Consider the following 288358-nt stretch of genomic DNA (forward strand, 5'->3'; position numbering starts at 1 on the left):
AGTCCCCACCAGGCCCGAGGACGGGTAGGACAGGGGAGACTCTGTAAGAGGGCTTTTCATTTCACTTGTGTGGCTCGCAGCTGTTGCCACCAGGACACGTGATTAGAAAGCGGTCTCTCTATTTATATTTTTGTTAAAGATAAGAGGAATTTTTAAAAAGTTCTCCTTTAGGTTTAGTCATTAGTGACTGACTTGCCAAGACACGAAGAGTCTGTGTGAATGTTTGATTCTTGCCGATAAAAATCCTGAATAAACTCACATCTACAATGACGCATCACCAGTTTCATTGAAACGTGAAGTAAACTTACATTTTCACTTGGACTGCTGGGCGAATTCGCACATTATAATGGAGTGGTTCTTCTTCTCAGACACTTGCACAGTCAAGTCACATGTATTTCTGGTTTTCAGGTGCAGCTGTACGTGTTTTCTGTAACCCAGGAGTCCCCCTACCAATTTAATGACTTGGCAAAATGAGTTTTCTGAATGTAAGAAGCTTGCTAACAAGGACAGAAGGTCAAGTGCTGTATGAAGGATGGAAACTAAAGTCCACGGTGTCCAGGCTGAAAAGGGCTCTCCAGCCGGAAGCCCCGCGTTTCAGGTTGTGGTTTCTTGTGGGAAAAGCGGGTAACTTTCCTGGTAAGCGGTAATAATCGCCTAATTCAGAGAATCTACAGAGACATCATGCTGTAGCAAACATGGCCACTGTCACCGCTGACCTCCGTCGCTGTCAGTGCTGACCTTTGTCACTGTGCCTGCTGACCCTGGTCACTGTCACCGCTGACCTCCGTCCCTGTCAGCGCTGACCCTGGTCACTGTCACCGCCGACCCTGGTCACTGTCACCGCTGACCTCTGTCCCTGTCAGCACTGACCTTTGTCACTGTGCCTGCTGACCCTGGTCACTGTCACCGCTGACCTCCGTCCCTGTCAGCACTGACCTTTGTCACTGTGCCTGCTGACCCTGGTCACTGTCACCGCTGACCTCCGTCCCTGTCAGTGCTGACCTTGTCTCTGTCACTGCTGACCCTGGTCACTGTCAGCAATGACCTGAGGCCGTTTCAGTGCTGATAGCGTCTGCTGACCCAGGAGAGGCCCAACTTCCCAGAATAAAAGCCCAAGGAAGCAGCAGCTGAGCCTCCAGCCTCAGGAGTGGGACGGCCCACAGCCCTGGCTGCAGGGGTCAAAGTTTAGGGCTGAGCGAGCGTCGGGGGCATCGGATCCCAGCCCTGCCGTCGGAGTCCCGGAAGCTCAGAGGGAGAAGCCATGATTCCCAGGGGTCAGCTTCCGGGCACTGAGGCAGGAGGGGCCCCCGAGCCCGATCCCTGCGCTCTCCCCAGCCTCTCCCGTCACCTGCCTGTCACCGTACCTGGAGGGTGCGCCCAGCCCCGTGGATCGGGCCAGCTTTGTGACTGTGAGCCCCTTGGTGTCCGAGCCGCTCCACGACATCCGACCCGATGGCAACGTTTGCTTTCCTTTCTCAGTTAGAAGATCCTCAAACCGAGAGTCTGCCCCGGGGAACGGGTGGGGCTGTGTCCTCAGCGTCACCTCTCCAGGTTCTGGAAACAGAATCCATGTTTATTTCTGAAATTGCCTTCCCCCTGCTCCATACACACATGTACACACACTCACACATGTATGCACACACACGTGTACACACACCCACGCACATGCACCCACACATGCACACACGTACACACACTCACACGTGTACACACACACGTAGGCTCCCGTGCAGGCACACACAGGCAGCAGCACACACATGCACATGTACACACACACGTGAGCACACTCACACGTGTACACACACACGTAGGCTCCCGTGCAGGCACACACAGGCAGGAGCACACACATGCACATGTACACACACACGTGCGCACACTCACACGTGTACACACACACGTAGGCTCCCGTGCAGGCACACACAGGCAGGAGCACACACATGCACATGTACACACACACGTGCGCACACTCACACGTGTACACACACACGTAGGCTCCCGTGCAGGCACACACAGGCAGGAGCACACACATGCACATGTACACACACACGTGCGCACACTCACACGTGTACACACACACGTAGGCTCCCGTGCAGGCACACACAGGCAGGAGCACACACATGCACATGTACACACACACGTGCGCACACTCACACGTGTACACACACACGTAGGCTCCCGTGCAGGCACACACAGGCAGGAGCACACACATGCACATGTACACACACACGTGCGCACAGTCACACGTGTACACACACGTAGGCTCCCGTGCAGGCACACACAGGCAGGAGCACACACATGCACATGTACACACACACGTGCGCACACTCACACGTGTACACACACGTAGGCTCCCGTGCAGGCACACACAGGCAGGAGCACACACATGCACATGTGCACACACGTGCACACTCACACGTGTACACACACGTAGGCTCCCGTGCAGGCACACACAGGCAGGAGCACACATATGCACATGTACACACACACGTGCACACTCACACGTGCACACACACGTAGGCTCCCGTGCAGGCACACACAGGCAGGAGCACACACATGCACATGTACACACACACGTGCGCACACTCACACATTTACACACACACGTAGGCTCCCGTGCAGGCACACACATCTGTGCACACACATGCACATGTGCACACACGTGCAGGCACATTTTACTCTCGTGGAGCTCGTGAGTCTCCCACCAAATCCGAGACGAAGACGGTGCTCAGGGCAGGCAGGTTCTCTGTGTGTGTGTGTGAGTCAAGGTAGAAAATACCGCCTGCCTGGAGGAAACCGGGACATCGAGTTCCCTGGAGGAAACACGTGGGTGTTCTTTCTGCTTTGCATTCACTTTGAGTTCCAGTTTTAAAGGAACAGTTTATTCTAGGAGAACATTTTTTCTCAGGAAAAGTATGTATTACTTAATATTCTTGTCTCTTACCGTGGTGTTAATTTACTGTTGGGTACCAATGACGCATGTATCCTTTTTCCAACCAAACTCTGTCTTATCTATGTTGTCATCGCCAGAACATAAACCACCTTTCAGGAGAGCTGTGCTCGTGCTTCTGCACCGCTGTCTGTCACGCTGCCACGGCCCTCGGGAAGTTCTTTAGAAGCGTGCATTTGGTTTTCTTTCATTGCCAGAAGCATTTAAGGTTGCTCAGTTCTGAAATACCATTGGTTGATCTCGGGACGTTACCTGTGGTTAAATGCCTTAATTCTCCACTCTGGGGAGAGAGGGGGAGTGGGGAGGGGGGCTCGGGCCTGGGTTTGGCTCAGAAGGCGCGGCCCTGCTCGTTTACGGCCTGGGCCTTGGCCGCGCAGTAGGGCTGTGTCCCTGGCCACCTCTGGGCCCCCCTGGCAGGAGCACCGTCACCTGGCCGCCACCCCTGGCCCTTCGGCGCTGAGAGTGCCCGGTGCCCTGCGGGCGACATGGACACGGGGCCCAGGTCCAGGAGCTCCAGGAGGATCACTGCTCCATGGTAAGTGGAAGGCCGTCCCGGGTCATTTCTAGGCAGAAATGGAACCTCTGAGGACACGAGCCAAAGCCCCTTAATGACCTGTTTGCTCAAATCAGACAGACTTGTAGGAATGTCCCTCGTGGACTGTCTGAAAGGGCAGAAAGGCCGCTCAGTCCCGTTTGTGTGGACTCGTGCGGCGGCTTCTCCTGCAAGGAGTGGAAGAGGGGCACGCTTTTTATAAAAGCACTTGGCACTGGGTGACCGGCTGAAGGTCAGAGCTGGGCTTCGCTCCCGGCAGGCGTTTGGGGAGGACAGGCTGGCCCTGCGGGCGAAAGGGGACTGTGCACCCCACTTCCAGGGGCCTCGGGGCCGGGCTGTACTTAAGTGGACAGCTGGACCCCAGACGGCAGAGCCGGGGCCTCCTTCCTCTTTCTCTTCCCAGGTGTAGGGGGACCTGTGAGCTGATACCTCCCACCCCAGCCCGGGTAGGAGGCACCTGTCAGAGCTCAGCCTGCACCCAATGCCCAGGAGACACACTCGAGGGACACAAGCGTCCTGAATGAAAGACTCAGGACCTCACTCCCAAGGGACTGAGGGAAACACGCGTCCCCTGTGACTGGAAATAGCCTCCTGGGTCCTCACCTCCATCTCCGCTTCTCCTCACCTCCATCTCCGCTTTTCCTCACCTCCATCTCCGCTTCTCCTCACCTTCCGGAGACAAGCTGGACAGCATTTGGCTGAATCTTGGCTCTAAGTTTACCTCATGCTGCGCTTTGCAACTGAGGCCATTTAGCAAAACAAGGGAATATCGCAGAATCGTGGTTAGCATGCAGCCTCAACAAACACAGAAATAGAACTTAGAATCCGAAGCCTGATGGAGCTGTAGGGTTGAAAATACTGAGTGATTCCTGCCTCTGAATACATTTTCATGGGATGGCGTAGATGCTGTAAACCAGAATAGAGCCTCTCTTCCATCATGAAGACGAGTTTTTAATCCACCACTTACTCTGCTAACGCAGACCCAAGTTAAGAGTGTGATTTTTTCATCTTCTACATGTTCTATCAGCAATTTGTGATGGAAGTAATTTGATGCAATTTACTTCATGATAATTTTTTCTTTTTAAAATTTGAAAATGGGAAAAAAAAAGAATGAAAAAACTCACTAATCAATCTTTTTGTGTCGATGTTTAAAATTCGCATGCATCTATTTAAAAGATAAATCTACAAATGAAAGGGCTCACCTTTTCAGGTGTGCTGTTCTTTCCAAAGAACTCCTCTGTCAACAATGTTGCATAAATGTTTTCAGATATTCTCTGCTGAAAGTTAGACCCTAAAGGGCCAACATTGGGTTCTACTAGACAGGAAAAGCCCAACACAGCAGGGACTGTTTCCCTGAGAGGTCGTGGGTTGGTAAGTCTGTAACACACTTCGAAAATTCATTATCCACGACTAACAACAAAAGACGAACTCAGCCAAAAATTCCGCCGGGTCAGTGAAAACGAAAAGGAACACACACACAGAAGCCTGGGGCTGGCCGGGGCTGTCCCGTGGCCGGAGGGGCAGGAGGGTTTATGATGGAGGTGACCAGAGGTCCCGCCAGGGAGGAGCTGGTGACACGGCTGCAGCACAGGAACTGGACTCGAGGGGGTTTCCAGTTCCTCGCATTCCAGCAGTTTGGGCATAAAGAGCGTCTCTGTCCAGACTGGATCCTCGTGACCTTGTGAAGCAGAGAGCGTCCAAAGCCTTGACCCCGAGAGCAGTTTGTCCGAGGAGGCCTGCTGCTGATTCAACGTCCTGGAGCCCTTGCTCCCTTGTTTCAGAGCACCCAGAATACGTCTTCAGGACTCCCCGTCGGAACTGTGGCTCCAGTTTGGGGAACACGGCAAAGGTTTTTGTCTGCTTGGCTCACCGCTGCAGTCCTGGTTCTAGAATACTCTTTGATTAGGGGCAGAAATCCATTTGAGAGCGGTTCACCCACAACCCCGTGAGCTGAAGCCCTGGATGTCTCTGAAATCCTGAGCAGGGAGAAGCCTGCTGATTCTGCAGCTGATTCTTCTCAGCGTTACTCTACCTGCGTCCCAACGCATGCAATGGGCAGGGAGAGGGAAAGGGTGAGAGAAGCAGAGGCCAGGTGGTGACGGTGGAGCTGCTTCTTCCGTTCAGCTGAAGAGTCTTCAAAGGTGGTTTTTCTTCCCAAGGGGAGAAAAGAGTTCTAAACCAACACAGGCATTTCTATATCTATTAGCATAAAATGATGCTAATTTATCACACTTAGCATATTACTTATGAATTTGAAATGGACACTGTAGACATACTGTAGGTAGCAGCTTACTTTATCTTTTAGAACGCCGTTTATATTTTCCTTGAATATTCTGAGGCTATATATGTTCCTCTCACCATTGTTTGGGGTTTCAGGCATCACCAACAATTGTATGTCAGTGCACATGTTGGAATACATTCAGGCTTGGGAACTTCAATTATCCATTGACCTTTGAAATTAATGACACCAAAAATACTGAGAAAAACAAAATTAAAAAAAGAAAAGAAATTAATGACAAGGGGAATAACAGTGAGACTGAAGGCTGGGCGGGGAGTTCCTACAACTGTGAACGCGACCCTGAACTCTCTGTGCCTGAATTACCTGCAACAGTTAATGGTTAATGGCCCTGAGCATAGCAAGGATTTCTCAGTGCTTTCTGAACAAAGAAAAGAATGTCTTCTAGGACAGAGCTGTGAGTCACCTGCACTTCAAAAAGTCACGAAAGTCTGTCCAGACTGTCACCACTTTGAGGAAAAAAATACAAAAGCTGTATAAAGCCAGTTACATTTGTGTTCCTCCTTATTGCTATGACTGTTTCTGGAAGCCAAGCCCCCAGGGTGCTGGTGTCTGGAAGCAGCGCCTCTGGGAGCTGATGAGGCCACGCGGGTGGGGCCTCATGATGGGATTGGTGACCTTATAGCACCCCTTCCTCCGGGTGAGGACACAGCGAGAAGACGCCGTCTGAACCGGGAAGAGGGGTTGGAGTCTGCAGACGCCTTGATCTCAGACTTCGGCCTCCAGAACTGGGAGAAATGAATGTCTGTGGTTTATAAGCCCCCGGTCTGTGGTTTCTGTTACAGCAGCCCGAACAGAATAAGACGCTCACTCTTATCCAAATTTCCAAGTAAGCACTGTTTTATCAAGAGTGAGGAAATTCTAAGTCACGTGGGTATTGCCTTTGAGTTTTAAAATAAAAACACACAAAAAAGGACACTATAGGCCAGATTCTGGAAATCCTGCTAACGTGGTACAACCACCATCACATTTATGAATGGTCCAGGGCTTTAAAGTAAACCAGCTTCCTAGTTACTATACAAAAATCTAGAATTCCTAACCTGTGGTAGACAGTCGTAGTTTATACAAAACGTGTTATATTACAAAATGATGTCTATTTGGAACCAATATGCCAACGTTCTTCTGGAAGCATGAAGGCCACATCCCATGTCTGAACTGACCCACGAGGGTGGATCTCGGCTACTACCTCGGCCGCCGTCACCTGTCACGTTGGCCTTCTGAGGCCACCTGGCCTCGTCTGAGCCCACAGCCTGCACTGGGTCCTCAGCCGCCTCTTGCTGTGGCTGTAGGACCAGCCACAGTGCCTGCCCCGAAGAACCTTCCGCAAGTGTTTGTTGAATAAATAAACCTACCATCAGCTGTTCACCTCAGACCTCCACGTTTTTCTCACACTAGCTCTGTTGACCTGTTCCTCTGTTCCCTGGATCTAGAGTCTTTTAACTTCAGTGTAGTGCTATCTTCTAGAACATACGCTGTGCTAGTTTTATCCCAGGGTTAGCCAGTTGGGAGCTTTACAAAGTTTCTAGGGTGCGTTTTCACCAATCCCATCTCTCTTTCTGACTTAGCTGTGCTTCTGATGGGTGGCCTGTGTCCCTTTCCCCGCAACCGCAAGTCTGCAGGGCTGCCGAGTGGCCCCGTGTTCACTTGTCCACGTTGGCCATGGTGGGCAGAAAGGCCTCCTGAGGTGGGAATCCTGTGTCCACAGCCCTGTGTCAAGCAGGGTCTTGGCCACTGAGAGGAAAAGGCTTTTCTGAGTGAAATCAAGTTGGCCGTCAATGACCCCTGCATCTTTTTATCTTTCTCTTTATATATATATATATATATATATATATATATATATATATATATATATATATATATATAGTGGTGTGTATCTGTTAATCCCAAACTCCCAATCTACCCCTCCCACCCACCTTTTCCCCTTTGGTAACCGTAGTTTGTTTTCTACGTCTGCGGGTCTGTTTCTGTTTTGTAAATAAGTTCGTTTGGAACACTGTTAAGATTCCACATGTAAGTGATACCATATGATATTTGTCTTTCTCGGACTTACGTCACTTAGCAGGACCATCCCTAGTTGCTGTACAGCACAGAGAACTATACCCAATGTCCTGGGATAAACCATGGTGGAACCAAAGGAGAACCTGCCATTCTTGGGGAAAATAAAAGTGGTGAAGCTCTGGGGCTCCTCGACTGTAAGGAAACAGAAATGGAAACGAGATGTGGGTCTTAGCAGCGTGTGTGCTGTTGACGCCTCCACGTGTCTGGAGGATGTGGTGACGCGGCTTACTTCACAGGGAAGGCGAGTTTCCTCAGCCACAGCTCTCCCTGAGCGGAGGCTGTGCTCCTTGTCAGATGCAACAAGTCCGACCCATCTCTGGAAACTAGCGACATGTTTTATTGGTATCACAACTATAGGATCATTATAAAATCACACAAAGTCGCAATATTGTGCAGGAAATATTCATTTCTTAAGAAAATAATTTAAATTTCAGCACTCAACAGAAGCACTGCTCAGCTGCTATACATGTACTTTCTGGCAATACTCTGACTGTCTATAAATACCGGATCCACCGAGGCCACCTTCGCCGCCATGAAGGAGTGGATGCAGTGCAGAACAGCCGTCAGATCCTGAAACTCCAGCTCCTGCAAGAAGAAATAGAATGTACTTATATATTATAAATATTAGAAAAACACATGACAGAAAATTTAACAGATTCTATGTTCTTAGAACCACAAGGAAGTTACTCAATTAAGTACAAATACACACGAACTAAGAAAGGCGGCTGTAAACATGAACACACTGGCTTTCTGGGTTTTTTGCACGGATATCCTGACGATTGGGTTTAATTCGTGATCTTCTTGTAACTAACACAGGTCAGCGCTCAGGTCCTCTTCCGCATCCTGACTCCATCTGTGCCGGGCTTTCAGTCACCTGACCGGCAGCACCAGGTCGGGACTCCGGCCTCCACTGCAGCCTGTCAGAGCTCTCACACAGCAGGGCTCACCGTGTCCCCAGTTTAGCAGAATGAACCGTGCTACACCCTGTGTGTGTGCACGTGCGCCTGTGCACGTGTGAACGTATGTGCACACGTGCCCCTGTACTTATGTGCCCGTGTGTGTACGCTCTGCACGCATGTGTGCCTGTGTGCGTGCGTGCACACGTGTGCTGTAAGTGTTCGTGCACATGGATGTGTGTGTCCGCGTGCTCGGCAGGTGAGCTAGAGGCTGGGGCACGTGGCCAGCAAGTTCGATCTCATGTTCTGTGAGTTTCACCCACTGAACCCTGTCACCCAGTTACTTTCCTCTGCAATTTATTTGTCCCAATGACCTCGATTTTTATAAAGTCTTTTAACATTTCATGGTGGCTGAAACACTGATTTTAAATATGATCTACAGCTTGGCATAATTATCAAATTTTAAGTGTTTTAACACCTTGATCTTTTCCTTAATTAGCGGAAACTCTCAGGAAGCCATGAGGGTCTATACTGGGCTCGTCAAACTATGAAGACTGAGGTCACCCAAACCTGAGAAAACCTTTCTTCTTTTATGATCCTTACTCTCAGGAACGTTCCATCTATCACAAGGGTGACACTTCCAATGAACGTGTAAGTGTTAACGTTGCCCGGATGTCCTCAATACATCTCCTCGTGCAGAAATCACATTTCCTTAGGGCACTACCTCCATTTCCATCTTGCTGCGCAAACGGCAGACATGTGTCCAAAACTGTCTGTGAGATGACAGACAGCCCTTCCGAGCAGCGGTAGCCATCCTGGGCTTTTAGTTTTCGCTAATTGTCATCTAATGGCCAAGTACACGAGGCGGAAATTTTAAAGTCTGTAACCGTTTAAGAGACCAGTTTCCACTCAGCTGTAGCAATTCAGACACAGACTGTATTTCAAGGGGAGCCTTAACCACTGCCCTTCCCAAAGGATTCAACATGGAAGCCGATCAATGCTATACTTGAAAGAGATGATTGTTGAATAAATGAACGGGTCTCTAGGATAAGTGAATACGCGCCGTAATTTCCCTTAGAAAATGCCCCCAAGGAGTGTAACTGGATTTGACAGTTAGCAGGGATAACCACGCACAGAACACAATCTACCACGTGTTATTCTGCAGGGAACTCAGCTCGGGGCCCAGCCGTTGAGTGTGGAGACAGGCCCACTGAGGGGATCCGACACGGGTCTCCCACCTGTGGACTCTGCGGCCCACTTGTGGACTCTGCAGCATTTGCTGATGGCTGTGGTGTTTGTAAACACTCCCCACGGACTGATGACAGGCTGGCAAAGTTCCTGAAACGTCACCGAGTGGCTCCCCGTGGGGTGTGATGCGCACGGCCCCAGACGGAGCCGGGCCAGCACAGGAGGCGTGGAGGGAAGGCGTGGCTTCCGGTACAGCATCGGTACCCAGCCAACGCCGGTCCTCTTCCAGCCATCTGTTAATACAGCATCGTCAGCCTCAAAGGTCAGAAGTGAAGTAGGACACCCCGGGTAAAGCGCCAAGTTCATCTTCCAGAGGAGGAAATGGCGGCTTTAGGGGTTTAAGTAACTTCTGCGAGGTGACGAGGCGGACTAGTCACAGAACTGGCACCGAAATCCAGGACAAACTGGTCCAATGGGCCCTCGCTGTTTCCTGACAAAACCTTCCAGAAGAAGCCTAGTGCACTAGCTCTTACACCGAGCGGTCCTGAGGCATCAGCACCTCTTGGGAGCGTCCTGGAAAAGCAGATTCTCAGGCCGCATCCCCTTGGTTCCTGGTGGTCTGTGTGCCCCTCGAAGACGGAGGCTCTGCGGAGGGGATGCCGTCCTGGAGGAGCTCAGGGAGCAGGGTGGTACCTCACAGAGGCACCCGGGCCTCATCAACCCCGGAGGAGACGCGTCCAGTGGGGCGGCTGGGGCCCCAGAGCGGGTGGAGGGGAGGGGCTGGCTGGGGCTGAGCTGCCCTGGAGGCATCCAGCAGGCATGTGGCGGGTGGAGCCGGGCAGGGAGAAGGGTTCAAGTGCAAGGTGACGCAGAAGCTGCCGCAAGTCACCCAGGAGGTCCAGAGAAGATACTCCACAGCCGGGCTACGCTGGACCACTGATCTTCCATATGCAGACAGAGCAGCCTGCATTGGAAGTACTGCCACCTAGGACTCGCACAGCTGGAGAGGAGAAGTCCATTCCTGGCTTCGAAGCTTCAAGGACAGGGTGACTCTCTTGGTGGAAGAAACATTCACGTACTGAGGTCTGGGGAAGTCGTTCTGGCTTGTACGTGAATTAACGTAAACTTTATGCCGACTTGAACAATCTGTTTTGTACCATATTGAACATATATTGTGATGCCAGCGCTTCTCTCCTGGGCTGGTCGTGGGGATGAGGCAGTCGTGCTTAGGAAGGACTGAGCACAGCGGCGGCTTGTAACGTAACGGGTGTGATAAAAGATCCCCCCGCCCGCCGGCCGCGGTGAAGGTCTGACGGCCCAGGAAGGCTCGGAGGGAGGGGTGGGTCCCCAGGCAGGTGTCGTAACCAAGACGACCCTTGCACAGAGACCCTCGGACACAGCAAACCTTTGACCGATGTTTTCCAAGCAAATGTCTACGGGAAGCACAACGTCCAGGAAGAAAGCCGAGAAGTGGCGTCAGAGGCCAGCAGGTGAGAAGCGGCGAGGCGGCCGGGTGATGCTGGGCTCTAACCTGGATGCAGCGGGACGCGGCTGGTGCGCCTTCCCTGGAGGGGCACCTTACTGACCGACCACGCAGGGGACCTGGGAGGGAGGAAGGAGGGAAGAAAGGGAGCGAGGAAGGGAAAAGAAGAGCAAAGAAAGGAAAGCTCTGCTCCGTTCCAGCTTCCGGGAGAACAGATTAAGGCCAATTTCAGACCCATATTTGGAAGGGGCTGCACTCACGTGTCCCCTATTCTGTCGAGGCCCCGCTTCACTCCATCTTCAGGAGGAACCTGGCCTTGTCTCCCTCCACCATCTCTCCACAATCCGACGCCACCACGGTTACTCGCTGAAGCCGGCAGCGGCGTGATGTACCCCTGCTCAGCCCCCGCCGTCCACGTCTGACCGTCTGCGCCACTCACGACGCCGACGCATAGTTTCCAGTGGAGTTTATCCTCCCGGATCATCACAGAGTGAAGAACACCCGCCTCTGTTCCTCCTAAAGACAGAATTCTTCATCACACAGTGTGCTGCCTTCAACGACCAGCATCCGCCTTGTAGATTCTCAACTGGGCTCGCCGGAAACCGTCGTGTGCAGAGGTCTGTAGTCGTCGGGGATTTTCACGATAATTGGAACAATTTTTTCCTTGGAAACTGATAACAATTTTTGTGAGTGTATCTGGTAGTTCTTTCAATACTAACTTGCTCTTTCTTTCTTCATTAATTTATTCATTTAAAACACATTTACTAAGTTCTGAAGATAAAAAGCTAAAGAAAAGCTGCCCTTGACGGCTCAGTCTAGAGGCAGAAATGAAATCATAGAGGAACGTGTAAAATACAAACAACGGGCATAGGAAAGGGGTCGGGGGTAGAAGGGCACCATCCCTCCCTGCAGTGGACCCCGAATTCAGTCCTTGCAACTTAACTGTGATTCGCTTATAACCTACTAAGTAGATCAGTAGGCAAGTAAGTCCTTCATTTCAGAAAGCTTCTTTATGCTACACTCTTGATTTAGGAGAAAGACGTAGAAAACAGGGAAACAAATGCTTTCTTTAAAAAAGACTGCAACCCCAAAGCTCCGGCCATTGGCCTCACTGTGGGCTCAGCCCACGTCCCGGAACTGCACAACGTTTTTGTAAATAATGGATAGAAAAAATAACCTCCCCTCTGTGCTCCCAAAGCCCCGGAAATCCTCCCTCGGATGTATTTTCTCTTTACGCTCATCCCTGAGGCGGCGATCGTTAAACATCCCATGAAGAGTCTCAATAAACACTCAAAGGTTAACTGCTCCACGACTATCACTCCCGTAACGAAAATCAATTAATAGGAATCGTTTTCTCTGAAACTCTCGGTTCACTGAGGACATCATGCCACTCTCCCTTCCACTGGCCATAGCCCTGGGTCCTATTCAGAATTCAGCGCCCGGCTCTTGGTTTAAGTCCAGCGGTAGCTACAGGTGTTCTCACGGGTTCTAGATTCCTGATTGGCGTTTCCAACCTTCCCTCTGTCTCACAAGCTGTAATAAACGCAGAACCTCAGCCTGAAGCAGTTTTTTCAAACCGCCGCCCGTGCTTATTAGAGGCTCTCCACGTGCACGTTTCCTGCTCCGTGTGACAACATGGAAACTACTTTTGTCCCGTTTCATCCCCACTTGCAAGGCCCCGGGAGGGGCCTGAGCAAGGGGCCCCTGGTCGTTGTGCTACCTGCTGAGACCCCGGCCCTCCTCTGCCCTACTCTCTCGCACCCCACGGTCCCGGAGGGGAGGCACGGGGGGGCTGCCGGAGGTCCTGGGATCTGGGGGGAGGGTTCACGTGGACATGGGTTCAGTTTGGGTCTCCTGGGAGGTGTGATGTGTCTCACACTCATTTCTGTGTCTAGTTAGCTTACCGCATTTGCAATTTTGTATATTTTTTCATAAAGAGACACCTGCAGACTGTTTAAGCTTCAATTCTGCAAATCCTGTATCCGCCCCTGTGGCCTCCACGACTTTCTAGAACTTTCTCTTTGCCTGAAAATGGAAACTGAAGCTGCCTAAACTGAGGGCCACAAGGAAACCGAGTCTGCTTCAGTACACACGCCCCAAAGTTTACGTCACCTGTTTCAGACTGTCTGGTTTAGACCATCCAATGCCCCTACTCCCTTTACCAACACAGATAACCAAGAGTTGACTAAACATCAAAAAATAAAAACTTTTAAATCGAATGCAACAGGAGTCCCTGTGAAAAGGGAATCCAGGTGCCACGTGACCGTGTCCTGGGACATCAGGTGCTCTGCAAAGTCCCTGGAACCCGTGAGCACAGGAACCCAAGGCGCACCGGGGGGCTAGCTTCCTAAGTGGCCCCCCGGCTCACACGGATGGCATAGGACCTGAGCCTGGAAGGGGTCCTGGGGCCCCTCCCGGCCGCAGTCCCTAGGGTGAAGGGCCAATCAATGCGTCAGCAGAGGAGGACCTGCTGTGTTAGCCGCATCCATGCAGATCAAGTACCAACAATCACTTCCAGCCTCCCTCCCTCTCCCCGCTCTCCTTGGACCCCCCTCTGCTGGTGGCAATGTCCACTGGACTCCGCTCAGGGTGGCGTGACTGAGAGTGGCCACGTCTCCATCACAGCCCAGGGACCCGTGTCCCTGCCAGCATCACCGTCCCATTGGCTGCCCTGTTGTACACCTCCAGACCCAAAAGCCTTGACAGTGGTTACAGTCTGATTTGATTTCATCCACTCCCTAAATAGAATAATGTCAAGCGTTTCTGCACAATCTCAGTTTTACTTAAAAAGTAGATGTGGTTAAAAAAAAAAAAGTAGATGTGGTGCACTATCTCATTAACCTCAGTGAAGAGGTTAAAAATTGACACAGTATTCGGGTATAACAATGTCACGTGAGCTGTGTCCCTCTGATGAATTTCATCAAAAAGTGCGTGCAAAGTGCTGACAGTCAGTTTCCAAACAATATGTGTTTGCAGGTTTTGCATTTTTGTCTTCTCTTTCTTTTGGTTTTGTGTATGGAACTTACCCTTCAGTTTGTCTTTAGTTTATATTAAAACTGGGTTGTTGACAACACAGTTATACATAAAGTAAGGAAAACATCAACAGTTGCTCATAGTAAAATGACGGTTCAATGCAGTGACTTTGTAAGTTATGTCGAGATCCTCTGAATTAACAGAGCAGTTTGCTCCTGGTACCACAGACAATCCATCACTTAAGGCGGGTGGTAAAACTCTTCCTCTAAGGATCGACTTCCCCTGTATTTTTAAATATTGTTTTCTGCTAATACTGACTAAGCAAGTTGTGACTTTCAGTGGAATCAAATAATGTTTCGATGATTTTACGATTTTAGGACATTAAAGCCTCTAACAGGAGACATACTACGGGCTCCTGTGACATCCTTGCTGATCTCTGAGGAGGGTTCCCACTCCAATTCTGATTATTTTCCCTCCACCCTCGGACGCTTGGTTCCTCGGGTGAGGCTGGGCTCAGGTGGGTGAGCTCCTACCTTCATCTCGATCTGCTTGGTGTCCGGATTCTGAAACAGCAGCTTCACCCGAGCTTTCCCATCATCTGAAGATCCTTTCAGCTGAGAGAATTTAAACCTCCAGAGCACATTCTGTAAAGGAAGGCAATTATCTAGTGGTTTAGACACAAGAGCTCACTTCTTTCATTAACATCTGTCAATATGTTAAATCATCTATTTAAATAAATGCAGACATTTTCTCCGTTATCTTATGTACACTGAGCACGTGGTGACTGAGAATCTCCACCCTCTCTTTCCGAGTATAAGAGACTGACCCCCTCAAACCACCAGACTTCCTGGGGGTCCCTCCCGTCAAGGAGGCTGTCCTGGTGCCCGAGCGCCCAGGCCCCTGTGGTCTCCTCTTCAATCCCATGCTACCCGCACCGCCTTGCTCCTGGGTTTTCCTTAACGTTTAAAAGCATCATAAGCGCTTTGCTCCCTTTCCTTCTTGTAAAGCTTAAAAGAATCCACTCCAAGGGCCAGGTCTGGCTACACAGAGTACATGAGACGCGGTCAGCAGTGCAGAGAAAATGAAAACCTTTCTGCCGCCCCCTCCTCAGGCTAAGTTCCAATCACTCAATGTTGGCTTCTCCTGAGCCAAGCTGAAAAACGTAGGTGCTATTACCTCTTAATACTAGTGCAACAATTGCTTCATGTTTGCTAAGGTACTTCAGAGATGATGTGTGCTCTATAAACACTTACTCTTCAATTAAAAAAGAAAGACTTAATGGCAGCAAATAAAGACTTAACGGCTGCCTTTTATAAAAGATAGCCTTTAATTATAGACTCGTTATGGTAATAAATCTTTATCTTCCCAGAAAGAATCCCAAGAGAGGACAGCATTATTTTTTAGCAAGCTATAAGTCTGTATTAAAAGCATTTATTTTGAAATAATGAACATACGTTTCTCTAAGTATCACAAAAGGCCAAGAGGCTGGGACGTGGGCAGAGTTTCAGAGGCGCTGTCATCTCATCAGCTCCTCGGCCCGTGTGTTCATACTCGCACTGGCCTCGAGGCTCCTGGCACATGTTTCTTTTATATTGAATCTTGCAGCGGAACAGAGGCCCTGCAGCTCGCGGTCAAGTGTCACCACGTATGTTCCTTCTCGATGCCAAGGAGTTGGAACCCCGTGGGGTCTCGGGGAACAGTGACTCCAGTGCTTGCACTGTCACGCTAAGTCCCCACTCGGGCACCAGGGCCCTCTCAGGTCAGAGTCACTGGACCCACCCAGGATGAAGCCGCTAGAAGCCGCTTCCATCAGCACTGCGGTAGCCGAGGCTGCAGGAGGGCTGCTGGCCCACGAGATAAGCCAGAGGACAAACCACAGCAACAGCACAGCCCAGCCAGGAGGGCCCGGCACCGGTGAGACCGGCGGCGGCGGGGAGAGCTCTCAGGCCGCCTGCAACCCCCCCCTCCCGGGCAGCTCCCCTCTCCCAGGGCGTCGCCCCCGCTTGCCCTTGGAGGGCAGGGAAAGACGGCTGTGATTTCAGCCTCAAGGACTTTGTGGAAACAGCCCAAATCTCACCTGCCTTTAAAACTACCCACCCTCCAGCTGTCCTGCCAGGAACCTGTGATCACAAGGGCGTGTATCGGGAGGAGCCGGAGGCATCTGATAGCATATAATGGTTTGCGAAATTCCTCACCAAATAAGCGAGACCGGGACTGCTCTGAGAACATCATCTGGTGTTCAAATTTGCTTATGAAGAAGAACAGCTCAGTGGTCATAAGATTCTAGGAATAACCTACCCAACCATCATTTACATGGTATCATAAGCGGCTGTCAAAAAAAAAAAAAGGCAAGATGAGCAACAGGACTTAGAAACAGGGCAGCAAGTGCGGGGAAACAGCTAAAATTGTGGACGGAGGGGGCCGTGGGGCGGGAGAGTGATAAGGGGCAGTTCAGAGGACTGCTTTTCCATGACACATCTGTTAGTACTAATAAGCCTTTTAACACTTTGTACACGTATAATTTCGATAAAGGTAAAAATTAATAATATTCATTCTAATCCTGAGAAAACCACCAGGCAAATCCCAACAGAGGGGCAAATTCTACAAAATACTGAACACCTAAGCACTGCTCTTCAGAACTGTCAAGCTCATCAGGTACCAGGAAGTGTGAGAAGCTGTCACAGTCAAGAGGACCCAGCGACATGGCAACTAAATGCTATACGGTACCCTGGATGCGATGTGGGAAGAGAAGAGGGGCGTGAGGTGGAAACTAAGGAAATCTGAATAAAGTGTGGACTTCCATTCACGATAATTTATCAATTTGGTCCACTAATAGTTACAAATGTACCATACTAATGTAATCTGTCAATAATAGAGGAAACTACGGGCAGGATATATTGGAAAAAAATAGTATAGACAAAACAGTGCAGCAACCCCTCCGTGAAAGCCCTGCTTATCGTTTAAAGAATCCACAGCGGTCCTTACAATGAAGTCCTTCAGCTGCATCATTGTTAGCTGTTTGGTACGTTATTTTTACACTGAAACTGTCCTGCAAGGTGATATGAGGGAAATGCAGCTTGTGAGACGTACACACACAGCTCCTTTGCTTAAAATCATGCACTCGTGTCACGTGGTGGCCCATCTGCGGTGAAGTAAGATGTCCTAAATGTGGGAGCTGGAGGACAGCCTTCGGGGGCGGCCCCCTTCCCTTCCCGCAATCAGGAGTCTTCAAGTCACTAATGGTGGCCTCTCGGAACTCCTTCTCAACTTCTAAGTACCTATAAACGGTAATTTTTATTTAAAAAAAGAATTCCCATTGCCATTATGGATGACCTTTCTCCACATTTTATCTACAAGTGGTTCCAGGTAACAGTCTAACTTGAGGACTCTGAGCTTTGCTGTGCGACTGGACTTTCCAGGCCAGAACCTGACACGCTGTCCACTCACAGCTCAGAGATGCCACCTTGACTGACCGCTAAGCCCAGCCATGTCCTGGCTGGTGCAGCAGCCTCGGGATGTGTTTGGAGGGGCACTGGGTCTCCCCGCCAGCCATCTGAAGGCTGGAGGGAACCCTGATCTCTAGAACTCAATCTTGGAAGACAGAAAATGTCTTTCCAGAGTTTCAGTAATTGAAGAACAGTTTTACAGTTAAGCGAGTGTTACAGGAAACATGCTAACGTTTATGTTTTATTTTTATGACTCTGCAGGGGGTTAATGATGATAACCTTCCTCTGTAGCAAATCTGAATTATTTTAATTATTATTACACACTGATAGTGGATAATTGACATAAATTGATAATAAACTGATAATTATAAAAACATTCAACAAATAACCCAACCAGCGGTTCCAGAGACTTTATGAGAAAAGGATGAGGCACTAGAGCAGATTCACCAGTTGGCATTTTCCTGGGCGGTCCTGTGGAACCACTCTTCACTCCTCCAGTCAGGCCCAAGCCAACTCTTCATTTCCCCTCCTATGGGAAAGTCAACTCCCAGTTTTTTCCCCAAAACTATTCTTTCTGTTCTTCCACCTCGGTCTCAGCTCAGCCCTGCAGCATCGTCAAGTTTCAGCCTAACAAGCGGGTGACGTAGGGGCTGAGGCCCATGACGAGGACCACCCCCCACCCCCCGATACAGAGATGTCAGTTTTCTGCTGTGCACGGGGACCATCAGAAAGTAACAAGAAAATGTGGATGCACGTTGACATTTAGAGGCAAGGCGAATGCCCCAAGTAATAAGTAAACATGGAGAGAAATTCCCTTTGTTTCCAGGTCCCAAACATTTGATGCCGTGCACACGGGCAGCAGCAGAGTCCGCGGCCCGTGGAGGACACGCAGCCCGGAGGAGGGGCTGGTCCGTGGCCCCGTCCACGTGTGGTCTGAGGTCCACACGCAGTTTTCTAAGTCTTGTTACGTCCTCTCCCACTTCTGCTTAATTACAGCGCAGATGGGGCATTGGTTGGCCCTAAACCAGAGGGATCAATGCAAAATAGGTCAGTTTGGAAATGGGCAGAGATGTACTTCATTTCTATCGTGGAAGTGCGGGGGCCACCAAAGATGGAGTTCTAGTTCATTCTGGCTTAATATTTTAAAAGTAGTTTGGAAATTTAAAAATATTAGATAATGATCTTCTTACTTACTTTGTAAGTGCAGAAAAAATTTCCAGGTCAAACGTATTTCTTCTCCCCTGTGATTTCAGATCTTCTCAGCTTAACTCATCTTTATCAATGTTGAAAAGGAGAATTGATGGTGAATGAAGTCATGCTTGGGAATAACTGCCCAGCCCTCCTCTGCCAGGCACAGGGGTGGGGAGTTAAGAAACGTGACCTCATGCGTGCTTCTGGGGTGAGTGCCAAGCAGGTGCCCAGCATCAAAATGTGGGCTGTTATCCAATTCTAGGGGCTTTTTTTTGTTTTTGGCGGTACATGGGCCTCTCACTGTCATGTTGTGGCCTCTCCCGTTGCGGAGCACAGGCTCCGGACGCGCAGGCTCAGCGGCCATGGCTCACGGGCCCAGCCGCTCCGCGGCATGTGGGATCTTCCCGGACCGGGGCACGAACCCGTGTCCCCTGCATCGGCAGGCGGACTCTCAACCACTGCGCCACCAGGGAAGCCCTCTAGGGGCTTTTTTAAAGCATTTGGTTAGTAAGTAGCACTGCTACGTTGTGTATTTAGCTTTACCCACACATCATACACAAACGGTCTGATCTAACAGTGTAATGTGGTACAGGAGTGCTAATTATCTTGTGAAAATAAGCGTGATAAATCCCAATCTAAATATTTCGGGGCCTCCAAATTTTTCCATGATGACTTACATAAAGGGCATATGGAGAATACCTCATTTTCATAATGTTCATAATTATTTCATATTCAGTAATTATTTAATTATTTTCATAATTATTTCATATCAATCTAGAAATACTGAAATCCTATTAGTATTGGACTTGCAAATGTCATCCTACATTAAAAGACTGCAGACACATCAAATGAAGTAAAAGTATAACTATTTTATATATTTACAACCCACTGGTATACTCTTCACTGTTAGGTTGAGAAAGCTTTGCTTTTCAAAACTAATTCAAATATTGTAAGTTCTGAAAATAAAATTTCAAAAGGAATCCATGAAACAAGCCTCCGGAATAACCTTCCTTTTTCCTTTGTCAGTTTTTGGTTTCATTTTCCATTACTGTCTACTGTTTACTGTGTAAATAAATGTATAAGTATTAGGCCAGAACTTCTTGAAATAAAGAAGTAATCACAAGAAAAATGTGGAGTCAAGAGTTCACCTTCAAAGGGGAACAGGTCAGGAGAGGGTTCTGGAGTCTGAACCAGAGGGTCGGATGAGCAAAAAGAAGGCTTAGTTGGAACTTTGTGAAAACGTGACTGAACAAGAGTGGACCGGACGCGAGTGGGAGAGGGCTCCGCTGAGCGCGGCAGGGACGCAGAGCCTGCGGTGCCCGGAACCTGCGGCGGGCGTGCTCCAGGCGGGGCTCGGCCCTGACTGTGCTGGCCGGGAACAGCCGCAGCTGCCCACGCCTCCCGCAAGCCCAGCGGCTGCAGAAGCCGCTCGCTCTCCACCAGGGGGGGCCACGGGGCAGCCCCGCATGTTGGGCAGAGCGAGGCAGGCAGGGCCACCCATAAATACTATTTCAACTAGGAGAGCTTCGTCGAGTTACGCGGTTCGGTTACCAGGACATTTAACACGGCAGCCCGGCCGTGCACAGCGGTAAGAACATAGCGTGCCTGTTTCAAGTCTTATTCGATTAGTGTGAGGACGAAGTGGGGAAACGTGCGGGGTTCAGGGCTGGGAAGTCTCCCAAGGGCCCCGGGCCTGGACCTGCCTGCCCGCCGCCAGGAAACAGCGGGCCACGCACAGGGTGAGGCCCTAAAGACAGAAAGACCCGCGGCAGCCAGGGAGGCAGGGGAGCTCAGTGGGCAGGTAGGAGAGAGGGTGTGGGCGTCGCAGGCCACCCACGGGCTCCCCAGACCCCCCCAGCGGCTTCGGGGGAGCCCCTCTGACGCGGCCAGACCTAACCCGGCTGCACAGGCTGCAGGCCTGAGGGACGTGGGGCCTTTAGGGAAGCGGCTTCCCGTCCTCGGCGCCGTGCCAGCGGGCTCTTCTGCGGGCGCCTTGGGAACATCAGCGTCTGGGCCTTGGGGTCCCCGGAAGAGAGAGTGCCAGGCACTCGCTCCCGACCTCTCACTTATCACTTACACCCCTCCCCGGCCTGGCCTGGCCCCGGGGGGTGGGTGCGGTGTGGCCCCGACAGAGTGAGGCCACACAGCGGGGACCCCGCGGGAGACACGGTGACCCCGGCCAGCTCACTGGGCGCCGGCTATTATGCCAACCGTGACCAAAGAACCAGACCTGCCGGCTGGGAACAACCTGCGCACGGGAAAGCTGACAAGGGGTGGAGGCTTTGCTCCTGGACTGAGCAGGCGGGCCTGCACAGAGCCCGGAGCAGCCGGGGAATGGGTACTGGCTTCAGAAACGCACCCTGAAGGTGAACTCTGGAAAGTCTCGGTTTAGATGTCCTGACACATGGGATTCCTTGAACCACAAAGCAAGAAACAGACGTTATAAATCAGAGTTGCTGGTTAACGACTGTGTTCAGGGCTTCTCCCTTCTCTGGGGGAGGTGCTCTGTCACCTCCCTGTCTCCGAGGACACGTGGAAGGAGGTCGTGCATGTCTGGCTAAAGGCCAAACAGCATGAACAGCGAGTCATGGAGCCCGAGCTGGTGGGAACCGTGGGTGGACCAGGTACGTGGGAGGATGCCCGCACGGGGTCGGGAGCCTTGGTCCCCTCTGTGACCTTGATGTCGGATGGCAGACAGGAGAGCCTTCTCAACTCCAGTTTTATGCAAGCAGACCTCTCGTCATTATAAACGGTCGGTGGACCCCTACTGGGGAAACATCTAACCATCTTCCTGGGAGGAAGGGAAGTGACAAGAGCACAGTGGGTTTCCGGCCCAGAATTCTGTGACGGGTGTGGACTCCTGCCCAGAACGGGGTTCCCTGCTCGCTCTGCGGGGCCGCCCCGCACATTGCGGATGTCTGACCTCATCGCTCTCCCCTCCCCACTGGATGCTGGTAGCAACTCCCTTCCAAGCCGACATTTCCGTGTCCCTGGCAGGTCTCACTCCTCTTCCCATCACACCGGTGCTCTCCCCTCACCTCTGCTCCTAATTAGCAGACAGTGGATTTTAAAAATATCGAAGGACAAAATACTGGCTTCATGTTTGCAACAAAATTCTCAGCACTTGTGTGGTTGGGTGAACACCCAGGCCCCTTCGAGATGCTGATGGGAGTGGGTCTCATTTCCCATCCCTCACGCTGGTTGTTCAATGTCCAGTAAAACTGAAATCCCGTCGCAGCTCACAGGTGTGGAATCAGCACCTGGTCAGCCCCACCAGGTGTGGGGCGTTGACCCCCCAACCAAGGTGTCGACCCCCCAACCTAACAACCCAGGTGAGGTGTTAGGTCCAGCAGGGGTAAGGCGTCTCCCCAAAGGGCTCAGTCGGTGCGGAGGGTCCTCCCCCTGAGTGGTACAGCCCTGCCGACCTCCCCCTCCCCACTCCAGACCCCTGGGCACCTGCCCACGGGCACCACGTGGTGTGGTATCAGCCCTGCCCGGCTCTGGGGCTTGTGAGGTCCTGGGACCCTGAGCTTTCAGAGAGAAGGTCCACCACGAAGCATAACTTGCACAGGACACGAGACTGTCGGGGCTGGTGATGGCTGAGACGCACACAGGTGTTAGTGGCCCTGAAATGTAACAAACGCACCGCTGATGGGCGCCGACCACCAGATGCTTGGCCCTTACCTTTGTCTTGCTGTCAAAGCAGGTGAATCCCAGAGCGAAGTCCACCGTGAAGCACAGAGCGTCTCCTTGCCAGCTGCACATGTACGTTTTGGACTAGAAAAAAGTATTAACTGTGAGCAAACATTCTTCAATGATGAGGTTTAACATTAATCAGGTAGTCACAATACTTCCCCCAGTCAAAACCTATTTTTTTAAAGGTGTTAACGTGTCAACCACCTCTAGGGAACCTGGAGGCCCGCGGTCACACGAATCCTGGGACACGGCTCCCACGGGCAGCGTCCCTAGCTTTTGGTCTGTCAGCAAATTGTAGAAGTTGGACCACCTGCATGGGCGTCACTCTAACTAGAAATAAACCAGCAGAGGACACAGAGTTCCATTCACTGAAGCCTCTTTGAAACACATCCCAGATCAGTAAATCCCTGTTGGGACTCATTCCAGAAGGACCATCCCTGTTGCACAAATGGGGGGTATTGTTTTGCTCCTACAAATTGCCTCCGGACAGGTCAGGCTGGAAGTGTGTCCAGGAGAACCTAGACCCGGCTGTTCTTGGGAAACCGTCCGAGAGGAGTTTGTTGTAAAACGAGAACAAAGGACAGAAAAAACGGCAGCAGCGACGTCACCAAAACCCAAACCAAGGACCGAGGACCCCTCACAGGTGGCAGATTGCTGTGAGGGGCCAGCATCCCACCCTCTGGGGCTGGTTCAGGTAGGGCGGCCTCAGCTGTCACGTGAACTTCTGTGGGCCCGAACCAAACTCCACGGGCCGCCTGGTTTCCAGGGACCAGCGCTGTGAGGACGCGGGCACACGCAGGCACATACACACATGTGCACACACAAGCACACGCACGTGCACACAGGCCGCGGGCGCACGTCCACACTTCCAGCCACGTCGGGCAAAAGCACAGAAACGCACAGGCCTGTGCTCTACTGTCTGGGCACCGCTCTTAACATCAGGTGTGACTGCAGGAAGGTGAACCCTGAGGTCCCGGGAGCACAGTAGTTACAACCCTGAGGTTAACCTGCAGGTAAAGCGCTCCACTCAGCGAGGAACCTCACCATCGGTCTGGACAGGAAGACGTGGCAGTGCCCTGTTCCCTGAACCCGCAGGCTTGTGACTTGCTGGCTCTGGGGAGTGTCAGTCCCTGTGTCTTTTCAGCCCCGCCCTGGGTCTCCTCTGTGGGGACTCCGATGACACGGGGGCTTCATCCCCTGTCCGCCCCTTTACTCCCTGAGCCTTGCCTCCAGCGGTCCTGCTTTTCGCCCTGAAGCTTCCCTGTGTCTGCTCTGTAACTCACCGCCTTGATCGCTTTGCTGAGACTTTCCAGTCTCCATCTGTTTCAACGTGTTGGCTCTTGTTTTGGAAGTGCGGTTATCGGGGCTGCTGGAAAGCACCTGTGGACGCTTCTGACCTATGGGCCTCACGTTGGCGTCTGTGGTCGTCTCCGTTCATTCCAGATCTTCCAGGTTCTTGGCAGGAGCAGTGACTGTCGATCGACACCTGGCTGGTTTTGAATTTCGAGACCCTTCATCTGTTCTAAATCCTCTGTTCCGCCCGACTTTCTTGGACGCATCTTCCTCAGGGGAGGGAGCCGCCCTGTAGCCGGGTTTCCCGCTTGGCCTCTGGAGACGCAGGGCTCCCTTTCCTGCTGGGCAGCGATGGGCATTGGCCACGTGGTTCCCACGGACAGCCTGGAGGCGTTCCTGACTCGGCCCCCCAACAGCACTGGCAGGGCTGGGGGCCTCGTCCAGCTCGGCGCATGGGGTCAGGTGAGCATGAGGTCACCCTGGAGGAGGGAGGCCCCGACCCAACCTGACAGGGGTCCTCGCAAGACGGCGGCGGCAGAGCAAGTGACGGGGGCCACTTAGCAGCGCCGAGCCGTGCGCGTCCCCGTGAAGACGAGTGCTCACGTGACGTCAGCTCTGCACGCTCACGTGACGTCAGTGCTGCATGCTCACGTGACGTCAGCGCTGCACGCCGTCTGGGACGCGAGGACTGATGCTCCAGCAACCCGGCTCCTCTCCCGCGGGCACACGTAGTGGGAAGTGGGCAGGAGTAGTCACGACCTTCAACGGTGGGACCCAGGTTTCTGTTCATGAAGGTGGATCAGAACGCGCCACCGCCCTGAGGGGAGGCGCGGAGGGAGAAGCTAGAGGCGGCTTTGATTTCCCCGGAGCTGCCGCTTGAGGCTCCGCGTTGGGCAGGGACCCGGTGCTGGTGTCACGTGAGAACTGCGTCTCGGGAGCCCCGGGAGGACCGTGTTCTGAACCGCTTCTGGGGCGAGTGTCCATCGCCTTGTGTGTCCTGCACTTGGGCTCGGAGCGGGAAGGCCGGGGGCACGTCCCCTTCACTCCCACCCCCGTGAGCTCAGCCCTCTCCTGACGTGAGGCTCTGTTACCAGGGACACTCTCCGAAGACCGTGCTTTTCTGAGAAACGTGATCTGTCTGCAGACCCCGGGCCGGGCAGGTGTGCGTCCTGCCGCGCGTTCCCTCCGAGCGGGGCTCCCACGCCGGCAGGGCATCCAGGGAGGGCGCTTCGGGCGGGTCAGTGGGTGGCTGAACAGCGCAGGGGGTTCAGGCACCAGGGGCCGCCCCGGAAGACAGGCAGGTGGTCCGTGCGGGTGGGCTGCTTGCACTTCATCCCCTAAACAAAGGGGTGACGGTGGCGCCAGCATGCTCGGGTTTTGTGAAGATCAGGTGATCAGTACCTGTGTAGCTCACAGCAGTGCTTGTAAGTGTGAGCACCAGACGGGTGAGCAAAGGCTTCTGTGGGTGCTCGTCAGTCAAATTCTAAGCTAGGTGAACAGACCCTAACGCAGTGCTGGGTGATGTCGGGCGCCGCCAGGCTCGCTAGCGAGAAGCTGCGGGTGAGCTCTCCACCCCCGGCAGGGGCCACGCCTTCTGCAAGTTCTACTTCAGGAGACGTTTCCTCCTGTCATAGCACTTCGGGGGTGCGTTTTCCATGTCCTTATGTAATGCCTTTGGGGAAAGTTAAAACTAAGGAATACTTGAGGCAGGAAGATGGGTAACTTTTTTTTTTTTTTGGAACTGGTCTCTCACCGTCGTGGCCTCTCCCGCTGCAGAGCACAGGCTCCGGTCGTGCAGGCTCAGCGGCCATGGCTCACGGGCCCAGCCGCTCTGCGGCATGTGGGATCTTCCCGGACCAGGGCATGAACCCACATCCCCTGCATTGGCAGGCGGATTCCCAACCACTGCGCCACCAGGGAAGCCCGATGGGTAACTTACTGAAGAGGACATTTCCTTTGTAAAGAGTCTCTCTCCCCATATGAGTCTCTGCACCCTTTGGGGAAGTGAGGCTGGGAAGCTGATGTCATCCAGGTAAGTGGGGAGCAGAATCCTCGGTGAGCAGGTGCTGTGCTGGCCCAAGACACAGTGACCTGCTGTGTGTGGCGTCCGTCCCTCTGGAGGCTGGGCCAGACCCACCTGCTGATCTTGGCGAGTCTCCAGGGAGGCTGGAGCTCACCTGGGGATGGGGAAGGTGGCCTCAGCTTCTTTGGGAGCACGTTCGACCACGAGAACACTGGTGCTGCTGAGTGCCATTGTGGAGTCTTCCCTGTAGTCTATTGGTGCCAGGTCCCAGCTCCAGCCACCAGCCAGTCGGCACCAGTCCTGGGACCCTCCAGGCTGAGCAGCCAATCCTGTGGGGACCCAGGCCCACCCACCAGAAAGCCAGCACCAGCACTGGGTCCCGCCAAGGGATCTTGTGCCACAAACAGGCCTGGACCAGCCCTCGGCACCCCCAGGCCCTACACCTAGTTGCATCGGGACACAGACCCACCATCAGCCTCCAGCAACCTCTGCACAAGGCAGGGCGTGGCAGCCAACAGGGCCAGGGACCAGCCCAGCCTGTGACCGTACCCAGGCAGTCAGCCAAACACCCCGCACACGGAGGTACCACTAGAGCATACAGCTCTGATGACCAGAGGGGAGTGTGCTGCTTGAGCCCTCAGGATGTCTCCTACATAAGGCCATGTCTCCAAGACTGGGAAAAGTAACTGACCCACCTGATACACACAAGTAAACATAGAGAAGTAGGCACAGTGAGGCAGCAAAGGAAGATGTTCCAAAGAAGGAATAAGATAAACCCAAGAAGAAGAACTAAGCAAAGTGGAGATAAGCGGTCTACCTGATGAAGAGTTCAAGGTAATGATCATAAAGATGCTGAAAGAACTCGGGAGGAGAACGAACACAGTGAGGAGTTTAACAAAGAGTTAGAAAATATATACAGAAGAACCAAACAGAGCTGCAGAATACTAAAACAAACAGAAAACACACTAGAAGGAATCAGCAGTAGACTAAATGATACAGAGGAACACATCCGTGAACTGCAAGACGGAACAGTGGAAATCACCCGAGCTGAACAGAAAAAAGAACCTTAAAAAATGAGGACAGTTTAAGACAGCATCTGGGACAGCGTCAAGCATACTAACATTCAGATGATAAGGGTCTCAGGAGGAGAAGAGAGAGAGAGAAAAGGGCTCAGAACATAACTGGAGAAATAACAGCTGAAACCTTCCCTAACCTGGGAAGGGAAACAGACATCCCAAGTCCAGGAAGCACAGTCTCAAACAGGATCAACCCAAAGAGGACCGCACCAAACACACTGTAATTAAAATGGCAAAAATTAAAGTTAGGGAATATTAAGAGCAGTGAGAGACAAGCAACAAATAACATAGAAGAGAATCCCCAGAAACTCTGCAGGCCAGAAGGGAGTGGCAGGACATATTTAAAATGACGAAAGGGAAACACCTACGAACAAGAACATTCTATCCAGCAAGGCACTCGTTCAGCTTTGATGGAGAAATCAAAAGCTTTGCAGACAAGCAAAAACTGAAAGGGTTCAGCACCACCAAACCACTTAACAAGACATGTTAAAGGGATTTCACTAAGTGGAGAAGAAAAGACCACAACCAGAAATGAAAATTATGAAAGGAAAAATCTCCCTGGTAAAGGCAAGCATACAGTAAAGATAGTAGATCAACTATTACAAAGCTAGTAGGAAGATTTTTAAAAGGCAGTAAAATCATCTATATCAACAGTAGGTACTTAAGGGATACACGGAACAAAAGAATGTAAAATATGACGTCAGAAACCTTGAACATAGCAGGAGGGAGTGAAAGTGCAGCGTGGATAGAATGCATTCAACTTAAGAGATCCTCAGTTTAAAATAACACACTCACAAGACCACACACTCACACACACACGTACTCACAGACACACACTCTCACAACACACACACATAGTCTCTCACACAACACACTACACAACACACATGCACTCACACACTCACAGACACTCTCACAACACACAGTACACAACACACACATATGCACACAGACACACACACAAACACACTCAACGCACACAGTCTCTCACACGCACTGACACACACTGACATTCATACACACAGACACACACTCTCACATACTCTCACACACAGACACACTGACACACACACACATATATATGTTGATATATACATAAACTTCATGGTAACCAAAACCCAAAATCTTCAGAAACACACACAAAAAAGAGAAGGGAATCAAAACATAACACTAAAGACAAGTCATCATACCACAAACGAAGAGCAAAAGGAGAAAGGGACAAAAGAGAACTACAAAACAACCAGAAAAATAATTAACGAACTGTCAATAAGTACATACCCATCAATAATTACTTTAAATGTAAATGGAATAAATGTTCTAATCTAAAGACACAGAGTGGCTGAATGGATACAAAAACAAGACGCATGTACATGCTGCCTACAAGAGACTCACTTCAGATCTAAGGACACACACAGACTGAAAGTGAGGGGATGGAAAAAGATATTCCATGCAAATGGAAATGAAGAGAAAGCTGGGGTAGCCATGCTCATATCAGACAAAATAGACTTTAAAATAAGACTGTTGTAAGAGACAAAGACGGACACTACATAGTGGTCAAGGGATCAATCCAAGAAGATCTAACAACTGTAAATATTCAGGCACCCAACACAGGAGCACCTCGATATATAAGGCAAGTATTAACAGCCATAAAGGGAGAAATTGACAGCAACACAATAATAGTGGGGACTTGAACACCCCACTTACACCAATGGACAGATGAGACAGACAAACGAGAAGAAAATACTAGCCTTAAGCAACACATTACCAGATCTATCTGTCTGTCTGTCTGTCTGTGTATATGCCATCTATCATCTATCTATGTATCGGGGGCGGGGAGAGAGAGGAGGAGAGCGAGCGAGCATTGGGGATAGCAAAGCAGCTTAGGCGATAGCAGCAGATGATGGGCACTGCCTGAAGGACGTGGGAACACAGGCTATTCACACAGCTGAGTGCAGGCCGAGAGGTCAGTGACAGAGCAGTTCTGGGAGGGGAGGGACTCAGAGACACAGGTATAGGTGTGGATGCCAAAGGACTGGGTGTTTCTCAGTGCTAGTGCTTATGTGTATATACATAGATGAACATCTCACAGCGAATGTTTAGGAAGCGTTGAGTTGTGTGACTTACAAATAAAGCTGAATGTTTCCATCAAAAACAGAAATGTTTATTTTATAAGACAACGTATGGATGCAGTATTTGGAATTGGTGATTTTGTTGGCAGTGCCTTTAATGTTCTACTTGTTTTCTGAAAACTTAGCTCTAAGTGAAATCTTCAAAGATAAACCCAAGTTAGTCTTGTCTTACTCAAGATTACATGCAGTTCTTTTTCTAGGGATACAAACATAAACTTCAAAAGAAAGTAGTGTGGAGTCTTACGCCAGAAGGCAGTAGATGCCAAGAAACGTACCCTATTCTTAGATGTTTTATAAGTTTCTGGGAGGCAGCTGATCTGTGATATCATATGTTGGAGACTTTGGGTTTATAGTGAAAAACTAGGACAGGATCCCCCCATTACTGAGCTTGGATTCCAGATAAATGCTTGGACTCGTGATTCTCAGCCACATTTTCAGGTCACGTCACTGTTCCCTTCCTGTCCTCATCCATCAGAACCAGAATGGTTACAGCCTGGAAAGAGGAAGGTTTAAAATGCGAACAAGTAATAAAAGCTAATTTGGCTGTGCTCTTCCATGATGGGAATGCTAATTGGAGGACAAGATTGACCCCGAAATAAATTCAGGAGCGGAAATAGAAACGTCACGAGCAGCGCTCTGAGTTCTCATTTAATTAAATTAAGCCGTGATGGTTTTTAGAGAAATGAGTTGCTGAGCTGTAAGCTAATCCGTACTCCAGCATCTTCCTGGGAAATCCTCAGAAGAGCTCATCTGGGCCAAGAACAGCACTAAATAGCGCCTCTCACAGTCGCACAGATGTCGGCGATTCGCTCTGGAGACTTGCAAATATTTACTGTGGAGATTACTCAATTTAGGCTTTTCAAACAAAATTTCCAAGGAGAGCACAGCTCCAGTAGTCTAGATATGTTTTCTCATCAGTGGCTCTGTCGGTGTTCAAACAGCTGGAGAAGGAACACGGGCTCTTTAACTGTTTAATCCCCAAACGGCAAGGATGCTGCGGCCCACTCGAATCCCTAAACGTTGCTCAGCGGCTATCTGTTCCGCACGGGTGGAACCCAAGGGTGACCAGGGTCCTTGAGGCCTGGGGTCACACTACATCCAAAAGGAAAGCATGGAAAACTAGGGTGTGGACGGAGGACGGGCCGTAGATGCAGAAGGAGCCGCGTGGGCACTGCAGTGTGGGAGGGTCAGGGGCGCAACATGGGGTGGTCGGTGTGCCCCGAGGATCGAGGCCCACAGTCCGTCCAGGGCCCAGGCAGTTTCGTGGGCCCGAGCGGCCCGCCTGGACCTGCCTGCAGTGTTGTCCCCGGCTGCATCGACGCAGGGCTGCAGGAACACGAGGACGCACGCTCTCTGCCACTGACAAGTTAGGTCAGGATCTGGGGGTGGACAGGAGACACACAGGAGCCTGGGGCGGTCTCCCTGCTGTGCGTTCGTGTTTCCGGCCGAAGGACAGCCGGGCGGCACCCCAGGCCAGAGTGGAGGTCCGGGGGGCTCAGGCAGACAGGAGGACGGGGTGGTAGAGCCCCGACCCACAGCCTGATCTCGCATGCTCGGGAAGACCTGGGCTCAGGGCATCAGCGCGGGGGAGGGCACAGACCGTCTGCCGTCCTCCTGGCTGCGGCGGGGCTCGGGGGCATCTGCGAGGCCTGGAGGACGGGCTGCCCTCTGGGCAGCAGCTTCCCCGGCATCAGAGGATCTGAAGCCCCAGCCCTGGTGCTCCTTTCAGCTCAGCCGCTGACCTACCACGGCCACGTCTGCCTTAACGTCTGCATTTCGAGCATCTTGATTATATTTTAAACATAACTTGGAAAGTGGCGGTGCAAGTTCTTTGTGGTAAAGGGATGAGCAAAGGGGGCTCAACTCACTTTAATGAACAAAAGTAGAGGCAACACCAGGAAATGCAGGGGTGCTCTGCTGACGGGGCTGGCTGTGAAGGGGGAAAACACTCCAGGAGCAGGAACTAAAGACGCCCGGGCTGGAAAGACGTTGCAGAGAGGGCTGTGCTGTAAAGCCAGGGAGAGCCACAGTGAGTGACGCGCAACGAGATTCTGCAGAGACAGAAGCTGGATTCTCTTGTTTGGTAGAATCTGGGAGGATTATAATTTTAAAACCTCTACCGCACAGATGCCACTTAGCCCACCTTGAAGCCCGGCTTCCTCCACAGACTGGCCGGAGTTCTGACTTCAAAAGCACACAGTTGCACTTTCTTACATCCACAGTGTTTCCAACTGAAAGAGTTGTCAGTTCATGAGCAATAAATGAATGACAGATTCCCTGGGAAGATGTTCACATCATCAGAGACAACTACAAGTGAGCAAGGGTATCTCGGGGCCCCAGAAGGGACAAGGCTTGGTTTCCGTGAACGTCTGCGTGGGACCCACCGTGTGGACCACAGATTTCAGAGAACATCACACAGTTGAAGGGACGCTCCCTGCTCCCTCCTAGCCCTGAGCATCAGGGGACTCCATACATTTTTACATCCCGAACGAGAGAGAAACGATGGCACAGAATCTTTTCACATTCAAAGCAGTGCTGATAAGTGAAGGAGCCGCTCCCAAGTCCTCGCCCAGAGCGACTGACGCCAGGCCAGGAGGGAGAAGGAACCCCGAACTTCCGTGTGGAGTTAAACCCACCGCACGATGCTGCATCTGTTTTCTCACTTCTAGCCATGCGAACTCCCGCATGAAGGGCGCTGCTACTCCAACAACGCGGATCACGACCCACGCTACCCCATCCATTTAGTCCCTACACACCCGACCTGGGAGAGATTTATTTGCTGTCCTGAAAAGGGAGAAGCGGCCCAGTCACATGAGCTGTTTTGTGTTCCTGTTGGATCATTAAGTTTGAGAGGAAGGGCCATTGAGTGCCTTAAACTACGACACAGGTCCCGGTGAATCACAGTAAACACGGCTGGCGAGCGAACACCAGGGGCCTGACTGCGCTGCTGGCTGAGGGCGTTTCCCTTACACGGCGCAGGAGGCCCTTCCCTCACTGTGAGTAGAGAGGCTGACGCAACCGAGACGAAAGCTCTGCCTGCTTTCCCCTAATTTCACCCTCTTCGTCTGCTGGGCGCACTTGACGTAGGGACCCCGGCGAGAAGCGCCCAGCTCCTGACGACGCCTGATTTCTGGAATGCTCGCTACAGCTGCTCTAATTTACGTCTCCGGTGCCCAAGCAGGTTTAACCAGAGACGACAGCGAGTCGCTCACCCCCGTCCTCTGCACGTCCAGGAAGGTGGCCCTCTGGAAGGACAGCTCCCACGCTGCGAGCTCGCTCCCCAGCTCCACGCTGAACACGTGGCTCCTGCCGTGGCCGACGAGGACGCTGAAGCAGAAGGGCCTGTGCTCCCCGCAGGTGGGGTCCTGGAGACCCAGGCAGAGGCTGGTTTGGGCCCAGCAGTCATCCGGAAGCCAGAACTGAAACAGAGAGGGGGGCACGCAGGTTAGAGGGGACGCCCCCCGGGTGACCGCCCGGGACAGAGGGGCCTCTTCCAGGCTGGGGGCTGGGGCCGCACTCCACCAGGCGACCTCCTGGCCACGCGCCTGGATTCAGGAGCGGCGTCCCCCGACGTCGCTGCCGTGGAGACGGGCCTGTAAGTCAATATCTGGGAGTCAGTTATGTCCACCTGCCAATGCTCTGCAAGCATCTTGCACCTAAACCATCAGTGGCCACAACTTCTGCTTCTATGCTTAGCTTTAAAGATAAAGAAAAAAGTCACGAGACGTTTGTGCTTAACTTGAGCACAAAATCAGCAAACACTGAAGAGAGCGAGACCGCACGACTCTCTCCGCTCTGCCAGGGTCCCTGAAGGGTCCCCACCCCTCAGCCATGTGTGGAGCACCTGGGGTCCCCCAGGGGCACTGGGCCACCGAGACCTAACTACGTGAGCCCAGAGGTCCTGGCCACACAGAAGACGTGTTTTAGAAATAGTTTCAAAAGCAAAGGTTGAAACAAGAAAAAAGAGCCGTTATTCAGTTCCTGATTAAACATTTAAGCAGAAGACGTGAGTCAGCCCCAGCGCGTCCGTGGGTCACAGACATAGCGGGCGGATGTCCCGGCAGCTCTGAACCTCGGGGCGGGGGGTCTCCGCCACAGCCTCGCCTGAGACATGAACGCACCCACCCAAGGAGCAGCTGTGTCGGGCTTCACTCAGGGATCAGGAGAGATGGGGCCTGGGGCCTCAAACGAGTCCGCGTCTCAGGCCGGAGCCTGCTCTTCCCTTCCTCCGTGTCTCTCTGTCTCTGTGTGCGTGTGTCTCTGCATCTCTGTGTCTCTGTCCCCTGGAGATTCACGTCTGTCTTCGTCTCCCGCTCACCCACCCACTGCACAGACACCCTGAAGAGTCTGCGCTAGGCCCTGCACTAGGGTGGCCTCTGCCCGCACGGCCTCCCCGGGGACGCGGAAGCAGGTGGACATCCTGCCAGGGCTGCTGAGCAGCTGAGGGGACATGATGTGAGCCACAGCCCGGTGGCAGCAGGAACAGAGGCTGCCCACAGGCCAAGCCTTCACCCCCCGACTCCGAGCTATTCAGATCCACGCGGGCTGTCCCGCCAGGCCACACCCACGACTCACACTGGTGGCCAGAGTTCATTCCCAGAATCCCCGTGCCCCACCTGTGGGCTGGGCTGGTTTTATGTGAAATACACTTCTGCCCACTGGGCCCAGGCTTGTGAGAGCAGTGGCTGCTGACTGGGGTGGAGATGGGCGCACGGGCTCTGGGTGCCCCCTGCCTTCTCAGGGCCTCGCGGCGGCTCTGCAGGCCCCGATCCGCGCTGTCCCCGCTTCCGCCGCCCAGGGACCTGTCCTCACGCGTCACTCAGGCACTTGCTGCCTTGTGGTGTGCGACGTGAGGGTGCGTGCGCGTGCGTGTGTGTGCACGGGTGTGGTGTGTGCTGGTGCATCTGTCCTGATCCTAAATGAACACGGTACAGAGGCTGCACCTGTATTTTGGGGCCGCCAGATCCTTGGCCTCAGCCTGGCATATGCACAGAAACCCTTCAGGAAATAGGATATCAGGTCCTAAGTCGAGAAGAGCAAGATGTGAGTCACTGGCCTGACTTTTCAGGAACTCCGTCCATAACTACTGACCTTGAGTGTCAGGACTGACCACCAAAGAAGGACTCTTAGCAAGTGTTTGTGCGGGTGGCACCGTCGATGGTACGGCTATGTTCTTTCCTGTACTGGTGTAGGTGGGGGGCTGTGCGCTGCTATAGGAGAAAAACAGGCTTTGCAGTCAGACAGACAACGCTTGGGACCTTCCTGGCCAATTATCAGCTGTTACCTTGAGCTTTTCACTTCTCTCTAAGCCTAAATATCTGAACCATAAAATGGGGTGTAAGAGAGTGGTCGTCATGGGTTTAAAGGACAGCACGGATGAAGCGCGTAGCACCTGCATCCTCGCCCACGTGGCTTGTTTCTGTCTACATGGAGCCCACCGTCCACAGGCAGTGCGGAGTCGTGGCGTAGACTGAACGTTCACATCTAACGTATAGCGAACTGTCTCCCGACAAAGTCAGCGACTACACAATCCAGCATCAGGTTTCCAGCTACCCGCTCCTGATGTGGCCCCCCTGCCCAGACTGTGAGAAGACAGAAACCATCCTGGGTTCACTTTTCAGACAACAAAATGCAAAGACTATTTTAGAAAATTACCTGGATTTTTTCCTGCTTCTATTTATTTGAGACGATTAGAGCAACAATACAGGAAACTTAAAAGACAGATCATTCTATTATGATCTATCTTTTGTTATCTAATTTGTTTTTCTATTTCCTCCATGCAATGTCTCTTTGTACACATCATTCTATAAATGTGTAATGTGATTTTAATGGAGGACTTGACATATACGACCCTATTAGGACTTTATTTCTCAGTGGTCATCTGACAATTCTCCTAATGTTCACTACTTAAGAATATCATTAAATATTGCCATGCTCACAGCTATCTGACTCTTGCAAATTCCTTGCTTTGAGTCAGTTCTGAGGAGTGAGCTCATTTGATCGAGCAGTGAAGTGTCTGTCAGTCTTCACTTGAACGGACAAACCTCAGCTCTACGCGCAAGAACAAATAGAAGAGTTAAAAATAACGTTTGAACCACCTGAGGAATCCCAAGAAAGGACACTGAAGGATCTCATAGATGTGATTACTTTCTGCACCTCAAACTGTTGAGCCTCACAAAAGATAACGCGCTGTAGATGCTGCGACGTGAGTGAAATCACTGATCGATACACAGCTCATTTCCCTGGATATTTTCTGTAGCTTCTTTTGGAAGCAGGAGCTCAGGTCTTATGCACTGCAATGTGTCGTTAAGACTGAAAATCGGGAGCGATTACAAAATTAAAGGTCCCTGAGCTGCTGTGGCACCCCCCAAATCACTTCCCGCGGCCTGACCAGTGGCAAAGGCCCCTTCCTGACTCTGGGCGCCCCCTGCCGTCCCCGGAGCATTTATGGTAGGAAACCCATCCCTCTAAACCTCTCTCTGCCCCCTGGAAGTGCAGATCTTTTTAAAGCCTCCGCCGGTTCTACAGGGCGAGCCTGGGTGCCATCCACGCCCCTGGGGCGCGAATGCCCAGGAATGGGGCCCATCTTCCTGTCTCTGCGGGCGGGAGCCTCCCTCCGCGGGACCCAGGCCAGGCTGCACAGATACTTCCCTCCACGAAGACGGGAGAGAGGCTCCTCTTCCTTTGGGAGGGGCCCACCTGGGCCACACTCGCCCCTCACCCAGCTCGGGGACCCCTGCCCTTTGTTTCAGTGGAGTTGAGGTCGGTCTCTGCCCCCAGTGACGTCTTCCTTGTCTGTTTAACTTTGATGGGTCCAGGTTTTCTCTGACAGGACTTGAGGAGAATTGTATTCTCCTTATTCACAAGGCTGCACTTGAGAGGTGGCTGGAGAACAGGTCACAGGAGGACACTCCAGAGAGCTTCCCGGGAGGCCAGCGCTTCTGACAGGTGAGGCAGAACAGGATTTAGAGAGGTGGCATTTCAGGTCAAAGGTCGTGGACTGTTTACATTTTGATAGACCCTTCCTCGCACTGTCACCAACCGTTTCATCTTTGACAGTCTAATTGGCAAACATTATTTCATGGTTTCCACTGGCATTTCTTTTCACTTTAAAAAAATTTTTATTTTGTATTGGAGTATAGCTGATTAACAATGCTGTGTTAGTTTCAGGTGTACAGCAGGGAGACTCAGTTACACATATACATGTATGTATTCTTTTTCAAATTCTTTTCCCACTTAGGTTGTTACAGAGTATTGAGCAGAGTTCCCTGTGCTCTACAGTAGGTCCTTGTTGGTTATCAAAATGTAAACAGTCCACATCCTTTGACCTAGAAATTCCACCTCTCTAAATTTTTCCTGGTGATACACTTGCACACGTGTGAAATGAGTTATTACATTGTTTGTAATTGCAAACAAATGGGTACAAATTAAATATCCCTTGAGAAGGGCTTGGTAAAATGAAATATGATACATTCATGGAATTGAACACTGGGTAGCGGTTTCAAAGCGGGATCATCTCTTTGTGTATATTGAAGAAAGAGCCACAAGATAAACTGTAGGGCAGAAAGTGACGTGTGGAACAGTGCGCATGCTTCCATTTGCAGAGGGAAAAAGAATAGTGCACATATAAAAAAATAGCATCGGGTTCAGCCGAGCTTCAGGCCGAGGGAACCTGGACCCCACCTGCCTCCAGTGAGGCTTCTGCAACTTACTCCCCCTCTGTGCTTCTGGGTCTCGCCTGTCAGATGGAGATGACAAGGATTAAGTCCTCAGTTGGGGACAGGATTAACTCAGGATGTAGATGGAGCACTTAGCAGGGCTCCAGGAGGTTCACTCAGCAAAGATAAGGTATTATTCTCAAGGTGCTTTGCCAAACATATGAGTAAATTTGGTTCCACTGAAAAATGCAAACGGAATATTCTTACGTTGAGAGGGAATATTTATGCAGGAGGAGCCTCACTGCTGAGCAGTGTTTTTATGATTCACTGTGTGGAGGCTGTTTATGATTTAGGTCACGATTGCAATCAAGTCTGATTGATTCAATTTTCTCATCCCTTTCATGGTGAGTGTGAAATACAGACACATAATTTTAAGAACTGGAAAAAGGAATTTTGGGAGAGGAGGAAGTGTCATAGAAAAACACCACCACAACTACAAAACTTGATTTCTGGACTAAATATTAATGACTATACTTTGAAATGGTGATTATGAAAACAAATCATTAAAAAAATTCTACACTAAAGTGCTAGTTCTTACAATAATCATACATTATTTCAACTTTTGAAAGCTGAAGTAACTATTACAGATAATTTAAAATTCATACGTGCAAAATGACCAACATCAACAATTAAAGGCACCTGAGAAAAGGGGAGACTCTGTAAGATCACTGTTTACAGACTCCCAACAAGACACAGAATTCAATCTCCTTTTTTAAAATGCTGAATGCGATACATTTATTATGATTATTATTTACCCTGCATTGAGTTTAATACTTTTGCTGCAGCCATCCTCCTGGCTAATTTCACGATTTCAGTTACTTCATAGCATGTTTATTGATTAAAATTGTAAGGCCCATTGGCCCGGGTGAAAGGAGGCCCGGGGGATAAGAGAAAACATCGACCAGTATGAGGTAGGAGAGGCATTGGGACATAACAACCTCACCTGTTCTGGGAATCAACAAGAGACTCTAACTTCCTGCCCAGAAAACAATGGGCCGATGGGAAGGGAAAATGGGCTTACGCCCCACAGCAGACCAACCAACACCTGGCCCTGCTGTATCCTCACCAAATAAGGAATTACCCTGTATAGCAAACCACCCCCTCCCCTTGCAGGCCGCCTTCTGCTCTTACCCCAATAGAAATCCCCCTCATCCAGTACTGGGCGCGACTTCTCTGGCCCCTTTCTCTCGGACCAGTGAGCCTCGCCCAGGAGTGCTCCCTAATAAAGCTCACTTGAAGCTTTCCTCTGTTTCGCGGTGCCGTTTGTTAAGATCCGACCTTACAAAAATTTTTTTTCAATTTTTCTGAAAAGATATGCTGGATAAAAACAGAAGAGGCTCGATAGTTTATTAATGAAGAACACATATAAAATATGATGGTCCTATGAAGACATCCCAGTACCAAATGAACATCTCAGATGTCTGGAAAGCCATATAAACTAGTTGAAAATATAAAAAGGCCAGAATGAAATAATAAGGCACCTACATAAAAAAAAGAATAAGGACTTAAAAGTTCCTCTATGATACTCTTTTGTGGAATTCTGATGAAAGATTGTGGGATGAAGCTAGATGTTCATGTTATTTTACTACTTCAACAGACAGTGGGAAACAAATATTTCTCTCACTCTTTAAGCCCAAAGATCATCTTGTTAATATGAAAGCATCTAATGTGCAAAGGAAACTTACCTTGTGAACTTTAAATAGTACCTCACAGAGGTTATAGGTTTTTTCTGCTCGGACCCAGTCTAATGAGCTCACCTGCAAGAAATATAAAACAGACACATGAATCCTATGTGCTCTCACCCAGAATAAGGGGAACTGTGTGAGGTGATGGAGGTGCTAACTAACTTGACTGGGGGAACCACTTAGCAATAAATCCTATGTGCTCTCACCCCAAATAAGGGGAACTGTGTGAGGTGATGGAGGTGCTAACTAACTTGATTGTGGGAACCGCTTAACAATGTACATGGATATCAAATCATCACACTGTACACTTTAAATACATTCCATTTTTGTCAATCATACCTCGATAAAACTGGGAAAAAAATGTAAAGTATACATGCAAAGACACATACTATTTTTAGTATGAGAATTTAAACATTTACAACAATGGAGCTGGTCAATGTGTCTTTACCTTCATTAAATTCTAAACCAGGAGCAGGACAGTTGAGAAACTAAACTATATGCCACAGCAAGCTTTGCTGAGTAACTGCATGTCCCCGCTGGTGGCGTGAAGCATGAAGATGTTTAGATACATTATTGATACGAGAACCCAGTAACGGCGGAACTTGTCTATTACACACAATTGGGCATAATTTTAGGAATTCATTTTGGATGTCTTTTGCATTAATTTAAGGACCGATTTTAGGTTAAATTTAGAGACTCCTCACCCATTCTGCTACGCTCCTAACTTCTGTTAAGCAGCTGCTATCTGTGTGTCTGCATGGCCATCTGTGGTTTGAGCTGTCCCCTTCCATTTAGTTTTCATTGCTGATGGTCACTTTCCTTTCCCCCCGGAAGACCCCCTCTCCATGCCCGGCTCCCGTGCTCCTGGTGGCTGACTGCTCAGCCCAGGGTGGAGGTGCCCTCGGAGGTGAGTCGGTCCGTGCGTCTCACGCTCTGGGCCACGGTGACTGTTTCAAGGAGAATGTGCCACAGTCAGAGACACAGCTGACACTGAGAAGATGCTCGGACTTCTGGGATGGACCGCTTCTTCCATGGACTTAAAGGGAAACACTTCCACCCTGAGAGCCTTTGGAATCTTGTGGGGACCATGTAGCCATCAGTCACTACGATGTACCCGCACTGGTCATCAGCTGTGACACACACACGCCCACTAAGGCAGGATGGTGAGAACAGGGAAGATGGGGGGCCTGAGCTCTCTACCTGCCACTCACTTTCCTGTAAACCTAAAACACAAAGTTTATTAATTAATTTTCAAAAGCAGGTCTTTCTCTTCATTACCTTCTGCTTTGACAATTTTCTATTTATCTGACCACATCTGATTTGAAATAGAGCAGAGAGCGTAGCTCCTCAGATGTAGTACCTTGGCGTATTTTAATATTATTGTGGAACCCTTGTGTGGCCCCAGGACTGACACAGAGAGATATTCTATATTAGATGCATAATTGTCTAATATGCCTTCAGTCTACAAATCTTCACTTAAATTACTTCTTTCCAGGTAAATATTTTATTTTAAATGATAGAATATACTCCCCTAATTGACATCCTTAAAATTACTTCTAGTATTTCTTGCATATTCATAGGTAACTGCTATATAATTTATATGTTAATGTTATAAGATGCTATAAAATTGGTTTTATAAGTGTTACTTAACACATTTTAATGGTGTCTGAAAACATGAGTAGCTGAAACATTATTTCTCAGATTCCAATTTGCAAATCAGAAATGACAGTTCACGCTAAGGAAGGAGAGCTGAGCGCATGAGAAAGGCCAGAGAATCCTGGTTTAATGCAGCCTTTCCAGCATGCATCAGCACACAGGAGAGACCTGGGGTCACCACTCCCCACCGCCGGCTGTTTACTCTTCGTAGGTAACCCAGCCCCAGAAAACCCACTGCCTTCCCCCGCCCCACGCTGCTCCTTTCCTGTCTTCCAGCTCTTCTCCCTTCTGTTTCCTCGTTGCCTTCAACATCTCCCTTTCCCTCATCTTGAAGGAGCTCAGAAACCATCCTTGAAGACAGGACTTTCTCTTTAATTTTTCCTAATTCATTTGCCACAGTCTCTCTGGGCCTTTTAAAAGTTCATTTAGATATTCTGACACAATGTGTTGGCCACAAGGCTCCATCAGTGTGGTCGGGCTTTCTCGGCAAAGACTGCTGGCCCGGGGATGGAGGAGTGAGGCACCCAGGCTGGGGGGGTCTGAGAGCAGATCAGCAGGGACACTTGTAGATTCACTCCCCTGGAGCCACTTATTCTCATTCCAAAGAGAAATGGACCAGAGGCCCGCCTCCCACGCCCTCCCAAGAGAGCTGTTTATGTTGCCTGAACTCAGAGAGGCTTAAGGACTTCGAGCCCCTCCCGTGTGGCCCAAACCTCTGTGTACACAGAGCCCACCAGCCTCACTCGCCCTCCCGTGAGGCCCGGTCGGAGGGAAGATGCTGTGACTAATTAACAGTCCCCCTCACAGCCACAACCTCACATTTCATGTCAGAATAAAGGAGATCAGTAAACATATGTATTAAAAACTTAACATACGGTTGTTTCTGATTTGGGCAGTTCGCCTCCAGTGCGAGGATACAAAAATCCAAGGTCAGACAAAAACATGTGCAAATATTTAGGTGCAAATTCACTCGCCATATTTTGTGTATTGCGTTTACAATGAGAAGTTGCTGAACATTAAGAGTAAAATTTCTTCTGTTAAATTCAAATGCGCTGGAGTTTCAGACACACTTATGAATACACACATTAAGTCCCTCAGCGCTCCGTTTCATCCTGTGAGGTAGTCAGCTAGCATTTGCCACCCCCATCCTTAAACTGAGGAAAGTGCTGAACAGAGGGTGAGTTAGTGCCTGTGGCCCCACAGCCAGGAAACAGATTCTGTTTACAGCCCAAAGCTTCCAATCATCCACTTACAACTTTTTCTACTTCGGCTCTTTTCCCTAACATTTTGCAGAGTAAATATTTCCATTGTCTTATAAAATCTTTCAGGCCCCATTTTCTAATACGCTTGTGTTATTCTGGATAGTACAGGAAAATGATTTAAATCAGCACAATGCCATTGTGTAGCGGTCATTTTGATTTTTTTTTTTCTATTTAAAAAGTTACAGTGTTTCTGGTTCTGCATGAAAGGAGCTTGAGCATCACCACTCCTAAGTAACCATCAGCGTGAAGCGGAGCGGGTGGGAAAATCAACAACTCTTGTTGGATGCGTAACAGAGGGGAGGACACAGGGCCAACCGTGGCCCCCAAGCACATATATATTGACAGCAAGTGGATGGAGAAAATATTCCATGTTAACACTAATCAGAGGAAAGTAGAGGACTATTACTCTCCTACAGAGCACACTTTACAATAAGGAATGTTATCAGGGATAAAAAGTGTATGACATAAAGATGAACGGTCAATTCTCAAAGGAGACACAACAATACTTAACATGTGTGCACCTAACAACAGAGCGTCAGACCATGTGAGGCAAATACAACCTCCAACCATGTGAATGGAACTCGAAGCTTCCCCACTAAGACCAGGAACGAGCAAGGATGCCCCCTTTTCACCATCTAACTGGAAGTCCTTGCTGTGCTACATGGCAAGAACCACGTGCAAAAGGTGTACAGACTGGGAAGGAAGACATAAAACCGTCTTTGATTGCAGATCTTCTCTGTAGAAAACCTGAAGGAGTTGACCAAATGAAACAAACCAAAAACCTCCTGGAACTAATAAGCAATTATAGCAAGGTTGCAGAATATAAGGTTTACATACAAAAGTCAATCACATTCTTGTATGTGAACAGTGAACAATCAGAATTTGAAATTAAAAACATATTACCATTCATATTAACATCCCCAAAGTGAAATACTTAGTTGTAAGTTTAACAAAAACATACGAGATGTATATGAGGAAAACCACAAAACTTCTTTGATCAACAAAGTCAAAGTAGTAAACAAATGGAGGGACATTCTATGTTCATGGACAGGAAAACTCAACCTCGCCAAGACGTCAGTTCTTCCCAACTTGATTTACAGATGCAACACAATCCCAACCAAATTCCCAGGAAGTTATTTTGTGGATATTGACAAGCTGATTCTAAAGGTTATACGGAGGCAAAAGACCCCAAACGGGCAACACATTTGAAGGAGAAGAGCAAAGTCAGAGGCCAGAGACCACCTAACTATAAGATTTACTATAAAGACAGTGCGGTATTGGTGAAAGAAAAGACAAATCCATGGAACAGAATGGAGAGCCCAGAAACAGATGAATAGACTCATCTGATCTTTGCTAAAGAACCGTGGATACAGAGGAACTGCATATAAGAAGGGTGGATTATAAGTTATACTGAATTTTCCACTGTGTGGAGGGTCAGAGCCCCTAAATCCTCCATTGCTCAAGGGTCAACTGTATTCTCTTTAGAGGATTTGATGATATTTCCACATCACATAGCTCAGCCACAGAGCTTTAATGCTTATTATTAAATATTTATATTAATAGCTATATTAGACATTTATTTAAATACTTAATATTCACTTTACAGACTATCCAACCAGTAGCCAAGGGGCATCTCCTTCACGTTCGGCGTGATGCTAGATTCAACGGAGCCACGTTAAGAAGCTCCCAGGACGGCGGAAAATCAACAAGTTGGTTTGCGGCATTTATAACAGAGGAAACTCTCCATAAGCCAGCTTTCAACCTCACAGCACCTCTCAAGTAGCCATTTGCTTTGTGCTTTGCTTATAGGTGATATTTAGTAAGGAAATCTTAAAATTATATGAAGACATCAGGAAGTACACAAATAAATCAACTCAGTCTAATTTTTGGAGCGAATATTTATAAATACTGCTGGCTTCATCCTTTCATTTCTTCCTGGGAATTACTAGTATTGATTACCCTGGAAAATAGAAATTATGCAGATTCAGGAGAAGCAGATGGCTTCTGCAACTTGTGACCATGCAGAATCCAGTGAGATGACACGGAGGCTCATCTGGTCGCGCAGCATTAGGGACATCTACGTACTGATGCCTCCAAACTCATCCTGCCAGACAGATGTCGTCCCTGCACTAGAAACAAGGGTACCTAGCTCTACTTGAAAATCTCCTTGGGGCATCTCTAGATGTCTCCAGCTCAGGAACCCCCAGCGCTCACTACTGTGCCCCCCGTGGGGCTCCGTCTGGGGCGCCAGTGGCATCCCCACACGGCTGGAACCACAGCCACAGGCACCGAGTGGTCTGCACCTGTGTGCATGTCTCAGTGGGCTTCTTAAATTCTGCTGCGTTCTAGGGCTTCAGAGGCTGCGACGTGCTATACTGATGGGATGTACGATTTTATATTCACACCTAAAAATCACAGTGTGAAACTACAGGCTTTCTTCAGGACAAGACAGTTTTCATATTTCAGTGATGTGAGACTCTAATCTGCTAGCGGGCAAGTTTGAATGGATGCGAAAAACTTACATTAGCCTCTGGCTACCCTAACTCCAGTGTGATCCGTAAATGAACGCGGGGCTCATTCAGTCTCACAGGTCTGCATCCTGGACATCACTTCCAGACTCCCCTGGGGTCTTGCTTTTCCTTTACAAGTAACGGCATGAGATAAACATATAGAAAAGGCCTCCCTCTTTTTTTGATGTCGACAAAACTATAATTATCAAAAGATGTTGCTGCTGATGACCCTGAGAAGAGATGGGGGCGGGGTGGAAAGTGTCTCCTGCAGAAACTGTTAGGAATGCGAGTTAATGAAAGACGTACCTGCCAGGAAACGCCTTTACTGGGAGAAGGAGATGTCAGTTATAGGAAAAGACGAGAGGGCAGGTGTTTCTTTCTTCTTTTTTTTTTTTTTTAAATTGTGCAATTCAATGTTTTTTCGTATGTTCACAGTTGTGCAACTATCACCACAGTCAATTGTAGAAGATTTTCATCATCCCCCAAAGAAATCTTGTACCGTTTAGCTGTCACCCTCCGTCCTTCTCCACCCTCTCAGCCGTAGGCCGCCACTAAGCTACTTCCTGTTTCTATGGATTTGCCTGTTCTAGACACTTCACATACATGAAATCGTACAATATGTGGTCTTTTGTGACTGGCTTCTTTCACAGGTGTTTCTTTACTACGGGGTAATGCCGCCCTTTCTCCATATCAGAGACGCAACTCTGTCTCAGTGGAATTAGAAATCAGGTAAGGGAGGAGACCCTGGGCAGAGAGAAGAGTGGGCAGAGAGACAGAGAGAGTGACAGACAGACAGACAGACAAGCATTTCCTGCAAAGCACCTGCTTTCTGCAAACACCTTCTGAACGGGCCCCGCAGAAGAGACAATATGCTGCCGGATCCCACATAATCCAGAACCGGCAATCTCCGGATTTCCAGAACGTTCGGAATACGGGGCTGATGGCCACATGTAACTATCAGCTCACACGGGAGGCTCACGTCCAGCTGCAGGGAAGTGGAGTGGCTTTGCTAGGATTATGTGCAAAGTAAGCGAAATCCCCCAGGGCAAGACGCTAACGGGCAATCCAAGGAGCGGCCGCCAGCCCAGCACTGGATTCACCCAAACCTCAATTTACTGGTAAGAACTGGGCCAGTTCACCTCGGTTCACGGAGGAAACCAGGGTTCCTCGCGCGGCCCTTTCCATCTCTGAGGGTCCACCAGCTGCACCCAGAATCGGGGGGCAGGCGTCTGTGAAAAGACGCGGTGCATCCCGTGTGTGCCTAGAGTACCTGTAACGCAGAACACGTTGTCGCCAAACCAAAGGAAAGGGGGGAGTAGATTGTGAAAGCTGCTCACCGGTGCCGGGGAAGCCGGGTGGGGAGGGACCCCGGCCCCGACGGGGGCACCTGGGGAGGACTCAGCCCTCGGCCAGGCCAGAGCAGAGAGCTGAGCAGATTTCAAACTTCTAAGAACGATATTTACGGCAGCAGAAGGCCTGCCCCGGGCAAACCCGAGCAGCTGAGGTCAGCAATTGATTCGCATGATATATGCCGCTGGTGACACGGATCGATGCAAGAAGATGGGCCCTGGGATTTTAAAGTAAACAAGCCAAGCCTGGTGTTAATAAAGATGACATTATCCATATGGTGCTGTGGAGATCCCCTGAGCCCCCAGGTGAGAATTTCTGTCCATGAAATTGACACTGCCATGGGAAAGTGGATGAAATCGTCTTTCACTGTAACAGGTACAGAAATCTGATTAAATATTTAAAGCATTTCTCATAATTTAGAATGTTGTACTATGTAAGGAAAACTTACACCCTGAGAATATTAATTAACAAGAAAAGAAAAATTAGGAGAACTCTCAGGCGTGTGACCTGGGACATCAGTCACTTCCTCCCCCAGTTCTGCAGGGGGGAACCCTCCTTCCAGGTACATCGGGTGCAGGTAGGGTGACCCTTTCCTCCTCTCCCAACTGTCACAGGCCAGCGGGAGGTCCCCCTGCTTGGAGCCTCACGGTACTGATTCTCGATGCCCCTCCCTGGTCCACCAGTCATGCCCCAGCCGCCTTCCGCGTCACTCACTGCTGTAGCCGGAAGTGAGGCCACCGGGTTATCTGTGGTTATCCTTACGTTTACTTTGTTAGACAAACCGTAGAAAGTTACATTAGGCAACATGCTAAATAACATTATTGCATTTGAGAGGAACTCAATTATTATGCAAATCTGTAGGTAACCCTCCAGCATCAGTAAATTCACAGCCTTGGTTTATGAAAAGCTCGAGTCCCTGGTGGAATACTGGCCTGGGTCCTGGGGAGAGAAAAGAAGTCCGTGGGAAGAATGGTGAGGTCTGGTGGCATCCGTGCTTTAGTTCCCAGTGTTGTGTCACTGGTAATCCTTCAGTTTCAGCAAACAGACCACAGTTCTGTACGGGGTCAGCCCTCAGAAACCTGGAGGGAGGCTACGTAGGAATTCTCCTCCCCTGTGCGCAAGGTCTCTGTCAATCTTTTCTTAAACCATTTATTGAGGTATGACTGACGTTCAGAAAGCTGTACAAATTTAACGTATACAACTTGATGAATCTGAAGATGAGAAAACACCCAAGAAAGTATCACCCCCGTGTTTGCCATAAACGCATCCATCCCTCCAAAGTCAGAGAGGACACGTGCTGTGAGGGTGTGAGCAAAGGGGCCCTCGTGCACTGTTGGAGAGAACGTAAAATGGTGCAGCCGCTGTGGAGATGGTACGGACGTTCCTCAGAGAGATTAAACACAGAACTGCCGTACGATCCAGCAATCCCACTTCTGCACATTCACCCAAAGGAAATGAAACGTGAGCCTCAAGGCCCCTGCCCCCGCATGTTCATCACAGCGCCGCTCACAGCAGACAGGACACGACACAGTCACAGTGTCCACTGATGGATGGGCGGATAAAGAAGATGTGCTCTGTGCAGACAAGGGCACAGCATTCAGCCTTAGAAGGAAGGAAATCCCTTTATTTATCTGTAATGGCAGAAAAGTAACAGCACGGTAGCAAACGGCATCGAGCTGTTTCGACGCCTGAAGCTATCAGGTTCTGCTGCTCTTTGCAGCTCTGATGTTTGGACTCACACAAGGTGAAATTGCTTTAACTGACAAACTTGGAGGCAGGGCACACGCATTACATTTGGTCAGTTTTGGGAAAATGGCGCTGGTAGGAATTAGAAAATGAATTGTAAACTGTAGCATTCACCGTTAAATTTCTATCACGGGCCCTACTACATCAGGCTGTTTGTTTATTTTTATAAAACTTGGAAGATATGAGGGAAAAATAGCTTTTGAAGTTTCATTATTTGACCGTTAAATTAGAAATGTCTTAACAGAAGGGTTTTCTTCTGTTTTGTTTGTTTTCTGGATTCTTCAGCTATATACGTGATGCTCTAAGACATCTAAGCCTTTACATCCCCACGTCCCAGCCAGCTATTTTAAGCAGGAAAACACTCTAACGTCTTAACGGCTGTTCGATGGAAGGAAAACCATGGACTGGTGGATTTACGGATTTAGAGTAAGAAAAGCCAGCGGGTCCACACAGGAGCCCTTTCCATCTGCGTACGTAGGGGCGGAGGAGGACGGCCAGCTGGTTGTGCACCCTCTCTGGCCTCTTCCAAGCGCTAGATCAGATCCTTGCTTCTCTTACAAGAATGGTCTCCTCGGCATCCCTCCCAGAACCCCGGAGGCCTGCTTACCGGAGGAGAGGTGAAGACGTAGAAGGACGAGCCCTTCAGGGCCAGGAACTTGGATCTGAAGGTTTGAGAGGAGCTGGCCCCTCCCAGTCTCTCGCTGACCCACCCCACGTGGACGACCTGCGGAGCAAAACCTTCAGAATTAACAACCAGGCCTTAGGAGAAGCACAGGGCCACCGGGGCGGAGAGAGCAAGCAACACACCACGGGCCGCAGACAGGGACGGCGGAGCCCTCAGCCACGTCCAACCTCCGATCAAGTGGACGCCACAAAGATGTGTAATATCTGGGGTCAAACGTCCAGGCTTCTGCACTGGGCCGGGCTCGAAATTCGAGCTTCTCAGTTCTCTTAGGTTGGGCCAATGCTGGCCGTCTCAGCTGCCTCACACTTGTGCCTCCCATATGTAGATTTTTACAACCACAGTATTTAATTACATCCTATCAGGGGTTAGTATTTGTAATCTGTCTATGAGGTTGCAAAAGCAACTATTGTATTTTCCATTTTTGTAGTAAATATATCGTTAATACACGTGGGAGAAATGATTGTTTCTTTACAGTTCCACCTCCTAACAACAGTGAAAATAACACAACAATATTAGATTCCCACAACTGGCACCGACTATCTAGAGACACAAAATGCAAACTACAACGTACCAGAACATGTTTAAAAAGTTAACGGAAATAGTGATACAGTTTAAAAATTGAGCGCATGGATTTCAACTAGTACTAAGGGAAAATCCCTGTGCTGTCTCAGCTAAACTGTAATGTGACACGCACTTTGCTCATTTAAACAAACTCAGTAGTAAACTATCGTAGACAGGCCGAGGGCTTTAGGGGATGAACATCCTCTGCGCTGTCTGAAGGGGCTGCCCTCCAGGTCTGGGGACCGCAGCCCTCGGGAAGCGCCCTCACTGCAGCCGCGTGAAGTTACCTTAAGTTGGTACAAGACCACCTTGCTGAGCATCACCCAGGGGCAGTGGGCGTTTGGTAACGTTTTACAAACCAGCCATCACTGTAGGTCTCAAACGGCATGGTTAGCAGCATGGGTATATTTTTTTCTTAGTGCCTTTGTCAGCGCTCATGAGACATCCTGTGGTTCTGGACAATATTCACCCCGTTATCCTATTTCTGAGAGGGCTGCCTTCTCAGTAGTGGGGTGGGGACCACAGGTGACACTCAGTGAAAGCAGCTCTGGGGGCAGGAGCTCTGGACGTCAGGCTACACCAGGCCCGTCAAGGGCTCTGCGTTTCACGTCCTTATCTTCAGAAGTGGACGGATGCCGCTGCACACGCCTGTTCTGAGGCAGATGCAGCCGTTTGCACGGCGATACTCAGCATCACATGATGTCAGATCCTCTCGGCATCTCTAAGCAGGATCAGGGCTGTCTTTTCTGGGGCTCTCACGCTGCTTCCCTCTGGGTCTGCGTTAGACCACATGCTCTCTGAGGATGAGACCTGTGTCTTTACCTGTATCTACTCCACACCTGCAGGATTGGCAGGGAGGGCTCGTCCCCTAAAATTTCTTGAAAGAACCCATGTGTGGCTCTTCGTCTATCACTACCTGTGACTTTATGGGAAGTTAAATAATCACAGCAGGGAGGACCTGCGTATTGTATCCATCAGGTCGGCGGACTGGAAGCCTTTTGTTTTACTGATTACCCTCAAAGTGTGGAACCAGCATTTCTAGAAAGCACAGGAAATTGTTTAAATTCTAAATTATTGCACATTTTTAAGTCAGCCGCAAGCTCAACTATCTGCTTTGATACTATATTTATTACCAGGAATCTTACCAAGATGCTTTCAAACTACTAAGCTAGTGAGGGCTGGTGGGAACAGATTGCCATCCGGATGAGGAACTAAGTAATGGGAAGAAAACAGCCCCAGCGGGCCTCTAGCAGTGCGGCGTGAGGGTCCCGAAAACCTGTAAACACGTTCTTCTCTCCGCCAAGAACTCCGAAGAGACCAAGCTTCAGCTTTGGGTCTCAAAGGGGGCTGTAGGGAGGACAAACTCTGCTGGGTTTTCCTTTATTTTTAAATCATATATTCAAATGCTGACAAGTCTCCCACGGTCCTCTTTCTCTTCATGACATACTTAGTCACAGACTGCAGCGTAGATTCCACAAGGGATGAATGATGTGCTGGAACCTGATACACAGGAGCTTAATTTAAGACAGGGCTGTAATATGCACAGACAGGGAAATGTAGATAGATGAGAGATAGATAGTTAGATAGATGAGAGATAGCTAATGATAAGATATATAGATGATAGATAGATAGATGATAGATAGATATAGATAGATAGATGAGAGATAGCTAATGATAAGATATATAGATGATAGATAGATAGATGATAGATGATAGATAGATATAGATAGATAGATGAGAGATAGCTAATGATTAGATATATAGATGATAGATAGATATAGATAGATAGATGATAGGTAGCTAGCTAGCTAGATGACAGATTATAGATAGATGATAGATAGATGATAGATACAGATAGATAGATGATAAGTAGATGATATAGATAGATAGATAGATGATAGGTAGCTAATGATAAGATATATAGATGATAGATAGATATAGATAGAAAGATAGATGATAGGTAGCTAGCTAGCTAGATGACAGATTATAGATAGATGATAGATATAGATAGATAGATGATAAGTAGATGATATAGATAGATGATAGGTAGCTAATGATAAGATATATAGATGATAGATAGATAGATGATAGGTAGCTAGCTAGCTAGCTAGATGACAGATAGGTAGGTAGATAGATAGATGATAGGTAGAGAGGTAGATAGATATGACAGACGGATGGGTAGATTAGATTCACATTATAGACTGGTCGAGGGTGAGTAGAAAGCTGGAAGGGTAACTTCTAGGCTGACATGGAGAAGCTGGGATTCTTTTTCTAGCACAGCAGCAGCCAGCGTTCCTCTGTGCGGACAATTTGTCAAGGGAGAGATTTTCCATCTGATTCTCACTCAGCTGAGCGTTGCCCTGTTTCTCTGGAGACACAGACACCGGTTGTGGAGCCCCCCCCCCCACCCCTCGGTCCTGCCGTCTTCCTCCTCCAGGGCTGGGGCAGTGTCTTATTCTGCTGCTTCTCCTTCCCACACCTGGTTAATACAGTGCTGGGCACAGCATCCAACAGGAGTTACCTACCGAACTAGGAACTCCTTTTCTGGCCAAGATGGAAACATACAGATTGTTAATAACCTGAAACATCTATAAAGCGATGTGAAGTTAATGAAATTCCGTATGTAATTTAAGTCTGCCTATATTAATTAGCAAAGAAATAAGTTACCGCTTACCTATTACTGGAAACATTGGCTGCTTTAGGAAGCTTTTTTAGGTGTATGCAGTTCATAAATAATTCCAAGGGAAGCTAATTTTAAATTTCACATTATGAATTTTCTATGGCTTATTACATAATCCAAGAAATGTATATTAGAATTTTATGAACACCTACTTGTCCATCAGATAATAATTGTACAACTGCTCTGTTCCTTTTCACAGAAAAAGCTAGAATAACTTGAATTATTTAAGCCTCTTTTGGATTTGGTGATTAAGGTACCCATATTTCCTTTAATTCAGGTTTTCGGGAAGAAATTTATTTTGGAAAATAGATTCTTGCTGTTTTCGCAGGGTGAACACATGTCCTGGTTTTCCTGGGATGATTCTAAAGTTACTCCTGTTGTCTTAGTGTTACTTGTAGGTCAGTCTCCATCCCAGAAAGAAGTGTCCCAGTTCGGATGACAAATTACACAGTCATTTTACTTATCAGATATAAGAGTTAAGGCATAAGCCTTTTGTATTACCCTTCTTTCTGTTTTCTTTGGTTTTTGTCAATTTCAGTGGTTGTCAATATCTTTATTTTTTCTTATTTATCCAATATTATTTTTTGCTACATACCAAAATCAATAATTAATTGTTCAAAATGAGAAAAAAATCCTTCCTTTTTCAATAGGGCCCAACACCATAAATCTAAACTCCTATAATGCATACAAAATGTTTAGTTTTTGGAGAAAACGTGAAAGCATCCTCTACTGAAATCTCGGCAAATTGGGGCAGGGGTTAGTTCTTTTACAACCTCGCATAGTGAGGCCTGTCTCTGATGTTTCTTTCCAGATAAACAAATTCAAGCCTTTAAGTAAATTCAAAGTTATACAGAAATTTTAAAGTTAAAAAACGACTTTAGATTACCCTTTGCAACTTTCTTCTCTTATAGATTAAGAAACTAGGGCTCAGGTGTTAATGTGTTCCAACTGCACCACCAGAGAAGGGATTAGGTGGGATTAGAATCCAGGTTTGATTCACCTAAGGCCACCAACACTGATATCACACAAACGTGGCTTCGTATATGACAAACTTTCACTAACATAAAACCAAAGCGAAATCACTCCACTGCCTTTGAACCATGATTCATTCCATGTCCTTTGTGTTGGGAGTTTTGCTCCTCAGATAGTTTTAACTTCCCCTGAACCGTCTTGATTGTCTCTTGTGAGTCAGTGGGAAAGAGGAGTTAAATTTCTAAACAAAACAGAACACGCTTCGGTTTCCAGACTGGGGCCCTTCCCAGACGGCCTGGCGGTCAGGTACAGCCGCAGAAACGCAGAGTGCGCGCCAAATGCGTCAAGTTCAGGTCCTGGGAGAGCTGCTCAGGCCTCAGGGCAATGGGCATTCACGTGTGCCCGCACGTAACTGTCCCCAAACCACTGACCATGCATGACGTGTTTGGGAAGTCGGGGACGGGACGCCTCCCCTCTGTGACAGGACATGGAGAAACTGAAGGAAGGGCTCCACCTGCAGGGCACTCTCTCCTGTGCTCCTGAAGCGGAGCAGGGCCCGTGGGGCTCCGGGGGCCTGGAAGCCTTTCTGTGCTCCCCGTTTCCTGTTTGTAGGAAATAGGCAGCATTCAGCCTCCAAGACCCTCCCCGCGTTCCAAAGGGCAGGTTCAAACAGTTGCTAATCAGGGAAGGGAGGGGATGCAGAGACAAGGGAGGAGCCCTCAGGAAACAATAGTGCAGGCTTGGGGCAGGGCCCTGGTTCCCCTCAAGGGATACACATAACAATGTCTTTGAGTTCTTCTGCAGAACTAAAACCCCCAACAAATGGAAGATGTTAGTACTCTTCATTCCACAGAGAAGGCCACAGTTCCGGAACCTTGAGAACCACAGGAGCCCATCCCAGACCGCCTGACGCCGAATGATCTCTGGGTTGAAGGAATGCAAGCCCTGCAGGCACCCTGATACTTTCCAGCAGCCCTGCCTCCTGACCATAAGACTCCGCACTACCGCCTCCAGGTCAGGACACACAGTTTTGAGGGCATTAGCCCGCTGTGGCCCGCTTTGCCAGGCGAAGCAATAAAGCTCTTCTTTCCTACTTTACCCAAACTCTGTCTCTGAGATTCAATTCGGTGCCCGTGTACATAGGCCGACTTTTGGTAGCAGTCTTGGAAGAGCCTCTGATTCACGACAAAAAGGACCCCCCGGGACACTTTGCTAGTTTTGCTTGTGCCAACAGAAATCCAATTTCAAATGGCAAATTATTCTCGGAGACAAAAACACCAATTTGGTCTATTGTCCCAGCAGCTTTGGTAAATAAATCCAGAGAAGACAGGCTTTAAGTGTGAACTACGGGGAGGTGTGTCCTCAGGGGAAAAGTCCAAGAGAAACTTCTGTCTCAGAAACACTAAGCCCAGCAGAAAAGCTGTATTTTAGGCGTAAGAATATGAAATGAGTCCTACAGTAATCTGAAGACACTTATGGGACCATTACTCATTAAATAGCTACCCACCCTCATTTAGCTATGTAAACAAAAATAGCTGTTCATAAATTTAGGAAAACATTACAACAAATAAAAGTTAGAAGAACCTTTCTTAGTGTTTCTTATCTAATTTAGAAATGTTGACTAGAGGGGTTTAACCTAAAACATGGTCCCAATTTCCTATCTTTTTCAGGAAACATTTGATTGGCAGGTACTTACTCTCCTGAATGCCTTCCATTTTAACGTAAATGTTATCACTCAGCTCTGTGTAAAGGGCGTCTCTGAGTGCTATTTAAAGCAAACTGAACACATTCCTTTAGTCTGCTTAACTCGAGCCTACAAGGTCTACTGCCTCAGACCTATACGAAAGACACAACCAGAAAGCTAAGAAGCTATACATCTTAAAAAGTTCACACTTACAGCTTGAACTATGACTTTATCAAAAAGGAAACAGAAAAATAATGTAGTGACTTCCAAGTGTATTTACCTGATACACAGCTAAGCACTTACAGACCTAGTACATGAGCAGTCCTTGAATTAGAAAACCAGGCGTATTACAGGTTGGCCTCTGCTCTCGGAACGAACGAGCCGAGGCTCCTGAAGGCGCAGGGCTACCACCCCCAGAACACGCGGCCTCCAGGTGGACAAGGGCCAGCGCGGGCACAGGGGTGGGGTGCTTCCTTCGCACCCGTGACAGTAGCTCCCAGTCAAAGCCTCCCAGAGTGAAACCTCCTGAACGAGGACGTGAGCTAAGAAAATCACAGGATGCTGAAGACTCCCGATTACACGGGTGAGTCTCAGCTGTCAAACCTCTAAGCTTCAACAGTCACATCTAGGTTGTCATTTCACCACGATTCCTTAGCAAATGTACGTGCCGGTAGATCACTGAGAACACGGCACACTCAGGTCAGAACGATTCCCCCTGCGCTATTTCCAGGACAAACGAGTAGCTTCCTGGAGTTAACACTGAGGGTGAGGATGGACTTCAGTCCGATGTGTGCTAATGCTTTCCTGTCAAAACTTCCAAACCAAATCTCAAAAACAGAAAGAGGCTGCCTTCGGGGACATCGTATAATCAACACAAAACCCACGAATCCTACCTGGTCACAAGGAGAGCAGCATTGATTTGCCATCTTCATCTGTAGAGAGAGGGAAGCGAGGAGTCAGTATGACCATGTATTGATGTCATAATTTTTCAACCTAACTGGCAACTGGATTTAATTAGCTGCATGAAGTGTCCCTGCATGAAACGTTTCCTTTATGAGGTATTTCTTACCTGAAAACCAAACCAGAGCATGTACAGATGTCTGGCAACGACTCTCATAACAGAAAACCCAAGACTAGCGTATCGACGCTACTGTTTCAAGCATCAGCTCTTTACTAAGTGAAGCCCTGGGGCAGCGGATGCTTAAATGTCCACGTCTGAAATAATTGGGGAAAATGATTTCTGTACTACATGGTCTTAGGTAATTACAGTTTTCACAGTTCACATTTGATTCTCCCAGCAATCCTGCAAAATTTAACCAGTGAGGACATGAAGGTCCAGAGTAATAACGAGGTCAAGCTACCCAGTTGGAAAGTGGCTTTGAATCCACAGTTCCAGCTCGGAAGTGTCTGCGTCTCCTTTCCTCTGCTCTGCCCAGTAGCTGCGATGTGTGAGATTCATCTAGGACCATGTATTTCTGCCAATAACAAGCTACCACCACCTGGGTTTTTCTTTTCCTTTTATCCGTCCAGATACCTTTGGAATTCAAAATGTCAAGTTGGAAAACTGAGGTCTTAGAGAGGGTCTAGTACCTCCTATGTAGCTGAGAGCCTCTGAGGTCTTCGGAATAGAAATCTCACATTGCTGCTTCCCTGATATTTCGAAGTGCTCAGGCGAGCTCTGGTTAGTAGTCTCCAGGAGTGAGGCAGGTGTGAGACTACGCCGTGTGCATCCAGACCCCCGGGGTCCTCCTGCCACCAGCTGCCCTGGGCCACAGCAGGCCCTGGGGTGCAAATGTGGACAACGGGGCAAGTCACCTGCAGGGGCTGAGAACAAGGAAACGGGTCCACGGCCTCCTCGGGCCAAGGGCTGGTCCTTGCACGAGCCTCCCGCAGCTGTGGCCATCAACTTACTGCCGCGATACAGCGGCTGCTTTAGGGAACTGAGTACTTTATTCATGTTTTACTCTCACCCCATCTAGTTTTATTGTTTCATTTTGAAGTTTCATATTGACCTTGATCATCAAACAGATCACTCAAAGAGACAGAGCGTTCTTCTTTCCTGGGTGCCTGCGGTGATCCACTGAGAAGGGATGTTTGTGGTGGAGGTGCCTCTTTATAAGTTTCCTTAATGTTCTGGAGAATTACGTATTTAACCCAATTGGGTTCCCCAAATAAAAACGTCACGTTACATCAATGCATTTGGATAGCGTATATATAAAATTACATGCACACAAATACTTCTGTGTAGGTGCGTGGAAAGGAAGAGGGAGAGACAGAACCAGCAGGGAGGTGTCCAGAGGTTTGATTCAGTCTACACTCTTATACCAGGAAACTTTTAGATGACTTAATCTTTAACTTTTTTAGTCAAAGGTTTGTTATGTTGAAAAAAAAGTGCATGTTCTTCTGTTTAATGTTATTACCAACTGTTTCAGGATTCACCATAAGTAACAAAACATCATAATTCTTTTCGTGGATTAAAGAGCAAAAACAGGGACATGGAAAGTCTCCGTGCTCACTTTTTGCAGCGTCAGGTCGCTGATGTTGGCAGACACGGCCCTCAGCCAGGCGGTGCTCTCCTGCGCGGTGTAAAACCAAAGCCTTCCCGAGCTCGCCCCATCCAGGGCCCGCACCTCAAATGCACTGGACCTGCAGGAGGAGGACAGGAGATGCTGGAAGGAGGGCCCTGGGATCCGATGCCCCAGGACCGGGAGAAGGCGGCGCCCACTCAGCCCTGCTCAGCACCAACCTGCAGTCACCGCGGGAAACACAGCTCACAGCCGTGGGCACAGCCTAACCCATCTCCGTATCTTAGGTAGGTTTACTGAAATTCAGTTCAAAACGCTGAAATCCCTATTTCTAATTTAATAAACACATGAAAGGCAGCTCCTGTAGGAAATACACTTGCTCTTAGAGCAGGGCTGGAGTTACTGTTTTGTGGGGTCCTTAGCAGTGATTCTTTCGGAGACCACTTATCATGGTCTGAAGGCTCTTGACCCCGTGACGATGGAGCAGGTCAAACACCACCATTCCTCAGCGTCGATGGTGTTTTAGGACCACACGTATACGTCTGATTTACAACAGAGCTTTTGAAGAAGTTGGTTCTCCTTTATTTTTAACCATGAGAATCAGCCTGCCACAAACCCACCCATGGCAAATCATTCATAACGGTGACATCACTGTCTCTAATTCAGTAGTTCTCCCCTATCATGCAAGCCGTTTTTTCCAGAGATAATTTCCATATAACTATTGCTATAGACTGATGTGTGTATTCCCCAAAACCTACATGTTAAAGCCCTAGTCCCCAGTGTGGGTATATTTGGAGATGGGACCCCTAAGGAGAGAAGCTTAGGTGAGGTCAGAAGGGCGGGCCTGATCCAACAGGACTGGGGGCCCTAGAAGAAGAGGGCCCAGAACTCCGTTCCATATGAGGACACAGTGAGAAGACAGCCGTCAGCGAGCCAGGAGGACAGTGCTCACCAGACACAACCCTCTGGAACTTTGATCTTGGACTTCCAGCCTCCAGAACTGTGAGAAAATAAATTGCTGTTGTTCGAGCACCATCCCCTCCCCGCCCAACCCCCGCCGTCTGGTGTTTTGCTAAGGCAGCCTGAACTGAGGGACACAACCCTTACAACAAAAGAATGTCACTTACACGTCTGTTCGTTTTCTCTTAAGAAAAATGCACACTAACCCTTGCAGCTTATATCTCCACGGCCTTAAGAAGACAACTGAAAGGCTAAAAATGACAAAACAAACTTTTTTTAAACAAGGTTGGCACTAAATTATGTTTTAATAGTCTTTCAGATGTGGGTTCAATCATGGTTTCATACGGGAAAGGATACAAGGGCGGGAGAAGGAAGTAGAGACATTATAAACCAGCCCTGCACGTTCTTGGGCCAAATCTACCAACCGGAGTTTCTCTGATTAAACAATCCGTCTGTCTTTTTCATAAGTAGATATCCCTGACTACGTACCATTCCCACCCTAATCAGCACTGCTTGAATCAGAACATAAGGTTCATTTACAGACAAGTGTGTTATTGTCCCTGCACCCCGCACCCACCCGGGCTCAGTAATTTTACCTGGCGAGGGGGTGAGGGACAGGCAACAAAACCTACAGCTCCTGGTCAATTTCCACAGGAAGTGACTTCATTTGCAGTAGAATGTGGAGAAGTTCAAGGTCACGGGCACTTCAAAAACAGGAGCAGTTTCGGTGAAAGGCAATTAGAAAGAGTTTCATAAATTAAATGAATACAGGCTGAACTGCTGGCCGGCTAATTCTCAGGAGAAAACCGGAGACTAAAACAGCTGGAAGGAGCTCTCCTGTGGTCAGAACAAATCTCAGACACCGACCCCAGGAACTAGTTCTTCAAAGGAACCCAGATTTGACTGGAATATTCTGCCGATCCATTATACCACAAAGCTTTGATGAAAATGATAGACCAAGCCGCTGGAAATGAGTGAAGTTGAACAGCCGGGTGTGGTCACAGGAAGAAACCAACCTCGGGCTTAACAGGACTGCGGGGAGAGCGGTGCCCAGACTTCACTAAAATGATCCAGCCGGTCACTAAACAATAAACAACAAACTGCAGGTAGGGGTGTGGCGTGAGGACCTGCACCCGGAGCTGCTGGAGACAGGACAGTGCGCCGCGCCGCCTGGGGAAAAGCAGGCACGGAAGGTGTCTGCGAGGTGACCAGACGTCACATCAGGCAGAAAGACTTCAAAACAGTCATTGTAAACACGTCCAAGAAACTAGAGGAAAGCTTGCTTAAAGAAGTAAAGGTACAATGACAACGTCACTTCAAATACAGAATGTTAGTAACGAGACAGCAGCTACAAAAGCGAGCAAATGAGTGTATTAGGGTGAACAAGTATAATAACGGAAAAAAATTTTACTAGAGAGCTTGACAGGAGGTTTCAACTGACAAAGAATTAGCAAACTTGAAGACAGATCAATAGAGTTTATGCAATCCAAGTAAGAGACAGAAGAAGGAGTGAAGAGAAACGGTCAGAACCTCTGACACTCAAACTAGAAAATGAAGAAAAGGTCTCCTGTTACTGCACGGAGGTTCCCCAAATGTTGCCGTATCTATTTGGTTTATAGTGTTGTTCAAGTCTTCTGTTTTCTTCCTGATGTTCTGCCTGGTTTTTCCATACACTATTAAAACTGGTGTATTGAAGCCTCTGACTATTACTGTTGAATTGTTTGTTTTGCCTTTCAGTACTGTTAGTTATAGTTTCATGTATTTTGGTGTTCTGTTTTTAGGTGCATATATATTTATAATTGTTATATCTTCCTGATGGATTAAACATTCATCTTTTTAAAATGTCCCTCTTTATTGCTAATAACATTTTCAGTTTTAAATTCTATTTTCTATGATATTAGTAAAGCTACTGCATCCTTGTGTTTGCTGTTTGTATATTTTTTCCCATCTTTTATTTTCAATCTATTCGTTTCTCTGAATCTAAAGTGTGTCTCTTGAAGACAGAATACAGTCGGATCTTGTTTTTTCTACTCAGTCTGAAAATCTTCACCTTCTAACTGGATTATTCAATCGTGCAAATGTAATTTTATTATTGGTATAGTTAGATTTATGTCTGCCAATTTACTTTTCATTTTCTACGTGTCTCAAATCTGTTCTGTTCCTCTTTCCCTGCTTTCTTTTATAGTATGTGAATATCTTCTAATTAAGCATTTACATTTCTTTAATGATTTTAAATATATATGTGTATATACATACAAATAAAGATCAAAACATAAAGCAAGCAGAAGGAAGAAAATAATGAAGATTAGAGCTGGACTTAATGAAGCAGAGAGAGAAAAACAACAGAGAAAATCAATGTAACCAAAATCTGGTTCTTTAAAAAGAACAGCAAAATGGACAAAGTTTTAGCTATACTGACCAAGAAAAAAGAAAGAAGAATCAAAATACTAGAATAACAGGTGAAAGTGGAGATATTACCATCAATATTACAGAAGCAAAAAGGATTATAAAGGAATCCTTGAACAATTGTATACCAATAAATGAGATAAATTAGATGAAATCCTAGAAAATACAAACTACCAAAGTTGATTCAGGGAGAAATCTGAATAGACAATATTACAAGTTTAGAAATTGAATTTTTAACCAAAAAACTAACCACATAGAAAAGCTGAGGCCCAGATGGCTTTACCACTGAGTTCTACTAAACATTCAGAGAAGAATTAATAACGATTAGTCACAAACTGTCCCCAAAATAGAATAGAACATTTCCCAAATTAGTTTATGAGGCCAATACAACCTTAATACCCAAACCACAAGTCATCACAAGAAAACTACAGACCAATATCTGTTTTGAATATGGATGCAAATATCCTCCGTGAAATACTAGGAAACTCCATCCAGGAACATCTATTGAGAATTATATACCACCATCAATGGGAGTTACCCCAGGAATTCAGTCAGTTTGACATCTGGAAATGTTATGCATCATAGCAACAGAATAAAAAAAAAAATCACACAATCATCTCAACAGATGCAGAAAAAGCACTTGACAAAATCCAAAATGCTTTCATGCTAGAAAACACTCAACAAACCACGACTAAAGGGGAGTGTTCTCAGTCTGATATAGAGCTTCTACAAAAGCCCATGTGGGGGTGTAGACAGTCGCTCTCTGAGGAACATGGATGAGATTTGAATCCATCATGTTCGTGCTTCAGCTGTGTGAGACAAGCTAGACGCCTAACCTTTAAAAGATCCTTGTCTACACAACGGGTCTTGAAATGCCAATTATACCACAAATGGAAATATTGGGAGAAACAAGTGGGGTAACGTAAATATGGTTATACCAAACCCACAGATCCTATACAAACATTGCTACCAGTGAGGTTATCTGTCAAGCAAAGCAATACAAATTAAACATTATATGAGCAGAAACGGTGAAAGTGTTGGCATGAATGCTGATGATAGATGCCAACGTACCAACATAGTATGAAAACAAATTCGCACTTTGGCTTATTGTACAAAAGTCATATTAATTAGAGGCAATGACACAAACTCTGTGCGTGTATGCCCGAACGATGGATGGACATTCATGTCTCCTGATTGACTCTGAGGTTTTATTTTCTCAGCTTTTCACTTGTGCGGTGTTCAGGCTCCCCTACAACGTCCCTCCCCCGTCCACAGGCGGATCCTGTCTCATGGTTCTACGGTCATGGCATTTGCTCAGGATTCTCAGGACTTTAATCCCATGGTCAAGGTCACAGTCAGAACTAGAAATCCCAGAGTACTCGGGACTCAGCGTGCTCTGAGGTCACATGTCAGCTTTGAAAACTCAGCAGTAAAACCTACACCCAGAGAAGGTAGAGTATTTGGCGTGTGTGTTTCCCGGGTAGAAACGAAGCCAAGCCCCAGACACCACTGTCAAGGGCCAGGGAAGGAATGACCCTGCCCGTGCCTTTGGAAAGCCTACCTGCTTCCAGGATTCCTTCGAGACCTGAGAGGATTTTTGATTTTCGAAGAGAAAACTGGTGAGACGGTTTCATACTGTGGGAAATGAGTCGATTCACAGTTTCTGGCTAAGCAAAAGAAATCTATTCCAATAAGGCTCAAAGTACGTGTATCTTAACCTATTAGAAGATTGAGGAACTGAAAGTTCAATGTTGAGTCTGCACTGCCTTTGGAGGAGGAGGGGTCTGCATCTTCTCTTCCTACCCCTTCACCCCCCCCACTTCTCCTCAGATGACGGCTCCCCCCAGCATCCTGCTGCTCCCCTCCCGCCCCCGCAGACGCCAGCTCCCCAGCCCTGCCCAGACCCTCCCACAGTCCCTCCTGAGACACTCTGCATCAGTACCTTTACCAGGCCAGCTGCTGGAGGCTGCTGGTGACCTCACAGCTCATCTCAGTTATGTTACAGGCCTAACGCTGGACGTCTGTCTGCATCCCACGTCTGCCTCCTATGGCAACAGACGATCTTCCCACACCGACCTCAGCTGTGCCGTGGAATCCCAGCATGACCCAAATCGGGCTCTAAGTACTGAGCGTTCTTAACTGCCCCTCAAAGCTTCAACATTGCAGAAAAAGAACTCAAAGTTTATAAATCATCTTTTTAACACGTTGTGTGTTTTTTAAGGAACGAAAACACTCGAGCTTCCAAAATGACCCACGGAACCTCTTACCCACGAGTCATGGCTCACGGCCATCCAGGCCCCCAGGTTCTGGCCAATCCTGACCCTTTACACCTGGACAGCATCCAGGGAGGACTGACTGCACACAGCATCTCTGCTCTGGTGAACCTGAAGGCCCCCTGCTCTGGAAGCTGAAGGGTCGGTGTCTGTTTATTTTACTCACATCGAGAGTTACGAACATTCACTAGACAAAATGAGAGAAAAACGTGTATATTCCTCAGAATTTTAAAAAAATCTCCCAACTGCCATTCACATGTCACATTTCAAGCCTGCCTCTGTGGCATGCGTGTTATCTTTTCATGGAAGCCAGAGAAATATTTTCTTTCTGCTTCCCCACCATGCAGCAGCATCTCTAAGGGCTCCATGTTAAACAGTAACAAAGACCCAACTTCAATGCAGGCACCCTTCTCCCTGTGTCAGTTTGTTTATTAAAAAGTCACTATTCCTGGAAGATTCCGGGCACAACAAAAGTCCAGCAAGTCCAGGAAAGAAAGATAACTTCTCCTGCGTGCTGCCCCGAAGGCCAACTTGCCCTCCTCTGTCACCCCGATCACCATCCTGAGACCAGGTCCGAGTCCTCCGAGCCCCTCGCCCATCATGGAGCAGGGGCTTGAGAGGCGTGAGGGCGGAGGGTCCCATGTGGGCGGCGCCCGAGCCAGATGGCGGAGACCCTCCCAGGGGTCCCACTGAAAGAAAGCGGAGGTAAAACCACCTCATCTAGGTCTCCCTGCTGGTCTGAGCTTATGCCTGTTTCCTGCCTGCATTTCCTGCTGGACGGGAAGCTTCCAGAGAGCATGGACTCCTGGGTTTGCTCATTGCACACCCTCAGCCTGCAACATCTCCGGCAGCGCTGCAGGGAGCAGGCATGCTAGAATACCTGTCGCGTCAATAAGTGCTGGAGAACACGCAGCACGGTGGAAAAGGCTCCCACCTCCCATGCCCACTGCCCGCTGATAGAGAAACCACTGTCCTCCCAACCCGGCCAGGGGCGCGGCCTCCTCATGTGAAAGCAGGCACCTGAAGGACCGCTCGCTGGGCCGTGGGGACAGGTCGGCGAGGTAGGTGGAGTGACGGCGCTGCAGCCGGCACGCGCGCACATAAATATAAGAATATTATACATGTATTCAATGCACGGGGACGGGCAGCACAGAGAGCCCGGGCTCTGTGCTTGTCAGAGATGTTTGCAGAACCTGTGCAATCATCTTCCTTATATTCTTAAATTCTTCATGTTTGAACAATTAATCATGCATTTGAAAATTCCCCTTTCCATAATGATTGAAACCGCTTTGAACAAATTCAAAATACTGTAAGTCAAGAACAGAGAAATATCTTTACTGTCTATAAATATCAACACATTCTAACAGATTCGGAGGCGGCTAAGATCACTGGCACTGCTAAGTCTTGACGTTTTCTCTTTACAACCGTTTTGAATAATGGAACCTGCAGCTTTATCCTATGAATAAGGACATCAGACATAACAGACACTGCATCTCTCTCTGCATTTTCTTTGTCTTTCCCTCAGGATTTCTGTGTCCAGGAGGCATTAGTCAGCCCTCGAAGGCTTTCACTTCCATGAAGCAAACCTTTCAAATCCCTGGATACCTCCTTCAAAGTCGACGGGGGGCCATTCTAATGGGAGTGACCGCTGACCCAGCATAACATTACAGCAGGTGCCACGTGGAGCAAACACTACAACCAGTTCCTACTTCTTCGTCTGCTGATTTATCTACTAGGAAAATCTGAATTACTGGGTGAAAATACATGCACTTCCTGAAAGGCTGTAATCTGCACCGGGGAGTCTCTGAGTAACAATTCCTTCCTTGAAAAATGCACATTCTATCCGCACAGCCCTCCCGTTTCCCCGTGCTCATTAGCCTTTATTTCTACATTCAAATCCATACTTCTAACTACTTAACCCTTGTTGTTTTCATCTAAACGAAGAGCCTGTTAGACCCTGAAAGCAACTGAATCAACGGATGTTTGTGAAATGGGCAAGTTTGGTGTCAGGCAATGGATTCATTGGTTAATACTTTCTCACTTTTCAACCTTCAGTTTTATTTGCATAATAAATTGATTTTTAACATATTTTCTTATTTATTCCATAGGAAGCTAACTTAAGAACTTATCCAAGAGAAATGGACACGGGGATGAACTTTCTGGGGGTAAATTAGATGTTTGACAAAATGTCTTAAAGGCCTTAAAACGTTTTAACCTTTTCATTCCATAATCTTACCGTACTACCTATTCTAATGAAATGATGGAATAACAATGTGAATAACAATGTATGCATAACGACATCAGAGCAGTCCCCAAAACATGTTTTAAAAGAAAAATAAGCCCCGGTCTCATTATAAAGGAATACTGGGTACGCACTATGCACACCGACAGGACAAAAGTCTCATTAAATCCCAATGTCCAGACACCCATCCACAGTGTTCTCTCTCCATAGAAAAGTCCAGACAAACACACGTTAAGGTGATAATGTAGCTTTATCTCGTGGTAGAATTTTAACGTATTAACATTTTCCCCACACATTTCTATTTCCCAAATTAGCCAGAAGTAATGTTTTTAGCTGTGAACCCTATGGATATATGTATAAATGTGTGAGTGTATATACATATGTGTATGCGCACACACACGCGCACACCCGTGTCCACACACACGTGCACGTGGCCCCCCTGCCAGCGACCCCTGCTCGTCACATCCGCGCGTGATCTGCGTCCTTCAGAGCTGCATCTCTCCTTCCCAAAGGCCCTTCTAACAACCTGCGTCCTCCAGGTCCGACGGTCCTTCCCACCCTTGCACTGTAACACCTCACAGCTTTTGGACATCTAAATTTTTCTTCCAACTTAATTGTTTGCTAGAATATCAACACTTGGATGACAGAAAGGAGGTTTCTTCCCCTCTGTAGCACGTGGCACTAAATGGTGGTTAAGGAATGTTTCCTGCACGAGCTCCATGGTGGAGATTCAGTCTTTCCAAGTTCTTAGGGGACATTTAGAGGGGCTCAGGTGGCCAACACCAGGAGGGTGAGTGGTTCTCCAGGCAGCAGTGCGGGACCCCGTCTTGGAACCCCGGAACTCGCCGGGTCTCCCACAGTCTGAACTGTAACATCAGGCCACCTCGTGGAAACTGCCAGCACCTCTTCTGTGCAGAAAAACCACACAGACCCTGCCTTCAGGACTCTGCAGAGTTCATTCCTTCAATACCTGAGGCTCTGTTTTAAACACGTTTGTTTAAGTCTGCTGGAACGGTTCCACGACTCCAGTAACATGACCATATCTTGCACTTCGAGTTTTCATCACTTAGATCTCTCTTCTGAGACAGAAACACTGCATCTCAAGGAGACACTGGAAACGCAAACTCTAACCCGAAGACCCAACACCAGTCTGGCGGCCGGGCTGAGTGCAGTGAAGGAACAAACCTCCATGCCAGGACATCACTCAGCCAGGACGGTGTTTTACCCCCTTAGACATGACTGGGAGCATCCTGCATCCTGGACACGCCCACTGAACTGCTCCACCAGGAAGCCCTGGGAGCATCCTGCAACCTGGACAATCCCGCTGGTAACTGCCCCACCAGGAAGCCCTGGGAGTGTCCTGCATCCTTGACAATCCCACTGGTAACTGCCCCACCAGGAAGCCCTGGGAGCATCCTGCATCCTGGACACGCCCACTGGTAACTGCCCCACCAGGAAGCCCTGGGAGTGTCCTGCATCCTGGACACGCCCACTGGTAACTGCCCCACCAGGAAGCCCTGGGAGTGTCCTGCATCCTGGACAATCCCACTGGTAACTGCCCCACCAGAAAGCCCTGGGAGCGTCCTGCATCCCGGACAATCCCACTGGTAACTGCCCCACCAGGAAGCCCTGGGAGTGTCCTGCATCCTGGACACGCCCACTGGTAACTGCCCCACCAGGAAGCCCTGGGAGCATCCTGCAACCTGGACAATCCCACTGGTAACTGCCCCACCAGGAAGCCCTGGGAGCGTCCTGCATCCTGGACACTCCCACTGAACTGCTCCACCAGGAAGCCCTGGGAGCGTCCTGCATCCTGGACACTCCCACTGAACTGCTCCACCAGGAAGCCCTGGGAGCGTCCTGCATCCTGGACAATCCCACTGGTAACTGCCCCACCAGGAAGCCCTGGGAGTGTCCTGCATCCTGGACACGCCCACTGGTAACTGCCCCACCAGGAAGCCCTGGGAGCATCCTGCAACCTGGACAATCCCACTGGTAACTGCCCCACCAGGAAGCCCTGGGAGCGCCAGTCCTGATTCTGGGGAAGGAGCCATGGTCTCGGGGTAACAGAGTGGGGGCCATGAGGAGAAGGGGGCTGCCGGCTGTCAGAAGAGGAGGGAAGCAGACTAACTGACAGATGGGGCAAGGCATGGGGTCAAGGGTCAAGAGTCAAGAGTCACATGCATGCCCAGGACCACCCGCCAGGTAGAGGCAGGAATGGAAATGCAGACGGAACTGGGTCAGTTTCTGAGAGTGTGACTTCAAAAGTAATTAGAAAGTTGGTCTAATTCATAAAAAGCAGGCTTCCCCTGTACACCCCCAAGCCTGGGGTCAGTACCTAAGGAGCAATGGGACATGTTCCTAGAGACAGCAGCCTGCCTGCTCCCTGTGCCCGGGGTAGTTTGATCCGGTAGAGCGAGGTCCCTGAGGCCCTCTCCTCTCAGCAGCAGGAAACTCTGTCACTTCAGCTCATTTGCTTTGTTGTGACGATAGGAATGCTGGTGAAATGAGGACAGAGACATGTGATCCCTCAGCAGCTGGTGGAGATGGAGGGTCTGAGAGAGGCGACAGCCAACCCTGGAGATGCTCTCAGGAACGCAGGGCGCCCACAGGAGGCCCCTCGTCTATAGCGACGCCATTCTCCCACCTTAAAACGCCCTCCTATTTACTGTCATTTCAAACTTCGAGAGCCTATTACATGTCTATACACAAAGGAAAGGAAAATCAATTTAACGTTCCAAGGGGAAGACTTGCGATGACACCGACCCTACTCGGATAAGAAGAAGAGGCCCGAACGTCCGAGGGCTGAGGCTCTGCGGCATCTCTCAGTAGCTGGGGCTCTGATCCCCTCACGGTCACCATGGATAATCCTCGGCGCTAAAATAAGAGGTGCTACTTTGAGAAACTGCCATTGGATGCACCGGGAAAGAGAGAGAGAGAAAACGTTCTCCGAGGCAGCGAATCCAGCAGAGACAAGGAGCATCTCCCAGGATAAGTCTCGATACCGCACGTGTGGGATGGCGGGCTGGGGACAAGTGTGAGACCCAGCGAAGAGACGCGGGAGCCCTGCCACCTGCACCAAAGACGGCGACTCGGAGCTGCTCTGCGCCGGCTGCACCAGGAGGGGCCTGGCTGTGCCGGTCACCCAGCTCGAGTCCTAAGCAGCACAGACCAGGGAAGGTTACAGAACGGTCCTCGGCGGTCAAGTGGGCAGCGCTTCCCACGAGCCGCGGAGGGAGGGGCGCTGAGGCTTCCACGTGTCAGCAGCGGCCCCCGGGCAGTCCCCGGGCTCAGAGGGCCGGACAGCGACCTAGACGGTCACCACTCCCGCCGGGGACCGTCCAGACCCGCCGTGCCTTCCGGTCGTGGTGAGAAGCCACCGTCCCAGGGCAGCATGTCTACACCGGGGCGACTCACGTGGCCCGTGGTTTGGAGATGATCACAGAGGAGGCAGGCTGGCCTCCGGGGTTAAAGCCGGTGATCAAGGACCAGAAACGCACAGTGAAGTGAAACTTCTCTCCGCCGGCGTCCGGGGGTAGCGTCCTCTGTCCAAACCCACAGCGGGACGGCCGCCCCGGCGGGCTCTCCTCCCCAGGCTGCCCTCCGCAGCGGCTGCAGCCCGGCTGGCACCCCAGCCACTGTCCCGTCATGACCCTGTTGCAAGGCCGGGCTTCCCCGCGACTCTGCGGACACGGCCGACCCGGCAGCTCCTGCCTCGGAGAAGCTGGCCCACCTCGTGCTCCCAGGCCGTCCACACCCCGTGTGCAGGGTGTGGCCAGAGCCTGGACGTTTGGGGGACATTCCTAGAAGGGCATCATTCCCTCTCAGTAAGCACACATGCCCTAACCTTCTCTCCCCACGATGGAAATTTCGGAAAAAATGAAAGACGCAGTGAGTTGAGAAAGACAGCAGCCTTGTTACTGAAAGTGGGGTCCGGCTGCTCGCTGCTCAAAAGCCAATAAAGAGACCAGGAAAGTGGAAAGGAAAGTTTGCTTTATTTTGGGTGCTGGCAACCTGGGGGCAGGGTGGACTCCTGTCCAAAGGCCGACTTCCCCCCATTCCCCACTGACAATCAGGGGGCAAGAGCTTTTATAGACGGAGGGAGGGGCTCCCTGCAGAAACAGCACGGTCCGCTCTGATGGTCACCTTGAAATTGGTGCTGCCGTGCTCTGACCAGCATCATCTTGACTGTCTTAGGTACAGTTAATCTTCGGTTCCAGGGTCAGTGTGTTCCCATTCCCTGAGGCCAAGGCTCCGAACTGTGGCAGCTTATGTCATGGCTACATCCTGGTCATCGTGGAGTTCACTTCTTCCACCAGACACTGGCGGGGTTTCAGTGTCTACAAGACGGCTCCCAGGATACGGCTCAGAATATGATCTATAGCCCTTGAGGAGGGACTAAAGGTCCTTGACTCTGCTAATGACTAGACTCTTATTATTTTGTCCTGTTTGTTTTCCTTTGCTTCTGCATTTTTCACTTATCTGATTAAACTTATTCTTTGACTAAAGTTTTTCTACAGACAAAAGGCAGGTGGAGGACACGGGGGCTGGGGAAGGACCACAGGGTCGTGCTCCGTTCCAGCCTGACACCCGACAGCTCCCAGACCGGCTGTGGGATTCTTCTGCTGAACATAAACAGTTCCGAGCCCGCCCACAGCAGGCGAGGGCTCTCCCCGAACTCCAGGAACAAGACAGAAAAGGGCTCGAAATCCTGCCCGAGCAGACGGAAACACAAAGGATGTCCGGCCACCAAGACCCTCCCTCATCCCACCCTGACGACGGTGCTCCCCCAGGACAGGCCCGGCCCTGCTCCCAGACACCCCACCCTGCATCCTCCTGGATGTAGTCAAACTCAACGATGACCCCGGGGGCCCCCTCTCCGATCCCCCAGTGCAGAGCAGACCCTGAGCTCCTGACCCTGCTATGGTCCCCCCAGCACGAACCCCGCCCCACAGAAGCCCCTCCTCTTGTGGAGACGCCTACGGCCCTGGGATCCTGTCTCCCCTGCTCTGCTTGACCCCCGGCATCAAGAGAGCTGCACTTGGAGGATCTCCCAGCTACAGGAGAGAGGGTTTTGGCGCAAGTGTCTAAGCATGGAGCCGTCCTTTGCAAAGCAGATCAGAGTATTCAGCAGGACAGTTTTGACTTGTAGCATCACCTTTGAAAATGTGCTTCTCTGCAGGATGTCTCCAGTATGGCTGCTGTAGAACCCGTCTGGTCCCTTCCGTGCTCTTTACTCTGAAATAAGGGGACCTCCTCCAAAGCCACATGGGGTATTACTGTCAGTGAAAAGACGTCAGCCACTGTTATTTTCACAAATACGAAAGATGTGGGACAAATAGAACTAAAGCTCTAGTTTCCTTCCGTCCCTTTGGAAAAAGGAACGAGATAAGTGACTCCCTACACTTTTTCAGGCCAACATAGAACAAGAGCCCTGGGAAGGGTCCATCTGAGCAGAAGCACAGAGAGCAGCGCCTCGCGTGAAGAATCCGCCGGCGCGGGTGAGCCTGCGACGCGGCAGCGACGGCTCGGATCTGAGTCTCCTCCCCCGTTCAGGCCTATTCCTCAGCCCACAAACAGTCAACAATGGCGGTAACCCCACACCTGGCAGCTCACTTCTAAAGGGGTTTTAAAGCTCCCTTAAACCTCGTTATTTTACGCTTTCTCCATAAACCATCTTAGGAAGCGGTGGAGAATTCACATCATGTCCTGCCCGCTTGGCTATCAGGAAGGGGCTCCCTGAGGGCAGGTCACGCGGCCCCAAGAGGCCCAGAGGCAATGCGGGATTAGAGACGGTTCCCTCCAAACCCTGTTCTTTCCTCCACACCATCCGCCTCCCCTCTTCTCGCCCAAGTCCAGAGCCCCTTAAGGACGGTCCCGACCCCTCAGCTTCCTAAAATACACACACTAAGCCGGTACCCTGCTCAGCCCAGGTCTGGGACCCTAACCAGACTCGTCATGGGGACGTGAAAGCACAGCCAACCGCAGACCGAGGCTCAGTGCGTCTTCGAAGGACAGATCCCTAAGATGGGTCTGAGCACGCCCTGCACTTAGCTCAGACCACAGCCTCCAGGGCACAGGCAGCTGCACCCAGTTACTCTGTCAGACACAAAGCTAGGTGTTGCCAGGCGGGATTCTGCAAAAGTAATTCAGACCTGAAATCAGCTGGCTTTAAATTAGGAAGATTATCCAGGTGGCCCGACGTGGTCTCATGCCCTTCACATCTGGGTCTGAAGGTCAGAGACAGGAGGTCAGATTCCATGCACAAGAGGTCATCTGTTGCCGCCTTGTAGGGGAGGGGACATGAGGCCTGGAACTTGGGTGACAGCCAGCACGGAGATGGGGAGCCCAGCCTTACAGACTCGAGGGCCTGAATTCTGCCAATAACCAGCGAGAACCTTGGGCAGGGCCCCGGCTTCAGGCGAGAGCGCAGCCCGGTCACACCCCAGCATCGGCTTGGAGACCCCGGCACACACAGCCCAGCTGACCCGTGGAGTCTGTGAGATGACACACTCGCGCTTTTGAAGCTAAATTTGCACTGACTGGTTATGTAGCAACGGAAAACGGAGAGGGTCCTGCTCAGAAAACTCTCGCCCTCTTCACAACCGTCAGTCGCCCCAGGAAGCATGCTTTCCTCCTCGCAGTGTCAGAGAAATGTGCTAACAACCACCTAATAGCCAAAAGCACGAGCTTCTGCTGAGGAATCTGTGATGTCTCGTGGCTACTTCCCAGAGTCTGCAGACGTGGTCTATTTTCCTACGTGAGCACTCGAGGAGCAGCCCTACTTTGTAAGGAGTCGGCTGTCACCCTCACTGGGCATCGTGCTGTTTTTACACCTGTTTTCGTTTCATATCAAGATGCTCTCCCCCAAATTCTCATGGAACCATCTTTTCCTGTCCTGGGCAGTCGATGATTCGACCTTCATTAATAGTGATGTATAACTTACGGAAAAGCTTAGTTCCCACCGTGCCCAAGAACCGCTGACACTAACGTCCGCCTGACAGCGAACAGGTGTGAGAGGCCCCCGGCAGAGGACAACCCTGCAGCCCCGGAGGTGACGGGACAGGGGAACCGTCATACTCACCACAACTGCGTCTCATCATTTCAATGCGTGTCTCAGTGCTAGATTCCAATATGTGTCTGCCCTTTAGAGTCTTTTGAACCGTCTTCCCTCAACCACCGCTGGCCAAACTACTGTACTTTCCAAGCAAGGGAAACGCGGGGCAGCCGGTGACAAATTCTGGTCCTACGACTGGACGACGACAGAAGCCCCAGGACGCTGACCTCTGACGTGCTCATCCCACTTGCTTTCATCCACTCACAGGATCTCCTAAAAATCCTTCCCAGGCTATAGTTTAGAGCTTTGGCTTTTAGATTTTAAAAAGCATTTGGTTTAGAGCTGGCAACTCCTAAACCTGCTCCTTGCACGCCCCAGAGCGAAGGTCCCTCGGGAGAGAGCACAGGAGCTGCAGAAGTAACTCAGGCTGTTTGAGGCCACGTGCTCACCTCCTCTCCTCTTCCCCTCCTCCTCAATGTGCGACCAGGGGGCTACAGGGCAGGGGAGGGACAGCATCCCCTCTAAACGTGCACGTTAATACTGATGTGAGTCAGACAAACACACTCGATGAAATGCAGAATTTTCGTCATTCATTTTACTTTTTGCATCTTCCTGCCCACATTAAAATCGTGGGAGAGTCAGCAAAGCTAATAAGATACGTTTGTTTCCGTAAAACGACATGGAAACCTTTGGTTTGCTCTTAGGATTTGACAGCACTTCCCAGGGCAAAGGAGGGGCGTGTGACCACCCAGGGGCGCCTTCTTCAGATGCTTTGTGTTCACACGAACATGGCCTCCGTGGGCACACGTGTCTCATCAAGAAAGTACTCAATTCCAGGACAACGAGCGCTCTTCCTTTGTTCACACAGTTCTCTCCCCAGCTTCTTGAGAATGAAAGGAAACTCACCACCTACCTACTTCTCAGCCTTTCCACAGTGACTGGACAACACAGTTGGCCACAGATGACACACTGCACTAACTTAGAGGGAAAAATGCTACCTATTCCACAAAACAGTGAGGGACACACAAGCTTTACAGGTGAAACTCTGAAGTTACTTCATTAACCAGGCTCGAAAACTAGTGAGCAGTTCTTGAACACTGGTGCTGGTCTAACCTTCTCATTTTATTAATGAAGAAAATGAGGCCCGTGGGGTTTAACTGACTTTTCTGTAATTGTATGCAACGTGGATAAGAGTACAGTCTTATTTCCAATCTAATTCTGTTAACAGTTCAAACTGAAAATACGATTTCTTCTTCTGATGACTATGTCTCAGAAGAATGAACACAGTCCCCACTAGACAGAACCCTCCTGACCGCAAATCGGCCCCTGCTCTGACTAGTGTTTTCTTATGATGCTTGACTTTTATTAATATTGTGACTATTTCTGCAAATGCTAAATCCAGCTGGAGACAAGGACACGCACCTCGGGGTTTATCGGCGCTTCCCACTCCAGACATCGGTCACGCACCTTACTTTTTGTGCTCCAGCTCTGCACCGTGAGACCCGAGCCATGGACAGAGGGAGGGACACGGCGTCCAGCCAGCGCTTCTCATATTTTGGCTCATTAGCGACGGGCGAAGAAGGCGAGGACGGAGCCTGCGCAAAACAGACGAGAATCAACGGCCACAGAATCAGGTGGAGGCGCCAAATACAGGGGAGGCCCCGACGGGCCCAGACATCACGTCCCCCAAACCCAAATGAGACACATTTCAGCTGCTGCAAAAGTACGTGATCATTTTCTCAAAGCTCCGGAAAGAAAGAACGGCTCTTCTATTTCGACATAAACGATTTTCTGCCTCTAGTTTTCACACAGCATACTGCTCCAAAGACAGAAAAGTCCCAGGGAAGGGGACGGGGAGAGACGCTAAAGCTGGAAGGAACCTGAGGGACACGACGAAGGCTCTGAGTCCAGGAAGGCTGTGAACGACCACGTCTCCCTGGAAGGTCAAATCGGAGCGAGTTCAATACATAATAATATTGACGACACGCTAACGGGTGCCTAGGTCACAAGACCCTGCCTGTTCATCAGTGGCCAAGTCCCCACTGTCTGTCCAAGGTGAGCAGAGAGGGAGCCCGTGGGGAGGGGTGGCCCGGTCCCCCCTCGGCGGGGCCTGCGGCGAAGAGGAAGAGGCTCGAACGCCTGAATGAAGCCACGCAGACAGCCAGGTCACCAGACAGGACGCCGCACGTGCCCAGTTAGTCACAGGGTCGGATGCTGGCCCGTCTCGCCCCCTCGGAGAAGACAGCCCCGGCACGCGCGGCCGCGCCTCGTGGGACGCCGGCTTCCGTCACTCGGAAGCATCCTCGCGGCAGCCGTGGCTCCCAGCCACAAGGGCAGGTTTTCCCGGCACCTTCTAGCTCAGGGACGGGCGGCCAGAGCAAGGTGTGAGTCCCCGGGGCACTAGTTAGGACGGCAAAGCTGGATCTGCCTGGGAGCGCTGGAAAGGCCCCCAGATCAGGGAGGCCACTTCTGTGCTGTCCCGACAGGGGTCGTCGGGAATATGGGGGAAGGGCCTCGCTAAGGAAAGCAGGGCCTGCAGGGTGGCGATGGTGAGCGCTGGAAACGGGCTCTTACTGGGACGGCTAAGGCTGCGTGGGACGCGCGGTGCTAGAATGCTGCGGACTCACCTCCACTCTAAGACTCCAGCAAGACCTGAAACCACTCTTACGGTGAGGATTCCTTCCAGGCCAAACTCCCGACGAGTCTAGTGTCTGACCGTCTCAGGCCACCCCCGGAGAAAACATATCGGGGCCTAATCCCGGGACCTGGTACCTTATTTGGACAAGGGGTCCCCGCGTGTGTGATTAAATTTAGGGTATGTACCTGGACTATTTGGGCACCCTCAACGCTGTGGCATCTATCCTTACCAGAGGGATACAGGGGAACCCAGACAGGAGGGAGCAGGGCCTTGCAAAGGCAGAGGCAGAGACGGAAGCCACATGGCCGAACGACCAGGATGCCCGGGGCGGTGCGGGGGCTACCAAGAGCGGGAGTGGGCAGGAAGGACCCTCCTCTGGAGCCTTTGGAAGGAGCAGCCCTGCCAATGCCTGGATTCCAAGCAACCAGAGGCTGGGTTTGGGTTGTCCTCATAACATTCTTTATTTAAATTTATTAATTCCACGGCCAATAGCTCAAAAGCAAAGGTACTGTAACATCAGAAGATTAAACTAGATTTTATTAATGCTCATTTATTGTCACCTTTTTGCATCATGTTCTAGTGTCCGATAGAATATTTGCTTCTGGTGTACACGTGACACAGCACTGGAAGGCCTACAGACTCATTACTTTACTATGGATCTCACGCTGGCTTTACTGCGATACCCGTTTGCCTACACGTACTGCTGCTGCGTGTAAGAATTCGCTGTAATTTACTATACGTTGCGGCGTGTCTTCAGCTATCAGTGTTCACTGAGTTTTATCACTGTTATTTGCATTCACAACCCTGCATTTAAGGTATCAGAGTTCACCAGGAATAACGTTGCGTGCATTTTCTTTGAATGCGGTTTGCTGCCCTCACTGATTCAAACTTGTAAGCGACAACAGGCATCAATAGTCAGAGTTATGAGAATGATTCTGCAAAACCACCACTTAAAGTGTCATAATGGATTCCGTGCGTAATGAGCAGTATTTAAATGAGCACAATGCGGTTATTAAATAAAATCAGTTTAAATGGGCTTTTCAAAACGGAGGACAAAACGCGATTCCCCACGAAGGAAAACAAGTTTTTCCTTTATAAACTCAGGTTGCATTTCATAACCTATAGGGCACATTTTACAACAGACTAGAACTTTGTAAAGGAAGCGTTTTGTTCCCTCTGCTTTGGAAAGCTTCTACCTCGGGGCCACTGACAAGCCCAGAGTTTCATGTCAGGTTTGACCAGTGTTTCCTCTGGAAAAACACTTTGTATAATCCTGAGAACCTTGAGGCTGAAGGAGGACACCAGGTCTCCGTGGACCAGTGGGGGTGTCTGTGATGCTCACGTGGCTTCCTTGATGGTGGGTTCAGGGGATGCCTGGGAAAGGAGGAGGAGCCTGGCTGGGGTCCCCTCCAAGCTTGCTCCATCCCTGGACTCCTGCCATGGGCTGCAGGACAGTAGCTGCCTGCCCTCTGTAGCTGCAAGCCCTGGGGTCTGGGGGAAAACAGACTGCGGGCCCCAGCACTGCGGGAGCCCGGAGCTCTCGCGCCTGATGGGACACCAGGAAAGTTGTGCCCGGACAGACCTTCCAGAACCTGTGGTCAAGGCTGGGGCCGCTCAAGGTCTGGGCAGGCTTCCCCTGTGTGTGCAAGTCCGCGTCTGAGGGGAGCTCGTCACCCGCAGGAAGCAGATCATGATTCTAATTTCAGCCCGAAATGGTACATCAGCTTTAGAGCTCGCAGAGATCACGAGGCGTGGTCCCCCCAGCTGAACCGAAACGCCGTGGGTTGTACCCGTCAGCTCTCCTGATCGTGCGGCACAGCCCAGGGAACTCAGGTCTTACGACACCATCTACTGCTACCCACCACCCAAGACATCGATTTTAGAGGAGGAGGGACAAGTCGTGTTTCCTTCCATTTGACACCAGTCAAAGGCGTCAGAGGAGTGAGGAAAAGAAGGCCATCCTGGTTCTAAAACATTTATATGTGACCCAGCAACTCACAGGACCGTTTACTCTAGGACCTCTTGGTTTCTTTGAGCTGGAGATTCTGAGCTGAGATGGCTCAGTGGAGGTTCTACCTCGTGGGACAGCATCTCACCTGGTTTTTGGGATCCCTAGCGTGACGGGACGCTCCCCATGGAACTCACTGCCTGCAGAGGGCTACGCACCACAGAGGATTCTGAAGGAGTGACAGCCAAGGATGCTGCATTACAGCCACGATCACGCTTTCCCTGACGTCACGAGTACGAGTGGCAAACTAGTGAGGGCGGACCTTCTTGTTCTCAAACGCTCTACCTGTGCATCTTCCACTCCTCCCCTGTCTCATTTCTTGGGTGCTGGGATACGTCTTCAAGTCATCTTTTTCATGAAAAATGTTCAACGTTCAATACTTGATGTTTAACTGGGAAATGTGAAGCCAACTTTTTAGGTATTGCCACATCTCTACTTTGAATGGTTGAGGACTTTCCACTTTATTCTTCTATTTTTAACTGAACTATACTGAGGCGTCAATTATGTATAATGACATGTACTGATTTAGGTGCACAGTTTGATGAGTTTTGACAAATGTATCCACCTCACGCAACCAAGCCCTAAATTAGAATACAGAATAATTCCACCCCAGCCACCAAGAAAAGTTCCCTGCGCCTCCTGCACAAGGCAGCCACTGGTCTGACTTCTGTCCTGCACGAGGCAGCCACTGGTCTGACTTCCGTCACTATAGATTACTCTGAGTCTTCTAGGGCTTCTATGCCTAGAATCATACAGGACATACTTGTGGGTGAGGCTTCCTTCTCTCGGCAGGAGGCTGTGAGAGGATCCTCATCACTGCGTATTCCAGCAGATTATTCATTTTCATCACTGAGTCGTAGTCTACTGTCTGCATCTGCCAGCATGTCTTTATCCATTCACCTGTTGAAGGAGATCTGAATCATTCCCAGTTTAAGAACAATCTAAATAAAAGTGCTGTGTTATCAGTTAAATTTGGGTGCCAAGCTTGCATTCCTCGGATAAACCTCATTTGCTCATGACACATTATTCTTCCTTTGACTTGTTCATATATTTGAAGATTTTTGCATCTACATTTATGAGGGTCATTGGTCTGTAATATTCTTTACATGTAACGCCTTTAAAAGATTCTCGTAAAATTATTCTGGCCTCGTAGAGTTAGCTGGGATGCAGCAAATCTTCTATTTCCTGAAAGTGTCTGTGAAATGGACATATTCTTTGACAGGATTCACCAATTACAGAATACTTGAGTTTTCTATAAGCCTTTGCTGCCCTGAACAGTCTTCCATGGCCTTGCACGTGACCCATCTTGATGAATGTTCCATGTTCACTTGAAAGGAACATTGATTCTACAGACTTTGGACACAGTATGCTGTGAGCCAGTTAGTTGACTCAGAAGGTCGGTTACATCCTCTATCTCCTTACTGATGTTTTGCCTACTTGTCCCATCAACTTCTGAGCAAAGAGTATTAAAATCTCCAAGTATGACTATGAGTTTGTCTGTTTCTGCCATTTCTGCCAGGTTTGGTTCTTATATTCGGAAGCTCTGTTACTAAGTGCAAACTCCATCCAGGATTATTACATTTTCCTGATGAATTGGTCTTTTAATCATAATGCAACATTCTTCTTTGTACACTCATTGCCTTAAAGACTACTTTGTCAGATCTTAATATAGCCACAATTATTCGGTTTCTGTTTATAAAATATATGTTCTCCACTCTTTTAATCACCACCTATTTGCATCTTTACGTTTAAATTATAATTTCAGTAGAAAGCATAGAGTTGGGCCTTTCTTTTTATCAAATCCAGTCTGACAACTTGTACCTTTTAATTGGAACATTTAGTCCATTTACATTTATTATAACTCTTATGTCACTAGGTTTAATTATTATTTAATTCCTATTTCTTATTTGTTCCTCTTGATTTTTCTGCTCTATTGAACATACTATTTTTAAGGGGTTGATCAATTTTTTTCATTATTCTCTTTTATCTTCTCATTAGTTGTAGGAATCATAATACATATTCTTAATTTATCAATGCTTATGTATTATATTGTATCACTGCAAAATTCCCATCTGACACATCACTGTTCCTACACCTCATGTCACAAATATAAGAACTTTACAGCAGAATAATTCAATTTACCTGACCCCATCCTTTGTGCTATTCTTGCTACATCTTTTACTTCAACATACATTATCAACTCCATTTTACTGTCTTATCATTTTGTCCTCTGAAGTATTTATATTTAAAGGAAATTATGATAAGGAAAATAGATATTTTATACACACACCCACTTATTTACCATTTATGCTGCTCTTTACTTCTTCCTGTATGTGTAAGTCTCCATCTGGTGTCTTGTCCTTTCAGCCTGAAGAGCATCTTTTAGTATCTCAGGTAGTGCAGGTCTGCTGGTGATATTTTCTCTCAGCTTAAATTTCTTTTGAAACGTTTGTATCCCCTCACTTTTGACGAATATATTCCCCTGGATATAGAATTCTAAATAGATATTCATTCATTTCTCTGTTCCTATGTAAATAATACGTCTTTTATAAAAATCTGGCTTCTACCTAGATTTTCTCTTCTTTGACTTTCAACAGTTTGACTGGGATCTGCTGACGTATAGTTTTCTTTGTATTCATCCAGCTTTGTCTTCGTTCCCATTTTCCTTCTGGACTCCAAGTACACGTAGCCTTGGTCCACTTGAGTTATGCCACAGGTCACTGGTGCTCCCTTGCTTTTCAGTCTTTTTCCTGTTCTTCAGATGGGCAGATTTCTGTTGGTGTGTCTCCAAGTTTACCGCCAGGCCTTATGCCATCTTTAATTCATATGAAGCCTATCCGGTAGATTTTTTTATTTTCTTAAAATTCTAGTTACTGCACTTTCAGTTCTACAATTATCATTTGTTTCATTTTTGAAATCTCAATTTCTTTACTCAGAGTTCCTATCTATTCAACCATTAAAACCATATTTTCCTCAAGGCCTTGAAGGTATCAATAACTATTGTGTTAAGGTCTTTGTTGGCTAAATACAACATCATGTGGGGTCTATTTCTACTGACTGAGCTTTTCTTAGCTTTATATCACTTTGTCTCGCTTCTTTGCGTCACTAGTAACTTTTGATTGCATACTGGACATTGTAACCTAGGGCAGGGACTATGGATTATATTATCTTCCTCTAAAGAGCTGTTTTTTGTTCAACAGGCAGTTCAGTTATTTAAGCACCTTAAAATTAGGAAGTTTTAAGCTTTGTTGAGGTGGGTTTTTGGAAAATCTAAGCTGTTTACTAAACTCTGTAACTTAGAGGAATCAGCCCCAAACTCTGTTGTCTCTACAGATGTTTTCAAAGCTTGGTTTTGGACTCTGTTAAGACAGGTTTAATATGGTCTCAGTGACAAAGGTGCAGCCTTTCTGAGGTCTCAGCCGCCATGTCCGGGGGCGTTAAATCTTCCCCATTCCGGGAAAGGGGAAATGCAATTTCATCCCTACTGCTTGACCTCTAGCATCTTCGTTTGCTCCTACCCCTCAGCAGCCTTTCCTGGGTGGGCACTGATAGTATTTCCCTGTGCATGGGTATCCTACATTCAGCCAGGGAGGGGCCCAACACTCCAAATCTTCTGACTCCCCCTCTGCCACCTCCTTCGGGTTATGACTCTCTGGTGCCTTGTCGCCCAGATTCTAGCTGATTCAGAAGCCCTACGTCCTTATTTTTGCTTCTCAGTGCAGCAGGACCATGCACTATGTTTGAGTTCCACTGTCCCCAGGTGGTACTTAACTTGTGATGTTCTCTCTTTTCAAGGGTCACTGTGTGAAACTGCCAGCTGCCCAGCACCTGAGCACAAATGCCTTATTTTCCAGTGTAACAGGGTATTTATTTTTGCAGGAGATACACTGGGTTGGTTTTTCTTCATCTTATCCTTTGGGTGCTCACGGATTTTCCCCAGAACGGGAGAATTTTATAAACAGTTTTGGAAGAAACTTCTTCCAAACTCCTGTTAATGTTGATATTTTGACCTCTTCCCAGGAATCACAGATGTTCTTAATGGCATCTAGAATGGTGAATCTTTCCAGATTGTTTTCAGTTGACATTACCCATCAGAGGAATCACTGTATATGGCAGCTATAGCTTTATGAAATGCACTTCTTAAATAATAAAACTTGAAAGTTGAAATTACTCCTTGATCCATGGGCAGAATGGATGGGTGTTAGCAGGCCTGAAAACAACATGAATTCTGCTGTTCGTCTCCATCAGAGCTCTTGGGTGACCAGGTACATTGTCAGTGAGCAGTAATATGTTGAAAGGAACCTTTTTTTCTGAGCAGTAAGTCTCACCAGTGGACCTAAAACATTCAGTAAACCATGCTGTAAACAAATGTGCTGTCATTCAGGCTTTGTTCCCTTTATAGAGCACAGGCAGAGTAGATTTAGCATAATTCTCAAGGGCCCTAGGATTTTCAGATGGTAAATGAGCACTGGTTTCAACTGAAAGTCACCAGCTGTTTTAGCCCCTGACGAGAGTCAGCCTGTCCTTTGAAGCCAGGCATTGACTTGTCCTCTTCAGCTATGAAAGTCCTAGATGGCATCTTCTCACAGAAGGCTGTTTCTCTACATTGAATACCTGTTGTTTAGTGTAGCCACCTTCATTAATTATCTTAGCTAGATTTTCTGGTTACCTTACTGCGGCTTCTACATCAGCACTTGCTGCTTCGCCTTGCACTTGTGACGTCATGGAGACATGGCATCTTTCCTTAAGCCTCGTGAACCAACCTCTGCTAGCTTCAAACTTTTCTTCGGCAGTTTCCTCACCTGCCTCAGCCTTCACAGAATTGAAGAGAGTTAGGGCCTTACTCTGGATTGAGCTTTGGCTTAAGGGAATGTTGTGGCTGGTTTGATCTTCTATCCAGACCACTCACATCTTCTCCGTATCAGCAATCAGGCTGTTTCACTTCCTTATCATTTGTGTGTTCACTAGAGTAGCACTTGTAATTTCCTTCAAGAACTTTCCTTTGCATTCACAGCTTGCCTAACTCTTTGGCACAAGAAGCCAAGCTTTCAGCCTATCTCGGCTTCTTCTGACATGCCTTCCTCACTAAGTTCAGCCATTTAAAGTGAGAGACATGCGACTCTTCCTTCCACTTGAACACTTAGGGGCCACTGTAGGGTTATGAATTGGCCTAATTTCAATTCTGTGTCTCAGGGAACAGGGAGGCCCGAGGAGAGGGAGAGATGGGGAGATGGCCGGTTGGTGGAACAGTCAGCACACACACATCTATCAATTCAGTTCACTGTCATATGGGTGAGGTTTGTGACCCTGCCCCCCACAATTACAGCAGTAACCTCAAGGATCACCGATCACAGATGACCGTAACAAGCATAATACAAATGAAAAAGTCTACAATATTGAGAGAATTACCAAAATGTGACACAAAGACATGAAGTGAGAAAATGCTGTTGCAAAAATGGCACGGACAGACTTGCTTGGGTGGGGTTGCCACAAACCTTCAACTTGTAAACAACCCAGGATCTGCAAAGCAAAATAAAGTGAGGTGTGCCTGTATCAACTGCAAGTTTTAAGAATACTTAGAATAAAACATGATGGTTAAAATGATTATCAAGAATGGCTTCATATGAGAAGGGAGTATTATGTAATTTGTGTTTGTTCGTGTGCTCTCTGTATCCAGCTTGATACTTTGCAGGTTGGGCTCATAGGTTAGGTTCCACAGCCATGTAATAATAATAATAAAATAATAATAATAATGCTTATTTCCATGAAATTAACTAGTAAGTCACTAGAATGGACAGCAGGTATTTGGTGGTATTACCGAAGGTCTGGATTTTGGATATTCTGACCTAGCACGGTGCAAACATTATGAATTGACTGCTCACAGGAGATGCTGAGAATGTGACATGAAGCCTTCAGTGACACAGAGAGCAGACAGGAAATTCCAAACCCCGGCTTTATTCTGCATGGCTCTCAGAAGGTCCTTCTTCATGGCATGCTGTAATGCCCAGATGTTGTTTTTCGATAAGCCCAAAAATGTGACTTCTATTCCCTTCTAAAAGTTTTGATCAATAAAGACAATTATTAAACCTAAGGGAAAGACTCAAAAACTAGCAAGTAGCTAAGTATTTACCACGTCACGTTCAATTCAAACAAGGTGTCTACCCAGCAGACACACATGCCTGTGGGTCGCAGTCTGTACTTTCTACCTTTAAAGATTTTGCTGGAGGACGGGCCTATTTCATATATAATTTAAGACTCTACTATGGCACAATAATAATGGCAAAGAACAGTATTGCAAACAGAGATACAGAACCCTGTGAGGGTGCCTTAGTTGGAAGTGACCAGAACTGTAAAACACCGTCCAAGATGACAGCTATCCCTGCAAGGACTTCAGGACTTGAGGGAATCTGAAATCTCTAAGCATCTAGTAAGTCCTAAGAAGGAAGGATTTCTGTGAAAAGTCCCAATTACCCCAATACTTTAACTCTGTGAGAGTTATGTGAACTTCATGGCCTTATGCGGTCACAGGGTGAGACCACTGAGGGTGCTGCCGGGGTCTGTGAGCAGCGGGCAGGACACCCAGGGAGGGGACAGCCACCCCGCCAGGCCAGCTCCGGGGCCCAGGTAACAGCCCCACCTGCCCTCTCCCTCTTTGATTTTCTGGGCATTTTGGCTTCTAAAGAGGAGAGGGTGACAGGTGACGTGGAGGGAAGGGCAAACCGTGGTCTGCTGCCTTGTGAAACAGTAACCGGCCCCGTGGAGAGGCTGCTGCCCTTCCGGCCCGAGCACGCCGGCCGCCCGCAGGTGTGGACAGCAGCCCGAGCCCCGCGCCTGCACCAGCTCCCCGAACATGGCAGGTCTGGCTTCTGTGAGCCGCGAGTCCGTTCTCCCTGCGGCCCTATCGTTTCCACATCTTGAGTCATTTTAGCGGAGTCGGGAGAAGTTCGGTCGGCGACCCCGCACACCGCGCTTCCTGGGAAACGTGCGGTGGACTGCAGGCCCTGACTGCCTTCAAGGAATGAACTGCAACTCCCTGTGCCGCCAAGTGGGGTCCAGCCCCTCGGAGGAGTGCTGGGAACCCATGGACACGCCTGCTTTTCACCTTCCCCCGGGAGAGTCAATTCTGTGCTTCTGGAGAAACCCAGCGCAGCTCAGAGTTTCCGTCCACTGACTGTCCTTCCCGAGACCTGGCGTCCAAAGGGCCGAGCCTCTGTGTCCTCGTGTCGGTCCGTCTCAGGACGAAGAGCAGACGAGCCAGCAGAGGCCGGTGGGGCCTCGGGTGCGGCGGGGACGCCTCCTGGAGCCCTGGGTCTTCCCATCGGACTGCGACAGCTGCTGCTGCTGCCTGCTCAGGCCGTCCCCAAGCTCCCGGTGCCCTGCGGACACCGAGGGGATGTGGCATGCCGGCTCTGAGTCGCCAGGCCTGATTCAGGGACCGACGGGGACGCGGGGTCCCAGGTTCACGGGAAACAGGGGCTAAGGAGTCCGGGGCTGCCCCACATGCCTGCTTAGGGACAAGCGGGCAGAGCCCCCCACTGCCCTCCAGCTCCCCCTCTGTCCTTGGTCCTGTGCCCCACGCCTGCCCCTTCAGCATGAACCCTGCCTCCCCCATGGGTCTCACGTCGCCCAGACGCTGTGACCCCCATGCCCGAGGCCCCTTCACCTGCTCGGACTTTGCTCAAAAACGACGAGTCCAGCAGGACAGGCTGGCTCCGCCCCTCGGCATCAGGCGGCCGCAGTTGGGGCGTCTCCCCACCAGCCTTGTTCACGGGGGGCAGCCTTCCAGGCCGTCTTCGCCTTAGAGCAATGCTGCCCCTACTCCTGTGGCCCCAGATCTCCTGCACTAAAGAAGCTGGCGTTACCGTTTAGACCTGGCTTACTTTATCAGGGTCCTCCGTGCCCATAAGATCCTTTAGTATCTTTTAGAGGAAGAAGAACCGGGGGAACAGAAATCACCTAGCGATGTCGTAACATCGATAAAGGGGATCACAGCAGAGAGAACCAGGAACTGCTCCCAAATAATCTCGTCCACGTATTCACTTCAGAACTGAGAGACCAGAACCTCTGGGTGGGAAGCGCGTCCGCACCGAGTAAATGCCTCAGAACTCGGTTCTTCATTGTGTGAGCTGGGAATCGGAGTTCGACTACGGAAACTGCAGGGAGTGACCTCAACATCGATACGCAGCCCCACCTTGTCTTTGGTAGATGCATCCGAATTTACTCTCCGTCACCGTCCCCCAAACAGACACGTTCTGAAAATGCTCCCTGCCTTACTACATATTGACCATATATCATAAGGTTAGTGTTTTCAAAAGTGCAACTGATTAGAACAAAATTATTTATATAGAACTTTTATAAACACTTCTTTTTTGGGGGGAAACAAGATGCACCAAATCTATACTTTTTAAAAAATTGAAAAAAAAAATCCAACATCATCTGAGAAAACAGATTATTTTTTTCCCCAACTAGAAAGACCTAAAATTGGATATGAAACAGTCACACTGCATTTTGGATGTTGGCCCAGATACTAGATTGGAATTTTAAACCTGAACTGTCAAAAACACAAAAACATGAAATACTATTTTTTCAGGACTCAGAGATTTAGGACAGAAAGGCAGATGCAATAGACTGAGCAGTTAGCTCAGAGTTTCCCAGCATATTCTTAAGAGAACAGTTTTTCTTTACGGGAAGTTTTTTTATAATTATATAATTAATTTTACTGTCAGTATCTAATTTGGGATGAGAGCATAACGTTTCTATGGCGGATTATTCTGACCGCAGTAGGATGGCCCCTTTGGAACCGTATTCCCAGGCGATGCTTCTGGATTTCTTATTTTTAAAAACCGTAATCACGCTGACATACGGCGGGCCTTGCGCTCATTCCGGGGAAAGAGTTGGTGGTCACACTGTGTCTCCACTGTAATTTCTCCTTCAGCGCTCTGTCATGACTTCCCCGCGGTAATTTTTACTCCAGAAATCACCCTCCTCGTGCTTTCATCTCTGGTGTGTGTGACGGTCCAGGCCCCGTTCCTTACCTTCTAAGCCACCTGCTGCTGCCCCATAGCCTGCCCGTCCCGGCCCCGAGCCGCACTCCCGCCACAGCCCTGCTCGGCCCGAGGACCGCAACCCCCGGCCGCCCCCCCAGGAAGAAGGGCACTTGGGGCTCGGTGGGGCTTGGTAACAGGTGCAGCCTGGGGTCTTAGCCTTTGAACACAAAACAAACAAATATTTAATATAACAGCACTGTAAGGCAGCAGTAAAAGTGTATCTAGCCCCTTTTTACATGAAAATCAACAAGGGTTAAAACAGGCTCAGTGAAGGGACCCAGGATTCCTACAAAATTTGACTTTTAGTCCAGAATTCTTATAATTTTCTAAATTAAATAAATTATTGGTCAATATTTTACAGGCGTTTTAAAATACATACATTCCACAAAACCACAGATTTAACCATTTTAAATCCGCATGCCAGTCTCCTGGGAACGGTCTGGGTTTGTGTCCGTGTTTGCTGTGCAGTGAAGGCAGCCGCAGGTCCATGAGACGAAGCCGGTGAGTTTCGTGCAGAGAAGACTTTCTTCCACCAGAACCTCATCCCTGGTTTGCACTGAGACGGTCACTGTATCTGAGCCAGGTCCTCACGGGTGTGACGGTCCCACGGCCTGAAACACTGTCGCGGAACCCAAATCACAGGGGTCCAAAGCGTCTGTCAGGACGTGACCATCTCTGCCAAAAGTATTTCGAAAGCCCCTGGTGCGGCTCGAGCCCTAGGGGCCCGGGCGGGTCGGCCTCCGGCTGGTCCAGTCTGGCGTCCATCGGCACACGCACCCGGAACCCGGCTTGGAGGAAGGACTCATTTAGAGAGCATTCACTACTCTGTGCTTTGAGTTCTCTGAATTTAAATCTGTAAATTTACCAATAAAACTGTCCTATTTACACACTCAAGAAATGTCTCCTGGATGAGACATACTTGGAATATTTTGCCCAAGAAGAAAACTCTGGATCCTCAGGGTACAGTTAGTTCTCTGAGTTACTCACCCCCCATGGCTGTTGAACTTGGTCTACCCCCATGGCTGTTGAACTTGGTCTAACCTGAGCTCTTCTCTCTCACGTCACAGACGCCAGCCAGAGTTGCAGGGTGTCCACGCTAGTGCTCCCTTTACATTTCTGTTAAATATCTAGAAGCTTGAGAAGACGATAGGCTTCTGTTCTTATGCCGCGTGGGGTAAGGGATCCACGTAAACAGTCACCTCCTCTGACGTGCTGAGTGATGCTCACCTGTACGGTCAAGTTTCTCCCGACGACCCTCAGAGTGGCAGCGTATTCACAGCTCCCAGTGCCGGAGGTGACTTTGTTACGAAGACGTTTTTTCAGGAGAGATAAGCAACGCTGCAGGAAGAGACACCTAGTGCGTCACCCTGACAGGCCTCCTACACGTTTCTGTCTTTCCATCACTGCAACAATGAAACATCCATCTCTGAGGCAGGTGGGGAGTGGAGGGACCATACTGGTGACATCGGAGGGACGAGACCCACCTTCCAGCCCTGGGGCCTGGCCTGCTCCCAGGGGCTGCAGGGTCACGCATGAGGCGGGACAGGAAAGGAGGCCCGGGCCTGGGGAAGCAGCCTCCCTGCCTGCCCCCGCCCCTTGTCTGTCTTCTCGTCACTTTCCAAGAGGCTCTGGAGTCAGTGAGGAAGGGACGGCCCTCCACCGCGCCTGGGCGGCCACACTGTGCCGCTGCTCTCAGGGCCAGCATCAGGGACACACCCTGGCCTTTCCTGGGGAGCCGCCTGGCCGCGCAGAACCCAGGGTCCACGCAGGCCGAGCGGCCAGCACAGGGTGTACTTCCCAAGCGTCCCAGAGGCTACGAATCCATCTCCCCGGCCAGTCACTCGCTCTGCTGGGGAAACAGTCTTTCACACATTAGGACACAGGGATTCTTGCTGAAAGTCTCCAGGGAGGAGCTCTCGTGAGCAGGCTGTCCCACAGGGCCTCGGGCCGGGAGCCTGGGCTGTCGGCAGTGTCGCCAACTGGATGTGAAGGTGTCGCCGGCTGATGCTGGGGTGACCGGAGAGGGCCGGCTGACCCGGGCCGCGGCCGGACCCAAGCTGGCCGTCCACACCGGCAGTCAGAGGCATCACCTGAGGACCACCGGTGGGGAGCTGGGGAGGGAGGGTCCCGGGGAGCACTGGCCCTGCTCCCTCCTCCCGTGAGCTGGGTCCTGGGGCGCTGGGACAGGCCGGCCGTGTCCCCGGCGTCCGGAACAGCCTGGCGGATGACCCACTGAGACCAGAGGCCTAAGGGCGACAGCTGCGGGGGCAGCAGAGCGAGGGCGCCTCGGGCCCAGCAAGTGGGGGGACTTCGTATCAGGAAAGAGCTTTGGGGGGGCCACCAAGCTCCTAAGGAGGAAGTGCACAATCTCGCTCTGTCCCACGGAAGCCGTGAGGCCGGTGGCAGCCGGGCCGCGGCCCCGATAAAGCGGCCTTAATACGCTTTGCTGGGCGTCAGTCCTGAACGCTTTCTGTGTTGGCTTCTCACCGGCCCCCTCCTGATGGTGGTAATTTCGCTCGGAGACGGAAAGCAAGTGCCTTGGGCCCCTGTGGAGGCTTCAGAGGCATCCTCTTCTGCCCAATTCTTTTCTTTTCTTTTCTTTTTTGGGAAATAACTGTTTTTAAAAAATATATTTATTTATTTATTTGGCCGCGCCGGGTCTTAGTCGCAGCTTGTGGGATCTCGTTCCCTGACCAGGGATCGAACCCGGGCCCCCTGCATTGGGAGCGCAGTCTTAGCCACTGGACCACCAGGGAAGTCCCACAGTTCTTTTTAAAACAGACCCAGAACTAAAATACTTTTGTAACAGAGCTTCAGCTTTTACGGCATTTCCAGCTCTAATTTTCTCTGAAAATGCCTCCTGTCAAGCTGCACCTGAATCTGTCAGGGGCCCGGCCCTGCCTGGACAGTCGGACTGTCCTGCGTGAAGCCCTGGACAGAGCAGGTGTGCATGGACAAGACGCCCCTGGAAACCCAGCGCAGCAGGTGTGCTGGGGTTTTTTTGGGAGGCGACCTATCAACAGGTCACCAAGGTTACGGGGATCAATGACAAGTGCATCTCAGGAAAGTAATTTAAGCAAACGCAGGCAGCTTTGCACAAACTATGTTCACATATTCTACAGAAGTGTCATATCTGTCAACTTTTAATCAAGTGTGTTTCCCACTAAAATAAGTTTTGTTTTCTCTCCAAAGGGCAGCTCTTAAAGGCTCAATTAACCATCAAATATTAATTATTATTGAGAGAGAAGGTTCGTTCTAAAATATTTTTCTGCAGCAAATTTAAGACCTATAACTCAGGAATGAAAGAGCTGTGCTGTACTATATGGTCTCAGCATGCCACAGAAATATGTAAATAATTTTTCTATTTGAATTTGACATATTTTGAGTGGAAACGCTTGGCTTCTTATCTTAATGAAATTAATTCATTAATTTTGTGAAGACAGCAAGTATCTAAAGTATTTAAGTCATATAAATTTTTAAATATTACAGCAATACAATAATTTAAAAGCAAATGAACGTATCTGACAACAGGTTACTGTTATACTCTTCAAATTGAAATCATTATTATGATAAGATTAAAAGTATCTTATGAAACACGAATGATGGAGTAAAAACAGGGCCTGGTTCTTAAACTCTTCACTGAGTGGTGGTAAATCAGGCCAGTTTGGAAGCCAAGTGAAGATTTAGAGCTACCAGAATCTACTTAAGACACAGGTCAATGAAACGCAGATGCACAGGATGAAAGTCAGAGGAGTGTGCAAGTTTTTAGAAAAACATGATATTATTAAACAGGACTGGGGGGCTTCAGAGGTGGAACGACGCCCTAATGGAATCCTACGACCCGCAGAGCTGAGGCACCAGTGCAAGCAAAGGTGCAGCATTTCCTGTGTCAAGATCATTAGGAACAGACCTGGTTCATGTGAAAAAGATGGCACAGAAATTACACGAGAGAAAAATGACTTCTGAGTTACAAGAGAGAAAAATCAACATCTCGTGAATTGATAATGGAAGAGAAACAGATCCATTTCAATAATAGTTACTTGAGCCGTTCCATGAGGTTCGAGCAGGGCTCCAGGACCAGATCATGGAGTTTCAATTCTGACTTGAGTATGCACCAGCTGTTTCCTTGGTGTGCACTAGCATGCACTAGCTGTGTTCCCTTCCTGTGTACTAGCAGGCACGATCTGTGTTTCCCTCCTATGTGCTAGCATGCACTAGCTGTGTCCCCTTCCTATGTACTAGCAGGCACGATCTGTTTCCCTCCTATGTGCTAGCATGCACTAGCTGTGTTTCCTTCCTATACGAGCAGGCACTAGCTGTGTCCCCTTGGGAAACGAGTTACATTCTTGTGCCTCAGGGTTTTACCTTCTCCCATACAAAAAAGGTAATCATGACAGATACGTAATATTTAGAAAGATTCCTGCTATGTAATAACTACTATGTAAATTGTTGTTGTTAATACTATTATTAGTAAATAGATCCATATATATAAGGAAGAACATTAAGGTGACCCACATTCTTTCCTTCTATAGATAGTCATTGCAGCATTTGGCACATATCGTTTATTTTCCAATGCCTTTGTAAATTATTGTGTTCCTCACTATATACGCTTTTGAAAATTAACATGATGTGTTTTCCAGTCACTAAACAATCTTGGTAAAATTCATTTTAAAACACTGAAAAATCTCATCGCATGAATCTATCCCCATATAACGAATTATTTCCCCATTATTGAGAAGCCAGACTGAAGTCACTTTTTCTTAAGCACATATTGAATGTGCTCTGAAACACGGCTTGTCATCCATTCCTGGGTGTGGAACTGCTATGTTTGAGGTGTGAGGATCCACAGCGGTGTCAGCACCTGCTGCCAGACGCTTTCCAGAAACGCTGCTGCACTGCACTCGTCAGGTCTCGTCAGTCATCCCCACAACCACAAGGCCAGCTTTTGTGGGGACCACTTTGCAACGCCCTCTGCCGAGCCCCCAGGTCAGGACCAGTGGAGTCATCTTCGCCTGAACTTTGCTGAACCTCTACACACCGGCCACCAGTTCTGACTCTACCTTCTGGGAGACCAGTCCTTCTGCCTCGCTGGCCCATTCGTGGTCTGTAACAGACCTACTGTTTGTATATAACTGTGCTATTTTTGCCTAAATTCCTTGGAGGTGAGGTAGCTATTCACGGTCTTCCTCCAAATAACCCTTCTCAAGTTTTAAGATGATTCCACATTATTTATTTAAATGTCTTTCTAGCAGCTTTTCTCCTTCAATCTGCTACATTAAAATTTTTGTTGTATTTGATATATACAGAGTGTAATACATATATTCTTAGGTACACAAATCATAGAGGAAGTTATGAAAGATAAAACTAAAACGAAGCCCCCTGAAGCTCCCAGGGGACTCACAAATTAGAACATCGCCGCTGCATCCCTCTGCGTCCTCCTGTCTTCCCACGTGGGCACGGTTGGCCCCCATCTCCCCCATGACCAGTACCCTGAACCCTGGAGCCGACGCAGTTTTCATAAAGCCCAAAGACGATAAAATGTGAAGGGGGGATTCTTTAAGAAAAAGAATACGAAAGTAAGGCATACACAGGAGGAAATCCAAGCGCACTAAGAACTGCTAGTAAATCTTTCCCCAGCAGAACTGCCCTCAGCTGGAACACAAACAGTTGCCCAAACACCACCCCATGGGACTAGAAGTGTGATGCAGGGGAAATCACAAACGTTACAGAAACCTGAGACCACCTGGAGACACTGCCATCTGCTCCCAGGCCCCCAGATGACACTTGTGACTTCTTGCCATTCTGATGACAGCCGTTCTGACACCGTGAGGTGGTATCTCATTGTGGCTTTGATTTGCACTTCTCTGACGATTAGTGACATTGAGCATCTTTCCATGTGCCTGTTGACCATCCGTATGCCTTCTCTGGGGAAATATCTATTCAGTCCCGCTGCCCAAGTTTGATTTAAATCGCCTGCTTTCTGCTGTTGAGTAGTATGTATTCTTTCTATATATTTTGGATATTCACTTCTGGTAAGGTACACGATTTGCACATATTTTCTCCATTTTCGTTATGTTGATGATTTCCTTTATTGTGCAGAGGCTCTTTAGTTTGATGTAGCCCCACTTGTCTATTTCTGCTTTTGTTGCCTTTGTTTTGGGGGTTAAATTTTTTTTTTTTTTTTTTTGGCGGTACGTGGGCCTCTCACTGTTGCGTCCTCTCCCGTTGTAGAGCACAGGCTCTGGACGCGCAGGCTCAGCGGCCATGGCTCATGGGCCCAGCCGCTCCGCGGCATGTGGGATCTTCCTGGACCGGGGCACGAACCCGTGTCCCCTGCATCGACAGGCGGACTCCCAGCCACTGCGCCAACAGGGAAGCCCTTGGGGGTTAAATTTTTAAAAAATCATTGCCAAGACCAATGTCAAGGAGCTTACCATTTGTTTTCTTCTAGGAGTTTTATGGTTTCAGGTCTTATGTTCAAGTCTTTCATTCATTTTGAGTTAATTTCTGTCAGTGGTGTAAGACAGGGGCTTACTTTCATTCCTTTGCATGTGGCCATCAAGTTTTCCCAACACCTTTCATTTATGAGACTATCCTTTTCCCCGCTATATATTCCTGACTCCTTTGTCATAAATTAATTGCCCATATAGGTGTGAGTTTATTTCATGGTTCTCTATTCTGTTCCATTGATCTATGTGCCTTTTTTATGCCAATACCATACTGTTTTGATTATTATATCTTCAAAATTTAGTATGAAATCAGGAAGTGTGATGCCTCCAGCTTTGTTTCTCTTTCTCAAGATTGTTCTAGGTATTTTTGACCTTTTGCAGCTGCGTATACATTTTAGGATTGTTTGTACTGTTTTTTTTTTGTAAAAAAATGCCATTGGAATTTTGATGGGTATCCCACTGAATCTGTAGATTGCTTTGGTTAGTACGGACATTTTAACAATAGGTTTATTCTTCCAATCCATGAGCATGGAATATCTTTCCATTTATTTGTGTCTTCTTCAATTTCCTTCATTAACATCTAAAAGTTTTCAGAGTACAGATCATTCATGTCCTTGGTTAAATTTATTCCAAGGTATTTTTTTCTTTTTTATGCAGTTATAAATTGGATTATTTTCATAGTTTCTCTTTCTGATAGTTCATTATTGTGTACAGAAATACAACTGATTTTTGTAATAGATTTTCCATCCTGCAAATTCACGGAATTTGTTTATTAGTACTCAAGAGTCTTTTAGTGGAGTCGCTAAGGTTTTCTCAATATAGTATCAGGTCGTCTGCAAATAAAGACAATTTTACTTCCTTCTTTCCACTTTGGATGCCTTTCATTTCTTTTTCTTGCCTAATTGTTCTGGCTAGGACTTCTAGTACTATGTTGAATAGGAGAGGTGAGAGTGGGCAGCCTTTTCTTGTTCCTGACCTTAGAGGAAAAGCCTTAAGCTTTTCACCATTGAGTACAATGTTAGCTGTGCAGTTGTCATTTATGGCCTTTATTATATTGAGGTATGTTCCCTCTATATACAATTTGCTGAGTTTTTAAATTAATTAATTAATTTGGGGGGGGGCTGCGTTTGGTCTTCATTGCTACATGCAGGCTTTCTCTGGTTGCGGTGAGCATGGGCTACTCTTCATTGTGGTGTGCAGATTTCTCATTGCTGTGGCTTCTCTTGTTGCGGAGCACAGGCTCTAGAAGAGCAGGCTTCAGTAGTTGTGGCACGTGGGCTCAGTAGTTGTGGCACATGGGCTTGGCTGCTCTGCAGCATGTGTGTTCTTCCCGGACCAGGGCTCGAACCCAAGTCTCCTGCATTGGCAGGCGGATTCTTAACCACTGTGCCACCAGGGAAGTACGCCTGAGTGGTTTTTTTTTGATCATGAAAAGATTTCGAATTTTGTCTAATGATTTTTCTGCATCTATTGTATTAAGATACTCATATGATTTAATCCTTTATTTGTTAATGTGGTACATCATGTTGATTGATTTGGAGATACTGAACCATCCTTGCATTCTCAGAATAAGTCTCACTTGATTATAGCATAAGATCCTTTTAATATATTGTTGAATTGGGTTTCCTAATATTTTGTTGAGAATCTTTGTATCTATGTTTATCAGGGATATTGGCCTGTAACTTCCTTTTTGTGGCATATTTGTCTGGTTTTGGTATTAGGGTACTGCTTGCCTTGTAAAATATGTTTGGAATTCTTCCCTCCTCTTCAATTTTTTGGAAGAGTTTCAGAAGGACTGGTATTAATTCTTCTTTAAATGTTTGGTAGAATTCACCAGTGAAGCAATCTGGTCCTGGACTTTTGTTTGCTGAGAGATTTTTGATTACTGATTCAATCACCTTACTAGTAATAGGTCTGTTTAGACTTTCAGTATTTCTTCATGATTCAGTCTTTTTAGATTTTATGTTCTAGGAATTTATCCATTTCTTCTAAGTTGTCTAATTTGTTGGCATAGTATTGTTCAGAGAAGTCTCTTATGATTTTTTGTATTTGTGTATCAGTTGTAATGTCTCTTCTTTCATTTCTACTTTTATTTATTTGAGTGCTGCCTTTTTTTCTTGGTAAGTCTAGCTAAAGCTTTGCCTATTTTATCTTTTCCAAAAAAACACCAGCTCTTAGTTTCACTGATATTTTCCATTGTCTGTTTAGTCTCTATTGCACTTATTTCCATTCTGACCTTTGTTACTTCCTTCCTTCTATTAACTTTGGGATTAGTTTGTTCTTCTTTTTCTAGTTACTTGATTTATAGTTTTAGGTTATTTATAAGAGCTCTTTCTTATTTCTTAACATATGCATTTATCACTATGAACATCTCTCTTAGAATTGCTTTGGCTGCTTCCCATAAATTTTAGTATGCTGTATTTCCATTTTCATTTGTCTCAAGATATTGAGACTTCTACTTTGACCCACTGGTTGTTCAGTAGCATGCTGTTTAATCTTCACATATTTGTGGATTTTTTGGTTTTCTTCTTGTAATTGATTTCTAGTTTCATATCACTGTGGTCAGAAAAGATGCTTGACAGGACTTGAATCATTTTAAAGATTGAAGTAAATCTGTGGCTCTTAACTATAACTAGTAAATTCAGTCTATGTATATTGATTTTATTACTGCTATGTCTGTACTCATATCTACCTCCTTAAGTTTGGCTCTTTCATTGTCTTATTTTTCTATTCTTTTTTTCTTAATGCATTTTAGTTAAGGATTTTTTTTGTTATTGATTTGCTTTTTTTCATTTGATGTTTTATTTTTACTGGTGTTTTATTAATTCGTGAAGTGTCTTAACAACAGTAGGACTTTAGAATGCTTTACATCCAGTCCACTCACTCTGAACCACATACATTGTTTTCAGTATTCTGTATTTGCCCTCTTATCTTAACCTAAGATATTAGACATTAACTTAAGTGATGTTATTACTTTCTGCAGAGAACATTTGTTTAGATTCACATACACAGTCCCCTCCTTTAATCTCCAACTGCCCTTCTGGGATCATTTTTATTTTCCTGACATGTGGTCTTTAGAAATTCTGTTACTAATATACTCTTTCAGATTCTCTTCCTATGAACAAGTCTTTATTTTTATCTTGTTTTGGAAGGATGGTTTTGTGAGGAACACAAAGATAGACTAGTAGTTATTTTTCTTGTCTCCATGATTTTGAAAATATTATTGGGCTGTTATCTAGCTTCCATTGTCACTATTGAGAAATGTGCTGTTAATAAAATTGTCATTGTTCAAAGTGATCTATGCTTTCGCTAGTTGATTTTAAGATTGACTTTTGGCAACAAGGTCAGACAGAAGAGTACGACCCCATCCACATGAAAGTCAAATACAGGTAAAATTAATCTATAGTAATTGAGGTCAAAATAATAGTAATTTTTTGAGGGAGAGGGTAGTTTGAAATTATGGTGATGTGCTATATTTTGACCAGGGTGCTATAACATTTATTGAGCTGTTTCTTCAGAGTTGTATACTTCCCTGCATGTGCCTTATACTTTAATTAAACAGTTAAATATCATTCACTCATTCGTTCTCTCTGCCTGGGAGACCATCCCTCCTTCCATTTAGAAGACTCAATTCAATGTTTAACTTATGTGCTTATTTGTTTAATATTTTAAAATATATTTTGTTTGTTTTTCTTATTATATCTGCTTTTCTTTTGCAACTACTATTTATAAGTTTCACATCTGTTTCCTTATAATTTCTGTAAAATCTTGTTTCTGTTTTGATATATTGTTCCTGTACACTTTTGAGCATTCAATTCTCTGTAATGACCCTAATCTTTTGAGTTAATCTTTTGAAATGCTTAACTCAGAAAATCAGGCATTTACTGTCATAAATTCTTTGTTTTTTAATTACAGCTCCTTATTTATATTTGGTAAAGTTTTCTCACAAAGGGAAACTAGTCAGACACAATTTAGCCTTGCATCTGCCACAGGTAAAGCAGAGACATTGGCATCTGAAGTCCCTCAAAGGACGGGGTCAGCACCCAAGTTCCAAGCACACCAGGTGAAAGCACCAGCTATCTCTCAGGAAAAAGGAAAACATTTTTGGACAATCAGGTAATCAAGGAATAACCCCTCTATGTTCCCTCTGTGAAGGCAAACATGAACACTAACCCACTAACAAGGGAGCCAGAACGGGACGTGCAGGATTGTGGAAACCGGGGTGGAGGGAGAGAAGGACCTGACAATATACACGTTCAGTTGAGATGAGTGACACTGATGTGAATGAGACTTTTTGTTGTTATAAATATTCAGTACGTTTTCTGACACGAAAATAGTGCAGTATGAGCACTGAACTTAGAATCTTAAGGTGTGTGAGCCGTTCCTGGGTGTGGAGGAGAACGTGGGGCCTAGGGGTGAAGCCATGAGCAGACTCCTTCTCATGGAGGGTAGGAAGATGGAGAAGATGTAGCATCTGGGAAGGGAGCAGTTAATAATTTAGTTTCAAGTGAGAACCCAGGGAAGTTGTCAAATACACAAGGCAGCACTGGGAGTGGCTCTGGGAATCACAGGCAGAGTGAAAATGCACTCTATCGGCTCCCCCTCCTCCACAAGCAGGGGTTACAAATGTGTTGGGGGTCAGGGGCACACAGTCATGAAGGGGAAACCCAGCCTCCAGGGCTCCTGTGATTGTAAGCTGCTCTGAACTTGGCAAACTCTGCCTCTTGCTCCATCACGTCTGGTCCTGGGAGAAGGAAAGTGATGTGAGCATGTCTGAAAGTGCAGCCAACGAAAACTGCCTAAACCCTCTGTGTCTGAGGAAGGTTCCAACTCATTTCCTTTGATAAAACGAACTGCAGAGTGGAGCCCATTTTCTTCTCCAATCCAGAGATACGGTAGATCCTAGTCTTCCAAAGACTAAAGCTTTGTGGTCACTCCTTGTACTCAACGTGGATTACATACAGTCCACAAGAAAAAGGTAAGTGAGAGAGAATGGACAAAATACAAAGACGTAGGACGTTGTGAGACAGCGTAGGCTACAGCGACAACATTTATTATAAATACAGAGTAAAAAGCAGTGTGGTTCTGGTATTGATATTGCAATCAGAATACAACCAAGGTCTCAGCAATCAACCCAAGACCAGGAAACGTGCTGTGGTCGCAGTGACCGAGGACACGGGTTAGAGCAGCCGGTTGCCCAGGAAAATGAATCTGGGACCCAGCCTTTCACGTGTTTTACAAAAGTAAGCCTCATATGCTTTGGAGACCTAAAGTGAAAAAAAAAGCTTAAAAATATTTAGGAAAAGAAACACAAGGAAACATTTTTATGAGCTTAGGATAAGAAAGGATGTCTTGAACCAGATCCTAAAACCACAACCTCTACCAGAAAGAAATGGACACACTTGGCTACACAGAGATTAACTTCCATTTATCAAAAGGTAGCGTAAATATAACGAAACGCACGCTGTAAATTGTGAGAAGAGATTTGAGACCCAAACTCAGCAAAATATTAATCCCAAGTGTGTATGGAGATTCCCAAGGGATCAGGGAGGAAAAGACAAACAGCTTTACAGGCAAAGGGGTGAAAGTGGACGCACGTCCCGGAAGGGGAGAAAGCAAAGTTACCGCAAGAGGAGAGGCAAACAGACCTCCCCAGCCAACCCGGGAGCAGCCACCAGATACCCCTGTGCTTGGGAAAGTGAACCCAGAGCATGGAGCCCTGGGAAGCCACGGCCACCTGCAATGCCTCCTGCTGCTGGGACGGCGACCTGGGACAGCCGCCCGGGGAAATAAGGTGTCGTTGTTTTGAAAATCAGACACTGGCATCATTGTGCCCAGAAATCCTAGCTCTGGGTCTGTAGCCAAGAGATATTTACTAGCATGTTCACGGCAGCCTGGTTTCAGTTGACAGCAGATGAGTAAACCAAGAAACAAAGCCAAGTGTCTAGTGATGACTGATAATCAGTAAATAAACTGCAGTGTATTCACACAATTAACTATAATACAGAAAAAAACAAGCAAGCGAAAAAGAACCAGGGACCTACATAGCATCTGTGGATCTCAAAATCATAATAGCAGGTAAAAGTGTAAATCCCAGAAGGCTATGACAGAATAACATTTTATAAGCCTCAAAATGAAATGGTATATTTTGGGGATCTATACACATGGATAAACTTTTTTTTTTTTTGACAGTGACAAACTCGAGATTCAGGATGCTGTTTATTTGGGGAAGGCCAGAAAATGGGATATGGGAGTGACACACAGGCGGCCGTGTAAGCTGGGGACAATGTTCCTAGTACCGATTTGAGTCTTGAGTTCAGGGACATTTGTTTTATTTTTCTGCTTCATAACTCACGTAGACCCTAAACACAATTTTTAAATATCAAGAACTATATTAAAGGGTTAAAAATGGAAAAGAATGGTATTTTAAGAATGGACTGTGCAAACATGAATCACTTCCTCTGGCTCCGCCTGCCGGGCAGGTAGATGGTGGTCGGAAGGTGCGAGTGGATATGATTTCCAAGGAAACATTTTTTCAAGCTGCTTACAGGAGTCTAACCCGTATCCACTAACGGCTCAGTGGTTGAGGAGACCACACCCTGGACGCTGGCTCTTGTCAGGGCCCACCCAGCCGGGGTCTGGGTCAGGCCAGCCCTCCCTGGGGGAGGGGCAGCCGTCCACACTCAGGTCCCCTGCAGCCCTCTCTTTCTGCTCAGCTCTGGTTTTCTTGGGAAGGTGAAGATTTGGAGGATGACGGAAACTCACTGCAAATACACAGCATCACGCTTCCTAGGTGATTCCATTAACCTGGGAAGGAACCCCTTTCCTGTGAGTCTGGAGGAAGCTTCCTGAGGACAAACCCCGGCAGTTCCCACCGTCAGGTTTCGAGGAAAACTGGAGCCACGACTCCACATTCTACCTCAAAATGACGTACTCAGGCCTGTTCGCGAGATACTGTGAATTAGGAGCCGAAAGCACCCTACGGTGAAAGACCAGGCGTCCACGTGGGAATTATGCGCACGTAAGCACACCCTACACCCATGTTTGAACCTCCCTCTGAAACGGGCAGCGAGGGCTTTTCTAAATCTGCCAGGGGAGCTTCTGGTTAAATCAAAGGTGAGCACGAGCGAGCTTACTGTGTTGCTGGAGTTTCCGTTCAGATGCAAACCGCTGTCAAAGAGGGGTGAGGAGGTCCCGCTGCCGGGCTCGCTAGACGGTCCTGGGGACCCTGCAAATCAAACAGAGACTCACTGCAGATGGAGCCACCAGAAGAGTTGCAGCGCGTTACCTGCAGGTCCACCCATGGGGGTCACCTAGGGGGGTCCCCAGACAAGCCCCTGGGGGAAGCAGATGCTGGTACGGGCTGTGCAGCCAGCGCTGGCCCCTCGCCACCCGCCCACCATGTGGACGCCCCCGTCTGCACCCCACAAAACACCTGGCAGAAGGAGGGCAGGACCAGCTTCTCGCCAGGGCCGCACCACGTCCAGGTGCAGAGAGACGCGGCCTCTCCAAGCCGGTCCCCTGGCCTCGGGGGCTCCATGAACCTGCCCTCCCCACCACTAGGATAACGATGCTAACTTCCCACACTTATTCTTGACTTTCCGATGTTAATTTTTGCATTATTTATTTGTTTGACATTTTCGGATTATCTCTGCACTGCAAGTTGCTTTAGTGAAAAATAGAAGGACCAATCAGGTAAGTTTGAGGAAAGTGATATTTATGAAAAGAGGAAGAAGCTCTGGACTGGGGAGGGAGCAGGGAGCCGCCGTTGGGCCTGGAACACGGATGAACAGAGGGTCCAAGTCGAGCGTCTGTCTCGGTTAGGTCAGGGCCCTTCCCGAGCACAGTCCTCTTTTCAGGAAGTACAGGGATGGAAAGGGATCTCCGTCGCTCCAGCACCAGGCGGGTCCTGTCCCCACCCTTCCGCCACCGTTCAGCCCCCGCCCCGCCCTCCACTGCGGCCCTGGACATGCCAGGTGAGGTGGAGCGGCACCAGCTGCCCCCAGGCCTCGCCCAAAAAGACCAGCGCTCCAGGTGGACAGCAGGAGGGGCAGCGGGCCCTCAGTGCACATCGGCCCTGACCACGTGCCCAGGACCCCAGACGGGCGCCAGCGCTGCAGGCAGAAGGAGGTCCGCGTCCCCTCCCCGAGTAGGGAGCCCTCCTCCTGACCACGACGCACCAGCAAGACCGACTCGGCGGCCCCGGGCCCCAGGTGCCGCCATGGGCAGGTTCACCCGCTGCCCTCCTGACTCAGCCGGCAATTTCAGGGAGAAGCCAGTGACCCCGCACCTCCCGTTACCAAAATGGGCGACGGGAAGGACCCCGATGGGCTGTGCAGGGTCAGGGGTGCCCCGGCCGCAGCGGGTGCCAGCCTGATACACGGGTCCGTCATTTTCTTTTAGCTTGAAAATTTTCAAAGCCAGCGTTAGCCTTCAAAAGCCAACTACTCGGGGGATAAATCCCATTAGGCAGAGGCTCCAAACTGGCAGGTGAAGCTCCGTCTGACCTGCAAATCGGTTTTGTCCGATCAAAGCCAAGGCGCTGCATTAAAAATCCAGACTTCCCTTTCTTGGAAAACGACAAAAACCTTTACTGGGGTAAAGCTCCCAAACGACAGTAAACGGCCGGAGCCGCGGGGTTTCCCAGCAGGCGCCCCAGCCCTCCCCGTCCTGTCCTGCCCAATCGTCTCCGTCAGGCCTGAGGGTCTGCAGCACGCGTGTCACCAGCATCCCTGTCGCTGAGGACACGAAAGCCTCGTGACGTTGTTGCATTTACTACCTCGACACACAAGCTTCCGGTGTGCTTGTTACTTATTATTATCACCAGTTCACAGATGAGGAAAGTTAGTGGGATGTCGTGCAAGTTACTTCAGTGATCTCAGTTTTCTCCTTGAAAAGCTGTGAATGCGTTATGGGCTCACCTTCAAAGCAGCCGGCACAGTTCAGGTCCAGCAGATGCCCCAGCGACCCAATTTCCCTTTAAACGCCACGCAGGACAGCCAGAGCTTCAAACCTCTCAACAAAATCAGATAAACCCATGGGTCTCCATACTGATGCTTCCAGGCCACCTCCATGTCGGCGACCAGCTTCAAGAGGGAGGCTGCGCTCCTTCACGTCCTCACGACCCCGCCCGAATGTTTTCTGGCCGGAATATGAGCGTGGGCAGCTTTTCCGTCCACCCGCTCTGGGGTGCTGTGACACACGTGGCACCCTGACTGTGCAAATTCCCTGCTGTGAGAAGCGGAAGCACCTGGGAAATACAGTAAAGGAGACCCTTACTGACCCCTGAGTAAAGTCCAGGGCCTGTTACGGGTCACCTGGCTGCTTGAGGACGGGAAAGAAACACTGAGGCGGGCGCGGCAGCAGGACAAGTGGTAACAAGTAGGCAATGCTTCCTGCTTCCACACTCCTAAGGAAAGAAGCACGTGAAGCTGACGTGGAATCCGACGGATGCACTTCTGTGCACCCACCCCCACCCCCGTGTCCACAGCGTCTGCAGAACACTCCACACCGCACCCCTGCAGGCGTGGGGATGGACTGAACAGCTCCAAGAAGGCTTGAGAACATGACAACGACTTAACTCTGCTTGAACGGTCGTTCTCACTGCATCTGACCACCCAGCTCCCTTCCCGTTTTCCTAACCCTCCAAACATTCTGCGACCAGCTCCCCACGTACAGAACTGCTTCTGGACCCAGAGTCTGTTCTGCCAGCACCTCTACCTACTTCTTACTACATCTTCTATCTGCAGCTCCTTCCTGACGGCACATGTGTTATTCCCGTAACTAGCTCATCAGTAACTTGGGAGCGAAATCAAAATATTTCTAATTTCCTTCATTCGCCAGATGCTCTCACTGGAGGGACTAACTCTGCCAAATCAACCCCGAGGGGCGGCTGAGTGAGCGGATTGTAACCTGACAGTCATTCATGCGCTCTAGGCTTCTATCAACTTACTGCTGGTGAATGAGCATCTTTTCATCTATATCCCAAAAGAGAAATCTGAACATTGTAATATTTGTTTCTGCTTATCACTACTTAAACCCGTTATTTTTAAAAAATCAGTGTCAATAATTATTAATAATAAAAATAGTTAGTGTCAAAAAACAAATACTGGGGGCTTCCCTGGTGGCGCAGTGGTTGAGTCCGCCTGCCGATGCAGGGGACACGGGTTCGTGCCCCAGTCTGGGAAGATCCCACATGCTGCGGAGCGGCTGGGCCCATGAGCCATGGCCGTTGAGCCTGCGCGTCCGGAGCCTGTGCTCCGCAACGGGAGAGGCCACAACAGTGAGAGGCCCACGTACTGCAAAAAAAATAAATAAAAACAACCAACTACTGGAAAAGAATACAACACAAATAGTTTCAACGAGTATTTACAAAAACACCTAACCTAAAAAAATGAGCTGTGATCTATAGCAGCTACACTGACCTCGTGCAGGGCTGGTGGGGTGTGAGATGGAGGCGTGGAGGCAGCGTGGCAGGTCCTCAACAATCCAACCCAGACTTGCCGTATGACACAGCACCTCCACTCGCAGGTGTGTGGCCGGGAGAACTGAAAACACGTTCACGTAGACCTGTACATGAACGCGCACACCGGCATTGGCACAACGGTCCCCAGGTGGAAACAAGCCACCTGCCCGTCGGCTGATGAAGAGAGAAACAAAACATGGTCTCTCCAAATAATGGAAATTATTCAGTTAAAAAAAGGAATGAAACCCTGCACACAGGGTACCATGTGGATGAATCTGGAAAACATGCCGAGTGAAGAAAGCTCACACGAAAGGCCACACGCTGCACGGCCCCAGTTACGTGAAGCGATCAGAACAGGCAAATCCATGGGGACAGAAAGTGGATTCGTGGTGTCCAGGGGCTGGGGGAGGGGATGATTGGTACAAAGTTCCTTTCTGGGGTGATGGAAATATTCTGGAATGGGGCAGTGGTGACGGCTGCACGGCACAGTGACAAATTAAGAACTGCCTAAGCACGCACCTTAGAATGGTGAATTTTATGTTATGTGACTTCTATTTCATAAAAAGTCTGAGTCTGAATTTATGCAAAATAATCAAAGTCGGCACTGACTGTCTCCAGAGGAGACCCCTCCCGCCTCCTGTGCCCTCCCGGACACACCGTCAGGTGAGGCGCCCGCAGGAGAGATGTCCAGGCAGAGCCGTGCACACGCCCCCCGCGGCTACACGATGCTGTAAACTCACACGCGCCACACACCTGGGCCCCAGGCGAACGCTTGGGATTGGCTGTCCATGGGCCTTTTACCCTCTTCTGGAAGAATAAACTCTTGTGCTGTGTATAGCATTTATTTCTCTTTGAACGTGTGGCCTGATTTCTCACGTTGGTCTTTTTAGAAGGCAGGACGTGTGATGAATCCTACTGATATATTTTCATACCCATGGGGGGATTGTCAGTTTTTCTTAGATCAGTGAGCAGCATGGTTTCCAGGTTGAGGTCTGATGGGGACAAACATCGAGCTGCTGAAACCGATTTGCTCGGTTACTCAGGAAGATGGATGGGAGCAGGGCCAGAAGTTCAATGGCCCTTTTTGTGACCGTGGATTCGAAGGTGAGATCGGGTCTCAGCAGCTGCCGTGGCCCCAGAGAGCTGGGCCAGGCCCAGGGGCGGCAGCGGAGGCTCCGACAACAGGGGAACGATGGAAAAGAGAGAGAAGATTCCGGCCATAAGGTCAGCCCAGGAGAGAGGCTGTTCCTTCATGTGAGAGAAAAAGCCGGAGAAAGAAGGGAAAAGAGAAGAGAGGGGCTGCCGTGGGGGGAGGGCCCCGCTTCCCCGCGAGCCGGGAGAGCGTGCTGAGCCACAGCGGAGCTGCAGCCCCTGGGCGCGACCTCAGCCCAGAGCCCCTCTGGTTCCAGGGTCAGCACCCGACAGAGGCCCTGCCGCTACGTCAAGGAAGGACGGGAACTTCATAAACTCTGCAAAGCCATCCTCCCGAACAGAGTCAGTCACAACACCTGTTCTGATCCACTTCCCGGCTGGATCACGTCAGGTCTAATAGAGAGTTACAAGCTCTGCAGGAAAACACGGGCGCCGGCGACACGTCACGGTGCAGATTTACTGTTCTTTCCTCTTTTACATTAAATACTTCTCATGTGAACACAGGCATCTTAAATACAAACTTCGCTCCTGTATGTGTGCATGTGCGTGTGTAGGTAAATAGAGTCACAGGGAGGCGACCTGAGGAAGGCGACTTAGTTAATTCATCGACGAAGCGCCGTCTGGGGACGCCCTCTTTCAAAAGTCTGTGGACGGATTAAAGGGTAGGACGTCTTAGGGACATGCAATGCTGAGGCGCTCTCTGCGTCTTTCCTCTCTCGGAATATGAGCTCAGGAAACGATCTACACTCCTGCCAGTGCCGTATCGTTTGCATAAATAATGTGCTGCGTGGCACCCTTGAACTTGTCCCCTCCCCCTTACCTAATGGGAGCTTCAGAAATGATGGTGCTTCCCTGAGATACTCGACAGTGACGGTCACTTCATCGCCGGCATTTCTCAAAAGATGCACCTGTCAATGTGACAAAAGACAGTTACTCTACCATCACAAAGTGACCAGAACAGAAATAGAAAGAAATCCCTACACGTCTCGCCTGTCTCCCGAGAATTCAATGTTCACGATTACCTTTGAAGCTCTGGAAGTCCTGCGAGCTTTACCTGCCGTAACAAAAGGATGGCTGCATGTCCCCAGGTACAGGACTCTGGCGCCTCAGCTACACACACGTTCACACGTTAGCAGAGGTTTGAGGCCAGGCTCCCTGCACACTCTACCCACGCCATCCCGGAAACTCAAGTCATGTGAGAAACCCGCGTGGCGCGCAAACCGACAAATTTCAGACGCTGGCAACACACGCCAGCTGGTTAACTGTGACGCTGCAAACCGCAAATACGAGCTTCGGAGTTTAAACGACATTTTAATTTTGCAGAAACCAACGGGCAGCACTTCGCCCTTCTCGGCCGCAGCGTCACCATCCCCACGGTTCCGGCCCTTCCCCTGTAACCCAAACAGCTCATTCCTTTAGCTCTAGGGTCAGCTTTTAACGCTCAACGTTTGCCTCGTTTAAGCAAACGTGATTCAGACACATTAGCCAAAGCCCGGAGTAAGAAGCTGTACGTGTTCGCGCCCCCAGCGTCCCATCGGGAACGCGTGCGATGCTGCCACGCGGCCCCGGCCCTCCTCTGAACACGCCCCTGCTGACGACCTGCTTCTGCCTGGAGACCCACAGAAAGGCCTTTCCCGTCACCCCGGGGACGTTCTCCGTGCCCCCGAGCCTGAGCTCCTCCCCTTTGCCTCGGCCTGTGAAACCCGCCGAACGCCCCAGCCCGGGCCAGCCAACGTGAAGTGGCCCCCGCTCATCTCGCATCCGTCCGTCCTCCTCTCCCTGAGGCCCTGCGTCCACAGCCTCCTGCGCCACGGGCGCCGGCGTGTCTCTTCCACGTATCAAATCTCGTGACCCTGAGGCCTTTTCTCCATTTCACGCCTCACCAGGCGGTGCCCCGGGAGCCCTGAGGCGAGCCTACCCTGGCGCCCCTTCCCGAAGCCCCCTCGTCTCCTGCTGGGTGGGTGCAGGTGCAGACACGGGATGAAACGCCCCAGCGTCTGTCTTCCCTAAGTCAGGGCTGCCGCCCACGGCAGCGAGAAGGGGAGGGCTCAAAGCCTCCCACCAAACCCAGCAACACGGCCATGAGGCGGACGCTCTGCTCGGACGACTCGACAGCTGGGGCCCAGCTGGGACCACCCTCCGGCCGGCCCGAGGCCCCGGAGACAATGACCATCGCCTCAGCTCCTCCAGGCCGTCAAGGGCAACGGGGCCCACGCACCTCCTCCTCCGAGGGCGACCCAGGGCGAGTCTCACAAAACCGTGGTGTCGTTGCGCCCTCGCCTCCTGCATCGAAGGGACCCCGAGCTGCAGCGCCGTCCTCTCCAGATGTGGCTGCTGCGGGGTGTGGCTCACACCTGAGTGCGGGACGGCCGCCGCCGCCCAAGAGCCTGCCTGTCCTGGGGCTCATGGAGCTTTAAATTTAAGACCAGGGTGTCACGTGGACAGCACGAGCCTGAGATGCGTGCCCCTGTCTGGGGTCAAGTTCTCCCGCTGCTTCTGTTATGTGGGTCTGCCCACGTGTGCACACGCACACGCACACACACACACACCCCTACCTCAATAAGTGAGCATATATTTAACAATTTTACAAGTCTTCCTGGAGATAAAATGGAGTTTAAAGCACTAAAATCTATCTAATCGAGGCTAATTAGCCCCCAGAAGACTCGCTCACATGTTTACACGGCTCAGGCCTTCAGCGTTGTTCCCCAGGCCCTCGAAGAAACGTCACTTTGGACAAGTTAGTTTTATCCGGGAACAACAGTAAAGAGTGAGGCAGGTGCACCTTTGATGAAAGAGTGGGCTTAACTTCAACGTGTTATTATTTTTCAAATCCCAAGTGTCTGCCCTGCCTTGATGTTTCCAGACTTTGAGATGCTAGGACAAGGCAAAGGTTTTACTGCATCGCCAGTTTTTTTTCCTTCAATTTAGTTCCAAGTATGTATGTGTGTCTGAGAAAATATTTTGACCACTGACCATTAATGCCTCCGAATTCAACGACTGATCTCAAAGCTATGTCTGCCCCTCAGACCACAGCCTTCGGACTGACGGGTGTCGGGAGGGACCTGACTCCACGCTCGGCTCTGGATGGCGGGGCCCCTGCTCTGCCTCAGAGCGACACGGACTTGCCTTTGCATCTATTTAAGACCAGCGATTCCGGCACCTTCCCGCCTGCGTCCCTGTCACCAGGCACGTCTGCTCTGCTCTGACAACGTAGGTGCAGGTTCCGATTTCCCACCTCTGACTCACCTGCTGGGCCGCCAAGTTTACCGGTGAGTCAGACATATTTCTTTTTTAGGAAGGATTCAGCTCTTGTATGAATCTTCCCCCAAGCTTTTAAAATGCCGCTCGAGCCATCTAAACTGCTGGGTGTCTCAGGTAAACGACTTGAGCTGCCACGACAAAAAGCCACAGGCTGGGGCTTGGACGACAGACACTCTCCGCCACAGTTCTGAGGCAGAGCCCGCGGTCAGGGTGCCGGCCGGGTCAGGGCTCTGGTGAGGGCCTTCATCCTAGCTGCAGACGGCCACCTTCTCGCTGTGTCCTCACAGGCACAGAGTGCGCTCTGGCGCCTCCACCCCCTTACACGGACGCTAATCCTACTGGACGGGGCCCCACCCTCATGACCTCATCTCCCTGGATTCTCCTCCGAAAGGCTCCTCTTCCTGACGTCATCACCCGGGGGTTACTGCTCCAACCTGTGAATCTGGGGCACAGACACTTGGTCCAGGACAGGGGCTGGCAGCTTTGCGGCCTCAGAGCAGTTTCTCCAGGGAGTCTCTGAAGTTGTCTCACCCGGGACGCCTTCCAGGGAGTGAAGAAATCATCCCATATGGTTATGTCTGAGGAGCCAGCACAGCTTTAAAATGTCATAACTGAAATATGATGACTGGGTATTTTAGAACAGGAAGTAACAAACAGATACACGATGAAAGCATGGGTGTCTTTCACATGCCAGAGCCCTGGATGGACACCTCAGACACACGGCTACTGGTGTATCTTGCGTGTCCTTCCGGAAATCGTCTACCCATTTGCAAGAATGCCTTCTCTCTTGAGGGCGTTTTGGTGACATCGCAGAATTCACAATTTGTGTGCCTTTTGGCCCCGTGCCCACACGTGTAGGTACGTGACCATGTGGGAACAAAGAGGCACACGCAGGAAAGCACACTACACCACGTGTGCTGTCTGTCCTCTTCTTTGGCCGTTTTCACGTCAGTGGAACCATGTCCACTAGACAAATCACTCTCTTTGCCTAAAATCGAATCTGCAGTTCACCCCACGTCAGCACATAGACCTGTCCTGCTCCTTCACATACAAATACATAGGCTCACACACACAAACACATAGGCTTCCACACACACACACTCACACACACACACACACTTGCACCTGCTGGCCTGCCAGCCGCTTGGCCGTCGCCTGCGGGGTTGGGTCCCCCCTCCGACCCTCCCTAACACCGCCACTGTCGACGTCTGCCAATATCCCCCCATCCTCTATAAAATGACGTGCGGAACCGGTGACAGCACTGTGAGAGCAAAGCTTCCAGACGCCGGGTCTGCGCTGATGCCTGGACACCCAACACCTGCCCTGGTCCACCAGTCAGAACAGGAGGCTGATGTCTGCCAGGTGATCGGTGCCCTTCGTCCCGGACCCACCTCACATCGGTCCCTAACACACCCTGCGGTTCTCCTTCCCTCCCCTGAACAGAGGTTGAACAGACATATCCCCTAACTGGTAGAATCTCCAGGCTACTTTCCTGACTCAGGCCTAGCAGGCGAGAAGGGTCAAGTGGGAGCCCCCAGAACCGCTTCTCTGGGGTCAAACAGGAAACCACAGCCGTGCTGCACGGAAGACCTGGAAGATGCGGTCTCCTCCACCCTCCCAGCCAACTTGGGTACTGGGCCCCGCAGAAAGCACATGAATTGTCAGTAACAGCCGTCCTTTACTGTAAGTATAAACACACAAACTACAACGGCAACCGTGGCTCCAGGTGCGTTCTCCTTCCCAGAACAAATAGAACACGTTCGTGGTACCTGGGCTACAACTACAGACACAGCCAACGCTTCCCTTCCCTGGCGGTTCTGGCTGTCAGCAAACGCCAGCAGAGGCAGCGGCAATAGTGGACCCTGACTCTCCTGCATCCGGGTCAGGTCGGTCGTCCGTCTTTCTGTCACCCCGCCCCCAGCATCTCACCAGCCCTCGCGGCCCCCGGCTGGTCAGCTGCGTCGTGAGGCTGTGTGTATTCAACTTGCGGGGACATGAGGCAACAGCCTAGAGAGTCTGTGAAGACGCGGGAGTGTCAGAGCGGGAAGTGGCCCCAGAGACAGACAGGGGGCTGGGACTGGCACCTGTGACGTGAGAACGAGTTGCCGCAGGAGCGCCCCTGCCGCCAAGACGGCAAGGCCTGCTGGTGGTTGGCTTGGATCCTGATGGGGGCGTGGCCCACAGCTGGACACGCTGCCCTTCCCACACACCTCACGGTCGTCGTGCTACCGACGCAGTGACGGCTCTGCACTGTATCCACGCTGCCCCGGGCAGGCGCCCTGCCACCCGGGCCCGCCGCCCAAAGACCTCAGGTGCCGGAAGTGTCCGTGGCAGATGGGATTCTAGGCGGTGTCTGGAGGAGGCTAGCGGGATAATCACACACATAGCTTTGTGTTTGCTCTCCTCGTGGAAAAGCTCCTACCTGGTTACTGGGCTCAGGGGGGTCTGGATGCTCGACCGTGGTCAACGCTACAACACAGAGTCCCGTCCATCAGAGTTTGAGTGTCCTCTGTCTCCCAAGGCCATAGGGGCTGGACACATGCATCTCTGCTACCAAGGGCAGCCGTTTATACAAGGCCGGCCTGGCCCGGGCCCCAGGGGAGGAAGTGGGCATGTGAACAGGAGCCAGACTCCCCCGCCCCCGGTGCTCCTGCACCAACGAAGCCCCACAAGGCACACCGGAGACGCTACTGGGAGTTTAGATCCCCATTCCAATGGCTCTGAACCCTGCTAATTTCGAGGCCCGGGAATTAGGGAGCAGTGATGCTGAACCAAAGCTACGTCCGCTGAAACCTCTGTGGGTGTCAGGTGATTCTCATGCACATCGGGGTTGAGAAGCACGTCTCTGAACAATTTGCCAACTCATGCATGAGAAAATACTGTTGGTCAGTTATCTGTCTCTCTATTTCTCTATCCATCCACCCAACCACCCATGTTCTATCAGCTACCTGCCTGTCTATCTGTCTACCTGTCTATCTACCTACCTTCTATCCATCCATCTTCCCTCTACCTAACCTACTTATTCCAGCCTGTTTCTTTCCATAGCACTTATGTTCCTTCCAACAAGATGGAACGCTGCCTTAACCTCCTGTGTTCGGGACAGTTTCTCATATGAGCAGAGACTGAGAGAAGGTGACCATCGCCCAAGGAGGGCAGACGTGAGGAGGTGGGGGGGCCGGGAGTAAGCCGGCTGCTGCAGGGAAGAGGAAGTCCGGACAGCCCAGGGCCCGAGAGCGGAGGCTCGTCCTTGAGGGCAGAGGCCTTGCTGGCGCCTGGCGGATGCTTCGGTACCCAGGGGAAGGAGGGTCCACACGTACTTGCTAAACGACCTGGAGAAACAGGCGACCGGCCTCAGCTCCCTCAGGACACCTTCTATCAAACGCAGCTGCGAGCTGCTGAGTGACGGCCCACGAGATGCCGTGAGCTGGGGGTCTGGGGGTGTGACGGCCTGGCTGCTGCTTGGAAGAGTGACCTGGAAGGTCCCATTTCTACCATTTATTAAACACAAGTGAAGACTTTATTTCTAAGGGTTCTTGAGTTCAAAATCACCAGAACTCAGAATCTGTCCTGAGATCTTAGTGATGACCGAGCTGCTGTGCATGAATGAAATGTGTATAAAAAGGACTCATTTCCTTGAAAAGGGGGCCTCGTAAAACAGTCTGTGAAGTTTTATCAGTTAGGGCAGTTTTTAATCAATGGTTTTCATGGGACTTAAAACCCTGGCCTGCCATTCTGGACTAGAAGTTAATTTAACATTTGAGATATTTTAAAAAAATTCTGAGCATGTTGCATAAAAATGAAGTTCTGTAATGTTTCTCGTTCTGAGACCCTTCAGGACGGAGCGCTGACCCCGCTCTGACTCCCACTGGACATCGGTCTGGGTTCTGCTGCGGGGACTCTGCTGCCAGGTCTCCTGCCATACGTGTGGGCCTGGGGGTCCCACAGGGGGACCAGCTGCGCCCGCGCCACCTCCTGCCAGGCATCCCTAACCTCTGCACACAGGTGAGACTGAGTGATTTTCCAAACATCATTTTTCCTTCCTCTCTGAATAGTGAGATGTCTCAGAATTTGCCCAATAAAATTATGGAGGGCTTCCCTGGTGGCGCAGTGGTTGAGAGTCCGCCTGCCGATGCAGGGGACGCGGGTTCGTGCCCCGGTCCGGGAGGATCCCACGCGCCGTGGAGTGGCTGGGCCAGTGAGCCATGGTCGCTGAGGCTGTGCGTCCAGAGCCTGTGCTCCGCGGCGGGAGAGGCCACAGCAGTGAGAGGCCCGCGTACCGCAAAAAAAAAAAAAAGAAAATTATGGAAAGTTTACTCTCTGCCACGTCGGCTACGATATTGTATGTTGATGTGGATGAGGACACACGGTGTATTAAAAAGAGGGAAATAAACACATTTTTGTCGCCGAAAAGCAGTACAGCTTTTCCAAAGCAGGAGCCCATATACAGGATGAGGCTCATTTTTGTGGGTCTTCTGTGTGGAGCAGAACTGACTTTTCTTCTTTTAGGATTAAGTGAACCTAGAATCTACTCTGAAAAGTGAGTTTCACAGTGTGCAACTGTGATTTATGAGGTCTTTTACAAATTTAATATTTTTACGAAGTTCGTAAGTCTGAAGAGCTGAGATTGTATGTCAGTAGCAGTGTTCCAATCATGGCTTTTGTGTCACAGAAGACTGTAGACTTGTAATTTGATAATTTGGTCCAAAAAGTATATTTGTATCAGTCAAGTATTGGAATAGCTCCATTTATAAGCTTTACACATCATTTACTTAATTTAAAAGTCTTTCTTTTCAGATGAATGCTTTTTACTTTCCCTGGGCCGGGATAAAGTTACCTAGGTGTACACTGTCTCTTTTTGAATTACTATGTGTTTTCTCACCTTAAGAAAGCAAACTTTTGCAGAGATTGAAAAATAACCCAAATGTTAAGTTTAGAAGTAAACAGATGAGAGCACATCATCCACTTGCACCTAAACCTAAAACTGCAAGTCCCTGAGACCAAGAAACACGTCATCCCACCTGCGAATCTTTCCTCCGTGCCTGGAGCAAGTTAAAGGAATTCTTCACCTAGTTAGCGACCTACTAATACGCTGTGTTGGAGCCTGACCTGACCTTGGGCAAGGTTCATGTCTGGAAAGGGGTGCTGGGGCGGAGCCTGTGACCCCCATGTCCACAGGCCAGCATCCCAGACACACACCAGAGGCGAGCGTCCCGAGACGTCCTCCAAGGCGAGGAGCACACAAAGCCAGAGGGAGCCGGTGTGCGGACCCTCACAGGCTCCACTCCGGTCACCCGGGCGGGGTCCCATGCCCTGAATTTCAACCCTCCCATCTTTAAAATAGCAGCCACCAATCTACCTTTTATAGCATCGGAGAGGACCCATGACGTGTGGACTGTGAAGGGACGTGGCACAGAGGGCCCTCTGAAACACGACTTGCTAAACTTTCTAAGCTTTTCTGAAGCTCTGTGTCTATGAGTACACTCCGTGAAATGGACTTTCAGAGAAAAAAATAATAAAAGGCTATCTAATAAAAAGAACAAAAGACATAAAATATCATACACTTACCACTTCTTCATGGGTTGCATTTTCTACATTAATGCCATTAACCTGAAAAGATGACAAATTAAGAATTTTGAGGATAATAATTGATGAGTCTCAATTCAAAACTAACATGAACTAACATGCAACAGAGCCAAGGACTGAAGTTTAAAATACTGACCTGGAGGAGGGCGTCCCCTACGAATAACATCCCTGTCTGGTGGGCTGCAGGGTCGCAAAAGGGGCAACAGTGTTAAGAGAGATTCAGAGACATCGTGCTCCTCCTGGCAGTGGTTTAGGGTCAGAGTTTGCAGCAACTGGCATTGTGTGTGTGCAGGTGTGAGTGTGTGCACAGGGAGTGTGGGTATGTGTGAGCACACGTGTGCGTGTGGTATGTGTGAGCACACATGCGTGTGGGTATATGTGCGCACACGTGTGCGTGAGTGTGGGTATGTGTGCGCACACGTGTGCGTGTGTGGATGTCTGTGCACGCAGGAGTCTCTGTGGGTGAACATGTGCATATGTGTGCACACGCTTGCATGCGTGACGTGTGAGAATGTGAGCACGTGTGTGTGTGTGCGCACATGCACGTGTGTACACAGTGTGGGGAAACGCCAACAGCACAGCCACAGCGCCCCCCTCGCCCGGCTGGTGAAGCTAAACATTCAGCTAATTTTAAGCACATTAAGAGAGTTACTTTGTAAACGCACAGCCTTGTTCAATGAGAAGCACAAATGTCACTTCCTCCTAATGAAGGATTTCATTACATGTGTGGAAAGTCTGATCCCCATTTTTCATTAAGTCGACACAGACAATAAAATAGGAATCCCAGAAGCCACTCAGCATTTTCCCCTTTCTCGGGAACACATTTACATAGACTGCTTTAATTAAAGAAAATGTGCCCAGAATATTAAAGGAAAAAGGAAAGAAAACCTTTGTATTGTAAAGTTTGAGTATAATCTCTACAGCATTATTCCACTTCACTTTTCTATTTTCATAGAGGCAGAGAGATAACTCCTTTCAATAAGACTGAACGAATTCACACCAAACGTAAAGCATTTTGCAGTGTAAACCCTGACAGCTGTTTTTTCTCTTTTGTTACGCACGTGCCCGACTTCAGCTCTGCTCCCCTCGACGAGTCTGCCAGCCACACCCCAGACAGAGCCAGGGCCCCGGCCCCTGCGCCGCAATGAGGCCCCTGTGCTTTAGAGACCTTGGTTGATTTCAGTAACTGACCATTTGGCCCCTTGTTTTTCCTCTTCCTGTGCTTAAATTCCCACCTTTATGTTTAAATTCACCAATAAAGAGTGATCCCGGGAAACCCCAGACCCCGGCCTCGACCCCAGTGAAAGCAGGACCCCGGGCCTCGCGCTCTCTGCTGGCAGCCTCCATCTTGCCGTGTGACCCGGGGTGCTGTGTGATTTCTAGGTCCTGTCAGCAACGAACCTTTATTTTTTCAGTCCCCTCATGGCTACTGCTGGAGGCATCGTACGACCATAATAAGAGCCACAAGGGCTGGTCCCGCCACAGCACGGGTTAGAGACAGGCTGAGACCTGCAGAAAACACATTTTCACAGGTTTTTTTGCCTTCCTCTAGATTTGTTTTAATTTATAAGTCTTTGGTTAAATATTGGAAATAATAAGTTATTAACACTGGAATTCTTTAAATTCCAGGTAAATATTTAATGTCAATTGTTAATATTAGTTCTAGTCATTAACTAGTATTAAATTTTATTGAAAATAAAGTACAGTCTTTATATTAATGAATTTAATGGTATGGTTTTAGGTAATAAAGTTCTCATTTACACTGAGCCTTTACCCAGAAAACCTCTGTCACCCACTAGGTGAGATCTACACTCCCTCTAGCTCCACAGGGGGCCCTTTCAGAATCTCCCCCATCTCTGCCTCTATCTCTGTCTCTGTCTGTCTCTCGGACTCTGCCTCTCTCTGCCTCTGTCTCTCTCTACCTCTGTCTCTGTCTCTGCCTGTCTCTCTGTCCTTTCTGTCTCTGTCTCTCTCTGCCTCTGTCTCTGTCTTCTCTGTCTCTCTGCCTGTCACTCTTTCTCTGTCTCTGCCTCTGTCTCTGCCTCTCTACGTCTCTGTGCCTCTGTCTCTCACTGCATCTATCTCTGTCTCTCTGTCTCTCCCTGCCTATCTCTCTGTCTCTCTGCCTGTCTCTGTCTCTCTCTACATCTGTCTCTCTCTGCCTCTGTCTCTGCCTCTCTATGTCTCTCTCACTGCTTCTATCTCTGTCTCTATCTCTGTCTCTCCCTGCCTATCTCTCTGTCTCTGTCTCTCTGTCTGTCTCTGTCTCTGCCTATGTCTCTGTTTCTCACTGCCTCTATCTCTGTCTCTATCTCTGTCTCTCCCTGCCTGTCTCTTGTCTCTGTCTCTCTGTCTCTGTGTCTCACGTCTGTCTCTCTGTGTCGTTAAAGCAAAGCTAATTAAAAAGACTTCCCAGTTAAATCTTTGAAATGTTTTTCTCTTTGTAGGACACTTTTAGCCCTAAAGAAACAAATTAAAAAGTGGTAAAATGGATGATAAAATAAAACCATGGAAATTTGATTTTAATTAAAAATTTTAATTAATGCTCCTAAATAAACTCTTTGGTGAGATTAAGCTAGGTTTGGAGATTGCAGCTGAAAAATGGCTCTAGTTTATTTCTGTGGTAATCTTGCCATTACATCAGGATGTAAAATGGAAATATAGCGTAATGTATTTGAACCACATAAATATTCAAACATGCAAACTAGCTACAATGAGATATTTTCTATTTCTGTTATACTTGCCTTTTCAAGTCAAATTAATCGCTACTACTATAGTGTTATGTGAGACTGTGTAAATTTAATCATTGTTTGCAATACAAGTGTGTTATAACAGAAACTGTTCTTTTTGCAAATTAATTAGTCTTTGTAAAATTCAGACGCTTGTTAAATATTCATTCACATAAACTTCTGGGTGGTATTAGAAAATGAGAACACTTCTTAAAAAGCCTTACGTGCACTGAACATCTGGATTAATAATGACTAAAACCCTCCTCATCATCCTTTACCAGCACTGAGTCCTTTACGCCCCAGAACCGGCCACGTGTGGACATCGTCACCACGGAGCGGTCAATGGGAAGAGGGACGGGGCTGACCCCACCCTGGGGAGACCTCCGAGGGGCCAGCCGCTTACTCTGCCTCAGAACCAGACTCAGGGGCGCAGGATTCACTTCCACATTCTGCCCTGGTTCAATCCCTCTCCAACCTTCCGTTGCCCCCCTGCACAGGGAAGATTATCCTATTACCTCACTGCCAGTGAGGATTAAAGGTTGGTCCGTGAAGTGCTAACAAGGTTTCTCTTCCCATCTTCCAAGGGGCCCTGGGAGGTTATGTGTTATTGATAATGGGGGGAGTTAAATTCTTTAAGTAACTCAAGATATTTCAGCCATTTCAAAGTATCTTGTAAATTAAAATTAAAAAGCACTTCCATCTTCCAGGATGGCCCTCAACTGTGGAAGCTGACACAGTGGACGGTATTAGGAGGATTCAAGGAGCAACGACAAAGTGGGTCCAGGACAGAAAGGACTTGTACGGAGAGCCTCTCACACACCTTCCGTAGCCATAGTAACTGGATTCTTCGCTGCCAACCTGCCTCCCTCTGATCTTAACATCAAGTGATCCTTCAACAGTAAGAACACGCTGGCAGCCCGGCAGCCAGATTCTCTGCTGCATTTCGCTCTCAGCAATCAGCTACCGAAGGTGACGGCTCTTCCCACGTGGAATTTCAATTAAACCTGCAGCATTTAACATGCGTCCTTCCAAGATCCTGATATATCTGGTATGTCTTGTCCAGGTTCCAACATTCCTCATTCAGTTACAAAGTCAATTTTTATCGTCTGCTCCAAGTTCTATTATTTGGAAGCTTGAAAAGCATATTTTCATTGATTCACTGACAACGAAGGAGAAGGAATGCGGAGATATTCTTCACTCAAGGAGCTGCACTTCCACCTGGATCCAGGGTGCGGGAAGGGTCTCCTTTCACCCTATATCCAGCTCCTGAGGCAAAAGGAGCAGATTCTGGTTTGTTCTAGGAAGCAGGGTCAGGAAAGCCTGACCTAAAAATTCCAAATCGGGCACCACAATCTCTTCCTGAGGTGAGAGGACTTTCTCTCTACGTCTACACAAATTCAGTCGGATCCTAAAATAGGACTCTGTTCAACATTAAGAGTCTAGAAAGAAGTTAGCAACTACTGGCGAGACACACTGGCCCGAATATTTGTGTCAGATCTTAACGTTTCCAAAGCTGTGTCCTTTGCAGCACAAAAATGAGACGGGGCAACAGCAGGCCCTGCTGCTGGGGTCAGGGGCTGCACAGTTAACACGGACAGAGGCAAAGGCCCGCTGTCTGAACCCCCGACGCCAGTGGGACAGGCAGTGAGACAATCGCATTCTCTGAAAAGGTCGCCCGGGCCCTGCAACCTCTGCTTCCCTAAGCCTGGGCCACATATTTGGACTATGCGGTGGGGAGGGGTGCCACGTGGCCTCAGAATTAACACAGATGAGGGGCTGACGTGTAGACGGAGGGGAGGGAACCAGAGGGATGCAAAGATCAAGGGGAAGATAAAGGTTTCCACTGAATTCAGCAAAATGAAATTAATGAAATGTCACAGATGTGAAAAGAAGTTAATCACAAATCTTGTATAACGGCGGCATTTCACGGCTGTAAGACACCAAATACAGGTGAATATTCTAGAGAAAAATAAAAAGTGGGCATCTCAGGGGACCTCACACCCCAGGAAGCTCCGACCTCCCCCTGAAGTTGGCTCAGGGTGAGGAGTCCCGTTTCGACGGATCTCGAGGCCGTGGCTTCAAAAGGCGGAGGTCCCCTGCACTCAGGTTCCCCCGCCGGCCCTGTGACGGTCGGGGTGACCGTGCAGCTCCTCGGCATGGGCTTGGTCCTCTCGCCCTGGGGTGATACCTGTGTTTGGATGATAGGAACGGTCATTCTGTGCAAATGTGCAGCGTCTTCACAAGGGACACAGCCGCCCCATTTCCATCCACACTCAGCTGTCACAGAAACATCCTCTATGACCCCACCATCCAGCTGCAGGTAATGATGACTGTTCCACATAAAAAAGGCTAAAGGATCCTAATTCTTTTTACTGTCCTAATGGGACAAACTTCCCCCCTCCCTACATGTTAGTTCAATTTTCTGGATATATTCTAACTGTCCCATCTGTCTCCTGGATACAAGCACCAAACCCGTCACAGGGTGCAGGCCTGCCCGTCCAAATCCTTACTGACATTAGGATGATAACTGAATTAAACCTCGGCTGCGAACGGATTTTACTAGTACATAATGTGATGACACGGTATGGAGGAAGAACAGGATTCAGAGACAGAAAAATCTGGTTTATAACTAAGCCTCCCTTCCCTGGCAGAGTGAGACTGGGCGAACCACCGTTTCTCTGTTCCCTGACCTACGAGTGTGAACAGCCAGCCACATCTGCCTTGTCCAGTCATGAAGACCCGACGAAAACGCGAAGAATTTGAAAAAGAACAGATGCATGTATACGTATAACTGAATCACTTTGTTGTACACCTGAAACTAACACAACATTGTTAATCAACTAGACTCCAATATAAAATAAAAGTTAAAAAAAAAAGAAAACGGAAGTCCTTTCCATGTCACACAAGCATTATTCTAACGTAAGATATTGCTGCTAAGATGACAATTTCTAACTCCAAGCCTCTTTGTCATCCACGTTTCTCTTCATTGTTTATTTGCTATATACAGTTTGTTTTGGGTTTCTAAGTTTTTGCAGTATTAGAAATAATATATTTAAATTTCATTCAATTGTGGAAAAACTCCTCATTCTTGCTTATTTTTGTAAAGTACAAAGTGGTAATTACTCACAGCAAGCCGCTGTGACCACCGATTAAAAGGAGGACTGGAGAACGGCCCAACACTGCTTTTGCTTTCCAGAAACATAAAATGTTATTAAGAAGATGTGTGTCTAACTCAAGATACCTCACACCTATGTGTGTACACGTGTACGTGTGCATGTGTGTGTGTGCCCGTCGTGTATTCATCACAGAGCACGTGTGCAGCCTCGTGGGCGAGGTCGGGTGTGCGGGAAGCAGAGCTCTCTGTGGGCGTGAAGGCGGGGGATAGGAGGGGCACCGGGGTGCCAGGCCTCACACGGGGGCAGGGCTCACGTCTGGGTTTGCAGAATCACCAGTGACACGGAGAAGGGCTCAGATGTCCAGCCTGAGCACTTAACATGTAAGCAGCAGAGGGTCAGGGGAGACTTCTGGGCAAGGGGACGGAAGAGCCACACAGAAGAATTAAGTTCAAAGAATGTGGACAGAGGCCATTAAGTCTGCGTTCTCAGTATGGGCACCACACTCACACAAAACCTAGGCAGTGACCTTTCTAGACTGGCATTAAATCCTATGGCCCCTGGTGGTTCTAGGGTTTTAATAGCATTCCTGGTGACTGGCCCTGATGGGTACCTGGGCAGGACACCCTGGTGGGCAAGGACGTCTGTCCCTGGAGCAGCTGGGCCTGGGCAGGTGCACTCAGCACCTCGCAGGAGCAGGACTGCAGGTGTGCACCCGAGAACTGACAGGCCCAGCAGCTGAGCCGGACCTCACACAGAACCCAGGACTGCCAGCAACAAGTCCTGTGCCCCTTGGAATCCTCCAGAAACAGCAGGACCCCGGACCACCAGCAGGGCCTGGACGGGCAGAGCCTTTGGTCAGAGCCCAGCCGGGGGCCGAGCTCTCACAGGGATAAGACGAGACCATCACCTGCTTCTCCAGCAGAGTCTCCGGGTGGACGGTCACAAGGCCATCTGAGAGCCTCTGTGATGCCCGAGGACCCAGGAACGACGTCTGGCTCCCCGGCCAAGATGGGGAGCTTCCCTGCCCTCAGCGAGAAGGACCCCATGACCTGACCCAAATGTGACCCTGCAATGAGGGGCGTGAAGCCACAACTGGGCAAAGGACCTCACTGGACTTTTCCTTCCAGACTCCAAGGCCAGTTCTCTGCTGGTGCCCTAACTCGCCCCGGACGCTGGAACATATTCTCCTAGCAGCAGCCCGACTGATTTTTAAACATAAGACCTACCTTATGATCCTGCTTTGGGAAGTCCTCAAACGACCCCTCTACCTCCTTAAGAAAATCCAAGTCCTGCCCCAGGACCACGAGGCCCGAGGACCTGCTGCAGCCCCCACCCCCCCGAATCTCATGCCCCCCCTCGCCTCCCGCCTCAGCCGCCCCTGCCCCGCTGGCTTTCCTGTTTCTGAGCGAGCACGCCCCTCCCTGCACCGAGCTGTCACCCTTCCTCCCCCCCGGGGCCAGGAGGCCGCGGCAGGGCCTGCTCACCCCTTACTCTGGGTGATTCAAATATTTGCTTAAATGTCGCCCACAGAAAGATTCCCACCGACCGCCCTATAAAAACAGCGATGCTCTATCCATCACTGTGCACACCCCAACACTGATTAATTTTCCTCACAGCAGCTGGCATTGTCTGAATGTGTACTATGGCCTGTTCATTTACCGCCTGTTTTCTCCCGCGGGACACGGGTGGGAGGAAGCGGGCAGCGCTCGCCCTGAATGCCCAGACCAGAGTTCAATCTCCGCACGGTGGCTGCCGAAGGCGGCCAGGTCCGTCTGTGGATGAATGACTGAATAAACGGGTTACACTCTGCTCTGCTCTAACGGTCCGTGGCTGCCCGATTCCTAGACGCAGTGCCAGGTGGACGGTAGGCCGCCGACCTCGCTGGTCCCCACAGTGAGCGCTGGAGGGAAACTCTCCCCCTCTGGACTGTTCTCCTGGGACGACTAGGCACCTGCCCTCCTCGGTGGGGGGAGATCGAAGCAGGGTGCTGCCCCCACAGGAGCAGTGGGGACCCCAGTTCTGTCACCTCCCCTGAGCGCTCTGCCTCCCAGGAGAAACCCTGACTCGGTGGGTTGCTGGTTGCAGTGGGATGGTTATCAGGTTACCAGTGCCGTGTGCGCCCGCCTCCTGTGCATGGCCCAGCTTCCCGGAGCCCAGGCTCCCGCACGCTACGGTCCCTCCTGACACCGACGTGCGCGGCAGCTCGGCCAAGGCGCTCCCTGCCTGTAAGGTACACATCCTGAGCCAGACCCTGAACATACGAACTAAGTTACACCAAGCCCGGGTCCCTGAAAGCTCACAGTCCACTAAGCATTAATGCAAGAGTTTCGGGTGTAGAAGAAGCCCACAGTGAAGAAAGGAAGACATCGGTGGGAAACACCTTATCTCTGGCCACAGCGGATGGAGAGGACCCCAGAGGGAGGGGGAGGGCCTGCTGGCCAGCCTGGCCCCAGGCAGGACGTGGTGATGGAGACAAGGGGCCAGGAGACGCAGGGGGCGATGGGGACCTGCTCTGGGGACTCGCTGGGTCTGAGCTGCTCAAGATGCATCCCAGACGCTGCAGAGTCTCCGTTTCAGAAGAGAGAGTCGTATCCGCACGACTGGACTCTGCTGAGGGGTCCGGGAGCCCAGTGTGCTCCCCAGCCCACGGAGAAGGTGCAGCCTGTCACCTGTCACCGTGCGCGGCCTCCTCGGCCTGTTCACTCCTCTGCAGAGAAGGTGGATGCGCTTCCTGAACTGAGCGTGAAATCCTTTTCGCGCGGCCTCCACGGCCTGTTCACACCTCTGCAGAGAAGGTGGACGCGCTTCCTGAACTGAGCGTGAAATCCTTTTCGCGCGGCCTCCTCGGCCTGTTCACACCTCTGCAGAGAAGGTGGATGCGCTTCCTGAACTGAGCGTGAAATCCTTTTCGCGCGGCCTCCACGGCCTGTTCACACCTCTGCAGAGAAGGTGGATGCGCTTCCTGAACTGAGTGTGAAATCCTTTTCGCACGGCCTCCTTGGCCTGTTCACTCCTCTGCAGAGAAGGTAGAGGCGCTTCCTGAACTGAGCGTGAAATCCTTTTCGCGCGGCCTCCTCGGCCTGCTCACACCTCTGCAGAGAAGGTAGATGTGCTTCCTGAAGAGAGCGTGAAATCCTTTTCGCGCGGCCTCCTCGGCCTGTTCACACCTCTGCAGAGAAGGTGGATGAGCTTCCTGAACTGAGCGTGAAATCCTTTTCTGATTTTAATCTTATTCCCTTTCTCTTCTGAAACTTATATTCATATCCACAAATTTAAAACTTTACTTATAAAAAAGAACTGAGAATGCTCACAAGGATTATAGGAGCAGAAGCAGATTTGAGCAAATCCTTCCTTCAAGTATTAATCAGCCAGCCAGGTGGTTACGGTCTCGCAGAAATGATTAAACACTCCGAGTTCAGTGACGAATTGATTCGTTCTCCCTGTGGACCCTCACTCCAAACGCAGGGACCTCTGAGCTCCTGCAAGCTTTTCGACTGCACAACTGCAGTGCTTGATTGTACAACTGTTACACTTGGTTTGTACAACATTCCACTTGCCCATTACAAGAAGGAATCCCGTCCCCACTCTCACTTCTACACACACTGATCTGCTCCCAAAGCCATCGATTCACTGTGTCAGCGATTAACGAGCTACCGTCAGCACCGCAGAGGCCTCTCGCTCACGGCTGCGATGCCATTTTACACGAGAAACCTCATCGCCACCGACTCTGTGCACACTGCATCCCCCCGGTGCTTCGTCTTTCCTGAGAAACCAGAGCTCAAACCACTGCCGTGTCCGTGTCTCCTGGGGATGACTTGACACCACGCTGCGAGTCAGTATCTCTCTTAAGGGCTCACGGGATCAGGGGAAACGAAAAAGGGCCGCGTGGCAGCAGGGATGGGAGAGCGGACAGCTACAAACTAAGACGGCAGGCAGATAACCAAGCAACACACACAGCTGCTATCTCCTCATTTAAGACCGTGCACTGCCTTCCAGACTGCTGCCATGCTCACAATCACTCAGCGGCTTTCACCTGCGTGGTCTTTGAATATCTTCGATATGACGACCGGGACTCCGTGCTCCACACCGCCCTGCAAGACAGGAAGCAGGAGCGCAGTTAAGATCAGCGCGGGGACCTTCATGGAAAAGTGCGTCGAGGAACATCCAGCGCGCTCATACCTTTATGCTCAGGCCCAAGCCGCCCACGGGCTGTCTGCGAAGCGTAACAGTTCTGTGCTTTAAGAAATTTAGAAAACAAACCCAGTTTAGGTTAAAACGCACAATCAGAAAGTGAATGCAAAATGTATATATAACTTCTTAATTAAAACTTTAGTGGCTGTTTATACTTCCAAAGGGACGTTGCTTAATTACTACAGTGATGGTACCACTTCAAATCTCCATCTGCAGTATTACACGGAAACAAAGATACTGAGAAGAACAGACACCATTAGGTGCATTCTTTACACAAGATTCCTGCAAAGCTGGGGTCATCTTACCCCCATTTTGTCTGAGGAAGTGAGGCCCCTGAGGGAAATACCGGCCCTGGTTCCCCAGGTGACAGATGGGGAGGCTGCAGAGCACACACTCTGCTCTGTTTCTAAAATGTGTCTTTCCACTAATCCCAAAACGGGCTCCCTTTGCACCACACTTCTCTGTACAGTGTAATCGCTTTTAGTCCACTTGTTAGTAATCAACGTTAACTCATGAACGATCGATTATCTCACGTCCTGACCTTGTTTAAAGGTCCACGCTGCCCCTGTGGGCTGACGGGCTGGTCAGGGTCTCCATCTCTTACATGCTCAATCACGTAACGTATTTTATTTTGGTCTCAACTGACTATTTGATAGTTGTGAAGCTGAGAGGGCATGAGTAGGGCGGCCTGGGGTTAGATGAAGGGGTGTAGGAAGTGTGTTTGCCTCCAAAAGGTACTATCGGAATAAAACAGGGACACGCGTTGCTGTGATTATTAAGGGAAAACGTAAGCGCTTTTAGACTCAATGACTCTAAAGCCTGTGTGTTTGCAAAGCAACAGCAGAGAGCGAGTCAGGGGTCCGGGAAGAGCTGGGGGTCCTGCCCAAGCCTGGGGGGTCCTGCCCGAGCCTGGGGCCCGCTCACCACCAGTGAGGAGAGACGCGGAAACTGTAGAGCCACTTGTAATCTATTACAAGTTTTTATTTGTATTGTTTTATTTATATTTATCATATTATTTTTATTTATTATTTTAGTATTTAAAATCCACTTGTAATTTAATTCTCAGGAGTGGATACATTATAAGCTTAAAGTAAAGAAACCAAAAATTAGAGCAAATAAAACTATTTTAAAGTGTATACGGGGAACACATTTTATAATTCTGAGCTCTTTCGCACATGTAACATTTTGAACTGATGAAATACTTATATAATCATACATGGAAAAAGAGCTGTAATTCGGGACTTTGGCATCAGAAGAATCGTTTTGCCTTTTCCCTGGTCCTGGGCTGGACTCCCAGTGAGACACTGGAGACCAGCAGGTGACACTCGTGTGACAGGGACACCACGTGACATCGAGACCACGTTCCAGGAATACTCCTGTCACCTACACAGAGGCAAAGCACAGCCGACACGGTGGGCGGAGGGGGGAACTCTGGGTCCAGCTGTGCCCAAAGTGGGCACAAGGCAGTTCCCACGTGTGACGTAGTCACACTGATGCTTGCGAGGGAAACTTCCTGAGCATCAGAAGATGAGAAAGTTGGATCACCAACCAGGAATCTCTACGGTATTTCTCAAAACATTCGATAATGGTTTTCATTTTAGCCATTAATATAAGCATTTGAACCTCACTGAGGGCAAATATTGGTGAAAATATATTTTGAGAAGGAGTAAGTTGGTTTCTGCCTCAACTGACCGCACCAAAAAAATGCCCTTTCCAATCCATCATTTTATTCATGTATCGACCCTGGGCAGACAATGTAAAGGAAACGTCAGGAAATGGCCACAACTGTGGCAAAGTGTGTCAATGCACACCAACAATCCGTTCCAATACGCCTAACTGGTGAGGAAAGGGAATTAGGCCACAAAGCTCTTTAGTGTGTGTTTAAGAGAACTCGAAGAGCCCACTGCTGCTTATTCCGGCCAAGCCAGAACACTGCTTATTCACATATTTGCTCTATGCAACCTGCTGAGATGTCCTTTCTGAGCACACGCGGTCCCGGCACCTAAAGCTCGGCAAAGCTGAGTTTCTGCACGCCTCTGAGTTTCCTACACAGGAAGCTGCTGTGAACCGAGCCGTGTCCCCCAGATCCCTACGCGGAAGCCCTACCCACCTGCTGACTGTGTCTGGAGATCGGGCCTTTCAGAGGCTTAGCCTAAGGTTAAATGAGGCCACGGAGGGGCTGGTCCTACAGGAGGAGCAAGCGCCCCCCGAGCCCTCTCTGCACACAGAGGACACGGCAAGAGGACAGACGTCTGGCAGAGGGCATCCAGAAACCTGGCCAGAGCCTGGCCCGCCCCTTGACCGTGGGCTTCTGGCCTCCAGACGGTGAGAAAAAGAAACGCCTGTTGTTCAAGCTCCACCCCCACCCCCACCCCCGTCTACCCCCTCGTCTGCGGTATGTTGTCAGGGCGGCCTGAATTGCCAAGACAGAGGCCAAGCAAGGGAATTATGGGAAGGAATGTTGCAAACCATCGAGTTTCATAAAAACACCGGGATGTTGAGTCTCTTCTATGAAAAGTTGTTCTTCCGTATCTTTTAAAACCCCCTCATTCAAGCATCACAGAATCTAATATTTTAAAGTTGGGAGAAGAGGCTCAGCTAATCCATGCTCTCTTCAATGAAGGTTACATAACTATCGATATTAAGGTTCTAAAAGAGTTGAACAGTATCACATACAAGCACCTTATTTTTCAAAACACAATTTGTAAAAATTAGTGGATGGTGAAAACTAAATAGGAAACAAAAGTTCTGCAGCTTTTAACTGAAACCTTTTACACCACAGCCCAGACAAAGCCACTCTTCCTTCTGCGTCCTGACACTCACGACCTCACAGCCAAGCCAGGGCTGATCCTTTTGACTTAAGGTCCTGCATAGAATGCTCCATCGTGGTTCTGTCAGCGATCCAGACAGAACTAATGTTATCAAAGGCATCTTCTAATTAAACCAAACAGTCATTCTTCAGTTAGTTTACTCAGTACACACTCTGCAGGATCAACTGCCCAGAAGATCGGGAACCAGATATGACCCAACGAGAGGCTCAGTTATAAGAGGACACAGTGTGGGAGGGGCCTCCGCTCCCTTCAGACGCGTCTTCCCTGTAATCCGGGCTCTTCCGCCAGTCCGAGGGTCCAGAGCACAAGCAGACTGACCGATGAGACCTCTGGAGGATGAACTGTGGAACCTAAGAAAACCATCCAACCGATTCTCTTCAGCTCAGTCCCGCACTTCTTTCTTCACAAACATAAGAAGTAAGGTCCTTCAGCAAATATTCTTCTGCACTTTATCATTGAATCCCCAGCTATGTTTGATGGTCATTCACGTCTGCATCCTGGAGCCATCACCGTAGCAAGACTCCGCTACGCCCATGTTACCTGACTGTAAACATTTTGAGACAATTCTTACCTATTATAAGAGAAAGCGACTTGGGGATACTGAAAGTTGGATTTCCTACTCTGTCTTGCTCTAAAATACTGATCTTCGGGTACTGCTGCAGCATATGTACGATCTGGCCACACGTTTTTACTCAGGCATTTAAAGTGCGGACTTAACACTAACTTCAAATTTGTTACAGCTGTTAACAGATGTTCAGCTCTGACTGTTGCGGTCTCCAGAAAGATGGGTTTCAGGCAGCAGTTAAAGTAAAAGTTGCCTTTGCGGGACTGTGCCAGCAGGCCCGATACCCTCTCCCCAGCCTGGGCTTTCTTCACTCAAGAACCTCCCATCAGTGGAGGACTCCAAGTGCGGCCTCTGCGCCCCTCCCCGGGGGCTCCCACCTGCACCCCATCGGGACCACCTGAGCCACACCTGCTGCTCAAGGAGGAAAGGAGAGAGCAGGTGGGAAAACAGTGACAGAGGCATGAGCCTGAGTTTCCATGACATAATTGAAGGGCCTGAAAGAGCAACTTTTAAAATTAGCAACTTAGGGAAAGAATTTTCTGAAGTATTTTATTTCTCGCACACACACACAAATACTTTTTTAAAAATTATTATTTTTCCAGAAAATAAAGTGTTACTGGACTTTGATGTTGAGGAGGGTTTCGGAGGAGGGGTGTCAGACCCCAGGGGCCTCCGTCCACAGGGCTGGGATTCTCCAGGGAGCAAACACCTGGAAGGTGTCTTTCGGGACAGGGCCGTGGCGCCTCTCCCCTCTTTTTAAACCGTCCACTCAAGCGAAATTCCCTCAATCTGTGAAGAGTCTGGACTTGCCACTTGAAATAAGTAAATTATTCCTCCATGGATTGTGGTAAGTATTTCAAAACAATAATAGTTATTTGAAAACTCTCGTGCATATTTGTTCAATTCGCTAACGGACTCAAATCCGCCTTAAGAGGACTTAAAAATCAGTATACCAGACTCGGAGTTTCCAAAAATGTACCACAATCCCTAGAACTTAAAAATACCGAAACCCCTACAGTAGTCCGGCCTCGGGAGGAGTTGCCAGACGCTACGTGTGATCTTTCAGGCCTGACCATGGCATTGACGGGGGAGCGGCCCTCCACACCCCGGACCCGCGCACCGACGGCGCCCTGACGCCGGGCTCCTACACGACCGCGACTCTGCACGCCCTGCCCCGCACGTCCGCGGGGGCCCTTCGTCTGAGGTCTCGGCCAGGCCTTGCTGCGGCGGAGGGAGCCCTGGAGATGCTCCACCCGGGCTGGGCCAGCACCCAGGACCCTCCCACCCCAAACACCCCCGGGACCCATGAAACACAGGAGCTTTGTGCTCAGGGCTCCGGTGGGCAGGGACCCTCCCAGAGCCACCCGGCATCGGAAGCCATGGGGGGCGCCCCCCCTGCCCCAGCTCTGCCTGCGCGGTCACAGCAAGTGATAAGGGCTCAGCCTTCTCTGTCCGCTCGTTGCCCTGACTGGTATTCTGAGCCCTGGCATCTGATTGGTCAGCTCCTCTGAGCTCGGATGGTTACTATTCGCACGAAGCTGAGCGGCAGCTGAGCAGACGTTGCACGATCATCTTCCTGTTCATCCCACAAAACCTCAACAAAGAGAGTTCACCGCACTGGGGTCAAAAATGGGTTTTGAAAGAATGTATGCGTTATTGGGAAGTAAGGTTACCTGAGATCAAAATATTGGCTGAATTTAAAACACAGACTCTTCTTGGGGGCTTGAATCCAAACAAGAATGTGCAGGAAAGGCATCAGTCACCTCTGGGTTATTCACAGGGGAGTCTGCAGTCACCACAGGGATGAAGTGACCATCCACAGGTACCACGTCGCCATAGTCTCACGGGTGAGTTTAAATAGCACAGTATTTGCAAGTGAAGGAACAATGTCATTCCACTCATATAAATTGAGAAGCACCATTTGGCTGTGGAAAGTCCACGTAAAGTAAGAATGAAAATTTAAATGGAACAGTGTATACGAGTATCAGTATAGCGAGGCTTCAGCGGTATCTGCACATTTCACTTCTTTAAAAAAGTGGAGAGATTTAAAGCAAATATGTTGGTATATGGTAAATACGGATGATAATTACATGGGGTTCTGCGTATTACTTTTCAACTTTTTCTATGTTGAAAAATTACATAATTAAAGGAAACAATAATAAAAATGTTTAGTAGATTACGCAAAATACATTGCTATTATGATTTTAGTTATTCAAAGTTTCATTGAATGACATATTTTTGCATTTAATTTCCTTACACAGTGGCTTGTGTGCACACAAACGCAGACAAACATGTATAAATTATTATTTTACCCTTCAACTAAGTCGCGGTATAAACCTTTAGAACGAATTCGCCCCATCTATTCCCTAATTCCAGGTTTTCACATTTTTAAAGCCAGAAGCACCCTACTGTGGTGAAGTGGACTACGTGGCGAATCCTCGGCGTTTTAATGAGCAAGTGCACAGCACTGAGGGCCAGGCCCGGGAGAATCCCACAAGCCAGGAGCCAGCCACTGTCCTGGCGGCAGGAGGGAATTCCTGGCTACTGGCTGACACCTGCACTTCGGTGCTTGCCCGGAAGCCTCTCGGGAGAGATTGCCCACCCTCCTCCTGAGGGCGCGACTTCGGCAGCGCTGGTTCAACTCCGCGGCTCCCACCCCCTCCCCCGGGAGGGCTCACGGGTCGCGTCTCAGGACGGACCTGCGCTCTGCAGGGCCCCTTCTGTGTCTTGGATCTGTGTCCACACGGGCACCCTCTCTCACCACCCAGCCCTCAGCTACGGAGAGGATTCTTCTGGAAATGACCCTCCCGAGCAGAAAGGCGGCCTTTCCACGACACACAGATGTCAAACAGGAACGAATCCCTAATGCCAGCACGTGCAGAGGGCTAGTCAGTGATCTCCATGAGCAGGATTGCCTCCAACTAAAAGTCAGTCAGTCCATCACAAGAATATATATATATAGAGAGAGATTTCCTCTGGGACAAAAGAGTACTAATAATGAGTGAATAGTTCATACTAATTTTTTCATACAGGCCCACCCCAAAGATCGTATAGAATTCTTCAACTAGTGGGTTAATCATTGAAAAAGGAAAGCTCAGAAGGTGGTTTTGTCTTTGGTATCCTAGTTTATAGGAATGATTGCCAATCCTTCTGAGGTGGTGTTTCACTCTGCAAGGAGTATCTGCCCCGCATCGATGAACTGGCTGGAGCAATGGCCCAGGGGTCCAGTGACCTGCATCTCACAGACGTAACTGGGGCTCGCTCCTCCCCGGCAGGATAATGCGGGAACCTTCTGGACCAGGAACTCACTAAGACCCAGGAGGCAGCACTTAGAGACCCAGAGCCAGTTTACAGTGTGGATATACACATAGAAACCAATTTTCAGAAACTAAAAGGAAATGGATTTTCAGCTGAGGTCCTGGAAAAATGGAAAAAATTAAGAAACTAATGAATGTTTGTCAGTAAACAGATATCAAGAACAGGGAAATATACAAAGCTGAGGAAATGTATCCAATGAGTTCAGAAGAGTGTTTTGCTACTAGGTCACTGGTACTTTGGCTGAATGACAAAACGCCTGATGGGAAATCAATAATTACTAGTGTAAGAAAATACAATACTGTAATAAAGATTAAATTCAAAGAAAGAAATTTAATTCAATTAATTCAATTCAAATTAAAGAATTCAAAAAATTTTTAAATTAAATACTAAAACAGATAGAGGTGGTACCTACTCCTGATTTATGGACCCAAAGAATAGGAAGCAAAAGGGGACTACAGAAAGGGTATCCGTTTAAGTGGCTAAAAGTAGGAATAAGGCATTTATTGTACAACAAAAAGCAATTATCGAATTGTGTGTATTGTGCACCATGTACAGAAGTTGTCAGAAACGGCCATTACTTCGGCAGTGCCGTGATAACAAATTCATCTGTCTCAGAAAGTTTAATCCAAGTCTAGTTCTTGAATCAATACACTAAATACACTAAAATAGCAATTTGCTGATACTCCTCACAGGATCTGTTACGTAAGCCATAAACCTAACTTTTGAAACTGCTTTTAACAGGCTCCGTGGACCATCGGGATGTACTGGACAATCTGCAGATGCCTCTCGCGGGCTCAGGACCACGTGGCCACCAATCAGTGCATCACCTGCGCTCAGCGGTCCTCACGAACGTGATCGGAAGTGCATCTACTTCTGCTCAAACGCCACTTGCCCACACAGGTGCAAAGATGCAAGTGGGAAACCAAGGAGGGAGCAAGCCAGCTCCTGGGTGGGAGGGTGCACACAGCCCCAGAGAGCGGCAGGGCCAGCTCACAGACGTCTGCAAACGCCCACGTGTCCACAGCACAGGGGCCACGACCCAACGTGTGTCCACAGGGGACAAGCGAGTGGAAGGCCGTGAGGTCAGGTCAGGGCCAGCGTACGCGGTGCCTGGAATGCAGAGCAAAAAGTTTCCGGGCCCGATTCTGATTTCTACAATCAGTTCGCAGGTTCGTGATATTAGCCAGACAGACCCGTGAAGAAGACCGAACACCGACAGGACACACACGCTTCCAGAAAGAGACCAGAGCAGACACCTCCAGCTCTGTGCGAAGCCCCTAATCACAAACCAGAGGAGCAGGGGACAGAAAAGGAGAGCAGGCCTCCGCCTCTCGGAATCTGCTGGGGCCCCAGACCCCAGATCCAGGTCCTTCACCACTAGGGACTCGTGGGGCGTCTGGTCCCGGCTCCCCTCCCCCCACCTTCTCCCTGCGTCTCCCCGCGTCCACCCGCCAGCTCCCTCGCTGCCCGCGGGGCCTCCACGCCACTCATCTGTGTTCCAGCTCTTGACGTTTCATTCCGGAGAGTTCTTCAGATCTACTTCACAGCTCGGACGCTTCGTTTCTTATTTAACTGATACGTTGAAATTCCGATTTCACTGACCATCTGTGGCTGGTCTCGCATTGGCTGGCTCCCTTTTTACAACCCTCCTTCCTTTGACCGACTGTTAGAACCTCCCGTTTAGTCTTCAGATGTAATGAACGTGCACCTTGCATGCAACGCACCTGACCCTCTCAGAACCCCAAGTCTCCACAGGCCCATCTCTGCGTCTCTGGTTCACGGTGGTTTTCCTCCCTGTGGCTTCATCCCCGCAGGTCCCCGTGAACCCGGAGCTGGGAGTCGTCTCAGACCTGTAAGTGTGTTCCTCCAGAAGCGACCTGCATCTTCCTTCCGCGTGGACCTGGGGACCCGCACACCTGACACTGCCTCGAACTTCGTTTCCAGCTTGAGGCTCTTCGTGCCACGTGGGACGTGTAGACTCCAGCACCAGACCCAAGTGAGCGGAGGTCGGGGAGGGGTCCTCAGGGGACAATTGTCTGGTTTTGGCCCTCTTCCTTCTGAAGCCAATCCCAGCCAGGCAAAAACTCTCACTGCCCCTTCTGTGGGAAGGACTTGGTTTCCAAGTTCACACTCTAAACCTGTGACCTGGGGCTTTCTTCCTCCAGGTGGGGCTTAGGAGAGTCTGGTCTGTCCCCTCCTCTGGCTCTGGCCCAGGCTGCCTCCTGATGTCCACTCTGACGGCTGTACCCAGCTCGCGTGGGGTGGCAAACCCAGTCCAGCTCACACTGTGTGAACGGCCGCCCAGCATTGTCAGGGTTCAGCGATGCTTGTGCTTCCCTGGGCTGTCTGCACTGCTCTGCGCTACCCTGAGAATTTACCAGGCAGCATCCCTGGACTATACGTTAGCAGAGGAGTAGCTAAGATGCTGCCTAATTCTGTAATTAACTTTGTGAACTCAGACCAACAACTTCCTCTTCCTGAATCTTAATTTCCCAAACAGTAAAATGAGGGTATGGAATTCTCCAGAATACCTTCCAACCATAAACGTGCCATGACTTAAAGGGCCAAATACAACACAGAGATCTTCTAAATTTTTTTCTTTATATGTAACTCCCTCACTATACTCAAACCACAAATGTAAACTTACAGTTTAGAAAAATAAAATATGTCAAAAATAAAGCAATCGAGACAGTAACTCGGAAATGCGAGAACAAGCCAGCTCTTCCATAGAGCAAAGCACACACTCTCTTTAGGAGATAATTAGAAAACCCGGAGATTCTGAGCATTCCAAGCGCCACGGTGATCTGAACGGACAGGAATATAAACGAAATATGAAGTCACCGATTCTGAAGTCTGATAATGAATCAGCAGATTTGAGAATCTATTGGTTTTTATTAAAGAATAAATTGAGTTTCCTCTCCCTCTTTCCCGATAAGAGTAACATCCATTCTTAACTGATATAATGCTTATTTTTTCAGCAGTTTCAAGAAAACAAAATACAAGTCTCCTCCTTAATCCTGACTTCTCAAACAATCAAGAATATAAGCGCAGGGGCTTCGCTGGTGGCGCAGTGGTTGAGAATCTGCCTGTCAATGCAGGGGACACGGGTTCCAGCCCTGGTCTGGGAAGATCCCACATGCTGCGGAGCAACTAGGCCCGTGAGCCACAACTACTGAGCCTGCGCGTCTGGAGCCTGTGCTCCGCAACAAGAGAGGCCGCGACAGTGAGAGGCCTGCGCACTGCGATGAAGGGTGGCCCCCACTTGCCGCAACTAGAAAAAGCCCTTGCACAGAAACGAAGACCCAACACAGCCCAAAATAAATAATTAAATAATTTAAAAAAAAAAAAGAATGTAAGTACAACCCAAGGTGTAAAGTTCAGTGTAAACGGTCTTAGGTTTTGAGAGAACCAAATTCCCTCCAGGCTCCCATTCTGAGTACACGTTGGATCACAAAGTGTGTTGATTTTGAAGCAAGCATATACCCCCCACTGAGAACAGAGCTTGAAATGTAAGAATCGACCATCAGTGTTATTATTATTATTATTATTTTCTATTAAGAAAACTGATCTTGAAAATCAAAGCACCGGTGTGAGCCGCCCACACGACAGTGAAGCGCCTGTTCTAAGGCACTAGCTGGGCCTCGGGGTCCCAGTGACAAGCCAGGTACTGCTTGACTTTACCTTCTGTAAACGTGTGTTGAGCTGAATCTGATGGTACATTTTTCATCTCCTGGGATCCCAGGGACTCAAGGTTTGGCGAGATGTAAAATTCACACTCATTTCTGCTGATCAGCTGAGGAATCATCGTTATTACATCTTCCTTTCCTGCTCCTCAGAATATTTGCGATGGAAAATAACCGCTCTCCACCAGGTTCTCTGGTGGAGGTTAACGCGGAAACAGTCAACGATATGAATATACGAGAATCGCTATGGTCCGACCCCCTTAGAGGTGTCCTGATTCTGTACCAACAGCCGTGGCCTTTGTGAAGAGTCGTCTTTCTCATTCTCCAAACACATGATAAACTCCCATGTCCAGGTTAGCTTTATTTTTATAATCATCTGAAGAACACAGGGTTTCAACTGTTCCTGAGTAATGGGATTGAACCCAATGTGATTCTGTATCTGGGGTAGAGTAGACATTCTGATCTCAGTAGCTGAGTATGTTCTTCTAGGTACAAAAGTGTCCTCAGAATCTCCCTCCCAACTATCCAGCCCAGATAGGCATGTTTACTCAAGGAGATACTCCCTCCTTTCCTACAAAGGAGGGCTTCCTAAGGAATCAGCAGAGACCAGTAGGGATGGAGCCGGCAGAGACCCGGAACAAGTCCACGTGCCCCACCCTCTAACTTAGAGCAGGGAGTTCTAATATCGAGCTTTAGGCGCCAATAAATCACTTGAAATTGTAAACATAAATTTATAGGTCTGAACACTCACCCATTTTTCTTATGAAGGAGCCGATAATTTTCATCAAGAACATAACCTTGGGCAGAGAATCCAACGCTGAATTCTAAAAAGTGTAATTTATTTTTCCTGGACAACACAGCACAGAAACATCACCTGCTTTTACTGTAACTTGTCTGCGATTTTCTGTAGGGTGCAAATTCACTATTAAGAAGGGTGACACTTAAGTGTTTACAAAACGCCCCTGCTTCCCCCTCTCCCCACCATCCCCCGTCCCGTGTGGTATTTAGAACACGTGGAGGGAAATTAGCAAAGGGAAGGTCAGTGACGGGGCCAGAGAAGGTGAGCACAAGACTGCTCTATCTGTTCTAGAGAGATCAGACTGGGGGCCAGCGGGAGTCTTAGCAAGAGCTGGTGCCGGGGTGGGGCTCTGCAGGGCGCACCGGGGGCTCTGGAGGTCGGGATGCAGGATCCGGGCCTGAGGTTCCAGGGGGGAGCCCTGGGAAGGACGGTGTCCTGTCTCTCGCCCTCCTCGTGTGGCTCCACCGTCCTGGACCCAAAGGGGTGCCCTTGATCAAGGCCGGCGGCCAGAATGGGCGCAGCAGGGGGGTGGCCTTGGGCTCCAGGACAGAAGGAAGAGAATGCCATCCAGGTGGAGACATGAGCGCTGAGGGTCATAAAGTGCCGTGTGTGTGTGGACACAGAGGCAAGGTCATCTGACGTCAGGGAACCTGATGAGGACACGTTGACTGCAGGACTGCGGATGGACCTGTTTATGTCATCTCCAACATAAAGGTCGTGAGGACCCAGAAACCCACACAAATAAGGGTGTCCAGAGCCTCCAGAAGAGCCAGCCGTGACCTGGGGATGGAAGAGCTTCAGGGATCTTCCAAAAATACACGGAGGGAACCTCCTTTCCTCTACATGGTTTCCTGCTCATCATTTTCACAGCTAACGGGAAGGTCTATTCAAAGGAAAGAGTAATGACTGATGTTGATAATTTCTCTATGTAATCATATGTGCGGATATGTAACACAAAACGCACCTGTATACCCACAGCCATTTAAGCCCACTGGAAGGAGAACAGGAAATTTCAAGTATAATATATTGTATACATACATACATCATTTGCAATAGTCCCAAGTTAAACTTGGAGACAAAACTTGCAAAAGCATTTCCCTCATCTTTATTCAATATTCTAACACATCTAATACATAAGTTTCTTCCCCTTTAGAAAACTGCACTTGTAATTGACTGAAGCTGAGAAGGACCAAGCTTTACGTGAAAATCCCTTCTTGTATCCACAGAGGCAGCGACCAGGCTGACACTGAAAAACACCTGCTGCATCTTTCATTGCCTGTCGTTCTAGATGGGAACCCTCAAGTTATTATTCTTTCAGGAATTAGATTATCTGTCGAGTTAAATCTCTCTAGTTTCCAATGAGAATATGTCCAATCTCATGCTGTGGTGTCTGGGGATATTTTTAATACAAAGCTGCTCAAGGAAAATACATTAATGAAGAAATTAAGAAAGTCAGGGAGAGTGTAAACAATACAAACTTGAAAAGATGCTTTGCTTTGCAATAATGGGGACATTCAGATACGGCTGAGGACCTTGTCAGGCCACGTCCCGCAGGACCACTCTTAGGGGGCTTTCGCCCGGGGAGGCCTCTGGGCTGATCTACGAGACACACTCTGAGACAAACCCCTGGGGCCTGCAGACGCAGAAGCACTTACATTTGCACTGTGATTGCTGCCACTAACACAGATGACATCTTGTTTTTGAATTGTCAGTACCTCTTTCGTTAGCTTCAGGCGAATGTCATAGGCGTGTCCAGACCCTTCATCGTGCAACAAGGCAGTCCCGGTTTTAGTCTGAAACGAAACAGAGACGAAGAGGGTGTGAGGACGGGAGAGCACGGACCCTGACAAAACACGCCTGCCCCTGTTCACAACCTCCTGAAACACGCCTGTGTATTTATCACATACCCATGCATCTGACTAGGATTTGATTAATTTAGCACAAGATAATGGAATTTTTAATATTTCTTCCTGAGTAGTTTTTATAGGATTTGTATAAAACATGTTTTTAGCAGGTGGAGAACGATGAGTCAGAAAGGCACCTTCGGATAAATTAGAAGAAGTCACCTCGTCCGCGTGAAGTCATCGACCCGCCCCCGACTGAGCGGCGCCCGGTCACACAGGTGGGCACGGGTCCCGGGCGAGCACTCGGACGGCCCTCCTGTCCCTCTTGTGCCTGCACAGGGCTCCGGCCAACACGGCCTCGGACACAGCCCTGCAGCCAGGAGCGGGGGAGGAGGGGCGAGATGCGGGGGAAGGCCGCAGGGGTCGGGTCCTCAGGCCAGGACCAGAGGGCCCCAGGGCTCACTGCAGTGAGGGTGCGACCAGGTGCGGCCTCTCCCCCTGCCGTCCAAGCAGGCACACATGCACACACGCACACGTAACACGCAAAGGCACGCAGCATACGTGTCAGTGTGCTGTGATTACTCAGGGCAGGACGATGCGGTTTGGCTCACACAGACAAGCCCTCAGTTGTGAACTTAGGAACCCTGAACTCAAAGTAAAACCAAAGGCTGATAAAAAAAAAAGAGACTAAGAGGCAGTGTCTGCAAGGAGGCGTTTTATTCCTACTGCGGGGTCAGAGGTCATCATGCATCCTTTTATAAAACAAGCTTTAATCCAGCAGGACGTGGTGTCTCTGTGGGAACAGGAGGTTCGCCGGCTCCCGAGTCACGGATGCGCCCACGAACACGCTTGTGGGGTTGACCGCACAGAACAGCCGTTCCCTGGGGGCCTTGGCCACGTGGAGTCGGTGGGGACACTCAGGAGAGGACCCGGGGTGGCTGCTGGCGGGGCCAGGGCTGGAGGGAGCCAGCACCCAAGGGAACCCGAGACCAGGGCAGCCCCGCAGGGAGAGGGCTGATCCTTGCGTGTCGTTCAGAGGGAGAACCGTTTCAGGTTCACATCAAAGAGGTGCAACTTCGACCCATTTCTATCGATGCGTAAAGCACACGCTCACGTACAATGTTCACTTCCAGCTAATTCATCACCGACCAACCCACGTTTCTCCCAGTCTGTTGTCTTGGGGACGAAACCCCCTCCACCCGGCCCATGAGGAGAACACAGGTCAGAGGCCAAAGGAAGGGTGGCAGAGCTTTAACAAGTTAAACACAGTATTTAAACTGTGTTAGACATTTAAAGAGTCAGCTACTGAAAGCAAAGGGATTCAGTGGAGAACTAAGTCGAGTCATCTGTTGCCTTAAGGTGCTATCTGACCCTGTGACACTGCCCGAAGTAAAGCCAACTGCTGCTCAAACTGTTGCAAAATAAAGTCAGGAACATGAGCAAACTGGCGAGCATCCAGCATTCCACTCAAAATCACAATCTTCTTCTCATCACTTTCTTCTAGAAAATCACTCCTCTTCTGTCAAATGGCATGAGTGCGCCAGAGATGAAGATCCCCGTAATATAAACATAACAGCCCCCTTCCCGGGATCCCAGCACCACCGTCCTCAGGGGACCCGCCCAGAGGCGCAGAGGCAGGAACAGAAGACAGACCGCCGAGCCGGGTTCTTCCCTCACACCAGACGCGGTCAGCAGGTCCCCGCTTTACAGAACTGAACACACTGTCTTGACATTTCTCGGACATAAAACAACTTCTTTAAACTACATGTTGGTCTTTGCCATTCAAAACCCAAAAAATTAAGAACAAAACTGTACCCAAAAGCAAAAACGTTAAGAACAAACCTAAACTCCCCCCAAATGCAGAACAAAACGAACGCCTGCCGTGCGGGGCCCCCGCCTCAGTGAGTGGTGAGCCCTCGCTGTGTCCTTGTCCCGCGGCGGCCCCCGTGCCCCGCCCTCCTCACCTGCACGGTGAGTCCAGAGGCCCATCCCGCAGCCTCTGCCTACGAAACGCCCAGAGCCCACGCTGCACTCAGTACCTGGGCTGCCGCCCTCCCCACTGCAGCCCTGCCCGACCCAGGCTGACCCTGTCAGACCACCGTCCACACAGGCCACCCATCCTCTGGACACGGCCTCCCAGGAGCGCAGGGCCGCTCGCTGCCTGAAGAGTCTCTCCCTCTGGCCCGGGTCCTCGTCCCAGCCCGGCGGTGGCCCCCAGCCTGGCCCAGGATCTGGTCCTCGGCTCCTGCGTCCCCTGGTCCCTCCGAGTCCCACGCGGCCCCTCTCGTCACCTGTAGGTCTTGGCTGAGACGGGCCTTGTGGACAGACCTCCCCACCAGCCACAGGGCCCTAACCCCTGCCCCCTGCTTCGTCTTCTCCCTTCAGCCCACGGGACTGTGGGCCTCGTGCCGGAGCCAGGCGTCCCGGCCTCACTGCCGGGTTCCCAGCTCTCACAGCAGAAGCCATCGGCCAGGGGCACAGGGGATGCTCTGTAAACAAGTGAAGTAGGAAGGCCACCCTCTTCCCACAAATGAATCTTCACAACCACGCAATTCCAATAACAATCCGTGAAGACGACTGTGAAGTTTACCAGGATGATACTAAAGTTACCTTTTGTGAAATAAGACTGGCGCTGTGGGAAGACAACTGATCCATAAAACATTAAGCCCCACATATTGTGGTGCTGAACGGTCGGATGCAAGAGGCAGAGGAAGCCTCCACAAAGGTTAATTACATCATTGGAAATAGTTCATAATATATTCTGCTTCTGTAGCCTCACCACATGGCTCGCGGGATCTTAGTTCCCTGACCAGGGATTGAACCCAGGCCCTCGGCAGTGGAAGTGCTGCATCCGAACCACTGGACCACCACAGAATTCCCCAAAATATCCTAAGACTATTGCTTAGTGATTTCGATTATTATAAACATGGTTCTCATACCTTATTTCAAAAACACTCCCAGAGAGATCAACCCTTGTAAAAACATAGAAAAACAAAAGTTCTTGAAGAAAATATTAGCATGTGTGTGGAAAAACTACCAGGTTAGCTTAACTCAAAAGCCAGAAATTCCTGAGAAAAAGATTCATGGAATTCACTACATGGAAATATAAAATTTTGTATGACAAGAACTCCATATACAAAAATATATGCATATAGTAGACACGAGGTTAACAGGAAGAGTCTTACAACCGAAGACGGACAAGTGAACATCCTATAAAAACGGAGTCAAAGACATGAAAAGGAATTCCCAAAAGAAGGAATAAAATGAACAATACATTTGAAAAGAGATGCCAGCTCACCAGTAACCCAAAGACTCACAGTTACTCAACAATGATTTATGATTTTTTTTTTTTTTTTGCGGTACGCGGGCCTCTCACTGCTGTGGCCTCTCCCGTTGCGGAGCTCAGGCTCCGGACGCACAGGCTCAGCGGCCATGGCTCACGGGCCCAGCCGCTCCGCAGCATGTGGGATCTTCCCGGACCGGGGCACGAACCCGTGAACCCTGCATCGGCAGGCGGACTCTCAAACACTGCACCACCAGCGAAGCCCTGATTTATGATTTTTAAACTAATTGATAGGCAAACATTTAAAAAAACAGCAGTACCTAGTGTGGACGGGACCTGGAGGAGCAGCTGGCCCACGTGTGGCTGGTGCAGGTGCCACCTGCCTCCTGGAAAGGGTCCGGGAATAACGAGGGCGTCTGTCACGCCTGATCTGGAATCGGGTGTCTCTGCCTCCAGGAATCCACCCACAGGCGCAGCCAGGCAGCCGCCCTGGGAGTTATGCGAACCACTGTTCCCCACTCTCTTCACGGTTAGAGTGTGTTACCCTCTAATGTGACACTAAGCGTGAGCCTAACAGACTTAACACACCTGATGTACTTAGAATATCAGTTCTGTATCTCTTGGCAAGGAGAGTGTCCACAGATATCAATTCTTGAAGAGCAAAAGAGCACGCAGCACCTAAGATATAAAAAATTAAGTTTGTACGTAAATATAAATGTAAAGAAATGTATGGAGAAAATTTAGAATGACAGGATTTCAAAACACAGACACTAGCAAACAGAGTCCAACAGCACATTGAAAGGATCACACACCATGATCAAGTGGGGTTCATCCCAGGGGTGCAAGGAGTCTTCAGCATACGCAAATCAATCAATGTGATACACCATTTTAACAAGTTGAAGGATAAAAACCGTATGGTCATCTCAATAGAGGCAGAGAAAGCTTGCGACAAAGTCAACACCCATTTATGATAAAAACCCTCCAGAAAGCAGGCATAGAGGGAGCTTACCTCAACATAATAAAGGCCATACATGACAAACCCACAGCCAACATCGTCCTCAATGCTGAAAAACTGAAACCATTTCCACTAAGATCAGGAACAAGACAAGGTTGCCCACTCTCACCACTATTATTCAACATAGTTTTGTAAGTTTTAGCCACAGCAATCAGAGAAGAAGAAGAAATAAAAGGAATCCAAATCGGAAAAGAAGTAAAACCGTCACTGTTTGCAGATGACATGATACTATACTATGTGATACTATCCTACATGATACTATAGAGACTCCTAAAGATGCTATCAGAAAACTGCTAGAGCTAATCAATGAATTCGGTAAAGTTGCAGGATACAAAATTAATGCACAGAAATCTCTTGCACTCCTATACACTAGCGATGAAAAATCTAAAAGAAAAATTAAGGAAACACTCCCATTTACCACTGCAACAAAAAGAATAAAGTACCTAGGAATAAACCTACCTAAGAAGACAAAAGACTTGTATGCAGAAAACTATAAGACACTGATGAAAGAAATTAAAGACAATACAAACAGGTGGAGAGGTATACCACGTTCTTGAATTGGAAGAATCAACATTATGAAAATGACTATACTACCCAAAGCAATCTACAGATTCAATGCAACCCCTATCAAACTACCACTGGTATTTTTCACAGACCTAGAACAAAAAATTTCACAAGTTGTATGGAAACACAAAAGACCCCGAATAGCCAAAGCAATCTTGAGAAAGAAAAATGGAGCTGGAGGAATCAGACTCCCTGACTGCACACTATACTACAAAGCTACAGTAATCAACACAGTATGGTACTGGCACAAAAACAGAAATATAGATCAATGGAACAGGATAGAAAGCCCAGAGATAAAGCCACGCACATATGCTCACCTTATCTTTGATAAAGGAGGCAAGGATATACAATGGAGAAAAAACAGTCTCTTCAATAAGTGGTGCTGGGAAAACTGGACAGCTACATGTAAAAGAATGAAATTAGAACACTCCCTAACACCATACAGAAAAATAAACTCAAAATGGATTAAAGACCTAAATGTAAGGCTGGACACTATCAAACTCTTAGAGGAAAACATAGGCAGAGCACTCTGTGACATAAATCACAGCAAGATCCTTTTTGATCCACCTCCTAGAGAAATGGAAATAAAAACAAAAATAAACAAATGGGACCTAATGAAACTTCAAAGCTTTTGCACAGCAAAGGAAACCATAAACAAGACAAAAAGACAACCCTCAGAATGGGAGAAAATATTTGCAAATGAAGCAACTGACAAAGGATTAATCTCCAAAATTTATAAGCAGCTCATGCAGCTCAATATCAAAAAAACAAACGACCCAATCCAAAATTGGGCAGAAGATGGGCTTCCCTGGTGGCGCAGTGGTTGGGAGTCCGCCTGCCGATGCAGGGGACGCGGGCTCATGCCCCAGTCCGGGAGGATCCCACATGCCGTGGAGTGGCTGGGCCCGTGAGCCATGGCCGCTGAGCCTGCGCGTCCGGAGCCTGTGCTCCGCAACGGGAGGGGCCACGACAGTGAGAGGCCCGCGTACCGCAAAAAAAAAAAAACAAACAAACCAAACAAACAAACAAAATGGGCAGAAGACCTAAATAGACATTTCTCCAAAGATACACAGATTGCCAACAAATACATGAAAGGATCCTCAACATCACTAATCACTAGAGAAATGCAAATCAAAACCACAGTGAGGTATCACCTCACACCGGTCAGAATGTCCATCATCAAAAAATCTACAAACGATAAATGCTGGAGAGGGTGTGGAGAAAAGAGAACCCTCTTGCACTGTTGATGGGAACGTAAACTGATACAGTCACTATGCAAAACAGTATGGAAGTTCCTTAAAAGACTAAAAACAGAACTACCATATGACCCAGCCATCTCACTACCAGGCATATACCCTGAGAAAACCATAATTCAAAAAGAGTCATGTACCACAACGTTCATTGCAGCTCTATTTACAATAGCCAGGACATGGAAGCAACCTAAGTGTCCACTGACAGATGAATGGATAAAGAAGACGTGGCACATATACACAATGGAATATTACTCAACCATAAAAAGAAATGAAATTGAGTTATTTGTAGTGAGGTGGATGGACCTAGAGTCTGTCACACAGAGTGAAGTAAGTCAGAAAGAGAAAAACAAATACCGTATGCTAACACATATATATGAAATGTACCAAAAAAAATGGATCTGAAGAACCTAGGGGCAGGACAGGAATAAAGATGCAGACGTAGAGAATGGACTTGAGGACACGGGGAGGGGGAAGGGCAAGCTGGGACAAAGTGAGAGAGTAGCATGGACATATATACACTACCAAATGTAAAATAGCTAGCTAGTGGGAAGCAGCCGCATAGCACAGGGAGATCAGCTCGGTGCTTTGTGACCACTTAGAGGGGTGGGATAGGGAGGGTGGGAGGGAGACGCAAAAGGGAGGAGATATGGGGATATATGTATATGTACAGCTGATTCACTTTGTTATACAGCAGAAACTAATACACCATTGTAAAGCAATTATACTCCAATAAAGATGTTAAAAAACAAAGGAGAAAGAAAGAAACAAACAAAAACCCAACACTTTATGTAAACGTCCCCAATTCTCATATACGTATCTGCATCACCTATCATGGATGGTTTCATCTGGCCACTCTCACACTCGCTGCTAAATGGCTTGCCCTTCACGAGTGGAGGTGGCAAGAAGCAGTCTGCTCGCTAATTTTAAAAAATCATAAAAACTAAACTTAACTGTTTTATAGCTTTTTAATTTACTTATACAACCAAGAACACCCCTCTCAAATCACTCCGTGATGTATGTGTTCGGAGTGTGGCAAAGCTGAAGGTTTCCAGGAGAACCACACAAAACAGAAGTCTGTTCTGTAACAGAACACGGTGGGCAAGCTCTCACCCACCAGATGCTCAGGGCCATTCTACCAAAGAGCATGGTACACAGGTAGTCTTAATGCACCTTCCTCGTTTATTCAGAAATAAGCACACTTTCTTCACTGAATTGTTGACAAATGAATTAAAGAATGAATATCAAGTGCAAAAATAAAATAAAGACAAAGAGCTATGAAAACACACGGAGAAGGGAGACAGTCTATCTGTATCCCTTAGCAGTTTGTTCACGGCGAGAAAGACAGGGATGGATTTTTAATTTAGTCCAGTTTTTAGCAATACATACCTAAGGGCATTATAAGTAGTACTTTGTTATAAAGAATTCTAAACTTCTAATATCGTCTCTTTGATCTTGGTTTACCGGGTCTAACGAATATGAAAGATCATACAAAATATTCCCTGAAAGGCTGCAGACACTCTATACACGGTACAACTGAAACTGTGAGGTTTATGTACTTTGGAGCAATTACTTTTGCAATATGTAAAAAATGAAAAGATCCTGTAGAGAAGAGCAGTGATGTCATAGAAAAAGCATCAGGGGACATAAAAATTAATTCCAGTTCCGTCACATGCTGGCCATACACATTGGACCATCCACCTTCCTCCTCTGAGCCGCCGTTTTCTGATGGGTAAAATTAGATCATTCCAACTTCCCTGGGTGATAGAATGAGTCAATGAGACACTGCCTGTGAAAGTTTCTAATAGCCTGTCTCAAACCAGCAGAAGGTGAATGCAATCCAGGGGTTTTCCTGGTAGGTTATCTTTTCACACTATTTACATATCAGTAAAAATGAAGCCACTTTCGGTACCAGAGAGAAAAAGTCGACTTTGTTAGTCCTGCAGCACTTCACACAAAATGAAAGGATAACGGCATCAATGGGCAGACAGCCAGGAAGAGCCATCGCGCCAGGAAAATCCACAACCAAGATTTTAGAAAGAAAAGGGGGGGAAAGAGGGGTGGGATGAACTGGGAGACAGGGACTGACAGGCACACACTAATATGGATAAAACAGATAACTAATGAGAACCTGCTGTATAGCACAGGGAACTCCACTTCGCTGTACAGAAGAAACTAACACAACATTGTAAAACAACTACACCCCAATTAAATAAAAAACGAATGTCCCCAAAGAGTTCAGATACGGAGGGAAAAAATGACAATCAGGCAATATTCCACTGAAAATACATCAAAGCAACTACTGCTTGCCTCTTAGGGGTAAAGAAAAACAGGACCTAAATGCACTCATTTTATACCAGCCAACAGAAAAGAAAGTTTTACACTGGAAACACAGTAATATTCTGCCCACAAAAGCAAGAGTTTGAAGTTTAAAAAGACACAAACGACATCCCCAGGAAAGCTGGGTCACGTGCTGAGACTTGCTGTGGAGGACGCCCCAGGCAGCTCACCACCACGAGGTCATGTCCTCACCACCCGAGCAGTGCCTCGGACAGGCGGGGCTTGACTTACAGATGCACACACACAAACTACATCTGTAGCTTTAATCGGAAATGCTCACCTGACCTATTTTTCTTGGTTACGTGACCTTCTGTAAGTTATCACCCCTCTCTGGCCATCAGTTTTGGCATCTATATTGGGAGATAAGTGAACCCTTATGGTCCATTCTGCATGTTAACATGTGATTCCATGATTATTTTATTCATTTTGATTTAAAAGGACATTATCTTTGATCCACATGGCAATGCAACAATGAATTAAATAAGATACATACATAAAAGTGATTCAAAGACTTCAAAGTACAATAAAAATGAAAGGGATACACTGTCAACATTGCTTCTGTTAGGACATTCTTGCTGAAGCTAGACTTTTAATTTAAGCAGTACCTGTTATAATAATTATTTAAGTTCTGCTAAATCAGGATTTGAGCTGCTTTAAATTCACACTGCACTTACTCTTGAAAAATGTTTCCTAAGAAAGTTATAATGTAAAATTGTAGGGGTGTGTTTGGCATTTTATATATACAGTAACCTTTAAATTCTTTAGGGATGTTTACAGGTTAAAGGCAGTTAATTACAAAATAGAGACACTCCTAAAATCTCTTCATTTAACCACTCCTTCCAAGTTCCCAGGGGGAACAGACTTAACTTAGTATGTTTTGGCCAAAAAAGAAATGTCAGGAGAAAAAAAAAAAAAAACCATCAAAGCTGGTGAGGTCACAGTGCTTTAGAGCTTCCAATGTGCTGTTTTCACAGGTGTTATCTCCTGTGGCGGCCCCAGGCTGAATAGGAGGTATGCAGGGCCCCTTTTGCAGGTGAGACCCCCATAAACGACCCTTCCCACAGGTAAGGCACATGGAAGCAACGCTCATCTGAGATGGACCAAGCTCTGCCTGCCTCACACCTGCCACCAGGAAGCTGGATATCTCTCTAGCCAACAACCTCCTCCTCCTTCATCCAGAAAAGTGGGGCAGAGAGATGAGAGCTTGCTTGGGTACCACATCCCCAGAGCCAGCACCTGCCACACCCATCCGCCCTCCCGTGGTGGCCACAGTGGTATCAGTCTCCTCCAGGGGCCTGGGTCGTGGTGCTCTCCCAGACTCAGGGTGCCCTCCAGGACGAGCCCACACTCACATTCCCACTTTCATAATCGGTGGCCAGGACTTTGATGGCAATATAGTTCATTTTCACAGACAGGTCAGACAATTTTAGGAAGTAAACTAGAAGACAAAGATTTTTCCACTTACATAAACTGCCATAAAAAACTCTAAACATATAAAAAGACACTCAGGCTATTTGAATGCCCATCGCATACATTCGGGTACCTCTGTCCGTGCTCAGCATGTGACAAAGTAACAGTCTTGTCACAGGATGGGCCTTTCTGTCATGACTTATTTGTAAAGGTATTTAGCATTTTATGAAATACTGAATACAAGTTCAAACACAGATATGTTTTTTATGATCAACTACAACGAGCCCTTTCTACCTTAAAGCTTCTACAGAACACTCCTCATCAAAATTATAAAACAATGTAATGCGCTGATAAACGTGTTATGGATACGACAACGTCTGTCTTTTAAAATGCACACTGTGGTCCAGAAGCTTCGTTCTAAACAGCCCCAAGGAGAACCCCTGCCGTTTCCAGTGAAGGCAGCGGCCTTGCAATGATTCAGTGGTAAACAGCTGGCTCTCAAGCTACATGATCTTAATGCCTGGAAAGCGAATGTCTTGTTTAATTACTATGAACGCTGTAGTAGGTCACAAGCTAATTCCACATGATCCACTACCGTCATCCACGTGCAGCTCCGAATGCATAAATAAAATCATTAAGTCTCCATGTCACGCCTTCCACCAGTACCGTCAGCAGAAGAATTTAAAGTAAGTGGTGCGTATTTTTAAGCAAATGCCAAAACGGTTTTTGTTATGAACACTGGAGCCGAAACCTGGTAGTAGGTCAGTGTACAGAAAACAACAAAACAGAAAATGGCTGTGAAAATTAGAACATCTAATTGCCATTGTCTTTAGTGTGTTTCTGGTTTTTACAGCATTTTATCACTAACACTATAGACTAAGCACGTAAGGAACAATCATGCCGGGATGGACCCAGGACTAGCAATTACAATAATCACCTTAATCACTCACCTGACTGCAACAGCTTGGATGTGGAAAGCATGTTAATTCCGTCGTGTTCCTAGGGCCTGCTGAGCGTGTAGAACAGGAAGGGCACTCAGAGAGTAGAGGAATGTTTGATTCTTCGTCTACTTACATGTAAACTCAACCTGCAGGAGAACTGTCGTTAAAAACAAGGCCAATCTAGTGAGTTCCAGGCTCCCTGCGGAGTGCGGACACCTGGTGCCCAACAGCTCCTGCAAATGTGACCCTGGGAGCGGCCGTCCGCTGGAACCAAGGTGACCTCTCAGCAGAAGCAGGAGGAGCTGGGTTTGTCAAGCCACCTCCCCACCCGCGAGGACAGACCGATTCAGAGGTCATCAGGCCCCGTGTGAACGCCCTCCCCTACTGAAGTCTCACCCCCAGCCCCGTCGTCCTCAGAGGAGCTGGACCTAAGTCTGAGTAGACCCTTTTCTCTCATTCTGTGTCTCTCTCAATGTGATCCCTGTAAACAGCGCAAAGTGGGGTCTTGTCAAGTTTCCAGCTTTTTAAATGAACCCTCAGACTTTGCCCTGGAGGTGACTGTCCACATGGTCTGACTTATTTCCACCATGTTTGGTCTTGTTTTCTGTTTGGGCATCTGTTCTCCATCCTTCTGGTTCCTTCTTTCCTGCCATCTTTGGATGAATTTGAAGTATGTGCTAGTTTTCCATTTCGTCAATTTAAAAAAACAAAACTTTTAACCATATAGCTTTGTTCTATTTTCAAGTGTTTTCTCTGGATATGGAAACATACGTCTTCCCGTATCACCATCTACCACCAAGCAGCATCGCTTCGTGAACAGGGTAAGAATGTAATCCCTCCGACTCCCTCCTGTCCTTCCTGGTCTCCCATGGGTCACTTCCATGTCACAGACCCCAAAATACATCATTTTATCTATGTACTATTTTAATTTATATTTTTGTTTCATTCTGGTTACACAAAGACATTATGAAATAATACACAAATGTGTAATTATATATCTAAATACTAAAATGAACATCTTTTATATCACTCCATTCTAATGATCAAATTCAAGCAATTTATCGCTGACACTGACGGAGGCTCTGAGGTTTGACTCAGCTTGCAAGATAGCAAAGTGGCCTGCTGGGATTTCACGGATGCTGGTGGGAGGCAGGAGACACACTTCTCTCACTGGTGAGCCGTGTAAGTCAGCACATGCATGGTCTGCGTGAGGCCCTGGATCATGTCTTACAACGTGAGGGCCCTGTGACAGCACTTACAGTCTGGTGTACTGGGCACCTACACAGGCTAGACAGACAGGAAGCGAAACAAACATTTTTTTAATGAAATAAAAATGAAAGGGATCAAGAAGAAGAAAAAACAGCTCATCTTGGCGGTATTATTTTTTTAACTTCGAAAATGCCTAATTTTTATCACATGTATTTCAGGTGAACTTTTACTGAATTGAAATGAGTTATTATATGATTCAGTTTTACCCTGTTTGTCTTCCTAATTTAGTTTGTTCAACTGAAAATGTACCTTCTAAGAAAATCCATAAAATACGTCAATTCAACCTCAGATAACATATGAAATGTGATATTATTGCCTACTTCTTTGTACAGAAGATTTATTCATTGCTACGGCGGTCATTAATGCTGCTTTGTACTTGAGGATTTATGGAGACACGTCACCTCTACAAAATCCCTCATGAAATCAACACCCAGGCCCCAGCAGGCCCCAGCAGGGCTCACGCAGGCTCACGTCCAGACAGGCTCGTCAGCATCACCACCCACTTCAGGCTGCACCTCAGGTCCTGCTGGAAGGACCGGTGGAAACTGCAGTGCGGGCTGAGGTTTGCTCCCAGGATCCTTCAGCTCATCAAAGTGATGTCTGTTTGCAAAACCCCAGCCCTCTACTTATAACGGAGAGTCAGAGCATTGAAAACTCGGATCCCAGAAGAATTACACATTTCCATGGCATCAGGAGGAGGGCTGCCTTCCAAACACCTTCGAGGAGGTTACTCATAGCAAAGAAGCTGCAGAGGGCACAGACCCGGGTCAGCCCCCAGGAGACGGTGGTTCCCAGGGGGGCCAGCAGCAAGGCCGGGGCCGGAGGTGCTGCCCTCAGGACCACAGGCTCCGGGGAGCACCTCCTCATCCTGCGTGCTCCCCACATCTGACCACAAGGTCAGCACCAGAGGGTCAGGCACCACATCTGTCCACATCACTGGCCTCATAGTAGGGGCCCAGAGTGTCAGGGAGGTGGGCGTGCACTGCCTACTGCCGCCTGTGAGTGAGGGCGCAGCACTTATACCCCAGGCAGGCGTCACTAAAGGAGACGTAGGGACCACCGGGCTCCACGCCCCCCTCAGAACCACCAGCAGCAACACACACAGACAAGCCCTCTCCCTCGCGATGAAATAAAGAAATGGCGCAGCTAAAGATCACAACACAGGATGCACTTTCTCAAAATACTGTGAAACTGAGCAAAAAATGAGGAAAGATTCTGACAGCTGACCTAGAATTCCTCAGACTTGGAACGCTATGCTTCTCTGAATATAAGCACACATTCCTGAAGGGTAAGCTGATGATCTGGGGCTTGTAGGCCAACAAAGTGTGGGTTAAACCCCTGTAAGGATGAGCTTCAGTGCAGTGCCGGAGAGCAAGAGGGGGCATGGGGATGTGGACAACTGGAGGGGGGATGGGGAGGGGCGGGGGAAGGGAGAGAGGAGGGAGGGGGAGGGGAGGGGGGAGGGAGGGGGAGGGGGAGGGGGAAGGGAGAGAGGAGGGAGGGGGAGGGGAGGGGGAGGGAGGAGGGGGAGGGGCGGGGGAAGGGAGAGAGGAGGGAGGGGGAGGGGAGGGGAGGGGAGGGGAGGAGGGGAGGGAGGAGGTCAAAGGGTCAAAATCACTCAGATTGTGTCCTTTTCGCATACTCTACAGCGGAAAATGAGGCAAAAAAGATGCCATGAAATCTCCTCTCGTTCAACGTTAAGCAGTCTACTTCCAAACTACCGCAGGTCAACGTAAAGGTCACGGTGGAAATGTGCTTGGAACGGATAATCGAGTTCCAACCCCTTGAAATGTGTTTCAAAGAAAATTTACATCTTTTAATGCATTATTTATTTCTAAAAAGCTGTTGAAAATCAGTGATCTAATCACAGGGCAGCCAGAGGCCTGTTTCTGTAAATAAAGTTTTATTGGAATAGCCACACCCACCCGGTTACTCCTGTTCATCACTGTTTTCATGCAAATATTGCTACGTTTTAAAAGCTGAATTCACTATGAAAAATCTTTCACAAAGTAAACTCTAGGCCCATATAGCTTCAGCAGTTAATTCCACGTATTTCAGGAAAAAATAATGCTATTATACAAACTCTTCCAGGAAAACAAAAAAGGAACAGCATTTAGCTCATGTATAACCCCAAGCGAAGCTAGTTCTAAAACCTGTAAGGAGGTTATAATAAGTTACATTTACTTACCAAACACCCTCTTGAACAGAAATGTAAACATCCCAAAGAAAATGTTACCAAATTGAATCCAGAAAAATATAAGGAGGAAAATACTTTTTGAACAAGTGAATCAAGGAAGGGACTGTAGTTTCTCATCTGAAAGTAACTGCACCTCCATGTAACAGTTACCTACCTCCGCATAACAAGACATCCAACACCTCACAGCTTCTGGGACCTGGATGCGGGTCCCCTGCGGCCGCGGTCAGCCATGGGGGCAGCAGTCAGGTGGGAGTGGGCTCCGGGTGACAGGTCGGCCACCACCCGCTTCTGTGCTGCCGGCCGGAAGCTCCCCGTCTGGCCCCGGGGCCGCTCCAGCTGGCCATTCACAACACAACATCCCCCAGAAAGCGTGATCCGAGACAGAAAGGACCTGCCCCCAAGATGGAGCGGGGTTTCTGTAACTGAGTATCGCCACATCAGCCCAACACTATGGACACGCAGACTAGCCCTGGACAGAAGTGGGACAGGACCACACGGGGCAGGCGGACAGGGCTCCTGGGAGGCACCCCGTCACAGGCTCAGAACACGGAGACACTCCTGTGACCGTGAGCGAGTCTCAAAAAGCCATTTGATGAAAGTCATTCACAGCGAAGCCTTTTAATAAAAGGTACCTTCCCTGACCTTCTGGAAAACCTCTAAGAAAGACTCAGAGCATCTGTGGCCCTCAGTGTTGAATCTGGAGAACATCCTCATGGGGACTGAGAAATAGATGCTCACCCCGCCACCTCCCTGCAGCCATGCCCTGCAGCTCCCAGCCAGCATCTGCCTTTGTATACTTACAAGGCCTGAAGGTTGGAAAGGAAAAAACAAAGCATTTTCCACAGATGCCATTACTGAGCACAGAGATAATCTTAAAGTATGAAAATAGATAAATGATTAGTCATGGTATTAATAAAGGTATCAGTTAATGGTATACTATGTCAATATTTTGAAAGTACATGTCAACACATCAGCAACAAGTATAACAACTGAAAGATATAAGAAGATACAACTTCCAGCAGCATTAAAAGTCACCAATATCCACAGGGAGATCAGCTTGGTGCTTTGTGACCACCTAGAGGGGTGGGATAGGGAGGGTGGGAAGGAGACGCAAGAGGGAGGGGATATGGGGATGTACGTATACGTATAGCTGATTCACTCTGTTATACAGCAGAAACTAACACAACAATGTAAAGCAATTATACTCCAATAAAGATGTTAACAAAAAAAGTCACCAACATCTAGAAATCAATTTAATAAAAGACGTACAAGGTTTTGGGGCCACCCTGGTGGCGCAGTGGTTAGGAATCTGCCTGCCAGTGCAGAGACATGGGTTTGAGCCCTGGTCTGGGAAGATCCCACATGCCACGGAGCAACTAAGCCCATGCGCCACAGCTACTGAGCCTGCGCTGTAGAGCCCGCGAGCCACAACTACTGAGCCCATGTGCCACAACTACTGAAGCCTGCGTGCCTAGAGCCCGTGCTCTGCAGCAAGAGAAGCCACCGCAGTGAGAAGCCTGCGCACCGCAACGAAAAGCAGCCGCTGCTCACTGCAACTAGAGAAAGCCTGCGGTCAGCAACGAAGACCCAACGCAGCCAAAAAAAAAAAAAGAGACGTCCAAGGTCTCTGAAAATTTTAAAAACGTTATTAACAGGACATAAGGAGATCTAAATATCATAGAATAGATCGTGCTCGTGAAGTGGATGAATTAATATCGTCAAGTTGTCACTTCTCCCCAGGTTAATCTAAGATTCAAAACAATAGAAAATCATAACCTCAGCAAGTTTCTAGAAATTGATAAAGTGATTCTGAATTTTAAATGGAAATACAAGACTCAAGTGCAGTCAAGGCAATCTTGGAAAAGAGAAACAAAGCTTAAGACGTACACAGCCGGATATCAAGAACTATTACAAGAGCAAACGGGGCATCTGCTCAAGGAAAAAAGCTTAATGGGAAAGACAGAATCCAGGATCCAGAAAGAGATACACACACACATGATCACGTCATGGGCCGTGAACGTGGTCCTGCAGTGAAGTCTGGAAAGAATCATCATTGCTACACACAGAAATGTGAACCTGGAACCCTGCTTCACAGCATACAAAAAAAAAAAAAAAGAAAGAAAGAAAAAAAATTCTGATTGGACTTAAGATCTAAACAAAAGGCAAATAATAAAATGTTTAAAAGAAAAAAACAAATGAAAATATCGTCATGAACGTGGAGTAAAGTTTATTTCAACATCATGCAAAAAGTTCTACCCATAAATTAGAAATTGATAAAGTATTCTGCATTAAAATCGAGAAATTCTGTTCAATAAAAGATATTATTAAGAGAGCAAAAAGGAACCCACAAAGTGAGAGATTTTGGCATCACATATGTTTGATAAAGACTCAGATGCAGAACATATAAAGAACTCCAAAATCAGGAAGAATAATACTAATTCTGTGAATCTGTAATAGAGCAGCTGGTTACAGCTCCTCCAGTAAACATCATTTTGTTTACCTTCACTTACCATGAGACAGGAGAAAAAAGGCATAAAAATTCAATGGCAATATTAACAATATTAACAATATTCACAGATGGTATTCATATCCACAAATAAAACCAAAGACTCTATAGACATATTAGAAATCATGAACATCTAGCAATATGGCTGGATAAAATTGCAATCTATCAATATGATTCATGTATTTATACAATAGAACCAGGAGAAAAAAATTAAGAATATAATCTTTCTTCCCCGAATCCATTAGATACCCAGGAATATACAAAACATCTTGAAGACTTCAAAGGAGAAAATTTAATCCTTATTGAAAGACATTAAAGAAATACTGATTAAATAGAGAAATGCCTGTAGATGGGAAAACTGTCCCCAAATCGGTCTATGCAGTCACTGTATTCCAACCAGAATCTGAATCAGTTTGGACCTTGACAAAAAGACGCTGATTAAAAGGAAAACAAGGCCAAGAAGAGTTAGAGCATCATTAGAAAAAGAAGTGGTGGGACCCTCCCCCTGTCAAATACCAGTATCTGAAGTTTGCCACTGGGTCTAACATGGATTTCTGTTCATAATTTAGCATCTGTGAAATCAAGGTGTACATTACAATGGATGTTCTTTGTGGTACAAAAAATAACGGGGTATGTTGATGTTAATTACATCTTATAACTGAAGGATACGGCATCACCAAGTTATAACAATTAAAACTGTGGAAAAAATGATACAGGGTTTGAAGAAAACGACCAGAAGAACAGAGGAGAGCCCAGAGTCCCTCTGAACATGGAGACTGGATGTCGGCCGGCACCGCTGACGGTGAGGAACAAAAATACAGGATGCTGGGACAACGGATTAACTCCACGAGGAACCTGTAAATTGGACCCTTATTTATGCCGCGTGCATTAAAGATGAAACTGAAAACTTGAAATAAATATCTTCTGGACAGTTGGGACTCAGGAATGCTTTCCTAGCAAGACACAAAACCCAAAACTAAGTGGGGAAAAACTGTTGCATACACTACGGTTAAATGTTCTTTCATCCAAGGACCCTGCTGATGGTGACACAAACCAACCCTGGGCAGAGGGACCGTGACCCAGGAGAGAACTCAGCCTGGAACACACGGCACAGGTGGGCAGGTTTGCAGGACCAACGCAGGAAGCTCACCCCGACCGCCTCCCAGGATTCACCTAACAACAGATGCTCACTTTTGTTTCTGAAAGCCTCTGAGTTTAAATTAACATCAGTTTCTGCTGAAAATCCACCCACTCGCTTGACTGCAAGTCGACAGAAGAAGCGAAGTGAACACGAAGCAAACTCAGAAACCAAACGCTCGTTTGCGGGCACACCCATGCTCAGTCTCACAGGCGTACTTCTGAAGCATAAAGGTCAAACTCAAGGGCGGCAGGATGAGGAAAGTGCAGTTATTCCACTGCCTACACTGTCACTCTTTCCAGCCTCCTCAGAAATGATGGTCTCCATCACTTCTTGTGAATTGAGACATGCCATCAGGTACGATATTAACTGCAAATAAAATCTCTAAATTATTTTAATCTGGAACACAAAAAGGGAAATTCATGTTTTAGGAAACAACGGTTCCCTATCACCGATAGATTCGTGCAATCCGTGGGTCCACCCCGACTTCGGCAACGGCCAACAGAAACTCCATATGGAGCCCCCGCACTTCTCTGAGCTGTAGGACCAAAGAGCCCTCGGGGCTGCCCCCAGGAGCCACAGGGAAAAGGCTGGGGGTGATGGGGTTGGCAGGGCTGAGGGCCAAGCTGTTGAAGAAGGAGAGCGGAGAGAAAAGCTGAGGCCAGGAGCTCAGGAGAGGGCGCTGGGGGCAGTCCCGGCTGTGCTTCGGAAACCACTACCCCCGGGGCCCCCCAGAGAGCCTGGCCTCACAGGCAGCGGTGAGGGGTCTGCAAACTCCCTGGGTGACTCTACTGGGCAGGAAGGTCTGAGAACGACCCCGCTGGAAACTGAGGATGAAGAGGCAGCAAGAGGCCCCCCGAGGGGGCTGGAGATGAAAAGCAGGAGGGTGGTGGCCACCACGGGCATGGGGTCTGCACGAGGGCCCCGCGGGGAAGGTCTGGGCTGACTGAGACGCCCTCACTTCCTCCGTGACACGCCCTCCATCCACCCAATGGCTCAGATCCAGACAGCCCCCCGCACGGCCTGACGGGCCGCAGGGCTGAGAAGCAAGTGGCCCCCAGCGGTCTACGCGAGGTCGCGGGAGACCTGAACACGACCCCGGTCCTTCCGTAGGAAGAGTGATGCCCAGAGACACGGCTGCACAGTGGCGCTGAGACGCAGGGCTTATATTTTCCCATAATCCAGGAAAAAGGTCATATGGTCATATTAAGTATTTTAATCTTCTGTTTGAAAATTTGTTTAGGGCCAAACTTTGATCAGTGATACTGACCTGGTAACTGCCACTCAGATGTCTGCTTGATTCCATCATCCCAGTGAATTTATAGCCATCAAAGGAAACAAGCAAGATCTGTCAATAATGACCTACTTAGGATGCACTTTTTGAGGGAAAAAAGGTAGGACTCGATGCTGTTGAATGATTTCTAATTCTGCAAAAGTAGACTGCTATAATGAGCCCCAAAGATCAAAGACTCACCAAAATGGCATAACATCTGAATAACTTGGACTTGACACACAAAAGGCATTCCAACGTTATTGAAAATAGAGATCTACTTCCTTAAACTGTATTTTATTTATTTTTTATTTTTTTACATCTTTATTAGAGTATAATTGCTTTACAATGGTGTATTAGTTTCTGCTTTATAACAAAGTGAATCAGTTATACATGAAGTCTACTTGTGAGAAAAAGCTTAGGAAAAAGAGACATGTATACACATATAAAAGTCATAAAAGACATTAGAACAATCACAACAAAATAAATGAATCGCCGGTTCTCATTACCAGATTCAGCTGTCAGTCCCTCAGACACTGTTCCCGAAGTTGTTCAAACAAGTCTTTGTGTATTTTAAGAGGGGATTAATCTCTGCGTCCAAAAGTGGAGTGAAGACTCTCGTTACCACGTCAGATAGAGACTGGCGCTTTCAGCAAGGGGTCTGCGCCAGCTCTGCACACTTTACAGGAACGTACGGACTTGCAAAGAGGAGCCGACTGTCAAGGCGAACAGTCAGTGAAGACTTCGTTCTGCAAAAAGGTACGAACATACAAATACGGGCTCATGTGGGAAGAGCAAACAGCCGGTGGAAATGGAGAAAAAGCTCAATGTGTCTCAATGTTTCACGTGTGCCCTGCGTTTCAGTGGAGATGCCCTTCACATTTGACTCTGAAAGTAAATCAGATACACGCTTCTCACTTCAAATAACAAAAACCTTAGTTACTGAATTTAGCAGAGTCCTCGCGGCATCAACTCGAACATTCTGTAAACTTGTTACAAAGCAAACTTGAGTTGCACGTGTCAAAACCATCAGGCAGCTGAGACATTTAATAAGTTCTTCAGAAGACAGATCCTCCTGTATAATAGCTAAGACCCATCTTTACTATACTGAATTTCTTTACATTTTAACTCACAATATCACAGAAGAAAATGGCACAAATTCCTAGCCTGGACGCTACTAAACGTGAGCATGAGAATGGCTGATGGGAAGGACCGGCTCCACCGAGCACTGAGGTCAAGGGCAGGGCAGCACGTGACGTCCTCCAAGGGAAGGGTTTCCAGGAAGATCCTTGAGAAGTCGCCTTCTATTTCAGATGCAGAATCAGCCGTGCCCCAACTGCTTTTTGTGCCACAATAATGTGTTTGTTGTATTTTTTCCAATCTGGTAATTGAAACTTACAGATTCACTCTGTGAGAATGTAGTTACAAAAGAAACAATCTTGCCTAAATTTTCTAAGGGAAATAAATAATGCACAAAAATCCTTACAGTGAGATGATAACAGTTCCCTTTGTAAAGGTTTTGATGACTGGATCGATCCTGATTTATATATATATATATATATAATACATATATTTGTATGTATATACACACAAATCGATCCTGAGGCCCTGGATACTTTTGTAAAGATGATAAAATGTCTCCAAGGATAAGGTAGAAACTCTGACACAAACACAAGGAAAGACTGTGACCCCTGATGCCTTAACTCCTCAGACACGAGGAAGGACACACCTGAGGCAGCAGATCCAGCCTTCAGATACAGCATCTGAACACCCGCAGTGATTTTAGCAAACTCTTAAATGACTGATTTAACTGAAATTTTAAAACTGTCAAAGGAAGGAGAGATGAAGGACAGAAGCGCCTCGGGGAGGAGTGGACGTCGTCTGCCCAGCAGGGGTCCGAGGGGCCTGCACAGAACAAGGAGATGAACCCCGCACAGCAGTCCCCAGACTCCACCAACTCACCCCTGTTCACTTATGGGAAGAGACCAACTACCCGCAACCTTCCCAATGTTACAATTTTTCTTCATCCTCCTGTTGAAAATCTTCTGCTTTGTACCTTTGTGAGGATTCACCTGTTCTATTTTTATTCAATTTACTAAAATTAAAAAATACCAAGTTCACCCACTTCTCCTCCCCCACCCCACCTCTCGCGGACACCACTCTGTCCTCTGTATCTATGAGTGTGCATTTGGTTTTAGTTTTTTAAGATCCCATGTATAAGAGAGAACTCACGGAAAATACTGTCTCTGGCTGGCTCATCTCGCTGCACGCAACGCTAAGCACAGGCGCACCTCACGGGTGAGTGGTTTTCCTGGCACGTAGGACGGCCGTTCATTCACTCTCCGTCCAAAGCAGCTGCCGCGCCCCTGCAGGAGCAGGATGGAATCCCTGCCTCGGAGGCCCCACTGCGGGAAATATTTACTATCCGGCCCTTCGCTGGAAAAGTCTGCCACCCCCTGCCCTACACAGCTGCCACTAGTGCAAACCACGTGCTACCTTTCCCACATCACCAGCCACCCGTTCGCACACCGGCTTCCAAGAGCATCTTTTGGGTCTGGTTGGGAAGCAGAGGTCATGGAGCTGAGATGCAGTCACACCTGGGACACTGTGCGGGCACAGTGACAGGGGCTTCCCAGGGAACCGCTGACACTGAGCCCGCTGGTCCCACAGCATCGTCACCAGAGCTGCCTGGATGACGTGGGTCACCCGAGTAGTGCTGTCCACAGGTGGGATGATCACTGGGGTCGGGGCCGTCAGTTTGACAGCTTGTCCCGTGAGGCCGACCCTTCGAGTGGCCATAGGATTGGGGGCATGACCCACCGTTCAAACTTTCAGATTTACGACGCCACGAACATTCTAACAGTAACTTACTACCTACCTGAGGCATACATTTATACTTTATACTTTAACAAAACGTTGTGTTTAACAAAAAAATTAAAGCTGTTTAATCTCCGTGCTCCAGAACAAAGACTCAACACCGTCTATGTGCACTTTCTGACTGCAGAGAGCTGCTTTAAAAATAGATTTGCCACCGTCCAGAGGCACACCCAGCAGCCCGGGCAAGTCACCCAATTTAAAGTACCTCTCGCTGTTTAAATGGAGAACATTCCAGGAGTGAGACTGGTCCCCCTCCCCCTCCTCGGGGGGGCTCCTGAGGGGAGGACGTCCCTGGGCCAAGAGACCATCCAGGCTCCAAACTTCAAGCCACCTTCCTCACTCCAAGCGGACAAGCAAGGTGAACCCCGCCCAACGCCCACCTGTGCAACAGGGCAGGAGGCAGAAGCAGGAAAGCGAATCCCGTCGTCACTGGTAGTGGCTCAGACATAAAGTGACACAGTAAACCCGCCACCACAGTCCGAGCTCAGGCGGTGGCGGCAGCAGACAGACAGGGCCACCTGCTGCCCGCCGACCCAGCGGGTCCCCAGCCTCCCCCCAGCCCGGGCTCCTCCTCTAGTTTCCTCTCTTCCTAAAGGAAATCTTGACTGTGCAGGTGCCCTGGCGGCTCGCTCTGCAGGTCTATTTCCACCTCCACGGCGATGAGATGCGCTTCGTCAAGCCCAGACTCTGGCGGGTAGGTGGGACCCAAGGGTGGGAAGCGCAGGCCAGGAGGGAGGAGGGTGTCTGGTCCTCGCACGACGGGGAAACGGCTCCTCACGCACGCACCCTGCGCTGATCCAAACACGCCGGAGCTGCCCCACGTTCCAGACACACGGCACGACACACGCACCCGAACGTGGCCCTGTCCCCCCAGGACCAAGCCAGGGCCACTGCCCCTCGCTTCCCGCTCAGGGGGCCTGGTTTGACCCTGGGTCCTAGAAGGATGAGCTGCCTGATCCAATTGGGTCATTGTGCAGGTAAGTCCCTCCCAGACACTCAGGGGTCTTTCTCGTGGGCCAGTGGGGACCTGGGCCACATGGCGGAAACCGGGGTTACAGCCTGAAGGACGCCGTCGGCCAGGACCCACCTGCCCTGACTCAGCAGCCTTTAGCTGACGCTTCTCCACTGAACTGGCTGTTTGCTCTGCAAGAACTCGGTCTGTTCATTTGTAGAATCAGAACTGAACCGAGGAAGGAAATCTAATGCGTGTTTTTCTGACTTGAAGGAAAGGAATAACATTCTCCCAATTAACATCATTACAACTCCTGACTTGAAGCGCTGATAATGGGAGCTAATATGACGTCATGGAAAACAGCTTTCTTTCTTCTGGAGACACTGTCTCAGTTACGAACCTTTGCTATACTGAGAAGCAAGCGCTGTCACTAAATTTCTGTACAGTTTCTGTAATTTCTTTGGGAAAATGTCATGAGAAAACCCAGCTAATTTTCAAGACTGATGTTAGCATACCTCTCAGGACACTGAACTAGAGAACTTCATGTTAGACATTTTTCCCCCTTAACTTTCAATAAACCGTTTAAATAGTTCACTGTGCCCACGCGGTACTAACCACACATACTTCATTTCACTAGTTTACTTTAAAAATAAAATTCAATATCCCAGGGCACTGACAGGAACACCTGTAGTCCTGGGCTTTTCCTTCACGTAATATCATGCTTCTCACTAGAGAACTCACTCTTTCTTAACAAAAATTGTGGACATAAATCAGACGTAAGATATGAAATGAACACACTAGCTCTCATTCTCCAAATGCATGTAATTCAAGTCAAAGTACAAATGTAGAATCAATGCCAAAATTATCTCATTGTGCCAGCTAATTACATAAACACGGGGCGGGGCTGGGTATCCCCCAACTCCCCATATTCTAGGAGTGATTGCCCAACCACTCCCACCATCCTGAAAGCTTGTTTCGTGTGATGTAAATGAAACTCCTATGAGACAGTATACAACAAAAATCACATGGTCTAAGTTCAAAGGAATTTACTAATTATGTATGCCTATGTCAGCAAATCATCATAATTCTGAATTCCAAAAGTGGGTTTTGCCTGATTCATTATCATTTAGTATTAAAAACAGTGGTTCAGTAGAATTCAAGAGATAGCAAATTGTGAACATTTTTTTAAGTAGAGACCAATTACTACCTAATGCAAATTGAAGTTCTAATGGCAAGTTCTAGAACCACTTCACTGTACTTTATCGCTTATAATGTTATGATATAAATTAAATCATTGCTCAATTAATCGTCCAGAGATAATATTGTAATGAAATTTCTTAATTCCTTAATGGTACACTAAACATAACCACCAACTCTAAAATGTGTGCTTCGACTTGGCAGCACAGAGCAGACTTTTCATACCTGAGAATATATCTGGCAGAGAACACAGGCTGACAGCAAAAGCCACCTTGGGAAGTTCTTACCGAGATTCCCTGGAAGATGATGGATTTCCACCACCTCTGTGGTCCATGCTCCACAGCGGCCTTACAAGAAGCAGGAATTCCCTGCTGTCTGAGGCAACGGAAGTGAATTAGCCATCAGAATCCTCAGATGATACCTTCTATAGTGACATTTATCATCAGAGCCATGTTTGGTCAACATTTAATTAAATGATAGGATCACAGCAATGCTACCATAGATATGGGAAAACCCCTTTCCACAATGAAGTCAGAGAATTAATCTCAGATTCCCACTGGAAAACTGTAGCTTTTAAAATTTAAATTAATAGACATCTTTGAAAAACTTTAGAGGTCAGCAAGGAGAGCAGGTAAAATTACCCACAGCCCATGTATCTGCAGCGTAACTAGGAGACAGATAATACTGTAAACGTACATTTGCACGGGAAGGTGAAAATACACACCTTCAGCCAGAAGCACAAACCCTGTGCCCACACCTGAGAAGCCGTGTGTCAAAGCTCTGACTCATAAACACACAAACATGTGACCACAGTCCCACTGGTGAACCCCTGAAGGAAATACATCATTCAGCTAAGTGCAAAGCCTACTACCCCAGGGAAAGAAACTCGAATTCCCTAACAAACCACGCATGTATCATTTGACCCTGCAACACCTCCTTTAGGATTCTAACTTCAAGATGCCGTCACCTACAGAAGACAACATATGCACAGAGATACTGACCGCAACACTGTTTGCATTTGCAAAAGCCTGGGAAGAATACAAGTGTCTATTAATAGGGGACTGGATGAATACATACACTGTACCGTCCCGCAATGACTACTGTGCGGCCCAGCGTAAATGAGGGGACACCAGCATATCAGCATGGACTCAAGTTCAAGACATGCTAAGGCACAGGGCAGTGTCGACAGAGTCAGATAACCTTGCATCTGAAGAAGAGGAACATATAAGAAAAGGAAGAAAATACATAGTTACTTTTTTCAAAAGTATCATAAACATAAATTTACCCAGAAAATAACCAAAATGATTACCAACAGGTGCAGGAAGTGTCAGGATTGAGAGAGTAGGGACTGAAGTGAGGATTCTCTGAGTTTTCTCTTTTTATAGTTTTAATGTTTCAAAATGTAAATTTTTACAAATTCAAAAATTAAATTAAGTGAAAAGAAAAATATTAAAACTCAAATATTAGAAATAATTTAAATATTAAAGCCAATTACATAATAAACTACAGAGAGATAATAAGTATCTCAAAAAAATTTGAACACTATACTGACCTGTATGTTCATAATTGATTACATTCCAAAGATCAAAGATGAGCAATAAATAAATATTTGATCAATAATTTTAGAGCTCATATTTTGATATAATTTTGAAAATATTTAGTGTACTTAGGGGGTTAATAAGTAAGTAAGGGTGAAAAGGTTATTAGGATTCAAGATCTTCATTGAAAAAATAAAAAATAGAAAAGAAAAAAACCTAGTCTAGGCAAGAAACCTGTCATGTGAAATTTGAGTAAACACTATTAATATCATGTCATGAAAATTTAAAAATACTTTCCCTTACTCTGTCCAGGGAATGGTCTTGGAAGCTTTTGGTTTCTAAAAACTCAACTGAAAATGAAAAAAAAGAGCAAGTCCTTAGGAAACAGGAGATCCATGAAGAGGTTAAAAGGGTGAGCCTGAGATAATCTTTTATCATCAGAACGACAAGCATTACCTGCCCGAAGGTTAAAGGAAACCAGCCTGCGGACCCTCCACTGACCATCTCATAGAGACATACCTGACTGTGATTCACAGAACAAACGTGCGACCGGGACCCACGACGGTTCTCAGAGGCTAAAGAGAAGGAGGTGGAGAGGCAGACACGGGAGGGATCAGGTCACATCTCCCCTCCTTCCCGTGAAAGCTGTGACTCGGGAAACAGAAACCAGTACCGATCCTGACACTTCACGAGGGACAGTGGTGCCTCTCCAGTCGACAACAGAAAGCTCTTTGGAGGAGAGAGGCCGTTGATAAATGGAGCAGAAAACCACCATTGGGCCACATGCAGTGGGTTAGCTCACCAGAAGGCTCATCAATAATGCTAAGTCCATGAGGCGAAAAACTGCTGGTGAACAGCATGCTTTCATGGTGCCGCCACAGTACTCGCAAAAAAAAAGAAAAAAAGTTGTACTGTTAAAACCCGAGTGATCAGAGTCCCGCCCTGAACCAAGTCAGGAATGCGGGTCAGGGAGAGCAGAGCTGCCAGCGAGGTGGGCAGGCTGACACGACTGGGGCTGAGGTTCACAGCATACGCGAATGACTTTTCAACAGTTCGGCAAAAACAAAGCAAAACACACGCACGCGATGAAGAAAGCATATACGAACGTGGGTGTGGGATCTGGGCGACGGGTTTACGGGCATTTACTGCGATTATTTTTCCAACCTTTCTGTTTCAGCGAATATTCGTCGACACAAATTTGGAGAAGAATCGCAGGAATCGGCACATGGACTTGGCACAATCAGACCCGTCTGGACGGTGCTGGTGAGGAACGGTTTGTGAGCAGTCCCCGTGGAACAGCGAGTCACCCCGGGGCCCTGCGGAGACGCCCTCCAGAGCCACGCTGCTGCATGACCCGTCCAGCATGTTCTCCGTGGCCGTCTGGCCCATGCAGGTGCCAGGTGTGGGGTCGGAAGAGCCAGGCCCGCCGCCGGCTCTGCAGTTGCAGCCTGTGCCGTGGAGACTGGCCCAGGACCCCAGTTTGGCTCAGGCCGAAAGCCTGGGCATCCCCCCACACCACCCCCCCTCCAACCAGCAGGTCCTAAGAGGCACCTGACACCCCTTGCTCCCAACCTCCACTCCTCGCACATCCACGGCCACTTCCCTAAATCCCAGGAGATCCTTCAGGAGCAGCGACGCTTGAGACGGGGCCGGGAGACCGTCTCCGCGGGACCACCAGGAACGCCCCTCCTGGCTCCTTCTCTCCGGCGCTCAGCAGAACTGAAGAGCCCCTTCAGAATTCAGCCAGCTCTAACGGGATTCTAAGAGCTTCTGTGAGTTCGTCGTCTTCAGACCCTGATAGCCCAGCAGTCCTGCACGGGAGTCAACCGAGGCTCCACCCTGCACTCAGCTTCACGTCTGTTCCAAACAATTCACTGACCCACAGGTGGCTACTTATTTCTTATGTGTGGATGCCACATACACGCCAGGAAGCACATCAGAGTACGGAGAGGAGGGTGAGGGTGCAGGGGCTCGGGGGTGGGGCTAGGGCACCTCCCGCCCGGACGCAGACGTGCCTCTTCATCGCAGCACTTAACTCACAACCGGCCGTCCCCAGAGCGCCCGCCACATGATCTAAACTGGAAGGTTATGCGTGTATCTTATCCTACTAGACAATATTCCGTTGCCAGGGATCACCGCTTCCCTGTGATGGGGAACAAAACCTAGGAGGACAAAGCCACTGACTCCTGTTAATCATTTCAGGTTTGTGTGAGCTCAGAGGCAAACTTTAAAACTATGATGTGTGTCTGTTTATCCAACACTAGATTTATGACATCTTCACTGATACCATGAACACGGACGTACACACACGTGTGTGTTTTTCTGTTAAAAGGCATGTGTGATGGCGTCTGCTGTCTCCCCGGAGCTGGTCTCTACGACAACCAGGTCCAGGGCTGAGGGGCCGCCCGCGTCTCCTGGGACACAGCCTGCTTCCAGCCCGCGTGTCCTGTGCGCCTCGGGCTGGCCGCCCCCTCGTCCGTGTTCTAACAGCGCATCACCTCTTACCTCAGACACAACGACGCCAGCAAAAGCCCTGGCCTTTCAGCCAGGAAAGTTCGCTTCACCACCAGTCACGACGGCGGCGAACAGGGACCATCCTCACGGGGCTTCTCCCCTGCTAGTCAGAGCAGCCCATTTAAAACCGAAAGAATGAAGAGAGGGTGGGAGGAGAGACCCTCACTCCCTACCATAAACCTGAGATGAGGCAAACTTGAATGAAGATAAACTCGCGTGTGTGTGTGTGTGTGGGGGGGGGGGGCAGCCGAGTCTTCTGTGGTGACACGTGTGGCTCAGGCACGCACATTCCCAGGGCCAGGTGTGACGGCCACAGAGCTGACTGCCGGCAACAGCAGTCTCCCTGTAAAAGCAGATTTTCCTAGGTGCTTTTTTTTTTCTAAACAGTGTGTCTTTTCCTTCTTAAGGATGGTAATTTGAAAGACAATTATGTGTGTGCAATTTTGTGTTGTCATAAATGCTGTTCTTTCCTGCCACACTGACATTTAATAACTTGAAACAGCACTTGCTGTCACATGCACTATTATATCACCCAGAGTCTGTCAAAAAAGATTGAACTGAAAATTATGTTGAGTGGGAAACTTTAAAAAATCAAGTTTAAGAACAATTTTAAATATATGTAATTCATAAGCTTGTATGTATTTTTATGTAAAAGAAAAAGTAATTACTATCCAAATCTTCTCCAAATCAGATGTCCTTTCTTATCATTGTATTTTTTTTTCCACAATCAAAACTGTAACTAAAACATTAAATGAGGATTTACGTCATCTCTGGTCAGCTCCGTGAAGCTGACAAATAACAAATAAAATCTGTTCAATCATGTAGACACCCAGGCATTTAGTCTGTAATTCCGGTACTTGATTCAGTATAGCTTGTGTTTTTGAACTGAAAATACTCACAGTACTAGAGCTACATATTGGTATGTGATGATTTTTATATGGGGGCTGTCTAAACATCCTTCTTTGTGCATCTCAAAAAAAGTGATAAAACTATTACAGAAATGACTATAGTTTTTGTGAAGCGCTGAAAATAATCAAGAATGGCCATAAATACGCAATACTAATCTACCAATGTGAAATAAAATAAAGACATAAGATTATTAGAATCCACTTAGAGATTGTGAAGGTTATAAACATACTAAATTCCAAATAACTAAAGTAACTTCACTTACAGAAACACAGATCAATATGTTATTTGACCTAGATTTGACTCAGAGCACAATGCAAATGGATTTTAAAGAAAAAAACTGCTGCAAGGAAGCTTCTCCAATAAAATTAAGAATCCTCCTTGGAAATCACTGTAAGATAAACTTAACATCCACTTTTATTAGCTGTCATTTGTCCTGAATGTAATAAACAGTCCTGAGGTCCACGCTGCAGTGGACGGGCCGCACACCAGGCTCACCGATAAGCAGTGCAGACCCAGTTACGCTCAAGTGAAACACAAAGTACCCACAACCTAAAAACAAAGTCCAATAACACTCACAACCAAATGTCATACCTACCACCAGCCAGTACATCAGGAAAGTTAGTAAGTGTTAGGTCTATTTGCAAAAACTCACATTGTCGGCTCTAACGAGTAAAACTTAAAAAAAAATAACTCTTGTATTATAGGATCAATGCCATTCTAACTAGGTTTTAATCCTTAGACTGCAAATCTCATGTAATTATTTTAGAAAAGGAGTTTTGTTTTTTCTTTACATACAGCAGGTTCTTGTTAGTTATCCATTTTATATGTATTAGTGTATATACGTCAATCCCAATCTCCCAGTTCATCCCACCACCACCCCATCCCCACTTTCCCCCCTTGGTGTCCATACATTTGCTCTCTACATCTGCGTCTCTAAGAAAAGGTGCTATTTTTAAGCAGAGATTTCAAGCATATTAGGAAATAATTCACCTTTATTTTTAAAGGGCAAATGAAGACGGGAGTTTGGTGTTTATCAGACACACCCCTCCAGGAGATTTCAGAGCCACAATAATCACAGCACATCAGCCTTTAAGTGTTTAACCAGAGAGACCAAGTGACAGATACAATAAAACCGTATCAACAGACCTGAAACACCACATGGCTGGTCCATGCAGAGAGAAACTGGTCAGGAATCCATTCACGAGTGTGATGCAAGCTTTTTATCTCGCAAACTTGGTTTACTGAGAAAATTTCCTCTGTTACATGGCAAGAGCACGGATCATTTTGAGTTTGTTACAAAAGCCTAAGGACTTCAGTAGTTAAAACTAAAATTTAAGTCCTATGAACAACCACCTCCCTGCTACAGAGACTAAGGATGTAATTTCTGTCACATGACAGTAATGTCAAGCACTATTATTAAATATAAAGGTATCATTTTCTAAAAATTAAAATTAATGTATGTTGTATCTTTCAGGGGGTTTTGCATGAGTATTACTATGCAGCAGAGTTTCATTTCTAACAACATCTGCTCTGCAATAACTCACTTCCTAGGCAAAGCCATTTAGGTCACGGCAGGTATTAAAATGAAGTGTTGAGTTTGCACTGGGAATTTAGAAGCGTGCAGCACAGTACACTGAGGGGTAAATCAAAGCAAGAAGCATAACAATTCACAGTTGCTTATTTGAGAAATAAAAAGGCTATGTACAAAGAAAAATGGTGTTTCAACAAAGTTACATTAAGTGTGCGTCTTGAGCAATAAAGTTTTCAAACTGAACTAAGAGGCACCATTACAGAGATGTGTACAAGCCCATCACAAGGGGGCGGGGGCGACCACTGACGGCTCCGGGCACGGCCCCGTCACAAGCGGGAAACCCCTGGGAGTGTCATCTCCCCCACTCTCACCTGCCAGAACGCCCAGACTAAGGCACAAGAAAGGAAGGCTGTCCACACGTGGACAGAGAGGCTGAATCTCCTTACACTTCCTTGAAACAGAAGCAGAGGGGGCAGTACCACCCCAAGAAAATCTAGAGCTCTGCGCTCTTGGCTAATGTGCTGGCCTCACGTCAGCTGTGCAGCCTTAGGGGACCACATGGGTCTCACGCCCTCGCGGCTGAGGACGCCCAAGCCCTCATCCCGGCACCTCGCACCTCAGCGGCTGCCCGGGACCACCTGCTCTGTAAACCTCTTCCTCCAGCCTCACCTCCTCTGACGCCATCTGCGTTCTTAAGTGTCGACCTCCAGAAAGTGGCCTGTTACTAGGACAGGACCTACTATTTCTATGCAGTCGGCATGTGCCGAGCGCTCAGGGCGTGACAGACACCAAGGTGAGTGAGAAAGGGCACAGCTTCCCCATGGGCTCGACTCCAGCGACCACGACCAGAGTGACCTCACAGACACGTGCCTGTGACTCCCGGCCTCTGCTGTGGGATCTGGGAGGGAAAGACCGGGTCAGAGAGTCCTGGACGGGCTTATCTGAGGAAGCAGCAGGGGCGGGTACCTGAGAGCAGAGGAGGAGAGGAAGGAGAATGTGGGGCAGAGCAGGGGCACGAGCAGAGGCCTTGGGACAGCAGAGAGCTGCTGAGATTGAAAGTGAAAGGTCCGCGCTCCACAGGCGAATTCCGAGGGCAGGTGGATTTTGTTCAGTTGATGATAATCTAGTTCCTTTTTTATTTTATTGATCGATTTATTTTGCCCTGCAGGAGTTCCCCAAGTGTTCTATTTATTTTTGAGATTCCTAATGTCAACAGTGTATCTCTGAAGATGCCAGAGGTAAACTCTGACTCAAGAACGTCTTGTAGTTATAATTAGATTCTTGCTTCTGTCCCATTACTAGAACTTCGCAACAGGAATATCTATCATTTGTTCTGCCTTCCATATCTTTTACTTTTCTCATATTTGTGTATATCTTTTCCCTCCGTATTGACAGAAATCAGTAACCTTCTCAGTATCTCTAACTCAGTTTCTACGGCTGTCTGTTTTCTGCTTATTTATTTTTGCTACTGCATTTTAAGCTTTTTGTTTTATAAAGCAGTCAAGTGTCTGCTTTTCAGTTTGATACTTGGTGTTGATCATTTATATAAAAGTATGTCGTGTTCTGTGGGAAATCCTGCTGGATGTTCCTTGGCGTTTGCGTGGCCTGCCTGGACCGCAGACACACACGCCCACTGAGTCAAAGTCACTCCTGCTTCTGGCTCCTTCCCTGAACAGCGGGTGAGCTGAAGCCAGGGGCTCCGTCCTCTCCCCACTAGTCCATCTTAGTACAAAGTGAATCCCCTCCCAAATGTAAGCTTACGGGTAATGTGACGTGTACAATCTCTCAGGAAATTTCTCATCATTTATCAGTGGTTATAATCAACTGAGGGGGATAGTTTCTCACAACTGCTGCCTGGTCTCATGATGATAGCAAGGAAAATCATTCCTGGGAAAACAGAAGAAGTCTGTGTTTTTCCTTTTCTAGAGGGAATACACATTATACGAGCAGCCAAGGGGACCCACTCTTATGGGTTTTACTGTTTTTGATGTTACATACGGTAGGTGCATTTTCAAAGCCACACAGCACTGGTTCACACTACTGTCATTATTTGGGGGAAAACTGTCTCACAACCCAACACATGATTATTAAGTCAAAAGCCATAAGAGGGTTATGGAAAATAAGCCAGAAGGACTCTAGTGAGTCGCTGATTATAAATATTGCAGTACAAGAAGGCAGGCTGTGGGAGCGAACTATTGTATTGTCCCGTCAGTTTGGAATTAAAGTCACAGCTTTGTGTTTTCGGATGTTACAGAAATGATACCTTCCCTCATCCAGCCCCACTTCCCCGAGAACTTCAATTAACATGCTGCCTGGATTGAACAGTTATGCCTGACTTAGGAAACTGAATCACTTCTCGGAGGTACTCGCATTCATCCCTGAAATTCATTAGATATTAATAGCTAGAGCACACTTCCAGGGAGACCTAGCTCTAATCCCTAAAGCTAAGGAACGATAAAATCATCGTCTGGTTTTCTCTGTCTTTAGTATTAAGTTATCTGATTACTAGCAGAAACATGCAAATTCAGAGCAAGTTTTCTCAACAGCACGCCAAGAGGCATGTACCATCAGCATATCTGAAGGTTGTTACTAGTCTTTGGATGGTAACTATTCAACGAGTAAATAGGAGAGAGAAAAAAAGGACAGTGAGCTGTGGTAAAATGAAAAACCATACAAATCTCACTTACGAAATAAGCTACACCTTCCTTCTGGTCTGCAGAAATAAAACGTAAGTCGATGACTTTAAAAGCAGATTTCCTCTTTAGTCAGTCAAATGCCAGAAAATAAATTCAATCTACATGGAGTCTCTAAAGCAGTGGTCCCCAGCCTTTTTGGCACCAGGGACCAGTTTCACGGAAGACAATTTTTCCATGGACCAGAGGAGGGGGAATGGTTTCGGGATGATTCAAGTGCATTACATTTACTGTGCACTTTATTTCTATTAGTATTACATTGTAATATTTAATGAAACAATTATACAAAGCAATTGATTTATGATGGTCTCTGTGCAGGCAAACCTCTCTGCTGATGCTAATCTGTATCTGCAGCTGCTCCCCAGCGCCGGCATCACCTCCTCAGCTCCCCCTCAGATCATCAGGCATTAGATTCTCGTAAGGAGCGTGCAGCCTAGATCCCTCGCATGCGCAGTTCACAGTAGGGTTCGCGCTCCTGTGAGAATCTAATGCCGCTGCTGATCTGACAGGAGGTGGAGCTCAGGCGGTAACGCGAGCGATGGGGAGCGGCTGCAAATACACACGGAGCTTCGCTCACTCGCCCGCCGCTCACCTCCTGCTGTGCGGCCCGGTTCCTAACAGGACACGGACTGCTAGCGGTCTGTGGCCTGGGGGTTGGGGAACCCCTGCTCTAAAGGATATACAAAATTCATTAAGTACATTATTAGGAAAAGGGCACCAAATTTTTCCTCTAGCTTAGGATGACATTTCCAAAATAATATTATAAAATGAGTTACTATACAACAGTTTTATTGGGTGCATTTTAGCAATGTGCTCTGTCTTCAATTTCAATAAAAAGATGCACATCAGCAATGCATGGAACTGACCAAGGAGAAAGATGCCCACAATGTATAACTAAGCTTATCAGGACGGAATCCCCTCTGGTCAGGACGTAGAACACGCGAGCCCACGGCTCTGACCCCAGCACAGACGCTGAGGCTCCCAGGCGCCCGGGACCAAGCTGCAGGATGACAGGCCCCCCTGGATGCTGGTGGAATTCATCAACTTTTTGCCTTTGGCAAAAACCAGGAGGAAAGATGTTGGAAATAAAACCAGGAAAAACAAAACCCAGAAATGCCAACAAGGGCATAAAGCTGAGCGGGGCGCAGGGGAGGGGGTGCCCTCCAGGGCTTTCCTGAACCCCAGCTGTGCTCAGCAGATGAGGAGCTCCTGACATCTGTTTTCTCCCCTGAAGCAGAACCATCTGTCCCTGGGTGAAGAGACAGGAAGACCTCCCAGGCGCCCCCAGCCCAGGGAAGCCACCGCCTCTGGGGGAAGGACACCCCCGATTCTGCTGCCAGGGGGCAGGGCCGCAACACCAAGAGGGGGTCTAAGCACAGTGCTTCAGAGACTGGGGCTGCGGGCGGGTGTGGTGAAGGAGAAGGGAGAGGAAACACCCCTCAAGAGACTTCTGGAAGGAGTACGGCAAGGAGGCAGACCACGGAGAAAGGTGGTGGGGGGGTCGCCCCGTGCAGGGTGAGTGGGGTCCTGGTGGGAGCTGGGAGGGGTGCTTGGGGCATCACACCTGGCTGCCGCAGGCTGGCCGAGCCCTCAGAGCGAGGGACCACGGCAAGAGGGAAACCCAGAGCCGAGCACCGGCTGGGTCAGCTCCCCGTCCTCGCCAAGCCCCCCAGGGAAAGGGAAGCGGTCACCTCGGTGTCTTCTGCTCGGTGCCTAGCAGTCCATGAAAAAGGCTGCGCTCCTCCCAACAGAAGCAAGAGATTTAAACAAGCCGTTGTCACCACATAAAGTCACCAGTGGAACATACAGGCACCTGCCTGTGAGTGTGGACGAGGCCTTAAAGGAGCTAAGATGAGCAAGTTAGGAACATCCACTGGTAAAGCTGGACGCGTGAATGAACAGGAGGAGAATCTCAGCAGAAAAAACTGAAATTACAAAAAAAAGTCCACTGGAAATTCTAGGAAAAATCTGTAATACAGATTTAAAAAAATTCTTCTATAGAGTTGTCAACACACTAAACACTTCAGGTTGAAACATCTGTGACCTTAAAGAGAGATCACCAGGATGGAAAAATAGAGCAGAATATACCCAGACACATCATAGTCAGACTGCTGACACCCAAAGATCCAGAGAAACAAGGAGTGCCGCTCTGAGAGACAAAGACGAGACTCACAGCACGGTCCCCAGACAGTGAGGCTGCAGGATGACCCAGCGATGCCATCAAAGCACAGAAAGGAAACGAGGAGGCATCAAACCAGATTCCACACGAGGAAGGTGTGTTTCCAAAGTGAAGGCAAAGCAGAGCTGTGTTAGCTGAACAAACGTGGAGAATTCACAGCCAGAGATGTGAATTCACACAGGGTGGAGATGTGGACCCACACAGGGAAATGTGGAGCACCAGAGAGACGGGAATAAGGGGATCCACGAGCTATGGCTTTCTTTCTTATAATCTCCTTAACAGATAACTGCCTAAAGCAAAAGCAGTCGATCTTGCCTCTTTATCCAACCTGTCATTCTCCGTCTTTTAATTTACGGGTTGAAGCCATTAAAATTGAATGTAACGTAGTTATCCTTATGGTTTAGTAATTGCTTTTTAGTTCCATCTGTCTTTTCCCCTGTTTTCCAGGCTTTTAGATTCAGTAATTTTATTATTTAATTTTATTTCTGTTGTTGGCTTTCTATGTTTATAACTCTTCCTTTAAATGTGTACGTGGCTGATTCGGGATTTACACTACACATCTTTAACTTACCACCATCTCACAGTCTGCCTTCAGGTAATATATGGCCTCACATACAATGTAAGAACCTTAAAATAGTATCCTTCCCTTCCCCCATCCTGCCTACTATTGTTTTCAAACCTTCAACACCTTCAATAAGTCCTCCTATAACACACTGTTAAGGACCGGAAAGTGTACACCGTCAAACACCCATCAAAAGCTTGAACGGCTATAATAACATCAAACATCCTTTGAGTGCACATGAAATATTAACCAAAAAGGACCAAGTTCAACCTATATCTCAAAGAAGGAATCATAAAGGGGATTAGAAAACATTTTGAATGGAATAAAAATTTTTATGTGACATATCAAAATTTGTGAAATACAACTAAAGCACTGCTTAGAGGAAATTAATAGAATTAGATATTTAAATTAAAAACAAAGAAAAGTCCCAAATCAGTGACCTAGTTTTCCCCTTAAGAAACTAAAAGAAGAATCATCCTAAAACATGCAACAAGAAGTAAATAAGTTAAAAGAAAAGAGATCAGCATTTTTTAGAAAATAGAGAAAAACAGTAAAGAGAGTTCTTTGAAGAGATCAACAAAATTGATAGCCGTTTAGCTAAATGATCCAGAAAAAGAGGAAGAGGAAGAGGGGCAGAGAGGGGACATGACCACAGTCAGGGTTCACAGAGGGACATAACTGAAGTTCCAAAGGTCTGAGAGGATAAGAGGATATTGTGAGCAACAACATGGATGAAATGGACAAATTAGTTAAAAGAGTCAAACTACCAAAATTCACTCAGTAACAGATAGCCCAAATGGCCCTATGTCTATTAAAGGAATTGTTACTTCTACAAAGAAAGTTCTAAGCCCGTTGTTTTACTGGTAAATTCTTTGAAAAGCTCCCAGAAGATAACAGAACAGAATGTTCCCACTTATTTTATGATCTCAGAATTACTCAGATATCAAAACCAAACGAATATATTAAAAGAGAAAAAAATCAGATTTATATCCCTTATAAGCACAGCTGCAAATATCCACAACAAACTAGTGTCAAATCAGTTCTGGCAGCTATTAAACGAATAATACCTGATGTCCACTGGGATTTATACCAATGTTGCAAGTTTCCACAAACATTTGAAAATCAATGCAATGGACCCTCAGACTATAAAATTAAAACCATCCAAACAGCTCAACAGATGTAAAACCAGTTTTTCACTAAATTCAACACATGCAAGATAAAAAATGGTCAGTAAACTAGGAATGGAAGGAGAACCTCCTCAAACTGATAAAGAAAATCTGTATAGTTGATGTGATAATTAATGATGGAAACAATCAGTATTTATCCCCAAGGTCAGAAATAAAGCTTTGATATCCCCTTTCACTTCTTTTTAACATTTTACTAGAGATTCCAGCCATTGCAACATGGAAAGAAAAAAAAAATCACCCACTGGTAAAGAAAGAAGAAGTAAAACTGTCTTTGTCACAGATAATATAACTGCCTACATAGAAAATCCCCACAAATCTAAAAGTAAATCTACTAAAACTAATCAGTTGGTTTAACAGGGTCACAGAATTGCAGGGAAATATACAAAAATCAGTTATATTTGTATATGCTAAAAACAAGAAAAATTTGTAAACTGAAACTAAAAAAACTTTACAATAGGATGAAGTATATTGAATAGACATAAAATTACAAAACATTGCTGGCAGAATTTGAGAAACCTGAATAAGAACTATTTCATGTTCATATGTCATGCACTTAACTTAGTTGGAAAACTAAGTATTTTTAAGATATCAGTTTTCCCCAGATTGAGCTATACTTTCAACAAAAGTCTCCATTAAAATTACAGCAGGCTTTATTTTTTTTGTAGAAATGGAGAAAGTGACTCTACATTTATATGGAAGTGCAAAAAATCTTAAATACACAAAACAATACTGAAAATAAAGGATAAACTTGAATAATTCACATTAAGTGATTTCTAGGCTTCCTGTAAAGCTACTATAATGGGCAGTGTGTGTTACTGGCATCAGGAAATACACACCGACAAGTGAGACAGAGCCAGAAACACACCCACACAGATGTGCCTGATACATTGTTAATAAAAGTGGCAAAGAAATTTAATGAGGAAAGGGTAGTCTTTTCAAAAAATGCTGCTTCGACAATTAGAGAACTGTATGTGAGAAAAGAATTCCAATCCATACTTCATTAATCATACAGAAAGTGTACACACTGGATCCCAGACTTAAGCATAAGAATTCAATCTATAAAATTTCAAGAACAAAACTGAAAATTTTATGACATCAGGTGAGGCAAATATTTCTTAGACATGACACAAAAAAGAGAAGCCAGAGCACAAGGATGGAAGGAAGGAAGGAAAAGAGAGAGAGAGAGGAAAAGAAAAGAAAAGGAAAGAAAAGAAAAAAGAGAAGAAAGAAATTTGATAAATTGGATTTCACCAAAATTCAAAGTGTGTGCTCTGTGAAAGGCACAGTTAAGGAAATGAAAAGATCAGACCGAGACTGGAATAAAATTTTACAAACTAAAGGTCTGAGAAAGGAGCTGCGTCCAGAACATACAGACAATTTTACAACTCAATATAAGGAAAAAAAAACCAATAAAAAATGAGCAGGGCTTCTCCGGTGGCCCAGTGGTTGGGAGTCCGCCTGCCGATGCAGGGGACGCGGGTTCGTGCCCCCGTCCGGGAAGATCCCACATGCCGCGGAGCGGCTGGGCCCGTGAGCCATGGTCACTGAGCCTGCGCGTCCGGAGCCTGTGCTCCGCAACGGGAGAGGCCGCAACAGTGAGAGGCCCGCGTACCGAAAAAAAAAAAAAAAAAAAAGAGTAAAAGATAATCAAATACAGTGTTTTCATCAGAATATGAAAAGAGATTTTGCAACTTAATTACAAAAAGACAACACAAAATGGGCAAATACGTGAACATGCTTCATGAAAGAAGCTACCCGTGTGGACAAGTTACACTGAAAAGATGTCCAACGTCCTAGTTCATTAGGGAAACACGATTAAAACCGCAGGGGTGTAGCGCCACGCACCACGTGGAAGAGCTGAAGCCAAGAAGCTGGAAGGGTCAGGTTCCGGCAGAAAACACCGCTGGGGACCAGAGTCGTCCAGCCCCGTGGAGAGGGGCCTGGAGTCTGCCTGTAAAGTTATAAACACATCGAAAGAAAGACCCAGCCATCACGCTCCTAAGAATTTACCCAAGAACCACGAAAATGTGTGTCTGCAGAAAGTCTGCTCGTAAAGAACTGCAGCCACTTTATCTGTAACTGCTCCAAACTGGAAGCAACTAAAAGTCCATCACCTGGTGAAAAGATAAAGGGAGGCATTTCCATTCAGTGGTACACACCCAGCAATGAAGGAATGAACTTCTGATACTTGCAAACTGCTGGGTGAAGTTCAAAAGCATCGCGTTATGTGAAAGAACCCTGACCAAAACAACCACGAAAGCTGCACACTGTCAGACGCTTACGTATATGACCTTATGACACAGGCACAACTGTAGGGACAGAAACCAGGTCACCAGTGGCCAGGAAGTGGAGAAAGGGGATCATCTTGGTCATGGTGTGGTTCCCCAATTCTATTTGTCAGAATTTATAAAACTACACAATTTTTTCTGTGTGCACAGAAGCCCCAGAAGCAAGGACTGGGGGGCTTGTTCTTTCTAAAGTCTCTAGGGGAAGGTCCTTCCTGGCCTCCTCCAGTGTCTGGAGGCTGCCGCGTCCCTCGGCTCATGGCTGTGTCACTCCGAGCCCTGGTCCATCCTCTCCTCTCCTTCTTGGACTCTGACCCTCCTGCCTCCCCTGTGACAGGACTCTGTGACCTCGGGCCCCTGGATGGTCCAGGATGGCCTCCCCAACCCAAGATCCTTCATCACAGCTGCAAACACTCTTCTGCTATGTAAAGAAACATATTCGCAGGTTCCGGGATTAGGACGTGGGCATCTCACATCCAACCTGCCATCTGGCCCCACAGTCCCTTCTCAGACCATCCTTACACAACCATTCCTGGCTTCAAAAACCCATCTCCTCTTGGCTCACACAGGACATCCAGGCCCTGCCAACTGCGCCTGTGTCACTGGCTGTCACTCCGACATGCCTCCCTGGCCAGGCAGTGTCATCTCCCGGGGGATGCAGACCATATTTTCCATAACTTGTGCATTTTCCAAACCATGTGGCACAGTGTTAAGTAAATAATGAACATTCCAAAAATTTGTGTCCGAAAATTATTTGTCAAAAAACATATATGTAAACGTATATATATATAATATAGTATAGTATAATATATGTCACTCATTTACTAACTACAAAAAAAATTTCAATTTTAATATAAAGCTATTAATGAGGGAAGAGTTACTGTATTTTAGGAATATTCTGTAAAATTTAGCCCTTAGCTGTTCACTCTGAAAATGCTAACCATTTACTGGCTTTTCTAACATGTTTTATCTTTCAGGAACGCCAAGGACATTTTCTTTAAACAACACAATCTGTGCTTTAATTCGAACAGTGCTACATTTTGTCTTTACTGAAGGAACGAATCCTTTATTTAAGGAAGAAAAAAGTGTCCCGCTCAGTAAGGAAGCAATTTTCCCTGCATCTCTCACAGAATTACTGGACGTCTTTAAGGATCTGGGACTATTTAAAAAGATGGTACCACCCGGCCAATGGGTTTCTTCCTGCCTCGTCCTGAGCTCCAAATACTGCTCTATGTATTTCATCTCGTCTCCTTCCTTGCAACTAAGCACGTGGCCTCACTCAGGGCATTTGGTAAACACCAGCCTCTCCATGGAAAGCACTGTTTAATTGTTTTAATTTACATTTTCTGCTATTGAGTCCAGGTCAACTCACGTACAGGGCGTCTTCACAAACATGAAAATGAAAACAGAAACCTGATCCCATGTGAGATTTTCTCTTGTTCTGAGGGTAAAGTTCCTCTCTCCAAAACAACCCTGTTAGAGCCTGTGAGACGAGTGGCTGGGAGATCCTAGGAGATCCCCGATAGAAGATCCCAGGAGATCCCTGCTATGATATCCCAGGAGATCCCGTGGTAGAGGATCCCAGGAGATTCCTGCTCTGAGATCCCAGGAGACCCCCTAATAGAAGATCCCTGGCGGGGCTCAGTCCGAGGGGGCAGCGAGCGGACATCGTCCTGCCCGCGGCCACACGTCCTGCACTTTGCCCCAGTGATCCAGCCCCGGGTGTGAGAGGGAAGTGGACATTTAGAAAATACGAAATCCTCTCAGCTCCGTCTCTCTCTCTCAAAAAAATTATGTGATTTTATTGTTATTTGCAGGAAAATACACACACATACTTTATATCTATAATTGATAATACATAATACATCACTCACACACACACACACACACACACACACACGGGAAGTGATGCAAACAGATAAGAGGCACTTCCCCTTCTCTCCTCTTTCCTCAGCTCTGCTTAGTTTGGGTCTTTGAACACGACCTTTTTCTCTGTTCTGTCTTTCCCATCCATGAAGCTCTGACAACACCTGCCTGCAGCAGTATTAATAATTCTTGTGAGCAAATTCAGGTAAGCAGTTGCGAGGGTTCATGATAAAGCAGCAACACTTATGTCAATCCCAGGAAGGGCTCCTTGGGGGAAGGGCCCGGGTCCTGCACAGACGAGGGGTCATCGCAGGCTTGTGGGGACCGACAAGCCTTCCTGTGGCATCACCACAGACAGCCGGGCCCTGACTGCAGTCCTGAGAGGCCAACTTACCAGGAGTCAGTCTCTGTCTTAAAAGAAAATTACTCTGTAGACATGCTCTGAAGTTAAATCGCACAGTGGCCTCGGGCGCTAGATTTCAGTCCTTTTGGGGACCTCTCTGCCTGGACCACCGTGCGAGCTGCAGGGGTGATGGCTGTCGCCAGCACCGGCCCCAACATTCAAGTGGCGATTCTGGTTTGCCACATCCTAGAAAAGAAAAGGCCTACTGGGAGAAACAGAAAGGCACATCTGTCAGTGAACACAAACCATGCGATTCTGGAGGAAGGAAATATCTTAATTACAGAAGCTGCTGTAGCATGAAACGCTTTCCTGCCAGTTTCTACATGTGCCAAAAAGGAAAGAAAAGCAAAGCAACCAGCCTTTATGTTTAGTGGAAACAGGCACACACGTTTCGGTAGGTCTTCTTTTTTGGAATCTGATATATACTCACTGAGGAAAAGGCAGTTACTCTACGGGAGCTGGGGTTTTCTTCAGGAGACATTCCCTTTCTTTAGAAGCCAGACTGTGTCCAAGAATGAATGTCACTTATACACACTTGGTTCTCCGGCAACCCTCGATGATGGGAGTTTGTATCTTCACAAATTGAGGTGACGCTTTCGGGAAAACATGGACAGGAGCTCCCTGGGAACAAACGACATGTAATGTACTTGTGCCCAGAAAACCTCTCCCAGCGGATTGTGTAGCTCATACCATCTCTTTTCTACTGTTACTGAAGAAAACCCTGTACGAGGAACAAAAAGGTCCACGTCAATCCTTGTTAAATTCTGATACTAAAATTCCCTCTCTCCTATCACAAAATCGGCACTGGACTTGCAGACTTCGGGTCTGGGCTCAGGAACTGAAAACGAGGTGTATGTTTGCTGTATCTTCGGATGTGCTGTGACTATATCCTCAGCTTGAACAATGCGACCCCTGTCCTCTGCTTCGTTGCTCAGAACTGCTGACATGCCCAGCGCTGTCCTTCATCCTCGGGACAAGGCTCTGCCCACCTAACGCTGCCTGTTACAGAGGATGCCCACAGCAGAGGCGGGTCTGCAGGAGGCCGTGCGGGGTGAGAGCACAGAGCCATGGGGCACGGAACAGCCAGTGATGCAGGGGGCAAGGCGCTGAGAACGGAGGGGGTGGGTCATGCCCAGCAGAGAGGAAGGAGGTCCCAACTGTGGTCCAAACAGACGGAAACACAGAGGTCCTGCCTGAGTGGCGGGAATGAGCTGGAAATGGGGGGCCTCCCCCGGCCCGCTCAGAGGACTACGTCCCATTCCAGTTGCTTTCTCTAGACTGTGGGCTGAACTGGCAGAAGCACCAGGACCCGGGCTTCATCTTGGTCCTCTGAGCCTGGGGGCTCCCGCAGCACGCCCGCTGGGGGCTTGCAGGGCTTTTAGCAAGTTAACTCCCTAGACCGAGCAGACTGAACCAGCATCTGCGCACGGCCGCCTTCTCTCTCCTCACTATGCTCCCAACAGTGCGAGGAACAGGTCGACGAGCCTCAGGGACCAGAGCCTCGGATCTGAAAACAGCTCCTGCGCCGGGGGCTTCCACCTCAGGTGGGAGCCGGCTACCAAGTGACAAAATCCACCCTGAGTAACCAGATTACAGCCACGCCGGGCTAAGCAGGGGCCGCACAGCAAGCTCGCCAAGTACAGCAAGGCTGCCATCGAGTCAGAGCAATCTGGGCGCCTGCATGGAGGAAGCACCCCTCCCAGGCTGAAATGTAAGAATGAAACCGAAATGTATGAAATGTTGACTTTGTCACAGGCCGTGTTTAAGGCGTAAGCTTCACGATTTTAAGAAGTTTTCGGCTGGAACGGCATTTCCTATTTTACATGAGTGTGTACTTCCTCCTCACTTTTACTCCCAACCCCGAGGGAACAGGACCAAAGATGATCTAGAAAAGCAGCGTAGACCCACAGGGTTTTCCTGCACGTTGCAGGCTCACTGCACCAGCGAGCTGAGCGCTGGGCTCAGCTCTCATCATCCCCACATCCAGGTGTACACAACGCATCCAAGGAAGCGCAGCCACCTCTGAACCATCCGTTATTCTCAGAGAAAAGTGGGGGAGACTACAGCTGATCCTTCAATGACTTGGAGGTTGCACATCAAACTCCAAGTGTAACTCACAGGTGCCCCCGGTACTCGAGGCTCCGCGTCCAACCAGCCCTGGGCTGCGCAGCCCTGCAGTGTTTACCGCTGAAGAGCCTGCCACAAAGGGGGGGTCCATGCAGTTCAAACCCTTGTTGTTCAAGGGTCAACTCTAATTCCCCTAACTTTTTTTTTTTTTTTTTTGTGGTACGCGGGCCTCTCACCATTGTGGCCTCTCCCGTTGTGGATCACAGGCTCCAGACACGCAGGCTCAGCGGCCATGGCTCACGGGCCCAGCTGCTCCGCGGCATGTGGGATCTTCCCGGACCAGGGCACAAACCCGTGTCCCCTGCGTCGGCAGGCGGACTCTCAACCACTGCGCCACCAGGGAAGCCCCCCCTTAACTTTTAAGTAACTCTAAGCCTTGTTTTATATTAAAACAATCTTATATAGTATGAAGGAGACTGTGACTTTTATGTGAATTTAAAAAATAAAACTCATGGGAATGAGAAGACTGGAGCTCTAGTCAGGGTGAGGCCAACACAGGCGAGTAACCCTGCTCGATTCTGCAAAGACTGGAATTCATGTCTGCAGACAGCTGTTCCGTTAGGAGATGAGGAGCCCAAGGACAAGCCTGGGGATGTGTGTGTGCACGTGTACACGCATGTGTGTCTCTGTGTGTGTGTGTGCATGCTTGCATGTGCATGTATGCATACGTGTGTGCACTGTGTGCACATATACATGCACGTGTCTGTGTGTGTGCATGCCTGCATGCGCATGTATGTATGCCTGTGTGCACGTGGGTGCATGTGTACATGCATGTGTCTGTGCACGCGCATGCCTGCATGCCTGTGTGCACGTATACATACATGTGTGTCTCTGCGTATGTGCATGTATGTGTGCCTGTGTGCACGTGTGTGTGCATGTATGCATGCATGTGTCTCTGCGTGTGTGTGCACGCCTGCATGTGCATGTATGTATGGCCGTGTGCACGCGTGTGTGCATGCCTGTGTATGCACATGTGTGTGCGTGCCTGTGGCCCTAACAGGCAGAAAAAGCAGGCAGAGGGAGAAGAGAACTGGACACAGGAATCAGACCAGCAGGGGAAGTATCCGTCCTGTGAGCAGCCTGTCCAGGCCACGTCACTCCCTTCCATGATGCCGCAGGTTCTCAAGGAGAACGGGAATTTGTCCCCATAACTTGCTCACGCCCGCTGCCCAGGGTCACACTCCACAGGTGGGTGCAGATGCCATGGTGGTAAAGCTGAGCTGAGGACGGGGCAGAGGTGGCTGGAATCCCAGCCCTGAAAGCCACAGCTCTAAACCTGGGAAACCATATGTAAAACAAGGAAAGAGCAGGGCCGCTGACTGCCTGTCAGGATAATGAAACAGTCCCTAGACCAGGGCCTGGAGGGAGGGATGGACTGGGTAAACAACTTGCTATCCTTCAGCACCTCGTGTGTTAATGCATTCCAAGAGAAACTAAAAGTATTTTCCCTCTGTGATGTCAAATATTAAGTCAAGGTTTCATTACATACCTTTATTTTTATTTATTAAAAAGTAAATAATACCAGATCAATCCATTCATTACACTTGTATCAGACAGCTCGCGAGGCTAAAATTCCAGCTAAACGTCTGGTAGAAAATACGTGCTCTGAAGAGACCACTGTACTCTCGGTAAAACAGAGGATAAGCCAACATTTCACTTTACCTTAAATTAAAGATAAAACAGTGGATGAAAAGGCAGATATTATCATCCAAAATGTATTGCTTTCTCTGTGTTGGAGTCCCAGGGACTCCAAAAACACTACCGTTCCTTCAGGCAATGCCTTTCCCCCAGATCTGTAGGAAACAGAGAACTTTCCATGAATTATTCATCTTCAGATGTTTTTTAGTTTACTCCTAGACACTTCCTGTTTTCGGTGTTTACTATGAAAATCATCCTCTCTCTCATCTGTTCACCTATAAATAGGGACCCTAAGCCTGAGCTGTGACTGAAAACTTGGTCCAGAGCATTTAACACAGTAACACTTGGTTAGACTGGTAGGTGTCTGTGTGAGAGATTAAGAATTAACTATAAATAAAAAGGAGGCTAATCTGATTACTCTGGATTTGAGACAGGCTGTAATTCAAACCTGCAAGTCCCATGGAGGTGAGGGACACTGCATGCAAAGCATCGAAATCATAAATGATCTGACTTCCGAAAGATTTCTTCCACTAGAAATTCTGAATGATGACATATAATTAAGGATTATAATTAAGGATTAATAAGGACTTAATCCTTAACAAAATGTAATACAATACTTTCATAAAGTTATTTAATAGAATGTAATTTAAATCGAATGAGAGTCTTTCTGTATATTTCAGCAAAAATTTGGTTAGAAGGCTTCAGCACTCTGCGGGCATTGGGCTAGAAAGTTGCAAATGTGCCATTAAGAGTTAAAAGATCTTTAAGTGGAAAATTGCTCTAGCAGCTGTTTGAAAGGAACCCACATATCTGCATAATAAGTGGGACTGATTTGTTCCTATTCTTGCAGTTTTGAGAAAGGGAAATATCTTTTTAAAGGAGAACAGAAAAAAAATCACAGGCAATGGTGCGCTTCTCCTAAAACCACTTTTTGAAGAAGATACCCCTGAGCACAGAACCCCGGGGCATGTTTCAGGCGCCATCCAGCTCCCCAAAGGTGACCTGGCAAGTGACACAGACACCCCGTTTAGTCCACAGTCCAGAAGACAAGGGGTCGCGGGCAGCACGACGGGGTCAAGGGGTCAGTGAGACAGAGCAGGTGAGGAAGCTCCCACCTCCCCCAGACCCAGGGAGCCCACTTGGCCCTCCCTCTGCCCCCTTCTTTGTCCGATGATCCTGATGAATTCGTCACTGGGCCGGCAGAGGAGAGCAGGCAGGTCGCCGACTGGCAATTGAACCCCGGCAGCCTGAAATGGGCCATGCACAGCACTGAGCCCACAAGGATCAGCTCACGCAGCGAACCAGCCTGTTCCCTCCCTCTGATCTGCCCTGGGAGCCAGGGGACCAGCGCATCACAGGTTTCTGGTGATGTTCTGAGTTATGCTTCGGGCCTTTCCCCTGAGACGGAGGTAATGAGAGGGCCCCTGATGGACCCCCAGTGCCTGGCACTGAGCAGCCGCGCACCAGGTGCCCCGTGAACACGCAGCCTTCAACAGTCCAACTTAACACCACCAACCAGGCGTGTCCTTGTAAACAACTTCACAGATGAGCGAACTAGCACAGCTAAGGTAAGGATCTACCCCAGCTTGCGTGGCTGTCTACAAGAGTGGAGAGCGTAAGATCGGGTTCGCGCCCCGCCCAGTGCCCATTCATCCTTCTGCTTAGATGTGTTCTAATCTCAGGACAACGGTACTGGTGCACACCACACGCATCACACACACAAACGTCCACATGGTCAAAATATCTCTAATTTAAAAGTCTCTTCCCAATGATCTTTAGCTCATGTGAGTGCCACGGACCACAGGGAAGCTTTGCTTAGCCAAAAGCAGGGTAAAAATGTCAGGCAAAAGATTTGCATCTTAATAGCTTTGGGGTGGAAACTAAAGCAAAGGCAGAGTAAACCCAGGCTAAGTTAAGTTTATGGCATCCACAAAAACTGCCCCTTTCATTTAACTTTGGAGACAAGTTCCCTATTGGACAAGAGTTAACCTTTTGGATATGGTCCCTGAAACACATCAGATGGCTTTTACCCACTAAATTCGAAAGAAAAAGTGATAATTTCACAATTCTGTAGAAAGGAACTTTTCATAAAGTTCCCGAACCATTTTATTAACTGTTTAAATCTTGATACCACAAAATACTACTCAAAAAATGTTTATTTTGTAATTAACATTTCTCGAGTTTATAGAAATTTCCCTTTCAGAAGACTCACTGTTTCTTTCTTATATTTGCCCTAAATATATTCTGCCTCTAATTATTTCGATGATAGTAATAACCACAAACACCAGGTCCATTATCTGTGCCCCCAAAGCCACTGCATACAACTCTTCCAATTTATTCTTAGCTCAAGCCAAAGGCTCCTCTTTCGAGAAAAAAAATGCCCGTAGAAGGAGAACTTGTTCATGTTGCTGGTGTGTGGTATGACTGTATGCAACCCAGACAACTTCCGTCTAGATTTCATTTTATGTCCAAGATTACATGAGAGACCAGTGTACTTTCTTTGTCACATACTAGGGCATCTTTATAGCACATTAATAAAGGTTACCGCCAGTAACATAAAATTTTCAAGAATATCTTTGGAGAATAAATGAGTAATAATGAGGGCTGTGCCCAGAGAGAGTAATAACCTTTCTTATCAACTTACTGGTTTGAAAAACAAATTTGACATATTTAAGGCCAAAATGTACTAAATACATTCAAGGTGAACACGTAATTAATTCTAGTCTTTGAACATGTTTATTTCATTATTTTCAAAACATTGTGTATTTTTGTCAACAATAAAACTGTGGGAGTGTGTGCATGTGTAGAAGAGGTTGTTTGGGGTTTGTTTTGGGTTTTATTTGTTTACTCGTTAATTCATCAATTTTCAGAACCTATTATATATGAGATCTTCGATGTATTTGACATCATCCGTGGAGAATTTTCAGAGCCTACGATTTAGAGAACAGACTTTCTGCATGTGCACATGTGCACCAGGACCCAAGCGACTGTCCTCCTGCATGTGCTCCACACTCTCTGTGCAGAGCAACTAAAATGTAAGAGTCAAGAAGCTGGAAGAGATCAGCTTTGGATTTGGGCTCTATTTTGTTTTTGTTTCTGTCTTTTGTGTAAAATAAAGACATGAGACAATGGCCCCACCAAACGAGAGCCCATAGTACCTTCTTTGTTATGATTTCTTTGTCAAATAGATGGAGAGTTTCAGCAAAAAGTGGGAAATGTAAAATAAAAAGGGAATGCAAGAGAGAAACACATAACATCACAGATGAAGAATCCCTTCAAAGGGCTTATCTGTCAAATGAACACAGGTAAATAAGGACAGAGTCAGTGACCTTGAGTACAGGTCAGAATTACACACACTGAAAGACAAAAAAAGAAAAAAAAAGAATGAAGGACACAGAATAGGGCATGCACAAGCTATGGGAAAATATCCAACTGTGTAACATCATGTAATTATAGTTCCAGAAACAGTAGAGTTCAAAAAGAAAGAGGCAGAGGAATATCTAAGAAGTTAATGATGGAAATCTTATCGAATTAATAAAAGATAAGCCACGTACCCAAAAGCCTAGAAAGTCCCAATAAGCATAATCTCCCACCCCCCCAAAAAATACCAAGCCTATATGCAAGGGAGTCCTGAAAACCAAAGGTAAAGAGAAATCCCTGAACATATCTAAAGAAGAAGAAGACAAAGATTAGATACAGACGAACAAAGTTAAGAGCAGTTTAAGCAAATCAGAGACACTTTCAAATCACTGAAAAACCGAAATGAAAACTTTCAACCCAGAATTCTATACTCAGCAAAACTACCTTTCAAATACATAGGCAACATAATATAAAGACATTTCCAGAAAAACAAAAGTGGAGAGAATTTAATGGCAACCAACCAGCACTGCAAGAACTGTTAAAGGATGAGAAATAATACACTGTGTGGTTCCTAAAAATATAGAAGCAAAAGGAAAGAGGGGTGAGAAACCTAAGTAGACTTGTAAGATCCTTACACTGTACCCCAAATGGCACAACATCACATAAAGGTACATACTGAGAAGTTAAAGATGTGCACTGAACAAACAATACAAAAAAAAAAAGGTATACTTAATAATCCAATAATGGAGCAAAGTAAAATCATGAAATACTCATTTAATCAAAAAGAAGGCAAGAAAATTTGGGGAAAGGAGAACAATGTACAGTTGGGACAAATGGAAAATTGGCAAGATGATAAATTTAAACTAAACCATATAAAAAATTACATCATATGCAAAATGTCTAAACACTCCAATTAAAAAGCAGAGATTATCAGACTGAATAAAAATGATACCAGATTCAACTCTATCATATCTACAGGAGGCCACTTTAAATATAATGAATGGATTTCATTTTATAATTTTCATTTAATAAAGTGAAAAATTTGGAATTATATATAATACAAATACTAATAGAAATTGGAGTATATACATTAATATCAAAAAAGTAGACTTCAGAATAAGAATTATTTCCAGAGATGAATAAGTACTAGAACAAATAGAAAAAGAAACAGAACCTATGAACTGCGCTATCAAATAACTTCATCTATTTGACATTTACAGAACCATCAACAAACAGAATCAGAATATATATTTTTTCAAGTGCACATGGAGTGTTCACCAAGATAAACCATATTCTGGACCCTAAGACAAACCTCTACAAATATAAAAGGACTGACAAAGGGTGGACAAAAGTATGTCCCCACTCACAACGGAATTAAGCTAAAAATAAGTACCTAGAAATCCTCAAATATTTAGAAAGTGAACTACGTATTTCCTTGAAAACCAGTAAGTCACTGAAAGAATCAAGAAGCAAATTAGAAAATATTTTGGCTGAATGCACACGTGTTGCATCCCCAAGGACTGCCCTTGTTGGGAGGTTCACCGTAAGTATTGATGTAGTCATGCTCACGGCTAAGAAGCGTCACGACGGGACTGGGAGGATGCACAGCTGGGTCCCAGGGACACACAGGTACGGTGCAGAGGACCCCCGCATGCTCTCACCCTCCCGAGGGGCTCACGGTATGCTCTCTTCCCCAGCAAAGGTGATGCAGCCCTCATATGACCCTTCTGCACCCAGAGCACATTAGAGGATGGAGGCCAAGGTTCCGATGGGGGCAGGTCACGTAGGCAGCCTCTGCCTGCCACACACCAAAATTCCAGATTTCCAGAGGAGAGCAAGTGCTCAACAGAAGCCGTGCTGTTTGGACAAGGAGCCCAGAAACAGTGAGTTGCCCTTATTAGCAAGAAAAGGGTAGCGACACCCTGAAACACAAGTCCCCAGGGGCCAGCAGGGGGCTGATTCTCTTGCAAGAAGACCTTTCTAGGGACCAGAAGTCTCAGACCTGCTCTCTTGACTCTTGTAAAACGTAAAAACACAAAATGTAAAAACCTGTGGGAAGCAATTAAAATAGCGGTTACTTGCAAATGTGTGGGATTAAAAGCTTATCACACAAGCCAAGAGACGCCTTCAATCAAGTCTAAGAGTCCACCTGAAGAGCCAGGAGAACATAAGCAAAGGAAGCCCAAATCACGCTCTAGGAAGAGGAGAAGAACCAAGGCAGTGAAGAGAAAAACAGACTGGAATTAAAACCGTGTCATTGGCAAGAACACTAAAATAAATAATACTGGAGTACAGATTCCAAAGGAAGAAATAATAGTATCCTTACTTGCAGACAACACGATCATCAATATAAAAAAAAATCCCACAGAATCTATGATTCTCCCACTGTTTTGGTTGGGACAGCATGTGTCTTTTCATATATTTATGACTAGTTATAATTCTTTTTGTTTAAAGGCAAGTTTAAATTCTTTGTACATTTTTTTCTCTTAGGTTTTTTTTTTTTTGCAATTTCACAAGGTCTTTTTAAATTAAAAATATAGCTCTTCAACTGTCATTTGTATTAGAAATAATTTTCTATTTCATTGTTTTGAATTTGTTTATTTTCTAATTTATCTATTTTTTCCTACAAGATTAAAAAACCTTTCTTCGTAATCTGATTTGTCTGCATTTTCCTTATGGCTTCTACATTATAAAAGCCTTTCCAAATCTTAGAACCCTCAGAGACCAAGTGTGAAGGAATATATTCCTCAAAGAATGCTCACCACCAGATTTCCAAGAAACACAAAGAGAAATTACTAAAAACACAAGAAAATAAGTAACACCCCAGGAGTTAAGCAGAATTAGCAAACTGCAGAATCAGGCAATCAAAGGTTACAGAGGTTAAAATTATTAAGTGCAGAATATAAAATGAGTACATTTATAGATTTAAACATATAAAAGAAGTTACTGTAAGTGAAACGACTGAATAAAAAATTATCAAAACCAACCAGTTTTGACGACCAGGAAAGTAAAAGTAAAGACATTACATGGAACGCAGCACAGAGAGACAGAGAAGTGGGAAAAAAAGACAGTGTGCTGGTTCAGTCCCTTCTAGAAGCAGACACCCACCCAGGGGTCCAGGCACACCTGTGAGGGGTGGGAGGAGCGAGAGCAGGCAGAGAAGGCTTGGTGTGAGGTAGGGGTCTGAGGGCTGTGAGGCGAGGGGTGAAGGAAGGAGGGTGGGTAGCACGAGCCTGGGACCCCAGCGCAGCTCTCTGAACACCCCAGACAACAGGGCACCTGAGAAAGGTGCCTGGGAGGGGATCCCGCCCCAGGACTCCTGCTGGTGGGGAGGCAGCAAGCCAGGTGCTATTGAGGGAAGACCTGAGTGCCCACCTCCATGGACAAGCAGAGAGGCCACAGACAGTGAGGATGCTTCAGGTCCCAGCACATTCAGGTGGAATTCCCCACAAAGAGAACAGGCACTGTGGGGAGGGGCAGAATTCTCAGAGAAAAGGCTTGAGGATTACTCATAACTAATGCAGCTTGAGGACTGCTCATAACTAATGCAGACACACCATGACACTAAGACTACGAAGGAAAAAAGGGCTTTGAGACACAGAGTGTAAACAGTCACCTGACCAGAGCGACAAGTCCACTGATGGCCGAGTGCTGGACAGCACCAGTGAGTCAGAGGAAATGATACCTTCGGAATACCAGTGAAAAATAAACCAGAATTCTGGAACGTTTTCAGGAAGCGAGTGTGGTAAAATGAGCGACTTTAGTCCTAAATAGACCCTCACCACTGAAACCTCTAGGGATGTCCTTCAGGACGAACAGGGATCCCAGAAGGAATGCCTGCGATCACAGAGGAACAGCACAGAGAAAACCGCAAGATGAGGGAGGAGCTTGTAGAAAAAGCAGGCCTAAGTCTGACTTTTGAAGTTAGAAAACAAGAGAGCACACATCATGTCAACAGCAGGGCATGAGTGGGTTGGAGCCGATGGGTTTCCGTCTCCCGTGGCCTTGAGGGTCTCCTTCCAGGAACCTATTCTCTCCCCTCTCGTCCACAAGGACCTGCTTCTATCGCACCTTCAGCTCTGATGAGCAGTTGCACTGGGTATAAAAGGCAGGACTAACAATGTTTCTTCTTCCATCAGCACCTTGGAAAGCACCATCCCACTGTCTTCTTCCCTCCACAGTCAGTGGTGAGATATCAGAATCAGAAAATGAACCACACAAATCCACCCTGAAAACATAATTTATTGATGCATTTCTGACAAATGAAAACCAACAGCTTGAGAACTGGCGAGCCTTGTGGGATTTAGAAATCCGGAATTTTCTCCTCATGGGATTATAAACTGTGAGTAAACTTAAGTGCTAACACAGATTCCTAAGGAACACAGTCAGCTTAGCCAGAGATAAGTGAGCCAGCAAGAAGGATCTGGATGGGCTGGTGCTGATTTCCACACACAAAAGCAGACATTCATCATTAAATCCCTTCTTATGAGAATAGCTGCAAAGCCTCTCTGCTGATACAGTAGACTATTGAGCAGAGATTCAACGATATTGACGAACGTGTCTAAAAAGTGCGAAAATTATCGTTTTTATAGTGAGAAAAATTTAAATGCAGGACAAAAAGTGCATCTAAAGGGTGGTTTTAGCTAATAGGATACATAGTGAAAAAAGGCCAGGAGAGGAGTATGAAATGCTAGCCATACACATATGTCCAGGTCACACGCTTTCTTAGGCTGTTCAATGTTTTACACACTTTCCACACCGAGGCAGGAATATTATGCTACCATTCACACAAATGCCAAAATGTGAAACAAATGTATTTAAACCAAAGGAGGTAACAGAAAGAGCCAGAATCCCCCAGGAAGGACCGGAGAGGGGGCTCAACGCAGCCTCGCCCACGTGCTGCCACGCGGGGCCTCGCGACCCTGCTGCGGATGTCCAGCTTCATCCCCCGTCACCTCAGTCCTCCCCTCCTCCCGCCAACCCAAGCACAGCCTGAGGCTTTCACAGCCAACGTGGTGACACCACCGCGCGTCCGCCCCGTGGGGGCTCTCCCGGCTGAGCCACTGTTTCTCATTTTCCTCAGGACTGGGCTTCTTATTCCAGAACCCGCTGTGCAGACTCCTCCCAAACCTGCCCCTCCTCCTTCCCACCTGTGAAAATGGAAATTACAAATCTAAAAGCTTTTTGATTCCACCTGATAAAAGTGAAAAGAACCTATAGGTCACAATGGAATTTGATAAAGCGTAGGAAGGAAATAATTTTAATGCACAAAGCACTTAGAATTTCAAAGATCTGGGCTGCTCCCCACCTACATCAGGAAGAGAACGTACAAGGCACGTCACTCTTAGACGCAGCCAGGGTTTTGTATCTTGTCCTGACAGGAAAGCTTTGCAATTTTCCTTCCACTCTTTCTTAGCTACCAGCTTTTCCCTCTTCATTCTATTAAGTAATCTGCTACTTAATATAACATACCACATTATATATGCTCATAACAAAGTAACAGTTAAATTACATTATCCAATTCAGAAATTAATTTGTAAATGTGATTAACTCTTATCTAAGCATTGCACTTCCCATTTATATCATTAGGTACTTCTTCCTATTTCATTCTGGCAGTTAGAACAAATCTATTTTATATACAGAGAAAGAGTATGTGAGTGCTCATGTCATTATTCATCTTTTATTATCTTTTGTTATTAGCAATTTCAGACTTCGATTTTAATTTCTTAAATCTTAGAGAAATACAATGGTTTTAGGTGAATATTATTCCAGAATCCTGAATGTCAATTTAGAACGTTTGACCTTATTAACTATATTAACATCAAAATATAAAATACATACATTTTACTTATATTGCATCTTAAAGTTAAAACATTTTGTAAGCTCAAATTATTTTTTTACATCTCTCTGGATTTTAAATGGACCAATTTCTTTTTAAAATGCCACTGATTTCAATCACAAGAAATTTTAGCTATAAATCCTGGTTCCCACTGTATTTCAAATCCTAAACACCAACTCAGATAAGTGGCTTTAGAGTTTTTCTCTAAAGCGATTACAGGAAATTCACAAAGCTTCAGTCAGCCCAGCTTCACTAAAATGTCACTACTTTGCAGAATTTAAAAATATGCCACATTTTACATCCAAATCTTGCATTATGTATTCACCAGTTATCACTGCAATGAGATGGAGAGTAAAAGTTAAACAACAAAAATACTTTATTTACAAATACATATTTAACATATAATAATAAAGGAAACTCTCCAAAAAATTCCATTCCAAATTTATTAAACTGATCTTATAATTTTAAACTGAAATTTGAAAATGTTTGTTTGAATTTGAATTTTTCAATACGCTGAAACAAAGATACTTAGAAATACAGTTCTGAGGGAAAAGGAAAAATATTTAAAAACTTTAGTCTTCAAGAATTAATTGAGGAGAGTGCCAGAACAGCGACTAACTGCTGAACAATCATTGACAAGAAGACAGTGGAACTCACCAAAAAAGATACCCCACGTCCAAGGACAAAGGAGAAGCTGCAAGGAGATGGTAGGAGGGGTGCAATCACGATAAAATCAAGTCCCATGACCCCTAGGTAGGTGACTCACAAACTGAAGAACACTTATACAACAGAGGTCCACCCACTGGAGTGAAGGATCTGAGCCCCACGTCAGGCTTCCCAACCTGGGGGTCTGGCAACAGGAGGAGGAATTGCCAGAGAATCCGACTTTGAAGGCTAGCGGGATTTGACTGCAGGACTTCAACAGGACTGGGGGAAACAGAGACTCCACTCTTGGCAGGCACACACAAAGTAGTGTGCGCATCGGGACCCAGGGGAAGGAGCAGTGACCCCATAGGAGACTGAACCAGACACATCTGCTAGTGTTGGAGGGTCTCCTGCAGAGGTGGGGGGTGGCTACGACTCACCGTGAGGACAAGGACACTGGCAGCAGAAGTTCTGGGAAGTACTCCTTGGTGTGAGCTCTCCCAGAGTCCGCCATTAGCCCCACCAAAGAGCCGGGTAGGCTCCAGTGCTGGGTCGCCTCAGGCCAAACAACCAACAGGGAGGAAACCCAGCCCCAACCATCAGCAGACAAGCAGATTGAAGTTTTACTGAGCTCTGCACACCAGAGCAACAGCCAGCTCTACCCTCCACCAGTCCCTCCCATCAGGAAGCTTGCACAAACCTCTTAGATAGCCTCATCCACGAGAGGGTAGACAGCAGAAGCAAGAAGAACTACAATCCTGCACCCTGTGGAACAAAAACCACATTCACAGAGAGACAGAAAAGATGAAAAGGCAGAGAGCTATGTACCAGATGAAGGAACAAGATAAAACCCCAGAAAAACAACTAAATGAAGTGGAGATAGGAAACTTTCCATAAAGAAGAATTCAGAATAATGATAGTGAAGATGATCCAGAACCTCGGAAAAAGAATGGAGGCAAAGATGGAGAAGATGCAAGAAATGTTTAACAAAGACCTAGAAGAATTAAAGAACAAACACCTAGAAGAATTAAAGAACAAACAAACAGAGATGAACAATACAGTAACTGAAATGAAAAACACACTAGAAGGAATCAATAGCAGAATAACTGAGGCAGAAGAATGGATAAGTGACCTGGAAGACAGAATGGTGGAATTCACTGCAGTGGAACAGAATAAAGGAAAGAGAAAGAAAAGAAATGAAGACAGCCTAAGAGACCTCTGGGACAACATTAAACGCAACAACGTTCTCATTATAGGGGTCCCAGAAGGAGAAAAGAGAAAGGACCCAAGATAATGTTTGAAGAGATTATAGGCAAAAACCTCCCTAACATGGGAAAGGAAATAGCCACCCAAGTCCAGGAAGCAGAGAGTCCCAGGCAGGATAAACCCAAGGAGAAACACACCAAGACACATAATTATCAAATTGACAAAAATTAAAGACAAAGAAAAATTATTAAAAGCAACAAGGGAAAAACGACAAATAACATACAAGGGAAGTCCCATAACATTAACAGCTGATTTCTCAGCAGAAACTCTACAAGCCAGAAGGAGTGGGATGATATATTTAAAGTGATGAAGGGGAATAACTTGTAACTAGGATTACTCTACCTAGCAAGGATCTCATTCAGATTTGATGGAGAAACCAAAAGCTTTACAGACAAGCAAAAGCTAAGAGAATTCAGCACCACCAAACCAGCTCTATAACAAATGCTAAAGGAACTTTCCTAAGTAGGAAACACAAGAGAAGAAAAGGACCTACAAAAACAAACCCAAAACAATTAAGAAAATGGTAATAGGAACAAACATATCGAAAACTACCTTAAATGTGAATGGATTAAATGCTCCAACCAAAAGACACAGTCTCGCTAAATGGATACAAAAACAAGACCCATGTATATGCTGTCTACAAGAGACCCACTTCAGACCTAGGGACACATACTGACTGAAAGTGAGGGGATGGAAAAAGATATTCTATGAAAATGGAAATCAAAAGAAAGCTAGAGTAGCAATACTCATATCAGATAAAATAGACTTTAAAATAAATAATGTGACAAGAGACAAAGAAGGACACTACGTAATGATCAAGGGATCAATCCAAGAAGAGGATATAAGAATTATAAACATATATGCACACAACATAGGAGCACCTCAATACATAAGGTAAATGCTAACAGCTATAAAAGAGGAAATCGACAGTAACACAATAATAGTGGGAGACTTTAACACCTCAGTTACACCAATGGACAGATCATCCAACCAGAAAATTAATAAGGAAACACAAGCTTTAAATGACACAATAGACCAGATAGATTTAATTGATATTTATAGGACATTTCATCTGAAAAGAGCCGATTACACTTTCTTCTCAAGTGCACATGGAACATTCTCCAGGATAGATCATATCTTGGGTCACAAATCTAGCCTTGGTAAATTTAAGAAAACTGAAATCATATCAAGTGTCTTTTCCAAACACAACACTATGAGATTAGAAATCAATTACAGGGAAAAAAACATAAAAAACACAAACACAGAGGCTAAACAATACATTATTAAATAACCAAGAGATCACTAAAGAAATCAAAGAGGAAATCAAAAAATACCTAGAGACAAGTGACAATGAAAACATGACTATCCAAAACCTATGGGATGCAGCAAAAGCAGTTCTAAGAGGAAAGTTTATAGCAATACAATCCTACCTCAAGAAACAAGAAAAATCTCAAATAAACAATCTAACCTTACACCTAAAGGAACTAGAGAAAGAAGAAAAAACAAAACCCAAAGTTAGTAGAAGAAAAGAAAACATAAAGATCAGAGCAGAAATAAATGAAATAGAAACAAAGAAAACAAGAACAAATATCAGTGAAACTGAAAGCTGGTTCTTTGACAAGATAAACAAAATTGATAAACCTTTAGCCAGACTTACCAAGAAAAAGATGGAGAGGACTCAAATCAATAGAAATAGAAATGAAAAAGGAGAAGCTACAACAGACACTGCAGAAATACAAAGGATCATAAGAGATTACTGCAAGCAACTCTATGCCAGTAAAATGGACAACCTGGAAGAAATGGACAAATTCTTAGAAAGGTGTAACTTTCCAAGACTGAACCAATCACAATATGAATGAACCAATATGAACAGACCAATCACAAGTAGTGAAACTGAAACTGTGATTAAAAACAAAAGTCCAGGGCTTCCCTGGTGGCGCAGTGGTTGAGAGTCTGCCTGCTGATGCAGGGGACACAGGTTTGTGCCCCGGTCTGGGAAGATCCCACATGCCACAGAGCAGCTGGGCCCGAGAGCCATGGCCACTGAGCCTGTGCATCCGGAGCCTGCGCTCCACAACAGGAGAGGCCACAACAGTGAGAGGCCCGCGTACAGGAAAAAAAAAAAAAAGTCCAGGACCAGATGTCTTCACAGGTGAATTCTATCAAACATTTAGAGAACAGCTAACACCCATCCTTCTCAAACTCTTCCAAAAAATAGCAGAGGAAGGAACACTCCCAAACTCATTCTATGAGACCACCATCACCCTAATACTAAAACCAGACAGAGATACTACAAAAAAAGAAAATTACAGACCAATATCACTGATGAATATAGATGCAAAAATCCTCAACAAAATACTAGCAAACAGAATCCAACAACACATTAAAAGGATAATACACCATGATCAAGTGGGATTTATCCCAGGGATGCAAGGATTCTTCAATATATGCATATCATTCAGTGTGATAAACCATATTAACAAATTGAAGAATAAAAACCATATGATCATCTCAATAGATGCATAAAAAACTTTTGACAGAATTCAAAACCCATTTATGATAAAAACCCTCCAGAAAGTGGGCATAGAGGTAACCTACCTCAACATAATAAAGGCCATACATGACAAACCCACAGCAAACATCATTCTCAATGGTGAAAAACTGAAACCATTTCCTCTAAGATCAGGAACAAGACAAGGATGTCCACTCTTGCCACTCCTATGCAACATAGTTTTGGAAGAAACTATGTAAATAGTGCTGTCATGTAGTGCTTCTTCTTTGGAAGAAGAAAAAGAAATAAAAGGAATACAAACTGGAAAAGAAGAAGTAAAACTCACTGTTTGCAGATGACATGATACTATACATAGAGAATCCTAAAGATGCCACCAGAAAACTACTAGAGCTAATCAATGAATTTCGTAAAGTGGCAGGATACAAAATTAATGCACAGAAATCTCTTGCATTCCTATGCAGTAACAATGAAAAATCAGAAAGAGAAATTAAGGAAATGATCCCATTCACCATTGCAACAAAAAGAATAAAATACCTAAGAATAAACCTACTTAAGGAGATAAAAGGCCTCTACTCAGAAAACTTTAAGACACTGATGAAAGAAATCAAGGATGACACAAACAGATGGAGAGACATACCATGTTCTTGGACTGGAAGAATCAATACTGTGAAAATGACTATACTACCCAAAGCAATCTACAGATTCAATGCAATCCCTATCAAATTACCAATGGCATTTTTTACAAAACTAGAACAAAAACCTTAAAATTTGTATGGAGACACAAAAGACCCCGGATAGCCAAAGTTATCTTGAGGGAAAAAAACGGAGCTGGAGGAATCAGACTCCCTGACTTCGGACTATACTACAAAGCTACAGTAATCAACACAGTATGGTACTGGCCCAAAAAAGAAATACAGATCAGTGGAACAGGATAGAAAGCCCAGAGATAAACCCACACACCTATGGTCAACTAATCTATGACAAGGGAGGCAAGGATATACAATGGAAAAAAGACAGTCTCTTCAATAAGTGGTGCTGGGAAAACTGGACAGCTACATGTAAAAGAATGAAATTAGAACACTCCCTAGCACCATACACAAAAATAAACTCAAAATGGATTAAAGACCTAAATGTAAGGCTGGACACTATAAAACTCTTAGAGGAAAACATAGGAAGAACACTCTTTGACATAAATCACAGCAAGATCTTTTTTGACCCACCTCCTAGAGAAATGAAATAGAAACAAAAATAAACAAATGGGACCTAATGAAACTTAAAAGCTTTTGCACAGCAAAGGAAACTATAAACAAGATGAAAAGACAACCCTCAGAATGGGAGAAAATATTTGCAAGTGAATCAATGGACAAAGGATTAATCTCTAAAATATATAAACAGCTCATGCAGCTCAATATTAAAATAAACAAACAACCCAATCAAAAAATGGGCAGAAGACCTAAATAGACATCTCTCCAAAGGAGACATACAGATGGCCAAGAGGCACATGAAAAGCTGCTCAACATCATTAATTATTAAAAAAATACAAATCAAAACTACAATGAGGTATCACCTCACACTGTTCAGAATGACCATCATCAAAAAATCTACAAACAGTAAATGCTGGAGAGGATGTGGAGAAAAGGGAACCCTCTTGCAGTGTTGGTGGGAATGTGAATTGGTACAGCCACTATGGAGAACAGTATGGAGGTTCCTTAAATAACTAAAAATAGAATTACCATATGACCCAGCAATCCCATTATTGGGCATATACCCAGAGAAAACCATAATTCAAAAAGACACATGCACTCCAATGTTCATTGCAGCACTATTTGTAATAGCCAGGTCATGGAAGCAACCTAAGTGTCCACTGACAGACAAATGGATAAAGAAGATGTGGTACATATATGCAATGGAATATTACTCAGCCATAAAAAGAAACGAAATTGAGTTATTTGTAGAGATGTGGATGGACCTAGAGACTGTCATACTGAGTGAAGTAAGTCAGAAAGAGAAAAACAAATATCGTATATTAACGCATATTTGTGGAATCTAGAAACATGGTACAGATGAACCGGTTTGCAAGGCAGAAATAGAGACACAAATGTAGAGGACAAACATACGAACACCAAGGGGGGAAAGCGGGGGTGGGTGGTGGTGGTCGGATGAACTGGGAGATTGAGATTGGCTTATATACACTGATATGTATAAAATAGATGACTAATAAGAGCAAATGATTTTTCCAAGTGTGCTGTAACACACACACACACGCACACACACACACGCACACATGCACACTCACGCACGTGCACACACTCGCGCACACACACACACGCACACACTGGCTCCTGTTTGTAATCAGTTATATCCCACCTGGATCTTTTGTTATTAACCCCCCCCAAAAAATAATTAATTGATAGTCATTATTCTAGAGATATGAGTATCCTCCCTAGTTTTCTCCTGACCTTACGGGTGAGTCACAGAGAAGTTGGTACCTGCCCACCGTCGCACAGTCACCTGAGAGCATCCAGGCTCCAGACTCTGGGGTCACAGAGCCAGGGTACAACCGGGCAACTGATGATCCAGGGCAGCCTCTCGAGACGCCAAGCTGAGCACTTATGATTAACACACACGATATTCTCTGAAGGTCGTGTCTCTCTCCCTCACAACGGCCATGAATATCTGCGATCACGTTTTCCGTGTGTCACGCTTTTCCTGTGCACACAGCCACAGTCGTACCCCCAGCAACAAGCAGCAGTCACCACTCGGGGCAGGGAGGAAGCACCTGTCGCCCACCACTCGTGCTCCCCTGCCCCGCCCCAAAGCCTGCGCTTCCAGAATGTACCTCCTCTAGTGGTCATGGGGGCGGGGGGGAGCTGAGGGGTGCTCACTGGCACGCACCTTGTGTCTGGACCCCTCTGCCCTGCTTTGTCCTCTCAGCTCCCTACACAGCTCCTAACAGGTGCTCAGACTTTGCTCTGTTCATGATGTACACGCATAAATGGTGTGCACGCAGGTGCAGGTATGTACACATCTGTAACCACAAAGCACTGTTCCAAATGACATTTAATTTTACCTTCATAAAGTCCTGACCCCTTCAGGAAAAGCCTCAAGCCTGTGGAAAAGGCCAGCCTGGTACCACTTCTCCTGGCTGCCCTCCCCGGCAGGAAGGCAGTGAAGCCTCTGGCGTTTCTAATGCCACAAATGCAGAAGCTGCTACTTGTCTACCTTGTCACACAAGCCATGACAGCCTGGATGTATCACCAAGATGACAGGACTGGCACTGCCTGCGCCGAGACCACACACCTTCCCCAAAGCACCGCTGCCGCCTCATGGGGTCCGAATGTCCCCAGGTTTACAGATGATGAGTAATTTTATACTCCTCGGCACATAACAAAAGCTTAAGGTAATTGTAATGTGAAGAGTCAACTACTGAAGCCATTTGGTAAAGTATAATTATCTGAAGAGAAATCATTAAGGATAATATTCAGCAGGATAGAGACGAGAAGAGAATACAGTATATTTTACCATTAACAGTTATGCTGATTTGTAAAATTGATATCAAAATGCAGCTATTATAGGGCTCCCCTGGTGTCGCAGTGGTTGAGAGTCCGCCTGCCGATGCAGGGGACACGGGTTCATGCCCTGGTCCGGGAAGATCCCACATGCCGCAGAGCGGCTGGGCCCGTGAGCCATGGCCGCTGAGCCTGCGTGTCCGGAGCCTGTGCTCCGCAATGGGAGAGGCCACAACAGTGAGAGGCCCGCATACCAAAAAAAAAAAAAAAAAAAAAAAAGCAGCTATTATAAAAATATAAAGGCACAATTTTATTCAAACCCGAAATAGCTAATCAGGGCTTCCCTGATGGTGCAGTGGTTAAGAATCCACCTGCCAATGCAGGGGACACGGGTTCGAGTCCTGGTCCAGGAAGACCCCACATGCTGCGGAGCAACTAAGCCCGTGCACCACAACTACTGAGCCTGCGCTCTAGAGCCCGCGAGCCACAACTACTGAAGCCCGCACGCCTAGAGCCCGTGCTCTGCAACAAGAGAAGTCACCGCAATGAGAAGCCCGCGCTCTGCAACAAGAGAAGCCACCGCAATGAGAAGCCCACGCACCACAATGAAAAGCAGCCCCCGTTCGCCGCAACTAGAGAAAGCCCGTGCGCAGCAACAAAGACCCAACGCAGCCAAAAATAAATAAATAAATAAATAAATTTACAAAATAGCTAATCATAAATATAAATTCTCAGTACAAGAGCCAGAAACAGAACTTCCTCCCTCTTACAGCATGACATACCATTAATTCAGATAAACACTTATGATTCAACAGTGCGTATCAGCTGTTACGTACCAGGCATGTAATTTATTCACGCAGTCTTGTGTCTCTTTCTGAAAGAAAGGGGAACTTCCCTCCTCACTCAGAAGCAGCCTCACTGGCAAAGGGGCAATCATGCCCTTTCCAAAGGCAATCGTTGACTTAGACTGGTCCATATTTACACCTGAGGGTGGGATGAGGCCCATAAAACATACGGGCACCAGATACCCAGACAAAGGTAGGTTCTGAAAGCAGGAGAGAAGGGGCGCGACTGTGACTGGGAATAAGCAGGGCTGATGGAGGCTGGGACAGAGGCCAGGGATGGGGTCAATGTCCAGGGAGAGGCCCTGAGGTGGCCTCAAGGACACGAGCACATCGGACAAAGACCTGAGCTGGGTGGGCAGTGCTGCCGTCGTCTGACACATAAACACAGAGAGAGAACGGGGTTTCAGGGTTAAGATTAGGCGGAGGATCTTGGAAGTGTTAACTGAACAGCCAAGCAGGGCTCACCGAGGCACCGCGTTGGGCATCAGTGGGTTAACCAGAGGGGGGTGAGGCCACCTGGAAACATAAAGCAAGAAAAGAACCTACAGAAGAAGGTCTGTACACCCCACTCTGAAAGGCAGAGCAGAGGACTAGGTCCCCAAAGAGCCGGAGACGGAAGGAGGAAAAGCAGAGGGTCGGGGAGGGAGGTGCGCCAGGTGAGCCGTCAGCAGCTCAAACCACTTAGAGGTGAAGCCAGAAGGGGGCAGCAGGCCTGGGGCCTGGGGACATGGTGGCCTGAGTGTCGCAGGGACAGAGGTGAAGATGGTCAGCTGGGGGCAGGGACCACAAAGGGACAGCTCCAGGGGCAACACACTCGGAGGGAAAGAGTCAGGGAGGTGGGATCAGCTCCCCTTCCACCTCTTGTACTCTGACTTAGCAAGGGAAGCTGGTCTCCCTTTAAAGACCCGACGGCCACCACACTTAGTTTCTGAAAGTTGTGTCATGCAAAACGTGTGCGAACATTGTCAAATGCAACATTTATTGTCAATAGAAAGTGTTGTAATTCCTGATAGGAATAACTGGCAGCTATGTCACACTTTATAAATACAGATTATTCTCCTAAACACTAGCTCAATGAACAAAAATGTCCTAATGTAGAATCTGGGTGCATTCATGTGGTTATATTCCTACTGATGCTAATTCATAAAACAGACAATAAAACATACACCTGCTGAGAGCATTCAGTCATTCTAGAAATGGAACTGGATTCTTACAATGATTTGTCATTCAAACTACTTCGATTAAAATATAAATAATTACAGTTACCTCTCTTTTAGTCAACGCGTAAATGCAATTACCACTCACTGCAAAGGGGAGGGGAGTCAGCCTTCAACTAAAATCAGCACGAGAAATAAAGTACTATGAATGCTAATAGCACCATGAGATTGACAATATTGAACCTTACCATTTATATGATCGTATTTATAATAGTACAATTCAGCGCCATAAGACAATGAGATTCATCCAGATTTCAAATGAATTTTGGTGCCTATCAAAACTAGAATTGGGGCTTCCCTGGTGGCGCAGTGGTTGAGAGTCCGCCTGCCGACGCAGGGGACACAGGTTCGTGCCCCGGTCCGGGAGGATCCCACATGCCGCGGAGCGGCTGGGCCCGTGAGCCATGGCCGCTGAGCCTGCGCGTCCGGAGCCTGTGCTCCGCAGCGAGAGAGGCCACAGCAGTGAGAGGCCCGCGTACCGCAAAAAAAAAAAAAAAAAAAACTAGAATTGATGCCAAATGTGAACAGTTCAGAGTCGGGTTTATTCACTCAGAATAATAAGTGTGACTATAAGTAACCTGCAGACAGTGCTGAGTGTAAAGCGCAGAGACACAGCCGCTCTGGAAACTCTCGCAGGAGAAGCAGGTCATCGCCGGCGCCAGGGCTCCACGGCAGGTCAGCGCGGTGCCCACACGTAACTGGCCTTTTCTAACTGTTTCCAACAGGGCCTGCTGAGCGGTCCGCTAAGCAAGCTAAGAGGCACATTCACTTTTCAAAAGTCCTACTTCTTTTCTTAATTAAAACATAGCTAGTTAACAATATTTATGGATGTAAAACTACAGCCTCCGTAGAAACCAGAAACTGTCTCACCAACAATTTTAATTGAGAAATCACCACAGCATAATATTCGCCACACTTTTTTAACATCCTTGAAGATGAAACACAAGAGAGGAAGGAGGTGAGGGCTGCGGGGAGGCCCGGAGGGTGGGCGTCCAGGGCCGGAGACTCTGCTGCTCAGCACAGAATGAGCGGGGACCTCAGTGGCCTGGGGGAAACTGACATCCAGTGTTCGTGGAAAACAAGCCCAAAGCTCTCCAAAGTACAATCTGAATGACAACATGCAGCAACCAGCTGATACTAAGGAAAAGCACACGCCAGTCTAAACACAAATACTTTTTTCCATGAAATTCGCATGCACTTTTCCCCTAAAAGCATTTCTTTAACCTGCCTTGGTACACTGCAAAAAATACAGGTCGATTCTAATTAGCGGGTTTCTGAGGATGTTGGAATCAGGTCTGAAGTGACTCAGAACCCAGACCACAGGCTCTTCGGGTGAGGGGGAGGCAGGGGACACAGGGTTCCCCGTCCCCGTCCCGCATGCAGCGGCCACCCATCACCCGTGTCCACGTGCCTCAGAGCGAGTGTCTGCTCGGAGAAGGGCAGCGCGGGGGCCTGGGGTACAGAGATAGACCTCACGTGCCTGACGCCACCTGCTTCCTGTGGTGGCAGGCGAGCTGCTCTCATAATTCTGCAGCTGGGGTACCCGTTTGACAAAGAGGGAACCCGGCTGTAAACTCACTGACACGAGCTCCCCTCCCTCCACCCAATGATAAAGCAGCTCAATGTCTCCGTCTGCCACTCACTCCCTTGATGGAACTCACATCAGGGCTGCCCTCTTGTCACCCTTCTTAAGTGTGTCTCCTGGGACATCTAGGGACATGGAACTAAATTAAACTTGGATCTTGGAAACCGATCCAAGATAGGAAACCTATCTCCTGGTAAAATCAGGCAATTCCCCATCTTAAAATATGAGAATCTTGCTTATGACATCATAGACATCATCAGAAATTCTACACTTGAAGTCAAAGATGAGTCAGCAAGGATGAGAGACACGTGACAAAAGCACAGAACAAACGGACATCCTTCCCCAGAGGTTACCTGTTTCCTTTAGCTCCTGCGATAACTCACATCTCTAACTAGATGACGAAGTGGTGACACTAACAGATGCACACTTTAAATGACCTGACATGCTCTCACCTTCCAGTCGCCAAGCTCACCGTGAGAACTCACATATGACTGGCTCTCCCAGGCTTCCAGCCCCTGGACTGAAGCAGTGATGTTAATTAAAAACAGAAAATTGCATTCAGCACAAACCAACAGCAGTGGTTGAACAGGAAAGCAGGACACCTTTACACACTGCACTGGCGGTTCTCCACCAGGGGTTTAACCACAGGGACACAGGAGACTCAGGGACACAGGTATATGAACTGGCTCAACTTAGGGAATACAAGTAACAGGGAACAGCCACCTAAAACGAAAGAGAAAAGGAGTTCCAATCCTGAGCAAGAGACATTCAAATGTGGCCAAATTCTCATGATTCAAACCAGCAGTCATAAAGAACATGGTTCCAGCCATGACTGTGAGCTATGAACCTTCCTGTTTTAAAAGACACATGTGTAGACAGAACAGTTAACAGGGGGCAAGAATCTGAGCCCTGCTGTAGGCTGTAGCACGCAGCATCTGAGCACACCTGATTACTTAGGACACCGGAGGGACCATTCCTGCTACTACGGGATCCATGTTACTATTCCGACACTTGTCCTTTGGTGCTGACAGAACTTCCTGGCTGGAACACAATCATGGCTGGAACCTTGGCTGGAAAATGGCCCTAAACATCTTTGCACTGTGGACCTCTGATGGCCATAAATTTTTCACTTGAATCCTTGGAATCTAGACAACCATGCAGATTTGCTGCTTTTCTTATCAGTAACTATCCATAACATTGAGTTTACATAGTTATTCAATCACTTCAGTTAAGAACTTAGTGCTTCTAATTAGAAAAATGATGACACACAAGAAAGTCGTTTCAAACCCAGTATGAGGCACATAGGATGCATCTTATAATCAAGGTTCTTATTACAAATAAGCACTAATTACAGCCTCAGCAAAAGGGGCATGGAGCCCCTCTCTGAGCCCTCAATTTAATGTCTTAATGTAGTCAACATTTAGCACCCTGGAGAGTACTTATTTGAGAACCTGCAGTTGATATATTTTTTAAAAACTTAAATTATTGCCAATAACTCGTCCACTGGGTCAGTTATGCAGTATGATCAATCCACTTGGTTCTTCCACTATAATTACAGTGGTTATAAACAGGACGGCTGCAAGAACACCTCAAGCAGACGGGCAGCTCCTAACCAGAGAGGGCATGGCTGCAACACTCCAGGCAGTGACAGAACTCCCAGCCTCTCTTTCTTAAGCAGTTTACTTCCAATTACTCCAAGCACATCTTCCCGGTTTAATTTCCACCTGCAGTAGCTGGAAAACTACTCTGTGGCAAAGTACTTTGCACAATCAGCACAGAACTTTACATGAAATTTAATTTCAAGATTTTGTGGAAACACCCCAAAATTGTACAACTTGAAGGAAGATGCAACTGTCTCTACATAAGCTTTTTTTTTTTTTTAAGAAAATCATACAGTCATTAGTACTACTGCCCTGGTTTAGAAGCATCCTGACACACAAGAATTTATAAAAGCCTTCAACCCACAGTCTCCGAAACATTTCTCGGTTATCCTGAAAAGGATTGCTAGACACACTCCGGTTTTCACTGTCGCTCCCGGGCTTAGGGAGTCTGTGAGGACAAACCCGAAGGGAGGCGGTTCCAGCCAGATTAGTCAATCAGTCGGGGAGCCTCGGCTGCGGTTCCTAAACTGTTTCCAGAACACTCGGTTATGCTGGGGGTGGCGACGCGAAGGCTTCCAAGAACTTTTCGTTTTTGACTGAGCCACATTTCTGTTTTCCCCCAACAGTTAAGTTATTTAAAAGTAAGAGGGTGGAGGGGAGTCGTCTGGGGCAGGGATAAGAAGCGATGTCACACAGACACGCACGCACGAATCGGTATCACGAAGTGGGCGTCCAGAGCTGAGCTGTCCCCTAAGTAGCGGGGCGCTCGGCCGGGGGGGACCCCAGCACCGGGCAGAGGCCCCCCAAGACGGAGCTGAGCTCAGGAGGCCGTCCGCCGCGGCCCCTGAGGCCAGGAGCCGCTCGCAGGGAGACATGAGGGGCGAACCCCGAACCCCCAACACTGGAGAACCTGGTTCCCACGGGCCACGGAGCCGCTGCACCTTCACGACAGGGAAAGGCAGACCCTACAAGTTTCCGTCTGGGATGCTGGGCCGGGAGGACGGAGGGTCAGGGGGTCTGCGCCCGCCCGCCCGCACGAGCCGCCCCGGGAGATGGGGATGGAGACGCAAGAGGGAAGGGGGCGCCGGGTGAGGAGGGGGCGGAGGATGAGGAGGGCGCGCGGAGGAGAGACAGGGGCGCTGGGAAGGGGAGGGCCTGGAGGGAGAAAGGGGTGCAGAGGAGAAGGGGGCGCAGGGAGAGGAGGGGCGCGCGCAGAAAAGACGGCCGGGAGGGCCGGCACTCACCCTCGCGGGCACTAGCAGGCGGCCGGAGCGCCCGCGGGGGGCAGCCGGGGGGAAGGGTCCCTCGGCGCTCATCGCCGCCCACTCGGCGGGACCAGCGCTCCGGGCCGCGCGAGCTCAGCGCCGAGGCCCCGCGCGAGCCTCCTAGGGCCCCGCGGGCGCCACGTCCGCGCCCCTCTGCGCTCCGGCGCCGCTCGGGCTCGGCTCTGGCTCCGCGGGCAGCGGCGGGAGGAGCTGAGCGCCGCCCACCGCCCGTGAGTGCCGCCCACCGCCCTGAGCACCGCCCACCGCCCTGAGCACCGCCCTCCGCCCTGAGCACCGCCCACCGCCCGTGACCACCGCCCACCGCCCGTGAGCGCCGCCCACCGCCCTGAGCACCGCCCACCGCCCGTGACCACCGCCCACCGCCCGTGAGCGCCGCCCACCGCCCGTGACCACCGCCCACCGCCCTGAGCACCGCCCACGCGACCCGCCGGGAGAAGAGGGGAGCGCGGCTGCCGGGGGGCGGGGACGTGTCCCGGGTTGCGGCGCTCCGGGGGAGAGCAGGAGAGGTGACAGCCTCTGGGGGCTGCCGCTCCACCGGGCCGGGGTCGAGCGCTCCTCCCGCTCGGCGGCCCCTCCCCGCCCCTGCTCCCCGGTGGATCTGACCTGGGGCGTCCCCCCGTCCGCAGTCGGGTGCCTCCGGGCCTTCCCCGCCCTCGGATGGTCGCAGGGCAGCTGCCTGCCGGGTCCCTGGGGACCCCTCCGCCGGGGTCTCCCCTTCACGTGGAGCTGGTGCTGGACCCTGGGGACTGTCCAGAAAAGGAAAGGACGCCTCTCGCGCCCGCGAGCCCCACCCGCGCCCCGGGCTGGCGGCTCGGCGGCGCCCGTGTCCTCCCTGCGGACCCGGGGACGCCCTGGGGCGCGGGGCTGCGCGCACCTCCCGGCAGTGGGGCAGCAGCCGGTCGGCGATTCCCTTGCTCTCTCAGGACAGTATCGGGCTGCGTAGACCCAAGTCATCCTCGTTCAAGCGTAAACGAAAGTTTGGCATAAATCTCAGGAAAACACCCCCACCCCCCAAGCTACCAACCTTTACAAAGGGCGTGGGTTTTCCTCCCTTTCCAAATCCCGCGTCTCCCGGTCGCGCAAACTCTCAGGGGCGCAGACGCGCGCGGCCTTTCATCTGCGGAAGCCCGTTGGCTGTCCTCTGAGGCGGGAAAGCGCGAAAGCCGAGGTGTCGGGACCGGCGTGACCCCGTCTCTGCGAGTGGAACGCCTGACGCATGGCGGACAAGTGGCGGTGGAACAGACACGAGAGACGCTGCTCTTTCTGACGGCAACCTGGTTTTTTCGAGCTTTATCGGGAAATAATGGATGGATAACAGTGTGTAAATTTAAGGTGTACAAAGTGTTGACTTGATACACTTATACCGCCGTGTGATTACCACCCTCGGTTAGCTGACCTTCACCAGGTCACATAATTACCATTTCTTTTCAGAAGTGGGAAATACAGTCTTGATAACTATAATCACCATGCCATACATTAGACCCCCAGAATGTATACATCTTATAACTGAACAGTTTGTACCCTCTGATCAACGTCTTTGCAGCCCCCAGCTCCCCAGCCCCTGGTACCCACCCATCTACTCTGTTTCTCTGCGTTGGCCTTTCTTAGATTCCATATTTAAGTGAGATCATACAGCATGTGTCTTACTCTGACTTAACGGAATGCCCTCAAAGTCCATCCATGTGGTTGCAAAATATCAAGATTTCCTCTTTCTGATGGCTGAATAATATTCATTATATGTACATATAATATACATACATATACACATAGGCACATATATATCACATATACACATATATATCTGATAGATATCACAATACATATACATACACACAGGCACACACACCCCACATCTTCTTTATCGTTCATCCGTTGCTGGATACTTGGGTTGTTTCCATGTCTTGGCTATTGTGAATAATGTTGCAGTAAACATGGGAGTTCATAAATCTTTTCGATATCCTGTTTTCCTTTGGTTATACGCCCAGAAGTGGGATTGCTGGGTATAATAATAATTTTATTTATTTTTCGAGGTACTTCCATACTGCTTTCTCCATCTTCCTATGAGCAGAAAACTAGTGTGTGTTTTTGTTTTTTTAATTTATTTTTTTTTAACTGAGGGTTTTTTTTTAATTTATTTTATTTATTTATCTTTGGCTGCGTCAGGTCTTCATTGCTGTGTGCGGGCTTTCTCTAGCTGCGGCGAACAGGGCTACTCTTCATTGTGGTGCGCGGGCTTCTCATTGTGGTGGCCTCTCTTGTTGTGGAGCATGGGTTCTGGGTGTGCGGGCTTCAGTAGTTACAGGACCTGGGCTCAGTAGTTGTGGTTCGTGGGCTCTAGAGCGCAGGCTCAGTAGTTGTGGTGCACGGGCTTATTTGCTCTGTGGCATGTGGAATCTTCCCGGACCAGGGCTCCAACCCGTGTCTCCTGCATTGGCAGGTGGATTCTTAACCACTGTGCCACCAGGGAAGCTCCTTGTGTGTGTTTTTAAAACCATATTTGCTACAAAAGAAGTGTGTTTGCATACGCCATAATTTCTCTATGTTGTCTAAACTAGAAATTCACTAAAGAGTAAAACAACTAATTATTTAAGAAAAAGAGAATCACATGATCATTACCATATTTCTATTTTTAAACCTGATATTAATATGAATTACAACTAAAACTCACAAGAACTACATTGTAGAGCAGGTATCACTTTTTCCCAGTCTTCAGATAATAAATTTTACGGCTAAATTAATATTGTTTTGGAAATTTGTTAATATTTGTGTGCTAAGGAGTTGAAGTGAGTACTATTTTTGAGACTTTTTTGGAAAAAATGACATTTCACATTAAAAAGGATGGTGTGATATAATCGACACTAATATGCTACTCAAAGAACAGGAAGGGAAGGAGGGAGGGAGGAAGGGAGGGAGGAGAAGAAGGAGAAAGGAGAGAAAGATTCCACAGCAGTGGAGGGGATTCCTGTAGGAAACCTCTCCCAGGGGAGCCATGGCTGTTGGGGGCCCTTGAGAATCAGCAGATCCTCGGAGGACTCAGAAACTGACCAGGGCTAGCACCAGGGTCCTGGGGCCTGTGCAACTGCAGGATAACGCAAGGGCTTTTAAGTCATGGTCCAAGAGTGGGTTTTAGGCAGGTGATCAGTGAATGCCTCTAACTGTATGTAAATATTTATATCTTTTACCGCTTTTAATAGTCAATATTTTTTCAATCATTCACACATTCAACAACGATTGATTGCTGATGGATGTCTAGATGGCTTAGTAGATATTGGGGGTGTGATGAATGTAAGACCACCAGGTCCTCATGGAGCTCAGTCTAGTGGCTCACGGACATAAAGTTACTGCCTCCCTTATTTGATGGCTTACAGACATTTTATTACCCATGTAATAAAAATGTCCTTCCCAAATCATGTTCTTAGCATACGTGTTAAATATCTTTGAGAATGAATGAGTGAACTCAAAACTGATTATGTCACCGTATCCTTACCTGAGTAAGAATATTTGGAGAAGATATTAAATATATCCAGTAGGCATTGTAATATTCAAATATGTACCTGAATTTTTAGAATGGTCTCCGAATAGAAATAAACCATGAACACATTTAGTTTTGACTCATAACCAAGTCCCAAATCTTATTTTCAGAGTTATATAAGTGTACAGAGGCTCTGAGGAGAGAATTCGTTTCTGAACACAAAGATACTTTGATTCTCATAGGCTTAAGAGAAATGAATAGAAATTTGAGCAACATGATATGATTCTCCTCAACTTTTGCTGTGACAAAACAATTATGAGGCTAATTTCTCATTTAATACTTTCTTTTTCTTAATAAGTACATGAGAAATGTACAAAGTGTATGAATTTTGAAAAGTTTGAATTTCTGATTTATGTACTTTTTCTTGCAGAAAATTGCTTGCAATCTACAGGTGTTTTTCTTTATAAGAAAGTGCTTCAGTAAAACACCCACCTACAACCAAGAATATGGGATTCTTTTGTTTCGTAATTTAATAAGATAATCATTCATTTACCTCCTTCCTTATTTATTCAAAAATCTGCACTGGACTTGTGTTATGTATCAGGCTTGTGCTACACGGGACAAACACGATTGTAACAGAGACCACGTGCTCTGGTCCAGTGTGCAGAATACAACACCGGAAGCGTAAGCAGAAACAGCGGGAGCCAAGGGGTTTGGCATTAGTTGGCAAGTGAGTACGGGATGCCCGAGCTTCTGTCCAGTCTCCTCAGTCTCCCCTCCCTCAACGCCATGGTCCTCACCGCCCACATCTGCCCTACCAGCCCCAGGAACCAACCACCTGCAGTCCCACTGTCAGTACCCCTCCCTCCAGCTCATTTCCTCTGCATGTCCCCTGTGTCTCACTCTACACCACTGTCATCAGTCTCTTACAAACATTCCTAATTTCCCCCAGTTTTTCTCGCTGTCATACTTGCCTCACGAAACCACAAACCTGGTTAAGCCCAACTATCCACCTGTCCCTTACCTTTCCCCAAACACCTGAACCCCGTGAGGGAAAACCACAGAGCCCTAACAACTGGTCTGTTTCCCTCCAGGACCACATCTCAAGCAGGCGCCCAGTCACTCCTGTGGTTCAGCCACCCCTCCCTGTGAGTTTGACTTCCAGGCTCTAAAACAACTTCCCTCCTTCCTCCCTCCCATATTCTCTCTCTCTCTCTCTCTCTCTCTCTCTCTCTCTCTCTCTCTCCCCCTTTCCCTCCACCTCCATTCACTCCGCTGCAGATAGTCTCTCTAATTCAAAGAGAAACTAGAAACAATTAGATAGGAGCTACCTCATGTGTCTCCCACCCTATAATCAAATCCACCCACCTTCTGTTCCCTCCACAGACACTTTCTGCTGCCCTTCTCAGGGGACCTGCCCTGCCTTATGGAAGGTAGTCCGCCGCACCCCAATTGCTAAGGAACCTGTCACTTTCGCCTTTTCCTGCAGTACCCCTTCCTCCCCTCCCATACCCCCTCCCTCATCCTCCGGATGAATTGCCCATTTTCATCTCCCTCCCAAACCAGATTCTCAAAGAGCTTTAACTCCCCACCTCAGGCTCTCCTCCATCCTCTCCAGCTGGCTTATCCACCTGCCACCAGGAGTCAGCCTCCTTCAGGGCTCCAGCGACAGCCCCCCTCCACCCAGACATTCAGGTCAGCACAACAAGGTCCCCCACGGATCTGATCAAATTTGAGTGAATATCAACCTGAATAATCAATTAATGAAAAATGACGAAGTCTTTGTAGTTACTTGAAGGCCCAGTTACAAGTTGATCCTCAGAAAATGAAAACCAGAGTTCTTTTTCCTGGAAAGGGGCCAACAGTCAGGATTAACCTGGACAAAGGGAATCACACACTTTCAGTTCCATTGCTCCCAGGCCAGGTCCGTGGTGTTTCCCTGCTCATCTTTAGAGAAGAAGGCCTGGTCTCTGGGCCTTCAGAAGGCACAGTGACAGAAGAGGTAGCGTCCATATCTGCGCACAGGACAGCTCTGTGGGCAGCCGTGCACTTACCCAATCATTCCAATAACTTTCAGTGCTGGTATCATAGTCCCAATCTGAGGGAAAAAAACAGGGCTTGAGAGGTTGATATGTAAGCTTTTGACTCAGTAATACCACATGTAAGAATTTATCATAGTACATGATAAAAGTAACTGTGCACACACACATGTAGACACAGGACTGCTCATTACAGCCTTACTAAGACAAAAATATCAGAACACCATCTTTATACATAAAAAGGGATTCATTAAATAAAATGTCATCCGTACACATTTTTTATGAAGCTGTTACCAAGAATGAGGTATATTTACATTTATGTCTAGTAGACAAAGTCTACAATATGTTAAGAGAAAACGAAGTTATAAAATGTATATATTGAATAATACACTTTATGAAAAAACGTAGTACCATTTATGTAATAGAGAACGCATATAAGTAAGGTGTGCTCTGGGGCAGGCTCGGGAGAACCCCAAGTCCTCCGGGTGCGGAGAGGCGTGTTGGCGACCTGGCCACAGACAGGGTACCAGCATCTGAGAAGGTGGTGTGTGTACGCGCGTTAGCATCTGTACTTCCATAGACGTGAGGATGGTGGCTGCCGTGGAAATATATGTGATTATGAAGAATACTTTTATTTCATTCTTCATAAAATTTGTAGTTTTCACTTTTCAAAGAGAAAAGCTAGTACCTGTATATCGATACAGTTCTATATGCTATCAGTGCCATATAGCTTTATATGTAGTATACATATGGTAAATACTACATGATAAACACTATGCAGAAATAAGTTTTTTCCTTTGGAAAAAATACATGTGAATTTATATTCAAGTGAACTCTACAGCAAGTTTCCAAACATGATTTAGTATGCATACTGTTTCATCGGAGACTATTACTTACAATTCCTTATGAAATTTTATGTAAAATACAGACTTTTATTTCAAGTCATTCATTTTCTTTGACTTTCATTGACTTTCATCAGTATTTTGTAAGTCTCTCTCTACACACACACACACACACACACATATATAATATGGGGAAAATGGCAAGTATTTAACACATCATGAATGTTTTTGCACAGAGAGTGAATATCAATTGGGACTTTCTCCAAAAACAAAGATTTTGGAGCATGTCGGGAAACTCTGAACTCTCTCATCCATGGTGAGTGGCTACAAGATATTGACAAGCTTTGATTCCCCTGTGAACCTCCGGAGGTTAATTTACCCATAGATCCACCCAACTGAATAAATACTCTTGAAACTATTTATACAAATCACCACCACAGAAGTAACTCCCACCTCAGAAGTGGCCCAGCCGTGATGCTTATTCCCCACCTGGTCCCGGAGCTGGTCCCTCACTTTCCACTTCCCTGGTGAGGTGACCTGGGAAGAAGGATGCAGGTAAGTTGCAGAGGTCACCTGGTCTGGGGGCAGGGAGGGAGTCACACCCAGTAGTCACGTTTGGAGCCCCGGCTCTGAAACCCCTCAATATTGACCCTGGAGGACACACATTTTTAAACACGAGATTGTGAGGTTTAAAAGAGACAATTCCCTCTCTCTTTTAAAAATGACAGTGAGAGTAGATTTATTTTTATTTTAAAAGTCCTTTTGATAAAAATAAAATAACATTTTTACAAAATGTATGCCAAATATACCAAATGCAGATACTCAGTTGTTCTGCTCTCCCATTAAATTTTTTTAACATATTTTTTTCGTTTTTTGTTTGAAATATAGTTGACATACGATATTATAGTAGTTTCAGATGCACAACAAAGAGATTTGACATTTATTTACATTACGAACTGGTCACCACAATGTTTAGTAACCATACATCACCTTATAAAGTTATTATAATTGACTATATTCCCTGTTCTGTGTATTACATCCCCATGACTTATTTATTTTATAACTGGAAGTTTATCCTTCTTAATTCCTTTCACCTACTTCACTCATTCCCCCACCCCACCCCCTCTGACAACCATCTGTTTGTTCTCTGTGTCTATGAGTCTTTTCTCATTTTGTATTGTTTGTTCATTTGTTTTGCTTTGGGCTTTTCTTTTAGATTCCACATATAAATGAGAACACAACATATCTGTCTTTCTCTGTCTGACTTATTTCCCTAAGCATAATACTCTTTATATCCATCCATCCTGTCACAGATGGTGAGATTTCATTCTTCATTCTTTTTTATGGCTGAGTAATATTCCATTATTAATAGTCTGGCATATATAAATATATATATATATTTCACATCTTCTTTATCCATTCTTCTGTTGATGGGCACTTAGGTTGCTTCCATATCTTGCCTATTGTAAATAATGCTGTAATGAACACTGGGGTGTGGATATCTCTTAAATTAGAGTTTTCATTTTCTTCAGGTAAATGCCCAGAAGTGGAATTGCTGGATCCTATAGTGCTTCTATTTTTAATTTTTTGAGGAGCCTCCATACTGTTTTCAACAGTGGCTGCACCATTTACATGCTCACTGACAACACACACACGTTTCCTTTTCTCCACATTCAATCCTGAGAGATTTACCAGCCTTTATTTACTGACACGTACATCACTATTTCTTTATTATTTTATTTCTACAATTATAATTTTCCTCTAACCTACGTATAGTTCTGTTTCCGTGGGATTTCTAAAAGGACGGGAAATGTGGGAATGATCAACCTGTCATATTCTAGCATTGTTTTTATTGCTTAGGATTTAGGTTGACAGGATTGAGCTGGTAATAGACAACTCCTCTTAAATAATCGACATTGGTTTGTTGAGGGACTTTCTTTATATCACAGTAATTCCTCTTCTTTTATCTCCATGCCCATCCCCTATCTTACGTGCATATTTATTTATATATGTATTTCTTTGGAAATATGTAGTGGGGTGTGTGTGTGTGTGTGTGTGTGTGTGTGGCATTTTGCTATAGAAATCATTCTATTTCTAACATTCTCCACCTTACTATGTTTTTAGAACTATTTTTTTAAACCTAGTAAAATTTTATTTTATTTTTCATTGGAGTATAGTTGCTTTACAATGTTGTGTTAGTTTCTGCTGTACAGCACAGTGAATCAGCTATATGTATATCCCCTCCTTTTTGGATTTCTTTCCCAGTTAGTTCACTGCAGAGCACTGAGTAGAGTTCCCTGTGCTATACAGTAGGTCCTCATTAGTTATCTATTTTATACATAGTATAAATAGTGTATATATGTCAATCCCAGACTCCCAGTTCATCCCACCCCCCTTCCCCCCTTTGTATCCATGCATTTGTTCTCTACGTCTGTGTCTATTTCTGCTTTGCAAATAAGTTCATCTATACCATTTTCTAGATTCCACATATATGCAATAATGTACGATATTTGTTTTTCTCTTTCTGATTTACTTCACTCTGTATGGCAGTCTCTAGGTCCATCCACGTCTCTGCAATGGCACAATTTCATTCCTTTTTATGGCTGAGTAATATTCTGTTATATATATGTACCACATCTTCTTTATCCATTCGTCTGTCGATGGACATTTAGGTCGTTTCCATGACCTGGCTATTGTAAATAGTGCAGCAATGAACATTGGGGTGCATGTGTCTTTTTGAATTATGGTTTCCTCAGGGTATATGCCCAGTAGTGGGATTTCTGGGTCGTATGGTAGTTCTATTTTTAGTTTTTTAAGGAACCTCCATACTGTTCTCCATAGTGGCCGTATCAATCTACATTCCCACCAACAGTGCCAGAGGGTTCCCTTTTCTCCACACCCTCCCCAGCATTTGTTGTTTGTAGATTTTCAGATGATGCCCATTCTAACAGGTGCGAGGTGATGCCTCATTGTAGTTTGACTTGCATTTCTCTAATGATTAGTGATGCTGAGCAGCTTTTCATGTGCCTCTTGGCCACCTGTGTATCTTCTTTGGAGAAACGTCTGTTTAGGTATTCTGCCCATTTTCGATTTGGGGTTTTTTTTTTATATTGAGCTGCTTTAATATGACACATAAACAATGCGTTATCTCAAGTACTTCATAAAATTCCTCTATTTTACTTGTCTATTTGCCAGACAAATAAAGGGTAAATCTTTAGTTTATCTATGAATTTTGCTGTCGTAGCAACATTGTGATTAAAATCCCTTTCACGTTTTCTCCTTGTGGATGCCTGAGGAGCGTCTTTGAAACAGGTAAATCACTTAGTATTAACAAATTACACAGAATATCCGGTACAAAATTTATTATTGTTGTTCATCCTTCCCACACATTAAAAAAAATCCAAACCCAGGCTTCAAATCTGTCTCATAAACAATCGCTTTGCTTTTGCCCAGCGATCTTTCTGCCTGTTGCTGCCAATCTTCCAAATTACTACACTTCAGAATTGCAGATAATGGGAACTTTGATTGTAAAATGAGTCAATGCAACAAATAAAGAACAATGGAAGACTCGTTGCAAATTTATTTCTAAAGAAGGAGGGCATGAATTTTAAATGTTGAAAGGTATTTACAGTTTTTGTGAAAAGGCTTCAGAACATGGAAGCTTAACTCCTTTTCTTAAGTGGTCAATGATTTGAATTAAAAAAGTGGAGCCCAAAATGTTGCACTGCTCTTTCAAAACTTTGCAGAGTGTTTGGTGTGATAGTGGTGTGCTGGGGAGGACAGAAATTGTTGCTGCATGGACCTAATGTCACCCCCCCACAGAATACCTTCAATGGTAACAATAATTGATTTTAGGTCAACTAAGGTTCTCCTCAGCTTTCTATACAATGCACCAGAAGCTAAGTGTCATCTGTGGATGAGCTCACGGTATTTTCTCTGTGCCCTGTGAGCTCAATGCCAGTCTCATCCCATTTTACAGATGAGGGGTGGAGGCCTGTTTTGGCCCAGGGCTGGTGAGCAGGGACCTGCGGTTGGAGCACAGTGTGTGGCCTTAGCACGGAGCCCTACATGCTGCCAGCACGCCTGACTAATGAATCGATGCACTTTATTCCTTGAACTTCGATTTCAAAGCCAAAATCCTAACGCCTACTTTGGAGAGCTGTTATAATGACTAATTTGTAAAATGTCTGGTGTCATCTGGAATACAAAAGGAGCTCAATAAATTTACTCACTATAATTATTACAAATTTCATCAATTGCTATGACAATTAGTCGTATTGTAGACATAATAGCTGCCACCACAGATAGACTGGGAGTCCTGACCTGACTCAGAGAAGTGTCACATCCTCTCCCCTTAAACACAAATGACTTCTCCCTCAGAAAGTGTGCTGTAACGTCAAAAAGAAATCAATCTACGGTGTTGCCCACAATCCTTTGCTTTTAATGGGCTCTTCATTTCATTACGTATTATGATAATTCTGCTAATTCGCCCTTCAGTAAACTCTAATGTGAAAACTCAATAGAAGAAAGTATTGTTTGCTTTAGCAAAAATTAGCCCCTGGCATAGAACCAGACACAAAAAACTATCTATTTGGCATGAGATTTGCAAACAAGTTTTCCTAATAGTAATTCTCAGACTCTGTATTAGAGCCCCTTCTACTTTATTGAAAGTAGTTCTGATCTGCTGTGAGTATAACTCCTACTTAGTTATGGCTGGAGCTCACAGAGGCAGCCTGTTCCGTAAGAGTTGATAAGCTTATAAGCAGAACACCAACTCCCGTAGGATTTTGTTAATTTGGAGATCGTTAACGTTCTTTAATTGCCTGATATTTTTTGAACTGATTTTAAGAATTACCTTTTAAAAATCATTTTTTCCCCATTTCCTTGGTTAAGATGGTGGAAAAAATAGAAAGGACTGAGCTACACTTTTCTTGAGCTAGTTTTTCAGATGTTGCATTACTTCGAAGCACGGCTATTTCTCAACGCGCTCTGTACGCGCCGAGTAGGAGCGTGTTAAGGTGAGTGTGGGGGAGTGCCACTTTACTGCCCTAGAGGGTTTTTGTTGTTGTGGGTTTGTTTCCTTTTGTATCTTTTTATAATTGCCTAAGTCCAGCTGAAAAAGCATAAGATATATGGTTGTAGATCATAGTGCACAGCTCTGTCCTGTGGGCAAATATTGCCCAAAGTACAAACAAATGAGACGTCTTTTATCAGAAAAAAATACATAACTATAAAATGGCTAACACATTTGCTCTGTAAATTGAGAATAGAAATTCAGGATAAATTCAGGCTGGTTTCAAGAAATCCTCCTCCCACTGTTAGCTCTTTCCCTCGTTCTGTGGCCGTCTGTAAACACCTTTAGGCTGGTACTTATTAAACATGATCTTGTGTTAGCGTAAATTGTGCACACACACTCACATGCACACACACTCACATGCACAGATGCACATACATACACAGTCACATGCCCTGGAAGTGACGACAGGCCAGGAGGTGAGGACAGACTGGGTCTGGCAGTGTCATCAAAGGCTCGTCCTAAAGGAACCCCGACCACTTCTGCCAACACTCAGTGTCCATAGTTGGTCCTGTGGCCCCTCCCCGCTCGGGTGGGCACCGGCCCTGTGCCCTGACCGGCAGGGGCAGTGACCAGTTCCAAAGTCGCCCAGGTGCGCGGCACAGCTTCGCATGCTTTCAAAGGCCGAACGGGCTCCTGCACGTCCCAGGACAGCAGGACGGCCCCTCAGACCCCGGAGATGGAAGCCCGACTTGGCATCCAGAGGTTTTACGCTGCTGCCTCTTGTTCAGGTCCTGCTGCGGCAGCTCTCGGCCTGCAGACCTGAATCTGCTTCTTAAGGAGAAGGTTCCCTTCCCTCCTCTCTGTGCATCTGGACAGGACCAAACTCACTGCCTTGAGCACCCTCAGACGGAGAAGCACCCAGGTAATTCTATTTGTAGAAATGAAACTTCTTAGAGCAGCACATAATTTATCACCGGGTAACACCTTCATGTCCTTTATCCTCATTGGACGTAAGTTTCTCACATTGCCGCACAGAAGTTCTGTGGCCAATGAGTAACTCAAATTACACAAAGTTGGATTAACAAAGGATGTTCCTCTGTTTTCATCATTGGATTAAGAGCAGTATGAAAAGCAAAACCAAAGTACTAGATGCCCCGTCTTCTCTCTGGGGCCGTTAATAAGATTTCTTTTATTAAATCATGAAATGTGCTTTAAGTCTCAAGAAGAAAACATCACAATTATTAACCTGCATACAATATATATTTTAAATTCTAAGTGAAATGTCTAGGTTGTCTGTGTAGATAGAGATAATATGAAGATAAATGTTCTTGCATTTAGACTTTGAGTTTTCTCAAAAAAGAAAATTCTGAATTGCAAAATTATTTCTCCTATGAATCATTGATATATTTATTGTGTGATATATAACAGATCCGTATATAAATATAGTTTCACCAGAAAAATAATGTAAAAATATTTTGGGCTTGAATTTTCCCTTCAGATTTTAATAAGAAAATGTGTCATTATCACTTTAAAATTTTTATATGAAGATGACAGTTGAGTTTCAAAGAAAGGTATTTTTAGACAAATGAAAAACGTTCAACAGAAAATTTAATATAAAAACAGAATTATTCTAGCTATTGTGTAAAGTGCATTTTAAAAGCATTTTATTATATCAAACAAAGTAGTTAAAGTTCTGTCTGAATCTCTTAGAAACGCTCCTTTAAAATGTTCTGACTACCAGTATTACGGGATGTTTTTGAACGATCCATTCTGTGCACTAGAATTATTTCCATTGTTCTGCTACGCTGCGGCAACACCAGCGCATTGGCTGTAAGAGACAGACCTGTCCTTTCGCTCTTACTGCAATCCCTGCCCCTGGCGTTAGCTGACAATGAGAGACTTTTCTCCTCTTTCTACTCAGTACATAAAACACGGAGAGAGGGCTGACTGGCCTCTAATCTAGTGACGGGCACAGAGGTTCTTGGATTGACTAAGACATTAGAGTCTGTGACTTCAAGGTGCTTCTTAAAGTCCAGGGTCGGGACGGGCGAGTGGAGAGCCAGATGCGGTGAGCTCGGCGTGTGGTGGGGTGCACCTCTCAGGCTGCCCGTCTCTCCTTCCGGGCGTCTGAAGGGATAACACCCCCTCCTCTTGCCTGTAGAACGGAAACCTCACGCCCGCTGTACAGCCACCCCCTGTCATCCCATCCCAGGGCCCTGGGGCCTCCGTTCTACTCTCTGCTTCTGTGAGTGTGACCCTCAAGGCACCTCGTGTAAGTGAATAGTGCAGGATTTGCCCTTTTGTGATGGCCTATTTCACCTGGCATAGTGTCCCCAGGTTCATCCAAAGTGTTCTGTACATCAGGATTTCCTTCCTTTTTAAGGCTACGTTATGTTCCTTTGTACGTATGTATATATACCGCGTTTTTATCCATCCATCCATCCATCATCCACCCATCCATTCATCAATGGACACTTGGGTTGTTTCCACTTCTTGGCTACTGTGAATAATGCTGCAGTGAACATGGGGGTGTCGTAGCTCTTCCCGATGCTGATCTAAATTCTCTTGGATACATTATACAGGTGTGGACTCTGGAAGTTAGGCTAGCCATGTATTATTTAATGAATAGATGCTCATATGGTATTTATCACAAACTTCTTTTTAGTTTAAATTTTTTCCTTAAAAATGGTTGTAATGATAATAATCAAAATCAGTACAATTTGTAGTACTCCAATCTAACAATATTTGCCTCTTCAATATTAATTTTATTTTCGGCCATATCACTTGTGCTTTTTTTTTTTTACCTATGATTTCTGTGATTCCATTACTGTCTTTTTTAAGCCAGCTTTCTGTTGCCATTAATTTTGTTGTATCATTATTTTGTATTTTATCTCTTTTCTGAAACATCACTTGTTATTCAATATTATGAGAGTACAGAAAGTTGGCTAAAGTTAATTACTATCTCTACAGTAAAAATTTCAGTAAAATAGTATGTCACTGCTTGAAAACTGATCATGTGAATTTTTCCAAATTTCAATCCTGGTAATACCTTATCGTGCTGTGTGGTCAAGTGCTGGACAAATACTATTTGAATTTATTCACAGCAGCAAAGAAGGATATTTCAGCCCATTTCTCCTTGCATCCTTCCTTCTTTATACAACACCCTTTGTGCTAATATACTATGACTAAGAATACACTGTTTGAGCAAAGTATTTCAGGCTTTAGTTTATTCCTTGTGATTGTAGCTCACAACTTTGAGTGATTCCTTTGTGTTAGGCATAATTCTAACAGTTTTCAAGTCAATTAATTTAATCATAATGTCACCAGCCCATCTTTTGGATGAAAAAGCAGACATAGAGTGGCCGGGTACTTTGTCCAAAGTAACTCAGCTAACATCGGGAGAGGCGATTTGAGAGCAAAAAGTCCACAATTTAACCAGTATATTTTAATATGCCCTTATTTGTGAAATACGAGTAGAAAATGAAAAATAAAGAAAACACTAGGGTAAGTATGGCAGAAAAAGGGAAATGAAAATGGTGGGAAAGACATCATTATTTAGAAGTATTTTTGGAAACGCTGCTTTGATTTGCCTGAGAAATGGGATTTCAACCCTCAGTGCCTAGTGGTAGTGAGTCTATGTTTATATACTCACTATTCAGTCCACAGAGATGCACGATTTTCTCATCATTCTGCATGCTTGTGCAGTGTTAGAATCCTTTCAAATGAAAATGAAGTATTAACTAAAAATGAAAAGAACTCGGCATCTTTCTTTATAAGGAGGAATAGTTCAAGCCTTTAAGAAATACTATTTTGTATGTTTTCTGATACTAGCTGCCACTTTCAGGAACTCAGTGCTGACGAGACGTGTGATCAAAGGATCTCACGAATGACCATCTAGTGTCTAACATGCGCCCCTTTTGATAAAGAAATTCAAAGCTTGGATATTTCAAGTCCAAGTGCCAAGGTCACACAGCCAGTAGTTGATGGAACGTTCTCAGACCTGCTGATTCAAAGCTCACTTCCTTGGCGTGGCCCTGCTTCTCCAGGATTGTGAGCTCCAGGATACGTGGCTAAGGCAGCTCTGTAGCCGCCTGTGAAGTACCCGCCTTGATGAGAAGATCTATTCTTTTTTTTTGTTTTATAATTTTTGTTTATTTATTTTTGGCTGCATTAGGTCTTCGGTGCTGCGCGCAGGCTTTCTCTAGTTGCAGCGAGCGGGGGCTACTCTTCGTTGTGGTGCGCGGGCTTCTCATTGTGGTGGCTTCTCTTGTTGCAGAGCATGGGCTCTAGGCGTGCAGGCTTCAGTAGTTGTGGCTCATGGGCTTAGTTGCTCCGTGGCATGTGGGATCTTCCTGGACCAGGGCTAGAACCCTTGTCCCCTGCATTGACAGGCGGATTCTTAACCATTGCGTCACCAGGGAAGCCCCGAGAAGACCTATTCTTAAAATAGGTCCCCGAGTCCTACCGCAGACACACAGAATCAGTGTCAGGGGAACAGACCTTGCAGGAAGAGGGGATTTTCATGATTTACCAGGATTAAGATGACAGAGGTGGTCTCTGCAAGGATGCTGATTAACACACGTGATTCCAGAGAATCAGGACGGTAAGGAGAAAAGGCACAATCATCTCTGATCACAGGGGAAAGAACACTGGCCAGAGCATCAGAAAAGGGCCAGATCCAAAGGCTCCCATAAAGCAGTTTACAGGGAGAGCTGTGTATGGGCAGGCATGTCCCGAGGAGGGAGCAGGGTCAGTGGGTCAGACGGGGCTGGCCCTCTGTCGTGGGATGCAGAAGGTTCCACGCGGAGGAGCGTGTGCTGCCTGGTACTGAGAGCTGAAATGTAAATGTCTTTATGTTATAACACGTTATTTTCAGTAAAAGTTTATTCAGCTATTTAGAATCTAAGAATCACGTCGTGAAAAAAGAAAACCGGTTGTTCTAAAAATAAATACAGGGTGAAGATGGCTGTTGAAATCAGAGCAAGCTCTAAGTCTGGGTTTCCTGCAGGACAGGTACAGGCTCACACTTGCTTTCTTTCCAAGTAGCTGTAGGACGTCCAAGTTCATCCGCAGAAACGTTCTCTTAAAGTGGAGATATCTTTGTGATAAGTTGAAACACAGGACATTAATATAATCTTACCACTCATAATTAATAAAGATCTTGTGAGCTGACTTTCTATAAAGAACTCACCTCACTTGTAGCTCTAAAATAGAAGCCAATGCCCCTCCAAGGATGGAGGGTGGCGCTGTGGGCAGGTACTTCAGAATTGTTTATATCGCCTCAATGTTTACCATTTCCATTTGCTACTGAAAAATTATTCTGTCAGATTTGATTACTGAGGAAACATAAACCAATTTAATTTTATTCCACGGAATGCTCTTTCCAGCCGGCAGGAGCTGAGACAGGCTTCCGAGGGCAGTGCTTCCGAGTCTCCTGCAAGCCAGGGGTTTCGTTTTAAGCTGTGAAGTGTCTAATATATATTCTCAAATATTTCTTATCCTTTCGACAGTGGAGTTGTTCTTTGAACTGAGCTAATTATCATATAAAGGGCAAGTTTTCCATTTAAAGGACTTGATGCATTTCAGACTTCAAGTCCCCTGGAAATGGCCTTGGCTTCATTATGTCTTCATCTCAGGATGTGTGAGCAGTGATATCCTTTGCTCTCAAGATGAAGGGAGAGGTTGGCTGTTGGGATGTAAAGAAGCCCTCGCGGCACCCGGCCTTAAAGGCGCCTGAGGGATTTCATTGTGATCACGAGGACACCGTGTGGGAAATGGACCCTACCTGTTTTATTGCATTGATCTGCCAAACGCCTCCTAATTACCTGAAAAAAACTTCTTCTCAGTTTTCAATTTCATTTTAGTGTTTCAAACGCTCACCTTTACCTCTCCTCACCAGGTGAGAGCCTCGGCCTCGGTGGCTTTCATGGTGCCGGGATCGGAGAGCCCTGGGGCTCAGGGCCACACCCCACCCAGCCCTGACCTTGGGCACTTAGTTCCCCTCTCTGGGCCTCGGCCTAAAGTGGGCGATAAAGTTACGTCCACAAAAATTATGCTGTTGTGAACTCAAACGAGTGGATGATTGTTGCAAGTGAGCAAAAGAATACGATTAACAACAGGCACGTTCTGACCTTTTCCTGTGTGCTTGTCCGCGGGTCACACAGCCTAGAATATCGAGCAGGCTGAGTTCCTCTTCCCTGGAAAGCACAGAACGGGCACGTCGGCTCATCCTGGCTTTCCGGGTGCCGGGGCTGGACGCAGAGCCCCGAGGAGCTCCGAGCTGCTGCCCGGAAGCAGGGCCGGCGCTTGGGCACAGGGCTTCATCTGGGCCCCGTGTCCCTGGTGTGCTGTCATGTTGGAATGTTCTTGACCATTGGCCGTCTGGCTGCGGGTGGGTGTCTGATGACCCGACAAGGATTCAGCTCCAGCTCTCGGCTTGCCCTCCAGCCTCTCCTGTGCTTTGGCGCTGACCCTGGCTGCCCGGGAGAATGAAGGGGCAGGGAGCTGTGCAGGGGGGGATCTTTGAGGTTGCGGTGTGTGACAGGACTGGTTAATGAAGTGTCACCTTCCTTATTAATGACAGACCCGTTTTATAGTTGTCTTAGAAAAGTCGGAAATATTAACCTTGAGGATCATTTATTGTCAGGAAAAGGCAACGTGGCTTTCAACAAAAACACTGAAGAACGTCTGAGACTCAGGCCCCTGCAAGGTATCTGACGGGGCTCCACAGACCAGGAGAACATCATCAACTCCCACTGCCTTGCAGCTTCACCGAGGGTCACTACGGCCCAGACACGGTATCTATGATGTTCACTTACTGCATGAGTTTGCACTGAAAAGACTGCAGACCAACAGGTATATTACCAAACAATTCCTTAATAGGTGGCCGTGTGTCCCTCACCCTAAGTGAAGAGCAAACCGGTCTCAGGAGAATCCAGAATTCCACAGAGATGTGACCCTCTTCCAGAGAAAACAGGAGTTAAAGGTTTCCCCGTGGGGAGCCCTGGGGCCCCTCTCTTTGGTTCACAAAGGGAAGTCCAGGAAGTTGCTTCTTTTGGGTGCAGACACCCTCGGCCTGTTTCCCTGCAAGCATCTCGTGTTGATGCTGATGGGTCCTCTGTTCCTACTGAAATTAGGGTTTTTGTCAACTCAAAAAAGAGTAACAACCAGCATAGACCTTAGCTCTGTGAAAGACAGAGATATTCCCTGGGGAGGTTTCAAAAACGTGAAGCTCGTGAATCGCCTTGGGGGCCCTCATCTTCCTTATTTCAGGGGCTTTTTCCCAAGTCTGGGGGGGACGGGGCCTCCAGCCGCTGCTCACGTGCATCTAGGTCCCTGGGGAGGGCAGAGGCTCCCCAGGGTCTGGGCGGCCGTCTGTGTGTTTCCTGCAGGATGATTGTTGCGATCAAACCCGATGCCATCGAGGCACCAACACCACACGTGTCACCAGCATTTTTGTGGTTTTTAATCAGACTCACAATTCAAAACTCTCCATCGGTCCTCCCGGGGGCCTGTAGCTCCCTTGCACCCCCTTCTCCTTGAAATGCTCCACATCTGTTCATGAGTGTCATCTACACTGGGAAGAAAGTTATGTTGTTTGCTATCCAGCTGTGCCCGTCTGGGCTCTGAACCTGAACAGACACGATTAAACAGAGAGAATATTATTGCTGCAGAGCTGATCTGGGTGTTCTCCTCTTTCACACGTGAGGAACCTGAGGCCAGGGTAGGTGGGTGACGTGCCCAGGTCACAGGGACTGGGAGTCGGATCCTGGCCAAGGCACCTCCTGCCTTGCTCGCCAACCACCAGGGCTGAGCCCGGGGCACGCACCTTCACCGTGTATGGGTGAAGGTTTCCTTCACACCGTTTCCTTGTATCAGCTTGAAATCTCCCCAAACAGCAGGGCTCCCAAGGTGTGGACTGCGATGTCTCATCCCTGTGGCTGGCCTGGGTCTCCTGCCCTACATGACTAGCATGGGCTGGCATCCCAGGAGGAGGAGGAGGACCCTAGTCTGCAGCTGAGAGCTCGTGTCTGTGCAGGAACCCAGCCCCACAAGTCAATTTCCAAAATGGAATCTGATCCCATAAAAACAAAGAGCACATATAAATCAGTAATGTGGCCTGCAACCCACTTACCTGAGCTCCTACAAGGGCTTCACCACCAGAGGATGTTTCAAAGACCTCAGAGGACACTCCTCGTTGGTCAGAAGCACACAGTCAGCCCTGATGGGGTGGGGAGGGGGGGCGGCTGGAGTAAACTTATCTAGTGATCCGTGATGAATGGGTGGTGAGAAGCGGAGCTTGCTTGATTACAGAATTCCAGGACCTTCACTTAAAATGCATGAGATTTTCAACGGAAGGTAAACAAGCCTTCCTGTGAGATGTTAATTTGCTGGATTATTTGCATTATGGACATGGAGAAAAACATGGCACAACTTATGGACAGAGATGCAAACTTCACTGTACCGTTGCTCTCAGCTTCTCTCAGCTTCTCTCATCATAAAAGTAGAATTTTAAAGTTTCCCAAGTTTTTATTTATTTATTTTCTTTTGCCTTTCTACTTCACATAAAAAGGCTTCTAACTTCCTTGGGCTCTCTTGACAGAGCATGAACGTATTTCATCTCTTGAAATAAAATGAAAACATAAAGAATGAGAAAGTACAGAGAAATGAAGGAACTGTGGCTACTTGCACAAAACAGGAATTATGCAAAAACACTTCTTGCATTTTTAAACTGGCAGTTCCAGCAGGGTTCGGAAGTCGCTGCAGTGACCGAGTCGGATGGAGCCCGAGGTCAGGCACTTTATCTATATTATCTCGTTTTATCCCCACCTTTCTTCAGAAAAAAATGTGAACGTTGCAAAGTGACTATTTCTTACTCTCAGACTTTGGTCTGAAATCTGGACATGAGATGAGAGTCCAGGGGGATGGGGTATTGGTTTGGGGACCCCAAGGAGCTGAACGTGTGATGCTGTCACTGCATCACTATGACCCCAAGGGTCCCTGTAGTGGGACCACATCCCGCAGCTGCTCAGGGGAGGGTGATCCCCCAAACAGCCTCGCGAGGCCCCGCTGTCACAGGGCTGACCCCAGCGTGGCTGTATGTCCTGTGTGGCCCATTTCTACCTCCCTGGGAAGTGGGCTCTTGGACCCCAAGGCCTCGCCTGGCCAGGACGTGGTGTGAGGGGGGGATGAACGGGGTGGGGTGGAGGTTGTGCTGTCAGCAGAGCCAGGGCACCGCGGTAGGCAGCGGGGATGCCCTCCCCGGGGAAGCGGGCACCTGGACCGAACAGCCTGTCCTACAGCATTGCCCCTTTGTCCCTTTGTCAGCATGGGCTGTGGGAGACCAGTCAGAGGTGCAGGCAGTGACACAGAGCAGCTCCCCACACACAGGGCAGACTGGCTTTGCAAACACACAGGTGGTGTCAGAATGTGGGTCCCGGGCGGCAGTGACCCCAAGTGCTGGCGCACTGGGCAGACACCCACGTTCGTTCTGACCCGCATCCAGTTCTCTGGAAGTTCATGGGCGCCTCCGCCGTCACGCGGGAGAAACACCACCGAGGCGCAAACAAGTAAACTTTATCCACCCCGGAAAGTCTCACGAGGCTGAAGCATTAATGGAAAAGCACACTAAAATTAATTATACTGACGCCTGCGTGTGCTGAACACAGACTCAGGGGTCAGGAGCGGCGAGCAGATGAGAAACGGAAACATGATTTTCTAAAACACTGCCAGCACTCCAAACCTCAACACGACAAAGAAGAAGTTTTTATCTAAGAAATGTTCATACATTTAAGCTGTTTGTGGATTTTGTATAAAGAATTCCTTCTACGAACTCCCAGCGCTCACACGTTGTCAGTGATGTGCTCACATATTTTCCAGCCTTTTTTGCTAATGAGACTCAAGCGCATTTATGAATATAAATGACTAACAGCGGCCGATTGATGCACAGTAGCTAACTTTCGAGATACTGTTGGTAAAACACCATAAAATTGCATCAAATATTCATACAATCGTTGTGATAATTAATCCATAAAGCAATTGTAATTAAAATGGAAGTGTCTTGTCTTATGAGTAACCCAATAAAATAGAACTTTAAAAGATAGGACAGCAGCCCTTCAAGGCTTCGAGCTCCTGTCGCCACTTAGTTTTGGAGGCTTTTGTCTTATTTGTTACCATCCAGGTGAGAAAGCCAGGTGGTCACAGGGTCAGGCCTCAAGCAACATGCCCAGGGCTCGGGGCTCGGGCGAGGATGCTCTGAGGGTGCCCTCCCACTGCCCTGCATGTGCCAAGAGCCGGGACGGCTGTTCAGTCTTGGCCTGGACCGTCATCCTCAGGAAAGGAAGATGAGGATGAGGTGGAGGACGAATCTGAGATGTTCTGGGGCACTGGTCCAGGCTGGTTTTCCACAGGTGGAGCCCCAGGGATGCAGAAGGTCCAGGGTCTGGGGGGCTGGGATCCCTGCCCCTCTCCTCACCACCCTGACTTGCCAAGGTCAAGAGAGGAGAACTGGTCGCCGAGAGCATGGCGCCCCCTTGCTTGTCCAAAATTATGGAGCCGAGAAGCAGGGACCCAGGATGTGAATTGTGGTCCTTGACCCTAATTCCTGCTTCCACCGACTGCCCCTGGACCTTTGCTTAGTCATGATCATTCCAGCAAGCTGTTCGTTATTCTACCCTTGGGGGCACACGTGGTCCACAGGTGTCCCTAGGAATTCGCCCTTTTTGGGTGATTCTGTCCCTAAGAACTTGGCCCCCTTGGACGTCTGCACTGCACATGTGGTCCAACACTGAGGCCAAGTGTGCTGGCCGAGGTCACTGCTGTGCTGTCTAAGGACCCGAGAGGGATCCTAGTGCAAGGGAAGGATAAGAGCAATTGCCTAAGTAGACGTTTCTCCAAAGTAGACACTCAGATGGCCAAGAGGCACATGAAAAGATGCTCAACATCACTAATCACTAGAGAAATGCAAATCACAACTACAGTGAGGTATCACCTCACACCGATCAGGACGGCCATCATCAAAAAGTCTACAAATAATAAATGCTGGAGAGGGTGTGGAGAAAGGGAACCCTATTGCACTGCTGGTGGGAATGTAAATTGGTGCAGCCACTATGGAGAACAGTATGGAGGTTCCTTAAAAAACTAAAACTAGAACTACCATACAACCCAGCAATCCCACTACTGGGCATATATCCAGACAAAACTCTAACTTGAAAAGATAAATTCACCCCAATGTTCACAGCAATAGCCAAGACATGGAAGCAACCTAAATGTCCAGTGACAGAGGAATGGATAAAGAGCACGTGGTGTATATATATAATGGAACACTGCGCAGCCTTAAAGAAGAATGAAATAATGCCATTTGCAGCATCAGGGATGGACCTAGAGATTATTATCCTAAGTGAAGTAAGCCAGACAGAGAAAGACAAATATCATATGATATCACTTATATCTGGAATCTAAAAAATGAATCAAATGAACTTATACACAAACAGAAACAGACTCACAGACATTGAAAACAAACTTATGGTTACCAAACGGGGAAAGTGGGGGGAGGGATAAACTAGGAGTTTGGGATTAGCAGATACACACCACAATATATAAAATAGACAACCAACAAGGACCTGCTGTAGAGCACAGGGAATTGTATTCCATATCTTGTAATTACCTATAATGGAAAAGAACATGAAAAATAATATATATCTATATCTATCTATCTATCTATATATAATGGAATCACTTTGCTGTACCCCTGAAACTAACACAACATTGTAAATCAATAATACTTCAATTAAAAAAAACTTAAAAAAAGTAAACCCAACCCATTCTAAAAAAAATTACTATTTGGGATGATCTCCTTTGAGAATTGTAACTTACCAGAACACACAAACACTACAATGCTTGTTGGTATAATCTGCCTTCTGATAATGAAAGAAAATAAAGATATTTAAAATATGTTAAAAAAAAAAAAGAGTAATTGCAGCTCCCAGACAAGGATGGAATCAGACCAGTTGGAGAAGTGTCTCGATGGCAGACACGACTTGTGGCACCAAGAGGCCCGTCTTCCTACAGGACCCTTGCGTGGCCCTCAGGGCCTGTGTCACCACGTGACCCTCGGCCTGCAGACGGCGTGGGGCTGCTCTACCCTCGCCCCTTCCTGCCGAGAGCCTCTTCGGGGTAAACAGGGCTCGGGTTCACCTGGGGCTCTGCGTCAGGGGACCGGGGTGAAAACAAACGGAAGAACAGAAGAAACACACCTCATGGCGTGTAGCTCGTCTGCAAAATGACACCAAGGATGGATGTTCATTTGCCCTTTTTGTTTTTTTTCTCTCATTCTCTTTTCCTTTATAGAATCTCTCAAGGCCAGAAGTACTCAAAAATTTGAGATTTTAACACTGGGATAGGAATTCTTGTAAAGTAAGAAAAAACTCATGTTATCTGGCATCCTCTTAGAAAATCGTTTGTTTGTAACTTACGTCTACACGTTTTCCTACTTAACCCACTTCTGGGGACGAGGGACTTCGGCGTCCTAGAGATTAGATCTCTGCGTGATTAGTGCTGCTGCCTCACTGCTTCCTGTTACCAGGAAACGGGGCCACAGAAAGGTATCCATGACAGACAGAAGGTGGAAACAGAACTGGGTTGAATTCCAGGCAACAGAAACTACTCTGATTAGTTTAAACAAAAAAGTTTCCAAGGATTAGATGGTTTACCCAACTGCTGTGTCTGGTGGACCAAACTGGAGGCAAAGGACCCCAGGTGACCCCATTCCCAGCCTCAGGACTCTGGGTGTCAGGAAGCCCCCCAGGGGGCAGGTCAGTGCACAGTGGATGGCGAATCCTGCACAAGTGGGTCCAATGGGGTCGAGGGCGACAGTGCTCCGTCCACAACAAGACCATCTCTGGTTTTCAGAGAGGCCTACAAGGCAGATGGGGGTAAATCAAAACCTGCGGACGGTAAGTATTTGAATAAGATGCACTGTTGCACGTTGCAATCATTGCAGACTCTTAAAACTTCTAACGTGATTCTCCATGGACTCTGGCTGGTCACTTACTAATTTATTGGGGGCATTTCTAGAACTCACTAATTTCTAGACCTTGTCACCATTTAAACTTGACTTTTTCATGTGTCTTTTCTCCCATTTCCCCCCAGCTAATGAATTCTTACTGTGACGATGAATACATGCGTGTTTAGCCCCACCCCAGGCTGTGTGAGATGCTGCATAAGGTTGTGGAGAGTCTGCAAGTACAGGGCTGACAGCTCTGCTGGGGAAGCAGGGTCTGCACCTGGCGGGGGATGAGCTGAGAGGAAGCCCGTTGAAGCATCATCTGAGTACCAGCCCCGGAGGCCGCCTCTAACCAGCGTTCGTTACACGAAGCTCCGCTCTGGGGCAGAAGCACAGGCTGTCACAGTTAAGCAGGTGAAGTGGTCACTGTCCAGAAGGCTGGACATTTCATTTTTATTGAAAAATTGCATGTACACAAGTTCCAAATAAATCAGAGCTTGCCAAAAAGAAACACTCTAAAACGTTTAATCTGGTTTATAGGTTACTAGAAAACAAGTGCTCAAATCAAATTAAAATGTGCTTTTCTCTTCCATTTTAAAGTTGCACACGACCAATTATGTAGTGTTAGCAACTGGGACCACTGCCCACGAAAATACTTTGAGCTTGAAAAAAAGGACTACATTTTAAGAATGCAATTGGAAAAGGTAATTTTCTGTTTGTATATAAGGAAATAGGTTTGTGAGCCATTTAACTGGTTATGAAGTCGTTTCCTTAAAAGCCTGTCTAGAGCCATATTTATGACCATTTTTTTCTTTGATTAAACATTTTCTTCAATGCCTTTTGAGAATGTCAGTGAACAGCTGGCTGCAAATGAAGGACTCCCCAGGTAAAAAGGAAATCAATTTGTATCTCTCTATGTGGTTACAACTTTGGCTTACATTGAAATAAAATGCCCTTTCTTCCATTACTTCCTGAAATAGAACTTTAGTCTAGAACAGAAGTTGCTTAATGAGAAACTTGAAACTGTGACACGTTTAATTGATGTGGCCCCTACATAATCCACCTTCCATTTCGGAGCTTCTAAACTGCTTCTCTCGGGGTTCAGATGAAGTTGTGCAAGAGCAGAGCCCGTCCCGGGGAGAGACAGAGAGAGACAGAGACAGAGACACATTGGGAGAGAGATAAAGAGAGACAGACAGAGAGAGACAGAGGGAGCCCTAGGGCTGCCCCTGTGGAATTTAGGGTTGTCATGACGACTGCTAACAGGTCCTGAGCCCCTGCTTCGTGCTAAGCCCTGTGTCAGGCACATGCTCCCCTCCATCACTACCTAATTCTCTCAATCTTCCACCGGGACAAATGTTGCTACTTCATCTTCTCCACCAGGAACCTAGAGGCGAAACGGGTCACACGACTTCCCAGGGCCACACATCCTGGAGGTGCTGCGTTGGGGGTGGATAGGGAGTGCTGACCCCTAAGTCTACCTTCTCTCTGCTGTGTGTGGTCCAGACGACGGGCTCATAGATCACTATGGAGACGCCACCATTTTGACCAAGTACAATTGATCAGCTCCTAACCTAAAAGGATATATACTGCCAACTTGTTGCCAGACCTTGAAATTCCTTCCTTTTTACTGAGAAATAGAGTTGAACTCAAAATAGTTTATGGAACGTGATTAACATTTGATTTGAAGTGTCTGTAGGATCGAGGGCTTATCATTCTCACACCTTGGGGGAATCTTGTGTCCCTCAGCCACTCAGGAGGGGATAATTGGGGTACCTTGATCCCACAATTCCATTTCCTACATGAAAATAAAAGGGGTGAGCTCTCTTCAAATTAAAATCAGCACCTAAGGAAACTGGTTTTATATACTGATAGTTTTAAGTTGTAGACATTCTATACCATATGTCGTGAGTTTAATGAAAACCTTAGCAAAGATGCTGTTGACTTTCATTTTAACGGCAGCTAATCTCTTGTTCATTGAAGCAGGAAGAGGGGCAGTAAAGGAAATAAATCAAAGCCAGTGCAGTTGTGGTGCTGAGCAGAAACAATCCTCATAAATGTGTGTAAATGTGGTTACTAGCTATGTAACAGGGAAGAGCCAATTCTGACTACATGTTGGATCTGTTTCTTTTACTTTATCCTTTGCTTTCCGCGCTTTTGTTCACTGCAAGGATACTGTCTATACATAATGACCTGCCTCGGGGAACCCTGCCCCTCTGCCTGAATGTTAAACCAAAGTGTTTTTGTTCAGGGAAACATCTGGACCCTGCCCCCCCCCCCCGCCCCGCCCCGTGGATCGCTGCAAGAAAGAAGAAATGGACCCATCCCCTCCCCGAGGCTGGCCATTCCAGGGATATTTGCAAAACGTACGGCCTTTTTACTTTACTTCTCATCTCCTCCCCCTCTCTGATTCTGTAAAGGAAACTGGCATCCAGACCCCGCTAAGATGGTTATTTAGAGACACTGGTCTGCCATCTCCTCCGTCCGCCAGCGTTCCGAATAAAGTCGCGCTCCTTGCTCAGCACCTCGTCTCCAGTTCACTGGCCTGGCTGCGGCGAGCAGACGTTAGAACGGCTCACATCCCGGCTGTGTTGTCACCGCCATCCTGGACAGGACGCCCACGTGGCGTGTTTCCGTGACGTTGCTCCCGGAATGTTCTCATGGCATCGGCTGGGATGCCGGCAACGGTGCAGACGGCAGCAGGAGGGGCCCCTCAAGTTTGTGTCAGAATGTTACGTCCCGTTTCCATATGCCTTGAACACACGTGGCCAGTGAAATGGAAAAGCAATTCCGGTGGAAGAATTTGAGAAGCCCGCTGCAAAAGGATGAAGGGCACGTGGTTGTGGCAACTTGGAACGTACGGCCCGCGTCCGCACCAGCCTCCCTCTGTGGTCGGAACATGCCTTTGTGTGTCCGTTTCCCCACAATTAGAACGCCTGTTACTCACGACCCATCTCGCCGGGGTCTCAGCTCTACCAGGCTGAGCGTCCGGGCCCCGCTCGCGAGACCGGGGAGGCACAGGGCCCCCGCGAGCTCCACGGACCGGTGCTCCGCAGCGGGAGGCGCCAGGTCTCCTCTCCGGAAGCGCAGGGGAGGGGCGGGACCTTCCGGGCGGGCGGACGGCAGAGGGCGCTGCGAGGGCAGCGGAGGGCCGGCCTTACCCCGGGGCCTGGGGCCTGTGCGGCGGCCCGACGTGGGGACGGGGCGGGGGGGGCGGGGGTACCCACCCCCGCCCCTGACCCTCCTCCCACCCCCGCCCCTGACCCTCCTCCCACCGTCCCGGCTTCAGCCGGAGACTCTCTCCTTCTCTTGGTTTTATCCGTTAGGCTACTGAGCTGGTGAGCATTCATTCAAAAATAATCAAAACCTTGGAAGTCATTGCTGAAGGCAGGAGAGCTCCCTGGAGGACGTGGCCCTGGAGGGGCTCCCTGGAGGGGCTACGGAGCCGCGTGAGCGGTGAGGCCGCCTGGGAGGAAAGAGGGGACCCGAGCGAGAGGGAGAAAAGGTGTGATGCGTGAGCTGACGCTGGGGGCACAAGGAGGGCGCCGATGCCTCTGAGGGGTCCAGCCGTTGTCACAGGGAGCACCCTGTGCCCTTGACAGAGAAATAAAAGGGCAGGGAGGAGTGAGGGACCAGAAGAAGCAGAGGGTGGTCTTCAGAGGGGAATTCTACTAGAAATCAACTACACATCACATCCCAAATGATGGGGAATTGCTGTGGTGCTTGTGGTTTAGAGCCGAAGGCTTGATTTAGAGTAAATACTAGTTCCTTCCGAGGGTTTAATTTAGGCCCCTCATGGCCACTCTAGAGAGAATTAATTAACTGTTGATAATGAAAAGTCAAGAAAACGTTTGAAGGAAGAGGTCATGTGCGTGCACGTGTGTTTAGTGACCAAGCAGTTTAACACATCTCGGGTAGAACACCACACTCTTCGCTTCAAGAGAAACCAAAAGAATAAGAGATAGAGTTCCTACTCTTAGTGAGATTACGATAAGAGAGTACATATGCACTGAAGCAATACTCACATAATGTGCAGAAGGTATCAGCAGTCTATCATTAACTAGATACGACAATTTCTCAAAATGTTACACTTTTAAAAATAAATTTTGATAAACATGTTTACTAAAATTCATTAGCTAAGCACCTTCTAATAGACGTGTTCCTTAAAATCCAGGAGATGAGTTTCTCGCCTGGGTCAGACACATCTGGGTCCCTGGAGTCCCCAGTTTATAAGAATCCCTGGAGCTCTGTCATCCTTCTGTAAGCTGCATACACCATCTCATACTCCTGTGATTAAAAACAGCTCCTAAAGATTCTTGCAGGTTTGACCAAATGTTTTAATTTCAAAGGCATTAGAGCTTTTTCCAGCAGAGTTACATTTACTACAACAGTTGTGCCAAGTTACAAAGAAGAGTCCTTCACAGATTTTCTGCATGCACTTAGATAAAAATATTCTCCTTTTTAAGAGAAGAAAGTCAAGGAGTGACACAAAGTAGGGACTGTACTAAGAAGACCGTGAAGCAGACATTTCCTGGTTTTGATAACCAACCCTGTGCAGATGTGTTTTTGTTCTCATCACGGTTGATCCTTCCCGAAGCGTTCCTCCAATATTTAATAATTGAGGTAGTTCATATAAAATTTATATTTATGACCTCTCTAAAAATCTAGATTCATGATAAAATTTAGCCTCTGTTTTTGCATTAGCAAAAATCAGACAAAGTACCTGCTTCTTTTATATCATATGTATTTTTTGGTCTTTTTTGCATCGTGTGTGTTTGTTTTTTTGCTACCTTAACAGATAACCACAGACTCAGTGGCTTAAAAAACACGAATTTGTCATCTTACGGTCATGGAGGTCGGAAGTTGGACTCGGTCTCACTGGGTTAAAGCCAAGGTGTGTGCAGGGCTGGCCCCCGGAGGCTCTGGGGGTCTCTTCCTGCCTTTCCTGGGCTCGAGCGACGCCCACAGCCTTGGCTCAAGTCCCTGGCTCTGTTTTGAGTCAGCAATGCCCCTCACCTCTGACCTTTCTTCTGTGGTCACTTCTCTCTGACCGCAGCTGACCTCTGCTTTTAAAACTCACCCACCAGAATAATCTCCCCGTATTCATGTCCATAACCTTTGTGACATCTGAAAATTCCCTTTTGCTACCTAAGGTGACATATTCAGAGGTTTCGGGAATTAGAACTTGGTCATACTTGGGGGCCATTACTCCCCCACCACACACAGGCTTGTCAGACGTGTTTTGTTCCATCCTGTTACCTGCTTGGCCCCTTGCTCTAGCCCATGCTGGCAGGGCCACCTTCCTACACGCTTAGGCTGGGGGTGCCTCATTCCTACACCTGCAGACCCACCTGACATTCAGCACAGCCATGGCTGTTGGGCTGAGGGTCCTGGTCAGAACGGGCAGCCCCTCACTTCTGTGCACAAAGCAGCCTCCTGCCCGGTGCGTCCTCTTCTCTCTGCACCGGACCCTCAGAGGTTCCCTCTGGTCTAGGCTTTCAGGGATAAAGGAGATGCAGACAGATGGAGAGTAAGTCATTCCAGAAGGACATTAGTGATTCTGTGACAAATTCTACAGCAGAAGAAATACTGAGCATACATTTGAGGAGACAGAATCATTTCATCAATGTATTTCTCCTCCGTATTGAAATTCCCAGCAGTGTTCTTCCTGGTTAGAGTGAAGTTTGGCAGCCTTTAAAATGCTACCAATTTCTGATTCATACATATATTGTTTTTATATATAAAACCCCCTTCAACAGAGCACCATGGAACACAGCAGCCGCACCTGTACAGAAAGCCACACTGAAAACTGCATTAGGAAGAAAGAAAAGAGGAAATGCTTTGGTAATGGCAGTGTTACCCGGAGGCTGCAGGAAAGAACAGGGGATGCAGTGGAGACCAGATACCCGTCTCATCTGCACAACGCCGTCGATTTGCTTGCCCTCCACCCACACATCCCTGTCTTACTAGCGTCGGGGGGTGCCTCAGAAGCACCAAGGCGGTTACCCCACGTTTTTTCATCACGTTCCTGTGACTGTGGTGTTATCTTGGGAGAGTTACCTGAGTTCCTGGCTCTCGTGAACCATGTGTGTGAGACGGAAAGCTGCCAGCACGGTGGCTTTGCGACCACTTTAGAACCCGAGCTCGCATCTCACGCCCAGATCCTGGGAGGAGGGGACCTTTGGGAAACCAGGGAGCCACTGAGTGACGGAGAAGAAGAGCATCTTGGGCAGAGGGGGCGGCAGACATCCGCCTCTGACTGGGAGCAGGTCGGTGATTCACACACACATCAGCAAGAAGCTGGGGTGAAGCAGAAAGTGGGGGGCGTTGGGCTGAGCAGGTGGGGTGGTGAGCTTAGCCTGTGTCTGATGGCTCAGGAAAGGGTGCCTGGATCTGGTGCGTGGGAGAGGCGTGGCCTGATGGCTCTGTTCACTCTCCTTGGTTTGTGGAACATTTGCAGGTAGGGGCGCGGTGAAGAGACCCCATCCAGGGAGGGGTGAGGGAGGCTGTGGATGCGTGTCAGGGAGGTGGGCTGGACGGGGTGTCCATGAGGATGGAGTGTCAGCGGGACCTGCCTGTGGGCGTGTGGAAAAGAGGGAGGCTAAGTCCTCTGCAGGACCTGCAGATTTCTCCGACATTCAGATTCCTGGACTTCTTTTCTCTCTGTGGCAGATTCTCATCCAAGTGGTTTTTCCAGTTGACTTTGGAAGCCCTCAGGTGTTCAGTGATTCCTGTTAGAATGCAATCCAGGACTTGGGCGCCTCAGTTTCATCCCGATATCCTCTGAAGAGAACCTCCAGGACAGAAGCACTGGTGTGTCCGTTCGTGGTCTCTGGGGAGGATGCTCCTCTGTGAATGTCCCTAGTTCTCTGGAAGGATCCCTGGGACCCAGCACTTCGGGCGGGGGTGGGGGGTGCTTCCTTATGGCAGATGTGCTTCTAATTGAGAGCTTGAGGCTCCGTATAGTTTCTCCACCCGTGGTGATGGTGCACACAGCCTGTACTCGGGCTGAAGCCAAGGGCTCAGTGCAATCACCGCAGCAGAGGTGGGTGTGCTTTAAAGACGTGATGAGGCTTCAGACGTTGTCTTGCCTGCACTTAGGCTCTGAACACTGGAGTTTGAAACCCTGATGAAACTGAGATTTTTTTTCCTCCCAAATGTATCAGAATTCAACTTAAAGTGGAAGCAGAAGGATATCTTCTCAAACACTCGTATCTGTTTCACAGGAATATATTGAAATGGCAGGCGACAGACTGTGGGCGTCTTAAGACCCACACGTCGTCCCCTAGTTAGCGTTAGGATGGTCTCTGAGCGGCGGAGACGCCTTCCCAGGTCGCTGGCCGACCTCCGTGAGGAGCCCGAAACCTGTGCATATATTCATTTATGTTTTTAAAGGGAAACACGCATTGTGTTAGAAGAGGGTACGTAGCACCAGCATTCGGGGAATTAATACTTTATTGGGTCCATTTGTCTTTATGCTAAAATTGTGTTTACTATAAATTCATGTGATTATGTCAAAAAAAGTAAAATAAAAGATTACCTTTAGCTTCTGATGAATGTATGAGGCATTTGTGTTTGTTATGTATCTGAGTTAGGGGCAGAGCACCTGTCATCCTGCTGTTTTTCTCTCTTCAACCCCTTCTGTCATTTGGTTCTAAATAAGCCCCATTCACAGAAGGAATGAGCCCATTGTACAAACAGATCTGAGCTCCACAAGGAACCAGAAATGATCCTTTGCTTGTGAAATAGCTGCATTTAGAAGCATGTAACATTTTGGTCTTCAGTTCTAAATATTTAGTGGGAACTGTTACTTAACGGCAACATCTGTCTGTTTGAAGCAATAAACACGACTGTACAGGGATTGTTTTAAAAAATGGATTCTTGGCCTTAATGTGAGAGCCAGAGAGTTATGGACTGAATCGTGCCCCCTCCAAATGTGTGTGTTGAAGTCCTAACCCCAGGATGTGACTGTATTTGGAGGTGGGGCCTTAGAGGAGGTGACCAAGGTAAAATGAGGCCGTGGGGTGGTCTGTGTCCCACCTATAAGAACACAGCCAGGCACAGGGGAGCCAGGAAGCAGTTTGCTCTCTGTTGATTTCAGCTGCAGAGGGAGGTTTGTTTTGCTTTTCTTCATCAGAGTTGTTGACTCACATCGTGCAGAGCCGGCCTCCTGACGCTCTTTGTAAATCCGGAGGGGCTGAAGGCATGTCCGTAAAGGAAGAAACACAGTGTGCAGTAGCATTTGTGGGTGTCAACACGTATGCACACAAATACATTCCACCTGGACTTTCTGGAAGATTTCCTCTCTTTGTTGACCTATTAGCTTGCATAGGAGAAAGAAATTATCTTAATTCAAGAAATCTAATAAATTTAAACCCAGCTGTTTGCTCTTAAATTATAAGAGCAAAGATCATAGAGACCCAGGCCATTTGACAAGCCCATGGCAGGGCTGAGAAGGGGAGGGAGTGAAGCGTTATCCAGTCTGGGTGCAGTTCCACAGTGATTTTAGCAGTTGTCTACTGTGAATTCTAAATGCTGCAGTTCTATTATAAAATGTATACATTTGACTTAGAAAACAGGGGACAGCTTTATTGCTGTAACACTTATGCTATTAATTTAAATTGCTTAAATGCACTTCTCATGCATTAGTAATAAAGCTAGAGACTAAATTACTATCTTTAATTTTTTGCTGATGTTTTTATTACTTGGTGATTTACGGAAAATTGCAGATCTACAAAAATTTTAATTCCTCTCTTTCCCTTGTCAGCCTCTGGAAAAGTAACAGTAAAATGAAATTCAATCAGTACATTAAAAAGATAAACTTTAAGAAAGCTTACACTAATCCATTTGTGATTTTATAGCAAAAACAAACAATAAAGGATTATAAACTCCACATCAATTTATAATGGGCTATAGAGTACTTTATATTTGTAAAGTATTTTATAGATCATAAACCACTTCTGAAAATAAACTTTAAAAAATTTTGGAATCATTTTAGATTTACAGAAAGGTAGCAAAGATCTTTGGGTGAGTTTCTATACACTTCACGTCCAGGTTCTCCTATTATTAACATCTTGCAGGGGGGTAGTGTATGTTATGATTGAGGGACAGCATTGGTAATTATGATGAACTAAAGTCCATACTTTTTCAAATTTCTTTGCCCAGAGTTTCTTCTCAGTTCCCGGATCCCATCCAGGACCCAGGCTGCATTTCACTGTCCTGCCTCTTTGGGGTCCTCTTGGGGGTGACAGTTCTCAGTCTTTCCTAGTTTTTGGTGACTTTGACAGTTTTGAGAAGTAATTCCTGGGAATTTTGTTTCTGGCTGCGTTGGGTCTTTGTTGCTGCACACGGCCTGTCTCTAGCTTCTGCGAGCGGGAGCTACCCTTTGTTGCGGTGCGCGGGCTTCTCATTGCATGGCTTCTCTTGTGGAGCACGGGCTCTAGGTGCACAGGCTCTAGGTGCGCAGGCTCAGTAGTTGTGGTGCACGGGCTCAGTTGCTCCGCGGCATGTGGGATCTTCCCGGACCAGGGCTTGAACCCATGTCCCCTGCATTGGCAGGCGGATTCCTAACCACTGCGCCACCAGGAAAGCCCTGGGAATTTTACATAATGTCCTTGGGTAGACTCTGTCTGATATTTTCTCAAGATGAGACTGGAGTTATGGGCTGTTGGGAGGAGGACCCCAGAGGTAAGGCACCATCCTCTTCACATCACTTCCAGGGACTATGCAGTCAGCCTGACTCATGGCTGTGGGTGTTGACCCTGGCCGCCGGGCTCAGGGTGTTTGTCAGGTTTCTTCACTGTAGTTACACCACCAGCACCCCGTTTCCCCCACTGTGGTCTGTGTGTCGTCTTGCTATGCACGGCCCACACTTAAGGGTTCGGGGCTGTGCTCACTTTCCTGAGGGCAGGTATCTACATAGAGTGTTGGGGGTCCTTCTTTTTTTTTTTTTTTTTTTTTTTTGCGGTACACGGGCCTCTCACTGTTGTGGCCTCTCCCGTTGCAGAGCACAGGCTCCGGACGCGCAGGCTCAGCAGCCACGGCTCACGGGCCCAGCTGCTCCGCAGCACGTGGGATCTTCCCGGACCGGGGCACGAACCCGCGTCCCCTGCATCGGCAGGCGGACTCTCAACCACTGCGCCACCAGGGAAGCCCTTGGATTGAACTTTTACAGTTAAAATATACAAGTTGTGCCAGTGTCCCTATGAAATAAGCGGAAGTGCAGCAGACAGCCAGGAAGCATGCTTTTGACAGGCCCTCTGTGCCACAGCTGCTTTCACGCCCCTTCAAACACACACAGGAGTTTTGTTATCTCACCAGCTGTCCACATACAACCTGCAGAGTGGCTCTGAATACATTAATCCAGCACTTCACTCTGTAAGTCATGTCCTGGGAAATCTGGACCCAAATGAATGAAATAGTTTCAAATCTAAACACTGGTTCTCTCACTTTAATTTTTGAAGTATATGTAATATTTAATTTTATTTACTGGTTAAATTCTTTCCTGATCAACATTAGCCGTAGTACACATTTTAAGGGTTTAAGTTAAAATGTGCTAAATATTTTGACACAGTCAAGTTAAACACAGCAATGTTATCTTTTTTAATAGAAAAATGAATGCACTTAAAATCATTTTGGTCACATATGAACCAATTTGTAAGAAGTACTTGAATCCTCGGCACTTGTCACTGTATGAAATTAGCTTGTTTTGTCCACGAAATGCACAAGAATGTGGAGGATAGAGCCTGTGTGTCTGCTGTGTCTTCATAACCCCAAACCTGAACTAAGCTTCGGTAAAGTCGGTTAGGTGCTGAGGAACAATGCACTGAAGGAAGACAGGAGCTCAAGGGCAGGCAGGAGGGGGTGTAACTGGTGAGCACAGGCTGCTGAGAGGGCAACCGGGAGCCCCTGAGAGAGCCTGTCGCCACCCCTGCAAACCCTGCTTCACTGGACCCCAGGATCTGGGATCTGGGAGGGACACGGTCGGCTGGGGCTCCAGAGAGACCACTGTCCGCGCTGTGGGAAAGCGTTGAACACGAGAGCCAGCTCAGGAGGTTTTATAGTCAGTCCAGTGGAGGAGATGCTCTAACAGTAGGTGCATTTTTTAAAAAGGAACAATCTCAGATTTTGGAGAATTTGCTACGGTGAACGCCAATTAAACCTCATAATCTGTTACAGCCTCTAGACAGTCACTTTTCCCTGTCTAACTCAATAAAATAACATAAAATAACGTAGATAAGATAGAATAAGATAAAATAAAACAAAGAAAAATGAAATGAAATGAAAAAAATTTATTATGGCTTTACCCTGAGGGAAAATGAGGGTTGTGTTCCCAAACATTTCCAAGGAGTGAACCAATGTTCCACAGACAGTCCAAGGCATTTCCTTCTCAAAAGAAGGCATTTTGCCTCAATTAGCTGATTAATAGGTAATGAATTTCCAGCTGTGAGCTTCACTGAGCCTGGGAACACCCAGTGCCTGTGGAACTAGTGAAACCCTTCTTCCTGTTGCTCCTGAAAATCATGACAGCAAGTGCACGTGACTTAGGAATCGGATGGATCTGAAATGGGTATTTAGCACAGATAAAACCAAGATTTTTTTTTTCTTTCGTGTTCTGATTCCAGAATGTCTGATTATTCATTAGCTTTTAAAACCCTTTCATTATTCAGAAGCAATGTCGTGGATTCAAAAAAAAAACAAACTCAGAGACAGACTATTACTGTAACACCCGTGAGTTTTCCTGACAGTCTCTAAATCAGCACCTTGATGGTAATGGTGGGGAGAACACACGGCAGCATGATCGCCCCAGTAACAAGGGGGCAAAACCACATTTCAGTTTCAGCTAACTCTTCTACTTATTATCAGATGTAAGTCATTTTTAGGATGACAAGTGTTCGCATAGTTTTAGTTCCCAAAACATTAAGGAATTAAACTTTATTCTTATTCAAATAACTCACTCTGTCCAACATAGTGAATGAAGTGAAGAAATTCATGAATTTATTTCATTTTACCTTTTGCTGTTGATCTTCTCACCCTCAAACTTAGAATTGTGTCCAGGTTTTACATTGTTTTATTATTTTGTTTTTTAAATTCTAAACTAAAGTGGTCTCTCTAAAATAAACACCAAATATGTCTCTAAGCAATTACATCATGTAGGTAGCTGCGTGTTCCAAGTAACGGTAAAGACTGCTTGGGGTATTACAATCAACAAAAGGTAGCTATCCAAAGCCACTTCGAACGCAGGAAAAGCTAAGAAGATATCTCTGCCCTGACGGGTAGGTGCTCCCTCTGGATTGCTGGCTTCAGTAACAGACAGGGCAGGGATTTCAGTGGCTGCTTCTCTGAGAAGCCAGGGGCTTGCACCCCAGGGTGGCAGTGGAAAGGGCAGCAAAGACACAGGCAGACCCTTGAGGGTCTCAGTGACAGTGGGCTGAAAGCACAACCTGCCTGGCGGAGAGGAAGATGTGCAGAGTCGGCCGTGCTTAGTGGGAAGCGTGCTTTCTGTTGTGCATTCGTGAGCGCAGATCTGCCCCAGGTGGGGTTGGAGTCAACGTGGCTTTGTGTCAACACGACCCCCCAGGTGCGGTCCACCTTGGGCCAGTGGTGGCCACTGGGTACCAGGCCAGAGTAAATGCAAACCAACCCCAGACCTTTCACATCTGGGTGCTCTCCTGAGTGGCACATTGTTTATTCCAATTTCCAGTTGTTCGTATAGAATCTCAGCTGACTTCTAGGTACCGACTGCCTGTTCTGCAAATCTGCTGAAACTGTGTGTCTCTCTTAGGAGATTTTTTCCTAATTCTCTGGGATTTTCTATGAAGATAATCCCGTCCTCTGACTTGGGGGCAGTTGTCAGCCTTTCTCTTGCCTTGTCTCCACCCTTCCTGCAGGGAGGAGGCTGGCACTGCTGGCCCCTGGTGGTGGGCTGGGGGGTGTCTTCGTCCTTCACTCCCCACGTGAGAGCAGCCTGGACTTCCCAAGGCCCCTCCGGAGACTGAGAAGTCCCTGAGTCCTTGTTTGCTGGGATCTTTCTTTCTTTCTTCCTTCCTTTCTTTCTTTCACGAATGTTTAGTTTTGTCAAATGTCTTTCCTGCATCTATGGTCCTTTACATGGTACATCTGTTTTTTTTTTTTTTTTTTTTTTTTTTTTGCGGTACGCGGGCCTCTCACTGTTGTGGCCTCTCCCGTTGCGGAGCGCAGGCTCCGGACGCGCAGGCTCAGCGGCCATGGCTCACGGGCCCAGCCGCTCCGCGGCATGTGGGATCTTCCCAGACTGGGGCACGAACCCGCATCCCCTGCATCGGCAGGCGGACTCTCAACCACTGCGCCACCAGGGAAGCCCACATGGTACATCTTTATCAGCCTGTTACTATGGTGAATGCTGTTCACATAATTGCAGTGTTAAATCAATGTAGTCCAACATTCCCTCATGGCCGGTTCAGTTCGCTCACGTTTTGTGAGTTTGCTCCTGTGTTCCTGAGGGCCCGCCCTGCCCTCCTGCCGGCAGTGTCCCCTGGCTTGGGGTCAGGGACGATCTGCAGAGCCCAGCTAGCTGGCCCTCCGCTCTGACTTGGTGGAGGCGTCTGTGCAGACCTGAATCCTCTTGTCCTGTGTCTGGGGGCCACTCCCAGGGCCGGGGGCTTCCTCAGGCCCAGCAGAGGCCCCCTCCCTCCACCTGGTGACCCTTCTTCTGGGCGGTGCTCAAGGACAGGACAGAGTTGGAGACGGTCAGCGGTGATGAGCCTGCAGTGTGACCCTGAGCAGATGAGGGTCTGTCCGCAGCTTTTCCCAAATGCCCTTCATCCCCAGGATGGTTCCCCAGGCCCTGCTGGGTGGCAGCTGTGCATCCCGGACAGAAGGGAGGCTGGAAGGCAGCTCACGACAGCGCCGCCCTGACAGAAGTTGGATCTCTGTTCTTTTAAAAGGTGGAACTCTCTTTTCACTGCTTTGGTTATAATCTGCTGGTCACAAGCTGAGGAGAAGACTAAAACCTCCTGACACTATTTTACTGTCAGTATGAATTTCAAAAGGAGAATGAGAACAATACACCTATTGCATTAAAATTGTTCTCATTATAGCTACAGGGTAATACATATTTAAAAACAAGGTACTCTTCTACATGACAGCTTTAAACGGTGCCCTTTCCTAATCCCAGAAAACATGACAAAAGTTTTAGGGAACGCTAACTATAATTTGCAAAACTGCTTATATCTGCCTAGACAATGGAATCAGAACATAAGAGATTAGGGACTCCCCTGGCGGTCCAGTGGTTAAGACTCAGCTTCCACTGCAGGGGGCGAGGGTTCGATCCCTGGTTGGTGGGGAACTAAGATCCCATATGCCGTGCGGCGCAGAGAAAAACAAAAAACACATAAAAGATTAGACGAGGGGTATTGTGCTGCCCAGGCTCACAGCCAGGTACCAAGACTAGTCTCACCATTTAGTTGTCACATTACATAAAGCATGATTTAATTCTGTATCAGAAATATCAGCGGATAACACTGAATATTAGAGTCAGCTGCCACAACTCATCAGCGTCCGAAGGAACAAAAGATTAATGTAAAGCATACCCTGTATCAACGTCAATGCAATTCCTAAATAAATAACTGATGGCTCATTCAACAGTAACGTCTGACTGTTTGATTGCTTAAACATTTCTGTAACAAAGAAAATGAAAAAAGAATTCAGTAGAAGTTTTCAATATGTTTTCAGTAGAAAAAACCCACTATTTTCTAAGTGTTTGGATTATCTATCAACTTATTTTATCATTTAGCCTCTATTAAAATATCTGTCAAGTGGACTTCCTAGGGCCAGAACTTAGCATCAACGATGCAAGTGTGTGTAGTTATTTTTACTGCTTAGTGTCGGGTGCGCCCCTGCCTGTCAGATACAGCACTGAAGATGTACACACAGTTTTGTACAGCACTAGGTCAGTTAGTTGTCACTACAATCCCATAGCATGGATTTAATTGAGTTTATTTTCAGGGAAACATGTAAAGACACAGTTGAAGTAGCTGGAGAGAATCACACGGTGACATGGGGTCAGTCAGCATCTACATCCTGGCTGGGTGTCATCCTTGTCTTTTGTAAGATTTCCTGTCTCCCTTGGAGAGAGCCTTTTCTCACCACACCCCAGATTCCAGAACCTGCATACTCTCTTCCCTGTGTCCTATATCCTATATCCTGTATCTATATCCTATATATACATCCTATATCCTATAGATACATGCTATATCCTATATATACATCCTTCCCTATATCACATATATATGTGTGTGTGTGTGTATATATATAGCCTATACACCCCATATCCACCAGCGTCTTTGAAAGAAGGAGCTGACACATCCTATCCGACCAAACAGAAGTTAACGGGCTGCATCTTATTCGCCCTCACAGCTTGGAGGGGTGTTCCCTGAGGGAAAACTTCAGAGCAAAGGAGCCCGGGCACTTTGCAAAAAACCATGGAGTCACAAATGTTGCTACTATTATTATAAAATTATTAACAGTGCACATTTCTAAAATTTAAAAAAATGACAGTCCCATACTCATATTTCAATCAACTTAGCAATTCAAGCAGTGAAACTTCTCACTTCTTAATCTTTTTCTCTATTCCCAACAAACTATTTCATCGATGTATTTTATTTCCATGGGGTCTTTGTTGATGGGAATTACATTATACCATAGTGTGAAGGTTCACTTTTACCACATTCTAAACAAAGATTTAAAAAAAATCACAATATCGGGTCCGACAGATAAGGAATCCCTTTCTGAAATCGATAGCGTACAGCCCCAGCCTTCCCAGGTGGCTTGGATGCTGAAGACGTGCCAGGGTTCACAGAAGGAGTTCGGAGCCCATCTGAAGAGCTCTCCTGCCAGGAGGGGAGAATAAACAGCTCAGCATCTTTGCGGCAAACAGCCTGGTGGCAAGTGGGTCACGGATTCACATCTCTAGCCCAGCGTCTCCTGTGATCAGGACCCAAGCGTTTATGACAATTGGGGAGACATGTCTGCACATGTAAATTTTACTGCAAACTCAGCTCCAATAAATTGAAATCTAAACTCACACCCTCCTCCTAGAACTGACATACATTAACATATGTGATCATTTTGCATAATGCATGTTTAAATTACCAGATTTTTGTTACTATATTTTCCCTAAAAGGATTTTTTGTCACCTCAGTAATACCCTTTAACACCATTAACAAATTTCAAAATTAAGAATGTCTTTTGAGAATCTGATACAAGAAAAAAGATGTTGGATATTAAATTTGTCATCCATCATATATATGGTCAAATTTAAAAGTGAATAGCCATGTTTTCAATTGAGTAATTATGAAATTTGATACTTTATAACTAAACAGTAGTCAATTCGATGTCCTTTGTGTCCATACATATACCAAAAACTATTAGCATGATTTATATATTTTAATTACTCAATGATAAATATTTACAATATTTATAGAACACTGCATATTCAGAGAAACTCAGTTTTATTGGCTCTTCTACTTTAAGTACCTTGACAAAGAGCACTGATGACATTTTGAGTAACACAAATTTATCTTTAATGGAATTAACTGTTTTAACGACTTTCTTTCAAGACTGTCCACTTTTGAGAATCATTATTCCTTTACTAACACAAGGATTTGAACTTTAAAAGAGGAAACACCCAAGTGACTTCGAGTGGTGTGGCATTTTTGCAAAGCTTATGAGAGACAGACATTCTTGGAGGCAGAATCTCCGGTTGGTTATTCTGCTCTAGGTTTGAATTTCATGAGGACGATTGAGCAAAGGTGAGGCAGATCGGGGCCCCTTCCCGCAGCAAGTGGAGACGAGTGGCCTCTGGGAGGGGCAGGAGGTGGACAGCGGCCTGTAAGGACCGGGCATCGGGCTGCCCCAGGTCCAGGAGATGCTGGCCCTTAGCTCCTGGCACACAGGAGCCTCACCCCGGGTCCCACAGAAGGGCAGGGAACGAACACGGTCGAGGAAGGAAAGTGCCCAGCTGTCCCCAACTCTGGGGCTGACGCGAGGAGTTGCCAAACCTCCCACAGGTGGCTGTGTCCTTGCGGGCCTAGGAGCTGGGCAAGCTTGTTCTTACTTATTGCTCAGAAAGGTCAGTCCTTTAGACAAAGAGAACGGGCTCCCAGGACAATGGACAGCCGGCTGCCAGACGGGATTTAGAGAAGCCTCACCGTGAGCGAGGCCTGGGAATAGGGAGCCGGGAGCCCACAACTTCCAGCAGCAGGAAGGGTCCTACTTTGGGTAATTCTGCAACTCACAAGACTGTTATTAAAGCATTCCAGGGCAAGTTACTTTATTTTCTACATATTCTGACACCAGCTTTTAGTGGGAAGAAGATACAAGGTCAACAACACGTCCTTTCTGCGTTACTGAAAAGAAACAGACGCAGTGGTTAGGAGAGGATTTCTCCCCAAAGAGCCCCTGCCATTTCTGCAGCACAGGTGACCACAGGGGACTCCTTTCCACGTGGATTATTTTAGTTTCATCACTTGGGATTCTTCATAGTTTTGTAGCAACTCTGATAAATTCTTCAGACAGACAGGCTCCTAGCTGCATGTCATAGTGGGAGAGGACAAGCGTGGCGACAAACACTTCCCTTCACCCTTGAAGCAGCGGAGGGGAAGCAGGGCTGGCGCTGGAGCCCGTCCTGCGATGAAGCAACTCCACACCTGGCCAGGCGGGCAACGGGTATGTCCACAGCAGCCCCTGAGGAAAGGGACAACCAGGCACAGTGAGGGTGAAATCAGGCCTGACTTTACAAAGAGTAACGACGTGGCCCTCCGTGTGACGGCTGGGACTCGTGCCCCCCGCCTGTTCCAGGAGCCCCCAGCAGGACCTGGCTTCCCTAGCAGCGCGACCTGCCCCATGTTGGGCAAGCTCGCCGCCTGGGGCTCCATCCTGGGCCCGACGCAGCTCTGCAGGCCCCTGGGAACACGGCCGCCTGCTTCCCCTTGGCCAGGCTGGCTCCTCTCTGTGCCGAGTTGGTTCTCCTGCATCTTCAGGTCGAAGGAGCATGAGTGCTTTGTATTTAGTATAGACTTCTCAACTGCGTTTCATTAAAGCTTACAATTCCACCAAGAATGTGTAATGCATATTTTCCCAAATTCTATTTAATCCAATAATTTGCAAACTAAGGAAGAAATCACAATTCATGATGTCAGTGTCTGTTTTACAACGAAGTTAAGCATCTTTAGGGCACTTCCATCTCGCTTATTAGTGAGTGAATCGGTTCTCTATATTTTGGGCCATTTTTCAGTTTTTATTATTATTATCATTTGTAACTTTTAATTTTATATTGGAGTATAGTCGATCAACAACACTGTGTTAGTTTCAGGTGCACAGGAAACCAAGTTACACATGTACGTGTATCTATCCTTTTTCAAATTCTTTCCCCATTTAGGCTGTTACACGATATTGAGCAGAGCTCCCTGTGCCATCCCATAGTTTTTATTATTGAATTGTACATTTTCTGGTTGGTTCATTTTCTTGGACACAATGCAGCATTTAAGACGTTGATCAAATTGTGAATTCTAAAACTTCTCCCACTTTCCAGTCATGCTTAGAAACATTTCCCATCCTGATATAAGAAAATACCTCCAAGTCTTCTTCTGACACTTAGATGATTTTAGTTTTCACATTTAAATCTTTGACCTAAAAAGAATATATTATGATTGAGTTGTGAGATAAGGATTCAACTTAATTTTTATTAGGAGAACAGCCATGTGTTTTACTACAAAGTATAGGGTTTTCATAATACTGTACGTGTCCTTGAAGTTAGAAATTCCAACCAGGACCTGCCCAGGACCGTGGTTTACTTTCTTTCCCTCCGGTTGCTAATAATTTTGTTATTCACATGTCCAAAGAACTGAGAGGTAAAGAGAAGCGCGATAAAAGTCAAGCAATTGATTTTGCTAATTACTAATTCTTATGAATGATTTAGTCGGTTGGAATTACTTTTTGAATCTTAGCCAAAGAAAGAATAACAAGTATTATGGTCTCTAGATACCATTTCCCGCTGAAAGAGTCGCCGCTGATTTCCTTTCCAGGGAAAGAACTGGACCAGATGAAGCTGGGATGCCTTGAGACTCCAGAAGGAAGGCAGCTGACCAGACGACGTCTCTTGTTTGGAAGCACGGAGGGCGTGTCCTGGAACATTCACGGCAGCAGCACTGCTGTTGCGACCCAAAGTGGGATAAGACACAAGGGCCCATGGAGAGCCATGTGGATGAACTGTTGATTCTCACAGCAGATTAAGGCAGACAAGACTGAACCACTTGTAACCACAGCAGTAGGGGGGATAGATGGCCCCCACATGGTGCTGAGCGTGTGTGCACGGCCCCCCCCCCCCCCGTACGGACGGCAGGAATGGGCAGGTCTGGCCGTGCTGCTCTCAAGGTGGAGCAGCTGTCTGGGGCTCCAGCTGTTACGGGGCTGGGGCTGGGTGAGGGAAGGGATTCTGAAACGCTGGTGGTGTTCTCCTTGGCTGGTCCAAGCACCTGTGCAGTTTGTAAAAATTCACTGAGATGGAAACAGGCTATGTGCGCCTTTCCGCATAATGTTTTCACTTACTAAAACTTTCTTGAAAAGTGCTCAGGATACAACATAACAGCTTCCCCTGAGAAAGGACAGGACAATTTTAGCATCAGGAATGATAACTTCTGTAAGGGACTGAAGCACCTCTATTATATAAAATTCCATGAATTATTAATGATTCTCCACAAGTAAAATCAAAAGAATCCGTGATCTCTTTTGGGAAATACTCATAATTTTGAAAATGGAAAGAAAGGGAAAGAATAAAGCATTTATCCTGCCTTTCATATAAAAACCGTACCTCAGAGTAACCAAATAGTTGATAAAGGGAGGCTTCTCTCTGTAGAAATATTTCAGCTATATATTTTCAGCTAATAAATAAGAAAAGAATAGTAATGTTAAAATATCTCGACTTTGCTACCCATAATACACTAATGAGCCTCCGTGGTAGCGATTATCAATGCCAGAGAGAGAGAGGGAGGGAGGTGAGTAGACACTAGACACTTCTTGGTGGTAGAACACGGTGTCACCAGTGGAATAGTCTCACCAAAACATGTACCATGAATTTGGTGAAGTATCTTGATCTAACTATCAATTTACAGAAAATACTGGGAACTGATGAAAATACCTTAAAAAATTAAACATCAGGAAAGCAATCATCAGTGCCAGCTGCAGGACTGCTGCAAGACAAAAGTCTCAGTTTCTTCAACACATAAATTGTAAGGGGAAAAAAGCAATGAAGAAGGAATAGGCAGACTCATAGAATTTTAAGGGCTATAAGAGCCAATAACAAATCATAGACTATGCCTGGGTTCTATTTCAAGCATTTAAAAATGTATCTTAAATACTTTAAAACAATTATAGAAATGTGAAGAATGACTGGATATTTGATGATATGAAGAGATTATTGTTGATTAATTTCAAGTTTGGAAATGTATTGTTAGTTTCTTCAGAAACTGTTTATATGGTTCAGCCACAGATGTGGAGTTAACTGGGAGTTGATTGAAAAAAAAAATTCCTGTGTCTTTTAGAGATACATGTAGAAATATTTAGAGATATGCACAGAAATGTACCTTGGGCATATCAGCATGACTGATAAAGAAACACATACAAAGACTTCACTGCAGCATTCATTACTGGTTACAGAAAAGCTGGAAACAACCTAGGTTTCCAAAGAGTGAGAAACGACCGAAAACTTGGTGTGGTGATAGAAACCAGCCTGGCTTTAGGGAAGGGGTGGGAGGGGAGAAGCAGAGGACAGGAGACTGGCCAGGAGTTGACACAAGCTGAAGACGAGCCGTCTGCAGTTAGAGCTAATCGTACTACAGTCTCCTTCACGTATGTATTTGACATTTTCCATGATAAGAAGTTATACAAAAAGTAAGAATAAAACAACATCTTTTTTTTTCAGACAATAAAGGATTATCAGCATCAAACCCTCATCTAAAAAAAAAAGAAAATCAAAAAGACCATTTCAACCAGAAGGGAATCTGACCGTCCCAGGAAAGGAGTTGCGTCCCACAGCTATGCGAGTACAGAGGCCAGCGAAAAAATAAGACGTTGCTGAATTCAGTTCTATTTTTTATGGAAAATCATAACAATTTTGTTTTTAAAAGGCAGAATAGAAAATAATTATTGCTCAGCCTCATTTGTGAGCATAAATACAAAAATCTTAAATAAAATATTGGTACATCTAAGCTAGCTGTGTCCTAGGAAACATCCATCCATCTTGAATAAATAGCATTTACCTCAGGAATACAAAGATTATTCAAGAGATGAACACATTAACTTAACAAATTGAAGAAGTTAAAAAAAAAGCAAAATAAACAAAAAAGCACACATTTGATAAAATTTCAATCAACTAATCAATAAAAACACTAAAAGAACAGTAATAGAAGTTGTCAAATTTGATTTTTTAAAAATAAGTACCCACCAAAACCCTATATCAGTGCTTTCCTAGTGAAATATTGCTGCATTCCCATTTTAGTCAAGAGTAATTTTAAGTAAGTCATCATAATTTTCAACATTGTCCTGGGGTACAGACCGATGAAGTGAACGGAAACTGTAAGAGGAAAAGAGAAAATACTAATTGTGAGCACGATGGTTTCAGAAACAGAAAATCCAAGCAAAAAAGACGCCACAGAGATTGTATAGCTAAGTTTCAACCTGAGAAGTTTTTGTAACATTTGTAATAGTGAGTTAGTATCAAGATTAAATAGAGACCATTCACAATCCAATAAAAAATCTATTGAAAGATAAAGAGATTTGTCACAGAAAAAGTGGGGACAGACTGAGAACAGACAATTCATACAGGAGAAAAAGAGTGAGTTTATGAAAGACATCAGCATTTTTTTAAAAATTATTTTTATTTTTTGCGGTTGCGGAGCACAGGCTCCAGACACGCAGGCTCAGCGGCCACGGCTCACGGGCCCAGCCACTCCACGGCACGTGGGATCCTCCCGGACCGGGGCACGAACCCGCGTCCCCTGCATCGGCAGGCAGACTCTCAACCACTGTGCCACCAGGGAAGCCCATCAGCATTATTATTGATTAGGAAAATATGCATGAAAGACAATTTCATAGCCCATCATTTTATAAAAATGAACAAATCTGAACGCAGAATTGTCAAGGATGTGGATCTTACGAACAGGCTATTGGAGTATAAATTTACACAGCCCATCTGAAGAGCCATTCTATTGCGTCCACTACAACTGTTATGTGCACCTGCTTTCAAACAGCAGCTCCAGCTGTAGGAATTGCCTTAGAGTAACACCACCACAGTCACGGGGAGCTACGCAGAGGACGTTCACTGCAGCTTAACTGGTCAGAGTGGGAAACTAGAAACAATTCAGATATCTGAATAGTGTGACATGGGCAAATAAACTGACAGAAATAAGGTGAGCAGCTATGGGAAGCGATGTGACCTGAGAGGGTGGTGTGGAGGCCCTGGGAGGGAGCTGCTCCGTACCCGGGTCAGGACATTCGCGTGCCGTGTCTGTTTGGCATCAAACGTACTTAAACCTTCTGTATTTCCTGGTGAAGTTGTAAGTGCACGTGGGTAAACTACACAGGACATTGCCCGTGGTCTGAAAATGTGTTCAGCGTTCACATCCCAGGCAACCGTGTCAGTGTGAATCTGACACAGGTGGGTGTGTGTTCTGGGGCAGAGGAATTGAGTAACTGTGCTGGTTTCATTTAGAATGGGCGTTTTTGGCCCAAAAATACACTTCTAAAGACGCTTCAGGTGTGGCTTATTGGATGCACGCGACAAGCTGGGAGACCCCAGCATCGTCCCCGCCCGGGGCTCACGTCACACGCTTCCCAGGCGCTCAGCGCAGGCTCGGCGGGCGGGGGTTCGTCAACAGCCAAGTCTGCAGCCCCAGCGCCTTGTCGGGGGCTCAGTACAGCGGGATTTCCTCCCCGTCCAGCGCTTGTGTCCTTTCGCAGTCGTGCTCCTGTGTCCTCTTATCATCCTTTCTGTCCCGCTGTTGACTTTGGGGCTGTATCAGTTCCCTTTCAATGGTGTCCCTCAAAACCACGACATCCATCTTTGTGTTTTTACGGTTTTCTCTGAGGCAGCCTCACACGTCTGTCACGCAAGACCTTCAGGACGCTGTACGTCACTCACAGGCGCTCCTTCCCTACCTGCTGGTCTCCCCACTTACACGTTAGGTGGTAAAACTCACCATGTTTTGTTGCTATTGTTGTTTTAAACAGTCAGTTAACCTTTGAAGAATGTAACAGAAGGAAGGGCCCTCATATTTACTGTTTCCAGTGTTCCTTATACTTCTGGGCGCCGTGATTCTTTCCAGCATAATCTCTCTTCAGCCCGAAGGACCTCCTTTACCATTTCCTGAAGCGCGGATCTGCTGGGGACAGATTTATTCAGCTTTAATTCATCTTAAAATGTCTTTATTTATTCTTCATCTTTGAAAGGTGGTTCTGCTCGACTTAGTTTTCATTTGACAGACGTCTTATTCAGTGACGTTTTCTTCTGCCGCTATTGCTATTTTTGTGACAAAATATCCTCTGACGGGTTTATCATTGCTCCCGATGTGGAGTAAATCCCTTCGCGCATCTGGTGCGACTTTATCTTCGTTTTTCCACAACTTGCTCCCAGGGACCTCGGGTGGTTTTCTGTGTCGTTTTCCTGTTCAGCTTTTGCTGTGTTTTCTGGATCTGCAGATTGCTGTTGCCGATAATTGGGGTTATTTTCTGCCAATATCACTTCAAATATATTTTCTGTCCATTCTTTCTCATTGATATTTTTTCCTGGGGCGTAACGTGCCAGCACGTTTGAGTTGTTTATACTGTCCCTTCCACAGGGGATTGAGGCTTTGTTCTTTTTTCTCTCTGTGTTTCAGTTTGGGTGACGAGTACAGACAGGCCTCAATTTTTACCAGTTCGTTCTTCCCTTACTCAATCTGCTTTTAGTTCCATCTAAGGAATTTTTAATAGCTGGGACTTGATCTTTCACTTCTAGAAATCCAATTTGGTTCCTTTTAAGTTTCCAGATCTCACCTGAAATTCCCCATCTTTCACCCAGTGTACCCAGCTCTTCCTGTTGCTATGGTGACGGGGAGGCTTCAGCACATCCTGAGACGTGGCTCCCGCGGCCAGGACACGGTGGAGACTCTGGTCAGCTCTGGGGACTATGGCTGTCGCGGCTCCTTTCCTAGGTCCACGAGGAGGCACGTTCAGCCCACCACCCGCAGGTGAGAGCTGCAGCCTCCGTCCACTCCCAGACCTGGAGTCCGCAGGCCGCCTGGCCCCCACGCTCGCCACCTGGGGTATCTGCCAATTTCTTATTTCTCGAGGCCTCAGATCCAGGCTGGAGCTCGAGAAATGCGGGTGAGGACGTGAGCCCTTAGGGGCTGAGGCCTCGTCCTTGCTCTGGCCTCCTCGTGCTGTTGGGTGCAGACCTGGGCAGATGTCAGGAACCAGGAGCAAGGGCCGGCAGGTGCAGAGACCCCAGGAGGAAACGTGCTGCGGGGTTTGAGGGGCAGGAAGGAGGCGGTGGGATCGGCATTGGGCGAGAAGGGGGGTGGGCCTGGGAGCCTGTCTCCATGCAAGCCCCTGGCTGGAGAAGTGGAAGGAAGGTGTGTTTATAAACATCAACTTTCATTTTCCTTTCACTCACCCTTAACAACTTTTTTCCTATTTCTTTGCCTTTGAAAAGTCCTTTTTTTTCCTTCAAAGCCAAGCTAAAACATCAAATCACTGGAAATCTCCCATGCGATCAAATCTAAGCTTCACATAATAAAAAGAAAGCTTGTCTCTGCACGTGAAGTGCTTTGCGTCCTCCAAGCCCAGGGCTTCTCCTGCTGAGCTGTTAATGCACGACTCCCTCTGACGGTCTGGGGGCAGCGGCCTGACGGGGACGATGACAGCGATGTGGATGCAGAGGTTCTGATAAATAAGTGATCTAATGACCGTTATCAGTTGTTGTGAGTGTTCAGTTGAAAAGTGGCCGTATCAGTGTCTATCCCATAAAAACAACCACTCTCAGTAACTGATGCTCCGCCAGCAACCTGCCCAGCTCTGTAGCTGGGTCCCTCCTTCAGCCTTGCGGACACCATCCATCAGCAGGGCGTTTCTCATCCCTGTTCTAACTCCTGTGGTCCCCACCCCCTCCTTCCCAAACACCCCCCACTCTTCATGAAATTCTCTGGGAACTGAGCTGGCCAGTCATCTGAAGGCCTGGGTACGGATTCACTACTTTATTGAAATATAACCCCTGTGGTGCGCAGATTACAGCCTGGCTCACCTGCACAGCCCTGTGACGATCAAAAATCAACTATGAAGAAGGCAGTAAAGCATGTAGCATTAGACGCATCCACACGTTCCCGATAGAAACGTGAATTTCCAAGTTCACTGCTTATCAGACCCTGAGGCACCATCAAAAAAATAAAAGCAGAAGTAGAGCACGGCATGACTCCTCAGTCCTAATCATCAAAGGGGCTAAAACTAACAAGTGTAAATTTTAAATCCTGCCCAGCTGTAACCTAAATAATCAGCCACAGTATCATTTGGAATTTAACATAATAGACTCAGAAATCAGTAATATCCATCGTGTTGACTCTAATTTAAAAATATATTTAAGTCTGAGATGTATGAGGCTAAAAATGCATTGCTGTTCTCCTCCAGATGCATCTCAGAAGCCTCTCACGTCTGAGATGTGGAGGACCCGGGTCCTCCGCGGCGTGGCTGTCAGCATCTCCTCCCATGTCCAAAGGCATCTTCTCATCTCGAGACACGTTTCTACCCGAGTGGGCGTGGTCTGGTCAGGAGCGCAGCCTCCGATCACGCTTCTGTCTTCCCTCCGTTATGAGGGATCCTCCAGCGGGGACGCTCCCTTGCTGGACTGAGTGACGTGGGGAGGGAGCCGCGGGGGGTGACTGCAGGGCAGCAGTGATGGCCGTGTCGGGGCCACGGCCAAGGGCAGCTTCCTCCCGGTGCAAGCCTCATGACGTCACTGTCATCACACCCAAGGTGCCCGAGCAGGACGGGGAGCCGAGGGACAGCCAGTGTCCCCGAGGCTGCACATTCGATGACGGGCCTGAGAAGTGTGCAACCGTTTCCTCCTCACGACGGATCAGGACACGTGAAAATCTTGGGTTCTCACCCCAGGTCTCAGAAGCAGCCTTCCGCTCCATCCCGCCCACAGACTTTCCCACGTGCTTCCAGGCAGCTCATACACCTTTCTGGGGAGTAAAGCTGCTTTTGGAGACTTTGCCAAAGTCCATGCTGAGATCCAGAGACACGGGTCCTCTCCAGGCCTCTCGGTTCACCCTGTGCTGGGCCCTGGGGATGCACAGGGGGAGAAAGGTGGGCACCTGGGGAAGAAGCCAAATATGACATAGTCGGAAGTTGCCCTCCTTCTGGGAGGGCCAGGCTGCGAATTCCGTGGGATCTTAGCAGCGACGGAAATCAGTGAGAGTCAAGCAGGCTATTGAGTAGCGCAGAGATTAAACCTGGTCTTGGCCGTGTGAGGAGGACCGTGGGTCCGTGGTGGACGAGCCCTGGACGCCGGCCCCCAGGATTCGGGAGAAGACAGGAAACAGCGGGCCGGGCAGGTTCTCAGAAGGAGCTAAAGCTTCCCAACCTTTAGCTCGGGACAAGCCGCGAGGTTGAAGGGGAGACACCAAGGAACAGGACACAGGGCGCCTGTCCCCAGAGGCTGAGGAGATGCCGCCCTGCCCTGAGAGCCCGGGGTCTGCAGGGAAGAGGACCCCTGGACATTTGCAAAGCTGTGGCCCCAGCGATGGCAGGAAGTGGTCCCTTGGTTCCCCCCGAGTTTAATCCGCCCCACGGACCCCACACGAAAGCACCGACTTTGTGTGTCTCAACAGCGCCAATCGACAAGGAAAAAAATTACAGTGCATACTCACAAATTATCCTAAATATAATTTATATTCAAGTCACATCCCTGAGGTGGGAATGAATAAATGGGAACCTTGAGAACATTGGCAGTGAATTGCAGGCATAAGTACAAGGGAATATTTTTGAAAACAGAATGCTTCTATTATCACATGTTAAATTATTTATTTAAGAGAACCAGAACACGGTGCATCTGGTTTCCAGGGTCCCCAAAACGTTCCTTTTCCTCCCTCTGAGGAGAATAAAAAACACTCCTCCAAAATAAGTAACTTCTCTGTGCAGAAAATGAGCAGCCTGTCATCGACGCTGCGGGCACTGTGCTATAATCACCACCTTCACGGCGCTCAGATTAGTTTAAATAAATGTACTGTGGGCCATGTGTCAGCTGAATGCAGGCTACAGGCGGGGTCTGACAAAGACGCGTTTCCTCCATTCAGGACAGCGGGAGTGTAGGGGTGGATAGACCGCTCAACCCTTGTCGTTTCAGTAACTTTATTATCGTTATCTTCTGTCCTTCTGGAACGTGAATTTAACCTCACGTGGACATGACCGTGATGCACGCACAGGTGGAGGAAAGCTGTCGCCCTGAGGAAATTGCAGCAACCTGTCCCTTTGCTGGGTCAGGAAGGATCCCGCGCTGGGGGCCCGGAGAACACATCCTCCCCAGGCCCGGGAGCCTGACCTGCACCCACGTCTCCCGCTGCTTGGGGGCAGAGCCGGGGTTGACCTCTGTACCTGCCTTCTGCCTGCAAACCCCCAACATCAGGAAGGTAAAGGTTTGGGGCGAGAGCGGCCTCCCCTCAAGCCCCCGGTGGGGAGGGACGGTTGCCGTGAGTGCACCCCCACCAACCCTGCAGGCCTCTGGCTCCCCTCTAACCCCTGACCCTCCTCCTGCTGTCACCTGGCCTCTCAGGGCTCACCTGTGACCCCACCTGCCCCGCAGGAAGCGCTGTCATTTCCTGTCTCACAGCATCAGTGGCCCCTCGAGACCAAGAGCCATCAGTTCCCTGGGACCAGCCGCGGCCTTGAGCTCTGATGTGTCAAAATCCTCTGGTTTTTGTTCGGTTTTCTTTAAGATTGAATTTTTTATTGATAATTTAGAAATAATTGTTTTAGATTTACAACCTGTTACTGGCAATAGCACAGAGATGTTTTCAATGTTATTGAAATATTGGTGATTTACAGTGTTGTGTTAATTTCTGCTGTACAGTAAAGTGATTCAGTTATACATATACATTCTTTTTCATATTTGTTTCCATCGTAGTTTATCACAGGATACCGAATACAGTTCTCTGTGCTCTACAGTAGGACCTTGTTGTTTATCCATCCTAGATGTAACAGTTTGCATCTGCTGACCCCAGACTCCCGCTTATTCCCTCCCCCACCGCCCAGACTCCTCTGGTTTGGACTCCTTGCCTGGGACCCGTCTTCCTCTGCAGGGTCCCCCTCCACAGTCCAGCCGACTAAGCCTGGCCGCCCGTGGTAAGTCGTTTTCTCTGCTGAAATGGGAGCCACATAAGACACAAGATGCCGGTGGAGACAGGCACACGGAACAGAGCTGGGCCCAGGGGATGGGGTGTCCCAGGACCCCCCCGAGGCAGGGCCCCTGGGGCAGCGCAGCTGTGCCCCGGAGGGAGGGAGGTCTGAAGCTGAAAGTTAGGGTGCTGGGTCCACTGCGGTTCGCTGCCTTTAAATTAGCCTCCAGACTGTGAATTTTGGTTTTGCAGTTTTCTCTTTTATGATAATAACCAGATCAAGATTTTTCTTAAAGATTATAGGAGACAGCATGCCTGAAGCGAGTGTAAATAGTAAATACTTTGTGGGTGTTGATTAAGTTATAATTAGTGCAGGCAGGAGACCGATTGAAGGAATGTGATCGAAGGCTTGAGTGGGTGAAGGGGTCGCTGCCTGCCCAGGTCTCCTGGGATCAGGCCTGGGTGCACAGTGCTCCCCTCAGCCTCAGAGCACGCACAGGCTGCCACTGAGCCTGCCATCTACATGTCTAGATGCTCAAAGGGTACATCAAGGAGGAAACTGGTGCCTGAAGCCCATTTTATATTCCCCCCTCGATAATGAGTTTTAAATGATTGAGAGGCAGCAAAATAAAATCTGCGACCGAACTTCATAATTATTTCCCATATGAGGGTCACAAGGCCACCTCGTTAAGCGGGTTTTATTTACTGTCTGCGTTGAGCTCTATGGTTCGGGAAGGTATGTACAGAGATTCCGATTGAGGCTTCTGTTATCCTATAGGAATAAGGAAATTAATTAAAAACTAAATGCAAACTCTAACCTATTTAATATAATGAGTTTATTATGTGAAAACCCATCATTATGCATTTTTGCTTAACTGTCCTTTTTCAGATACTTTCTGTAAACGTTAACAGGTATCAATCACACTCTCAAAATACTATAATTAAAATCTCTGTTTAACCAAATTTATGTAGTTAAAATCAGCCAAACTACATGATCTTCAGATTCGAGATCACAAATTACTCAGGAGATGATTTGTATTTCTGGAAATGAGATAATGAGGGCATTTCTAAGAGCGAAGCTCGTTTTAAAAATCTGTCTTTATTGTTTGAGACATAGTTGCCTCAAGCTGTAGGTAGTCATCTTCACAAGGAGGCGGAATTCCAAGGGACCCAGTGTTAAAGAGAAGCGGAGACTTCAGACATGCAACCTGGGAATAAAACTGACAGCGATGAATAGAATCCCAGATGCAGGACTGATTCTCTAAAGCCATCATTTGAAACATCACACCAATACCAGGGTCAGAGCCAGCTACCATTAGGAAAGGCAGGCAAGTTTTAGTCCTTCTCAGTAATTCTCGTTTCTCCGGCGCTGAGTAGAGACTTAACCAAGGCTCCCAAACTTGGCTATTGGTTCGTCAGCATCAGAAAACTGCTTTGGTAAATAAGCAGCCATCAGCCCCTCCCCTCAGAAGGAGAGTCATCACTGAGTCCTCAACACACAGCACACAGCGTAAGAGTGCTGCCTAGGGCGTGCGTGAGACGGGGGTGCTGACCCCCCAGACCCGCGGTCAAGGCTTTTGGACCCGCTGGTGTCGTGACTCAGGCAGGACGCGCGGGGCGGGGGCAGCGGGTTCCTCTGTTTCTTTGGGGTCTCCCTGCCTGGAGCCCGCCTGCTACCCCTCACGGGGCTGCGCCCTCAGAACACCTCGCAGCCCTGGGCCACCTGCCACCAGCACAGGCTCAGACTGAAAATGAGGTTAAACCCTTATTTTTTGATGACATGGTTCTCAGGTCAAGTTTCACACAGTAAATAGAGCTTCCTCCCTCCCTCCTTCCCTCCCTCCTTCCCTCCCTCCTTCCCTCCCTCCTTCCCTCCCTCCTCCCTCCTCTTTCCCTCCCTCCCTCCTTCCTTCCATATTCTTTCAACACCTTACACCCCGCCCCCCCCCCCCACTTCCCCAGCCGTCTTGGAGGGCAGCTGTTTTCACACTCTTCACTTGCAGACGTGAGCACCTTGTAACCACGGCTGCTGTCCAGTCACTGTGTCCAGGGCTCCACTGTCTCTCTTCTCCGTGACAGGTGATGAGTGTCTGTGCTCTCGGTCCCCAGGGGGTGGAGGAGGGACGAGAGAGGAGCATCCAGGCCCGGGGGCCGCAGACCCTCCTCCCACCCCCTCCAGGGCAGGGGACTTCAGGAGATCTGCCAGTAGCACAAGCTGTGTGCTGGTTGTGCCTGGAGGACCAGATGACAACACGCGATATTTAGGGTGAGTTTGTCAACTTTAACCCTGAAGTGTACAAAATATAGAATCTATGTCTTTCACTGACAGATAATTAAACCAATTACGATGTTACAGGAGAATTTGTTGCAACTGGCCACTGAGAAATGGTTGAAAAGGATATTTGGAAATGCAGTCACCCCGGCTTCATTTTGATAAATATTAAAAATGAGTCCCCTGACTTTGAAGAAACGGCCTTCACATCTGCCCTTCTTTTCCTGGTAGCATAACCGATGACCAGCTTCTACACAGGGACATTAAAACGAGTCACACGAGTCCGTTAGAAATACGGTGCCCTTGCTGTGGGGCTGCTATTCAAGCCAGAGAAGGTAAATTAACAAGAAGCAAGATCGCTCGTCAGTTCATGCTTTAACTATTGACATGCGCGCATTCCCTTCAAAGTGAGCTTATAAGGCGCCACACTGGAGACTCACTACTTCAGTAATTTTTTAGTTAAAAATGTGAAAGCAGAAATTTGGGATTGTGAATAACAGTTCTCGATGTTAATCACTTATATGAGAGCTTTAATTGAATAATATATACACTTTAACAAAATGTTTCTTTTTTTCTATGTTCTGTTTGTTATATATGTATTAAAATGCAACAGATATCTGAGTTTGTATTTCGTATGTCTGTTATTTTCAGTTTCAGGTTTGTAGCCGTTTCTTTTTGCGTCTTTGACACGTATATCGGCCCATGACATACTGGAAATAATAATTAAAATAGTCCTTCCTGTAGATAGTCTGACAGACACTGGTGCAGCCAATGCCGAGACTGGGTGGGAAGTGTGGGTGCACCGGGGGGGGGTTTGGGGGGTGCCTAGGGACCCTAGGAGGGGCCAGGAGGAGTGGGTGCAGGTGTGAGCTCGGTGAGGACTCCCAAGCCCCGGACCCCAGCGCAGAAGTAAGCAGACACTCCCACATCTTGCCATCAGACCTGTGACCTTTGAAATCCCTTCCCCTCTTTGCTGCTCACACGCTGAGACCCCCTCAGGTCGCTTCAAACACAAAATCAGGGATTACAAGATGTCTCGGGATCTCCAGAAAACCTGCGTTGTTAGAGACACGATCTTTAAATCCAGCTGGAGCTGGGACAGTCTTTGTGACACGTGGCTCCCGAGGCGTATTAGGACTTAGCAGAATTTGCCTCCTGACGCGCAGATGCCTCACAGCTGATGTTGAACCTGAATCTGGTCCATGGGTGTGTTTGGTCCGCTTACAGGGTAAATTAAAAATATTCACTGGGCAATGTTTTTAGATATAAGCTGAGTACATAGGTCTGTGCTCGATACGCTTCTTTTTTCTGTTTCGTTTTATTTCGTATTAATAGGCTTTATTTTTCAGAGTGAGGTAAGGTTGTTCGTAGAGATAGAGAGGGGAAGGTACAGAAAGTCCCCACATACCCCGCACGCGCATAGACGTTCGGTTTCCCCTGTTATTAACATCTTGCCTGACTATGGTGCATTGTTACAACTGATGAATCGATACTGACATTACTGTGAACTGAAGTCCATAGTTTACAGCAGGGTTCACCCTCGGTGCTGTACATTCTGTGGGTTTAGACAAATGTATACTGACATGTATCCGCCACTGTAATATCACACAGAGCATTTTCACTGCCCTAAAAATCCTCTGCGCTCCATCTAGTCACCCCTCCCTTCCCCAACCCCTTGGCAGCCACAGACCTTTTCCCTGTCTTCATAGTTTTGCCTTTTCCAGAATGTCGCATACTTGGAATCCTACAGGGTGTAGCCTTTTCAGATTGGCTTCTTTCGCATAGTAATATGCACTTTTGCTTCCTCCATGTCTTTTCATGGCTTGAGAACTCATCTCTTTTTAGAGCTGAATGGTAATCCACTGTTTGAATGAACCACAGTTTTTTTAATCTATTTACCTCCTGAAGGGCATCTTGGTCAAGCCTCCAAGTTTTGCTAATTATCAAAAACTGCTATAGACACCTGTGTGCAGGTTTCAGTATGGACATAAAATTTTTAACTCCTTTTATATAAATACCAAGGAGCGTGATTCCTGGATCATAGGGTCAGAGTGTTTACTCTTACTGTCAGAATGATCTTCCAAAGTGACTGTACAATTCTGCATCCCACCAGCAACAAGTGAGAATTCCCGCTGCTCTGTCCTCACCAGCATGTGGTGTTGTCAGTGTTTCGGATTTTATTTGCTTTAATAAGTGTATAGTGGGCTCTTGTTTTAATTTGCATTTCCCTGATGACATATAATGTGGAACAAACAACCCAATTATAAATTTTCTTTTTGTTGAGTTTTAAGAGCTCTTTATATATTTTAGATAACAATTCTTTACCAGATGTCTGTTGCAAATAGTTTCTCCAAGACTGTGGCTTACCTTTTCTTTCTCTTAACAGTGTCTTTTGCAGAGCAGAAGTTTTTAATTTAATTAAGTCAAATCTACCTTTTTTCTTTCATGAATCATCCTTTTGACGTTGTATCTAAAAAGACACCCTCATGCCCAAGGTCATCTGGGTTCTCTCCTACGTTATTTTATAGGAGTCTTAGAGTTCTGCATTTTACGTTTACGTGTATGATCCATTTTGAGTTAATTTTTTTTTTTTTTTGCGGTACGCGGGCCTCTCACTGCTGCGGCCTCTCCCGTCGCGGAGCACAGGCTCCGGACGCGCAGGCTCAGCGGCCATGGCTCACGGGCCCAGCCGCTCCGCGGCATGTGGGATCTTCCCGGACCGGGGCACGAACCCGTGTCCCCTGCATCGGCAGGCGGACTCTCAACCACTGCGCCAGCAGGGAGGCCCTGTATGACCTTTTTATTAAAAACAAACTTTAAGAATGTGACTTTAAAAGTGTTAAGATGCACGGCTGTGCTGAGTCATGCATGGCCCAGTCGTCATCTCAGACCGAGGCGCATCGCAGGTGCCTTTTCTCTCTCCATCCTCCCTCCTTCACATCCCTCTGAAGTTGGGTTCTTTCATCTTGGCCCCGTTCATTTTCAGGACCTGATCAAGTCCCGTTAACATCAATTCCTCCTGAGCTGCGGGTCCTCTTGTCATAAATGGTCCTTCCAACCTCCTGAGGTGTAATTGCTCCCGACTTCACCTGGGGTCATAGAAAGCCTAAGGTCACTCCCCATGTGGCCAGGACCACTCATTTTCTGTCCTTTACTATGTTTCACTTCTGATTAGACTTTAATGCCTTTTGACGGAGTCTGCAGTATTTCCCTTCTCTGAGGCAACGTTTGCTCGCAGAACACACAGAATGAAGGATTCTGTTGACTGTCATGGAGTTACTGAAAGGCAGGGTGGTTACTTGGTTACAGATAGGTTATGTGACTATGTTCCTCTGATTTCCACCCACAGTCATGGTATTTTGCTTAAACCAGAGCTGGTGGCTAATTAATAATAAAACCATGTGCATGATTAACTTAAATCCTATAGGCTGGTGGGTTTTGTCTCCTAATTTGGTTTTCTCTGCTGTCACTTGCCTGGTCATCTAAAAGACCTATGTAACCACACCTTGTTGGCATGGTCCTGAGAGAACAGAAAAGCAATTAAAATATGTTGTTTCACGTTCTTTTAGACACACGGTGGATTTCTGGGGCAATTGCAGTTACCATGTGAATCATATAAGCACCGTCATCCCCAAACGAGACTTTTTAAACCAACTGTGTATCTATCCATCTACCTATCAAATGTACACATATATATACACCTGCTGGATGTGTGTATATATCCAGCAGATGCTGTCTACAATGAAACCAAAATATCTCAGTTCCTAATATTAAAAATAGACAATTTTAAAAGCACACATAAAATATTTATGTTCTTTGAAGCTAGATACTTTTTGAAGAGAAATGTGATAGAAGGAAAAAAGGTTCTGTAACCTTTTAAAGAAAACTGCTTTCTTGAGGTGCCCGGAAGAATGACAGCTCTATACTCTTGAAAACAAAATTATGAAAATTGTCTCTGTTTCTGAGACAGCCTAAAATTAAGCAGGCTTTGAAACTCCTTCAAGCAGTTTTTAAAATTCTTTTATAAGAAAGCCCTAATTATTATTTAAAATACAACATTATCCAACATTCTCATCTTTATAAGCATGGAAGCTGTTTAAATTTAAGCCTAAATCAAGTTGATGGCATGTGGCTCCTTATTTCAGAAATCTTGATGCCGAAGCTGATGAAAATATCCCCCAAACGTGTGTTCATAATGCAAATTAGGCCTTTTTTCACGGGAATCTCCTGTGATGCCAACAGCAGGGGCCTTTGTGCCTCTTCCTGCCCCTCAGGTGAGGGAGAAGGATGGACTGGCCCCCGTGGGTGTGTGGACAGTTGGATTTCTCTCACCCCCATGCATGTGGATTCCAGCAAAGTAGTCAATAAGGATCAGGGGAATTGGGTTGAGTGTGCAGTCAATACATCAGGACTCCTACGGAGGATTTGGAGGAAGCTCCGCCCCCAGGAATGTCCGCCTTTACTTTGCGGAACATGACAGCAAACAGAACTACTGGCCTTTCAAGCTTTTTTTTTTTTTAATTGAAGTATAGTTGATTTACAATATTGTGTTAGTTTCAGTTGTACAGCAAAGTGATTCAGTTATATATATATATATATATATATATGTACTATATATATTCTTTTTCAGGTTCTTTTCCTTTATAGATTATTACAAAATATTGAGGATAGTTCCCTGTGCTCTACAGCAGGTCCTTGTTGTTTATCTATTTTATATACAGTAGTGTGTATATGTTAATCCCAAACTCCTAATTTATCCCTCCCCCTGCCCCCCCTTTCCCCTTTAGTAAGCATAAGTTTGTTTCTGATGTCTGTGAGTCTCTTTCTGTTTTGGAAATAAGTTTATTTGTGTGTGTGTGTATGTGTGTATATATATATATTCCATATATAAATCATATCAAATAATATTTGTCTTTCTTTGTCTGGCTTACTTCACTTAATATGATAATCTCCAGGTCCATCCATGTTGCTGCAAATGGCAACATTTCATTCCTTTTCATGGCTGAGTAATATTCCATTGTGCATATGTACCACATCTTCACTGTAGTCTGGGATGTTCAGAAGAGACCAGTGGACGCTGTTGGGAGCTGGGCTGCGTCTCCAGGAATCTACGCTGGTTCAGTTTAGTAGGCATTTACTTTTGCCCACTTTCTGGAAGCCACCAGGAAGAAATCTTAAGCTATTTGAATAACGTTAGTTTTTGGAATTCCATTGAACCACTGGACTGATTAAGAGCCTTTGTGCTGGAGTCCGATGGGGACACACAAGTCTTGGGAGTGTGGAGAGTGATGGGAAAGTACAATTCAGGGTGGGGTGAGGGGTTAGACTGTACCTCCAGCTGCTGGAAAGCCTCTCGATAAGTATTTCAACCAGCAAAACCTGTGAGGCTTTGCCAGTGGAAAGAGCCCTGCTGCTTCTCGAGAACAACTTTAGTATCTGGAGACACTTTTGATTTTTGAGGCATCAGTGCAAAGGTCAAATTGTTACTACATGAAGACTCAGTATTTCTGAATAGAAATCAACCAGTTTTAGAAGTGCTGATTTATTCTCATGGAAATTAAAGTGTGTGTTTCTGTGTTTTCTCTATGACTGGCTAGTGGTGAGTGGGAAGGATCTGCAGATGCTCTGCTCCAGCAGGGACAGTTTTAGGGGAGATTTAGTGCAAAGTAAGCACGGAGCCCCTCTATGCTCTGCCCATCGCCACCCCGTGTCTACACGCCATGCAGAATTCTGGTTTTAGACCTTACCTGGGGGGGATCCAGAGAGCAGTCTTTTTAGATTTCAGGTGAGTTTATACAGAGAAATTTTCTTGACCTAAGAACGTAGAACAAAAATGCCTATGGCCCAAATGTTGTATTCCCTCTCGCTGTGTGGAAGAGCCGTCAACAGCTCCTTGTTGAGAATATCTGAAGATCTGAGGGGGCTGCAGGAGATTGAAGTTGTTCTGCTATTAAAATTACACATGCCCTGGAACCTGCCAATTAAGGAGACACTTGCTGAAATGATGAGCTCTTAATAATATCCCACAATTTTCAGGAAATTGTGATTAGTGAATAAAGTTCAAACAAGGAAGGAAATGTCTAAGGATCCCAAAATAAAATGTGAAAGTCTGAGCTGTTCCCACCCCTAAGTGACGTAAGTGGAAGTTAGCCCGTCACCACCATGGATTCAGTTTGCTTTTCCCACTTGTAACGGATGCACCAGGAAGGTGTGGCCTCTGACCTCTGGTAGCAAAAAGTAAAATGGCAAGAAATTAATGGGAGCAGCAGAGGGCAGCTCCTCGGGGAAGGGAACGAGCACAGAGGAAAGCTGAGACCGAGTGTCCAAAGATTCAGATAATACGAGAAGAAAATGTTCCATCTCACTGGCAGTGAGAGATATTGAAATTAACAGCTAACATTTTTGTCAACAAACAGGCACACATGGGAAACACACACACACATACACACTCGTAAGACGTTGGCTTAGATAGAGGGAAACTGGAATTCTCTGGGTTTTCCCGGGGCCATAAAGTGGCTGATATTTGGGGGTAAATTTCGGCAGCCTTTCCATCAAACGTGTGCACCTACAGTGTTCTCCTCAGTAATAAATAGAAACAGGGCTGAAAGTTGGTGTTTTTTATCACAGTACTGTTGTTAAAATCAAAGGCAGCAAACACAGGACAGGAAGGCTATACAGATGGGAGATTTGTGTCAGGCACTTATTAAGCATTGGACTTCAGAGTAGTTTCTGAAATCGATGGGCAGAAGGTACAATAAATAAAACCGGCGGGTCATTGTGAAGAGTGTAATCACATCGTAACCAACCACTCATATATGTAAATGCCCGAGCAGAATTAAGTATAACCCTCAACCCAGTGTGATCAGCGACTACCGCTGGCTAATGGGCTTGGAGGAGTTTTATTTTCTTCTTTTCCTCTATTTTGTAATATTCTAAAATGAGAATGGGCTCTTTCTCCATGAAATAAAATCTGTATGATAGATGTAAGCATAGAGTATACAAGCGCATGGAGAATATTTTTACTTCCTAAGTGCTCTTATGCTTTTAAGATAATCCGAAATGGAAGATTTTGCGAGAAAAGCAAATTGGACTTACTTGTGAAAAAATGTCCTCATTTTGGAAAATATACAAGAGTAACTCTCTTGAACCCTAGCTGATCTTCAAACTAAATTCCCCAAAGACCTGAGACTCGTGTACCACTTGGAGAAGAGAATATTGTTGCTTTATTAAATGGTAGACGTAGACACCAAGTTAGGGATAGGTAGAGTCTTCTGGGGATTTCATGAATACAATTGCTTTCACCCCCAAACACAGAAGATGATCCTTCCAGATCCCCACGAGGTTCTCTCTCGAACTTGTTGTGGCGTTTGTAACACGAGGACCCTGCCCATACGCCGTGCTCCATGTATCTCACCAGCTGTCTCAGGGATGGATCTGAGGCTCAGGAAAGAAGGGTTGAGCTCATAGATTAATGACAAGAAGGGGATGCACGCTAGTTTCAAGAGCAGTTTGTTTAAGCCAAGAAGGATTTTTCCCTTGGCTTCTCCACTTCACTGTCTGGGGCAAATCGTTTGCTTAACTGAACTGCAAGTTTCTGATCTGTAAAATGGGAACCAAAACTTATTTTCATCAGTGTGGTTGAAATAATTAAAGATAAGTATGGGGCTTCCCTGGTGACGCAGTGGTTGAGAATCTGCCTGCTAATGCAGGGGACACGGGTTCGAGCTCTGGTCTGGGAGGATCCCACATGCCTCGGAGCAACTGGGCCCATGAGCCACAACTACTGAGCCTGCGCGTCTGGAGCCTGTGCTCCGCAACAAGGAGGCCACAATAGTGAGAGGCCCGCGCACCGCGATGAAGAGTGGCCCCCGCTCGCCGCAGCTAGAGAAAGCCCTCGCACGAAAACAAAGACCCAACACAGCAAAAATAAATAAATAAATAAATAGAAAATGAACTCCTACCCCCAACATCTAAAAAAAAAAAAAAAAGATAATTATGGAAAGTATCTAGCATAGCTCACTGTCTGCACAAAATTGGCACTCAATAAATACTAGCTCTTTGTTAGCTTATTATTACCCTTAATTATTAGTAGCAGCAGTAGCTCTGTGTCCACGGCAGGAGACTCTTAGAAAGAGCTATAAAATGTTCACCTGGCAGACTGAGGGAATCTATAGCATATAGATGACTTTATCGGTCACGTATTGGAAACACCCTTCGTTAATCTAATAATATGCACTTTCAACTTTCAAGCGCAATTTAAAATATTCAAAAGAAGGAAAGCAGCCCATCGTATACGCCCAGATACTCGCCCTTTCTGCTGTGATTTCTCCTTTCCTGAGGTCCCAAGTCCGTTCTGTTATTACTCTCGTTAGTCTTTCTTACGGAGCAGGTCTGCTTTACTTACTCTTAAATAAAGGGAAACCAAGGTACTAATTTTCTACCTTATTGTTTTTTGTCATAACCTGGGTGTTAACTTTAAATTATAAAATTTAAAGCCATTTTATTTAAAAAGTATCATTGCTTTTTGGGTTATTCAATATTTCAAAAAAATGGAAATAAAAAAGATAGTTTAAAAATCATTAAAATGCACTGCTTTTTTTCACATAACAAAGCGATTCAGTTTTTCCATTGTGGTTCTTTCCTTTTCATAACTAAACAACGTAGTGTCTCTGTGTCAGATGTGGACTTTGAACAGTGTGAGTGGTTCCATGTCAGATAAGGATGGGTTTGAGGCCAGAGATGCCGGCACACCTGTGGATATCTCGTGTTTCTAGATATTTTCATAACACCGAGAAGAAAGCCCGCAGTGGCCACGTCATCACACCATTAATTGCTGTGCAGTGACCCTAAGGTTTAACCCATAAAGGGCTGCACCAGGTAGCAGCAGGACATCACCTGTGACGCAGGCGCTCTGGCCTGCCATCCTCCACATGCTGGACGCCACTGAATCCGACTCCTCAGTTTCCCTACCTGGCCTTGGGTTTCTGACACCCCATCAAAAGTGAGAAATTCAAATAAGAATTCTCGGTCGTGGCAGGGATTTTAATGTTCTGCACACACAGGTATCTTGTATTATGCAATTCTTCCCTCCTTGGTTCTCTTGACGCTTTCGCTACGTGTTTAGGGAATGATTTCCTAGAGAGTGGGGCTGACACGCTTGTGAGCATCTCATCAGAACAGCAGTGTGCTGGTCAATAAACATCTTCCAAAACATACCTAGGACACGGGAACAGCCCTACTTATTCTAAAAACTAAGGCTGCCTCTATTTCCTAGGCCGTCGGGGAGGGGCTGTCCCTCCTTGGTTCTATGGGAGCTGCTGATCTGATATTCAGATGAAGACGATTCTGGCCACTTTAGACAACAGGCATCCGGAAGGACCCCCGCTTCCTCGAAATTGTGTCAGTTATGTTTACGTGAAAGGAATATAAGTTTCTCCTACGGCCAATTACTTATTTAGGTGTTACTTTAAAAATCTTGTTGGAGTGCGTATCCTTACCACGTCACAAAGCGGAACTGCTTTGTCAGCTCATTACCATTCACTCCTCATAAAGCTGGTTCAGAGCCAAGTGGGGTCTTCGGGAGGAGTGGTCAGGTTTAGGGCAACTCCATCAGACGTTCTCCAGGGTGTGATGATTGTGGCTTTCTTCCTTCAGTGAGTTTTATTTTCACATGTTTTAGATTATCATTGAATCATAATATAGTAAACATGTTCTATTAAATCCTGCCCCCCGCTCACAGCATCCTGTGTGAGGGAGGGTCGTAGCCCTGGGACGGCGTGCACACCACCTGCCCCCAGGCCCGGGGGGCGTGACCTGTCCGCACACCCCTGAAACCAGCTGTCACAGGTTTGGAGTGAGGGGGTTTACTGGGGAGAAACCCTGCGGAAGGACCAGGACAGAAGGAGGGTGGGTGGAGTCAGGCCACGGAGCATCCCGGGGCAGAGTCCAGAGCAGCTGGGTCCTCACACCTGCTTTAGTTCGTCTGTGGCCTGAAGGTGTGCCGTGGCCAGACCTCAAGACTCTAGGAGCGAATAGAAATCCACGGGCTCCCAAGAAAAAATAGCGAGAGGATTTAAGGGTTAGTGATTCTTCGTCAACACAGCAGAGCTTTCTTAGGAAGCAGGGAGACAAGAAAATTATTAATCCCCTATAGTTCGTGTAGAGCACGCTAATGACACACTTAATGGAATTAACTTGTTTCTTTTACTATCGCATGTTCATTAATTAGGGACCAGTTTCCTTATGCAACAAATATACCAGTTCTATAAATGTGCCACTGCTACATAGACGGGAAATATTACAGAGAGTATTTAATTAGGGGATGTTTGCGTTTAGCCGATGGCTGGAACTGAGCTGAAGTGTCTCACAGAACATTGTCATAAAAACAAGCTCGCCCCCGTGGACTGACTGTCCAGGACGGAATCCACCCGCTTCTCCGTCACTCCGTGTCACTGGGGGCCTTCTCTCCGACCTGAAACTCTGGGTCTCGGTTTAAGTTGGATGTTACCATACACTGCTTTGAATTTTTTATACTTTAAAGTGATTTTCTAGTCTGGAATTACCTTTAAAATATAGTGTGTAGTATGTACAGTACGATAACTGCTGTCAGCATCTGTGGAAAAATTTCTGTTGCACCAGCCTTGGGAGATTTTCTTTGGGCCCCTAAGTGCCGCGTGCCTCCCTGTGAAGGCAGGGAGAGGTCACACTCGGACCGAGGAGGGGCGTGGGGAGACGCAGCCACAGCAAGGACCCCCGAGGGCCTCCACAGGGGCTCAGCCGGCTAGCGCCGCCCGTCAGCCTGCACGCCAGACCCCAAGAGCCTGCCCTTCTGGTGTTTTGAGTCACTACGTTTGTGTTGATTTGTTCAGAAATGAACACGGCACCTGACCTGTGACGCAGGGGATTCAGTTTTATTTTATTCCGTCTATAGCTCAGACCCTTACAGACACAGGGGACATGACGGTGTGCCTCTGCGCGCACCTGCCCGTTGCGTACGGACACCGCCCTCTGACTAGCGCGCGTGCGGCTGCGGAGACGAGGGCGCCCGTCCGCAGGACTCGGGTGACCGAGATGCGGTGGGGCGTTTGGGGACCAGACCCTGCCCCGCCCCCTTGAACTTCCAAGCCCTGACCTCTGCACTGATAAAGTGGGGCACGGCCTCTTACTCGGGATCAGGCCCAGCTGAAATCCACACATTAGTGAGACAGAGACACGGGCGAGAGGGGCCCCTCGTGGAGGGAGTGTGACCTGTCCCCCGGGGTCTGTGCTCCACGGGCCGTTCCCACACAGTGACGCAGGGGGCATCGAGGTCCTTGGGGTTTCGCATCTGCTTTGAAGGCTGCCGCTCACGCCGAGTCCTGGGCGGTGTCACGATGTTTCCGGTGGGGAAGCAGACACCAGCCAGCCCCGGAGCTCTCCCCTCAGAGGGTCGGATGGACTGCAAGGCAGGGGTGGAGGGGGGTGGCCACTCCCCACAGAGACCCTGAGGCCTCCCCGCCCGCCAGGAACGGTCCTGGGGTCTGAGATCAGAGGCGGCGGGGAAGGGCGGCCCGGCGGCTGCTGCCCTGCCAGCGCCCTGCTCTCTCTCTCGAACATCTAGAGAATCTCCCACTGGGCCTGGCGTTTTTGTTTTTCAGTCTGGACCTCAGTTTTGCCCTCGACCTCCGCTGCACCCCGTCCAGGCCTCTAGGCCCGTCCCCCGTTCACGGTGCTCCCTGCACTTTTGCCACCATCTGCGTCGGCTGGTGAGGCGCCCGCGGCCCAGGTCAGGGGCTGCTCGAGCCGCATCACCCGCCCTCCCTCTGGGAGCGTGGACCGCGCGCTCCATCAGCGAGTGTGTCACGAGAGGCCGACAGACGGATGCACGGGGTCTCTCACCTCCTCCCTTGGTCCCCAGAGCCCAGGCTCCGGTGTCCCCACCTTCTGTTCCCCTCACTCAGAGGGCGTGGAAGCGTGTGTGGGCAGCGCGGGTGTGCAGGCTGTGCCCCTGGGCGGCTTCCCTTCAGAAACGTCAGGATTGGCGGGCTCTGCACTGAACTCAAGCACAGTTACAATACGGTTATATTCAAGCACGCCTCCTGTCGTGATTTCTTCATCTTTATAAGCCCAAGGAAAAGCACATTTCTAGGCACCTAGGGGGACCCAATAAATAGTTCTCCGCAGAAGTAGGTGTGATGTGTCCTTGGGCCTATTTCTTAAAAAGCATCATGTCTAAAGGGCGAGGACCTCGCGTCCAAAACCCCAGGCACTTCCTGCACCTTCTGTCTTAACTGAAGTCTCGTAGGCGCCCACCTGGGCCAGTCTTGCCGTCTCTCTGTCCATCCTCCGTTTCCAAGCCGGCTGTCCGGGGTTGACTTTGACAGTCACTGGAAGTGGCTGCAGGATGCCCACAGTGGCTGCCAGCAAACACCAGCCTGAGTATCTGGCAGGACGAAGCCGGGGAGGAGGGACCCAGCCCCGGACCTTGGGAAGCACAGGCCAGGACACCGAGGCCGTTAGTCAGTCGACACTGCGGAGAAACACTGAGTTCTAATAACAGGGCACCCAGGAGATTTCACTGCCTCCTGGAAAATTATTTGCAGTATGCTAGCAATTAGAAACACTCAAGGTTTTGTTTCTTTTTTCAAAGCACATATCAAGTCATATCAGCGGCAAAAGCCCCACTTTACTGTCTCAGCTTCTACTGGAAAAGACTCACGTCTGGCTTGGCTGACCCGGCTCTTGTTCTCAGCTGAAACCTCCCTGGTGCGGAAGCTGTCTTCTGTCGCCCTCGTCAGAGCGCCCTTCGCTTGTGACGCCTGCATGACTGTGCAGGCTTGAAACTGCCCGTCATCTCGATAGCGTCGGTCCGTTTCTGAGCAGTCTGGGTTCAAGTCTGGCTCTGCCATGCGTTTGCCCACTTATCTGCAATTTGCTAGAAGTCTTTGAACTTCCTGTTCCTCATCTGTCAGAGAACATAATACTTCAAAGGTTTCATTCATTTAACAATGAATTAAATGGACTTGAGGGCACGGGGAAGGGGAAGGGTAAGCTGTGACAAAGCGAGAGAGAGGCATGGACATATACACACTACCAAACGTAAAATAGATAGCTAGTGGGAAGCAGCCGCATAGCACAGGGAGATCGGCTAGGTGCTTTGTGACCACCTAGAGGGGTGGGGTAGGGAGGGTGGGAGGGAGACGCAAGAGGGAGGAGATATGGGGATGTACGTATATGTATAGCTGATTCACTTTGTTATACAGCAGAAACTAACACACCATTGTAAAGCAATTATACTCCAATAAAGATGTTAAAAACAACAACAACAACAATGAATTATTGACTCCTCCAAACTATGGCCATGGTATGTGGCTAGAAGTAAGGCTTAGAAATCAGACTGACTGGTTCGGTCCTGGCTCCGCCATCTAGGAGCTTCTTAATTTATGCAGCTCCTGTGACCTCTCCAAGCCTTCATTTCCATATTTATAAATGGAATAATAATAGCACTACCTCAGAGGTTTATTCAGGGGTCAATGAGCTCAAGCAGAAACAACGAGAAGCTCATGTGGTGCAAGGTGGTCGCTCCGTGGACAGTGTGACACTCACTGCCCCCTGTGACAAGGGAAACCCCACCATTCCTCTCGGCAAAAACATGAAATTCTACTCCTAAGAGACTTCAGTTATTTCTAAGAATTGAAAACACTCTTACCGTACAGATGTGAAATAAGGAAGCCACTACCAAAGCTGAAAAATCAGCAGTATAGACATTTAAAATATTTTCTAAAAATACCATAAAAAACATGTAGATTTGGTGGAATGACAGCCAACTTTATTTCAGCTGTAATTTTTTTCAGGCAGATCACGTGCAAATTTATGGTGTGTGGCTTGAGGCCATGTTCCAAGCTTTGCGTCCTTGAATACTCGCATACACGTGTCCTTGTAAACAACAACGGCCGTCAGCTCAAATCACTCCGAGAAAGTCGAGAGTAACATGCAGGGAGCGTGTGAGTCACCACACACCATCCCCTGCGGTCCCGTCCACCTGGGCGGCCTCCAACACACCCAATTCGACTTAGAATTCACGTCAGCAGCTGTCACCTGGAAGGAAAGGTGACATGGCTGTGAATCCTTGTAAGTGGGGACACGGCTCAGGAATTCCTCTTCAATGTCTGTCAGGCGTCCGACATTGCCAAGCTCGGGCCAGCCCTGCCTGTGGCGCCCGGAGGCCTGCGGCGCTTTCCCGCCCCTGTTGAACACCACCACCTGGGAGGAATCGCCCATGGGCTCCAGGTCACAGGGTCTATCAATACCCTGGGGACGTTCCCTTTGTGACACCACGGGCATCTGACTTCTAGGATGTCATGTTCCTGTAAAATTCTGTGCAGGAAGGTTTGTAGGGCCTCTAGGTATAATTCACTTATAGTAAAAGTCTGGAAACAACCTGTATGGTCTTTAAGAGGAGAACGGATAAACAACTCGGTACGTCCGTATAATGGATTACTACCTAACAACAAAAAGGTGATAAGCAAATATCAGACACAGCATGGACAAACTGTAATTGCATTTTGCTAAGTGAGAGAAGCCAGTCCAGAGGCTACAGATTGTGCGAATAGATGGCGCCCTGAGAAACGCAAAGGGACCAGGGTGGGAAAGAGATCCCTGGTTGTCAGGGGCTGGGGGAGGGTAAGGCTGGGCTGGACAGGGCAGACTGCAGGATCACTTCTGATGGTAGAACTTCTGCACAAGGGGCTCTGGTGGTGCATATGTGACCCTCAGCATGTAACCAAACACCACAAAGTGAATTTTCACGTACACAAATTTAGAAAAAATCAGCCAATATGCTGGGATCCCAGGATGGAACGCAGAGCCGGACAGTGAACGTAACCGAGTCACAGGTGGTGACACACCTCACTGAAGGAGGGAGAGGTTCCAACCCGAGTAACTCTGGAGAACCGACTTTTAACAAGGCTCTGCGAGGCCAGGAGCAAACAGCACTGCCTTCTGGTCGGTGAGCCTGCTTCGCAGAGGGTACGCTAGCGGCTCTGGAACCACTGCGCCTTTGAATCTGAGTCCACCGAATGAGGACACGTACTATATAAACCGGAGAGACGGGTCTTCCTGCCGGAGAAAGAACTCACAGAGGAGCCCGGGGAACTGCTGGATGGATCGCGGCGCACCAGACGCACCGCGTTTATTTTAGTGTGTCTGCAGATTAACGCAGAAATCAATCTAGCTGCGTGTGCACGCCTGGGTGAGCACACACGCCACGCATGCGCCTGCCGTCTGCACGCGCCCCGGCGCTGTCCACTGAAGGGGCCCCGAGCAGTGTGGGCCTCAGGTGGGTGGACCCGGCTCCCGGCCCGCCTCCCTTGCTCTGGCGCCGCAGACCAGCTCTCGACCCTCCCCGCCCCCAATCGCTACCTAACGCCTGGGGTGGTCTTGTGACCTTTTCAGAAGTCTCCAGTGCTTGGCTAAACCGTTTTTGTTTTAAATTGTCTGAAAATGACTTGCCTGGTTTCTGTCTCCTGAGTAGACTTTCACTGGCAGGCGGTCCTTATAATGTTCTAGAACTATACGCTGTGGTGACAGATGTCAGAGGTGCGGCCGCAGGGATGGGGGGTGGGCAAAGGAGCTGACCTCAGGCTCCTGGGACAGGAGGCGGTTGCACACCTTGTTCATTACAGTTGGTTTTGATCCGTTCACTTTTCTGGTCCTGTGACACACACACACACACGTGCATCTGTGTATCAGGCAGGTGTGCAGGTGGATATAAAAGCCTGTGTGTGTGTGTTGTCAAGACAGAGCAGGTGTGAAGTTTTCAGGTCATTGCCTCGAGGTGCAAAAATTCTGTCTTCGTTTTTCTGAAACTGAGTATGATTACTATTTCAAACCTTCCTTCTGCCAACTGGCACACTGCTCTTTACTAATTCATGTTAAACTCGATCTGTTCAAGGCTTTCTTAGTCAATTCAGGTATTTTCACTGGAGCTGCGCCTGGAAAAGCCTGCATAGCCGTGAGAAGCGTGGGGTGGGATCGTCGCCTGCTCATGGGAGCGTCCGCGGTGCACCCCAGCTGCTCGGGGTCCCCAGGCCACACCCGCCAGACCGCAGGGCCAGTGGGTGTGGACACGGGACACCTGCCCGGGGCTGCCAGGGCCGGGGGAGGATCTACAAGCACCGTCTGCTTCTGCCCCGACTCTGTCCGTGGCCCAGAGCAGGGATGGGGTGGAACTGCCTCTGGGCCACGTGCACCAGTGAGACATTGAGACATCTCCTTTTGTGCCTCAGTTTCCTCACAGAGAAAGTGGAAGCAGAGTCACAGCTGCCTCATAGGGCGCTGTGAGCATTAGACGAGATGAACTGTGGACATTTTAGAAGTGTCTGGAATGCAGGGAGCAGGCACTAACTGTAGTGATGGTTTATTTGAGGATTTTACCGTTATTGATAAACGTGGTGCCTGCCCTGAAACTACTGGGAAGGTGTTAACCAGTGGATCCCTCTAGGGAACGGAAGGGGTGGGAAGACATCGAGGCTTAATTTCCCCATGCAATGCTCTCCCGTAATGATTGTACATATGGGGCCGCAGCTGTGCAGGAAAGCACACCCCAGCGTCCGAAGCACAGACCACTGCAAGCCCCCAGGGAGTCGACGTTATCACAGGGCTGTGTCTGTAGATCAGAAAGAGCCCCCGATCAGAAATGACACCCCCGACCTTGGGAAGCTGGTGTGTTTGCTCGAAAATAAGAGGCGAGGTAGCTGTAAGTTACCTGTGATTCTGACAGAGGGCGTCTCAGGAACATTAGAAAGCGTGTAAGGTAGGGATTGGATTTTCAGATGCAGCCGCGTCCGATGGCTCAGGAAGGGGAAGCCACTCAAGGACACCAGAGCGGTCACGTTCTCCTTCGCGAGGACTCGCGTGAAAGCGCACAGCAGGTTGAAGGAAAGACAAGCAACAGGACACACCACACGGGAGACTGTTTTGAGCCGTCAGGAGCCCCAGATGTTTACAAACTCACTTGGGCTCAGGCTGGCAGAAATAACAACATTAAATCCAATTTCTTCTCTCTCTCTTTCTTTTCCGTTTAGTTACATTTAGATCCGATTAAAAAAAAAAAGTATATCTAGGACTGCTCTTTGTTTTGCAGTCAATGGTATGATGCGATGGATTAGAAAACAGAATCATAAGCACTTGCTGTGCTATTGTCGTCCCTGTCGAGGGGACCGGTGTTGACCTATTGTCGTCCCTGTCGAGGTGGGACCCGTTGGAGGGCGGTGGGGAGGGCAGGAGGGCGCGTCGTGATGAAGTCAACCCCGGCGTGGAGGCCGCACGAAATCGGGTCTGATTACGTAAGAATCACAGCGAACAGGAGGCTTACTGGGACCCCGGCAGAGCAAACTGGTTTGTTTTGATCGTTCTGTGCTGTCTGTTCATTGGCTTTAACGTAGGCAGATGATTCCAGGAAGGAGTTTTAGCAGAAAACACAGCTTATTCCTAAACTGTGTTCAGATCAGACCTCAGGCACGTGGTGATCTTTCCTCTAAACTATGGCAAAGCCCCCGACCTCCAACTTCAGGGCGGACTCTTCCTGGGGGGAGGAACGAGCCGGGGCCGGCTGGAGGGAGCAGGTCTGAAACGCTGTGCTTTTCACACTGAGACGTGTGTCCTGTCCCGCCCACGGGCACGTGTGTCTCGGGAAGTTGGCCTGTAAGTAAAAAGTGAAAGGGCCACGTGGTGACATTCACGGACCCATCGACGTCTTTTCACGGGCTGCGGCCCTCAGCCGTCTGTCTGGGTGACGGTGGGCGAAGTTGGGCCCGCAAGGCTCCGGACAGCGAGCCTGCTTGTCTGTCAGCCCAGCAGAGGGGCTCCTGGTGCCCAGGGAGCCCTGGGCAGGTGTGAGCGAAGCCGCAGCCAGCCCTCCGCAGAAGCAAACGGACAAGGGCCCCAAGGCCGAGGGAACAGAAGGTGCTGGGGGCCGTGACGTCAGCCATTCGTGAGCGAAACCAGGGTCCAGATCTTCAAGCCCAGACCCAGGGGCCTCCACGCGAGCTGGAGTGGATCTTCGGAACATCCCCAGACGCTCCGAGGACTGCGGCCCCGCTCGCCGGACCGACGGCTCTCAGCACCGGCCCCGCCGCTGGCCTCGCGGAGGAGAACCCGGGCTGGCGACAGGCCCCGCGGTGGGGCCGGGGTGGCGCTGCGCTGGTGAGCCGGGCTCAGGGTCGCGGCGGGGGCAGCTCTTCTTAGGAGGAGTGCGCGTTCCCGGTTAGAGGCGCAGGAAGCAAGGCCGCAGGAGCTGTTTCGAGACCAGGGCTGTTCACACCTGAGGACAGGGCTCGGGACGCTGGGTGAGGAAATGATGCCCAGACACCGGGGAGAAAGAAGCCGGGAGTCTGCGTTTCCGGAGCGGAGGAGGGAGGAATCCAGAAGACGCCCGGTCCTGCCCCTGCCGCCCGGCGCGGGGGTCTGGAAGCATCGCCTCCGGCACAGGAGGTGGGAGGAGGAACGCGTCTGGGAGCAGGTGTGGCACGCTCGTGTCCAGGGCGCGCGCGCCACGGGGTCTCCGAGACCCCGGGGAAGCCCGCTACCTGTCACCCACCTGGAGCCCGGGGTGCCACTGAGCCCGCGTGAGACTTCCAGGTGCCGGGTAGCAGTTCAGACACGCTTTGCGTCACGGTGCTGACTGCAGACAGGAGCAAAGTGACCCGCGCCCAGAGGCGACAGCGAGAGGAGGCGCGCGCCCGCCCCGCGGGAGCTAAGCCACTGTGCCGTGGGGGTCACCGATCCCTCTTAGCAGTGACCGCGTGTGGGAGGAGAACGGGCCTTCCGCCTTCTCAAGGTGAGCCGGCGCGCTGGAGGCCCAGATGGAGGGCAAGGGCCAGAGCTGCAGGTCCGGGTGGAGGACAGATGAGAGAAAGACGACAGCTCAGAAACCACCAAAATGCTTTATGTTTGAAGCCTTCACGGCTACAGAATAGGAGCCCCTAGAGCCCTGGCTGGGGAGGCTCTGCCCCTACGCCGCTGGGACCCTCCCCCAAAGCGTCTGCACGTCCCTGGGTCACGGGCGAAGACCCATCCCTCTACCCTCACCGCTCTGAGTTTGCAGCCAGCCTGCAGTCGAGGGGTTCAGTGAGGGGACAGGGAAGGGGGCAGGGCTCTCCCTGTGCTTCTCCCCAGGACCACGGAGCCTTTTCGAGTGGACGGGACGGCATGACTCCTGTGGGGTCATTTGTCTGGCCACACTGAGGGGACGCTGGCCCCGTGCGCATCCACAAGGACCCACCGTGTTCCGGTGACACACGGCGGGGAGCATGTCACCAAGGAGGTTGGGGTCTCCGTGAGCCTGCCAAAGGGCAGAGGTCAGGAGAGCAAAGAGGAACTAGGTGGAAGCTGGGTCACCAGGGCAGTTCCCAGAGGGAGCAGGGACTGCGACGCGTGTGAACATGAAGCAGCGAGAAGAAAACAAACGTTCCAGGCAGAGGAAAGAGGAAGCGTTTCCCAAGGCCTGAGACAGAAAAGTGACTCCTAAGAAGCGGCAGCTTTCCGAGCTTAGAGCGCGGAGCGGCAGGGGCGCGGGAAGGTTAGACGTTCCGGACAATTTGAGGTTTGTGTGTGCCGTCCTTAAACAAATGCGCGATTATGCAGGAGGGGCGACCGTGCGCGAGTCCCTCCCTTACTGGAGAGCAGCCATTCACTTATGCTGCCAGCTTTCTCTGCATCTGCGCTCCCATCCAGCACAACAGTTTGAGTTCGGCATTATGTGCAAAAGGGAGGGAAAATGTTGATGAGTTTTGAACTGTCATCCTATGAGGTCTTAACGAAAGGAAATAATTAGTAAGAATGTAAACAGCCACGCAGATGAGAATTCCCATTGAAATATCACTGGTGCAACCATCACATGGATGTGCAGCCAGTAAGAGTTTTAATTATAAGTTGGTAAGACAAGATGGAAAAATGCTTATGACTCAATTTTTACTAAATCATGCCTCGTTGCCGTGCATATAAGTACATAAAAAGGCTCCATGAATATAAAACTTGGGGAAGGATCACAAATAACCATTGTCATTATGTCCCTCGTGAGGAATTTCAGGTGAACCCCCCCCCCCGCCATCTTGTGCACAAGCACTTATCCAGCCGTAGTTCTCAGCGCTCTTGCAGCCCGGCTATTTCAAAGAAAATGATATGAATGTATGATTTACATCCAACACATGTAACAGACATGCATGAAAGCAGAGGGGACACAGGCACAAGTTGTGGGTTACTGCACGGGATGGACACCACATCCAGGAAGTTTGCTTCTTTCCTGCCTCTGGGCGTGACCAGCTCTGAAATCTGCTGGGACTTTGGTGAGTCAGTGAAAACAGTGACCTGGATCAGATGGTGTCCCTTTAGTTTCTAATTTATAACAATACTGCTTTTGGGAATAGTGACAAAATGTCACAAAGTCAGAGAAATTAGAACCATCTTTCTAATAGAAATACCGCACGGTGCCCTCTTCCGACGGCCCGTGTGAGTTTCTGCCTGTGAAACGGGACCCACGTGGGCAGAGCCTGTGGACGCCCGTGTCCCCTCCTGTGGCTTCCTGACTCTTCGGAGCCCAGAGCCATCTCCGCTGCCAGTACAGAGACCTTTGAAATGAACGATTGACTGACCGAGGCAAGAGGTGAGCTGATCAATTGTTTCATGTGCCTTTGTTTTAAGCTAATTAATGTTCTCAACTAACAGCTCAAACGCATGAGACACAGTTTCCTTTTTGCACTGTTCCGGATATTTGAGGTCCGGACTGTCATGTGCTAATTACAAGTATATAGCAGACAAACACCGAGGAAAAATACCCTCAAGTTAACCAAAGGAGATAATTTAATTGTTATGAAAATGACATTAATCATCCAGATCTTAAAAGTTCATGGTCACAATAAAAGCCAAGGCTCCGAAATGCTATTAATCACTTCCACACGTTTATTGAACACCTGTGTGCTCCAAATAAAATACGTGTGTAATGAAATTATCTGTCATTTCCACAGCATGGCCAGGCTTATCCTCTTACAGCTGCATCTGACACACCCATACAGTGTACACACGCTACCAGGTAAACCCGCTCAGTTAACAAACAAGGAAATTGCCTCTCCTCTGTCTACACTGTCAGACATGGAATGTTACCAACACCCCTGAATATTCGCGTCCGGTCAAATTACAGCCCTCCTTCTTCTCACAGGGGATCCCATCTTCTAAAGTCTGCTTGGCCGTCTCCTCCTTTTCACGTTAATTCACATGTGCCACAGTTTACATTTTGCTGACCCATTCAGCTACTTACTCATTATTACGAACTGTAGAAATGAATTTGAAACAAACTGAACAGAAAGAAAGCAGAGTAACCCCAAGACAAAAGACAAGTATTAATGGGGAACTCCTTGTGAAGCCTTCATATTAACAGACTCTAATGAAATCATTCTTCACTCTATGTTTACCAGGGTCCTTGACGTAACCATTAAGTTCAACATTTCTTCATGCCCCGAGGACTGTTAGCTTAAAGGCAAAAATTGCAGGGTTGTGAAAGTGAATAATCTACTTCAAATTGAAGTTATTTCTAGTAGAAGCAGAACGAGATATGAATGTACCCAGGAGAATACTGACTTTCCAGACCTCTCCTAAGACTATCCTGTGAGTCTCACAGGGGAGAAGATGAAACTCGATGTTAAGATGCATCTGGGTGCAAGAAACCTCTGGGTCTCATCTTTGAGAGTCAAAACTAGAGTTGACATAAAGCAGGGAGGACTCGGGGGATGGAGAAAGCAGGAAGCCTGTTGCCTGAAGACACACATTCCCATGGCGCTAACCAGACAGGATGTCTGACTTTTGGTACCAAGTTATGAGACCAACATGGAAACCCTGGGTGGAGGACGTTCAGCTGTGAGCTTACTTTAGCCTTTGGGGACCTTGCTGGTTCTTTTCTCTCCTGACCATGCCTCTTCCATGAGCTTCCTTCTTGGGTTGCTTCAGGTAACTCCACTTTTTTTTCTGTTGTAACCAATGGGCTTTTTTCATATTTCTCTGAGATAATGCAATCAGAAGAGACCACATGCCCACCAGTGTAGCTGTCTACCAGCATCTGTGATCTCACACTTGCATCCTGTCTTTTACTGCAGGTGCATTGGCCTGAGGTCAGCATCCCTGCCTGAAACTAGAGCTCATCCCACCTGGTCCCTGGATCCTCCCAGATCCTCCCAACTCTGTCCACCTGGGTTACTCCTCCCTCTCTGCTTTCTCTTTAAATCAGAATACAAACACAGTGTGATTACTCCCTTCTTAAAAATATGTACATAGAGATTTCATACTTTGTGTAGCACACAGAAAACTGTAGAGAGAGTCGTCCCCACCCTAACAATAGAAAAAGCCAGAAAAAGGGATATATCCAAACTTTCCTTGACTCCATCAGGGCTGTGAGGCATCACAGCAGCCGCGCAGCCTGAATTGCAATGGTTCAGTAAGTCATTTTCTGGATACTGACAACCTGATTCTACAGTGGCAGTGAAGGTGAAAAAGACCCAGGATAAGCAACACAGTACTGAAGGAGAACAAAGCTGGAGGAATGACACTGTCTAACGTCAGAACTTACTACAAAACTACGGTGATCACAGCCATGTGGCACTGGTGAAAGAACAGATGCAGAGGCCAGTGGAATGGGATGCAGAGCCCAGAAATAGACCCCCATTAAGACAGTCAACTGTTGTGTCAACTTTGACAAAAGAGCAAAAAGAAAGCAATGGAGCAAAGATAGTCTTTTCATCAAACGGTGCTGGAAAAACTGGACATCCATATGCAAAAAAATTAATCTAGACTCAGACCTTACACCTTCACAAAAATTAATTCAAAATGGACCACAGGCCTAAATGTAAAACAATAAAACTCCTAGAAGATAACAGAGGAGAAAACCTAGATGACCTTGGGTATGGTGATGCCTTTTCAGATACAACAGCAAAGTGTGGTCCACGGTAAAAAGGAACTGATAGCTGGACTTCGTCAAGATTTAAAATGCCTGCTCTGTGAAATACAATGTCCAGAGAATGACAAAACGAGCCACAGAACTGGGAGAAAACATTTGCAAAAGATTCATCTGATAAAGAACTGTTATCCCAAATATACAAAGAACTCTTAAAACTCAATAGTAAGAAGACAGATAACCCAATTTAAAAATGGGCCAAAGACCTGAACAGGCACCTCACCAAGGAGACACACAGATGGAAGGTAAGCTCGCTACAAGATGCTCCACATAATGTGTCATCAGGAAAATGCAAATTAAAGCTGTAGTGAGAGACCACTACACTCCTACTAGAAGGGCCAGCTTCTTGCAAGACTGTCCGTGACCTTACCCTATGGATCAACAATTGTGCCCCCTGGTATTTACGCAAAGGAATTAAAAATTTGTGTTCCCACAAAGCCTGCACATGGATGTTTATAGCAGCTTTGTCCATAACTGCCAAAATTGGGAGGCAACCAAGATGCCCTTCAGTTGGCGAACGGCTTAATAAACTGTGGTTCATCAAGACAATGGACTATTACTCACTGTTGAAAAGAAATGAGCTATCTACCCATGAAAAGACCTGGAAGAAACTTAAATGCATATTACTAAGTGAAAGAAGCCAATCTGAAAAGGCTACGGGCTGTGTAATTCCAACTACATGAAATCCTGGAAAAGGCAAAACTATGGAAACAGTAATGTCAGGGGAGGGGCGAGTAGGGGGAGCACAGAGGATGTTCAGGGCAGTAAAACTACTGTGTGGGATCCCGTGATGCTAGGTACATGTCATACATCTGTCCAAACCTACAGAATGTATGCCACCAGGAGTGACCCCTCATGCAAACCGTGGACTTTGGGTGGTGATGACCTGTCAGTGGAGATGTTTATCTATTGCAGCCAATGTACCATCGGGCAGGGATGCTGGTGCCGGGCGAGACCGTGCGTGTGGAGACAGGGGTGGGTGGGAAATCTCTGTACCTTCCCCTCATTTTGCTGTGAACCTAAAACTACTCTTTAAAAAAGCCTTAAAGAATTCTGTGCTGTCGGCAGCCCAACCAACCAACTCCAGCTGCGTGTGCAGAGAAAACATCACACAGTGCACAGAACACTAGCTCAGGGTCTAACCCTAAATGAACATTACTTAGGAAAGAGGCAAAATTGAAGGGCATATTCATAAGCTGGGCACCAAAATCGTGGCATTTCCAGCTAGATTACAGACCGCTTTGTTGCGTAAACCTGGCTTTGGGAGGTGGTTATCCAACGGGTAGAAAGTGCGTCAGCAGCGAGCACACCTGTACATCAGTAAGCACGGAGCAAAGGAGAGACACTGCGGGGAGCCAGTCGCGGCCAGTGGCCCTCGGCGCATCTGCAGCTGAGGTCTCCCTGAAGTGAATCTCGGGTTAACGATCTGCCACTTTCTGCAAACACACATCTTACAGCTACAAACACACAGGCATTGCATGGAAATTACATTAAGCAGGGAATGCATTCAATGTGTGATGATATAAAGCCTAAAGATAGCAAGAGGCTGGTTCAAACACGTGCCCCTGTGGCTGCCAGCGTTCTGACCATCAGTGACAGTGCAGCCCCTGTTAAATCCCTGTCCAGCTGCATCAGACCAGAACACAACTGGGCTGACAGGACAGAACGCGCGGCCTCTCCATCAGGAAGGGTGCCAGCCATCGGGGTGGGGCTTCTCGGGGGCGTTTTCTAAGGGGGAGCAGCTCGTCTAGGATCTGAGGCTGACGTGAAGTACAGGCTTATTCCACTTAAGGACGGCACCCGGGCACATGGAGCTGGTCCCAAAGGACCGGACAACCAGACAGAATCAGGACAAGTCCACAGGGGACACCAAGCCCCCCTACTTAGAGGTGCTCAGACAACCTAAGATAGATGTGGCCAACCGGAGGGGCGCAGGTGTGGAGTCAGCCGGGCTCCTTGGCCTCAGGGGGAGAAGGAGAGCGGTTCCCCCCGAGGCTGAGGTTGGGAACCCAGGAGCTGGCCCCAGGCCTCTCCCTGGGGCTTCCCTGGATGCTGACCTCTGCTGCCGGGGAGAGGAGGAGAAAACCCCCCATCAGACACACAAGCACAGGGCAAACCCTCTTCTTCGGGGTCTGGGGACAAAGTATTTTGTATAACTTCCAACTTCCTAGTCAGATGCGCTCTTCACAAAGAAAAGCCCCCAGAGTCCACCAAAAGATGGGCTGGAGGCCAAGGCCGTTAGTATATTATTTAACCTAGAGATAAACAGACCTATTCAGAAATGTTTCAGCTACCGTGTTTAACACCCCGGTGAGCACCTGCTAGCCGTCCACGGAGCACATGGGGCCGGGGAGCCCCCCATCTCAGGACGCCTGTGCGGAGGGGCCCCCACCCACACTGAGGTGTGAACACCAACCAGGGGCCCAAAGGACGTGCGTGAGCAGATGGGGGGAAGGGGAGCCTCTCCCTGGAGCAGGCAAAGCTGGCTAAAAATCGGTAAATATTACTCTCACCAGTTTTCACGTTACCACTGAACGAAGACAGCACAGGTATCAGACACGCCACCGAGACTCCTAAGAAAACACTCCCAGGTTTCTCAAGCATCCACAGACCTGATCTGAAAAAGAAGCTTGCGCTGCCCCTTGGACAGCTCGTTGTGTCGCAAACACAAGACCTGCTCCGGTCTCACGGCCTCCTTTTCCTTAAGGAGCTTGTTCTCCACTGTTAGTCCTGAGAACACAACGAAGCCTCACCGCAGGGGGACTTGTCTCCACCGGCAGAATCCAGCTCGGGAGCCACGTAGCGTGAGGATGAGAAAACAGGCATTTCCCGGGCGACGAGCTCTCACACCCAGAGCCGGGACCTGGAGGCGCCAGCTCAGGTTTCCCGCCCCAGGTTCCCGGTTTGCTGCTCCGGGCCTGGGGGCGGGGCACCCTCTACAGTGAGCGCGTAGAGCTGAGCGGGGAGGCAGGGACCTGCACCCGCCATGGTGACCTGCTCTCCACCCACTGCTCCCTGGCCACCGGCGCAGGCCGCCCTGCCCCGCTCATCCCTCCCTGCTGCTGGGATCTGCAAACGTCCTCCTCTCGAGTACTGACACCGAGCCTTCCGTCCAAACAAACCTGGTTTTCAGGACCCACACCGTGTCCTAAAGCACGTCCTTCACGAGGCCTCGCAGCACAGCTCAGCTGACAACACAACCTCTCAGCTTTTCTGTAGCAAAAAAGCCTTGAGTCCCCTTCATTTTTTTCCCTTTCTTTTCCTTTTTAAAATACATTTTATTTATTTATTTATTTTTGGCTGCGTTGGGTCTCCGTTGCTGCGTGTGGGCTTTCTCTAGTTGCGGCAAGCAGGGTCTACTCTTCGTCGCGGTGCGTGGGCTTCTCATTGTGGTGGCTTCTCTTGTTGCGGAGCACGGGCTCTAGGCACACGTGGGCTTCAGTAGTTGTGGCACGTGGGCTCAGTAGTTGTGGCTCGCGGGCTCTAGAGCGCAGGCTCAGTAGCTGTGGCACACGGGATTAGTTGCTCCACAGCATGTGGAATCTTCCCGGACCAGGGCTCGAACCCATGTCCCCTGCATTGGCAGGCGGATTCCTAACCAATGCTCCACCAGGGAAACACACCCACCCCCCCAGTTCATTTCTGAAAGATATTTTCTTGGGCAGGTTTGTTGGGTGACAGTTTTTCTGTTGTGTTTGAAGATGCTGGTCCACCGTCTGTCTCCTGGGGACCTGCCCTTCTCTTTCCTCCTGGATGCACCTAAGACTCTCTCTTTAGAATTGGATTCAGGCAGTTTTACTATGATGTGCCTTCCTGTACTTTTCTCCATGTTCTTGAGCTCAGGCTTAGGTAAACTACTTGAATTTCTGGGTTTGTAGTTTCTTACATCATATTTGGAAATTCTGACCATGGCTTTTTCTCCAGTATATTTTCTTTCCTGCCGAATCTGTGTTTTCCCTCGGGAACTCATGTCACATCAAGTAACGGGTTGGGAGCCGTCCCTGAGGTTGTTAGCTCTGTGCTCATCATTTTTTTTTTTTCCAAATTTCTGATTTTTTAATGTATTTTCTTCTCTGTGTTTGACTCTGTCTAGTTTAATTTGCTGTGTCTTTAAATTTATACTTCTTTTCTTTGTGATGTCTAATCACATCACAGGTCTGTTTCACCTCAGATATTTTTGTTTTCACGTCTAGATGTTTGATTTGGGTTTTAAAAAATATCGTCCATTGTCTGTCTAACACGTTCATGCTTTTCTTTACTTGCGAACAAATATAATACAGTTTCCATCCCTGTTTTTATTGTCCTTATCTACTAATTCTTTCACCGGGTGATGTTTCTGCATCTATTTCTGTTCATGGATTTTCACCCGCACTGTACGTTGGATTCCTCCATTTCTTTGTCAGACAATTTTTAATGGATGCCGGACTTCCGTCGGGCCTTGAGTATTCCCGGTTCCTGTACGTGTTCCTGAGCTTAGCTCTGGGATGCGGTTAATGGCTGCATCTTGTTCTCTGAAGCATTACCTTTATGCTGACGAAGGGGCATCAGATCAGCTTATTTACTTCCTGTTCTTTATTTTTGTATTTAATTTTATTTATTTTTTTATACAGCACGTTCTTATTAGTTATCCATTTTATACATATCAGTGTATACATGTCAATCCCAGTCTCCCAATTCATCCCACCACCTCCCCCCGCCACTTTCCCCGCTTGGTGTCCATACATTCGTTCTCTACATCTGTGTCTCTATTTCTGTCCTGCAAACCGGTTCATCTGTACCATTTTTCTAGGTTCCACATATATGTGTTAATATACGATGTTAGTTTTTCTCTTTCTGACTTACTTCACTCTGTATGACAGTCTCTAGACCCAATGTTCACTGCAGCACTGCTTACAATAGCCAGGTCATGGAAGCAACCTAAATGCCCACCGACAGACGAATGGATAAAGCAGATGTGGTACATATATACAATGGAATATTACTCAGCCATAAAAAGGAGCGAAATTGGGTCATCTGTAGAGACTGGGTGGATCTATTTCCCGTTCTTGAAGCAACGCTTTTCCGACCATTTTACCATGTTCCCGTGACTTACAGGTTTTCTCTCTGGCTGGTGACCCTAGAAGCTGCTCTCGCCCTGTGTGACCTGCAGAGACTTCCTCTGCCAGTCACCCCAACCTCACACCTGTCCGCTTTGCCCTGAGCTGGGCTCTCAGCTGCCTCAGGACTGGACCCTCCCTCGGTGCAGCTCTCCTGTCTTGGGCTCTCTGTACTGAGGCTCTGAACAGCTGCCCCTCTGGACAAGCAGCTCCACCTGGTCCACCTGGAGCCCTGCTGGCTTCCCCGGGACCCCTTAGCCACCGGCAGAGGATTTGTGGAGCTCCCAGCATTTCCCGTTTCCCTTCCTTCTCTTACAGCCCCGATGGCCAACTTCTGAGCCTCTTTTGTATGATTTCACCCAGTTTTTAATTTGTTTCAGAGGCAGATACATCGGCTCTCTTACTCCGCTGTGTCTTGTGGCAGAAATCACACCTGCTAACTCCATGACAACAGAGAACACAGGGGCGCTTGGACCAGGTCAGGGCCCAGCAGGGAAAGTATCCAACTCAAAGTACATGTGGTCACTGAGAGGATGTCAGTTGTCCAGATGACACATTACCCGAGAAAGTGGGCAGAACCAGGGGTGAGAGATTAACTGGAAAATTTCAGAGAAATATGAGAAATGGCCTGGTTAGCATGGATTTGGTGGGGGGAATGGTAAGAAGTGAGGTGAGACATGTAATCTGAAAGAATATTTTCTGGGATAAAGAAACTCAGCCTTTCCAGGAACACATGTTAAATCCACAGGCAGGCGTGTACATGGAGGGCGCGCAGGTGGTGTCGTGTAAAGTCTGCTGCACCTGGTTTCTCCACTGGGACACCAGGGACTCTGACCTGAGAACAAGGGGTCCCTCCGAGCATGTACCTAGCCCTCTTCCGAATCCCAGGGCCTTGGGCTCCGCCTGGTCCAGCCTCAGCACACGGTTAGCAATAAAGGGATGTGCTCACTTTCCAATCTCACGCTTCTCAGTTCCTTTATGAAAAGCAATGAGGCCTTGAAATGCAGTGTCTGGGTAGAGCCCAGACTGTA

At 47.5% G+C, this 288358-nt stretch overlaps 1 protein-coding gene across 4 annotated transcripts; it reads right to left on the reverse strand.

Moving 5' to 3' along the window:
• Positions 1 to 8184: 8184 nt before the first annotated feature.
• Positions 8185 to 204326, reverse strand: SNTG2 (syntrophin gamma 2). Of its 4 annotated transcripts, none has more exons than XM_067703830.1 (17): positions 204164 to 204326; positions 134771 to 134848; positions 121848 to 121904; positions 121702 to 121759; positions 111960 to 112003; positions 111806 to 111847; positions 103800 to 103887; positions 98499 to 98590; positions 72688 to 72815; positions 56274 to 56403; positions 54651 to 54689; positions 47783 to 47899; positions 38652 to 38723; positions 32461 to 32667; positions 22716 to 22808; positions 14928 to 15038; positions 8185 to 8439 (listed from the first exon to the last, which is right to left on the reverse strand). In XM_067703830.1, exons 1-17 carry the CDS (start codon positions 204233 to 204235, stop codon positions 8308 to 8310), a joined length of 1560 nt encoding a protein of 519 aa, XP_067559931.1. In that variant the 5' UTR covers positions 204236 to 204326; the 3' UTR covers positions 8185 to 8307. The 4 variants fall into 4 exon arrangements, with proteins under 4 accessions (XP_067559931.1, XP_067559929.1, XP_067559930.1 ...); XM_067703828.1 differs by having other exon boundaries at positions 134711 to 134848; XM_067703829.1 differs by lacking the exon at positions 121848 to 121904 and having other exon boundaries at positions 134711 to 134848.
• Positions 204327 to 288358: the final 84032 nt, after the last annotated feature.

Source organism: Pseudorca crassidens, chromosome 14 (genome assembly GCF_039906515.1).
Source record: "Pseudorca crassidens isolate mPseCra1 chromosome 14, mPseCra1.hap1, whole genome shotgun sequence".
NCBI lineage: Eukaryota > Metazoa > Chordata > Mammalia > Artiodactyla > Delphinidae > Pseudorca > Pseudorca crassidens.

Bases quoted from the DNA above. Each gene is read 5' to 3' on its own strand.
- SNTG2 (XM_067703828.1), bottom strand. From the start codon at position 204,235: ATGAGCGCCGAGGGACCCTTCCCCCCGGCTGCCCCCCGCGGGCGCTCC. The intron at 47,900-54,650 runs GTAGGATTCGTG...TTTGCTCCGCAG, and splicing joins GCTGCTCTCCTTGTGACCAG to GTCGTCCACGTGGGGTGGGT. The intron at 8,440-14,927 runs GTAGGAGCTCAC...TTCTTCTTGCAG, and splicing joins CCAAGCAGATCGAGATGAAG to GAGCTGGAGTTTCAGGATCT.